Consider the following 288,358-nt stretch of genomic DNA (forward strand, 5'->3'; position numbering starts at 1 on the left):
GATTAAATGTTTGATTAACTTTTTTGCCATCATGTTCTATATTTTGCTTTCTTTCCCTCGTTTGTGTCTCACCCCTTCAGCTCGTGTTCCTGTTCATCCATCCAATTGTTTTTTCATAACACAAATGCAGAATAAATTAAAAAAAGAGATAGATAGATAGATAGATAGATAGATAGATAGATAGATAGATAGATAGATAGATAGATAGATAGATTCAAATTTAAATTTTTAGAAAAGCAAAAGTTTGTGTAGTTTGTGTTAATTATTTAGAACCTATTACAGTTTAAAGAATATAATAATAGCCTTCTGGTAATGATAATAACCCATCTATTATTACCCATCTAACACGCTTATTTCTGGTCAGGGTCGCAAGGGGGCTGGAGCCTATCCCAGCATGCACTGGGCAAGAGGCAGGAAGACACCCTGGACAGGTCGCCAGCCCATTGCAGGGCACACACACCATTTACTCAAACATACAGGCAATAGACTCCCCAATTGGCCTAACCTGCGTGTCTTCGGAATGTGGGTGGAAATCAGAGTACTTGGAGAAAACCCACACGGACACAGGAAGCACATACAAGCTCCACAGAGAAAGGCCCTGGCCAGGACTTAAACCCAGGATTTTTTTTTTTTTTTTTTTTTGCTGTGAGACAACAGTTCTATCCACAGCATCACTGTGCTGCTTATATAATAATAATAATAATAATAATAATAATAATAATAATAATAATAATAATAATAATAATTCCTGCTAACAAAAAACATCATTGGTCAGTTTAGGAACCAGCAGCTTAATCAAGTAAAACTTGGTGCAGCAGCATGACTATCACATTACCAACTAACATGACCAAGACCAGCAACTACCATAATAATCACATCGCCAACATGACCAAGTTCAGCTACCGCCATAACAATCACATTGCCATCATGACCAAGTTTACCTAACAGCATAACTATCACATTACCAGTTTGGAACTTTTGCTGGCCTGTGCTGTTTTTTTCAGCAGAGAACAACAATAATAATAATAATAATAATAATAATAATAATAATAATAATAATAATAATAATAATAATAATGTATTATTATTAGTGTTGGTAGTAGTAGTAATAGTAGTAGTAGTATTAGCAATAGTAATAGTAGTAAATTATACCTGTACTGTCATTTAGTTTTTTTACTTTATTAACAGAGCAAGAAAACATTTTTTATTGCTAAATTGCATATATGGAGAACTAGATATGACATACATGGACTATCGTTCCGCACGTGACTGGTTTTGGTTGTACCAAATAATTAGTCTTTCGTACGTAAAGTGGGTGGTTCAGCGGTTGCCTTGGATATGGGGGAGGAGCAGTGGTTTTGTGAAACTCGCTTTAAATAAGTTGAGGGAGTAGCTGCAGTAGCTAGCTCATTTCGGATCTAAAAAGGATCGCTCAACGAGGAAAGTTCTATTAGACCCACTATACGAGAAAATCTAGACCTCCAAGACTGTCAGAATAATGTGTGGTAAGACAAAGCAAGATTTGGAATGAATTTTCATGTACTTGCTGTTCATGTTTTCTAATAGTATGTTTATGGATTTGGTTTGAGTTGCTTACGAAGTAGACTTTTAATTTCGAGCTATACAATGTTTGAATAGACTGCTGTTTGGGAAATACGATTTGATGGATTTACTCCTCTTTGCGTACTTCATTACATTCTCATGCACGGCTGCAGCTCTCGTTGCAAACTGAGGCGGTACTGTTATTCAGGTGACATCCGCAGACATACGGTGAATGTACCAACGTGTCATCCGCTTTTCCAGAATTGGCTATTTCGCAGGCGTTGTTCTGAGCAGTAGTTCTACATTTACAAGCGCGATACCGTGATACAGATCTTCGCTGTTAGCCATATTTCTATACATTTCCGAGTCGCCATGAAAGATGTGCAAGCGCGGTCTGTCTACTACCTCCAAGTTTCATCCGATCACGTTGGAATATATCCATTGACAGTTACGCAGGCTATGCGTACCTCCGCGGTTGCGAAGAATGCAGCATAGTTGGATATACGATGTTGTAGCCTATACAAGTTCCATGTCAGATAAATTGTGATAGGATACATCTGTTTTACGCAATTCTACAGTTATGAAGTTACGCGCTGAATGGCAGATTAAACTGGGCAGTAGACCTAGCCTACCGCTCACTTATCTGACTGAGTGAATATTAGGTTTAACCGTGACATGGACTGACACTAATGCACGAATGATCTATGATGTGTAGCATGAAGACCAAATTAAGGCGCGGCTTGATTCGTGTATATCCCGTGCGAGGGAGGGTAAACGAGCAGCATCTGGAGCCGCTGTGAATGTATGATTATTTTTCCTGAATTAAGCTGTTTGTTGGTACTGTAGCCTATTGTAGCTCTTCGGAACGTTCGACATATGGGGTTTTTTGCCCTCAACTTTCATACGAAATTGTCTTCCATTGTCCTGTAGACTATCACTAAACTGACCGTATTTCTGTCTTGATTGACAAAACAAAAACAAAAAACAAAACATACAATCAAGACAGAAATAATGTCCTTCTTGCCCGAGACCTTCCATAGTTTGCAAACCATGCCGTTATTCTGGAATGTAGTTTAAAGGGCAGGATTGGAGAACGGGTTCGTCCGAACACGTGCACATGGGGCGTTAAAGGGAGCTTGGGAATTTTGAGCGGAATACGTCCGTAACAGCTGGAAGCAGACACTAAAACATAGTTTGTTGCCATGCCAGAGTATGCAGGGTGCTTGTCTCCACCCATGTGTGTGTGTGTGTGTCAGAGAGAGAGATAGGTGATGAGGAGGCGCAAAATTAACTTGTAAATGTTACCCCTATTTTTCTGCACGCAGGAATTTTCGGGTATCTGAACTACCGCGTGCCAAGGACAAGGCGGGAGATATTTGAGACACTGGTGAAGGGCCTTCAGCGGCTTGAGTACAGGGGATACGATTCTGCAGGTAAAACTATAAACATGAAGATTTATCGGCCCTCTTCATCAGTTCTTTTGGGAACGTTTTTATTTCTAAGTTGTGGCTCAGCTGGAAGAAGGACGAGGTGACTGTTCTGATAAGAACACTAAGAGGAGAATACAACAGTCCGCTTTCCTAGGTTTCTTAATTGGCCTGATAGATTATAGATTCTGATGTGATGTCACCTCTAATGAGTAACAGCAAGTATATAGGCTACCTCAACAGGGAGAGCTGACTGACTTTTTACTGTGTGATTATTTCATATTCAGTGTAACTACTTTAATCTATTTCAAATTCTGGGCAAATTGCCATCGCTTCTGAAGGACAAATAGAGCGGGGTAGACCAGATTAAGCTCTGGTTTAACGTCTAGAATGAAGCAGCATTCTGCCCCAAACAACAGATCTTACTTTAGCTCACTTCTGTCACAAAATAAATAAATAAATAAATAGAACCTCATTTGGATATAGGCTTAGCAATTAGCTAAACAATTAGCACCTAAAACTTAACCATAGAGGAAATATTTGAGCCATATATTGGTGCCATTCTATGGCTGTGATGCCACTTAATGTCACTGCAGTTGACAGTCCACAGTCTCTGGAGAAAGCTATGGTAATTGTGCCTTAACATTAAAATGTTACTTAACTTTGACAAAATTAGTGCACACCCCCCTTTCTTGGACTTTGACTGTAAATAGTATATGAATAATTGACATCACCCAGTGTGTTGAGTTGACTTATGCCACATAATTCTGATTTGCTATTGAATTTTGTTCAGGCGTTGCAGTAGACACCCCGGTTAAAGACTCAAAGGATGACGGCAACATCTGCCTGATCAAGAAGAAGGGAAAAGTAAAGGCCCTGGATGAGGAGATCCACAGTGAGTCAACGAAATGTCAATGCACCACCCCTCTCTCCATCACCCATTCTAATAATGCAGTGTAGTGCAGTGGTTCCCAAACCTGTTCCTGGAGATCTACCACCCTGAGGGGTTTCACTCCAACCCAGACAAAGGACACCTCATTCAACAGCAATCTTGTTGAGCTGGTAATTATTAGAATCGGGTGTGCCAAATTAGAATCGAAACGAAAACCTTCAGGACAGTAGACCTCCAGGAACTGGTGTGGTGTGTAGTGTAGTGCATGCACAGTATAAATATCAGTGTGTGAGTAGGGGTACTTGGGGAAACTAAACCAAGTGCACCACACCACCTTCTCTCAGTTGGCATGTCTTTGTACGGACCAGACTGTAGCCTGCTTGGTTTTTTAAAATAGTCTTTTTTTACTTTTTGTGTGCGCAGAGAAAGACTCCTTGAGTCTGGACACTGAGCTGGACACTCACTTTGGCATCGCCCACACCCGCTGGGCCACACACGGGGAGCCCAGCGCCGTCAACTCCCACCCGCACCGCTCCGACAAGAACAACGGTGAGCCACTCCTGCCCAGGCTCACGTGCACGCATTCACACTGCTCCGGAAACACACACACCTGCACCGCAGGCAAAACACGCACATACACTCACGCAGACACACACGCAGGGACATACACACACAGGCACACACACTAACATACGCACACACACACACACCAACATACACACACAGGCACACACTGACGCACTAACACACACACACACACACACCTGCACCGCAGGCAAAACATGCACATACACTCACGCAGACACACATGCAGGGACATACACACACAGGCACACACACTAACATACGCACACACACACACACCAAGATACACACACAGGCACACACTGACGCACTAACACACACACACACACACACACACACACACACCTGCACCGCAGGCAAAACATGCACATACACTCACGCAGACACACACGCAGGGACATACACACACAGGCACACACAGGCACACACACTAACATACGCACACACACACCAACATACACACACAGGCACACACTCACGCACTAACACACACACACACACACACACACCTGCACCGCAGGCAAAACATGCACATACACTCACGCAGACACACATGCAGGGACATACACACACAGGCACACACACTAACATACGCACACACACACACACCAACATACACACACAGGCACACACTCACGCACTAACACACACACACACACACACACACACACACACACACACACACCTGCACCGCAGGCAAAACATGCACATACACTCACGCAGACACACATGCAGGGACATACACACACAGGCACACACACTAACATACGCACACACACACACACCAACATACACACACAGGCACACACTCACGCACTAACACACACACACACACACACACACACACACACACCTGCACCGCAGGCAAAACATGCACATACACTCACGCAGACACACATGCAGGGACATACACACACAGGCACACACACTAACATACGCACACACACACACACCAACATACACACACAGGCACACACTCACGCACTAACACACATACACACACACACAGACACCTGCGCCACAGGCAAACATGCATGCACACACACACACACACGTGCACACACATGCACGCACCCTCACACACATACACATAGACACATATGCACACACACACACACACACACACACACACGCAAGCTCGTACACACATATTAATTTGATTTCTGTAATGGGCGAGTTGCTGTTTCCGGGGGCTGTTTACAGCAAGACTTTCCTAGGAGAACAGCACTGTGTGCTGCCACTGTGATGTCATGTTCCTTCAACTCGCTGCCAGCCCTCTAGGAAAAAAATATGTAGCCTTCAAAGGGAAGAGCAGTGAAGGGTCAGAGGTCAGATGGGTAATTCAGTGAAACACATTGCCTTGTTGCACTGATCTCTCAGATGTTCTCACATTGTGCCATACTCTGTAGAGAGAGGGTCATGTTTAACACACACACACACAAACACAGACACACACACACACACCCACACACACGCGCGTGCACACGCACGCACACACACACACTCCCAGAATCAGCGGGTTGTGGTGTGGACTGTGGATTTATAATCATTTCCCCACTACTGGCTATACTTTGTCCCTAGTTTCATACACACGAACACTCGCTCGCAAACACACACACACACACACACACACACACACACATACACCTAAAATAGGTTTGTCCGGTTCTTAACCCTATGATTTTATGGAGGAAACAATGCAAACCAACCGGAATTACAACTGCTCGACTGTGTCAGTAGGTGGGATAGTCGCTGGGTGTGGAACAGGCTCTTTGAAAAATGCTTGAGATGTGACATCCTGTAGGGATTATAGCGTCACGGTGAACTTAATCATTTGAAAGAGGATCTCACTTGTGCAGAACGTGTTGTACAATCCTGGTTTGGAACAGAATCCAGCCCAGATGTTTGCTTCGGCATTCACACTAAAAGAGAAATATGATTCCAACCATTATCTTTGTTTTTTCCCCTGCAGAATTTGTTGTGATCCACAATGGGATTATTACCAATTACAAAGAACTTCGGAAGTATCTGGTAAGGAACAAACAATCCACTAGCTTTTGATAGCACTTCCACTGTGTGTTCCCATATGATATTGGTCATTCCAAACTGACTGAATGGACCCAAAACTCTTGGTATATAAGTTTGACAGTGACTCGGTTCAGATTTATGTGCGTGGGGATCTATGAGATGCCGACAAATTGCCACGCTTGGCTGCACTCGTTAAATAAGAAAAATGTTCTTAGATTGTAGATGGGGCACAGCTTTCCACAATAACTCCATACATTACAGTTGGGACATGGCTTGGAGGATATAGCTGAAGGGACAGAAGAAACAATAAAGTTTCACATAACATGCACTGTTGCCTGGGTGATTAGAGAGAAAGGAAGATGCGGCTATTTTCACTTTATGAAGAAAGGATCCAGTAGAGAAAAACTAGACAAGCTGCCTTTTTGTAGACCTGGTGGATAATTTTTAGGGAGGTGGGGTTTCGACTTGAATTGGGAATGATTGCAACACCATGCTCTCTGACGTGGCCGTCTGCTTCATCCCCTGCAGAATTCCAAAGGGTACGAGTTTGAGTCAGAGACAGACACCGAAGTTATCCCGAAGCTGATCAAGTACGTCTACGACAACCGGGAGAACGATTACGTCTCTTTCTCCACCCTGGTGGAGAGAGTCATTCAGCAGCTGGTGAGTGTCAAACATGGGTGGGACCCTACAGCAGATATGCAGGGGAAGGGTAGAAGGGTGACAGTGGGGGCGGGGGGTGAGAGAGGTGGGGTTCACCACTGGAGGAAAAACATTCCTCCAAACTGAAGCGGATTTCAGCCTCATGATGCCTCCGCAATTAGGATGAGAAGCTGAAATGAAACCGGCATATAAATTCCATTTCTTTTAGGCAACACTGGATTTAAGATTGTTAAGACAGGGTGACACAGGAGTTATTCACGGTCCTGGCAGACGTGACGGGCACAGAGCCAGTAGAAACGGAGGAAATTAGCCATCTGCCGCTAATCTTACTTTGCTATGCGAACTTCATGACTAGCCCACCTGAATCCCTCTCCTTCTCTTACTGCTCTTGGCTGCTAATTTGAAGGGAGTTATATTTTAACTAATTTTAGAAGAAGCACAAGTTTTATTGTGCACTGTAGGCTCTGTAGTACATTTAAAGGTAATGGAATAAGTCGCTTCGACTTGTGAATATTTAAGGGGTATTGCAGATTTGTGACTGAGTGAGCCAGGGCCACTGACGACCCCCTAAAGTATATCCCTGTGGTACATTCTGAGAAGTGCGGGACTAGGGAGTTGTCCTCTGTGCCGAGCGACCAACGCGCCGGCCCCAGGTGACATCATTCTACCCCCCCCCGTTATCGTTGCGCAGTCTTAAAAACAGTCTCTCTGGCAACCACCTCAACACCCTCTGAGACGTCACAGCTTAAATCGAAGAGGTCCACTGCAGTATAACTTGCATCACAGTTTTTGGGGTTTTGTACTCCCCCCCCTCCCTCTTTCCTAACTGTTGTCTTTGGAAACCACCCTGTCACACAATCCTTAGCTGCACCCCCAGAAAGCAAAAAATCTGAACCCCCCCATCTCTCCCACCCTCCATGAAACCTCAAGCCTTGCCAGAAGTTTAGGAAAGCCGTTAATCGGAAACAGACGGACAAACCCCCTCCTGACTGTTTTGGTTTACACCCCCTCGCTGTGCTCAGAAAGAAAATTTTGTCAGTGCTGGTACCTTATTTTTTGACTTGCTCACTTTCCACAATTGACACGGTTATACGTCCCCCCAAGTCTACACCACAACCCGCTGATTCCGGTAGCGTGTGCGTGTTTTGGGCGGTGGGCGGTGGGTGGGGGGGGGGGCGGAGGGAATGGCGGTTGAAGGTTGAGGGGAAAAATAGACAAGACACTAAAAACCGATCGCTCAGTTTCAGCTGTTTTACCCGTGTCTTCTCGTTGTTTTGTTGCCTTCTCTCCCACCCCTTTCATTTTTCTTTGTACGTTGAATTGATCTCTATTTTTCTCTCTGGCAGGAAGGAGCTTTCGCTCTCGTTTTCAAAAGCATCCACTACCAGGGTGAAGCCGTGGCCACCAGGTCAGCAAAAGTTTTTTAAATAAATCTTTGTGCTCTTTTTCCCTTCTTCCTTTAGTGATTTTCTCTTGCTGGAAATGGTTCGGCTGCAGCCTGCACTGTTTGCCCACATGTGCAAGCTCTCCTTCGGGGTGGGACGGGGGGGTTTTGGGGGGTGGGGGGGGGGGGGGTGGGTCACGCCGACCTTTTCCCCCGTCGGGTGCGTGCTATTGCGCTGGGGGTGCGCGTGACCCCATTCTGCCAGCCCCCGACCCGGGCTCTCCGGGGAGGATCATTCAGGTTCACGGAGCGAAAACTGGGCTTCTAGTCAGAGGCCCGTGGTCCCCGTGTGGCTTGGGGTTGCCGCCACACTAAAGATGAGTTATTATCAGCGAACGGAACAGGGAAATGAGTCACAGCACAGGACTTCACTGAAAGGCCCGCAACGTTGAACAGACTGAAAGAAGCAGTACAGTTCAATCTGCCAGGGTACCTTTCTGGTACTCGTGGTATCGCACCTCATTGGCTTGCAGATTCATCAGAACCATCCTAGCTAGCTGTCTCACGCCGTCGTGATCCGTTTCCCTAAAAATAACCAATAAACAGAATCTGGTGAAGTAACTATGGGAGACGGGGACGAGCGTAAATCTGTCCCGTTCGGATGGGGAATGCGCTTCGCGGTCACGCTGGATAGCGTTCCGTGTCATTTCCTCGTCCCTCTTGTTTGTTTCCCCTTTGCCCCGCCGTCAGTCTGCAGCGCTGTGGGATAGTCCTCTCTCGCGACGCGACGGTGGATACAGTGGACGGCAGGGGAGGGAGAATGGGTGTGGGGCGCCTGTCTGTGTTTGCCTGTGCGCGTGGGTGTTTTCTCCATGGAGCACCCGCAAGTGTTTTGCAACACACCGCGTTCTGGCACGTAACGGTGCACATTCTGGCAAGGCCTCAGGAAGGCCTGAACGGTGCATTTAACGGAGGATTTAGCGGCAGACAGAAGGGTGACTGTCGACAGCGTGTGGGTGAAGGGATGTGGCCAGCCCTGAGTTTCAGGAGATTGTGGTTCTCTGTTTACTCCTGGCTTGGAAAGAGGTGTATCTATGTATCATTTTCACACACACAGACACACACAAACGCAGGAACACACACACACACACTCACACACACACACACACACACACACACACACACACACACACACACACTCACACACACACACACACACACACAAACGCGCACACACACACACACACACACACACACAAACGCGCACACACACACACACACACACACACACACACACACACACACACACACACACACACACACACACACACACTCACACACACAAGCTCTGGAATTCTGCTGAACCTTGAATTAATCTCCAAGATTTAAATGAAGGTTGAATGAAAATGAATGAATGAACACACACAGACAAACTGAGACATAGGCACACAGGCACACAGGCTTGTTTTATAGTTTTCTCTCTTTCTCTTTTGTTCATCAGAAGAGGGAGTCCTCTGCTGATTGGTGTAAGAAGCAAGTATGAGCTGTCCACAGAACAAATCCCCATCCAGTACAATAATGGTGAGTCTGCCAAAGCTATCCTTAGCCTTTCATTCGATTTCCACTTCTCAGTTTCCCATCTATCCAAATTCAGAATAATAAGTTCCTCCTGAGATTCAATCAACTCTCTCTCTCTCTGTCTCTCTCTAGTGTCCATGAATTCGATCTGACTGTCCCCCCTGAATTGTTGTGTTCTCCCAGTTCTTTTTGACCTTTGACCTCTCTCCCAGCACATATCAGCAGCACAGCATGAGTCGATTAACAGCATTTGCATTTCTGAGTTACACTTTTTGCAAATGCTAACTCATTCCAGATTCCATAAACAAATAAATACAGTTAAAAGCAACCACTAATAAGTGCTAGTCCATAACGTCAATTTTTAAAATATAAATTATGTGCCATCCTTTTGACTTTATAAGTGACCTCAATAAATTATAGAATCAAGTGATCAAAACAGGTTTATCTAAAACTTAAAGATTTATTTAATCATTTGGAAAGCATTCTGAATGTTTGATACACATAAGCTGAAAGCTTAAGACAGGCACTGCAACCTCTTTTTTTATCCAAAAACTTTTAATTGCTTGCAGATTTCTGTATTCTATCAGGATTCACACAGTCCTGTTATGGCCCAGAGCAATCTGTCTGTCTGATATTAATGATGGATCTAGGCGTGGATAAGCCTAAGACATACATGCAGAGTCTACTGCTGTTTAACAGCACTTGAACATCTCTTGGAATGCAGTGCTCTGAACTGGCTAGTCCCTTGTCACCAGATTATATAAGAGTTACTGTCAGATCATTGCTACTGGGGCCTGTTTCAGTGGTTTAAAGTCCAAGGCAAATTCCAGTGTTAGCCCAGAGCGGAACATGAGCTTTCACTCTGCAAGCTAGCAGAGGTAACACCCAGTTATGCTTTATAATTAAATCTTTGGATTTACTGTCTGCTATTTTGTACCGTCTGCTTTGTTAACCTAAATGAATAAATAAACAGACAGACTTTAGCAGTCCTGTAGGTCTGCTGAACCCTAATTCAGCTGTGTGCTGTGCAACCTGAACAAAATGTTAAACTGATTACTTGCATGATTTTTCATCAAGTTTATCTTGTAGACTCATGGCATGTCCACTCAATTTTCCCTTGTTGGTAAAAAACTGAATTCACCTTTTTGTGAACAAGGATTCACATGCCTAGGTTCAGGCTGTGAAATAAAAACCTGCCAAACATTGTATGTGAATGTGATATGACCTCCATTATTGACGTTTTTTAAATATATTTATTTTTTATTGATTTATTTCAGTGCTGAGCAGCAGTCACTGTGTGTCCTCTGCAGTTCATTCTGTATCTTCTGTCTGTGATGTGTGCCAAGCCGAGTGACTGTCTCTCACGTGGTTAAACGAACCAAAACAAATCGAAGAAGTGAGAGAAAACTGACCCGCGTCGTGTCTCTGCTTTCTTCTCCTCAGGTCACCACAACGATGGCGTCCAGGAGAAAAACTTCCGGAACAGGGTGGACAGCACCGGGGCCCTGCACTCTGTCAGCGCGGGCAAAGCGGTGGAGTACTACTTCGCCTCAGACGCCAGGTGAGGTCTGGGACACCGCGGGCGGGGGGCGGGGTTCGGAAGGACCCGGGTTTCCATGGGGATGCAGCTTAATTGACCCGTTAGAACTGTTGGCGTGGATTACATCAGTGTTCATCCTGAGCTTTGACATGCTGACCTGACCAATGTTGATTGAATCCAGGCCTTTGTCTTCTACTGAAACATGGGGGGGATACTCTTTTTGCATAAATATCTGTAAAATCAAGTGAGCCAAAAAGAGCATTGAGCTATTGAGTAGTAGAATGGGAAAGACTGCAAAAGCAGACAACATGTGTGATTGAGATGTGAGTGCCCTGTCTGGGGCCCTCTGCTGGTCAGAGTCCTTAACTGCATTTAAATGCTGTAGAAAAGAAGATCTCCTAGATTTTGTCAGCGGGTCTCATTAATTTGAATTTTTAAAAAAACATTTTTTAAAATAATTTAAGTGATTGAACAGCATTTTTAGAGACCTCATCTGAGAGCACACCAGTGTTCTGCAGAAATGTGGTTGGAAAATGCTTCCGAAGATATGATGTAAACTTTCAATATGGCGCCATCCGTCCTCATAATCTATTTACTTGTAAATTTATGACCAGGTTACAACGGAAGACATATCCAATTTTGCTTGCATTTCCAGCTCCAGATTTCTTTTTTTTTCTGAGAAGACATCTGGCCAAAACTCAGATGTTTCCCAACATTTCTGGGCAGTTATCCAGGAAAAGGAAAGCACAATCACTGCCTCTGTTTAGACCTGAAGCCCTCTGCTCTAGAAATTGAAAAAACATTTTAGTAGCCTAAATATGACCCAGCACCACTGAGGGAGGGATGCTGTTGGTCTGCTTTGAGAGACGATGGCAAACTAAAACCTCACAGCCTCATTGCCCCTGTTTCATCCCTTCTATGGTGCCCTCTGCTGGTCAGAATCATTTTCTACAATTACAATTTCTACACCGGAATGCCTTACTTAACTCTTTAGAACTAAATAACTGATATTCTGATACTCTCAGTATGTTCACAGTGGTGTGCTAGTGTGTGCATCTGAAAGGAGAGCCAGTATATTTGTTGTATCTGAGAATTGACCGTTTTCTCCACATCTGTCTTTAAAGTCCGTATGCTATCACCCTGGAACAGTGCCATATATCCTGATTAGTTTATTTTCCATTAAATGTCATGACAGAAGTTCGCCTTTGGTAAAGGCTCTTAAAAACACACAGGACGCTGGCTCACATAAAACACAAGCCAAAGATAAAGGGTGAAACACAAACAAGACCACTTGGCAAGCAACAGAGACAGTTAAATAGATGGGCAAGAAAGATGCAAAAAAAAAAGCACCCGACCGTAAGTTTGTTTCTTATTTTAAATGTTTATTGTAGTGGGAATGAAGGGTTTTTTATACACATTCTTTTTGGCCTGTGGGACTTTGAAGTGGCATCCCAGTGGAGTCATTTAGACTTTAGTGTTCCAGCTAGTTTATTACCTCAACTATAACTTACACAACCCATTTTATTTGTTGTGATAGATCCCGTATTACATTTCTGTGACATCCATTCTACCTCTGCTTTGCCCCAGGCCAGCCCGTGGAGGATGGGCTCTCCCTCTGTAGCCATGTTCCTCCTGAGATTTCTTCCCATCGGGGAGTTTTTTCTCACCGGCGTTTGATGGTTTTTCTCAAACGCTGGTTTTTACCTCATGTGCTTGCTGTTTGGAGATTCAGGCCTGGCCTGGTCTTTTCCGTTACTCCGTAAAGCGTCTTTGTGACAGTTTTCTTTAAAAAGCCCTACAGCAATAAAATAGATTTCACCTGATTTGATGTGGTTGAAAAGAGTTGTGAAGGGGGGTATGAGGGCTCAGCCTTTTCTCTGACCGACTGGGTATAGAGTTCCGATGTTTTTATCTGGGCGGTGCCAATTATTTTGGCTGCCTGATTGACGATCCTTGTAGGATTTGTTCCGACCCTTGCCTAGGTGGGTAAGAAATCACCCAAAATAGTGACTATTAAGTGAAGGGGGGGGTATGCTGTGAGTGACAGAGTGACCTATAACCTCACTGCCTCCTCTTCCTCCTCTCCTCTCCCTTGGCAGCGCCATCATCGAGCACACCAACAAGGTGATCTACCTGGAGGACGACGACATCGCGGCCGTGGCCGAGGGCAAGCTGTCGGTCCACCGGGCGAGCCGCAGTGCCGGAGAGGACCCCGTCCGCGCCATACAGACCCTGCAGATGGAGCTGCAGGAGATCATGAAAGGTCAGAGGTCAGGGGTCATCAGAGGGTCGACCCGCCTCCTGTATCCCTTATACCTTCTCTTGTTCCACAGTGACAGTGGGATCCAGCTCAAAACGGGAGTTACTGGTGCTGCGTCTCAGTTTATGAACGTTCATGAAAAGGCATTCCCCAGGACAGAATATTCGTTGCCATAGTATCGTCCTTGGCCATGCCCCCTCATGAATATCCATAAGATTCAACACGTTGGAAGATGTTAGCGTCAATGGTAGATGGAATGTTCAGTGACTAGAACAATGGAGCTGAGTATCTTATTGAAATATGGAATCTGTGTCCACGAGACTCTCCAGAGGTGACAGATTCACATGTTTTATTATGTAAGCATGTGTGACAGGGAGATGTTTTTTAAAGTTCAGGAAATCAAATGATTTAACTTGATTGTTCAAAACTCTTAAAGGTCATATAAAAGCACATACATTCAAAAGTATCAAGGATAAATACACAAATTTCCAAATACACATTTCCATTGATGTGCTATAATTAGAGATTCGCTGAGAAAAGAGATCCCTACTCATGGGTCACCAGCCCCTGTTAACCGAGCCCGGGAACAAGAGCCAGCCTTGCAGCAGTTTCCAATAAAACTGGGCTTATAGCAGGAAACTGCTGTCTTGTATCTGCCCACCCATTTCCTGCCTGTCCGACTGGCTGTAGTGATAGGGGTAGAGGAACCTCAGCATGGTGCTGGGTCCACCCTGCCTGGCAAACAGGCTCCTCCTCCACGTGAGCTCATAGTTATTGGGTGGGCAGATACAAGTGTGTATTCACTTTTCAGCAGCTCTTTGTAAGTGTATTATCTTCCACAAATTTATTTACAGAATTAAAGCACAACAGCAATTTAATGTGTACCACTTTGATTGTTTGCTAGATTGAATTAAAGCCATCTTCTCATCTCTAGCTAGTAATGGCCACAAATAACTTCTGCCAGAGAGTTTTCATTTCATTTCTCATAGGACAAGTCGTAGTAATTTTCTTTTAACGACTCCAGCCCACTGGAACACATGGTACTCACTGAAGCCCACATTTGCATAAAGCTACAAAATGTAGATGGATGTGAATATGCAAATGCAAATGCATACACACTGAGTTTGCTTTGCTGTCAGACGCTAACCTTTGCTTTGCTTCCATTGCAGGGAACTTCAAGGCTTTCATGCAGAAGGAGATCTTCGAGCAGCCAGAATCCGTCTACAACACCATGAGAGGCCGGATCTGCTTCGACACCAACACAGGTAGCGACCGCACGCGGCACGTCACCTCTCTGTGGGGACTGACCCTTCCCCTCCACACCCTCAGAGATGCCCACACAAACAAGCTGAGTCTGGGTGAAAGAATTACAGCGACGGTTGGGCAACATGAGGAGGAGATGCTGTAGATATCTGTATTCACAGGCACCGGGGAGGGTTTGAAAGCATATCAATGACTCATCACCTCTATTGTTATTAATGTGGAAAAATGCAGTAATGCAGTTCTCTGGAGAGGTGTATTTGAGTACATTGTGGCATAGCTTACACAAAAATAAACTGAATGTGAAACAGTATGTGACAGCCACCTGTATTTCAGATGAATCACCTTGGTTATTAGGTATGTTACTTGGAAAACTATGGCCCTTCCCTTGAAGCTGTCTCACTGTAACATCTTAACACTGGAATTCAGAGGAATGGAATATCTTTCCTAAGCAAGAGTATCTGGTAGAGCAGTGATCTTCATTCTTGGTCCTGGAGATCTGCAGGGTCTGCTGGTTTTTGTTTTCGCCTTAACATCAGCAACCAATTCAGACACGAGAAACCAGGTGAGATGGGTTGACTGTGCAATCGACTGCTTTCATTGGTCAGTTAAGTACCGGCAGACCCTGTATCCTGCCAGGACCAGGAATGAAGATCACTGCGGTAGACCATTCTAAACCTAAGGGTGAGAATGTAGGCTCTCTCCCCTGACGTCTCTGGTCTTGTGTCTGTCCCTAGTGGTTCTGGGTGGGCTGAAGGACCATCTGAAGGAGATCAAACGCTGCCGGCGCCTCATCGTGATTGGCTGTGGGACGAGCTTTCACGCGGCTGTGGCGGTAAGCGAGCAGGGAGGGGTTGTGTGTGTGTGTGTGTGCGTGTGTGTGTGTGTGTGTGTGTAGTGTAATTGAATGTTGACATTGACTGAATGGCCTGTGTGTAGGAGGGCTAAACCTACTTTCATTGATTGATGGGGGCAAAGCAAGGCTAGCTCAATGATGGCATACTATCCCAAAAGCACACTGTCTGAAGAGTTCCAGCATTGTGCCATTTCTTGATTTTGAACGTTTTATTATCCTTTTGACCATATGCGTATCCACTCTAAATTAAATCACAGAGATGTTCAAACTCATAATAATTCCAATATACTTGTAAACATCAATAATATGAATAATACTCCCCTTGCCATGCATTCCAGCTGCATAGTGTTGATTGTGCCAATAAGCAGCGATAAAGACTTAGCGTGATGCTAACCGCTCTGCTCCACCCTCAGACCAGGCAAATCCTGGAGGAGCTGACAGAGCTGCCGGTTATGGTGGAGCTGGCCAGCGACTTCCTGGATCGCATCACCCCAGTCTTCAGGGATGACGTCTGTTTCTTCATCAGCCAATCAGGTACGAGGGGGGCGTGGCCGTCGGTTGCAGGCTGTAAAATGAGGAGGGGAAGACACGCTGTCTGCAGTATTTCGGCACACTGTGGCCTTGTTTGTATGGCAGTTTCCATTTGAATACGTTCCCTTTTATAACAACCCTTATGAACAGAGCATGTTTTCTGCTTATGAACGATGAAGGTCATAAATATTATAGCCATGAAAGCATAAATATCTGTGATTATTTCCTCAATGAGTTTCCTTATTTCGGGAAGTCTATATTCTGCATGTTATCAAACTCACACAACTCATGCAATTTAAATTATGTCCGGAATCAGCAGTGCCCTACCAGGGATTCAAACCGGCAAACCTCTGGTTACAGGACTACCTGTACCGTACCATTACTCACCAGTGCTGGAGCAGGCAGTGCCATTAAAGAGACTGGGCACTGGGCATGGCTACGGTCAATTTCGCATTACCCTGCTAGCGTTAGCTCGGCCGTGAAGATGTTGCTATAGTAACTGTCTCCTCCCCCCAGGCGAAACTGCGGACACCCTGATGGCACTGCGGTACTGTAAGGACCGAGGGGCGCTGACCGTGGGTGTGACCAACACCGTGGGCAGCTCCATCTCCCGGGAGACAGACTGCGGGGTCCACATCAACGCTGGGCCCGAGATTGGCGTGGCCAGCACCAAGGTACCCGGACCCCACCCGTAACCTTTCGGTTACAAACCCGGCACCACAACACCTTGTGAATCGCCTTCACCAGTTAATAACAGTGTGCCCCTGTTTGAGTGCAGCAGGAGGTGTCTGATGAACTAGTGCCATGAGAGTGTGTGTGTATTATTATTGTGTGTGTGTGTACTGTCCGTGTGTGCTGTCCAGAGGTATGTTGTGTGTGTGTATTTGCATGTACTGTGTGTGTTGCTGTGTATGTGTTATGTGTGTATTGTATCATGTGTGTGTGTGTATGTGTACTGTGTGTGTGTGTACTGTATGCCTGTGTGTGTATGTGTGTGTGTACTGTGTGTGTGTGTGTGTGTGTGTACTGTGTGTGTGTGTGTGTGTGTGTGTGTACTGTGTGTGTGTGTGTGTGTGTGTGTGTGTGTGTGTATGTGTGTGTATGTTTACTGTGTGGTGTGTGTGTTTGTGTGTGTGTGTATGTGTGTATATCAGTGTGTGTGTGTATGTATGTGTATGTATGCCTGTGCGTATCTCTGTTCTGACAGCTGTGCTGCTATCCCCAGGCATACACCAGTCAGTTTGTGGCCCTCATCATGTTTGGGCTGATGATGAGTGAGGACAGGATCTCCCTGCAGAAGAGGAGACTGGAGATTATCAACGGCCTCCGGACCCTACCAGGTAAGACCTGCCACCCCTCTCCTTACCCCCAGTTCTACCCTGCTCTAGTGTACCTCCAAATCTCCCTCTCCATGCCCCCAAAAACTACCCTCCCACAGTGTACCTCCAGATCCCCCCATCAGACCCCCAAACTTACCCCCAAAACCCAACCTTGTCTCAGAAAGGCCATTGGCAAGGAGACTTTTTGTCACTCAGATGCAAAGTTTTTGTAGATCCCCAACTGGGGACCTTCAGTTTTCTTCCAAAGCATCAGCCTCTATGCATGGGACACTTTTGTCCTTCACCACGTAGCTTTAGCACTGTTCCATTGGTTTAAAACTTTGACCTAATAGTGGACAGTGATAGATTTAATTTTTTACTTTATTTGCTTGTGAAACCCTCTCCTGTCTTGTGAAGGTCAAACTTTTTTTTTTTTGCCTTTTTCCTTGCAAATAGTTAAAAATATTTTCGTTACATACTTTTTTCCTCAGACATGATCAAGAAGGTGCTGTCGCTGGATAATACTATCAAGAGCATTGCAGACGAGCTCTACCAGCAGAGGTCTCTACTGGTCATGGGCCGCGGCTACAATTACGCCACCTGCCTAGAGGGGGCGCTGGTGAGTCTCATTTTAATTTTATCTGGACCCTTACTTTCTGACCCCTGGACTTTCCACCTATGTTGAGGTAGTACACGCGCTCAGAGAGTAACACAGTTGGGGTGATTGCTGATTAGTCCTTCCTAACAGAAAATGAAGGAGATCATGTACATGCACTCAGAGGGCTGATTGTTGATTGGTCGTTTTGAACAGAAAATAAAGGAGATCACGTACTTGCACTCGGAGGGGATCTTGGCGGGGGAGCTGAAGCACGGTCCCCTGGCTCTGATCGATAAGCACATGCCCGTCATCATGGTCCTCATGCGGGACGCCTGCTACACCAAGTGCCAGAACGCCCTGCAGCAGGTCACCGCCAGACAGGTGAGCCACACCCTGCTTACACACACACACACGCAGACACACACATGCATACACACACACGTGCACATACACATGCACACACACACATTCACACAGACACACATGCATACACACACACATGCACATACACATGCACACACACACATTCACATATGCACACGCACATGTACACACAAACACACACATTCACATATGCATACACGCACACGTGCACACACACACACACACACACACAGACACACATGCATACACACACACACACACACACACATGCATACACACACACGTGCACATACACATACACACACACACATTCACATATGCACACGCACATGTACACACAAACACACACATTCACATATGCATACACGCACACGTGCACATACACACACACACACATACGCATTCACATATGCACACGCACGTGCACACACAAACACACACAAATGCATGCGCACACACAAACACACACACAAATGCGCATACATGTACACACAAACACACACATGTGCATGCACACATGCACATTTGTATACTATACGCACATGCGCATACACACACAGAGTTGAAACAGCTGAAAGTTGAAATAGAAAGTAAGAGTAGGACACTGACCCTGAATCAGATCACACGTGGCCCGGGGCTGACCGCACACGTTCCTCCTCTCGCTCTTTCAGGGCCGGCCCATAATCGTGTGTTGCGAGGACGACGCGGAGGCCCTGAAGAACGCCTATAAGACCATAGAGCTGCCGCAGACAGTGGACTGCCTGCAGGGCATCCTGAGCGTGATCCCTCTTCAGCTCCTGTCCTTCCACCTGGCCGTGCTGCGGGGATACGACGTACGTTACGCCGCGTTACATTACATAGGATACGGCACAGTGCGCGTTACGCTATGCTAGGATACGGCATGTTACAGAGCATGATGTAACACTGCAGTGCGTTGAATTCTATATTACTTTACTTAATGTCCTCGTGGAAATGAGTGCGTCTTTTTAAATGTGGTTTTTCTTTTTGGGACTTGCAGGTGGACTGCCCCAGAAACCTTGCTAAATCCGTGACTGTGGAGTAACTTCCGGAAGGAACACTGCAAGCTGTTGAAGCTGGTGAAAGGGAGATACCAAGAGGCCTTTATATTTTAGTGCAATCATGTGTGTTGTGTGTGTGTGTGTATGAGAGAGGGAGAGAGAGAGAGAGAGAGAGGTGTGAGGGAGAGAAAGGGAGAGGGGGAGAGAGAGAGTGAGAGAGAAAGAGAGAGAGTGAGGCCTATGCGTGTAGTACAAGACTCAGAAGACCAATTTCCACACTCCTGGTGTGTCCAGGAGTGCTTTACATAGTATTGTTGGAGACTCATTCATCTCAGTTAAGGTGAAGAAAACTCTGAACTATGCAGTAGAAATCTCCACAATGTGCCACAGACGAGAGTCTGCTTCCAGCCCCATGCCGAGCCTGACACTGCGCACATCGCTCATGTTTACCCAGTGTTATTGAAGTGATTACTACTGTGCAATATTTACTACAAGCGGTACCAGAAAGCTGTCGTTTTTGTCGAGGCAGAGGGAGTTTAAATTTCTGTTGAGTGCTTCAGAAAGGCAGATTGTGACAGCTCCAAGGTGCACCTGGCTCTTTAAAAGCCAGAGGAAGACTCGAGCCTACATAAACACTGAATGGGAATGCGGCATTTGGGAACATTTAAGGGGAATGTTTGGGAACTCTGAAGGGGAATATTAGGGAATATGAAGGGGGATGTTTGGGAAACTTGGAAGGATTGCGTTTCCTTCCATTTTTATTAAGCAGAAGTTTGTAACTCTACTGTTATATGTATGAGTCCACCATTTTGTGCCTGAAGGCATGACCTTTGACCTTGTGAAACAGGTTACTGCCAACACCCTGTGCTTTGGTCTGACTACGCATCCAGGGACAGGGAAAGGAAGGCGCAAGCCTCCCTGCACAGTGTCAGTATATGTACCGCACATCCCAAAAATTTGTATCATTTGACTGAGTTTAATATCAACTGCTCCTCCTTTGAATAATGTTTTTCCCTCTTATTCAGATGAGGACAGTCAAACATACATTTAAGTGTCTTACGGTTCAACCATATTCTATTGTAATGTTTCAGATTATTTATGACTTTTATTTTTCAGGAAAAGAGGTGTAACTTATTTTTCCATCCTTGCTTGAATCAAAAGTGTTTTTTTTTTGTTTTTTTTTGTTTTTTTGCATGTAGCAATATTTATTGTCGTATTCTTTGTCAATATTCCATTCCAGCTTCTAAAAACTTTGGATAGCCAGTTACGGTTCTCTTCCGGATTAAAATCAAATGCCTTTAAAACAATAATTCATATGTTTTATTCAGACGGGGATCCTTGTAGATTGGTGAATGTAAAAATGTGATAAATGAAAATTGATTGTGATATACTTTAATATCTGCTGTGTCGTTTTTTGACTCTTAAGTTACATGTTCCTTTTTTTCAACAGCATTATTCTGAGGTCTACACACCAGACTATATTCTGAGGTCTTTTCACGCCAGACTATACTTTGTACAACTCCATTTTGTTTACTATTCCGCATTTAACTGATGCTCATATCCAGAGCAATGTATGCACAGATACTGCCTATACAGCAAACTGCTTACTGAAGCAGTTCAGGTTAAGTACCTTCCTCAAGGGGACAATGGCAGTGCCCCAATTGGGAATCGAACTCAGTCTTTGAGTTAGAAACCCACACTGCATACATATGTAATGAGGGTACATACTGTACACTGAGTTTAGGATTGCAGTCACATTGCGCAGTAAGATTATGTTTAGTCCTCTGATTCAGTACCCCTTATCAGATGTAACCCATTGCAAATAGACATAAGCCTTTTTTTCCCCCTTTCGTTCGAATTGTCATACCACAATTGATGGAATATGGGCAAAACAAGACCCAGTCTTTTTGATGGCCAAGGTTAAGGGAAGTCTCCTCCTTGACCAAATTAAAATTCCCAGACTAGCAGCTGAAAACATGTTACGAATATAAATTATGAAAAAAATATATAATTTTGACACAGACAGCCAGCTGCACCAGCATAAGTACAGACCTAAATCTACAGTGCCGTTTAAGGTGTAAGATCACAAATACATGATTGGAATGTTCTTAACTGAACATTCTAACATTGATGTAACAATCAGAACTGGAGTTCTAGAACACTGACTTAACATTTAGAAAAAACATCTTAAAAACCATGCTCTTCAAAGGGTTAAACCACAGAACCCTCTAAAAACTGAAATGGTTCCCAAATTTGAAATGCAATGTTAGAATTGGAAAGAGTTCTGGTTCTAACACATTTGACTGTTCCAAACCTGGGTCTAAAGCTCGAAGGTAAAATAGAACAGGTCAAATAACTGGTAGGAATCTCAAAGCCTGCTGCTTTGAGACACCATTGACAGCTTCCTTCTCGCATTATTGGCCAAATCACTGTGTTGAATTTAGCAAGACACGAACAGAATTTGGCCTTATCGTTCAAGAGTGAGAAGACATTCAAAGTAAAGTTCTGAGAAGCAATGGAATTATTAGAACATTATCCAATGTAGAGCAAAACATACCACCTATTAAAGAAAACGTATGATTTGTAAAACTAGTTCTTTAAAAAAAGAAAAAAAAACTAGGGCAACCTTCAAGACTTGTAGAACAGTACAGCCCTCTTCCCCAACAGCACTAAATTACTTAACTTTAATATGACCATGTAAACTTACACCTGCAATGTAAGAGAAGAAACTTTTTACCTCTGCGCTTTTTTTTCGATTGACACGGCGACTGCGTGATTACGTCACTCACGTTTACAGTCGGCCGTCGAATTGTTGTGAGCAGCCCTCCGCTCGAGTCGTATCATTGACTGGAGTTCGGGAATTTTACTGATCCAACTCCACAGAAACCTTGCTCCCACTTCCCACTGCAGACGGCAAAGTAGCCTGTTCGTCATTTCTCTCGCTTTACCCGCGGCGCTGCGTGAATGTTGAAACGGCAAGCGGCTACTCTTCCGCGGCAGTGCATGGGAGCGATCTGGAGAAACGAAGAAAAGAAGGTAGGTGTCATGAAATTTAGTCCGCCTGTCCGCTTGCAGGGCTCCCTGTAATCCTACAAAAATAAAGTGATGAAACTGGGGCTTTGATTCTGGTCCGTAATTTCGGAAACATTACTGCAGCAACGGGCAGATAACCACATGACTGAAAGGACAACATTTTGTATGTCAGTGTGAAAAAATACCCAAAGTCATCATTTGAGCTTTGGCCTCTTGCAGTACTGGCATAGGACAGTAATCGCGGGTGAGACATGGCATGATATCGATGAACCGGTGTACAGTGAATTGTGCTTTACTGGTTGGAACTGGTATAGTTGAGTTTTAAGAGCGAACAAGTCATATTTAGACCTTCCGTAATACCTATTGCGACCGAAAGTATCAAATAACCACAGCCCTATTAAACTGGGATGTGTCCTGTTTGGAAATTAGGGGGTTTGTAAAATCTGCTTGAAGCAGAGTTCTGCCGGTTGTTGTTCAAAGCAAACGAATGACGTACGTAATGTATGAAGTACTGCACCTCCGAAATGATCTCGTACGTGAACCGTGGAGCGAAGAGAAGCTGGACACATTATAGCTACCTGGCTATTTATGTGTGTGTCTGTGTGTGGGTGTGCGTGCGTGTATGAGCAGACTGAGGCACGCCCAGAATAGCATATTAACCATTTGTACGCATACGAATGACCACATGGTCATGTATGCCTGTTTTATTAATTGCAAAATAAATATTCCAGTTGCACGCAGTTCAATATATTATGGTATTCAGACAATTTCTTTGTTGTTGTTTTGGCTTGGTACTCCAGCTCATTGGATTTGAAATGAAACAATGACTAATGACTATCTGAAATCCAGAATTGCAAGCTCTTTATACATTGTCCACACATTTTAGGGGACCAAAAGTAATTGTACAAATTAACATTATCTTAAATTAAGTTGTCATATTTATGACTTGCATTTAAATTCTGTGCATCCGATGACTGGCTTAATTCTTAGGCGCCAGGTCTGTACTGCAGCCATGTTCAGCTCCCGTTTGTTTTTGGGGGTTTTTCAAAGCCTCCAGAAACTAAATTTTGAGAGTTCCTGGGTTGGCAGGATTGATTGCCTCAAAACATTCCTGTTCGTATACTGGGACATATACAGTACAATAGAACAACCTTGGGTGTAATTTGATATCTCATAAAAAACACGTTTTCAACATACAAAAATGCCAAGTTACTCACACATACAAGACATAGGCTACATCGTCTATAACTCATTCATTAAGACTGCCAAAATCCAGGCCTGCCATTAAAAGTATTGATATCAAAATGACGCCAAGTTACGGTACTACAAACAATATAGGCTATCTTGCTTCGCCAAAATTAAATAAGATGTATTCCAAAGCAATGCTACCCAATATTTCCTCAATTCTTTCAAGTCACTTGGCCCTGTGCGTATAAGCATGCAGTACATGGACAGGCCAAACATATGTGTGGATGGGTTTCTCACAGTCAAGATTGATTGAATAGGCATCTATATGTCCAATTTGTATTAGTATGTATGTATTTCGCTGCCCAGCCTTTCTGTTGCGTGAATGATTGTATGTTTCTTGGTATAAATGTCTGTTCGTAAATGTGAATGTAACATGCTGCCAGGGAGATGTCCCCATGGGGATAAAGAAGTTGTCTATGTATGTATGTACAATATGTATTTTACACGCAGTATTTATTGTACGTAGGAAATATACAATCACTTGCACATTTACTGAAATTCAGTTCAGAAGCAAGTATAAACATATGTTTTCTGGAGAAATATGCTTCCTGTAGTTACTGACCAGCAGTTTTCCACATGAATTTCAATGTGTTCCATGAGGCAATTCGAAATATTTGACACTTTGATCTGACACAAAGTTTGCATGACATTGTAAAATGGTAAGATTACAAAACACAGGGCCAAGTGACTTGAAAGAATTGAGGAAATATTGGGTAGCATTGCTTTGGAATACATCTTATTTAATTTTGGCGAAGCAAGATAGCCTATATTGTTTGTAGTACCGTAACTTGGCGTCATTTTGATATCAATACTTTTAATGGCAGGCCTGGATTTTGGCAGTCTGAATGAATGAGTTATAGACGGTGTATGTCTTATGTCTCGTATGTGTGAGTAACTTGGCATTATTGTACGTTGAAAACGTGTTTTTTATGAGATATCATTTCTTTTTGCAAAGCGTTTTATTATGAGAGTGAGAAATGCGAAGTGACCCTGTAAGAAACGGTTGTGGATTATGGCTAGCCTTGTGTGAATTTGTACAGTCTGATGAGCGTGTACCGTTTAGCAGTTTCGGTTTGTTATATACGAAAAACAGTGGCTGTGACAAAGGGTGCGGTGGCGTAAGTGTAAACGCATCAGAAACGCAGGTGAAATATGGCCAGTGTATGTACTCACGGATTTGACGGCCATCCAACGAGCTTTGATTGACAAAAGAATCAGCAAGCCCGTAGAATTAGAGCTTCCTAGGTCGCAACTTGTGTACCCTTCTGTCCTGCTCCGTTGTCTGTTATTTCGTGGAGATGGATTTTTAGTGTTTGTAAGGTTTATAAGGCATTTTGATAGGCTTATCTGCAGGTAGGAATCCTCTTCGCTGTTTTGCTTAGCTAGAACCGGAAAACTTGATAGTGGAGAATAGGAGCATACGCATATGTCCCAGCAGGCTTTGCATATGAGAAAATAACGATAGTGTGAGATAAATTAGGAGAAATGATGAAATTGCGTAGTTGAAACAATATTTTTTTAGCAGAATGGGCATGTAGGTGAAGGTTGACATGATCACAGGCTATAGTGCCAAGTAGGCTAAATGAAATGACCATGAGCGAGGTTAGTTTCCTTATCGAACGGTATAGCCTATATAACAGTCTGTATAAAACATTAGTCGTTGAAGTGGAGGGTTAAGTAACGTGTGAAATGTATTGCACTTATGTGCCTTTGTCATGTTCAGTAGTAGTAGTTATAATTATGAGTGAGTCATGATTTTAAATGTAATGTTTTAATGGGGAGTTGCAGAACGTACATTCATAGTAATTGTTTGTATGTGGCTAGATAGAGAACAGGGCGAAGTAACATGAACGTAGAAACGTGGCGTTTGCTGATAAGAAGCTTTTGTACGGTAGCCAAGTGAAGAAATATAGTTAGTAGAAATGGCACAGTGGTGAACTGGTGCAACTTTTTAATAAAAGGAATACATTTGCCGTCATGAAAAGGATATGGGTGGCCGTGAGTGAGTTTTGGTAAAGCAAATATATGCGTAAGAAAACGTTAGTGTAAAAGAGGAAATTATCTGCCTGAGGGCGAGGCGGGATTCAATCCTTCAACCGGAGGTTTACCAGTCTGTGACTTTGTTAGTGCAGCACCATGACATAGCTATGCAATGCGTGAAATATCATTAGCAAACCTGTCCGTGGTTTTAAAGAAGAACACAGGCCAGTAAGCACAGAAGAGCTCCCGTTGAATCCATATGGCTTTGCAATATTGTAGCCGGTTAATAACTGAATGTGCATACGGTACGTCATAATGCAGTGTATACGTTCAGTGAACGGCGGGGAGATATGGTACAAAAGCAATAATTGAGAAGTAGTACACAATTATTAGTGAGGGTAAAAGCAGGTGAAGAAACGTGTTTCTAGCTGGGCTTGAACTTAGGACCTCATGTTCCCAAGGCTGTAACCTTGCCCACGAGGCCACAGGCAGACTAGCTGTTTAAACTGGAACTGTTTCAGAAAAAAGTGTGGTATTTACATACATACAGGCATTAGCAGACGCTTATCCAGACGACTACACAACTTTAATGTACATTTATACAGTGGATATATATGAAGCAATGTAGGTAGTACCTGCTCAGGTACACGCAGGTACTTACCGAATCGAACCTGCGACCTTTCTGTTACAAGCCCAGTTCCTTACCCACTGTGCTACACTCCGTCTTTTGCGTGTGTATGCAAGTTTTTGATTGGGTCGTGTAGGTGAAGTTTTGGCTGGTGTCAGTAAAATGTCCAATGGGGAGACATGTTGTTAGTGGGATAGGTGGCAGGAAAAATAAGAATTAGAAGAAGAAGAAGAAGGAGAAAACTCAAAATCCCCTTAGTTTGGGGCTTTATTGTGTGGACATGTGAAGTTGTTTATGAAATCTGTCTGTTGAAATGGGGTCAGAATGTACAGAATTTAATGTTTTTAAGGGCTGATTGTCTGTGGCTGTTGTGGTTATTTCTGTGGGGAACCCTGAAAAGTGCCAAACTCTCGGTGCTGTATAGGTATGGGGCATGCCCCCGCCAAGGTGTAACTTAGCGGGATGGCATACCTGCCATCCCAATCCTCATCTAGGTCTGCTTCTAGAGTCAGAATAGATGTAAAGCTGTAAACCTCTGAGTATTTCAGTATGCTCACAGACACAAAGGCACGTTATTTAGAAACTTGGGTGTATATAGCCTATACCATATACTGTGCTGAGCTGTGTTTAGGCCATTTTGCATTTTTTCTCCTTTTTTGCATTGCATATTTAAATGCAAACCTGTGGGTCAATTAGAATGAAGCAAAATGAGTCCCAGCAACCAATGGGATTTAGTCCTGGAAAAAGTGTGGATCACCGCACTTTGATACAGAAATGTTTGGAAACCTCCCTGGTGTAATTTCTGAAGTTTTGATGAGCCAGTATGGACACCCAGTAGCTACAAGTTTGTGAATCAATTTGTTACATGTAGGCTATATTACAAGTTTGTGAATCAATTATGTATATATGATACTAAAACTAGTATTAGCATTATTAAATTTAAATGTATACTCACACACACACACACACACACACACATATATATATATATAGGCTATATACATATGTGTATGTGTGATGTGTATACATGTAAATTTAATAATGCTAATACTAGTTTTAGATCTTACACATCAAAGTAGGGAAATGCAAAATTTTCTCTGGACTTTTACACAGTCTATGTATATTTCACATAGTTACAGTGCATATTGCTATTCTTTTGAATATTGATGTGCGTATTTTGAATTCTGCTTGTGTGCTTCCAAACCTTGGCCACAGTATGTTGAAATGAGTACAGGTGTGGATATCATACATATGGCCCACTCAGTCCTGCTCTTAGTCCAGGCTCTGATCATCTCTCATCTGGTCTACTGCAACTAAGTCCATTCTGGCCTCCCTGCCTCCACGATCAGACCTCTGCAGCTCATCCAGAATGCTGCTGCTTGCCTGATCTGTGACCTCCCTGAATTCAGCCATGTCTCTCTCCTTCTCATCTCCCTCCACTGGCCTCCCACTCCCTCCCATATCTGCTCACATCGAATTCAGAACCTTGGGGCTAGCCTACACTGCTACCTCTGAGTGTCTGTCTCCCCCCGTGTACCTGCACTCCCAGCCAGGTCACGTCTCCTTGTCTGTTCGCCCCCGCCCACTCCCCCCCCCCTTGGTGGTGGAATGAGCTTTCCGCTGCATTCAGAACAGCAGAGACCCTGCCCATGTTCTGACACATACTAAAGACTCTCCTCTTCTAACCATGGTTCCCCTTACCCTCTCTAGATAACCTTATTTTTTTCCTTCCTTTGTATTTTCCTTTGAACAATATTAGAGTTATGAATATGTAGAAGATAGGCTGTCTATCCTGTAGTACTTTCTTTAGTTACAATACAAATTGTTTTTAGTTAGATTAACATTACACTTATTGATTATTAATGGGCCTCTGTGCCTTCTTAATGGTATCGCATTTTTTGTCTTCCTGTGAGTCACTCTGATCTTTACTTCTCTACGTCTCTCTTGACAAGAGCGTCTGCTAAATGATTATAATATTACCTAATTTACATTGCATTTTTTGTATGAACATCCAATTTTATCCAGAATCTATTAAATTACTCTTATTGCAGATGCACACTGATGCCAGATACTTGCGTATTCACTTTTGTGATATACATTTTGTGTGTGTATAGGACTGTGAAAATGTGTGGAAGCCTGTTTGTTTGAACTGGGAAAACCTGCTGGGAAGTGTAGTTATTCAGGACACATAAGAGGCAGAGCAGGGGAATCATTGCTTTTTTTTTCTGGTCACAAAAGCTTGTGGAGAAGGATTTTCCAGCAGCGGATATAATTAATTATGAAATGTGCTGATACAGCAGTTTCCCTGGTGGTGCAGTTTCCACGGATACTGCAGAGTGTGTTTCTTTGATTAGCCCGACTGTGCAAGCGGAAGGTATCGATGTGTTCTTCTCATTAATTTAGGACCGGGCGGGAAGTCTGACCCTGAGTTCACATTAAACATGCAAGAGCGGAGGAAGTCATTGTTTTTCAGTAGAGGCTCACGGAACTAAACCCCCCCCCAACTGTCTGCAGATCTTGGAGGTGTGCAGTGTGGTGCAGAGTTGCAAAAATCAACTTTAGGTCTCATTCAAACCCTGCACCTGTCACATGACTGCAGAAAACCAATTAGGTAGCAGTGCAGAGGTTCCTGAGGGTATTCCACAAGTTGTAAGAAAAACCCTTCTCCACCTTGAAGGAAAAGCTGAAATCTGCATGTGAACTTCTTGGAACTATATCGGCTAAGTACCTCAGTTCATAAAAATTGGATTGAGAGGTAGATTTCTTTCACTGATTTGACCTTGTAAACAAACCAGAGGCACAAGAGGCAGATTTTTTATTTTGTAATTTTTAAACCGGAAAATGGTAAAAATTTTGTTACATGTACTGTAACATCTTATTTTTAAGCACAAGAGCTGGAGGTCTTAACACTGCCAGCCATTCTGCCCATGCTCATTTCTGATTGGCTAGACACCAAACAGACACAGCACTGATCAGTTAAAATGTAAGTCGCTGGGCTGCTGGTTGGCTCACTGGGTTAAGGCACCATGCTCTGGGGCCCCAGGACCGAACATGAGAACCACTCACCTAGCTGATGGCATAACATTTGTTTGAGTCGTTCTGTGTTCTGTGGTGCTCTATTTTCCATAGGATGTTTACCTTTCTTTGGAGATAAAATGAATGAATATATCACAATTATTTACCTTGCTAGGATGGATATAAACATATTGTTTGTGCAGTACCATCTGAAGTGTGTGTTCCACCAGCCCTCTTTCCACCCCTCCAGGGAGAGACCGGGGATGAAAAAGTCAAACCTGGCGCCGGTCCGTGCGCAGCTTGGCGATAACCCGAGCGCCAGGCCGCCCTGGTCGCGGCTGCGTTCGCTTGCGCTAGCTAGCTAGCGCGGGGGTATTTTCCTGTCCTCGTAAATGCGCTTCCTTTCCTCAGCAAGTGTTTTCTTTTCGTTCTTACTTCTTATCTTGACATTGGGCCCGGGGGAAAAGGTGGCCGCTTTTTTTCCTCCTCCTCCTCCGAGATGAATGGGTGTTGACATGGAGGCCCCGGCCCTGCCTCAGACTCGCCGGAGCTGTGCGCCGCTGCGTAACGAGCGGCTGGAGATCCGGGCGGCGTTTCCCCGGCGATAGAACTGAAGATGAAGTGCGCAAGATAAGAGCCGGAGAAGGACTGATGGGACGGCGGGCGGTGGAGAGTGAGAGAAGTGGGGAAGGAGAAAGAAGGCCCAGGGAGAGGTGATGAAATGACCCCCGGTCGCCCGTGGCCTCGTATAAGACAAACGTAGGAGTGCTCGGCACGGCTGGTTTTTCCCGGGGTGTCGTATTTTTTGGATTCGCCCGCCGGGGTGTGGCGCTCGCGTGTCTTCGATCCCCGTTGTTTCGGGGCGCCCCCCCCCCGGCTGCCGTGGGACCCCGGCGCGGCAGCGGGCGGGTGTTTTACGGCACGGCTGCACAAGGGGGCCTTTATCGCCTGTCCCGCCGGCAGCTCACACAAATCACGGGGGGGGCGAAGGGGGTTGGGGGGTTATCGCCATGCCGACGTAATTGGCTCCTCGTTGGCTGGCACGGCGGGGTGCGGTTTTAACGGCTCACGCCATTTCTCCCGGGGGGTGTCCTTGGTCCCCGCCCTCTCTGTGTTGCTGGGGCCTCGGGGGGGGGGGGGGCAGGCTGTATTGAGTTTCCCTCCAGGCAATTTTTATTCCTATCAATCACAGGGGATGGGTTTAAAAGTCCTCCCATTTTTATACATGTGTGCGTGTCTGAGCGTCTGTCTGTGTGTTGAACTTCATTCTTAAGTTACTGTAACCTGTCCATCTGCCTCTCGCATAAGTGGTGTGATGCAAACCCCGCCCTCTCCTCTCTAGGCCTGCATTTCATCTTTCTGTCCACTCACATTTTTGGGTTGGATACTCTGCTTTGTGAGCCAGATTATTATTGTGGATTGGTGGGTCAGACAGTGGTGGGTGTGGAGCAGGGTGAAATTTGGGGAGGGGGGGGTGGTGACTAGTTGCTCTATCCTGATTGATATCAGTGCCCCTGAGGGGAGGTATCCCATTCACAGTCTGGCACGGGGTGCAAATCGGCATCTGCTGTGCTGAAATTCAGTTGGCCCCTTTCCCCTGCTACCCCCCAACACCCCCCACACCCACAAGCATGTTGGCATGTTACCATGTCGGATTACTTTTAACCGTGAAGGAGAAATACCACGCTGGTGTTCCTGCCCTCTGAAGCCCGTGGAAATGCGTTTCCTGCTCAGCTTCGTTTCGTGCCGTAGCTTCGTCCTGTAAATCACGCATGTTGCAGGTCTTAAATCTGTGATGTCAGAGGCTGTCGCTTAGCCTCTTAGGGTTCAGTCAGGAGGAGTTACGAGCCCTCGGTCAATTAGGGTGGGGGGGGGGGGGGTGGTTGGTGTTCAGAGCTGCGGCTCAGAGGGTCCAGCCCCACAGAGCCCTGCTGAAGCAGAATTTGGGAGGGGACAGGGGGGAAGAGGGGACGGGGGTCATTCGTCACCGTTCCCATCCATCTTCTCCAGCTGAAAGCCGAAGCCAGCGTGAGCAGGAGCTCTAGGGCAGTCCCCCCGGGACCCCCGAAACGCCAGAGCGAGCGTTTAGCGCACACGCCCCTTCACTCAAAGACAGGAAACGCACGGTCCATTAGCGCAGTGTGCTAGCCACGTACAGAGGGGCTTTCTCCTCCTGGCCTCCGAGCTGCCTGCTGAGAGTCTACTGATAGGCGGATCTGCCCTTATATCTCGGTCTTTTCTGAGGCTCATTCCTCTTTCTGAGGCTCATTCCTCTTTCTGAAGGTCATTCCTCTTTCTGAAGCATATTCCTGTTTCTGAGGCTCATTCCTCTTTCTGAAGCTCATTCCTCTTTCTGAGACTCATTCTTCTTTCTGAAGCTCATTCCTCTTTCTGAAGCTCAGTCCTCTTTCTGAAGCTCAGTCCTCTTTCTGAAGCTCATTCCTCTTTCTGAAGCTCAGTCCTCTTTCTGAAGCTCATTCTCCTTTCTGAGGCTCATTCAGGCTTTTTATATTCAGTGTTACGCTTGTGGGCGAAAAATTGTCTCGTCTGGTATTCCGCCACGCGGGTCACATAGAGCAGTTTAGGCTGGAGGAGGAACCGTTTAAACTGGGACAGCTGGTCCTAATATTGTCCCAGTGCTAATGGAGATACATGACTATGTTTTTCTAAACTCCAGGTCTAATTAAACCTGTGTTAAGATTGTTGGTGTTGGTCCTGGGGGTCCAGTTGAGTGGCCTCTGCCCTGCACCGCTGCCCCTCTCTTTTGGGGCTCAGAGACCCTTGGTCCAGGGGCTCCCTGGGTGGGGGGTCCTCAGATAAATGGAAGTAGTCACCCTTTAAAGTGTAGTTTCTTTATGCACCAAAGTATTCAGAGAGTACATTTTGCTCTCTATGTTAATAAGCACTGAATTTTAGGTTTCTACAGTTGACCTTGCAAAAGCAGGGATTCTATATTATATATTATAAACAATCCGAAGACATGCAGGTTAGGGTAATTTGGAGGGTGTTAACAGGGTGCTGCTGTAAAAAGAGCAAGCATGTATAAATAAAAGTTTAATAAAATAAAAATTAATAAAATACTGCCATTTAATAGATACTGTCATGTAGGACAGCTTGCACATATTTGCTCATTTTTACAGTGTGTCCTTTTATACAGCTGGAAGCGTGCTGAAGCAGTTCAGGTTAAGCACTCAGCCTTGCTCAAGGGCACAATGACAGTGTCCTACCTGGCAATTGAACCTGCATCCTTCAGGTAATGAGCCTAGTTCACTAACCGTTAAGCTACAGTGTCGCCCTAAGAACGGGCCCTTCTCAGCAGGAGTGTCCGCTGCAAATCTAGGGGCCTTGAGATAGTTTGGGAACCCCTGTCTTACAGCGCTGACTGGGCAGTGCTGTGCTCTCTCCTTCCAGGTTTGATTGGATCGGTGGTGGCTGAGGGGGCGGGGCAATGAGCGAGGGGGAGGGGCACTTCTACAGTGTCCAGGTGGGCGACTCCACCTTCACCGTGCTGAGGCGCTACCAGCAGCTCCGCGCCATTGGCTCGGGCGCCCAGGGCATCGTCTGGTGAGCGAGCACATAAGCCACAAGCACCCCTTTTAATGCAGCATGTGAAATACCATGTTCAGCCATCTCGGCATTTCTCTGGACTCCATTTTTTTCATTATGTATGGGTAAGAGTATTGGAAGTTTCAGTTTGGTAATGAACATGTTATTGAATTTAACTTGTGTATAGATTACAAAAACACTAACAATAAATAACATTATTATTATTATTATTACTATTATTATTATTATTATTATTATTATTAATAATAATAAATATATTTAAAAAACATCCTTAAATTGGAGTTCATCCAGATAAAATGCCTTTCTCAAGGGTACAAGATCACTGCTACAATCCAATATTCATAACTTGTATTCTGTCCTCTCCGGTGCGTTGCTGCATTGCCTCTCTAGCGTTCAGTCACAGCAGAGCGTGACCCCTGTCCTTCTCCCTTCTCTCCACAGCTCGGCTCTGGACGTGGTTCTGGGCCTTCCCGTCGCGGTTAAGAAACTGAGCCGGCCCTTCCAGAACCAGACCCACGCCAAGCGGGCCTACAGGGAGCTGGTGCTGCTCAAGTGTGTGAACCATAAAAATGTGAGCTGCTCTACCCCCTCTACCCCCCTGCCCCGAAAAACATGAAGGCCCCCTTCCACTTTGCATCCTGAACCCCCTGCTGTGTGTTTCCGCTCATAATATCTCAGAATACTGTGCAAAGAGCCTAACACTGTTTCTTTAGCCCAATACCTATACTGCAGAGAGAGTAGGTTTGTCTTGTTAGGATTCTGTTAGGAGACTGAGAGGAAATTATTTTCTTAAACAAGGGCAGCATGGTGGTGCAGTGAGTACCGAGTTAGGCTAATTTGCTCGCAGTTATGATTGTGTGAGTGATTGGTGTGCGGGTCCTACGATGGATTGGAGTCCTCTCCAGGGTGTAGTCCTGCCTCTTGCCCACTGCTTTCTGGGATAGGCTACAGTCCCCTGACCCCCCCCTCCAACTCTGACTAGGAATAAGTGGTTTAGAAAATGGATGAAAGGATGGCTTTTATTCACCAAAGCTAGAAAAGCAAACCATTTACATTATTTACATAATCTTACTAATGTATGGGCACATTGTCCCTGTAGGGCTGTTTATTCAAAGTACTGTGAAGTGCCCTGTGGCAGTTAATTTGGGTAATATTACTAAATGAGTCTAGACTTTATTGGTTGATTCTGTAACCTGGGAAACCCTGAATTGCGCACGGTCGCGCTGACTTGCCTGTCTGTGTAACCGTAACCTCCGCAGCCCCCCCCCCCATTAATCACCGCGCTCTCCTCTCCCTCTCGTCCAGATTATTCGGTTACTGAATGTCTTCACGCCGCAGAAGTCGCTGGAGGAGTTCCAGGACCTGTGAGTAGCTCTTGGCTGCCTGCCCCTGTCACCGATCTGCCTGTTAGTAAGGGGAGAGAGCAGTGCAGAGCTTCGGGTTTGGGGAGGGAGGGGGGTTCTGTCTGTGCGGCTGGCGTTGGTGCGGGATTTGAGGGGTTCGCCCGGTCTCCCCCCTTTTCCCCAGGTATCTGGTGATGGAGCTGATGGATGCCAGCCTGTGCCAGGTGATCCACATGGACCTGGACCACGAGAGGATGTCCTACCTGCTCTACCAGATCCTGTGTGGCATCCTGCACCTGCACTCCGTTGGGATCATCCATAGGGTCAGTGTGTAGGGAGCTATCCCATAATGCCATGTGTACCACCAGCAGGGTCTATGTGCGGGGAGCTATCCCGTAATGCCATGTGTGTCTTCCACAGGGTCTGTGTGTGGGGAACTATCCCATAATGCCACGTGTCATCCACAGGGTTCTGTGTGGACTGGGCTGCCCCTCAACAGGGCATCAGTGGGTCCCCTAATGTCATTCATTGGCTGAGAACAGGCCAAAGCTGTTGGATACAGCATACAGCACCTTGTGCATGTGTCATTTACATGGATAAAAGTCGACTGTGACCCTGTTTCCTGCAGGACCTGAAGCCCAGTAACATTGTGGTGAAGGCCGACTGCACTCTGAAGATCCTGGACTTCGGATTGGCCAGGACTGCTTGCACTAACTTCATGATGACCCCGTACGTGGTGACCAGATACTACAGGGCTCCCGAGGTCATTCTGGGCATGAAGTACAAGGAGAATGGTGAGAGGGCCTTCACACAATGCCGTCTTCACTTTAATGGATATGTTGCTTTTATGTAGCACCTTGCAGCCCTTTGAGATATGCGAAGTATTTTACGCGTGTGCAGGGCAGCCATTTTGGCTCAATATGTCCACATTGGCTGTGGTGGAGCTTTGACAGCACGTGTGACTAGAAGTCCACAAGAGTGTTTGAATTTGGCTGTCCAGGAGTATATTCTGACCTGTGTGTGTGTGTGCGCATACGTGTGCATGTTCTCTGTTGTGTTCCCAGTGGACATCTGGTCTGTGGGCTGCATCATGGGGGAGATGGTGAAGGGGAGCGTCATCTTCCAGGGCACAGACCGTATCCTTCCACAGCCATATCTCTCTATCTCTCTGTTTCTCTCGTGCTCTCTCTCTTCCCTCTGCTCTCTGTTTCTCGCTCTCTCTCTCTGTTTTTAAAAAAGCCTCTTTCATTCTTAATGACAGGACTAGACAGGCTGAAAGGCCTGTTCTTGCCATCAAGCGTTCTCTCTCGCTCCATTATCCTGTCAGTCTCCCTCTCTTTGTTTCTGTGTCACTCACAATCACAAGCCGTTTGTAAGCATCCCTTTGTGTTTAATTGTTTATTCATTTCTCCCTTTGAACAAAACATTTATTTATCGACGGTCGATGACTGCTGGAGAATTTCCTGGTCTGTTCGTCCTGAACCTGTCTTATCCCTGCTGGCCTGCACGGCTGCTGTTCCTGCCCTTTAGAGTGATAGTTCAGCCAAAATGGATGTAAATGTCTTTTTTCTGAGATGATGTGTGTGTGTGCGTGTGTGCGTGTGTGCGTGTGTGTGTGTGTGTGTGCGTGTGTTGTGTACTATTGTGATGTGTGTTATGCAGAATTATTTCTGCTACATCAGGGTCAATACGCTGAATAAGCGGGACAAAGACAGCGGCCCAAAGTGCGCCGCAGCGTTTCCTGTGAAACTGCATACGTTTAACAGGAAGAAGACGGATGCAGTCCATCAGGGCACTTCCTGTCCAGCACTTCAGCACTGCTGAGTGAATGAAACGGATGTTCCCAGGATCCATCAGCTTTGCTTGCTCTGCGCTTTCCTCTGGCCTTCACAGTGAGCTCTGTGAATGCCTCATCCATCTCTGGTTTAACCGTCTTTCACAGCAGATGGATCTAACCTGGTTAGAAATAATCGCAAAAATCGAGCCATCCAGCGTTTATCATGTTGGATCTGAGTATAATGCAACTTCATGTTCTTTTGAAATATAAACCTGCTTTCTCAAATCTAACAGTTTGAGAATTTTACTGAAAAAGTGCAGGGTGTAGTGATGTGTATTTATGTGTGTGTGCGTGTGTGTGACGTGCATGACACTGGTGTAGTGTGTGTGTGTGTGTGTACACGCATCGAGCATGCAGTTTTCCTGAACCAGGCGTGTCTCAGACATTGACCAGTGGAACAAGGTGATCGAGGTGCTGGGCACTCCCTCCCTGGAGTTTATGGACCGGCTGATGGAGACCGTGAGGAACTACGTGATGAACAAGCCTCAGTTTCCCGGAGTCTGCTTCAGCGAACTCTTCCCCGACTGGGCCTTCCCCACCGAATCCGAGGAGGACAAGATAAAGAGTAGGACCAGCACACCCGGCCTTCCCTTTTCTCCTCCACCTCTGTCTGTCATCTTCTCTTTTACTCTCTTCTGACCTCCATCTTTTCCCTCCTCTCGCCCACTCCTCTTCCCTATCCTCTCATTTCTCTCTCCCTCTTTTCTTTCCTGTTCTCTTCCCCCCCCCCCTTTTATTGTCCTGTTAAGGTGTGCGTTATATGTCAGTATTTTCTTGTAAATTATCAGACGCGTCCCCATGTTAGGGGGAGAAATCCTATTGCTGAGCGCTTGTGCTGTGCTGAAATCGTTGCTATCGTGCTAAATCCTGTCCTTTCGTCTCGCGGTGGAGACAGCGATGGTGACGGTTTATGACCCCGCCCTCTGTCAACTCTTCCCGCAGCTTGTCAGGCTCGAGACCTGCTGTCCAAAATGCTGGTCATCGACCCCGAAAACCGAATCTCTGTGCAGGACGCCCTTGCCCACCCCTACATCCACGTGTGGTACGATCCGGCTGAGGCGGATGCTGTGAGTGAGGCCATTCTGTTGGTACAGTCCAAACTGAAAGCTATCCGACAAATAATATTCGTTTTTTTATTAACTGGCAGAAGCAAACCTCTTGCTTGTTTAAATGTATTACATTCCGATCTATAGTCTTAATCTATGGAGTTTAATTGGGTGAAGTCACGTTGTTAATGAACTGGGTTTATAGCTCGGTGTTTATCGATCGGATTCTGCTGTTAGCTGTGGTCCGGTTGTACAAAGTACTTATTGTACTGTGTCGCTGATCGAAGCATGTAAATCACCCTGATTAACACTATTCTGCTATCTATTGTGCAAGTGAATAATAGTAGGCCGATCCATATTGCATTTTTAATCCGGAAGGATGTGTTGTAGCCTCCTCCACAGATCTCCGACAAGCAACTGGAGGAGAGAGAACACAGCATTGAACAGTGGAAAGGTACATCGTCTGTCTTCTTCTCCAACCGTGTTATCTGTTCCATGCAAAATCAAGTCAGCTGCTGCTGCTGCACTGTGAGAGCCTTTTCGCCCTCTAGTGGTGGAAGGCTGTTACTGGCACTGACAATGAGCAAGCAAGTTTGTGAGGCATGTCTACTTCCTATCTACTACGAAAATAGAAGCCGCTAACACTGTTCAAGGAATTAATGATGAGCCATTTTTTGTGTCTTTTTTTGTTTTTGTGGCTTTGTAAGAACAGAAAAAACCTCCCCACGTGTATTTCCTTTATTTTTTTTAGAATTGATCTATAAAGAAGTTAGAGATTGGGAGGAGAGGAACAAGAATGGCGTGATGAAGGAGGAGTCTTCCGGTAAGTATGATTCTGTAGATATAAGTGTAAACCCTAAAGCCTGAATGGAGACTGGGAATTCTGAGCCGTGTGCCTCTGTCGCCCCCTGCAGACGCGGCTGTGAACAGCAGCACCACTGCCTCTCAGTCTTCCTCCACCAACGACATCTCGTCCATGTCCACGGAGCAGACCCTGGCATCGGACACCGACAGCAGCAGCACCGACGCCCTGACGGGCCCGCTGGAGTAAAGGCCCTGCCCCGTGTCCCCCTCGCACCCCCTCTCCCTCTTTACCTCTCTCTTTCTCTGCTCATCTGTCTGTTCCTGGCAGCCTCCAACCATTTACAAGGCCTTCCGGCCCCAAGATAAATAAGCAGCTTCCTGTTTTTGTTTTTTTTGTTTTTTTTTTACTATTTTTTTATTTATTTTGCGTCCCCATTTCACAAGTCTGTTCTCATTTTACGTGTGTTTGTGTGCTCTGAATGGCCTGTTCTGTCCTGTGTGTGAGAGGGAGGGGCTGAGGAAGAGAAGGACTGAGGAAGAGCAGGGTTGCTAGGTTTATCGCTCCACGCTCACAACAGCATGGAAATATTGCAAGATATTACTGAGAAACCCCTCAACAGTAGGCCTTTTCAGTACTCTATGGTAAGCTTGAAGAGTAATCCTGTACAATAAGTGTACAGTCTCTATGGTAGGCCTTCACAGTAAGCCTCTACAATAAGCCACTACAGTAAGTCTCTACATTGAGACTCTGGCCCGCAGCCCCGACACCTGTATTACATACAGTAATATTCTACAGTAAGTCTCTACAGTAAGATAAGATAAGATATACTTTTATTGAAGCCTCTACAATGGGCAGAACAACTAGCCACAGTAAAGCGGCAAAGTGGTGACGTTCTTCTCACAAAAAAGACGCACCTAAGGGGCGGTTCCATGCTTCACTTCCTGTTTATTTTCATCACCTCAACTTCCTCAACTTCAAAGTGACGCCGGCTATACGTCCGCTTCTTTCATACGAGTCCAGACAAGCACACTCTTGACTAGAAGACGACTGAAAAAGATCATCCCTATTCAGAGATGACTTTTACTTTTACGTGTTTCTTATTTGTATTCTTACAAATGGAGATTCCTCATCCCTCATTTCTTCTGTTGAACAAGGAAAAAATGAACAGTGTTAATGTGATCCACTGGTCTTTTATTTGGGCTTTACTGGGTGGGTGTCTTTTTAAAAGTAATAATATCGGTGTCTGTCTGTGATTGCTTCTTAGCAGAAACACTGTGCCACCTGACCTGAGTGTTGAGGTGCATGTATTGTACACGAGTACATATCAGTTTATTTTACAAAGAAAACAATGGTCCAGTATGAAAAAATCTGTTTCTACAGAGGTACTGATTGTCAGTATATACTGCAAAAAAAGATGATTGTGATTATGATTTTCAAAATCGTATTAACTTGAAAGCAAAAAGAAAACCAAATGTTGTCGTTCTAAAGACGGTGCACTTTGTGAATGTTGTTGTTGCTGTTTTCCGTCATTCCAATAATAGCACTTACATGTAATAGTAAGTGTGCAAAGATAGTGAAAGTACTGTATAAAAGTAAGAAATTCAATGTTAATCACCCCAAATAAGAGCTCCATGCCTCAGATAGATCCCATGCAAAGGCTTGCGGATATACAGACTGCTTCTCTCCATCTTGGTGTTTAATCTTGTCAGTGCAGGTGGGTATAATGCACTTATTTGTCCTAGTGGCTCTAGCGATCTCTCCTGATGTAAGCTGAATGCCAAGCCCATCCATCGGTTTCTCTCTCACAGTGTTTACATGGCCTGGCAGTGTACTTATGGTCAGAATCCCTTCCAGCTGTGTCTGCAAATGTGGTCAGAAAAGAGATCATATGTGATCTGAGATCAGATGTATCTATAGATGTGTTTTGAAAGAGGTGCACTCAGCTGATCTAAGATCAGGTGTATTTGTAGATGTGTTTTGAAAGAGCTGCGCTCAGCTGATCTAAGATCAGGTGTATCTGTAGATGTGTCTTGAAAGAGCTGCGCTCAGCTGATCTAAGATCAGATGTATCTGAACATGAGTCTTGATGAGCTGCTCTCAGCTCAACTGAGGTCAACATGGTGGAGCCCAGTTTTCCTAGACCTCTGTGTCATAGTATGTGTTTTCCACTTTTTTTTTTTTGTAAATTAGGAAAAAAAGATGTTACTTGTGGGATGTTTCCCTTGCATATCTGTCTCACGCTTTCAGTGATTGTAGCAGTCCCTGCCGTGTGTATTCTTTGTTCCACATTCGCCTGAATTCCTGAAGCTTGGGGGCGAGAGGAAGACCAAAGAACTGCTGAGACACGTGAACACGCAAGTCTCCACACTCCGGAGTGTCCCTCAGAGCTCCAAACAGAACTTCTGGAACCTTCCGTTAGAACGCAGAACTCTGTGGCTGGACTTGGATTGGACTGAATGAGTGAGCTGTGTTTTCAGGGTCAGGGGGGTGGGCTTTACGTTTGAGAACCGTTACCTGGGAAACCGTTCAACCTTACATGCATCCATCATGCCTTAAGAGACTGCTGAAGTGTCAGTGTCAGTGTGCTTGTGTGAGGGAAACTTGAAGACTGTGCGTGTGTGTGTGGCTTCTGTGTATAATTGTATTAGGTTTTATCTACTGTTGTTTTTACCACAATGCGCTATGTTCTTCCTTCATCAAGTGCTTATCTTTAGGCCTTTAATTTTTTTAACTTTCTGGTTCTGTATTCTGACACTGAAATGTGTTATATTTGTGCTGTGAGTGACATTCTGCCTGTGTTTGCACATGTGTTTAACTGTGGTGGCAGTTGTGTCGGTGGAAGCTGTGTGTTTGCGGTGTGCGTGTGTGTTTGTGTGTGAACGTGTATGTGCGTGCGTGTGTGTATGTTGTGAGGGGGTTTGTGGGTCATGTCTCTGTCCAGCATTGTCTTCCTCTTGAACTGTTGCTTTCTGAACAGCACACACAGTAAACTATAAATACTGTAAGTGTACACCTCTATTTTAAGAGCCACTTCATTCCTGTTACAAACAACACCTGAACCATATTTTCGTAGTCTGAGCGGTGACAAATGAATTGTCTTTTTGACACTGAGGTAGATCACTAATTCTCTGTTGTCATGTTCTTGGGATCACTAATTCACTGTTGTCCTAGTCTTTCAGCTCACTAATTCTGTGTTGTCATAGTGTTGGGATCACTGTAATTCACTGTTTTCATGGTCTTGAAGTGTCCCCAAGATTGCTTGTTTAAAGCAGACTCACTCAGAATTCTGCCCTGTTTAAAGCATTCCTAAAGGAGTCTGCAAAAAAAGTCATGCTTTTGAGAGAAAGGAAGGTGCTCTTGTTTTAAATATGTGTCTTTGCGAAAGAAAATTATGTGCTTGGGTGGAGCTAGGGTGTGTTTAAATGCGTCTTTGTGTGGGAGAAAGTCATATGTTTCAGAGAGGGGGAGGTGGATCGTTTGAATGTGTTTCTGTGAGAGAGAAGGAGGTGCGATTGGGGGAGGGGAGGTGCTTTAATTTGTCTGCAGGTGGGTGAAGAGCTTTGGAATGTTTTTCACTGAATTCCTGGCTTCCCCTCGCTTGACCTGTCCAGAGGCTGCCAGCAGGCATTACCTCAGTGGAGGATCTAAGGAGTGCGCTCCACTTAATGAGCTTCTCCGCTCTGATCTGGCTTCGGGTGTTAAAGTAACACAGAGGTCATCTTAGCCTTCGCTTCAGGGCAGCATGAACTGGACAAACACTGTGGCAAGTAATACGCTGGCAATACAGCCCGGCGGTGTATTTCCAATGTCTTACGACTGTGCTGCGTGCGCGTGTGTGTGTGTGTATGTGTGTATACACGTGTACATACGTGGAAGCATTCCTTTTTGCCTGTGTGTGCATGCATGCTTGTGCGTGTGCGTGAGTGTTGTGGCACAGTCCTAACACTCCCCCTGGTGGACACTTCAGGGAAGAAACATTAGCGCTCTGGCTTTTTCACCACCATTTCTCATTTGCTTTCCTCTGAAGCGGAGGTTTGGAGGCGATGAGCATTTTTGCAACTACAGAAAATGAAATGATACGTAAATATTGTGTCGATGTGTGTGGGGAAATACAAAAGGTCAAATCTGCTAAATAAATGCTTGAACAGAGGACAGTTTCAGAGCAAAAAATATTTTCTTTGGTTATTTTATTTCATTAAAATGGTCATGTCAGAAGTGTGTGTATGTATCAGTGTGTGAGTGTAAAAGAAATACAACTCCACTTGATCATCTCTGTTCACGGGGATCTCATGGGTATCTCCTTAGGGGCATTAGCAATTTTCTGAAGAATCTTTCTCATAGAGATCGTATTTAATGTCAGGTGCTGGTACACTGATATTTATTGTACGTGGATTGACTGACTCTTTGGACTGTGGGTTAGGTGAACCATCCACATGATTTAAGGATCAGTCCTAGCCTATGGTTTCCTCATTAAGTGACACCTGCATGTCTGTAGTCTTACTCGTTACTAAGGAACAGCTCTAATCTTCATAGCTTGGTCATGTGGTTCAATCTCAATCCCATTAGCCAGTCACATGCTCTCTTCTGCAATGCAATCTAATTTCACAAATACGTATCCACTTATAGCCAATGAGACCATGCAGCAAGGCAATTCTGATGAGGATGCGATTGTTTATGAGTGTGTGTGTGTGTCTGTGTGTGCTGTAAATACTGTACATCTACAAAATCTGAAAATTCTGGCACAGTGACACAAGACTGTCTTTTGTCCACCCCTGTGGAATTCTGGGATGTGACTGTCTGGAAGTCTCTGTCCTTAGAGGTGCTTGGGGATTGGGGGGGGTGTCCGACAGTTTGGTTGCATAGTTCTGGGAAGAGGTGCGCTCAGCGTAGACACCCCCCACACCACTGTGGGGACTGAAGCCAAGTGGTGAGGTTAGAAAAACAAAAAAAAAAATGGATTCACCAAAAGGTCAAAATCCTGAGGTGTTGCAGTGAAAGTCGCTTGAGCAGAGCTTAGCCCTGGTTCATCCCTGTCGGTGTCCGTTTCTGTCCTCCCCGGGCCTCAAGCCATTTTCTTTCATTTTTTCCCGGGGCAGTCTTTTCAGTTCTGAGCACATTGACATTTTCCACACTGCACACATAAACCTTTAAAAATCTTCTCGCCTTTGGTTGGCTTGTTCCTCGTGATGTCAGGGGCGTGACGGGAGCGAGGCTCCGCCCCCCCCCCCCTCTTCGCTCAGAAGCTCTGCACGATGCGCTCGGCCTTCCGGGCCTCGCCGCCCAGCTCGCCGAAGGTGTCGAAGAACTGCTCCATCTCGGCCTGCAGGGCGGCGTTGCGGCGGTCGGCGTCGGCCCGGCCGCGCTCCGCGTTGCGCATCTTTATCTCCACCACGCTGTACCAGCGCCGCTGCTGCTCCAGGCTGGCCCGCAGCCCCGACACCTCGGCCAGCAGGGCCTCGTTCCTCTGCTCCAGGCTGGGGGGCGGGGAAACGGGGGTCATTACGGCCATTATGTGACGGTAACAGTGCGTTCTCTCAGACACACTAAAATGGGACACATACACACACAATGTATGAAGAGACACACACACCAACGCAACAGCACAAGGTGCAGAGTCAACAGGGTTGAAACTGAAAGATTGAGACTCGCACACCTGATATGATGCTCACAGATCAAAGTTTTAATCCCACAATTTGGAGAATTATATCAAGTGTGTGAATCTCATTCTGTCACATACACACACACTCAATGCATGTTCATGCAATGTAAGGACATGAGATTTGTGGGGAGGCATGTTTTGGAAAGGTTAAATTGTGCATGCTACCATGAGCACAGGTTGTAATGAAAACATACAATAAGAGTAGTTTGTGTTTTGTTGATTGTTATTATAGATAGAGGAATTGCATATATGAGAATATTTCCATGACATCGTATATTTGTATTTAGAACTGCAAAGCAGTTACTTAAAATTAGTTCCATTTCAATCTTTTTTTTCAATACATTCAGATATTATCTACATGGATTTCCAAATGCATTCAGACAGTCAAATCTCGCATTTGTGAAATATGTATTTCAATAAATAACTACAAATTTATACTTGCACAGTATATGCCCCAGTTCACACACAACCACGCACATGCGCACACACACACACACACACACACACACTCTGGACAGGTGCCACACAGAGGCATCTGTGTCTGAGCATTTCCCTGCCACTGTTTGTCAAACACCGCATCTCTAATGGAAACATCTATAAATAATTCCCTGAGCGATTACACACACACACACGCAGCCCGTCAATCCTGTGGGCTCAGGGTCCTACACAAATAACATCAGTATTCCAGCGTGTCTCCACAGAGCTGAGAGAGACTCCGCAGAGTGCTGTGAGATTAGCGGGCGATGTGATGTTTCCTGGTGGCTTCCTTTTAAAGGGCAGTGTGCCACCGACATTGAGCCCGGCCTTGTTCAGCGTGACACTTCAGCACCGCACAGGGGATAACTAGGGTGTCTGATTCTGGAAAGCATCTTAAAATAGTCCCCTCCCCTGCCAGCTTAATACATTGATGCCATTGTATCACACTTGTTCCACATGCCACATTTCTGCAATGAAATTCCTGAATTTACCCACACCCTCAAACTCAAAACTGGGCTAAGTGGTTGATAAAAGTTTTATTCAAAATCTCATTTTCTTTCAACCCAACTCACTTAATCGATGCCCAGTGGCGTCACTAGGGTTGGTGTCACCCAGTGCGGGGGGGGGGGGGGAGGGGGAGGTTAATAAACAGGTAGTGTTTAAACACGCCACGAAGACAACCGTCAATCAGACAGGTAACACGGTAGCACCGGAGGGCGGGTGTGGGCACGAGGAATTGCGTGTTATGCATTCAAATGACAAAGCGCTTCTCGTCACATTAATACCGCTAATTGAATCAACCGGCAGTAAACTGCATCAGAGAAACTAGCTGTTTCAACCCATCGCATTAGAAAAAAAACTCTCCCTGTTGATTTGGACACATTGGGAAAACAAAAACAGTCATTTTGGTGTCACCCCTCTGATGGTGTCACATCCGCACCCCCCGCACCCCCCTAGTGATGCACCTGTCGATGCCCTATGTTGCACGGCTGTTTGAGCTAACTGCACTGCTAACTGCTAACTATTCAAACACTGCCATTCAATTTGTCCTCCAAATGAAATACGACGTTAATACTAATAGTGATTAGGTGTGTTGACAGGGGGGATCGCGTCACTCCTTACCTTTTGATCCGGGACTCAAACTCCAGCCTCTGCCTCGCCATCTGCTGCCGGAGCCCGGCCAGGATGCAGTGCATGGCGTTGGAGGGGGGGTGAGGGGCGGGGGCCCCGGGGGTGTCCGGGGGGGCCGAGGGCAGGAAGACCTCACTGCTGCCGCTGCTGAGGGGGGCGTCGGTGAGGGCGGAGGAGGCGGGGGAGTTGACGCGGCGCTCCTCGGGGTCGGTTCTGAGGGAGGGGAGACCGCCGGCGACGGCGTCCTCCACCAGGAGCTCGCAGGAGGACCAGGAGCTGGAGTCGGCGCTGGTGGCGGCGTCCTCGCGCTCGGGCGTACGCGCCCGGGCGCCGCTCCCGCCGGCGTCCATGTTGTCGTACACGGACAGGGTGCTCTCGTGGGCGTCGCTCGCCCTGCGCCTCTCTCGCAGACTGCCCCCCGCCGATCGGCCCCTCCCCCCTCCACTCACCCAGCCGACGGCGCCGCCCGGCGCGGGGCAGCCTTGCCCTGCTGTCGCCGTGGGAACCTCAGGGGGAGACCGAGGGGGAGGGGGTGGGGGCGGGGGCGGGGTGGAAGGTGGAGGGGGAGGGGTCTGGTAGCAGGACAGGAGGAAGTTTTCGTACAGAGGGTCGACGGGGCTGCCGGGGGAGGGCGTGTCGAAGGGGCGGGGCTCCGTCTCGGACTGGCGGCAGGTCGCGGCTTCACCGGGGGGGCTCTGGGGAGGCCCTGTCTCGGCCGCTCGTGGGGACAGGGGGAGCCCCTCGCTGGCCGGGCCGGGGGTGGGGCAGGAGCAGTGCGGCTGGGCCGCGGGGTCCATGCAGAGCCCCTCCGCAAAGGGGGAGGAGCCTGGCCAGGCGTCTCTCTCCCTGACAAACAGGAGGCTGAACTCTCTGATTAGCTCTGACATCAGCTGCTGCACCACGGCTGCTCCTGGGGGAGGGGTCAAGTGTCACATTTCAATCACTTTCTCACTTTCCCTCATTCACACACACACACACACACACACGTACATACACACGCGAACACACAGACACACACAAACATTCTTCTTTCCGCGTGCACACACAAATGCGCACTCAAGTATTCGCTCACTCAATCACTCAGTAACTGACTCAAACATACACACACTCCCCCCCTCCACACACACACACACACACACACATTCTTCCTTCCGCATGCACACTCAATCACTCACTCACTCACTCAATCACTCAATCACTCAGTAACTCACTCAAACATACACACACACATACACATTCTTCTTTTCACATGCACACTCAATCACTCGCTCACTCAATCACTCAGTAGCTCACTCAGACACGCACACGCTCAGAGAGGCTGGTTCTGGAGTGGAATTACAGGCGGGCTCCTGTGGAGGTTCTGAGCTCCTGCTGGCTGAGGTCCAGTCACAGACAGCTGCAGTAATGCTCGTGTAAGTGAGTCTGTGCTGCTGCTCTGCCTCTCACGTTACATAACTAACCGCTGCCTGTATTTCAGCCAGACAGGTTCCTCTGATGTGCATCGGTGTGGCTCCCCTTTTATCACGCAAGCTTTGTTTCATATGGCGGTGATGGGCTGAACAAAGCTTAACGGGATAGGACTGTAATCTCCTGCTCCTGTTATTTCTGTAAACTGTATTATGAGTACAGCCCATCTTTTTCCAGATAGCCACTTATGCATGTATCTGTGCAGCACACACACCAACACACACACACACATACTCATACACATACATACATATGTGCATGCAGACATACATGTGTATACACACCTATACATACATACATATGTACGCACACACGCACACACACACACACACACACACACACATATTCATACACATACATACATATGTGCATGCAGACATACATGTGTATACACACCTGTACATACATACGTATGTATGCACACACGCACACACACACACACACACATCCATGATGCTCATACCTGCTATGGCAATGCAGAACATCATGTGTCACACCTATGACTAATACTCGTATAAACTGCAACAACACAACTCTAAGCCACTCCCCATACATATGTGCATGCAGACATACATGTGTATACACACCTGTACATACATACGTATGTATGCACACACGCACACACACACACACACACCTCCGATGATGCTTTCGGGGTCCTCTGCTTTGGGGCGCAGGATGTTGGGTCCGAACACGGTGGCCAGGTTCGGGGTGCTCATTTTGTTGCTGCTGGAGTGGGACTGAACCTCGTTCAAAAACCTGCAACAACACAGACCCCCTCTTTAAGGCCTGACTTAACCCAATTTTACAAACCCGTAAGGATATAGACCTCCCTCTCTCAGTCTCTGCATTAAATGGCTTATCTCTTTCAAACCAGCGACAGCACAGATCCACTATTTCAGGAACCACCTTACTGATATGCCTGCATGACGCTGAGAATGTATAACAGCACTGCACTATATTCTGTATGATATGATAGTCCTGAAAATATGAGAATGTGAAAAACTATGTATTTGCAGTATTCGGAAGCATGAGTGAAAATGTGAATAAATGACCAATGAAAAGTTTTCATCAGACTCACTGGCAGATGTAGTGCAGTAGGTTGAAGTTGGCCACAGGAAGTTCATGCAAGAGTCCTTTCAACTCTAAAAGACCCTGAGAACACAAGAGAGAGAGAAAGAAAGCAGAAGTCATAAAACTGATTTAATTTGTTTTGCTATATTTTGCCTCATTGGGCTTACGCATGTGTGTTTGTGTGTTTGTGGGTGTGTGCGTGCATGTACATGGGTGTGTGTGTGTGAGTGTGCATGTGTGTGTTTGTGTGTGTGCGCACATGCACAGGTGTGTGTGTGTGTGTGTGTGTGTGTGTATGTGTTTTTGTATGTGTGTGTGTGCGCATGTGTACGGGTCTGTGTGTGAGTGTTCATGTGTATGTTTGTGTGTTTGTGTGCACATGCATGGGTGTGTGTGTGTGAGTCTATACTGAGAGTATCACAGTGCAGTGGTGTGTACAGTACCTGCTTCCTGTCGATGAGGATGTGTTTCCCGCAGAGCAGGAAGTCCTGGTAACGGGAAAAAGGCACCACAGGTTCTGGCAGCTCCCTCAGGTAGAGTTTCAGCAGAGAGGCCACTGTGTGTACGTCCGTACTGCTGGAATACACAATAAATACAGCACACACACACACACACACACGCACGCACGCACACACGCACACGCACACACACACAATGACTACACAGGTCACAGAGAGGGGAAATGAAACAGTAGATGGGCAGTTCTTTAGAAAGAACTTTATTTTATTTCAAAAGAACACTTGAGGATCATCTAAAGAAGACACCGGACACCTCTCATCTGAAACCATGTACAACGGACGGCAGGAATCACCTGCAAAGGTGCCAGGTGTGTGTTTCCCTGACAACAACTGAAAGAGTGCCATGATTACAATCCAAAAGCAATCCTGTCTCAAAGCTATACTGAAACTGAGTCAAAAATCCCAAACGTAATGGGGATTGCGTGAGACACTGGTCCTCAGTCCTGGTCCTGTAGATCCACAGGGTCTGCTGACCTTTGTTGTTATTCAACATTTGAGGAGCACAGCAATTGATCAGGTTAAAGCAATTGATTACACAACTTGGGGCACCAGGTTTCTTGTGTCTGAATCTGTTGCTGAGGCAAGAAGACAAACCAGCAGGATCCGTGGCCCTCCAGGACCAGAATGGAGGATCGGTGGTACGAGCATTGCAAACAACACCTGTTCATTCATTACTAACTTGTTCCTATACATTTACACTGAGGTCAAGTCCCTTGAAAAGGGCACAATGACAGTGTCCTACCTGGGAATCAGACCTGCAACCTTTGGGTTAGAAGTCCAGTTCCTCACCCGTTATGCTACACGGCCGTCCCCCACTGGTCCTACACCGTTCCCCTGCGTGTCTCACGCCTACCTGTCGAAGGAGGGCTTCTCCCCGGCGTCGAAGGCGTCCTGCAGCTCCTTGACCAGCGTGGCCTGGCCGGGCTGGCGGAAGAGCCCCACCTCCTGGAGGCCGCGCTCGCGGATGAACGCCACGCACTGCTCCACCACCAGGGGCGCCGCATGCTCGCCGTACCGCCGCTCGTACACCACCGTCTCCTCCAGCCGCTGGCCAAACACTCCTGCGGGGGGAGGAGAGGGCGGTTTGTCAGATGGAAAATAAGAGGGGGATAGAGATGTAAATGAGATGGATGGTTCAAGGAGAGAGGGGAGAAAAGAAAAGGGGGGGGAGAGTGAAAGAGAGTTTGATGTTTGATGACAGGACCAAGCCATTAAGCCATCAGAGCTTGTCATATCAGACAGAGAGAGAGAGAGAAGAGAGTGTAGATGTGTGCAGGTGCGTTAATGAAAGTATGTTTGAGAGCATATTTGTGTTAATGGGAAAAGGCATGCTGAAAAAAAACAGCATCAAACCTACAAAGAGTGTCACGGATTAACAAGTTGCCAGCCTGCAATGATAAATTTCCCTTCTACAAAATTGAAGGTCTCATTTATTGCACAAACTCAGACGAACATTATTCATTTTAAATTCAGACAGGAAAAGAAACCCCATTTTAGTGAAAGCCTGGTGAAAATGAATAATAATACCACACTTTTTGTGCCATTTTGTGTGAGCCTCATTTCATGATTTGTTGTTCTCTGAATTTTAGTCAACTTTTCTAAAATAAAGCAACACGATCAGATGTCTTTCAGTCCTTGAGTCTGTGGTGTGTTTAGGGTTAAAATGAAACACCCAGAGTAAAAGTGGCATGTGATTGGTTGCCCCCTGGGTCATGTGGAAAGAGGTGAAGGGCTTTTGAGGAATCCGTGAAGCGATAATCGGGGGAAACTGTGTGTGTACACGTTCATATTTCTCCTTGCTTCCTGTGGCAGCATTTTTAACAAGTACCAGTTCCTGAATATAAATTTACACAAGCATCATATTCAAAAAAGAATCTTATTTTGGAAGCAGCAGTAATTTTTGATCCATTTATACTCCATACTGGTATGGAAAATAACATTGTTGAAAAATGGCAAAAGCAGATTACTTTTTTGATACTCATTGATTTAAGATCTTCCGCTGTTTCTGTCTATTTCACCTTCTGAACAAGCATTTCTTCTCCCTTCCATCTACCTCAAGGACAACCTTGTGCACTGTGCACATATTCTGTGCCCTCTGTCCTGAGGCAGTAACTGTTCCTCCGTGCACAGTGAATAAATGATCTCACAGTCTACTGCTGTGTTCTACACAAGGATTCGACCCGACAACCATGTTTGCCCCCATCACCAACTCTGAGTCGGGGCTGACACTGTGTGGGTGAGAGAGCCTGCTGCTGTCGTGGGGTGGTGAGGGTTCCGTGCACTGTTCAAAATGCACCCCTCAACCCCTCAAAAAAGGTGATTCTTGAGAAAAAAGCACACATGGAGGAGACACGTAACCTCAATTCCATTTAAGTACTCACGTCTCCTGAAGCTGAGAACCCTCTTGATCCGCCTGTAGGTGGCGCCGGAGAGGTAGCTGCCGCTGCGGGACAAGGCCTGCTTGTTCTCGGGCATCTTCCTGTCCCGCGTTGCCTTGTTTTTGTCCCTCTCCCTCTGGCCCTCGTTCCCCGGCTTCTCGGCGGGCCCTCCGGCGGTCCGCTCGGTGGGAGAGACCTCTGGCAGCGAGCTCAGAGCGGCAGTCACTGGCATACTGTCTCCTGATGTTGACACAGAGCCACGCAACCTCACACCCCTCCCCTCCCTCTCTCCACCTCCCCCCACTCCTTCTCCTCCTCCTCCTCCTTCGCTCTCCCCCCTCCTCTTTGTTGAGTCAACTTTCTCCTGGCCAGGACACGCCGTTCTGCCTCCTCCTCTCCTCCTCGTCTCCTCCTCCCTCTCTCTTTTTTTCCTTTTTTTTCAGGTATCCAGACGCGACTCCCAGTGTTGCACCCTCAGTTAATGAGGAGAGGCCGGATCCTGAGGCTAGTCTAATTCCACGAGATCTGCATACCCAGGCATTAGGAAATACCGCTCTGCTACGCGCTGTAATCACAATAAAATAAAAAATAAAAAGTTCTCAGGTTGAGGGATTATCCTCTAGTGAGAAGAGATTTCAGGTTTTAAAGGCGCATACTTCAGACGCAACCTGAAGCCGTTAATCTTAAGGAAATGAAGCACTCCAGCCAAAATCCGCGATGCTATCAAGTCTGATTACATCAGCTGAAGCCGATGATAACCTATGTTTCAGAGTTCAGGATTTTTTTTCGAAAGCAAAGGTCATAATCTGCAGAGGATATCAGGCAACCCTGTCTGTAGTCAGCATGTCCAGGCCCATCAACCCCCCACACAGAACCAAATGAAATTGCAGGATGGGCGCAGTAACATGGGTTCCAGAGATCAGGTGAGGCTGGTCTGAAGCAAAAACACACCCTACCTCCCTGGCTAAGGGTGATGAAGGCTCCATTGGCCAATGGGGGACAGGGGGCAGGACATAATGACAAAAGGTCAGATGTTTTTTTTTTTTAGTTTAGCCCGGAGGGGGTAGGTGAGGGCTGACTGGCTTAATGTCAAGTCAAGATCAGAGGGGGGTTGTCATGGGATTTTCAATCCCTGCCTCCTGAGTCTCCAACCAAAAAAAGGAAAGAAAAAAAGAGAAAACAGCGCTTCTCCTCAGTGTGATCCTCTCCTCTCTGACTCTTCCTGGAGCAGACAGACTTCCCGGTCCAGATTGGAGGTCCGTAAGGTGTTCCAGGACCCCAGGGAATTTCTGAGCAGTGAAGCTGTGGAATGCCTTTGCGGGCCTTTCTCCTGTTTCTCTGGTCGCTGATGACACTGCTGAGGGTGCTGGGAGAATAAGACGTCCAGCCAGTTTTTAATTTCCATTCAGCTTCCCGGGGCCTCCCTCTGCGTGCCTCCTTCTCCCTCTCTCCTTCTCCCTCTCCATTTCTCTCGGCACCGGTGGTTCCTCCCCTCTTCCTCAGGAATGCGCTCGTTCTTTCTGCTTCTTCTGAAGCGAGCGGTGGCTCCTTCTCTCACGCTCGCTCTCTCTTTCTCTCTCGGTCTCGCTCTCCAGGCTTGATATCTTTCTCTCACCATTCGCTGGCACTCGGAGGTGTGCTAGGACTACTGCAGGACTCCGTCTCTTTTATCAATGTTCCTCCTCCCCCCCACCTCCCCCCAGTTCCCCTGGGCCCCACCTCTCATCTCCTTTCCAAACACACCCCCTTCCCCACTCTCCTCAACACAGCAGAGCCAAGCTTAAACTGGCACTTTCTTTAACTTATTTCTCCTTAGTAATCATTAACAAGAGGGAACAGTAGCAAAGGATTACTAAAAAATAAACAGACCTCCCCCCCTCCTCCCCCTCAATTGTTCCATGGAGTTTCTATAACAGCCCCCCGACCCCCATAAACTGAGTTTGCACCCTGAAGCGTAAATCTACTGCTGATAAGAAGCCCATCAGTGCATAACAAGCTGATTGTTGGCACAACTTTTCCACAGCGTTAATGTGGCTGCATTCAAAATGCTGTGACATCACCCTTATCCCACTGGCTTGTTTTCTCTCCAGCAATGCTAAAATCAGGAGAATAGAGACTCTAAACGAGCACAAAACAGCAGCTGGGTGTGAGGCTAAAGACCTCGCACAGAAGCTTGCAGTCAGAGAAGGCAGAGTTAGTTACACTCCGTGTGTTCCCCCTTATACAGAAGCCAAGCCGTGTAAAGGTCGTCAGCAGGACCCATGTCGGATAATGTGGGTTGACGCTTTCACACCAACGGCAAACACGTGACTTACCTGGATTGTTGCTAAGGTGTGAAAGTGGTTTGAGTGGGGGAATAATCCACTACAAAGAGCGCTTTATCCACAGTCTTGCTTCTTTGAATTGATAAATGAAAGCTGCTTGCAATTCAAAACTTTTCCTATTGAATTGTCCATCAAAACCTCACATTTCTGTAGCAGAGGACTTATTACTATAATTATGCAAAGTAACATTTGGCAACTCACTTTGTAAAAGATAAGGCAAATAATATTTGGTATGAATTAAACCTGATATTAAACTTTTAAGAGTAGCCCAGCTTCATCCCAGCTAATTATAGAGGACTAAGCACGTTGGCATGAAAAAGTATGAGATTCTGTATGTATTTTGAGATGTGTTGGTTGTGAAACACCTACAGTGCCATGAAACGGTATTTGCCCCCTTCCTGATGTCCTCTATTATTGCATTTTTGTGACCCTGAATGGTTTTAGATCTTTAGAAAAAATGTCACATTAGGCAAGAAGAACTCGAGTAAATGCAAAACACAGTTTTAAAAACTCAATAAAGATGCTGTGGCAAGAACTGCTCTAAAACCTACCAATTCGTCTGAAATAAATCAGTTCTGCAAAGAAGAGAGGGCTAAAATTCCTCCGTTGTTCTGTGAAAGACAGATATAAAATTATAAGAAGCATTTGGTAGCAGCCATTGTTGCTAAAGGTGGTGCAACCAGTTAAAGGGGCCATTTACTTTCTTCACATGGGTGATATGAGCGTTATGTAATAACATTTTAATTAAATAAATTAAATAATCATTTAAAAAATTTGAGTTTTGTGTTTACTCAGTTTCCCTTTGTCAAATATTACGTTTTGTCTAAAGATCTGAAACCATTCATGCAAAAACAGAAGAAATCAGGAAGGGGAAAAATACACGGTTTCACTGCACTGTAGGTGTTTCACAGTTTCACAAGGCAGTTCAAAACTGAAGATCCTTACCAAGATAACCTCGTGGGGACTAACCCAAAATAAGGACAGTTGGAGCCCTCACAGCTCAGAAGCACAACACCTTTACAGAAACAGAATGACATTTGGGACGTCTTCATCAACAAATCAACAAACGAGAGTCAACAAAAAAGAAAGTGATTGAAATGTAGGTTTCCAACTCACAGGTTCTTGAAAACCCATATTTGTTTTAAGCGTATGGTTAAGGTGTAGGTTTTAAGGATTGTCAAAAAAGTATAGGTTTTCCAAAAAAATAGAAAACCTTTTACATTTTTTATTAAATTGAATGCCTGATATAGGCCTGTTTATTTTGTCAGTGGATGGATTACTAACCCCCTGCAATGTGCTTCTGTAGGAGATTGACAGATGAGCCATAACCGGCACTGAAAGGAACCAGGTACACACATATCATTACATTACATTACATTACAGGCATTTAGCAGACGCTCTTATCCAGAGCGACTTACACAACTTTTTACATAGCACTTTTTTACATTGTATCCATTTATACAGCTGGATATATACTGAAGCAATGCAGGTTAAGTACCTTGCTCAAGGGTACAACGGCAGTGTCCTTACCCGGGAATCGAACCTGCGACCTTTCGGTTACAAGCGCAGTTCCTTACCCACTGTGCCACACTCAGCAGTGCTGTTTAGAGAGCTGGGATAAGTGTGCTTCAGAGACCCAGCCAGATTGAGATCTTCCTCACACTCTTCTTCAGTGATCTAGACCTGATGTACTCATCCCAGGAGACAAAGGCACAGTCGGAGGCCAAATCTGTCCCCCTGACCCAATTAGTCAGTGGTCTCAGAGGAGCTGCGTCAGACCTGGAGTCTATGAATCACCATCACACAGCCCATTGTTTCACCCTCTGCCACACCCAACACTCAAGAGAATGTGGGTTTGGGAACCACCACCCCCCCCCCCATCACATCTCCTTAGAAGGGTGTGTGTGTGTGTGTGTGGGTGTATGTGTGTGTGCATGTGTGTGGGTGTGTGCATGAGTGTGTGTGTGTGGCTGTGCACGTGTGTGTACCTGCGAGCGTGTGTGTGCGCGTGTGTGCGTATGTGTGCGGCTGAAAATGTCTGCCAAATAACTAAATTGCAAAACTGTAATTGTAGCATATGCATTGTTGAAATTATTGTTGAATTATGCTTTTTAATACAAATAGTTTCAGTATGCTACAGAAATGGTCGGAAAAATATCAAACAAAGTGCTTTGCTGTGAGCAGCAACAGACCATCACACATGAGCAATAGACATGTTGTCTGGAACATGTTGACATTTATAGGAAAAATATGAGCTGGCATATCAGTCTAATAGTTTCATGACACAAGGTCACAGGGTTGTTTTTGTTCTGGTATGTTGAATAAGAACATAATCTGTCTTCAAATGAATTACAGCGCCTCAGAATGCAAAGAGAAATATCTGAAAACAATAGGTCTATGAATACTCACAGACACACACATATGCATGCAGAAACACACAAACACACACACACACACACACACATTTTCATGGATGCCAGATCAACCAATCTTATACACATATTCCATTATAATTATAATTGGTATTGCATGAAAGAGATTATTTTCTATTTCTGTGAAGTTTTAATGTATGATTCTGTTCGGCCCAGAAATTCTTCTGTGCGGTGTATATTTGACATATTTTCTGAAGTTTCTGACAACCTGCCAGCTTTACAACGGCTGACATCAGGGAAATCTCAGATTGGTGAATTAAAGCGCAAAAAAAAAAAAAGGTTTCTTTTTCGTCAATAGATTTTCCTTAAAGTGACAATACTCGCACCTGAGTACAGTCTTTGAGTACTCTACCCTGCTCTGGTTGCACTGTTTATATCATGTGTCTCGTTTATGAGTTAAAGTGACTCCAGGCATGCCCTACAGTATCTGGGATTGGCCTGACCTCAGCCGGGTCACCTGTGCAGTTTACCTGTGAAGGGTATCCAGACGCCCTTGTTGAGGGTCTTCAGCCACTCCTCACCTTGACCACAGCTGTTGGACAGGAAGAAGTAGGACCCAGGGCTGACTGGCACGTCCCGGTTCCCACCTGAGCGACAGGGTCAGAGAGAGGACAGAAAGGTGAGAATTACTAGCGTACATAACCTGAATGAAGGTTTCCTCTGACTCAATAAAAGCAGAGGGAGCTGTTCAGGCTCACTTCAATGTTTTTTGGCCACAACTCAAATGTCAGCTAGTATTTCATATTTGATCATTTCTGGACGGTTCTTTTGAATAATCGAGAGTTATTAATATTTAACCCTCCTATTATCTTTGGGGTCAATTTGACCCCATTCAATGTTTAACGTCTCTAAATAAATGATTGACATCATTTTTTTTGCTTCATATTTAATGACTTTTCCTTATTTAATGGGGACAACTGGGTAAACATAAAATTAACATGATGATATGTTTTCAATGTCCTGTACACATTTTGTACGCATCGGTGTTCTTTGGGGTCAATTTGACCCCAGGCTGTTTTAGCTGTATAAAACATATAAGAAATATTAACATTTTACACACATTTGTCTTGGTAGTTTTGGATGATATTGAGGTCACAATAACATGCAATTTTATAATCTTCAAAAAACTTTCATCTGCTTTAGGGCCCTAACCTAACATAATCATACCTGTAGTAGTGCGAGAACCACTGATAGTTCGCTTTCACTTGCTCTGTGTGATCACTCTTTATGATCTCTCTCAATTGAAAATTTCTGTATGATTTTATTTACTCTGACTCCCTGATTGTTTTTGTTTATTTTTATTGATCTTATGGGTTTGATTGCTCCTTTTTATCAGGTACTTTTGTTTTATGTTGTATTGTTAGTAACTCCTGTGTTTACTGCTGCCTATTTTGGCCAGGTCACTCTTGAAAAAAAGATTTTTAATCTCAAGAGTTTTTTTTACCTGGTTAAACAAAGGTTAATAATAATAATAATAATAATAATAATAATAATAATAATAATAATAATAATAATAATAATGACCTCTAAGCAAAGGTTATCTGCCAATGAGGTTTTGTCACAGCTCTTCGATAGTGAAAGTGACAGAGGAGAATGTGTCTGAGACAGAGGATAATGTTGAGGAGGACCCTGATTATGAGGTATCCTCCTCTGATGAGAATGAGGCCCTTAGTATTGACCCTCCTGTTGTCTCTCAACCACCAACAGACACGTTACCTTCCAAAAACTGAAAGTTATTATGGTCCCTCTCCCCACTTGAACGACAGGGTAGACTTAGTGCTGCTAATATCATCAAAATGGTTCCAGGCCCCACCAGATATGCTGTCAGCCATGTCCAAGACATAAAATCAGCATTTGAGCTCTTTGTAACACCATCAATCGAAAAGGATATACTTGAGATGACAAACTTAGAGGGGAGGCATGTGTATGGGGACAGTTGTAAAGACTTGGATGTGACCCACTTGCAAGCCTACATTGGGTTGCTCATTTTGGCAGGAGTCTACAAGTCAAAAGGCGAAGCAACAGCAAGCCTTTGGAATGCTGACACTGGAAGGGCAATATTTCCAGCCACCAGGTCTCTAAAGACATTCCATGCTTTCTCCCGTGTCATACGCTTTGATGAGAGAGAAACAAGGCAGGGCCGATGAGAGCGTGACAAACTTGCAACAATACGGGATGTATGGGACAAGTGGGTTCAGCAATTACCCTTTCTTTACAATCCAGGCCCCCACGTGACTGTGGATGAATGTCTGGTTGCGTTTTGTGGGCGCTGTCTCTTCAGACAATACATACCAAGCAAACCGGCCAAATACGGTATCAAAATATGGGCAGCATGTGCTGCACAGTCCAGCTATGCCTGGAATATGCAGATGTACACTGGTGAATCCCCTGGGGAAGCACCTAAAAAAATCAGGGCATGAGGGTGGTACTAGACATGGCTGAAGGACTGAATGGTCATAACATTACATGTGATAATTTTTTCACATCGTACTCCCTGTGTGAGGAACTGCTGAAAAGGAAGGTTACCATGTTGGGGACAGTGAGAAAAACCAATTGTAGGTCAATCAGTGAGTTTTTATGGGGATTGCATATTTTTCATAGTCGCGTAATAGGTATTCTGGATGTATAAGGGGGGGGGGGGGGCTTATTTTTTATTTAAAGGGCTATTTAGGTAGTCAACAAAGAAACATAAAGTACCTGACACAAAATTGCGGTAAAAATTTTAATTATTATCATTTTCTGGAGGTTTAAATTGCTGTGGTCAAATTGACCCCAAGGATAAAAGATGTTAGTAAATTTGAAGATAACATGAGGGTTAAGTGGGAAAAACATGTTTTTTCTCTCTCTCTCCTTTGTTAAATTTGGTGTGGAGTAGGATTGATTCCCCAGGGTGGCAATGCTTACAAACCCTTCAGTTTGGACTACTTCAGCAATGCTTGTCTGACCCTGTGGATGACATGTCAAGCACAGACCACTCACTGTGGCCTTGGTATTGGTGTCTGTTAAACTAATCAATAATAATGCAATATTGGTCGATTGCCCATTGGGACAAATCACTTCAAGATTAGATTGAAATGTCTCCCAGAATTTATCGTCTGTGTATTTTCACTGTGCTGGGAAAGAACCAGCCCAAGACGCCAACCCCCCGTTGGTCTTGTGCAAAAACTCCCAGTTTCTCTTTGATTTGGATGGATAGTGTGCTATGTTATGTCTTTCCTTCCCCTCTTAGTTTCGTCCCAGCAGATTTTTCAGGGAAAGAGACACTGTGTCCTGCTGAAAGAAGACAGATCACCACTTAATCTCCAGGGTCTTTACTCAGAGAAGATCAAGGACCAAGATGATCCAAGAAGACAAATGCCGTTCTCTGATCTCTGCCTTTAAGTTTCAAAATCAAAATAATAAAATAAAAAAAAACTCATACTGCGGCTGCCAGACCAAACCTCTTACTGAACCCATATCCAGTCATCACAAATCTGATGCAATCACTGCAATACGAAGGGAGAAATGGCTTTTCATTATGCGGATTAAATTTTTTAAAAGTCAGAGTTCTGACAACCGGTTTCGTCAGATTCTATTGATTTTTTTACTCTTAAAGTGTTTTTTCCCCAGAACTTGAAAATAAAAAAAATAAAAAATTAAGGTCTAGGCTGTGCAACTTTGGAACAAATTCAGCTGAAAGTGATGTTTGCACTCCCTTGTATGTGGGAGCTGGATACTGTTAGGCAAATTCATAATAACTGAGACGAAGGTGCTCATAGCACATGCACCTAACCTTTAAATAATGCCTAAGATGAATAATTGACTACTGATCTCAGTACTGCAAAGAGCAGCATCCCTTCCACTCATGTAAATATCTGCTTTCTGTCCCAGCCATGTGATAGGTAAACAACCTAAGATGCAGATGTTAATTGTTCTGCACTGGCATAACAACAGTACAAATATCCATGATAATCAACAGTGTTGCAACATAACCATATCGGGGTTATTATATCCCACTCTTAGACAATGTGTGCTCATATGCATTTTTATATGCCCTGCTTAGCATGAAAATAACCCAAGATGATAAAAAGTTATGATCAAAACCCTATGAAGAAAGTCATGAAGTTCACAGATGGCCACCTTGAAGCACATCTTCATTGAGCACAGAGAAAACTCATTTCATCAGACACATTTTATTTATAGCCTATTACTTCTACAGTAACAAAAACTATTAAAAAAAACCTGAAATCGGTATTCCAAGGACTTTAAAGTCAGTCTGACTGCTGAAGTTGTACCCGTTGACCAATGTGCTTAACTTGAATTGCTTCATGAAGTTTCCCACTTGAAAATATTCTGTATGACAAAGTCTAGTTAGATAAGGCTATTCGCTTTGGAAATAAGAATGTACAGTAACATGCAACAAATCCATTGTTGGCAAAACTAAAGACTCTCCCTGTTTCCAATTTGATGATTGCAGTAATTCTGGAACGCATACTGTACTTACTGTAAGCGCAAGCCACGTTTGTTGTTTGAATGAACATTTACGGGATCTGTGCTAACAGTTTTGACAAATAGCCAGGTATTTCAGAAAGTTTTTTTTTTTTTTTTTTTTTACAAACTGAAGACCGAGAAAAATCTAAATGAAATTCATTGTTTTCTTAATATCGGGGTGTTAATTCTATGAACCCTTATATCCAGTATGGATTTGGCAGAGGGAACGTGTGGCCAGTAAACCGGTAAACTGGCCTATTTAGTGGTTTGTTGTGTAATCACACAGACGTTGTTGTGCCAGCCATGTAGACCAATGGATTTCTTTTGTTTTCAGATCCTTGCACAACATAGGAAATATCCCGAGGCACATTTTAATGAATGTAAACCTTGCAATTACGTTTACGTACAAGAAATCCTACGCTTGCTTAAATTCGTTCCTCTCTGTTAAATGCAAAGTTCCGTATCGGTCAGACGGCATCATAGCGTCGTTCTGATCGTTTCAGCTATTCCGTCTCCCCCCACGCTGATGGGGAGCTGGGAGATGGAACCTGCACGAACCTGTCCTGTACCTGTATGTACCTGCGCAGACGCTGACGGTTCCCTGAACCCCTACTGCCAGCCTACGCAGGTCCCGTCCCGTGTGTCACAGTCTGGGGAGTTCACCCCTCTCCTCCCATACCAGGGCACCAGTGAGACGCAACCAAGTCTCCAAAAACACACACAGATAAGGCGGTGTTTACTGAACATGACATGTTTTGGGCTCGCTTTTCACCGCTCTGTAAAACAAAGTGCCACTCTTTGGGGTGGAGTTTCACAGTGGCGCTGTGTGTTCCTCTCTTGACTGTTTGGGACTGGGTTGGTGCAACGGTATTTTAAAAAAGAGATTTACGTTTCTCTTTTCTGATGACTTTCTCTATTTTATTTTTATTTTTAACACCATTTTTCTTTTTCTTTATGAATGGCTGTATGTGTGTGTGGGCCCAACCATGTGTGTTTATAAGTCCTCTGTCATTTGGGAGAGCACAGAAAAGAACCAGCTCTCTTAATCACAGCACCTTCATATTGTGCCACAGGGTGCACCACAGGAGTCTGGTGCCTGATTAAATATGGACAATTCTACAGACTGAATCCCTCCCTCCCAGTTTGAGGCTACACCCATTTATGTGCCCTCCCGTGGGGCTGTAAGCCACAGCTCCCATTGGCCTGCCATGGATTATATAAAAAATGGAAACCATTCACACACTGGAACCCACTGACAAGAACAGCTACCCAGCCAACCCGACTGTTTTATTTAAATATTTACCTGTCGCCCATAACCACATAACCCTGGCACCGTCTCTCTGAGACAGAGTGGACTTTACTATCATAGTGCACATGTTGCAAGGCGTGACTAGCTTTAATGTCTTGAGACTGTCAGACCTTGGCCCTGGGCACTCATTGTGCCCCTTTGGTTGCTGTGGCAACAGGATGACCTCTCAGAATGAATTGGCCTACCTCATCAGTCACCTTTTAGTACAGAAAAAAGGGTTAGTAACGGGGATAAGGGATCATTAAATGTCCTAATTCAATTAAAAGAAATGTTGTCTTTTCTTACATTTCCCCCCACTGGTATTAATCACTCAGCCGGGTTAGCCCGCTGTAATTAAAGAGCACTCTCAGATCCACGCACCTTCCAGGAGAGTACGGTCATTCATTTAGGCGCAGACAGTTTTCTTAATGAGCCGTGAGCTGTAAAGAGCCCATTTAAACTGGAGGATCAATGCCTGGTGAATTGTCCTCTATTGGACTGTCCCAGGTTGTGCTGTCACCGTCCTGTCACTGCTGTGCTTCTAGAGAATACACTGGCCAGCGCTCTGGGATACTGCAGTGTTGAGTAACAGCGCTGTTCATCTCCAGAGTATTGCGCTACTGTGGCACTGTGCTTTTCTGCTCTGTAAGCTACAGCAGGGTTGAGGCACTGCACTGTCCATCTGTCGAGAACTGCAGTACTGAGTCACAGTACTTTTCTAATCTTGTAGTATTGCATCATTGTCCTTTCCATCTCTAGACGATTACAGTATTAAGTGATGGCGCCATCTTGCTTTGTACAAAAATGTGCAATTTATTACACATGAAAAAAATTGTTTTCATTTAAAAGCAAACCCCACAGACTAATACATGGCCCCTGGTGGTCTCCATCCCCCATTTTTGGGACCCCTTCATTTCTGGCCTTCAATTCAGTAGGATAAACAGTAACACCAGACAACGTTTTAGATAATCAAGAATGGCCAATTGGCAGGAGAACAGATCTAAGTGCAAGTTCACGATCCAAGCCACACAATCTGGCTTAGATTTTTTATTCTTTCATTGTTATATATCATAATTCTTTCATTTACAAGGTAATGATGTCCTATTGCAGTGATGAGACGTAATTAAGGGAAGGACTGCGGATCAATATCTTTGGGAATCAAACAGCTGCAGCGGAACATGTTCCCCCAGACGGTTAATGAAGATGCTGCAGACCCAGTTACCGTAATGAGCATCCTCTGAAGGGGTGGTCTGGGTCTAACTGAACTTTATTACTTAGCGGTCTGCTTTTCGAGTCTTGCATCATTAAGACAAATGCATTAGTTCATTATATCAGAGAGGGAAAAGCTCCGGCAGATTCCGCGAAAATCACATTATTCTCAATACTCTTAAAATGACCTCAAGCTTTTTTTTCTGTTAAATTTCTTCAAATATCTGATGATTTTTTGCTGCATAAAATATGTAGGCCTATATCCAGTGAGGTTATTTATTCTTAGTATTAGCTTACAGTTTGCCTACAAACCCGTGCAATATAGCTGACATGATTCTGTTTAGCTTTCTGGTTTATTTGATGGCGACAAGGTGATTATCTCATCTTCAAAAACCCACCGTGTCACACGTGAATCCTGAGAGGTGCTGATTAGAGATATTGGTGGTAGATCTGCCCAGAAATACAACCTTGTTTTAGTTCTCCAGTCAACAAATTCAATACCCATTAATATGTACAAATTAAATAAAGGTTTGATTTACAGATTGAAAATATGACAAGTCTATATAGTCACCAGAAACTCAGAATTTCTGAATTTCAGCTATATGCCTTTTTCTTTCAAGTCACAGAGATCACCCTTCAGACTTTAATGAAAAGCTACACTGGGTATGATTGCTATCCAGCTAACATGCTAATCAGTGTTGCTTGCTTTAAAAAGCCCTGATTGGCTGTATTGATATTTCAGCTGAAGGTGACAGACTTTGCCTTGTACTGAAGTAGAACTTCAGTTAAACTGAATGGTAGTTTCCCCATAAGATTTTCAACTAGGGACATTTGCCACTAGGGATGCCATATCATGGGTTAAAAAGATATGATGAGAACCCACCCTGAAAATTCCAGGTAACCATGGTTTCACAATATTGATGAATGCACCATGAACGCACTGCTATAACTGAATATAATTTATCAATATTAGCATGAGTACAATTCCAGCTTTGAAATCATGTGCCCCAGTGCTTCCTGGTTATGAATAAATATGTTTACTTTAGTTATTTGCTACGGGGTTCTCAACATATTTGAGAACGATGATTTAAAGAGATCAAAATTCTAGTCATGTGCTTAAGTAAGGTAAGGGGTAAGAAGTTACAGAAATTACAGAACTCCTGTGTTCCAGAAGATAACACCCACCAGTGTGAACTGTTTAATTCCAGCAAAACCATTTGAACTGAATTCATGAAAGAAAGCTTTTGGTACAACCTAATTACAACCTTTTTTTTTGATTGAGTGCAAGTTGCTCATATAATGTTCAAATAACACTAAAGTGAAGAAATCTGTAACTTTGGACTAGAATACTCAAATATGTAATTTTTTTTATATAGTACTGGAATGATGCGATTCATCTTCCAGACTTAAATAGCTTTAAAGTTTGACTGAATCCGAATCAATTGAAGTCTGGCTTGATTGCATTGAAAGTGCCTTTACTGTAAACTGGTTTGATCTAGAGGACTGACTGGTTTACACATCCTTGATAATATCATAGTTGCAGCAACATGATTTAAACATGCTTCCATTTACCAGTATGTTATACTTCCCATCGATCTGCAGCCTGTGGGTGTTGGATAGAGATGTTCAGGTTAACCGTCTTACTGCACTGGGAGTCCCCAGCCACAGGGTGATCATTTCTGGGGGCTGCGGCAGAAATGCATGGGGAACCCCTGTCGTAATTGCCAACCAAATGGCTTATAGTAAGGACGCACAAATCTGAATCCCTTTTACTACTCGCTGATTCCAATATCCTCCTGTAGGGGGAGAAGACTCTGGTATAAAGCTGAAAAACCAAATATTGCACTATGCTGAAACCTGTTGTTCAAGCGGTCATAAAAATAATGCAAATAATATTTTTGGAAATATTTTCACTGCATAATGTTTTTTTGTGTGCACTTGTATTCAAAAATGTAAATGTAAATACTAACTTTTTTTCTCAATAGGACATCAGGTTTTATTCACTTAATGATTAACTGTGAACACACGCTCTTATGAAAACGGTGTAGTTCCCTCACTGTGAAAAGTGGAAGTTAACATTTGCTTTTGTGGCTTTTGATTACTGTATTATGGACGTTTTAATGCTGAACTGAGCACTGGTCATAGGCTGGAGGTCTCAAACGGTAATGCTCTGAGCTGATCCATTTCCAGAAAGAAAACAAAGACCGTTTTGGTACACAAGTCAAAGAAAATATGTATAATGTCCACATCATCCATCGTATGGCTTGTGATTGTGAACAAGAAACAAGGTCCAGAGGCCATCCCTTTTGAATTTTTCGATCTAATTTGTCCTCCCGTGGGAACAGAGATCGGTCATGAGTAAATGCATTTGTAAATACAGTTGTAGGATGGGGGGGTGGAACTTCTGTCATGTACGGCAAAAAAACTGGATTCTGCTCTCGTCTTCCTTGTGTGGGAGCAGGTATGTAACATGGTACCACTTAAATATAAATGAGTCATGACAATCAAGCCCGAGAGGTCATAGGTCATCAATGACAGACGTCAGCCATAACAGGGTGAGATCTGGAGATCTGAAATCTGAGATCACCCATTACAGAATTATATATTTACCTATGAGGTCATATCTTGATAGTAGAATTGCAGTATTTTTGTAGAATTGCAGTGCTTGCCAAAATTGTGATGAAGTGCAAGATTCTTATTCAGGGTTAAGAACTAAAAGCTTTTCTGTTAGAATGATTGCACAAAAAAATCTTATAATAATTTTACACAAGAAAATGCAGCTGGCCTTATTTGCTCCTTATGTAACACTTTAATCCACCTATTGGTAAATAAATGATCCGAAACCTGTGCGACCTTTGTCACAGTGGCGTGTAACGCAGGAGGTTGAGTTAGCATGGCTCCTGAGGGCTCTTTTACGCCCTCCAAAGGTCACACATATCTGCTGCTCATTCAGCCTCCCTGCTTAGGCAAAGGGCTGAGCCGCTGCTACAGTGCATTCTGGGGGATTTCTGTTCCGGCGGCTAAAAACTTCAATGCTTTAAACATCAACGCTTTAAATAGTTTGAATTAAACATGATTTCTGTTGTGTACTTAGCGAGAGATGCACATTTTCAGCATTTGAAACTTTGAAGGTTGTTTGAGCTGCAACTCGCATCAAATTGGCGGTAACACTGACTGTCCTCATGCTGTTGTACAGAGAGAACCAGGCGATATTCTGACAGACGGATGCTTCTGAGCTCGATTCCCGGTGACCTGTTTTTGGCGTCGACTCGGCGGTCTGTCAGAGGTCTGCCTGTCACTGAGCGGCCGGCCCCCGTCTCTCTCCCGCCAACCTATTTCAGCCTCTCCTTCATTACTGTGAGTGCCCCTCACTCCACCTCAGAGGCCATAAATCACCCGGCCAATTAGCACAGCGCTGATGTGATGGCTGCCCTGACCCCTCCCCCAAACAACCACTCCCTGGAGGATAGAGCCGCTGGCTTCACGCACAGGACAAAGATACGCATTCCTCCTTTTGACACAACCAATTCACTTTATTCAAATGTTTTCCCTCCCTTTCTCAGGTTCACTCTGAGGTGTCGCTGTTTCTAATTGTGTGAAGCATTTAAAAAGCAGAGCTCAGGTCTTTCTCCTGTACTAAAACGAAGAGAAAAACCATTCACGTTATTTGACTAGAAAGTCAAATTCATTAAAAAAAACTCTATAAGTCAAGTCTTAAATTCTATGCATCTGTTTTGAGCTTCAGTGCCTGATTAGCTTAGCATTATTTGCGTTAAATTTTTGTCTGTTTTCAGCTGAGCATGTTCACCCATTTTTTCACAATCAAAGAACAGAGAGGCAGACATTGGCTCTCCCCTTTGGCCCTATGCCCATATGAAACGCCTAGCCGCTGTCCTCAGCCTCAGGTTATATGAACAATGGATGTGAGGGGTGTAAACAGCACTGTATATTTACCTGACTGCATTTTCTTAGTCAAGGTAATGCGTTAGCAACTGGCTCTCTGTGTTTGCCCACAGAATCATCCTAATCAACTAACACAGACTCTCAACCGCAAATTTATACTAATCAGCTAACACAGACTCTCGACCGCAAACTTGTACTAATCAGTTAACACAGACCATCGACCACAAACTGATCCTAATCAGTTAACATAGACCATCGACCACAAACTGATCCTAATCAGTTAACACAGACTCTCGACCGCAAACTTGTACTAATCAGTTAACACAGACCATCGACCACGAACTGATCCTAATCAGCTAACACAGGCCCTCCACTGCAGACTCATGCTAATCAGCTAACACAGACTCTCATACACAAAGTCACCCTAACTGGTGAACACAGACCCTTGCAATCCTTATCCACATTGATTCCTTAGTCTTCACTGTAAAGGAATTGAGAGGCTCAATTGACATATCAGATTAAATAAAGCTAAACGAATCAAGTATCTTCTCAATATATTCTGATCCAGTTAAATTAAATAGTACAGTCAAACTCTCTTCAACTCTCTCTCTCCATGTTCCTGTCATTGTGGTCACCTGCCCTATGCACATCTTATATACTTGTTGGTCCCAATGAACTAATTCTATGACTATTATGAGGAAACTATCCTGACTGTACCTGTATCCCGAGGTCAGAGGTCACTGGAGGAAGCACTGTGGCTAGCTCCATTCTAGGCAAGCTATCAATATCTGTGAGAAAAACCGTCCGTGACTATTCTGGTGGCTGCCCACATTTATGTGTTTTTTTCTGCCCCCTAGTGGTAAAAAGAAATAAACTGCCATAACTTTGCCCGGGTGCCACTCTCACAGCCCTTAAATCCCACTTCCAGAAGGTTTGCACACCCGTGGCCCAACATACGTTTTGATTGGTCGCGGTCTGAGATGAGATGAAAGACGCGCACAGAGAGCACCGCTCATAGCCAGGCGGAATCTCGGAAACGAATGCCAGGTGACCTGTTGGAGGAGAAATGCAGACAGAGGGATGGACGGAGGGATGGGGGGAAAAAAGTGAAAACGGAAACTGACCTTTCCGCGCGGCGCTATCGTACTTCCAGGACTTGAAGCAGGCGAGCCCCATGCTGCGGGTCTGTGTCGCTGTCCCAAAACCCCTCTTAACCCCCGTGGCGCCCTGTCGCCAGACCTCCCTGCGCCTCCCCGCGTTCCCGCATCATCTCAGAGAGCGCAGAGAGAGAGGATGAGAGTGAGAGGGAAAGAGAGAGCAGGGAGAGAGAGAGTGAGAGAGAAAGAAAGAGCTGGGAGAGAGAGAGAGAGAGAGAGAAAGACAGGGAGACAGGGAGAGCGAGAGAGTAAGAGAGCGAGAGAGAGAGAGAGAGAGAGAGAGAGACAGGGAGAGCGAGAGAGTAAGAGAGTAAGAGAGCGAGAGAGAGAGGGAGAGAGAGCGAAAGAGCGAGAGAGGCTTTTCCACACACTGAAAACACTGCCGCTGATGCACCACACTGGCCACAGAGGGGAGTCTGCTCAGCTCTGCCATGACCTGGGACACCGCCCACCATCTCCCCCCGGCCCCCCCACCCCACTCCCAATGCTGGGGGGTAATGCAGGAATAGGACAAAACCAGTCAAACACTCACACACTCATACACATGCACGCACACACATGTACACACAATCTCCCAAACACACACACACTCATACACACACTCACTCTCACACACGTGCACACACACACAGACACACAGACATACACACACACGCGCACACACACACACACACACACACACACACACACACGTATACGCCAGAAAGCACAGTCTCAGCATCCTGCCACTGTAATTATTTCAATGCAGCGGTGTTTTCTGTGGAGGCAATTACCCTAATGCAACCCTTCCATCCTGCGGCATATGGCCATCGGCTGGCACCCACGTGCAGGCTGGGGGGGATGGTGGGGGGGGGGGGGTAATAAAGAGAGAGCTCGCACCAGCCCAACGCGATAAACTTTTGAACCATCGTCCATTACGCTAAGAGGAGCCCCCCCACCCCCGTCCCGTCCCGTTCCGTCCCGTCTCCCGGATTTATCATCCCTGCCCCTGGCAGACGCTCGCCGCGCAGAGATATATCGATCCTCCTGTGGGGGGGGGGGGTCATTTCATTTTCCGGGAGAGAACGGTGCCCGCTCCTGTCTTAAGCACTGCCATCAACTGTACGGCCGGTTAGACGGTGATGGTCGCCCGGGTCACCAACAGACTGCACAGCCAAATATGAGAAACACTTGCACAACAGACAGGTAATTTACTGCAACACTACAGAACTACAGAGGGAGACACCGATCATTAAGCATAGAGAAAGAGAGAGCAAGAGAGAGAGAGAGAGAGAGAGAGAGAGAGAAAGAGATTATATGATTATATGTGTCATTATCGTCAACTTCAATATCATTATTATCATCATTACTATTGATTTTATGTAGTTTATTTATTATAATTTTCCATTATTATTCCTAAATACCCAATCAGAGGAAAGTTCTTGATTCCATGCGTGGTTCCTGTATACTTGTTTCTAGTCTCTAATGGTATGTGCTGTTCAGTGTTGCATGTATGTTTTGTTGTCATACTGCGTGCCCTGGCAATATAATTGCAGTGTGCAAACAGAATTGAGCGAGAGAGGACTGGAGGGATGGACAGAGGGAAAGAGCATGAAAGAGCTTTTCTCTCTTCATTTGGCTGATGCTGCCTCCTCCCCCCCCCCCCCACCCCCCCCCATTACTGCTCTGTCTGTTATTGCTCCCTCTCCCTGTCCTGTCCTACCTAATGAAGATGTATTTCTGTTGAGATACACAGGAATGCCTTCTACTTAACTCTCAAAGGCACCCACAACAGATTAATCAAATGACCAAAGATGAATGCCTGTCAATATCTTGCTCCGAACTGTTACAATTTTATTTCCATTTTTTTACTCTGAAGCCATAAATGTGTGCAGAATGTGAGCAGAACTGAACTGCATCATGCTGAGAGCCTTCATTTAACCTTATCTTTTTGAGTCCTTCTTCTGCTGTAGAACTAATGGCAGTAAAGGATTAACCCTTTACAGCGTAAGATCACAAATATGTGATTAGAATGTTCTTTGCTGATGTAACAATCACTACTGGTAACTGAAAGTAATGGAGGTCTTGAACACTGACTTACAATTTTTTAAAAAACATTACAAAACACCTACTCTTCAGTTCATAACCTCCACAGGAAGAGGAGAGTTGAAATTAGTGGTGGACAATCCAGGTTCAGAAAGTGAAAGTCCTCCACAGTATTTTGTTCCAATCACATGGATTTGCTAATTAGCACAATTCTTCAGTCAGGAGGTTGAACTAATGAGTGAAATCAGCTGTCTGGAGTTCATGAGTGGGAGAAACACATGGTGGGACTTTTACTTTCTGACCCCTGGACTTTCCACCTGTGGTGGAAATGGAAGCACTTCCTGTCTGAATATACAGTATATTTAAAGGTATATATAAATGAGATTATGCGCTTCCAACCACACCTGAAGCATTGGACGAACGCATCCACACATCAAAGAACAACACAATGTGCCTGCTGTACCGTGCATAAATATGCTTTCCATCACACATGAAGTGGGGATGGATGTTTTTCCATGAGCTACTGCAGGGAAATATTCTAAGACTTCGGGCTTTTGCCATGCTGCTCACAGCTGCACTGATCCCTTCAGGAACACGTGGTTTTTCAGTCGCGTGAGAGAGCAGCAGTGCACGCACACACACACATTATGTGATTCATTTAATCAAAACAACACGACTGGAGTGAAATGTAATTATCGCTGAAAGGTTCCTAATTCCCCTTGTGTCAATACACCTGACTCACTCCATACCATACAGTACGAGGGGCTCTTCAGGAAATTAAAACCATCACCCCCCCCCCCCCATATTCTCATCCTGCTCCACCCCCATAAACCCCCTTCACCCCCCCCCACCCCCCACCCCCACATAAGCTTTGCGCTTCATGAAATGAGGTTTAAGGTTTGCGACAGTTTCTTTTCATTTGTTTCCTTTTATGGGAGTCACAGAGTACTTTCATCTTACTCATGTAATTACTTCGCGCTTGAAAAAAAGAAAAGAGAAACCACTGCTCTTGTAGAGCATCACAGAAGCAGATTTCTCTACCAGGCATGGAGTGGAGGAAATTTACACACAGCACTAGAGTGTAGAAACATCACATATATTTCTGAAGTACATATCAATACGGCAACTAAATACAAACTGGCCTATTTGGAAATACCTAGATGATGAGAATAAAAACAAAAATAAGACGAAGAATAAGGATATAAAACAAGAGATAAAGCTGAAAACTCCCACCCCAGAGAGAAACTGCCCTTTTATGCCAAGGCTTTGACTCCTGGCTGTGGTACTCCATGCTGAAATCCCATTTTTATTTATTTATTGTTTAACCAAAAAAACCAAGGCTGTTTATGCATGCCAGATTATTATTTTTTTCATCTAAAAGCTTAGTAAATCTGTTAATAATCCTTTAATAATAAACAGACATACGCATAATGCCACTTTGGACCCCCTTGCCCCAGCAATGCTTACTGTTCTGCATTATGAGCCTTGCAATCGATGGTAGTTCTGCCCTGACTAAAAGTGTTATTGTCGCCCTCTAGTGATAAAGCTGTATAATAACAGTCTGTTGTCTCAGAGTGCCCGCTGGGTGCAGTTGCTGCATTCAACAGGAGTGAATAATAGGTTGCGGTCTTTATTAGTATTAGCAATGTAAATCTGTAAGGTGAAATCTGCCACAGCTCTTGAGCACTCTGCTATTCGCCACAGTCACGCTGAGCAGGAGTCACAGCAGCCCTCATTCTTTTTGTAGCCACTACATGGCAGTGTTGGACCATTGTTCTCCACGTGGAACGCAAGTTCCTTGGCTGTCCTAATGTATGTCAGTTTTTATTTCACTCAGTCTCTTGATCAATAAAGGTTACTCAAATCATTTTGAAGTTGTTGATTTTATCTTTAATCTTTTGTCCTTTAAACATAATGCAGTTTTGGTCAGTACCTTTTTGCCAGTATAGTTTAATTCCAGTGGCCACATGTCCTTATTAAGCACTTAGGCTTAGTGGTTTTCACCTGTCAGCCTATAATTGAATCATATTAACTGATATATTTGTGACCTGGGATCAAGATATTCTGAGCACGAAAGATAATGATATCATAAATTAATTCCAATGATAAATCACTGACTCACCAATCAGCCATCTCTCCATCACATTAGCAACCAATTACCCTACATGGCTGTACGATGACAAGGTACTGAATTTCCATTTTAATCTATTTCATTTGTTATGTTGATAGGTGACATCATAACAACATTTTTTGGTATATATTCCCCTCACACAGACATTAAATTCACAGGGTTTACAATTAGGGCCTAATTTACTAAGATCCTTTGCATGTGCAAAACCTTTTTGCACACACAAAATCAAAAACCTGACTAATTATTGGTCATGGCATTAGTTTTGCACCAGTCATTGGTTGTGTTACTGGTTTTGCATAGGCTTGAAGATTGTGTTAATTAAGTATTGTGGCTTTTACATAAAGGTCTTAATGTACACAACAGAACCATCAGCTCAACTAACTGGTTAATGGGAGAAGTCAAGGCATAGGCATGACAGGTCATTGTGAAAAATAAAAAAGGCAAAATGCAATATTAAAAAGGCCAAAAACTATACAGGTCCCTGTTTAGAAGTAGCTCAAAAAGTAGAAATTCACAAACCTCACTCTGTTCTTTTACTTGTTTTAAAACCCGCCCCATTTGGTGTGAAAATGGCAGGCTTGGCAACAATATTTAATTTACAACACAATCATCTCTTAGGAGCATTTCTTCAATATATCTCAGTCCATGGCCTCTTGATGCCTTGATGCATGCAATAGAGTACAGAATGTCAGTTTTACTCAGTGTTGGGGAGTAGTGAACTACATGTAATTAAACTAGTGGTTTAACTACATTTCACAGTAGCTTGCTGGTAGTTCAACTACATTCATATTTGCATAGTGATTCAAGTAGTTAAATTACTTTTTTTTGTTGCCATTTTTTGTGTAGTTAACTACTGAAACTACAAACAATTTTGGGCCAAAATCTTTATTTTACCATTGCTTCTCTACTATAATTGAACCCCCTTTGACCAGCCCCACCACCTTTTTCTATCATCCTGACCGCTGTGAAGGCATGCCCAGGCAATGCATTCGTCAGGCAGCCACCACCACACACTTGACCTTTGTGTAGTGCATGTGCAAAAGGGCGGGCGTTGCTCAATGCACGCATAGCGACAGCGTCATCATGGATAAACCTCCCAAATCTTAGCCTGAGGAAGAATCACCATGGCCATACATGACATTGACTAGCTCCACCGATAAAACCTACGTTTTTACTTGTGAGTTATGCAAGCCGAGAGTAAATACACTCTCTAATGCAAGGACATCAAACACAAATCTAAGAACACATATAAAGGTGAGTGTATTAACATTGACTTTGCTAGCCAATTTAGCAAAGTTTAGATAAGTTAGCCACATTGTAATGTTACATACAGGCAAGTGATTAATTCAGTGAATGTTAACGTTAGTCTAATTAAATAAAGTCTGTAGCGTTAATTCGTCTGACATTGTGTTCTACCAAAAACGAACATGTCACTAACCAGCTAATGTCAGGTTTGCTGACATAAAGCTAACCTTAGCTGACCTAGTCATACTATTCTCATAATGTATTTTGCCGCCTATACAATATGGCGCAATGCATGGGACCGGTACTCGGTCTTTCATGATAATCACCTACTATTTGATTACAATCACCTGTGTTTGCTGATCAAGGTGTCTGCAATCAATCCAATACTATGAATAGCTTAGCCAGAATCATTCAAATTAAGGTCTGGCTAGGCTGAGGTTGGCTTGCTGTTCTTTTGCCACCTAAGGTTAATATTGAAACAGCATACAATTTTACTTAAAGTTGATATAGTGATATAGAGGGTAATTCTATGTACCATTATGAATGTCATGCTATTCTATATTAGAAGTTACCTGGCTAACTGAGTAATCCTGATTGGTGCAATACCCCCACCTGGACTCTAGTTTCTGGAAGGCAGGTGTCTGACTGATGGACATTGTATACAAAACCAAAGCTAACATTGCTTACACTTTCCCATGAATAGTGGGGTATTTTATTTTTTGGTTTATGTATGACCTGTGAACAAGTGGGCACTTTTTGCAATAAACTCAACTGAGTGGCATTTTTTGCTGGCATGTGAATTTTTTGTATTATATTTTGTTATAATTTTGTATCACGTGTACATTGTCAATTTGATTTTTTTTTTTTTACGAAACTACTTTTTCTGAGTAGCTTTAGTTAACCAAACTAGATTTCACCATAGGGTAGCTTTGCTGTAGTTCAACTTCTTCCAGTGTGAAGTAGTTGGTAGCTTGCAAAGCTATGCTTTCAAAGTAGCTTCCCCAACACTGGTATTACTTAAGCCTGAACATTGGGCAGCCAAATCTTTGAAGGAACACACACAAAAGCTGTAACACATGCACAATTACTGGCCTTTAGTTCAACTATAATGAAAGACATTAAACATTTGTAGAGTCAATATATGCCAAATATTTGCAATAAAGGCAAACATGTTGTGTGTAAGTGGTGCATCAGTCTGTATAACTAGGGTCTGGATTTTTTTTTTCTTGAACAAATAACCAAAAAAACATTTATCCTGCATTTCATAGTTTAAAGAGGATTTACACGTGGGACTGCAGAGCATATTTGAAAACCGTGAGGGAAGACATTGCTTTATGAACGGCACCAAAGGTTTTGAGAACTGCATTGAGCCACATGGGGGATCATAGGCCATGAAGCTCGCCACAGATGCCTCAGGTTCTTTTATGTAAAAAGAAAGGTAAGAAAAATACACTCACTGGAATTAAGTACTTTTTGAAGTACTGTGGGAAAAAACCCAAGAGATGTTTGGCCTTCAGTAGTTTCTGTAGTGTAGTGGTTATCACGTTTGCCTAACACGCAAAAGGTCTTCGGTTCAAAACCGAGCAGAAACAGCCTTTATGCTACATGTCCAAATGCAGTTGCAAGTACCAAGAAAAAGCACAAGTGGATCAACACAAAGGTTCAGGTTGAAAACCGTGAGCCAGTCTGTGACGCAAAAGGGAGATGTAAGGACCCTTCTTGAAAGCTGAGACATAGCAATCCTTGCACTGAACTGCTTGTGAAAGGATTTAGTTAGACTGAGGAAAACATCGATTTGGATTACAAAGATGGTTCTCGTGGCATCTAGTACTGGGGGAAATTGTCATGAAAAAGAGTATTTCATGTAGAGACCCATGCTGGACTGTTGAGTGTATTTGGAGATAATGAGGGATGACATTCTGTTATCAAGGAGCTCAAACTGCTCCAAGACCTACATTGAGACAACAATGTTTTTTTTTTTACACCATTAGGGTTTCCACATATGCCTCATTGTATTTTTGGGCAATTGCAAAACCCGTGTTTACACCCATTGTTTAAGTGGGGAACTTACGCACGTGAGAGTAAACTGTGTCTTCTCAAGTTTTTGTCTTAATCGCTTTTCATGCTGAGGTACAAAAACTGCACAATCTTAAAGGATTCAAGCACATCCTCCCAGCCTTCCTCACACACAAGAAGGCCATTTGTAAGATGGTTATGGACAAGCTGAGAATAACCGGCAAGTCCCCAAATGACAGAGTTGGTCATGGTGATAAAGTTGCTCATCCTGAAATATGAGTGTGCCAACCTGGCCTACCTCCTGGCAGGACAGAACATCAGGAATGCAGAAGCAGGGCTTTATGGATAGACTACCATCACTGGCTTTCCAGAAGAAGTAGGTTTCCATAGCTTCCCTGGTGGTCTAGTGGTTAGGATTCGGCGCTCTCACCGCCGCGGCCCGGGTTCGATTCCCGGTCAGGGAATGAGCTTTTCCCCCATTCCTCTACGAATGACTCAATCATTGCTCATCATCCACCATGGTCTGAAGATGCATCTCTTCAGGCTGTGCCTGGACTAACTGTCACTACCCTGCCAAGCACTCCAAATCTAGCATTGCTCTGATCGTTTGAATCCTAATTTGTTCCTGTAGCGTTTTCATGCTACGTTCCATCTAGCACTTATTGCACTTGTATCATAATCTTGATGTTGTAGCTCGTCGTCATGCCACCTAGTTTGATTTACCATAACTTTCTGATCTAGCCTATACTTTCTGTGTGAGCTGTACTTAATGTGTTCATGGCTATGAATAACAGTAACATAATAAGTATTGTACCTTATTGGACCTGTGTTGCAGTTGTTCCAAATGACCTTCGGCATGCATACGGTACATCACTTTGGATAAAAGCATCTGCCAAATAAATATAGTGTAATGGAAGGATGTTTTAAAACATCAGTTTTGATTAAAAAGATGGTTCTTCTAGCTTCAAGTACTCAGGTAAATTGCCAGGGAAAAGAGTTTCAAGAAGAGAAGCCTGTTTTGAATTTTGAAAAAAATTAAAAAACACTTTTCTTTCTTTGACATGCCACACAATTTGTTTTGCTATCCCAATCCCACTCACTTTTTAACTGGAGATCTTTTGCGTAAGGCAAACAAAATAACCTCCACACAACATAAGTGATTTAATTGTTTTTTATGAGAAGGTTAAGACATCTCCAAATTCCTCTAGGATTGAAGCAGTTCATCCAAGACTTGCGCATGGTTTCTGTAGTTTAGTGCTTATCATGCTGGCTGAACATACAAAAGGCCCTTGGGTCAAAACTGAGCAAAACATTTGCACTTAAAGGAACGTCCAAGGACAGTTACCACAAGGAATAGTAGGTGTTAACTAATGAGAAGGTTCTTCAAGGAGTAAAGGGTGAGCCAGCCTACGGCAATAAAAATGGATATTAAAAGGTGTTGCTTGAAATTTGAGAATAAAGACACCCTGCTAGGGTTCCCACTCCTTAACTTTCAATAACTTTCAAGGCCAAGTTCCCACAAATTCAAGGACTCAAACCAGTCTTTGTAGCAATCATTGTCAAGTTGAATTTTGGAATTTACATTTTCCTGACATTTTGTTAGCAAGGTAGCTAATTATATAGCCTAAAAGTAAAACAAAATGAATAAAAGTGCATCTGTAGAGCTTTAGCACTGATGTTATTAAAATTTAATGAATACGCACATTATAATAGCCTATTGTTTCCTTATGACCAATCAATGATAGTGTTAAACCGAATGGGTATTAGGAACACTCTGGGGAAGAAAATCCAGCAATGTGTGTTGATGTTGCGGATTGATTTTTACTTCAGCTCACGCAAGCAGTTGCAGTCTGTGACAGCTATTCAGCTGAAAACTGACGGGACAGAATCTTCCTCTGATACTGATTGGTTGCGACCTGTTTTTAAATCAAATTAAGCATTAAAACACTTACTACAATGGGTATCAGGTATCACCACTTCTCAATTAGTGCATTAGGCAAGTAATAAAATACCTTTTACTTTTTTGTGAATATGTATAATCAACATTATTTAAAATTATGAATAAATGCATACTTTTCGTTCTCCCCTCACACTCAGAGAATATTGACGGCAAAGACCTGCAATGTGCATATTTTCTCATTTAAACAACCTTGAAGAGCACGTTTTGTTAGATAGGCTAGTCGTTATTTAAGGTTGTGCTGAAAGCTAAAGCGATAATTGAGGAGTGGAGTGGGGTATCATTTTTTGTGTAGCCTAGTTAGAGATTAAAACCGATTTTTCTTATTTGGAGTGTAGGGCTCTTATTTAATCCCAATAACATTACGTGAAGAAAGACGCCGTCTTGATTTACATAGTTTCATTTGCACTTGTGTATAAAAATATTATTTCAGGCACTAGAGTATATCATATTTTTGGGTAGTCCAGAGGTTTATTTGTCCAGACATAAAATATCTGGAGTGTTAATATTTAGCAAACAAGCACCACTACGGCATAACTACATTTCCCAAATGTGGCAGCCTCGTTTTGATTGCAGGCTTTGTTTTCGAGCTGCAAGTGAGCGAGTGCAGTCGCCATTTTGAGGGCGAGTTGCTGATCCGAAAAGAGGTCGTAAAAGCACGAGAACATCGTGTAGAAATAACTGTATCCCATTTCAGGACTCTCAATACCGAGTTTGCAAGGGTAAGGATATTTAAGTGTTTAAGACCGTCATGTAAACTCAGACTAGAGGAGAGGTAACCGTTACACGTAGTAATTTAGGCAGATTTCAAAGTGCATAAACTCGCTGGCTTCCTTGTGGGTGTGTTACCGACGTCTTTGTGCGGTAGCTAGCATCTTGTAGCTAGTCTGTAGTTAATATGTGTCTGTGCTTATCTAATTCACGCAGTTAATGCATGATATTGTGCGGGGATCAAAAACGGTACCTTGCAGGATTTTCCTTCGTTTATTTTTATAAGCGTCTTGGGTTAATGACTAAAAAACAAGGCAGCATGAATGCTTTCACACTTAGCAGCTAATCAAAGATGGACGACGATCAATCACTGCAGTGAGATGTCAGAAGATGCTCGTTAGCTTCCCAAAACACCATCAGCTGCAAACTAGCTTGCTAGATATTTTTGTAGTTTTCTCACGAATGTTTTCAGCATTGGCGTATTTCTTTGCATTCTTAGGCGGCATTGACATACATTTGTTTTGCTTCATATTTACGTTTAAGTAGCTATTGCTGTGAAGTAGACTATAACGTATATTTATTTTGGTTGTTTTATCCAGCTAACGTTGGGGACGCTCCTCTTGCTACGTTGTTTGTCCTAGTCCTCTGCCTCTGAAACATTTGCACTCTCGTACCATTGTCTTGAACGCTAAACGAGTAGGCTAGTATTTCTAATAGGCTCTGTGGCCATGATAAGTGGACAGCTAATGTTCGGTGGTCTCCGGAACAATTTACGTACTGGACTATTTGTACCCGCATATTAGTTTTATGGCAGAAAATGTACAAATTAACGAAGCACACGGGCTACTTTATTAGCGTGCTAGAACTTAACACCATTGTCATATTTTGCAGGGTTGGAGTTGCACCGTAGCAAGGGCCAGTAACATAATTGTGGTTGATATGTGACGTTAGCCAATGTGCTGTGTTATTATCCTTTAAGGTTTGGTTTAGTTGATAACAATGATCACGGATGGCGAATTGTTCAAAATCTCCATTCGAAAGGTCCAAGTCACCAACCTAGCGAACTATCGCAAGTTTACAGTTGGCTAACTATGGCTAGCTGTCATGTTGGTGTGGGTCTAAAGAAGCACTGTTGTGGTCGTCATGAATCTAGCTAGTTATGCTAGCTAGCCAGCCCCACAGATGTAAAGGAAGTCGCGGGTATTATCTTTCATTGTGTTGGTATTTTTACGAGTTCTGACTTTTTTCATGACCTTTTTTGGCAGATGCGGCAGTCGAAGCGAATGCGCTCTCCGGACGGCTGGCTCTCCGAGTACAGCTGGGAGGATAGGTGGGAAGAGCGCAAGCGCCAGAAGAGAGGATCGCATAGCAGCGAGAGGGAGAACAAGCCGAAGAGACACCAGCACCACTTCAGGACCTACGAAGGGTAAATACGCTTCGTTTTTTTGATTCAGTGGCTGCGCCAGTCAGGGATTTAACAAGTGCTTAGACTAATGAGCGAGAAAACCCCTGCATTTAAGAGACCACACGCTGAATGATGTTGCATACACTTTTCTGGAGTGGTTCCTGTCAAATATGAGAGGTATAGCCACCTACTATGACACATTTGGTTTTGTAAGTACGATTTTTAGACTGCAAAATTAATATGCAGTTTGGAAGGACATTTAGAAACCAAATCAATAACGAGAACTTAGGGCAAAGGGTGCAGACTCGGCTTTCAGAGGGAGTGGTGCGTTGGAGAGTGTTAACGTGTGTTGTAAATAAAAACATGTAAACATACCAAGTCGGTATTTAATGTGGGATATTTACTTGTTGGTGAATGGAATCATATTTATGTTCTTTGCAGGCTTTGGCTCAAGAGTTTCTACACTCAGTCCAAAAATTTTATTCACTGGAACATAGTGTAACCTAACAAGTGATAATGTGTCAGTCATTTGATTGGCTGCCTTGCCGAGCTGTTGCTATTTGTAACAACGGTGTCCTGTCTGTAGAGGGATTAATTATCAATTTTTTTTCTTACATTGAGATCGTAATCCATGATATTACATGTCTCCTGGAGATCTAGCATGGAGATCATTGTACCAATGTGTATTTTTTGGAGGTGCAGTGTTATTTTCGCCTTTCAAATTTGATATTCAGAGTATTTAGTGATTGTTTGCCTGGCAACAACATTTTAATCCTTAACCATGTGCAAATGAAAGAAAATGCATTGATGAATATTACATTGAAATAACATGGTATTCATTATTTTCAAAATGATCTCTTTTTGGAATTGTTTTGGTTATATAATTTATTAGAAAACACTTTTTCCCCCGTAGTAATTTTCTGGTATGCGAGTGGAAGCAGTACTCTGGTTGCGGTCCGACTTAAGCATTTTTATGGTGCCTGGCTCTAATTATAGTCTCTTGGGGTTGACCTTTCTGAGAGGAGACTTGACACGTCTGACACTGGACCGGTGTGGAAAGTGCATTCCGTTCGCAGCTGCTGAAAGGGACGTATAAATATCACTCAGGAATATGTCAATACCTCCCCTGGATGGCTGTCCCCGTAACATTACCGCTTGGCGCAGTACCCCTGTGCTGTTCCCCTGCGGAGGCTGGGTCACTGGACCACAGTCCAATAACCGCAACCACAACCCCCCCCCCCACTTCAAGTTTGCTGACTGTGTCAGGGCTTTCAGTGTGTCTGCTCATACAGAGCAGGTTCAGTCACTCTGGGTTTTAGTAGATGAACATGAATGCACTGATAGGATATCAGCGATCGTGAGGTGTCTACTCAATGCCTAAATCTCTAGGCAAACCTGGAGTTGCTCAGGATTAATCATTTTTCATTAGGACGCCCATCATCCTTTTGACGCGTTTTGCAATAAACACAGCAGTTCTGGTCCCTGTTTCCTTTTGGTCAGTGGATGCCAGTGCTTGGAAATTAATATTACCAGTCAAGGATTAAACTGGTGGAGTCCTACAATAATGATGCACAGTATCAGTTTGTTTATTCATTCTCTTGCTTTGACATGCCTGTAATGATATGCAAGGTTTAACTGGTCTCTCCCCATTGCTGGTTCGGCAGGCATTATCTGGAGACCAGGAGCTTGAACAAGAGGCCGGACTACAAGGAGCCCAGAGCGCGCGAGGCCAACATGGACCTGGCGGGGTACGGGGACGGCGGGATTGGCGGCTGCGGCGTGGAGAGGGACAGGGACTGGCACCACTACAGCAAGTCCTCCGGCCGCAGCGTGCGCAGTCGCCGTAGCAGCCAGGGCCGTTGCCGCGGGCGACAGCACAGCCCCTCCGACCGTCGCTCCGACTCGGTATGAAACTGTCCGTCTAGCGCCTCCCTCTCCCCTCCCCACGTTGTGCGCGTTCAGTAATCGCTGTTGTTCACACGACACTTAGTTTCCTACTGCCAGTTCCACCTTCTTCTGTGGAGTCTGCATATGACAGGCAGATAGATACAAGCACACGCTTTCTGACTCAGGAATAGCAGTGCATGTGTTCTTCATTTCACATTCAAGTGTCAACTGTTAACTAGCTGTTAACTAACTTAGAAATGCATTGAGCATAGCGAGGGACATCATGAAATTTCTACTAATGAGGTTTAAAAGTTAGACACAAGTTTTTAAAGATGAATGGGAGGTAAATGTATTTGGGTCTGCTCCCATGTATCATTAGGGGAGTCATGGGTTTGTGGGAGGTGTCTCTTAGCAATTTTACTGTGAAGAGGTCCCTCTGAGAAGATAGGGTTCATTATAATTAGCAGAGAAAGTGGGGGAAGAAGAATGTTCATGCATATGTAATTTGTTGTATATATTCTCTTATTTCTATATATATATATACATCTTTTTATTCCCTTTGAGAAAAGTCACTTGTCTGAAAATTTGTTGCCATGTTTTTCTTCTGCAACACAAACTATGTGGGGGCCCACGTGCCTATCTCGGGGATGAATTTGAAATTGCTGCTGTGACCCGGCGCGGTTTCTGAATGCACCGAATATCTTCCCCTCCCCCCCGCTGAATGAATGAATGGCGCGTTCTGGCCCGATTCACGCGGGGTTTATGATGGTGCCGCTGGTGACCCAATCCCAGAGGAGCCACCGCAGGAAAAGATCCAGGAGTTTTGAGGATGATGAGGAGGGTCACCTGATCTATCAGACTGGACACATGCTGAGAGCAAGATGTATAGAATATACACCTTTTTTTATTTCTTTGCTTTGTCTGTTTGACTGGAAAATAACACTAGCATAGGGTAGTTTTTGTTTGGGGGGGATTGCATATTATAAATGTTTTAAGTTTACAGTAATTTTATCATTCAGATGTCATGAGTTGGGCCTATTTAGCCCAGAATTTGCACAACTAGCATTTTTTGTTTTGTCATTTTTTTGACCATGCAATGTGGTGTACTGTAATGCTAAGTTATTTGATGGGGGTAATTCTAACTTATGTGGACTGAATAATACTTAAGCTTTTTTTGTCTGCTGCTGTGAACTGCAGCTGACCCCTCAGTTCCTCGGTGCTGATTTCCCCTCTTTATTCCTGTAGATGAGATTGTGTGCACTTTAGGAGAAGGCGCCTTTGGGAAGGTCGTGGAGTGCATTGATCATTCAAAGTAAGTGTCATCATGCTCGTCCCACTGATACTTCTTTTCCAGGGATTTCCATTGTAAAAAATGTATGTAATGTGTCTTAAATATTCCTCCCTGTTCCAAGTAGCTAGTAGTAGATTTTTTGCAGAAATTTGACCAGACAGCAAATTCACACCTTGAAATCCTGAATTTGTCTTTCAAAAGTAACTGAAAAGGACTTTGAGTGAGGACTCGAATGGGGGTTCTCATTTGAGTGGGAACCAGTATGGCTTGCTGATGTGTCCGTGTGATAGAGTTGTTGCCCTTGTACATGGAACCTTTCCTGCGTTATGGTAACAGATCACTGGATTCGTTTCAGGGGCGGCGCTCGAGTTGCCCTGAAGATAATTAAAAATCTCGATCGCTATCGGGAGGCCGCCATGTCTGAGGTGGATGTGCTGGAGCAGGTGAACTCGCTGGACCGCGATCACCAGTTGTGAGTACCGTTTTTGGCATTTGTTTTTTTTTTTTTTTTCAGTTGACCTTTAAGGTACCTCTTGATCCTGAGTTTGGTGCTGGCCAGACCAAAATCTCAGCAAACCTTATGCCATAAACTGTTATCAAATGGTATTCCGGATGGCCAGGTTTTGGGGTAAAAAATATTGCGGGATTCATTTCAGTTACAGAGGAGGAATCTTAGCTGATGTTTCCAGGATCACAGCAAAATGGTGGGATGACTCAGTTACTGGGAAGGAGTGTTAAAATGATGTTTCCGGGATCACAGTAAAATGGTGGGATTACTCTGTTACTGGGAAGGAGTGTTAAAATGATGTTTGCGGGATCACAGTAAAATGGTGGGATTACTCTGTTACTGGGAAGGAGTGTTGAAATGATGTTTCCGGGATGGCAGTAAAATGGTGGGATTACTCTGTTACTGGGAAGGAGTGTTAAAATGATGTTTGCGGGATGGCAGTAAAGATGCTGTGTGATTTGTAGGCGGAGGTAGGAGGCCGTGTCGTTGCTCACGTGTAGTTTCCCCGCTCTGTGCAGCGCGTGTGTGCGGATGCTGGACTGGTTCGACCACCACGGGCACATCTGCATCGTGTTTGAGCTGCTGGGCCTGAGCACCTTCGACTTCCTGAAAGAGAACGGCTTCCTGCCCTTCACCGTCGAGCAGATCAGGCTAATGGCCTACCAGATCTTCCGAGCCGTGCGTTGTGAGTACCTTCCCGGAAGGGGGGGGGGGAGGGTGCACGTGTACATACGAGCGGTCGAATATCGAACAGTTTGTATGAATCCACATGTGCCGTAAGAAATGTTCTTTACTGTGTGCACTGTCTGTGGCCTTTTATTCTTTACACAGTTAACTTGGGAGAATTATGTTCTGAAGTTGCTCTTGCCTGACCCGATAGTTGAAATGTTTTCTTTGTGTCTCATTCTGGGTGATAGTGGGGGGAAAGTAGTGTGTGGTGTGGAAGTTTGACTTCAGCTTGTTCATTTAAACATTCCTTAGAGATTTTCTGTTGGCAAAGATTTTCCAAGAAAGGCAGTGAAAAAATCTGGTATGAAGTATTGAGTTTTGGTTGAAAGTGTGTGTGTGTGTCCATGTTTTTTGTTTTTCAGTCCTCCACCAAAATAAGCTGACTCACACCGACCTGAAGCCTGAGAATATTCTCTTTGTGAATTCAGACTACCACATCGAGTACAATCCCAAAATGGTGAGGGTCGCCGTGATTTGTACCACTACCACCTCAGATATGACAACCGTTTACTCTTACAGAAAGATTATAGTATTGGTGTTCTCTTGCAAGTCCATGGCAGCTGCGCTTCTCTGGGGGAATGTATAAGGCCATCACAGCATGGTATATTAAATTCTTATCACAGCAGAGACTGCAACAGAAATAGCAGAACAGGAAGCTTAGCAGTAAAATGAGTAACTATTCCAGGCGATGAGTGCTATATATCCATGCTGAATAGCTCCAACAGGTTGCAGTCGGTTGCTGTAATACTAGCATGCTGTGTTGATATTACTTTACGTGCAGTAACACTGACATGCTGATGTTAATATCCAGAAACGGGATGAGAGAACCCTGAAGAGCTCTGATGTGAAGGTGGTGGATTTTGGCAACGCCACCTATGACCACGAGCATCACACGTCCGTGGTCTCCACCAGACATTACAGGGCACCGGAAGTTATCCTGGGTGAGTCCCAGTTGGTTTGTGGGTGTGTGAGTGAGTTTTTAAGTGAAATCTGTGTGTGTGCGTGTGCGAGCATGAGAGAACTGTGTGAGTCTAATGAATTGTGAGCGACTGTGCGCGAGTGTAATGAATTGTGAACGGGTGTGCACACTGCGTGAGAACGGTATGAGTCTAATGAATTGTGAGCGAGTGTAATGAATTGTGAGTGCGCGCACGCAGTGTGCCTCTGAGCTGGAAGACTAGTGTCTCTTTGTGTTTTTGCGCAGAGCTGGGGTGGAACCAGGCGTGTGACGTGTGGAGTCTGGGCTGCATACTGATAGAGTATTACCTGGGCTTAACGCTCTTCCAGGTGAGTGAGTGTGGGGTCTGGGCTGCATACTGATAGAGTATTACCTGGGCTTAACGCTCTTCCAGGTGAGTGAGTGTGGGGTCTGGGCTGCATACTGATAGAGTATTACCTGGGCTTAACGCTCTTCCAGGTGAGTGAGTGTGGGGGGAATGTCCAGGTGTATAAGTGTATTATATCTGAAGAATATAAGCCTGATGGTGACCCTAATGGCTGGATGTCGGCTCTTTGTTATCTAAACCTTTTTGTATGCGCTTATCCAAGTCACTGGATGAGTGTGTCTGCTAAATGCCCGTAATGCAAATGTTATGCAGTCCATTATTTCTGCTGCCGTTGATCTGTATCCAGTACAGTAAAAATCAAATGAATGTAACACTGCTGGATGTACTGCTGGGACCCTGCCTGTAGCGGGGAGCGTTCCCGCTGGGCTGTGTTTGCCAGCCAGTGTCCTCTCCTCTGCTTCCTGCTGGGCTGTGTTTGACAGCCAGTGTCCTCTCTGCTTCCTGCTGACATGCCCCTGACCCCTGACCTCTGCCCTCTGGCCTCCTCTCACAGACTCACGACAGTAAAGAGCACTTGGCCATGATGGAGCGGGTTTTGGGACCCATCCCGAGCCACATGCTGCACAAAACCAGGTGAGCCAGTCCCACCGTGTTACTGCAGAACCCCGTCTTAGAAAAAGGAGGAGTCAGGTGTCTGTCATTTCTGTCCCGCATTTCCCTTTATTCTTCTAGCAGACATCGGCAAGCGCAAATAGCCAGAGTTACAAGTACCAGTACAGAGTACGTTCAGTTACAGCAGATCATATTTAGTGCAAGATTAAACTAAATCATCCCAAGCCATGTCTGTTCCTGTGTTTGCATTTCTGCTGTTTGTGTGTGAGAAAAAGGTGGTCACGCAAAAAAAAAAAACTACCACATTTAATACAGATTGAGGACAGGACATGGTTTACCATGGCAGGTTCTATCCCGGAGGTTCACCATCAGTTTGTAAAACTAAGCAAAACCTGAGTATTTGTGAGAGCTGAGCTGTCACCCTCCTTGTGTGAGGTGTGTGTGTGTGTGTGTGTAGTGTGTTCTTGAGGAGTGAAATGACCCTTGTGACTCCTACAGGAAGCGCCGTTACATCCGTCACGACAAGCTGGACTGGGACGAGCACAGCTCCTCTGGGAGATACGTGCGGAAGCACTGCAAGCCGCTCAAGGTACCCCGTCACTGCAGAACAGACGCAAAGCAAGGACCCAGAGACACAAAACCAGGAGTTTTTGACACGAAACCAGGAGTTTCAGACACAAAAACAGGAATTTCAGACACTGAACTGGGAGTTTCAGACACAAAACCAGGAGTTTCAGACACACAACCCAAGTCTTTCAGACACAAAAAGACAATACCCTTCCAGGCAAAGCTAGTAGTTGGCCACAGACAGGACCTACACACAAAGTCAGGACACTCCAGAGATGTAGGCTTTATTTCTCAGATGAATCCAAACGAACAGTTAAAACTGCATTGTGGTGTTATTGGAAAACTGATAAAGTGACAGTTAAGTCTGGTGTCTCCAATCCTAGTTCTGCAGTGTCACACTCGGCCTGACTTTCATTCACATTAAAATCTGCAACCAGACCCAGAAAACCAAGGGAGGTTGGTTACTTGCTATCGACTCAATAAAAAGTGCAGAGTAGCAGCAAAAACCCACACACAGCCTGTGACTCCAGAACCACGGTTGGGAGCCTGTGCCGTGACGTGTGCCTTTGTATGTGCGAGAGCGCGCGCCTGACGGCCTCCTCTCTCCTCAGCAATACATGTCGTCCAAGAGTGAGGAGCACGAGCAGCTGTTCGACCTGATCCACAGGATGCTGGAGTACGACGTGGCCCGGCGGGTCACCCTGGACGAGGCGCTCAGGCACCCCTTTTTCGACTCCCTCAGGAAGGGGAAGAAGTGACCCCGCGGTCCCCGGGCGCCCAGCAGTTGACCCGCCCCGCCCCGGCCTTCACGTGCTCTCCTGGGGAGATTACTATAGACTGCATCAGTCCGCTCTGAGATTACCTTTAGTGTTTAACTTATGCCCGGTGTAGGAACCTGTACTGTAATTACTTTTTTTGTGTGTTCCTTGTTCATTCGTAAAATAAAACTTGATTAGTACATTTTTTTCAAAATTGTTGTGCAAGTGTGGGGTTTTTAAAAAAATATTTATTTTAGCAGATTTTATTACAGGACTCAAATCTGAGGATTTTTGCTTCATGGAACTTTTCTGCCTAAGGCTTTTTGTTATTGATGTTATTAGTATTGGCACTGAATGCATCTCTAATGGGACTATTGAGTAAAATACTCATAGGTTCTGGGATTGGCAGCAGTAGGTGTGATATGATGTCCAGTGTCTCCAAAACTTTGGGTTTGTACTGTCAACAATCACAGTACCCTGACTGAAAACAACTGTAAGCCATGTCTTGATGCAGATCCTGTTTGAAAATTGGATGAGATTTTCAAACAAAAATTAACTTTTAAGCTTTTTTAATGTTTCTTCCTCCACAAAGAACTTGTCACAGTATTGTCCGATTTTGTTCAGATTTTGACACCACCTGGTCACAGTGGATGTTTGCAAAATAACACATGCACACCCAAACTTTTCAATGCATTTAGCACTTTTATGAAAATGGGCTGTATATGCAGTCAGACTGCTGCTCCTGGCTCCACCGAGCCACACCTGAATGAAAATCAAATGTAAAATCAGATCTGATTATTTCTTGATTTGTTCTGCATTGATTTGGCCACTGTTAAACATCTTTTAGACAAGGCAGAGTCATTTGTCTGGGAATGAAATGGGCAAATAGCTGGAATGGCTGGCAATGCCAAGGTACAAGATATTGTTGCCATTCTCTTTGCACATGTATTCTTTTCCAACATCAAGCGTAGTATACTGAAGTGCTACATTTACTTCATATATTCAATTTGGTACAATTTGTATCAGTTGAACTTGTAAATTCTATTAGTTTCATGTTCTCCTGTGGTGAGTTGGCTTTCCATATTCACTCGTTAATGTATGCACCCTTGCTAGCAATGTAAATGTTCACATTGTCTGTAGATGTGTGGGGTTTGTAGCTAAGTGCTTACCTGCAGGTTCCTTAAGTTGGCAAATCATTCTGAAAGCTGCTGCTAAGAAAAATGACCAATGTGCGTGAAGCATTTGAAGTTTTTACTGCATTCATAAAAGTTCAGCAGCCATGTGATCCTGCAGGTTCTTTGTTTAAATTTCAACATGTAGTCTGCTGACAAGTATGTGTTCTTTGACTGAAAAATGATGGGTTTGTGGAAGTAAATCGCAGAGGTTCCAGCAGTACAAAGCATAGTTGCAAATATGGCATTGACTTGTAGTAGCCATTATAATACGGCAGGAGGCAGTATAGTACTAAATGAAATTTTGCTTTTGTCCAACCCGTCTATGGTCCAACCGAAAGGACCTGAATCCAAGAAAATGAGAGATTCAAAATGTTTTTTGAATCTTAGGGACGTCTGCTGATTAAATGTAAACATGAAACTAAAGCCCAGTCACTACACACAGCAGGTAGATTTGTATGGCATACCAGAGACGACAATAATAATAATAATAATAAAATTACTTCAATCTCAGAACTGGAGTAGAAACGTTTTAGATTAAAACTAAAATTAATTTTCTGGGAAGGCCTTTCACTGAATACCAGCGAAAGACCAGAAGAACAACTGGGCAGCATCACTGGCGCTCACATTCTGCACAGATATCCTCCCCCGATGAGGTAGAAGAGAGGGAATGTACAGTGGGCTGAGTATGTGAACCGTCTCCCTTGTGGGCACGGTTAATGTGCCGTAAATGCACCTTCCAGGCAGAAACAACTGATAAATCCAATCCATTGTTTTATTTTCTTAATGTGCAAAATGCATATAGCAAAGCATAGGAAAATATGGACAGAGGGTTGTTTGGTTTTTAATTATTCATTGTATAATTACCATGGCAGTGATGTTCCTTGTCGGCTTGTTTATTTTTTAGATGTGTTTAATTTATGGCCTTCCCATAACCGCTCACAATGTGAAGAGTTGACTACAACCTCTTCCTCGCGGAAGCACACTTACATATAAGCGGCGCGAGGAAAATTATATTTCAAATAACATTTTTATGGATTTGTGTTTCAGTTGTAAGGAGGGGCACTAAAAATCATTATTTCAGATAAGCGATGAATAAAAACACTGCGTGAAATTGCCTTGGCAGCGCGGAACGTTAATGGGTGAGTGAGTGGTGCTTCTTTAAATACTTAAATAGCAGCCAATTACACATTTCCTGGTAGCCTACTGTCAGCGTCTGGTTGCTTTATCTTCAAGTGGAAAATATTCCAACAGTACTGTGGTTTCATTGCCAGACCCTGTGAGTTCTGATAAACTGACCTTTGGTATTTCTGTAATTTACTCTTTCTGCATTATCACGCCCGTAAAAAACAAAAACAAACAAACAAACAAACAAAAAAAAAAAATAACTCTCAGATCCGCACTGGCGCATGTGTTTGGCTCAAATTACCCATGCTAACTGGTGTAAGATCGGGAACACGTATTTCAAGCATACGACCATTACATACTTTTTACACTAATTAAGTTTGCTGCATGTAGTCAAACTGCGTATCTTGTATACCAATTTGTGAATACATTATTATATGAAGGGTTAAATTGTAAACTAGGCTATAAAATCATTAATACTAGTGTATAACAAACATAACTATAATCAAAACGTGCTGTGGTCAACAGCGAGAGTTTTTATTGCACAGTCCAGATTCAAAACTTGATGTAAATTTGAGTCCCTTGAATTTGTTTTTGGATCAGCGTCTCATACGCCCCCGTGATTTTTTTTTTTTTTACCAGCACCGGGCAAGGAGCGAGTCATTTTACAGCTAGAGTTTACATCGCGTGCAGTTAATTGCTTGACTGGCTCGACATACGTTTGCCTGCAAGCGAGATAGTTTAACCTAAGCGCGCGGACGCAACTTCAACACACCACGCCATCCAAGCTATCCAGCAGCTGGGCCGAGTTTAGCTTGCGCTTCTTACAACTTCACAACGGAGTGTTCTGCACTTCACGACTGACAGCAACAGAGTGCTCACAGGAAGCTGTTTGGCAGTAAACTTTCAAGCGCATGAACTGCTAAAGAAGTACATTTTCATCCATTTTGAAAAAAAAGTATAAATTAAGAAAGTTGTTTAAAAATAGTAACTCTTGCAAGACGGGAAAGACATTGGAATTCTTCGCAATGGATTCTGCGGTGAAGTCTAAAGAGGAGACCAAAGGTTTGCGCAAGCAAAGCGGGTCCAGATCTCTGATTTTATCTACGGGGTCCCTACCGACAGCAGCGTGTTTTGTTCTGTCATTAAGTTCCATCGCGATTTGTTTTTTGACTAGTTTCAAAACGTCTCAGCTGGAACACAGACTTCATGCGCTGGAGATGGAGAAAAGATCCACGCTCCATCAGTCAGCCTCGGTCCTGATTGAGGAGGGAACGGTACCTGCGCTCCGGGACACAATTGAGAAGGTCGTTCAAGAGGTATGACCTCGTTAAGGCTACTCTAAGCATTATTATTGTGTACTTTTGTGAACGATACACTGTTTTTTGTGAACGATACACAATTTTAAACATAAGAAAAAAATTAGAAGTTAGAAGATAAGTGTTTTACCACTCCGAAAAATATCTCACACGTGAGCCTTTGCTTTATGGCAATAAAGGTTTGATACACTTGCATTAAAAAAAAAAATATATATATATATATATACTTTAAAACATTAAGTTGCATTTTATTGTCAGTGCCGTTTTAATGAGACATAATACACGTGTATGTATCGTTCTGCAACCTGTGTTATTAGCACTTATAATGATTATAGCCCTCAGAGAAAAAAATGGGAAAGACCTTCACACAGGTAGTTAGAAGGAAAATAAATGATTCGTGCGACATGCATTTTAGTAGCCTATTGGTATTTATGTAATCACTTTCTGTGTATACCACGCCGTATAGATAAAACAATGTTTTGTTTTGAACAATCGATCAATACAAAATTAGACGAGTGTAGAAATGTATTAAGGACTGATACGAATTATACATTTATGGTTTTATGCCAGGTAAGCTAATCAGAAATGAGAAATTACATTTATACGATTCTTACACAGTGTACTGAAAGGAATCTGATTATTTTTAACGTTGCAATAAAAGGTGGTCATGAGTATACACTGTTTTATTTATGTAAAAGTACTTAGCTTCCTTTCGAAATAGTTTGATTGGTCAGGTTTCAACGTGCAAGCTGCCTGGCGCGTGGGAATGACGCCCTTGCGGAGTTCCAAGGGCGACAATCGAGAACTTAAGTGGTACAAAGCGTTCAAATTGGTCAATCAAGGAAAAGCTTTATGACTGTATGTATGACAGACTGAGTTGAGGCTGCATGCGTGAACGTGAATTTCCATCGTTAGACTTTCCGTTATGCTGCGTTCAAAACTTTTAACGCTTTACCTTCTTCCCGTGCAGAGGATTGCTCAGACCATACCGAAACTGCGCATGACGAGGGAAGTGGAGCAGGAGTGCGCTTGTCCGCCAGGTGAGTCCAGTCTGAAGCGATGTTCTAGCTGTGATGCTCTGTATGGTTAAATTGTGACCCCATGTGTGTTGTGTTTTTGCGTAAAACTATTGAATTGAATTACATTTCTGGAAGCAGTGTTTATTATGCCCGTCAGATGTCATGGTTATGCACTTGTCAAATTGTTGTGGTCAGAATTACAAATAAAAAAATAATAATTTTTTTTTGTTGTTAATTTGAACAAAGAAACAAACAATCTAAGAAACAGCCCCCAGTTACTTATCATTTAAATCAAAATCCAAATTATTATCCAATCAATTTAAAGAAAAAAAAAAAAACACTATATAAACAGTATAAACCTACAAAACTCATTATTTTAAGTTTAATTTTTGTTCTTTCATGCATTTGTTGAAAGAATGGTTTACCTTTACCTGGAATGCGCTGACTTACCCAAAGGCCATCGAGTGATCTGTTCATGTATGGCCATCCTCAAGGTTTTTTAAGGGGCTAGCTGTATCCAGTATGTAGAACTGTGGTTGAAGGACAATACAATTCAGGGGCTTCATTCAGTTGATCCACAGAGCACTTTTCCCTATTTCTAATTAACTGGAATTTTGTCACTGTTTCTGTCTTGTGCTCAGAGATTTTGCGTTTGGTTTAGTTAGTAAAACAAGAACATTTCAGATGATATTCCTATCTGAGCAGCTTTAGTATGTTTTGTACCATATAAGTAATAGTGAATCTTGCTGTTGTTCTGAGGGGCTACTCTGTCAGTCAGGGAGTCAATTAATAAAGTCAGTCATTAATCAAAATTAAGGATAAAGCTTGCAGCAGGACAATTCAGTCTTGGCCTAGGCTGTGATATTTTCACATGAGTGGGCTGGGATGTGGGGTCGTGATTAGCACTATGGGTTTAGCTACGTGCCATGCAGTGTTTTCCCCCAGCTGTGCAAATGGGTCACTGACTTTGTAAATAGTTTGAGAGATGGTCTTTGATGGAGGGATTGTTTTCCATTTTTGAAGTGCTGGGGTTTGCATGTTTCCCTCCACCCCTCCACACCCCACTGTGCGGAATATCTTAGGAAAAATGATACACTTAGTGTGAGCTTGAGGGCCTGCTCGTTATTCTTTTCAAGTACCATTTCAGAACCTTGAATACCTGTTTTTTTTTTTTCATTAACTGCTGGAGGAGATGTATACCTGATTGTCCAGAGTGTGAATGTGATTGTTTTTCTTTGCTTTGCATGTGAATCGTAGAGCTTGCTTTTGAATGCGTTGCACATCGATAGGTTTGGCGTCCCCTGGTGGACACTGCCAGTGTCACACTAATAGGGAAAGTATTTGTGTAGGGGAAGCTGCCTGACACCTCCTTAACCTGCTTGCTTCATGGTTTATATGCCTTGCATTATCTCTTCAAAGAAAGGTGATGTCACTTTCTCAAGAACATGGAGTATGTAAGTCTTTTGATGGGGCATATGGAATATGGATATGGAAATAAGGGAGTGGGCACATATATCTGCTCGATTGCATTGCCTCCTGGGAAGGTTGGGTCTGAGTCAAAACGTGCCATCTGTGGAGACTTGGGAGGAGGCAAGTGTAACCCTGCCTTGTGTTTTTTAACCCTTTGAAGAGTGTTTGTTGGAATTTTATTTATTTACTTCATTTTTTCAAAATTCTTAGTCAGTGTTGTAGAATTCCATTGCTTTCAATTACCAGTAGTGATTGTTACATCAGCATTAGAATGTTCAGTGGAAGACATTCTAATCACACGTGTGTGCTCACACCTGACAGCGTTAATTAACTTGTGATAACCACGGCTGCCACAGTACGTGCTCTTTAAAGAGCATGCGTTGCGGTGCGGGAGACCCTATTGATAGTGATGGAATGCGACTGCGTGTTGTTTTTTTATCACTCCCTGAAGATTGGCTGCTGATGTGGATGACACATTTGTGCCGCCAGCAGAAAATGCTCAACGCATTAGGCCAAGGAAGCACTCGCATGTGGAACTCGTAAAGACAAACGTTTGTGGCATAGGTTCTTATTTATTTATTTATTTAATTATTTATTTATTACATGCTTTGCAGCATGGCTTTCTGGTCTGCAGGGACTATTTGATGTTCTTTTCAGCATTTGTTATTTCTGATCAATTTAAAAAGTTCATGGCTACAATAATTGAAGGTGCCATAAATTAGCACACTTCAGTATGTGTGCTTTGGCTTCAGTTGCTTTGTATAGATTATTTAGAAATTTGCACTCAGAGTTATTGGTTAGCCTCAGCTAATGAAACTCAGAGAACTTTAGTTTTTATTTTGAAAGTGTTGCTTAATAATGGCTTGTTGAAAAAAAGGGCCGCACTTTGCATAATCTGATTTTATTTTTGTCAGAACGTCTCAGCACAGACGCGTTTCAGCGCAGTGCCCTTTTCAAGCACACTGAAGAAGGCACTGCGCCGAAACGCATCTGTACTGAGATTTTCTGACAAAAATAAAATGAGATCATGCAAAGTGCGGCCCCTTTTTTCAACTTTATTGATTTACACTTTTTGGTCCGGCACTCTGAAAGTTTCAAACTAATTTTGGGAGTGAAGCCCGTTTTCTGTTTTTGCATTAATAATGGCTTGTGCATTTTATTATTATTATTATTATTATTATAATTATTAATAAAACATAATAATAATAATAATAATAATAATAATAATGCAGACAGAGGAATACACATTACAATAATGGGTAATGAAGGGGTTGAGGTTGGTACAAATCTGCTGTGGTACCCAGAATTGCTTGTGCAAAGCCCAACTACTTCTGTCATTACAATGTAACTGACTGGGGCTCTCTGTCTGTATTGAAAGGTTCCTATGAAAATAATCAGTGGGGAATGTTCATTTTGTGATTTGGGAATAGAGGCAGGACTAACATCTCTTCTGGGGAAGGGTTGACGGTTGACCTCTCTGTAACTCACTGTGCTTGTGTCGCTGGTCAGGTCGCGGGTTGGCGTGAGTTATGTGTCTGCCGTCTCTGAGGTACTCGCTGAAAAGAGATGACCAATCTCCAGCTCTGGAAGTTTCCACGCTTGCCGAGTATGCGGTTGGATTTGTTGGATTTTTGGTGGAACTGTACATAATTTCATTCAAATATACAAATTTGATTGGCAGAACTTCCTAAAATGGTACTTAATCTATACTTAAAGCCAGTGAACACTCTTAGAGCCATAATGAGGTGGTGAAATTGGAATGGAACCACCTGTGTAATAAGAGGTTGTTGGTTTTAGTCCCAGATGAGGTTCCACCCTTGTCTGTACCCTGTTGACTGTGGTCCTTAAGCTGACTCACTTCAGCACATTTGAAGGGGTGTCTGTAAGTCGCCCCGGCTGTCTTCTGCTGACAGAGTTTCGGATGTTGTTTGTTTACTGAGAAGAAGAGACCTCTCAAAGAGCTTTCCGGACTTTTCTACCACCGGTCAGCAGCGCTTTTTTGGAGATGCATGTCAGCGGTTTTTACGGCTTCCCTGGACAGATGGGGAACTGTTTGTGGGAGACGTGGAGGTGGAACTGGGGCTCTGTGTTTTGTCAGCGTCCTCGAGCGACCCCAGATCCGGGGTCAGCTGGGGTCAAGATACGGACTGAGTCATGCACTTTGCGTTATTTTGACCAATTGACCTCTCCCAGGCTTGACCCCTCCGACCACCTTTCTTGAACCGTTGGTTTATGGGTGAAGGGTAGGTAAACGTAATTTTAAGTGCCCTGAACTAGGGGACAACCTCCTGCATTAGCGAAACTAAGCCATTGGCCCTAAGTGACTCTCAGGAATCCCTAAGACAGCTAGAGGAGATCGATTCATGTGTAGCTTATGCTGCTGTCACTGTTGGAGCTCGATAGACCAAAGAGGGTCACTGGTGAGTGGTGATGTGTAGATGTCCCGACACTGCTGGGTTCCCATCCCTCTCTGCATCCATTTTGAATCCTAACTTTGTCAGCCCAATTACGTGCTGCCCTGGGGGGCCTGTCGGCAACAGTTGGCCTTGACAATGTCTGAATGTGATACCTGACCCTGGCATGCGGTGAAGGTTTTGGCCTTATAGCATGGCGGGGGGCAGTTCAGAGGTGGTCCGCAAACACCATGGCTTCCGTTGTCCTGTTTAGTTCTGCCACCTGTCATTCCCATTGCTGTCCTCGCTGCATTAGAACCCTGTGAAGAAAACCAGCATGGGGTGGGTTATTTTAGAGGGCATAAATATCCCCCCCCCCCCAAAAAAAAAAAAAACTGTCAACTGGCTGAATACTTACCACTTTCAGGCCTGCACCTTTCAAGTGTTAGCAATTAATGCACCCTCCCCTCCTACGCCATCTGCATTCAGTCCAATGAGGCCAGCTGGACAGAGACCAGTTTGGAGCGGAAACTGAACCGCTAACGTAGACTGCATGTGTGGCTGGGCGCTTGAACTGTGTTTCCACGCCGACGCCTCACTCATTGGTCAGCTCCACCTGGGGCATTCCGCAGCAGAGAACTGTTGTTCCTGTCTGAAAGTGCGGTGGCCAATCCTGGAGCATTGGCCAGTGGATTGTTCTGGAAACTCCGAACCTCAGAGCAGTCTAATAAAAGCAGCTGTTTTTCTTCAATAATATTCCAGGAAATATTCTTATCAATGCATCTGCCCAGAAACACACAGGTAGCATTGTTTTTCTTCAGACATTATCATTAATAGATAGGCTCTGCTATAAATAAAATTTTGGCCTGAATGCCAGTTTTGCGTGTAATTAGCATCATTTTGGTTTATTAAACCATGAATAAAGTTAACAAATAAATAAATAAAAGTAAACATCATAATTTCCTTGCAAATAAGATTTGTGGTTGCTCTCTCTAGAACTAAAATGAAAAAGTAACTAAACAGATAGAAAATAAATTACTTGGCCCAAACCTTTCAAAATGTATTTCTTAGAAAACACCAACAATAAAGCACTTTTTTTTCTTTTCATTTTTATTGAACGTTTGGCGATGCCTCTACAAATGATCCTCATTACATCGTCAATGATGTTTGGAAATTCTGGAGGGCAGGCTACAGGGACATTAGACATGGGCAGAGGTGCAGCAGGGCCACGGACCGTGGGTGGTCAGGGGTCAAAGGTCGTGACATTCATCAGATATGAGTCAGCGGGCGTGGAACTCCGAAGACGAGAGAGAGAGACGTTTTCCATGCTGTTTATGCTCAGGAGGGAGGTATGGGGAAGATAAGGAAAAAAGCAGCGTGATTAAGTGATCATTTCAGTGTCCAGTGATGGCAGCGGTGTAGCAGATAAGACAGGCTGAGGACCTGTAAACATGATCTGAGACCTTAGCCTATTTGTTTGCGATAAACAATCTGGCAGGTTATAGTAAGTGCCACCTGCCAGCACCTTGGCCAGTTCTCTGTTTTAGTTCAGTTTGTCCTGTGTGTGGTTTACCTTTATGCATTTTGCATCAAATGTATTTCATTGAAGGACTGGGTTTGACTTTAGAGACAGTTTTGTTTGATTACAAAATTTGATTGTAATTAATGTTTGAGAGAAATCGGTCACTGGCGGTTAAGCCCAGCTTAAAGTGGAACACTTGTCCTTTGTGAAGTGTACGCAGTATGTATGCAGGATAATTATCGAATAAATGTATGTTGTCCACCTCCTGTCTCCTCGGCCTCCGCTGTTGCAGATAGACCCTTTTCCAAGAGCCTTGTGCGTATTTTCAGATAAGAAAGATAGGAAAAATAAACATGTGTATTGTGTTAAATAGAGGTAGAGGCAGGGATGCCAGATACATTGATAAGAGTAAACTGTGCATTTATATAACGGAAAATCCTTGCTGTCATGTGCATTTATTTTACCCATGTTTTCAGCTGGTGCTCGGTCGCTGTGTCATGTGCTGTTCTGCTGTTTGTCTTCCTGTTTTTCTTATGGCTTCTCCGATGAGAGGTTCTCAATGCGCGCTGTCAACATGGCCTCTCTGAACGTAGAACTGGGGATTTTAGTCCCCTCTTACACCTGCGCCGTTGTTTTCGTGCACGTTCAAAAAGTGCATGCTGTAAATAATTGTTTATGATACATGATGCTGATTTTAATAGGACTTGTCTCTGTGAGTGTTTGGGGCACTGGGGGGCACGCTCACAGCCAGAGGTTGCACATGGTTTCAATACGGCGGTTCAGTATGGACTCCAACCTCAGCCCCCCAATGGCTGACCGCAGGGTAATTTCAGACCCCCCCCCCCCCAAAGCCACTAAACACAGCACTACAATGCAGGTGCTGGTCCACCCCCCCCCCCCGAAAACTGTGGCAAAGGATTCAAGTCTGTGTTCCAGAAAACGGTCCGTCTTTCTTTCCAGTCCAAAGCATTTCGGAGCCTAAAGCCAGTTCTATTCCCCACTGGTGTGTCCCGCTTGCTGTTTGGGTTCATTTGTGAACCTTTTTTCTGTTCCTTTTAGCTCTCGATTTTGTAGGGGTCTGTGAAGTAGAGAGAGGGTATTTAAAGAAGCGTTTAACCCTTATTGAATCACTCCTGCTCTAGAGTGGCAGACTGATATTCTGGAAGAGAGTCTGTTCTTCCAGTGTGGTGTTTGATTTCAACTTCCCCTTAACGTCCACTCTGAAAAACGACATCTAGTATGTTTTATGATTTTACATTAAATATTATGTCTTTTATGAATGTAGATGAAATCGTATGCCTTTTATGATGCAAGATTCAGGCGGAATCTTGTATTAAAAAGTAAAAGGGGCTGCTTAGTCTGTTATTAGTTAACTGCCTCAATTTTCATTGCTTGGTGTAGTGGGCCTGGCAGTTTAATGGTTTTTTGCTTGTAGCTTTCAGACTCGGATCTCTCCTTCTGCTCAGTAGGCTGATTCTAGCTACGGGAAAAAACTGTGGTGAGCAAAAGGAAGTGATGCAACATATGCAGGCTTTTCATGGACCCCAATGTGGGTGGAGCTTATTATCTGTGACTCACCGATCTGAGCAAATCATGGTGTTTTGCCGGGGAGAGAAAATATAATACATTTAAACTCCAAAATGTTGAATTTGTGAAGGCGCAAATGAGGTTGCACAATACCCTCCGCTCATTGAAAGCATGTGTTTGCCTGATCTCTGAAAGGCTCTTGGCTTGGATACAGCCCTGCTGTAAAATCTGTCTTCAGCAAAGTAGCATTTTAGGGTTTGAGAGGAGTATGTGAACAATTATGGAGTGTTGTGCGCCATTGTCAGAAGTCACAGTTGATGAACTGAGCAGCCTGTATACTAGGAGAGAAAGAAAGAAGAGGATCTGTGTGGTGTCAAAGAGAGGGAGACAGTGTTGTGTGTCCGATCCAACTTTAACTGTTTAGTATCAATAATTCAGCTCTTTATAGTAGCGTGTGAAAGTCAGTACTCTGTGTTGTGTCTAATAAATTCTCTACCCCTCTGCTAGAAGAGTTATTGCTATGTAAATATCATAGAGTGGAGGGTATGGCAGAATAAAACCCAGAAAATATGGAGGGTCAGACATCCCAATTTCTTCCCTCTCCACTGCTCTGCCCCTGGGCACGGTGCTTGTTTGGCATGTCCTCCGCAACACTCACATTGGGTTTTTTGGTTTCAAGCCCTTATGGTCTTCAGTGAAGTTGTCCGCCTTCCACACAAGTTGTCAGCAGGATCCTTCAGCAGAAATAGCCTGTGGAAGACCCTGAACATTTCCTGGTCAAATAAAGAAAGCAAAGATCTTCTTGGCCGGGCAGATTGCTGTAAGACATGGGTATGGTGACCAAGTGAGTTGGATCAGACATGCAGCGAGAGAAGAGACAATCTCACTAAACTGGCTGCCCTCTTGCCTGCAGAGGAAAGGTGCAAGAGAAGCCTACAAGAACTACAAACATGAAAACATGGTGCAGGGCAGTGGAGCATGAACTTATATTACTGGCATTATGAGACACTCTTATCCAGAGCGACTTACACAAACTTTTACTTAGCATGTACACTGCATCCATTTAGTTGAATATATACTGAAGCAGAGCAGGGTAAGTACCTTTCTCAAGGGTACTTACCCTGTGTTTTACCCAGGAATCGAACCCGTGACCTTTAGATTACAAGACCACTTCCCTAACCTTTATACTACAATAAATTGCTGCCCAAAAACTCTTCACCCAGGGGGTGCACAGTGAAAAGACAAAGTTGAGCAAATGGCACCAATAGTGGAGAGTCTTTGGTGATGAGTGATGGAGTGACTGACCAATGAGACCACTGTCCATGTACATGCAGATTCAAATTTGAATCTGTCCCATGGAATCAGCAAGGTGGGGGTTCTGTTTCTGGGTGTGTCAGAGCATACGTTTAGGTTTGGGGAAAGACAGGGAAACATGTCACCCTGTATTTTTATATGAATTAATCGCAAATTTCACCGCTAGTATGCTTTGAGATTTGACATTTGACTGCGTGAGACTAGGTGGTCCAGCAGTGTCTCCCCCAAAGTCGGAATGAAACCCACACCTGTGTGTCAGAGTAAGCCAGGTTGCTCAAATTCTTTTAATAAAGCAGAGCAGAGATTCTGCCTCCAGGTGGGCTGGTCACTGATATGCTGGAGGTGTTAGCGAGGTATCAGCATGAAACGCGAGAGGCACTTTAAACGTACGGACCGTATTAAATTACATTTTCACTTGTTAAACATTAAAACGCAAGCTGATGCTCTGGGACCCCCTCTCACCAGCACTGCTGAGGGTCCTGGACTCATTCCGGATGATTCTGTACATCTGGAGCTCGTGGGTTCCGTAGGCTCATTTAATCTGGGCGTTTTGGAAGTGTTGAGTTCAAAGATGTGGTCTGATCTCCCAGTGCGTCGCTCCTGGATGTAGGTGTGAATGTGTTTGTGCAGACAGACCACAGCCTGGGGTTTGAGGGCTCATTGTGATCCTGCAGGCATCGGGGTCCACTTAGACAGGTTTTATGAGCTTTACTCATACCTCCAGCCCCGTGCCGTTGGATTGCTTTCATGCACGGTGGTTCATATTTCATATGCTCAAAAATTAGGAATGTGAGTATGGGCATTGTAGGTTGTCACATTGGTTGGGATGTCTCCTTGGCAATTTTCCATTACCAAATTAGGAAACCTAATTTGTAGGAGGAAGTTTGCAATGTTGGAGTAACAGGTGGATTATTTATTTATTTATTTATTTATTTTAGTTTTGATTAATACCCACAGCTCATGATGAGGGAGAGTGGAGATTGCCATTGGCTTTTACTCACGGACGACGAGCGTTTGAGGAGCACGAGTGGTGCTCGTTAGTAGGCAGCTAATGCGCGAAGGTGGTTTCGCCTGTGGGTCTGGACGTTCGTGCCTGTGGTATATTGTCATTGTTCATTTTAATTAGACTAATGTTTTTGGAGACTGCAATGTTTAGAGATCTGTGTGATCAAATTTTAATTAAAGAAAAAAATGTAAAAATAAATGTTTGTGATTTCTGGTTTTGGCTGTTAACAGCTGTCAGTAATCACGTGCATATGAAGAATTATGCCCATGCGAACTATCAATCAATGTCTGACGCTTTGGTTAATTACAGAATTCACTCTGTCGAGTTGGCACGTGGCTGTACAGATTTAATGTGGATGAAAGCCATACATGCTGGCCTCTGACTGCTTTGCGGTTGATTGAGCAGGCCAGGCGGTGATGTGTGAGTTACTGCTGTTAAATTGAAGCTCCATGTTTTTGGGTGTGGCTGGATCACATTGCCATGTGCCTATCCTCTTTATAGGAGGACGAGAAGGCTTGCAAACACACATTACATTACATTTATTTGGCATACGCTTTTATCCAAAGCAATGTACAATAATTGCATACCGAAGGTCATTGGAGCAACTACAAAACACAGGTCTGATAAGGTACAATACTCATTTTTTAACGGTTATTCATAGCCATGAACACGTTAAGTCCAGTGGATAGAGAAGAGAGATAAATGGTCACAACTCAAAGTGTCTTTGTGAAATTTGTCGGTTTCCACAAACTTTAGGAAGCACCATAAAGTAGTACAAAGACTCAAAGCGTGTAAATGATGGCATAGCTGTTTGGCTATCCCCAAAAATACAAAAGAAATACACAACAGAGGGGGCAAATGAAAGAAATCTGCACACAATATACAGCATTCAATGTCATGTTTGGCTTTAATGTGTGACTTCCAAATGCAGTCACAAGTTTAATGCAAAGCAAATGTCTGTTAACATCAGAAAGTAATTAAATCTATCTGTCCATCTGGCTATCTATCCATCTTTTGTAGAGCATGACCCCTCAAGCTCTGGGGGCTTTGCGGATACAAGCGCAGTTGCCAAGTACTGGGGCAGGTCAAAAAGGGGTGTGGTCTGAATCTGGGGAAGGTCAAAAAGGGGTGTAGTCTGAATCAGTTTTGGTATGTTAATGAAACTGCTGTGTATGATGCACATGGAGGCCCATTTCAGTTTGTAATGAGCTGAAGGTGTGGCAAAGGTGTGAATGCTTTCTACGTGCTCTTTAAATACGATGGTTGAATCAAATCCTCCTTTTCCATTCCGTGTGCATGTTGCCAATGCTCTCTGCTCCCATTCAGAATTCCCTCAGTCGTTACTTCTGTGTTGGATAGTCTATTATGCTCGTTCTATAGTTACAACACAGAATTAACTTTCAAGTATCTCTGCAAAGGAAATTCATTAAGTCATTAATTTGTTTTATTCATCAAAGTGTACGCTGAATTTATTGCATATTTTAGAGTGCTGACCGCTAAGGAATAATAATAATATTAAAAATGACAAGCATCATCATATTGACGGTAATGGACTTCAATGGGGAAGAAGCTGTGTGCTAATGAATTTGACCATGGCTGTAAATGTAGGCCATGTAAATTAGGTATTGGGTAGTCTTAGCCAGTGACTGAGCACATTTGCTGTGCTGTTTCATAAGTGCGCTTTCAGATATCGTAAGTCCACCTCGCTGTTCTGCCGGATATGGACGGTGTGCCTGCAATCACACAGAAATGTGTGTGAGTGTTTGTTCTACGTTCCTTAAAAGGATACTAGGGTCTGTCAAACAAGCAACAATATTGAAATGTACCTTTTTTTTAGCGAGTAAAAATTTTCTCTGGGCCCTGGCGATAAATAAGAACCTTAGAAGCTGACGTTCCTGGCCCCTCTCGGCAGGACGAGCTCCTCCTTCACCGTCCTCAGCTGGAACGAGCGCGAAGGCCTTGATGAAAACGTTTAGAGAGAGTCTCTGGACGGCACTTTAATAGGTCGTAGACATCGGTCGGACATTCAGTTGTCTTTGCTCTTTAGGAGCTTCTCTGCGCGTCTTAAGGAGCGTGCATCAAAGCAAAGCGGTCTTTTTTAGGGCCGAGGGTCACGCCCCCCCCACCCCCCCCCCCCCCCACCCCTCTTCATGTGCGCTCCATATGAGGGTTTGGAGGCTGGTATTTGAATGGGAGCCCTGAAGCGAACGGGAGATAATCTGCTGGTGATTGCTCCTGGAGCTCCCGCCTGGCATAGGCCGTAATCAGCAGCAGACTCTCAAACTGTGCGCAGATTTGCTGCTCCTGGCCCGGGTCCGGTGAGCCAGCGCAGGCAAACTGCATTCAGATTCATAGTCACCAAGCACGACCCAGGCAATGCCTGGCTCTTATAATAATAATAATAATGATCATAATCATAATAATAATAATCATGATAATGACAATAAGAACAAGAAACAGTTGATGGTTGTGCGTTTGAAATGGGGTGCTCAAATCGCTTTCTAGCAAGCAAAAATAACGGTATCTGTTGAATATTTAACACAAGCACTTTATGTGTAAAATATAGAAGCCGTGTTACAGTAAAAACATAGAGGCAGGTGTAATAGAGGAAATACAATGATTGAGGGGAAAAAACAGAATAATCAAGCAGCTTACTTTTGTAATTGAGGTTTTAATACAGTGCTCGTCATTAGCCTGTTTCTTTCATCCAGCTAGAATCTTAACCATACATCTCTGCAAATACTGTACCTCCAGTGATCCTGGGCATTCTTCCCCATTCATTCATTCACTCATTCATTCGTTCATTCATTCATTGTCTCCCTCTCTCTCTCTCACTGTGTAGTAGCACGCCACAGCTCCTCACAATTAAACATGGAGGTATGTTTTTCTGATGCTGGTTCTAAATTAGCACCAGGGTCCATATCTTCTGCGGGTGTTCTTCCCCTTCAGATCTTCAGTTTTTCCTGTTGAAGAGTTTATAAAATTTTTGCCCCTCTGATCTTACGAGCAGTCTGGTGAGATTTGTCCTACCCTACATCAAAAAACATCTGTCTGCTAAAATATTTTAGCGGGCAATCTGGGGATTTGGGAATTGCCAGTGTTCCCTGAATGTGTGTGTATGGGTGTGTGTGTGTGTCTGTGTGTGTGTGTGTGTCTGTGTGTGTGTGTGTGGGTGTGTGTGTGTGTGTGTGTGTATGAGTGTGGGTATGGCGTTTGTGACTGTGCACGTATGTGCATGGTTATCAATAGACTGTGTTAGCTGTTTTACTGAGTTGATTTTGGTAAGGACTGTTCATGTATACAGGGTACTTGCATTGACCGGGCTGGCCTGACCTGACTATGGAATACAGTTAATGTCTCAGTTTTTCTGTGTGATTTAAAACCAGTGGCATTCACAGTTGTATGAATTAAAGTTGTTGTTACTGTCTTGTCTTTATAGAATAGTATGTGTGTGTGTGTGTGTGTGTGTGTGAAAGTGCAAAAGAAAAACTGTATGTGACAATTGCCTTTCCCTGCTCCCCCCCTCCTTTAATTTCTGTTCTGGCCCAGTCGTTTACACTTACCCCTGATTTCCACTCTCTTTAGCGCTCTGTAATTTTCTGTCAGTTAAAATAGCAGCGTATTGTGATTTATGAACCGTGCAACCAGATGCTGAATCCATTGGACGTTAAACAGGGGGCCTGTGGTTGACTTCATCATGGACTCTTTCGGATGCATTCAGTGGAATTGTTTAGCGGGGATTTGCGTGCTGAGGTCTTGTTTTGGGAGGATGGTAATCTCCTCTAACGATGTGTATTGTCGAGCTCGTCTCCGATCGACGGGACAGATAAGATGGCGATCCCCGGTCTCTTCTGCTCTCCCCTCTCTCTCTCTCTTTCTCTCTCGCTGGCAGTGTTGACGCTGAGACGTTCAATAGGAAGTCTGTAACTGGAGAACAAGGGCAGCGCAACCACAATACACAAAATCAGAGCCGGTGTTTGTCTGCTACATCGTCGTAATCCCTCTGATGCCATGCACTCATTTCCGTTGAAAATAGTGCTGAATGCATTTTGACGATTTGCGACATGTTCCTTGTTTCAGGAGATGTACAGATCCCGGTAAATAATTTAACATTCATTTTTCATGATATTTATCGCATACCTCTGTTTCAAGTTATCTCCTACAGTACATTTAATGTGGTTTCATTATTACATACTGCATGTATGTAAGTTATGCTCGTCTTTTGATGAGGACAAACAATAATTGCAAAAAATAGATTATTTATGCATTTTTAGAAAGATTAATGTGTTTTCCTGATTTATGTGGTACATAAGGTTTGACAGCCCATTTGACATTTGTGCAGTAATTTTAGGGATTATAATTATTATTATTTTCACTCCAACCCTAACAAAGCCACACATCATTCAACAGCAAGAGATCTCATCGAGCTGCTGATTAGTCAGGTGAGTCAGGTGTGCCAAACTAGCATAAAAATGAAAACCTACAGAATGGTAGGTCTCCAAGAACAGGGTGGGTTACCACTGGTTTATACCATTTTGTCCCCCCACCCCCCTGGTATTTCTTATGATACACAGCATCTTTGCATTCCCTGACATCCCATATTGAGGAAGCAAATCGAAGAAAAATAAATGTAAAAAAAAAAGATTCAGTTGAATTAAGTTGGAATGGATGTGTCCTCCTCTCTGCCCACAGCATGGTAAGTTTGGAAAGAGGCGAAACAAATTGACGCAGCCCCTCGACAGACCCTCCTCAGCAGAGATCCAAAGTACAAATACGAAATAAAGCAGCTGTCACAGGCAATAGCCCTCGCTTGATATGAAAACATGATTACACACCGCGGATCACGCTGGGCATTAAATGAAAGGAGAAATAAACCGGGATGGATGGTGTATGGGATCCAGATGCGGCCTGTTGCCGGAGCTCTGCGTCGCTCTGCTTTCTTGGTCTGGGTCGAGAGGATATTGGTTCTCTGTCATCTGTTACTCTTCCTTAACGTGCCACTTTATTACCTAACACACACACACACACACACACACACAAAAGAAAAAGAAATAAAAAAAATTCAGTTTGTTAAGTCAACCTCAGAACCTCTGATTCTTTTTTAGAGAAACCCCCCCCCCCCCCCGCACACCCCCACTGTACTCCCCCTTTTACGGCTTGTGTGGGGTGCCCTGTTATCTGGCATGTATTGTTTTATCTGGTTGTCTGCTTTGAGACAGTCCAGACCGAGGTTTGTATCGTGTGTACCGTACGTATGGTAAAAACACTGGGTTTTATTAGACTGGCGCCCGGCAGTGTGGACCCAAGCGTTTTGGATCTGGGCCTGGGCCTGGGCCGGTCCGCACATGGGACGGGGTCCGCCGCTCGACCCGCGTCTGGGAAACCATGGCGACAGACAGAGAGCCGCTTCTGGCTTCTGACCCCGGCCATACAGCTCAGAGCCAAGATTACTGAGACTGATAATAACGTGGCTTTGACTTCCTTTATGGATTCCCTCACTGCTGTGATGCACATGTCTAATTTATCATTGCGGTAGCAGTATTAGTGAGAGTGGTGGTAGTTGTAGTTCTAGTTGCAGCAGTTGCAGTTAGTGGTAGTTGTGGGATTCAGTGTAGCAGGGAGAGATTTTTTAATTTATTTTTTACTTAAACTTTATTTACCCAGGGTATGTTCACTGAGCCCGGATGCTCGTTTGCAGCAACGCCCTGCTTCACACTCATACTCATTCACACCTGGGAGCTGCCCAGTACAACCACAATCCTCTATTGTTGGCTACTGAGCAGCTCCACTGGAGGAAGAGAAAGCCAGATCTGGGATTTTAGCCAGGACAACGGGGATCCCCCTACTCTTTGCGAATGGTGTCATGGGATCTTTAATGAACGCAGTGGACCTAGGTTTAACGTCTCATCTGAAAGACAGCTTCTCCTACAACACAGTGTCCCCGACACTGCATTGGGGCATTGGGGTTTATTTGACCAGTGGGAAGATTGCCCCCTGCTGGCCCACCAACACAGCTTCCAGCAGCAACTCAGTATTCACTGCTGGTCTCCCATCCAAGTACTAACCAAACCCACACTTGCTTAGCTTCAGTCAGCAGGAGCAGAGTGCGTGGTGGTATGGCTGCTGGAGAGTGGTGGTAACAGTAGTAGAAGTGGTAGTAGTAATAGTAGAAGTAGTAGTGGGACTGATGATAGTTCTAATAATAGTTAAAAAATTGCTCCCACTTGTTGTGCTTCCACTTCTAGTTTTAGTAGTCATTACAGTAGCAATAGTAAGAATAACTGTAGTAGTTGTACTAGTAGTAGCAGTAGTAGCATAGTAGCGGTGGAAATTATCATTGGTAATAATTACAGTGGTAGTAGTATTGACGGTAGATGTTGGCAGTTGTGCAGAACATGAAGGACCGCATCAGTTCCCACCAGCATCAAACAAAATTGAAGTGGCTAATAGGGACGTGAAAGTAGACCTCCTTAGCTCTTCATCTCCATCTCCTCACCTGGATCCTTGTCCTGAGCTTTCAGCTTTAAAACCCTGAAGCACGTTCCACCCCACCTCATGTGCTTTTTGTCTTGAATCATTCTGAATTGGCCAAGAGCCCATATCCTTTAGTACCTTCATTAGAGAGGAAGGTTCTCCTTCGTTGAACCTGTCAAACAGTGAAGGCTGGAAGGGGTGGGGATTTCTCATTATGCCATATATTTACTCACCAGATGCGCTGCTCCAGGCCATTTAAACAGCTTACACTTTCATATTTTTCCATCTGTGCAGCTGGAGTGTAGTGATTTTTTCGTGAAGCGATTAAGTTTCTCTGCTTGAGGGTGCAGTGGCAGCATTCCGCTGGGGATTTGAACCAGCACACTTCTGGTTACAAACCCAGTTTCCTAAAATCTCCACAATACTTTAACCATAAATAGGCCTAGAATGCAATAATTAGGCCTACCTTTTTCATTTACTGGAAAAATTAGACTTATGCTTGCCAGTCAGAAGATGTGCTGTGTAGAAAATGCTTAGTGGGAGTAAAAACGATGGATTAAAGCGTTTAAAACCGAGGGGGTGTTTTTGAAGCAGTGCTCTGGCCTTCTCGCTGCATCCAACTCCGAGATTCACTCGGATGGTTGTCAAGGTTACCCCTCAGATGGTGCTGCCGTTTCAGCACGAGAGCAGGAAGTGAAAGACCCGACGAGCTTCTGAGACTCACTTTCTGAGACCTCCAAAAAATATGGCTGCCAGGGGGTTTGGCCAGCTTAAAGCCTGGGTGCAACAGACCCCATAGTCTGGTAGCGAAGGCACTGAAACGGCAGTGGCGACTGCCCCAGGGAGGTGTGTATTCGGCTGAAGATTTGCCCTGGGTGGGGCTTTTTTACTTGTGATTGATGTGACGTCTCGGGAGTGAGAGGGTGTTTGTGAATCGTCAGAGTGTGGTGGTTATGGACGGTCAGACCTGGGGGTCAGCAAAGTGCTCCTGCAAGAGCTGGGTTGTCTGCAGGTATGAGCAATGTTGTAAAAATGATAGATTATTGGCAGTTCTAGGCTGTGGCAAGAGGCTTATTTTCTGATGAATATCCTTTGTGATTGAATACATTTCATCAGAGGTTGATTTAGTAAAATCGTTTATTATTATTTAGCATAACCTCTGCCCCTATACCAGGTGTAATAAGTTATGCCTCCACACCAGGTGAAGGAACTTTAGAGAACACATTTTTCATTCATATAGATGCATATATGGGTTAAGTACAGGTTGAAACAAGCTAACGTCTGTGCAACCTGTTACCCACACTATTTCTCACTTTGGTTTGGATTATTGAACTCATTTGCTTTAATTTTTCACATCTAAGTACGATCATAAAGCCATAGAGTGTCTCAGTTTTTTAAATACTTGTGTATATAGATAGGAATTCAATTTCTGAAGCTATTTGTTTCTCATTTCCTTTGAAATAATTTTTTTTTTTAAGTGCACATGTTGTAGCTGGGCAACAGGTGTTGCCAATTTAGTGGCATGCCGGCTAGATTTGCAGCTTGGATCCAGGTACTGATGGATGATTAATTTTGACCTTTGGTGGAAAAACAAAAGAACCAGCCCAGAAATATAGGATTATAAAATGTGATCATAAAAAAACTCATCTGCAGTTATGTGGCTTATGTTGCTCTCCAGCATTCTCCAGAGCAGAACAAAACCTGATGTGAAATGGCCGTGTCAGTCTACTCTCCTAAGTCCTATTGACATCCCACCCCCGGGTGTAAAATACGGGCATTCTGTGGAAAGCCTCTATTCCCGATGGAGCAGTATAATGTAGCTAGTGATTAAGTCACTGGGGAAACCGGTCATTCGTAAGTGGAATGTTGGTACCTTCTGTGGAACTGTGCTGTCTTCACAAGAACGGCGAAGTCTTTGGTAGAACTGTAGAGTCTTCAGTAAAGAATTCTGAAGAAGACTTCAGTTGAAAGACAGAGTCCTCAGTGGTATGTTGGAATCCTCAGTCGAACAGTAAATTCTTTAGTTGAATTATGAGAGCAACATTTATGGGACGTTGGGGTCTTCAGGGAGCCAGTGATTCTTCCAATGACAGTGGAGGTGGAAGGTTCTCATGAAGCCCACAGTTTCCATGGAAGATGTAAATCCTTAGCAACAGGGTTATACAGATAACCGGCCCGGTGATTGGCCGTCGTCGTTCTGATACGGTATCCGTCTATCCTGTTACCATTCTCAGAGTTCCTAACCCACCATATGTGAAACGATAGGCCTGACTGTGGCATGTGGCTGTGCCACTGGCTATCAATCACTCAGAACTTCTGGGGAGGGGACAGCCAAAAGCTCACCTTCTCAAGCTGGGGCATAGGGTTTGGAATTATATATCACTTGTCAAAGGTTGGCTTGTCATCATGTTAGCAGACGTTGTGCATGTATGTCTTCAGCTCCCAGCTGTACAAGTCAATACTTTTCAAGAAGGAAAAAATAACAGTTGCTGTAATGAATTTAAATGTGGTATTTATACTACATAGCAGTTTATGGGACTAATTCATTTATGAATGTGAATAAAGCAATTTTATTGTTAAGTCATATATGTTTATGACCCAGCAGAACAGTGTTACTCTGGCCGATAATTCTTTGTAACTGATTAAAGGGGTATGGCCAACCAGTACTGGTACACACGAGAACAGAGTTATCTGAAGCATTTCCTCCATGCAGTAATGTGTCTGTAGTGAATGAATGTGGGCTGTGTTGTGCTGTAGCCAGAGCTGTTTGTGTTAGCGAAGTTTGTTTTGACCCTTCTCTTTTTCGATTTGTTTGGACTCTTCTGAGGGACTGTTTTGCTGGCTATGCATGCTTCTTTGGGCCTTGAATGGAGAAGTAGAGCTTATGTTATTGATGTTGTTTGTTTGTTTGTTTTTTACTATATGGAAACTTGAAAAGAATTCAATTCCCAGAACTCATCATTCTTTTCTGAACCCATTTTAAAACAGTATTGGTCTGTTTTCTTGTTATTCTTTCCAAATAATTGGGACATATGGGGCTGAACATGTCCAATTCCCACACTAAATTGGAATATCCAAATAACTATTTGTAGCTATGTTCACATATGATCTCCACTGCCGATTTGGGAGAGTGAAGACGTCATTGGTTCTGCTTCGAAACACGTGGAGTCACCAGCCTGCTCTTTCTCACACCACAGCCCACAGCCAAGCTCACACAGAGCGGAGTCGGAGGAAGACATGCGGCTTTGGCATGCTAAACGCAGACCCCTATCCGATTGAACCCTCCCATGCCCTGGGTGACTCAATCACCAAAAGCACCATTGTCACCCTATGGGCCACAGGCAGCAAAGACTGGTTTTGATCCGAGACCGTAAGGCTCATCTATGCATCACACTGTGGTGCCTTATGCAAATGAGCATCCAACAGCATTTGAAGAACTTGGATTGATTATGAAAGATGATTGATGGTTCTCTTGTAATGTGCTAAAATGAAGCTGTATTTACACCAGTGGGGATAATCAGGCACGTTTTCCTAAGTTTTAACGTTTCTCCAGTTAAATGAAAATTCCAGATCAAATTTGCTTCAATTTAACAGCATATTGGCACAGCATTGTCAGAGCAATTGGCAACATAAAATACAAATGAAAACAATCAGCAATAATATCTCTTTTCCCGTAAGTTTTTCTTTTTTTATATGGCAAAATTGAAGCCAGTAGACAAATCTGTGTTCCCTTAAGGGTGAATCTATTTTGGAATTTTATTTCTGCAATGCTCTGAATCACACCCAGCCCCAGGTTGGGGGCCGGACCTCCCTGCTGTGTGCTGGCCTGTAAGCATCTGAGGCAGAACCCCAGGTATCAGACACGGCTGCTTTGTGTAAGTAACCCTTTCAGCTGTGTTTTTTTTTTTTGGGCTTTGGAGCCCGCGAGGGGAACAGGGGCCGGTTCTGCTTTGATGAACGCCCCTGATGTTGGATAAGGAACGAGCGGGAGGAGGGCGAGAGATGGAGGAATGCCATTCACATTCTGCCATCTTCCAGCAAAGTGGCTCTCCTCCAGTCCTCTCCCCCCATTGCTTTGAAGTGAGCGGTGCCCACCAATACACGCTGCCATTTTTTCCTTGCCAGTGAATTTCCAGATCTTTTGCAGTATTTCTTTAAACCTTTTTTTTTCTGTACATACATTCCTTTGAAAAGAATTTAGCTGAAAAATGAATTTATGTATTTTGCACCTGATGCATGACAATTGGTGATTAGACTGCACATGCCTCTCCAAGACAAACAATCTGGCAGCCCTTACTTTTTTCATTGCACTTTCATATGCACAATTGTATTAGGGCTTTTACTGTAGAATAATATATCCACTTACCACGACATATTGCTATTATTTTTCTGCTTACTATGACATATTTCTATTGTTTTCCTGGTTTTTTACAATGTTCTGCTTTTTTCTGAGCCACACACGCAGCATTGCATTGGTAGTGCTGCAGTTTTGCACTCTAAGACTTTTACAGTTTGGAAAGCAAAACATCAACATTATTGCAGTGTCAATAGAGATGTTGTGAATGGGTTTCATTTGTGAGTGAAATGTGAGATGAAGATAAAGAAAAGAATGGATCATTGTAGCAAAATAATAGTGGTGAAAGGGTGAAAGGATGACAGAGAAACAGATGAAAAGAAAAAAAGAATAAAAGATTGCAATTTACTTCAACTGAATACATAACAGACCTTGCATTGCGGTATATGAAATGCCTATGATGTTATTTGAAGTCCAGTCAGTTAGTGCACAGTTTTGAGAGTGCGCATGTTACTGGGTTCCTTTAAACAGCGTCTTGGTAAAGCACTGATTCTAAATATTTCACTGGGAACGGAACATTTTGCCTTCACCTGGGTGAAGTATGTAGCAGCCGATCCGCAAGAGTGCCAAGTACAAATCAGTCATATCATCAAAGAAAGAAAGAAAGTGAGACAGAATGAACTCAGAAGGAAAGAAAGAAAGAGAGTCGATGTTTTGAACATGATGTTGGGAGAGGAAGACTTCATGAACCTCAAAATGTGTGGGCCTGTTCTAACGAACTAATGACATTAATATGTAAAATACAGTTATGAATAATTGATTTAAAAATGTATAACAGCAGTTTGATATTTCATTTAACTTTTTCTCACCAATTTCAGGGAAAATGTAACTAAAACCTATATGAATTGTTGAGGTAGTAAGGACTCATTAAAAAATTACAGTAGCCAGAAATGAAATTCCAGCTGGGCCTGAATAAAAGTGGGTGGGCCACACAATCCATTCCATAAATAGCTCAATAGCATTTACAGTACATTACAAGCGCAAAAGTGCTCTGCTATGTGTTGGCCTGCTGTGTTACACTGCTGTTGTTTATCTATTTAGTTTTGCCTATTTATGTTGATGTTTTTTCGCCAGGTTTATTTGCAGTAATACTGATTTGTCATTGCTATTGGACTTAAAGATCATGTTAAACAACTAACATTACAGGTAACGTAAACTAATCGATGTTCTCAAAACATATCGGCTTGAGAAAGTTTCATAAATCAGCTGCTGAAAATGAATGAAAATTTGAGGCGAAATATAAAAGTACATGTTGCTATTTGATAGGCTATATAGGCTACTGGAGTTGTTACCAGAATTCCTTACCTGAAAGTTCGTTTTATTCTTGGATCAGATAAAAGAATGTTTAAAGCCACGAGAATCAATCAAAGCTCATTGGCATTTTCAGCCCTTTCACTTAGTCTTTCGGCTTCATTCCCTAGTACTTTATTAGCGGAATCTGCGCACTGAATTTGGATGAGCTTGATTGAATAGATGAAAATGCTTTCACTAGGCTAAGTAGGGGGAGGGGTATCGTATCAGCAGGGAAATTACGCTCTCAAAGTAACGACGGTGACACGTCCGCGTGTCTTTTTTTTTTTTTTGCTGTTATCGCTAAGACGAGATGCGAGTTGCACGCTAGGATGGGCCTAGGCAAGAAGTGGGTGGGCCTAGGCCCAGCCAGGCCCACCTATAGCCACGCCCCTGGTATACTGTCCTTGATGCAAGAATTTGGGGTGGAGTTCTTGTCTATACCAATTGGAAGAGGTTGTGGTTTCAACTTCCAGTTGCAGGACCATCAGAGAGTGATTAAGGCTTCATTTTAATTTTCCTTCCCAGTGGAAGTTTGTTACGCAGCTCAATTACGGTAACTTGTGTAAAACTGCAGGCACAGAAACAATGACCAATGAATTATGTGCTGGAAATAGAAAGAGAAAAACAAAAGCAGCCCTTCTTAGAAAGTGAAGCAATATTTGGACGGTTACTGGCCTTTTGTTCGTTTTGTCCAGGAGTGGGGAATTGGAATGAGTCTTTCACCGTAATTGCCCCCCGCTACATTGGAAACAGCCGTACTTTTCTGAAAATGACTCGCTTCTTTTTAACATCTGCCTCAGAGCAACGTAAATAAAAACACCAAAAGGTCGATACGATGTTGTGGTTCTTTCGGCCAGCAGTCAAACCGCCCTGTAACATTCTCCTGTGTGATGGCTGAAGATAAACGTGGCTGCGCTTGGTTATTACTTGGATACAAGCCCCCCTGAGAAAACAAGTTTTCTAGTCGTAATGTTCTTGGTAGACCAGTAGGGGGCTTCCTTCTGGACCAAGGGCCCATGAATGGCCATGAGTATGGATTACTTAGTCTTCCCAAATCCCGTTATCTAATCATACCACTAATTGAATTACCTAAATAGATCCCTCCGTTTTCATCTGAACTGATGTCAAGTGAGAACTCCATTTGCTGTGGCTCACCTAGATGGGTGTTACTTATCAAAAAAGCCCCCCCCCCCATCCTTTACTTTGGTGAGGAAGAGACACTTGTGAGGTAAAAATTCTGTCTGTTATCCATCCTCTTTAGACACCCTTAGCCTCCCATCTCCCAGTCTGTCCTCTACTGGATGGAGTCAGCAATTCTCTGGTCCACCTCTTGATAAAGCAGTAGTTCTGAAACATCCTAATCAAACATTGACAATATTTTAACAATCTAAGAGCACAGTCTAAAGCGCATGGCACAAGTGCATTTAGGGCGTGTCCAAATCCACTTTTGCTAGTTTTACGGCGGATAATCTGAGCGAAAAGTAAGGCGCATGATTCAAAGGGGTTGTACTTAGTCTCTTAATTAATCATAGGTGTGTTTTGAGTGTAACATGAAATAAACCAATCAGTGTCATCTCCCATTCCCTTTAAAAGCCAGGTGCGCTTGCACCTTGGTGGATTGCTATTATAATAGCGGATTTGGCGGATAATTTTAATAAATATTGTGCATGTACCTATGTAGGGGCATATTACTATCTTAAAAACGTGCCCTTAAAATAACAGTAAAATACTGCGCCATTGACTTAAGACCAGGTTTGTTGGTCAATTGTGCAATCGCTTTCCACTGCCTCAAGATAGCAATGCGCCAACAATGCGACTGACCACACCTCATTTTAAAACCAGCACACCCATGGGCACTCAGATGGACGCAAGTACATTTGCTATTTAAACAACGTGGGTGCTGGACGGGAAAATTACAACTGCTTCAGTCTGAAACTAGCAAAGACACTTGCATTGTGCTTGGTGCCGCTCTATCAGGTGTAAGATAGAGCCCTAGAACTCAATGATACCTTCACTGTGAAACTCCTCTTTGAAAATGTAAACTGATGTACAATACATTCAAAGTAAAATCTTTTTTTAAATTTTTATTTACATATATCAAATCAACTGAACATACATTGCAGTGTTTCTTTTGACTAGTGCGAATGGCTGTTGACAATTTCCACTTCATTATAAGCAAGGCCACTTCATTATATTCAGTTTGTTTTTTTTTTCTCAAATGTATCCCACAACCCACTTCACTTCCTCTCATGACCCGGTTTGGTAACCACTGTACATTTACCATGCGTACACCAGGAAAAGCCAGCTCCACTATGCAGTCCCAGATCCACATTTCAGTGGTTAACCATTGTGCCCAGTTTGGGTCAAATTGACCCATTTTGAACTAAGAGGAATGACACTTTTGAGAGATGTCAGCAACTAATGAAAAAAGTGAAACTGTACTAAAAAAAATTTTCCAAGCTTTTAAAGTTCACCTTATATCGTTTTTAAAATTTATTTGCAAATGCTGTCTTACAAAAATGTTTCAGCTATGCCTTCAGTGTGCAGGCTCTGGTTTTCTACTGGTTTTAATGCACCAAACCAAGTGAAGGTGAGTGTGGTGATTTTTTGTTATGCCTACAATTAAACCAGTGTAAATTTGGTTCTTCTTTTGTGTTTCTATTTGTTGTTCATTATCAGCATTTGCTTTGTCTTTTTGCCTAAATGGTTTCTTTGAATATAATATGATAAAGTTGAAAAAATTATCGAGAATGTCATTTCAAAACAATAAGTATCAATACTCTACGTACATCATGAAAACCTTGTTTCGTTATTATTTTTCACAGATAAACATTATTTAAGCCCCCACTCCTTAATTATATTGGATTTATATAAATCACATCTTTATCACAATAAGCGAAAGACAATTCCATTGTTAAATATAATCTAACAGAGGCAAATGGCAACCATTAACCATACAGAACATATTGTTTATAATGTTTAGAATTCATATAAAGATAATGTATTGTGAGCATTTTTGCATAAATTTCATTTCTGTATTTCTCCCAATAACGTCCTGGGTATATTTGGCCCTGGCTAACAGTTTCACAGGTGCTACTAAGGAAACAGAATATGAGGGTTTACTGTATTCATATAAAATATCCTTTCTTTGCAACGCTCCTTCTCGTCACAGCTGTTGGTTTTATGTATTTATTTATGTTTTATTGATACACACCATGCCATCGCATACACAAATAAACTAGAAAATAGGAGGTTCCAGGAAAAAGGAGACATCATCTTTCTGTGAAACCTTACTCATCATGCAGTTTATTTATTCATCACCTGAGTTCATCCATTTGAATATGCTTTTGTTTTCTTTCTGGATTCACCAGATGGCCATATGTAAACACTCCCTACTCTCACAGATGAGGATCAAAGGCACTCACAGTTTTGGGGTGAAAAAAGTACTTGATTTACTGATCTGCCAGTGCACAATTAAGGCTTACACTGTAAATACTTCTGACTGCCCAGTATGTAATGTCATGGGAGCACTATTTCTTAAAGATTGAGTATGGGTTCAATAAATCACTATACATCTATTGTAGAATGAGTTCATGATTTCATGTCCCTACTGCTGTAATGTTGTTACAGTCTTATTTTTAATCATTTTAATTTAATTTTAATGTGTTTGTGACCTGAGTAGTGAGGTTGAGTACTCCTCTGTCAGTTCTGTGATAGCGAACCCCATCCTCAAGGGAAAAAAAAAAGTACACGCACACACGTATACAGTATGCACACACACACACATACAGTGTGCACACACAAACACACGTGTACAGTATGCACGCACACACACGCACACACACACACACACATAAATATTCTTGTCTGCATCTCGTTAGCACTGTCTTCACACACAAGAGCCACAAATCAAAACAAAAAAAAAAGTTTTTCAATTTTGTTTAGGGCACTGCAGTGAAGTAAACATAGATTCCTTCTCCAAAGCAAGACACAAACACACAAAAAGACACCCACCCCTGTGTTACTCTCTGCTGGCGCACAGACTGAGCTAATGCCCTGCTCTTAAAAACTTCATTCTGACCCTAAGGTTTCGACACGCTGGAAACACCATCTTACTGCAATAACTTGGGTTTCCTGATTTATGATGACCGTTGCACTGAAAAATGGAAAACTTGTGCTTCCATTTGTGTTTTCATATGTGATGTAGAGCATTTGATTTTAAAAGTTTCATAGATAGTTTCTGTACAGAAAAAAATTGATACATTGACATATTGATTGTTATATTTATCTCTCAGGTACACAAGTTTGATTAATATTGTTCATAGTGTATGCTGCACATTGATAATCCTAAATCTGTTTTCCAAGTTACCTTTCATGACAATGTCGTAAATGTGAAGTGTCTTATCCTGAAAGTGATTAGATAGATAGATAGATAGATAGATAGATGGACAGATAGATAATAAGGGTGGAAGAGAGGGAAAATATTTCTCTCATATATTGAAAAAACTTTGCCTCTAGCCAAAACATGCAGGTTTAAACCCCAAATTGTGTTCTGGGATAAGAATGTTCATGATAAAGCTAGGATAAACTTTTACATTTATACAGGTAAAACTTTGTTCCAAAAAAAGCATCAAATCATTTTTTTTTTTGCGCTGCCCCTTTAAGAAAAATCAGAAAGAGTTGAGGATGGGGCCAACTTCACTCATCCCCATAGGGGACCCCACTCAACTCTCAGTGCCCTCCCATGTTAATTTATACGGCTGACATCACAGGCTGACAGGCTGAGGTTGCCCTGCGGCACCTTGTGTAACCAATTCCTTATTCAATTATGCAATCAAGGAACACTTGGATGCGCTGAACCATAGACACAGAGTTGTAGAGAGGGGGCAAGTTCACTGGGCGTGCTCAGCCAATCATATTCCTGGAAGCCCAGAGATGACCAGATACAGTTCGCTGAAGTCCGCAAAACAACATAGCCCGTATGTAGTTATATGTCTGTAGTTTTCACTAAGCTCGCTTTATTACATCGTTTGTTTGATGTTTGAGCATTTTTGTCCTCGAGGCGTTTCTTTTTTATGACAGCTCGGCGGACTGAAACTTGACTCTCGGCCCTTGTGTCTCTGGAGATGCTCTGCTGAGAGGCTGCTCCCTGACAGAGGATGAACTATGACACGCGCGCCTGTGATCTGGCGGATGAGCTTTCGTTTTGGCACGCGGGTCAGAGTGAGCGGCTGCATGGCGTGCGTACCCCCTGACCTGCTCCGTCGGTACCGAAACCCCCCGAAGGCTCGCGATTGGAGGATTTGAGCGGGCAAGCCTTTTGACCCAGGTTCATCACTCTGGGTAGCTGACGAGAGGGAAAAAGGCCAAAGATCTGTACCCACCCCACCTTCCGTGGTCCAGGACATTTGTGGAGGGCAGAAGAACTGCTTCAGCTGTTGCCTGGTATCAGCTGTCATAGTCAGAGCTGTACAGAGAATGAAAAATGAGAAATGGCTTCTTTCTTGTTCACTTCAGGGCTAGATATGGTGCTTTTTTTGCATTATATGGGCAGATGTGTTCCATTTTTCACATTGCCGAAGCAACAGCTGAGCTCACATCTGGCGTTGTCAAGCCGGGCCTTAGAGACAGATGTGGAGAAAAGAAGAATCTTTTTGTTCGGGTACCGCGTTCGTAAGAATGCAGGATAAATAAACACCGAAGACCCCCCGTCACCCCAACAGTAGGGGGCGCTGGAGCCGTTAACCTCCGCCTGCGTGTAAAATGTAGTCGCTCTGGATAAAAGGCTGTCTGCTAACTTTAGTGAAATTACACTTTGCCACTCCCTGACAAAGGCTTTGCTGCCTGGACAGTTTTGGACGTCTTTACTTTTGTGCTTAGCACCTAATTGTAGAATTGAGACTATGGGTGAGCAATCGAGAACTACTCCAACCGAGGAGACTTGATTAACAGCACAATAGACGGTTTCCTGGCTAGGCCTCTGGAAGCTGGAACATTTGACCCTCTACCGATTGGCTGACTGATTGATTTAATCATTCACATAGTTTTGAATAAAAGCTTCTGCTGTTTCCCACCTTGGAAGACTGAGAAGCTCGTTCCAGGGCTCAGAGTAATTCCGCTGAACCCAGGGTCTGTTACGTGATTTCTTTCATGCCGTCACTCTGTTACGGTCATCATACAGGAGCACAGGACCCAACCGGTTACAGAGCATCTAAACCAACCGCGGTGGCTGATACATGAAAACATGTTAAGCCAAATCTGGGGGCAAATGTGCCTACGAGACAAACTGTATGTTTTCAGGTTCCTAAAATGGGTTTGGAGTTCAGAATAACTCCGAATAAAATCAGTAATTGTAGAGTAGCCCTGTGTAAAACGTATCTGAAAAGGGCCAATGTGACTGTAGGTTTTTTGTTTCAGTCCAACACTAAGACATCTCACTCTATTTATCAAGGTCTTGATTGACAACCATGAGCAGTTCATTATTTTAATCAGGTGTCATCGTGCTGGGCTAAAACAAGAAACCTGCGCCCACGCCGGCCCTTTTTTGGATAAGATTGGACACCCCTGCTTTAGGGGGTCTAAGTGAAAATATGAAAAGGCCTCCTCTGCGTAACCGAGAGTCTTTATGCACATTCCTTTGCTTCAAGGGCAATAATCCCAGTCTATGAAGAGGTTTCTTGCTATTGTAGAAACCAACCCTTGAGCCAAGCACACGGCCCAGTGCAGCTCACTGCTGGAGCCTTTACCCCCCAGGTGTGCAGAACGTAGCAGAGCAGCAGTGCTCAGTCCTTTGAGTCGTGTTTGGTTTCCTCCCGTTCTCTCTTTCTTACTCTTCTCCTTTCCCCCGTTGCATGCTGGAAGAGGCGGGCGTTGATTTCACTTGGAGGAACTGACCTGTCTGTTTCTCATGAGAGCTTCTGATCAACTCTTTCCATGAGATCTCCTAGCCTGTAAGGCAGGTGTTAAAACTCCAGTCCTGGAGGGCCGCAGTGTCTGCTGGCTTTAGGTTTGTTTCGGCACAAGCAATCGATTTAAGTCATTTATTGGCTAAAAAGTTCACACACCTTGTTCTTAAAACTAACTGGCTGCCGATTGAAAGGATATCACAAATACCTGCAGATGCTACGCCAGGACTGGAGCTTTGACACCCCTGCTGTAAGGCAAGTGTTTCCAGACCTGGTCCTGGAGAGCCCCACTGTGTGCTGGTTTTCATGCCAACCATCATCATCTCTTGATTAATTAGGGTTATCAAAAACACGTGTTAAAGTTCCATAAATGCATGCTGAAACATTGACTTAACACGATGCAGATTTGGCTTGTTACCATTTGCTTTATCTTTGAACTCATGAATTTTGCACAAATGGTTTAGGCTTAAGTGGCCAGGTGTCTGTACTTTCTGCATTGTGTTCCAGCTGATACAAATGATGAATGCTTATAAGCAAGAATACTGGCATGCATGCTCATTTATTTAGTGCATTTATGTGTCACTCACTCACTCACTTTCTGTCTGTTCCAAAACCAGAGAGAGAGAGAGAAAGAGAAATAGAAACAGCGAGAGAAGCAGCCACACCAAAGACAGATTGTAGTTGACCTTGATATCTTAACTTTGCAAACTTATCTTTTGCAAAATGTCGCTTGACTTGGGTGGCTAAAGGGGCAAAGTTCAGGTCAGATGTCATCAGAGTTGGGCTTGTAACAGGAAGGTTGCGGGTTCCATTTCCAAGACACTTCCATTGCACCCTTGAGGAACGCACTTACCCTGAATTGCTTTAGGATATATCCTGAGAATACAGATCACGCGGTTCCCTGAGGAAGCTGCCAATGTAATTTTAGGCGTTTAATTAGATTTGTCTGCACTTTCTACACAGACTGAGGACAGAAAATGACCCTTTGTACTCTGTCTTTGAGAGACTCAATAAGACAGGGTCATTCCATCATATGCAATCAACCAGTGTTTCATGAATCAGTATCTAAAGAGGTCACTTGTGAACATGATGTCATATTAGTTGATTACTAGCGTTGGGGCCTAGGGTGTACATGAATTTCCAATGTCTGCAGCCCCCCACAGACACACATGCACACACACACAAACACACCATCTCCCGACATCCACAAAAGAATCAAGGGAGTGATATGCTTTTAGATTGCATTCCTGGAGCTGATAAGTTGGTTGAGTTAATCAGCTTATACATTACACCATCTGTTTTATACAAACAAACCTCTCAGTGGGACTGAGGAATAGAGAGATCAATGGCTTATGAAGGAATAACAAATCCCTGGCCTTAACCCCCCACGTCCCCTCACCCCATCAGCGGTGACTGCAGGGGGTTAGAGGGCAGTGTGGAACTTTATCCCAGGTAAAGTTTCGCAGATAAGATCCTTTTATAAGAGAGTTCCAGAACAGGACAAGCTGTCTGAGTCTTGTTTCACTCAAGCTGGAAGTCAAGGAAGTCCACACTGTTCTGTATCCGTTCCTCTCTAACAAGAGAAACTATAAGAAATGAATATAAATAAAATAAGTTGCACAGATGTCATATTCACTTTGACATAAAAAACATGCTTAGGCTCTTTCTGTTAAATGACTCTTAAATCTACTCTGTTAAGAGTTTAATTAACACTGGACATTTTATTGTGAATTCTATTATTAATATTCCATGTTTAATCAGAGTACTTAGACCAACTTTGCACATGGTCCCTTGACTGTGAACGAGCTGCTCTGGGTTCATATAAGTATGAGCACAGCAGTAATGGCCGAGGGCCAGTCAGATGATCCCTGATGTATTTTCTACATGTGCGGCAGCAGCTTGATAGATTGCTGTGCTCTTGATAGACTGCTCAGCTCTGAACGAAGGCCAGCTTTCACACAGCGGCTCGGGACCTGGAGCCCGTTTGAACTGTGAGGTGCAGGTGGGAGCAGGGGGTTCGGGAGGGGGGCAATAAGCTGTGATTTCAGGGAGCATGATTAGGGTCTTGCACCCCTACAGATGTAGTCTATAACCCTCCCCCCTCCCCCCTCTCCTTTCATTGCCTGATTTGATGAGATTTGGCCTCATTGTTCCAGCACTGCTCATTTCCTGTCACTGACCCCCATGCTGGGTGGGGTGGGGACCGAGCAGGGCTGGGCGGGCCTCCCCTGCCCCTTCTCCACACGCCCCAGCAGCAGAAAGGGGGTATTAATGCCCTGCGGGGTGAAAGGTCACTGCGTTTGCGCGCACGCTTGCGCCCTGATTCTGGGTAAGGCTGTGGGAGGTTGCGGGGGTGAGAAGCGAGTTAACAGGATTACAGGCTGGTTCCCAGAGGTCAGGGGCGCTGTTTGATGCGAGCTGGGTTTACAGGAGCTGCGACAGCCTGTGAAGAATTAGACACAACTTCACCACCCAGGTCACCCAGCCTTGTCTGATAATGTTATTACACACACACACACACACAGGCACACAGGCATTTACACGTACACACACATGCATGCACGCATTCACGCACACATGTACAAACACGCACACACATATGCACACACACACACTCACATGCACGCACTCACGCATGCACACACAAGTACACACGCACATACACATGCACATATGCACAGTGTGTGTCAACAGTACCAAGATGATTATGATATAAGTACATCATGATTTTGAAAAAGTAATTATCAATAATTAAAAGCAGGTATTCTGAAAAAAAAGAATAAAACATTCAACTGAAAGAAACATTTCAAATTAGATTTTTATCAACTGAATAAGAAACCAACCAATTAAACTTTATTAACTTAGATTTCTGAGTCACAGTGTTGTATTAAAAATTTGAAAAAAACATGCAAGTATGCTTCCATATATGCTTATTCATTAAATGGATAAGTTATAGAAAGAACTCACTCTTGCCCAAATGCTGTAATCGTGAGATGTTTCTACTCCTTTGGCTTTTCCTCATAGACATGCAGTAACAGTGCACTGAGTGATGTAGGCCATGGTCTGGAGTCAGATCCTGAGAGTACCAGTGCTGGCTGTGGGCCAGGCTTCCATGTACCAACGTGGGAGACTCGTGCCTTCTGAAGGAGGGCAGAATTGACAAGTGTGCTGCTCTCCTAGATGGCGGCTGCAGTCCATCACTGCGATTGCCATACTGCTCAGCCACAGAACTGCAGTATAGCGATGCAGTGATGGGCAGCCAGTGCTTCAGAAGACGTGCTAATTCGTGCTAATTGGAAACCTACAGAGCATGCTGAACCAATGGGAGAGCCCGTAAATGTAATTGAGCATTCCAAATAAAAAGGGGATTGAATAAATAGTAAATGGAAAAAAGGGACAATAAAATGTGTTTAAAAATACATTTCTCCTCCTTCACCCAATGGTTTGTGTGTGTTCTAATATAAAAGATATCCTCAAAAAGGTCTTGCCACTCGATGCTCTCCGTTGTAGAAAAGCCAGCATTCCTTCTCTTTATCCAGCCAGTGGGATGAACAGATGTAGCTGGATGAACTGATGAACTGATTGCCATCACAGCGACCCTTCAGTTTCATTTCATCTTCATCTCTTGCTTTGTAGAATTGTTTTGGCTCGTTCTCCTTCTGGGATGCTGAATAAATCTACATTTGATCAGCCTTAATGTGTGCTGAAAGCATGAACAAAAAAAGGTGGTGTTTTATTATTCTATAAGTCTTTGCATCTGGTCTGTCTGTGGGTGTGTGTGTGTGTGTGTGTGTCTGTGAGTGTGTGTGTGTGTGTGTGCATGCATGTGTGTATGTGTGTCCATGATTGGTGTTTATGTGCATTTTTGAGTGTGTTTTGGGAGACCATATGTTTTTGTGTAAGTGTAAGTGTTTCATGTTTGTGTGCATATGGAGACATTATGCCATCTGCTCCTGAACAGCATGATTGGTTCAGACCTGTGTCATTGATAGTTCTTGATTAACTTCACTCATTCTGGGATTACTAAAGTCTTATTCACTCTTCAATAATGATGTTTCTGCTCTTCTCTGTTAAACCAGTGCCATTTATGCAGTACAAAGCTTGTCTATCGGGTGCAGTTTTCAAACAGATGTTATTCTTCAGAGATCAGCTTTCACGCTGGGACACCAGGGATTTAGAAAACCGGTGTTGATTACCAATACATTCAGTAAATGCTGTTTTCATTACATATATTTAATCAGTTGCAGGAAGAGAAGTGAGCGTGAAATTGGACATTAGGGATGTGTGTGTCAGATCACACTGGAAGGACCTTGTGTGTCTGCAGAATCTTACCTGGGATTTAGCTCTCAATGGCATGAAAACCAAAGACCGCTTAGGACTGGAGTGTATCGAAATCACAAGCTTCGCCTCTGGAGGAAATGGACAGCAAGTCTTTCTCTCCATTTTTACGTCCATATTTTCTCATCACTTTTTGATATATGGGATAAATTTAATCTTCATGTTTGTGAGCCCAAAAAGTCCCAAAGCCTTACAGTCCTCAAAGTGAGATATCTGGCTTACACTTTACTTGGATATACAAACGTGCTTTGATTAGGGCCACCATCATGTCTCCATTACGTCACCTGCATGGATTTAAACAGGGATTCTCATTTTGAATTTTAACCTCTGGGGACCCATGTAAGCACTCAAATTGCACAGTCAAATGACCAGTTAAACAGGCGAGTGGCTAATTGTGACAATTATAAAAGCATTTAGTTGACATATAGGGAGAGTGGAAGTAAGAAAAGTAAAGATGTATTGAATTGCAAGTGCACGTCCGACAAAAAGCAAAGTTTTGAGCGAATGAGTGCAGTATCCACAAAGAAGGATTTAATTTGTTTGCAAAGCTTGCAATTTAACCAGAATTGAAAGGAGATAGCAACAGACTGAAAATTAAAAACAAACAATCATCCATTAAGTGCTGAGATCAACACAGAGGGGGGCCGTCAGCCAGCGGGGGATGGGGGCAGACTTGAGCAATGGCTGAATGTCATTCAGGATTTAATAAATACGCTCTTAAGCGCAAATAATCCAAACAGCTCACTGCAGGGTAATTCCATCAGGACTGAGGTATGCACTACAGACCACCACATAAAATCAGAAACACTGATTAAAACAATTTACAGCATACCTGTGATCATGGACAAATCAACTAATAACAAAGCAACCATCCTAACTGATTTGAGAGTATACATGTGGTACAGTGTATTAGCAAGGAAAACTTTCAAATATGTGTATACATATACACTCACCGGCCACTTCATTAGGTGACAGGAGTGGCACCCGGTGTGGTCTTCTGCTGCTGTAGCCCATCTGCTTCAATGTTTGACGTGGTGTGCATTCAGAGATGCTCTTCTGCATACCTCGGTTGTAACGAGTGGTTATTTACTGTTGCCTTTCTATCAGCTCGAACCAGTCTGGCCATTCTCCTCTGACCTCTGCCATCAACAAGGCATTTTTGCCCAGAGAACTGCCGCTCACTGGATATTTTCTGTTTTTTGGACCATTCTCTGTAAACCCTAGAGATGGTTGTGCGTGAAAATCCCAGTAGATCAGCAGTTTCTGAAATACTCAAACCAGCCCCTCTGGCACCAACAACTATGCCACGTTCAAAGTCACCTTTCTTCCCCATTCTGATGCTTGGTTTGAACTTCAGCAGATCGTCTTGACCATGTCTACATGCCTAAATGCATTGAGTTGCTGCCACATGATTGGCTGATGACATATTTTCGTTAACGGGTGCAGTTTGCAGTTGAACAGGTGTACCTAATGAAGAGGCCGGTGAGTGTATATGTGAATAGAAAAGGCCACCCCTTGCTGCTGTTGGGAGGTGATTGGGCTTGTAGGTTGAGACCAGGTTGGACAGCAGCCACACTTCCACACCAGTTTGCCTAATCCACAATTTTCTCTGCAAACTCCTTCAATTGCACAGCTCTGTGTTTGGCTGCAAAAAGTCAAGTTAAATCCCAGGCAAACCAATGAGTAAATAAACATCGCTTTGAAGGAAGTCCCAGTAAAAGCATCGCATAATCCTGGGATTGCATCACCAGCAACAAGTTGTTTTATTTTCACTTAAAATGCAATGACGCTAAATTGCTTTGAGCATAACGAGTTCATGATTTTTATGGAAGCGGGTGATGAATGTAAACCATGGAAAAGCCTGCGTTGCAGGTTTGGTCTTTAGAAGGACACTTTTCTGGGTGGGGGGTGCTCGCACTGCTGTGTTTGCATGATTGATTTAAAGCTTTCCGGGGCTCCAGAGCAAGTCTCTTCATCTGTAGAAATGCTTAGTCAGCAAACATTTAGCGAAGCTCACCAAGGACAATCACTGCACATCTGTGGGCATTTGTGGCTCTGCAACTTGACATGACCAAGAACCAGAAAAGCGCTAGAGGGTTTTGTTGTTCAGCTTGTGGTATAAAATAGTCTTCCAAGAAATAGCCAGGCAGCCATTTTGACTTGGATCATCCTTTTCGTCACTGAAGTAGAAAAAGTCCCAATCTCTGTGATCAGATCCACGCGCCCTGTCGCGCTGCCGAATGCCGGCTGCTTGTGGGCTCGCAGAGATCAAAGGTCGCTCGGCTACAGGACGTCCAATGTTCCCGGGCTCCCCTTCCTGCAAACGGGGGGGACCCCATGAGGTGCCGTTGATAGCAAATGGTCAAAGGCCATCTGGCCACGCTGACAGAGACCACGCAGGTTCAGGTGTCAAGTGATGTGACGGATGGGATTCTTCCAGATACCAGGGACTGACGCTTGACGTCTTTCAGCAGCACTAGGCTGGATGTCTGATGCTTGATTATATCGCAGGCTGGCAGGGTCTGGCATACTTGCTTTCCTTGTTCTCCATGTTTCTTAGTTTTCTTCCATGTTAAGTTTTTTCATTCATTAATGTCTACTGCTCAGTTCAGCTTTGGTGTTCCTCAAGACACAAGAAGGTAATTTTCGAAGAGAGGAAATGTTTTGACCGAGACTCAGAGAATATGCATGAAATTAGTTTGTTTTTTAAACTGTGGTTTAAATGTGGTATCTTTGTTGCAACATTCTAGCTTTCAACTTTTAACTAGTTTTAAAGAACATAATAGCCTTCCACAAACAAATAGTAATCTGATTTAAGTCAATCCTGATCACAAAAATAAGAATCAGAAACATCCTGCCATGATTCCTGTACATATTCTAATACACTAATAATTGTGAGCTTTTTCAACAATTGTGTTTGTTGTGATCGAATCTGGTTGCAACAGTACTTTTGCAAGGTTCATGTAAAGGTTCTGTTTTTATACTTGAGCAATTCCTCCGGTGTCTGTTGTGTACCTGCACCAGCTGTGCATGAAGTGTACTCCTACCCAATGAAGGGTACTCCGACCCAATGAAGTGTACTCGGACCCAATGAAGGGTACTCCGACCCAATGAAGTGTACTCCGACCCAATGAAAGGTACTCCGACCCAATGAAGGGTACTCCGACTCAATGACTGGGCCAATCAGCTGGTGGATTGGGAACGGTCTAGAAGATCTGCTGCTTGCAGCACATGCATCGGAGTAGAGCGTGTGCATTACGTGCATTCTCCCAAACTGATGAAGATTTCAGTTTGTACGAGACCGATGCTAGAAAACATAGCTCAGCCCCGATCGACCTCTCCGCTCCTCCCCTGTGGGTGTGCGCTGTCCTGGTGTCCAGATGAAAAGCCTCGGGGGCTTTGAGAGGCCAGATAATGGCATGGAAACACGGATGCCCCTCCTGACCTTGGGTCGTAAGCGAAGGACCTCCTTGCCGGAGGTGAAGGGGTCATTTGGCCACACTGTGGGACTTGGAGTGAGCCAGTGCACATGACATTACATTGCTTATCCAGAGCAACTTACACAACTGTTTTTTTTTATACATAGCATTTACATTGCATCCATTTATACAGCTGGATAGATACTGAAGCAGTGCAGATTAAGCACCTCGTTCAAGGGTACAACGGCAGTGTCCTACCTGGGAATCGAACCTGTTCCTTACCCATTATACTACACTGCCCCCATAAGGTACAGGGCCCACTGCAAACAATACTTTGGCTGCTAAGAGCTAAGGCCTTGTAGAGGAAAAGAGGGAAGGAGATAATGAGACTAAAAGAAAATGACAGACTGATATGCAGACAGAAAATAAAATAACCATGCCATTATTGTGCAGTATGGAGTCCCAGCTACAGAGGGGGCATGGGGGGCAGTGGTTGGTGGGGGTGTAGCCTGACAGTGTTGAAGAAAATTCATCATTATATCTGTCCAGCTCGCAGATATTTACAATATCTACTAAAGTATATCTGCGGAAGGAGTCAACATTCCTAAACAATATCATAGGGACTCTGAAGAGAGACTCATAAACCAAATGAGTTACACCCTTTTATACATAGTATTCTAGGTTGAAACAATTGTTTTCCTGTTTTATTGACAGTAAAAGAAATGGCGAAAATGAAAGAGTTTTTATGAGACTATATCACACATAATGCATAAAAGTGTGAAATAAATACATATACAAATGATGTATGATGTGGTCTGAGAGTATTGACAGCATCCCCTGATGTCTTTCAGTTCTGTAAGTGGATGGTTATTGTGTAGTAAGCTCCTGAGGGTAATCTGCCACATTATAAGTGACTTATAATAAGCGTTGTAACAGCAGTCAGCAGGGCACCAGTAACATGGCTGGTTAGTTTGTCAGCTAGATGCAGAGTGAAAAGGTTAGGTATGTGAGTTTTTGGATATTGTCCTTGTGAAAGATCTGTGTGTGTGTTCGTGTGTGTGCGTGTGCGTGTGTGTCTGTGTGTGTTTATGTGCATGTCTGTACAGGTGTGTGTGGGTAGTTGTGTGGCACGAGCAAGTACACGTGGGTGCATGTGTGCGTGCATACATACGTGCTACTTAATCTTCTGAGGCATATGCGTGTGACCAGAGTGGTGATACAACCAAAAGTATTTGTCAAGAGCATGTGTGCGTGAGTGCATGTGTGTATTCATATATTTTATTTCTATCATTTATTATGTTTTATATATTAATGTGTTTCCGTGATTGCTCTCTTAAGGTACTGTAGGTACTGTAGGACGTAAGGCACATTGCTGCACTGCCCCCCCCCCCTCCCCCAATTGATAATTTGTCCATTGGTCATAAGATACGTGTTTGGTGCTGATGAAGTAGGAGGCATTCAGGTTGCCCCTGTTAAATTGATTAACCCAAGCGTCTCCTGCACCGTTGCACACAGGCTCCACCTGGTGGCTATACACCATAAACAAAAAGCATTTGGTGCACGAACACATTTAGTGCTTCTGGCTATGAAGACTTTTCCAGAAAATTTTCAAAAATTACATGTGTTCTTGTGTTTTGTAAATTAGTCGAAACACAGGGAAATATTTTATTAAGAATGTTTCCTTGATATACCTCAACTTGTAATGTCAAACAATGTTTCCTGTTAACAGCTGTAGGCTATAATTGTTTGAATAACAAAGGTTGGGGATAGATTATTGCATTACACTATTTGTTAATAGATATCCTTATACAGGATGAGTACACTGCAGAACTGTGATCCCCTACTAAACCCTAAATGCATTGCCGTACAAGATCACTATATAATACACTTAACTCCTGAGTTCTCCCAGTACATACACTCCATCCAACTCATCCCAACTCAGTCCCAATATAATACACTCAATCCCACTGAACTGAACTGACTAAAGTGCACTCTATCCCACCTAACTTCAGTCTATAGTGCACTGAACTCAACCCCCCTGAGCACACTCTGGCCCAGTCTATAGTGAACCTCAATCTATGGCGTACTCTTTGAACCATGTGAATGCTTTAGGGGGTGCAGGAACGTGCTGAGGGAGCCTGTGTACCTGCCAAGATCTCTGAGTGAGATTAAACACATCGGTGGCCTATATGTGTGGACTGACGTTATTGTTAGGAGGCTTTAATTAGGGGCTTACTCTGTGTCCGTCTGTGTTCCCTACAGTGGCAGAGTAATGGTGAACACATTCATCTGATGAGGCTAGTGGGGGCATGTCTCTGGCTGTGACAACTTTAAGTATTACATTTCATTTCATTTTATTATGAAGACTGGCTTTAAATCATCATCGAAGATGAGAAAAACAGCACCACAGACACTAGATTATACGTTACCCTCTGCAAGCGATGTACAAATTACAGATATGCCTGCGAGCATTTTGGATATGGAGATGGATATTCTTAGCTGTGACTGAGGTTGTGGTGGGAGAAGGGAGAGGTGTGTGGGGGGCAAGGGGGACTGATGGACAGCGAGAGTGAAGCTGTCAGCATGGGACAGGAAATACCTTTTCCCCTGGCCCCAGAACGGAAGCATTTTTTTTTTTTTTTTTTTGGTATTCCCCCCGGTTATGTTCTGTGCCGACTTCATTGAGCCTGTGGTCTGCAGAGAGACAGGAAGGGGATTCCGCGTGTCGGTGAGGCGTGTGCGTTCCGTGTTTCTCAGAGCGGGGGGGGAGAACGGCTGGCTGCCTCCGCAGACTGGCCTCCGTAACAGCTCCGAGCCGCTCTGATTAACGGGGCTGTGGGGAACAGGCCCAGGCTAAAAACGAACGCCCCGAGGAAACTCCACAGGGGTTTGGTGGGAGGTTAATTACTCTGAACCGCAATCACAAAGCGCTCCACTAATCACAAAATGGCTCAATAGTTCAATAAATATCCAGACTGTGGCCAGAGGATGCTGCGTTTCTCTGACTAGCAGGGCAAATGACACGAGCGGTCCAATATTTCACCCGACACTCTGACGAATGTAAAACATGGCAATTGTTATTTCAAGTTTGTTTGCACTGTAGTCGTCCGTGCGAAATCATTCAGGCAACGTTTAAAGCACAGACAACCTTACTTACTGACATACTGTAAGTCTCAATATGTCAAAGGGCTTTGTTTTCTTTTTTCTGTTGGTAATTTGGTGATTAATTATTTGTATAATGCCCTTGACGTGTTTCAGTTTATTTACTTTTGGATATTAGAATAGCTGAATGTTCTGGACACGTAGAATGGGTTATCATTTATGTTTGTAAACAGCTGAGGTATTCTATCAAATCAACATACAGATGGTGCAGAAATGTCTAAATTTTGTGAATGCCATTATTGGGTGTTGTAAAAAAGAATATTTTGTTATAGAATCAATAGCACTTGCATACCTGACTGTTTTTTGTTTTAGTTAAAATGCAGGCAAGATAGCTTGCTAGCTTTGTATGATTTAGTGATTGCCAGATGACTTAAAGAGGTTATTAGCTTGCTATGCTACATCCACTGCCATCTACGGTGGTGTCAGATGTTCTGGAAAGTGTCAAGAAAAATTTGTTGGAAAAATGTCATTGACTCATTTTTTTCTCTTTCCCTCTGTGTTCCTGCCTTCCCGCTTCCTGGTCTCACCGTGCTGCTCTTCCCTGCGCCCCACAAACAGGTAAGTAAACCTGCTGGTTATCAGTCTTCAGCCATTCACTGTTAATAGTACATCATCACGTTGTACTAGTGTTGGTAAATGAAGTTAAACAGTCTTGTTCTGCCCAATCTCGGCGACCCGTTCCACTGTTTGGGAGGCTGGGAACAGAGTCGTTTAGGACCACAGTCGTTTATGCGGTTGTTAGGACCACAACCATCCCTGGGCTGCACAATTCAAATTATTATTATTTTTTTGGAGCACATTGAGGCAACAACATTATTTTTGTTTAGGCCACCAAATCCCTATCCAGATAGCAAGCGATTCCAGACCGGATCTGCACCGGCTGTGCTGACTTCAGGACAGAATCAGCCCAGATCTGCGCTGGCTGTGCTGACTTCAGGACAGAATCAGCCCAGATCTGCGCTGGCTGTGCTGACTTCAGGACAGAATCAGCCCAGATCTGCGCTGGCTGTGCTGACTTCAGGACAGAATCAGCCCAGATCTGCGCTGGCTGTGCTGACTTCAGGACAGAATCAGCCCAGATCTGGCTGGCTGTGTTGACTTCAGGACAGAATCAGCCCAGATCTGCGCTGGCTGTGCTGACTTCAGGACAGAATCAGCCCAGATCTGCGCTGGCTGTGCTGACTTCAGGACAGAATCAGCCCAGATCTGCGCTGGCTGTGCTGACTTCAGGACAGAATCAGCCCAGATCTGCGCTGGCTGGGCTGACTTCAGGACAGAATCAGCCCAGATCTGCGCTGGCTGTGCTGACTTCAGGACAGAATCAGCCCAGATCTGCGCTGGCTGTGTTGACTTCAGGACAGAATCAGCCCAGATCTGCGCTGGCTGTGCTGACTTCAGGACAGAATCAGCCCAGATCTGCGCTGGCTGTGCTGACTTCAGGACAGAATCAGCCCAGATCTGTGCTGGCTGTGCTGACTTCAGGACAGAATCAGCCCAGATCTGCGCTGGCTGTGCTGACTTCAGGACAGAATCAGCCCAGATCTGCACCGGCTGTGCTGACTTCAGGACAGAATCAGCCCAGATCTGCACCGGCTGTGCTGACTTCAGGACAGAATCAGCCCAGATCTGCGCTGGGTGTGCTGACTTCAGGACAGAATCAGCCCAGATCTGCGCTGGCTGTGCTGACTTCAGGACAGAATCAGCCCAGATCTGCGCCGGCTGTGCTGACTTCAGGACAGAATCAGCCCAGATCTGCGCCGGCTGGGCTGACTTCAGGACAGAATCAGCCCAGATCTGCGCTGGCTGTGCTGACTTCAGGACAGAATCAGCCCAGATCCGGGCCGGAGTCGCCTGCTGTCTGGGTACAGGGCTGGCTCCGGCTGGGACACTGCAGCCATGTACACCTTTAATTTTCATCTGGTAAAAATTGGAACATCCATTCCTGAAATGATGTAGAGCAGAAACGCAGAATCAGACACACGGTGAAAGAGGACATGTGTAGGAGAACATTAAGCACATACCTGCACAGGAACTACATGGGTACGGTATAGCGCCACTTCGTGCAAATTGGGTCCGAGGCAGTTTACGGGAAATAATTAGGAACGTAGTTCCAGTATGCAGCCTGACCACTGCCATCTGCATTGGATACAAAGTTGTGACTGTGTTTGCTGATTAATGACATGTGACCATATGACTAATATAAACCAAAGAAATATAATAAGTATGGTGAGTTATAGACAATTGCAAGGCAGCGCACGGGGTGAAGTGTAGACAGTACCGAACACAGGAAACGGAGATAAAATTAGCAATGGCGCCGGTGCATTTATTGGGGGAAAACAAGGTCGAAGAGAACAGAACAGACCAAACACCTTATCCTATATTCCTGGCTTAACTGAACACAGATGTGTCCCTTCTCTGTTATGCAAAACTGCTAAACAGTTAATTGGACAATACTGAAAAACAGACAAGAAGAAGAAGAAAAAGAAAGACTCATGTTCATCTTCTTGTCAGTTGATTTTTCAGTGCCCCCTGGCAACAAACAGCACGCCTGGTCTCCTCCCCCATACTGTTTGTACCATCCAATGAATTTGCACCCTGTTAAAATGCTGTCAGTAACAAGCTGTTCACCTTCAGCTATAGATGAGTCAAGTTCAGCCGAACTTGATCACTGGTGACCCATTGTGTCATTGGGCGTGGCTTTGGGCTGTGAGTGACAGTGCCTCCTGTGTGGTTGGAGGTGCATTACACTCAGAGATAGTGACAGTGACTTAGAGATAGTCTTCTCCTCAGAGTGTGACAGAGAACAGGGTTTCTGACAGAGAGAGAAGAGAAACAAAGGCTCTGTGTGTACAACATGCCCTGAAGCCAAAGGTCTCGGCGACAAGGCAAGGAGTTAATGACTGTGTCTGGGACCACAACCCTAACAAGCACAAGATGGGGTGCAGGGGGGGGGGGGGACACTGCATGAGCAGTTATGGGTGCTTATTGCTCATTTTATACCGTGAAGTAAACAGCAATGTCTAGAGACAGAGAGACCACAGAGGTAGCGATAAGGAGGCCTCCCTCTCTCTCTCTCTCTCTCTTTTCTAATCATTCCCATGGAAAACAGGAAGAGAGAGCAGCATTGCTAGGCAGATTTGAATCCGCTCAATTGTGGTGGGAGAGATCTGTGCATCCTGGATTCTAGGGGTGGGGGGAGCAGGAGTCTGATGTGTTTCAGGCTTCTGCTTACACCTGAATAGCATCTTAACGCATCTTGAAAGGATGCATTTGGGATTCGATCATTTTCAGCTCTAACGTTCCTATTCATGGCTGAAACTATTGGAAACGAAAGCCAAGAATACAATATATATGGAGAAACAGGGGTGGCCAATCAAATTCCAAAGATGGCTCGTGGAATAAGGTTTGAAACAAGAAAATTATAAACTGGGTGTCCAGTGAACTAGGGATTCAACAGATGAGCTGAGCTTGCTTTCTTTGGACTGTAATGCAAAAAAAGCATCTTGTGGCATTCATTCAGCCCTATTTCATTTTATCAGTGCTTTGCCAGCCAGGTGGTCCCGTTGGCTAACTTCACTCTTAAACTCTCGGTGTAAAGGAGAAAAGAGAGAAGGTCAAACTGGAGGCAGGTTGAATTTGAGGCTGAGTGTAACCCAAACTCTGCCGAGGCTATGCTTGGTTAGCGATGGATTAAAGGCTGTAAACTTTATTTAAGCCCATTTATTTGCTCTGCCAGCTTGCGGTTATTTCGTTGTGTTAAGGCGCACCGTGGGATTAGGGTGGAATGTTGGCCTGTATGTCCCTCCGCTGAGGGTAGTATCCGTGGCTTCCTGGCTGAGGTGTTGGTGTGACTTTGAGAGGGCCTGAAAGTGCTTCTCTCAGCAGCGACCAGGTGAGTAAACTCAATTTCCAGAAGACTGTTACTCAGTCCTTTCCTCTTACAGGGTTTCAGTTCAAGAATTACATACATATTCATGTTATAATGAGGAATATTGTCTGGGCAACAGTTTATTTGAAAAAAAAATCTTGGTGCCTGTTTTAGGTACTGAAAGGATAACTGTCCTTTTAAGTATCACAGCAATGGAACTGGCATAGCAAAGCAAACTCAAAACAAACGCAAAACAAACGCAAAGCAAACGCAAAGCAAACGCAAAACAGGCATCAGAGGGTCCAATTAAATAACATTCTCACCCTAAATATGTTGCCGCACACCAGGGTAGTCCCAGACATGTCAGTCTGTATTTTACTCTCATTATTTACTGCTTGTCCATGGTTCCAATAAAAAAATACCCGTTTAGATGGTACAGTTGTTCTGCTTGGTGGCACAGTCATGTGGGGCAGGGCTGTCTCCAGTTACCTTAATCACTTGCACCTGGCTGCTCCTTGGTTTTTTAGGTGCAGTGATGTGGGCCAAGGTGGAAGGCGACCCGGCACATGGTTTACAGTCAGAGTTTTTAAAACGCCGCCCCTCTCTGTTACAGGAACCCCTAATGATTTCCCTGCAAGCCTCCCTCCAAAATAGGATTCGATCATCCAAAGTCATGCATTAGAGTTAATGATTTTTTTAAAGTTAATCAGTTAACAAATGGTGATCCATGTGTTCTGAACAATACTTACAAGAAATCTTATCTTATGTTTTCATAATGGAGCTTTATATCATAAAGCAACTTGTTCTTTCTGTGCGACTAATTCTTTCTGATTACTGTGTGAGCAATTTGTGGCCTGTTGTTGCTGGGTGTAGAGTTTCTCTCCGTCTTCGTGATTGACAGAATTGCAGTTTGATCTGAAATAGAGCAGCTCTTAGAAACAGGTTAACATATACACTACATGGCCAAAAGTATGTGGACACCTGCCATCCAAAGTCTCATCCAAAATTGTGGGCATTAATATGGAGTTGGTCCACCCCCTGAATACTTTTAGCCCAAACCTTGAATACTTTTAACAGATAATGGAGATACTTTTAAGAGATGGATTACAAGGTGAAGTGATTGTGAAAGTAATATCTTAAAGCACACTCTGGTTGGGGAGACCGGAAAACAAGCAGAAAAAAGGAATTAATATGAAACCGAATGCCGTGTGTGTGTGTGTGTGTGTGCGTACACGTGCCAGAGCTCCAGGGAAGGATTTGCTATCATATTGCCATTTAATTTCAAGGCCACTGTCTGAACAACTGAGGACCAGTAGTGTCGTGATATAACGTGAAGTGTTTTGGAACCCGTAGTGAAACCCCACCCAACTCTTTCGCGCTAATCGCCGTGCCTCCAGTTTCACGTCTCGGATTGTAAGTGGCGTGCCATTGGTCCGGAGCCGAAGCCGAAGCCTGTGTCATCACAATGGGACCACTGCAGTCTGGGAGCGCTGAGAGCGAGAGACTCCAAATGAATATAATGGGCGGAAGAGGGATGTTTCCTTGGGGCTCCTTCGTTTTGGCACCAGCCCATGACTGATTTCCTCAGTGACTCGTATGGGCACGTAACTCTAGCCCACGAAGCGTTTCAGAAAGCCTCAACAGCGCCCCCTAAATGCAGTGCACTGGAAAACAGGTCCTGGTAAGGTGGAATGTGTCCTAGGAATGTATATTCAAATATGTATTATCCCATGAATGTTTGCTCAAAGAAAACTATCACACATTTTTTACACATTCTACAAAGGAATTATGTTAAGGAGCTTGTCTGTTTCATAATAAACTGATATTTGGTTTAAGTGTACAAAAGAGTCTACATGTATGTGCATTTGAAGAACAATTCATCTATAACACTCTGGTAATATGGCAATGGTAATGGAAATGATAATGGGAACATCTTTGTATGAATTGAAAAATCTCAGTTGCAGTTCTTGTATGATAAATTTACTCCGAATTCAGATACAGTTTAAAACGTCTAAATTCCAGTTCAATTCAGTACCAGTTCAAAGAATCTGAATTCCATTTTCTGACTTGGACTTACAGCAATTGTTAAGCATCTGAATTGGAGTTGGTCAACTCAACTTCTTAAGATATGAATTGGAATTGTTCCATGAAATTTGCTCTTTGTAGAGTAAATGCACTCTCTCTGTTGCAATTGTGTATTGCATATCACGCTACACAGCCAACTTAATCCTTGCCTCCGACGCCTCCTTGAATTGAATCTCTGTACTTGTTCATGTACACGAGGACATTATTTCTGACAACGGCAAGGTGAATGCCAAAGCGATGACTCGCCATGTAAAATGATAATAAATTTATTCCCGGTGTAATTTGAGTATGTAGTGTGTAGTTCTCTTTTGTGTGTGTGTGTATGTCTCATTGGGGAGAACAGATTTTGGTACAGCGAGTTGTCGAGAAATGACCCATTCCCTAAACCTGCACGTTATACAATGAGCTGACCGCAGACCTTCCGAGAACTCTACGTCTGTAATAAATCAGATCTCTAAAAATGGGTTATACTGTAAGGGGACAGGAGATGTCTTTCTGAGTATGGACTGCTCAGCACATTTTTCTCTGCAGAGGTCTCTGTTGTGGACAGAGAAAGAGAGAGCTCTGAATGAAAAACAGAAATCTCTCTATTACTGAGCGACCAGAGAATCCACTCAATTAAGATGCTCAACTGGTTAATTGATTTGTTAAGATATTGACTTAGCATTCCCAAACATCCTCTGTGAATTAGGAAGACTTGAAAGCAGAGGAGCAGAGGTGGAAAGCAGGGGTCAGAAAGTAAAAGTCCTGCCAAGTGTATTTTATGTTTATTCCTCTTTTTTATGTAATCGTTTGCAATATAGCACAATACACATAAGATGAACAGGGGAGTTTATTCTTCATGGCATGCATGGCTGTTTCTGACCTAATCCGACAAATTGTGGTAAATAATCCCTCAAAACTTGAAAAGCATTTAATTAAGAAAAATTAACAGCTTGTTAATAATTCTGGGATTGCAATTGTGGTTGGAACAAAAACCAGCATTGCATTATGGTCCCCTGGAAAGCCACTTGGCAAAACCACTGGTCTAGAAATAGCTTTTAATTCAATGCATGTTAAAGGAATCATGTTTTCCTCCACATAAGTACTTTACTTGACAACTGCCATTTTGAATTCTGAGAGGGAGCATTGGTTCATTCAGACAGCAGTGGTGGCCAATGAACATTTGGAATACTAAGACGTTGAGGGCTCATATTCAAGAAGAACGTTGTCAGTTACTGAAGTGAAAGCATTTATATTCTAATGAAATTAAGAATTTAATGGGCCTCATTCACATTCACTTTTGGTCGTAAACTGTGTGTAAGAACATTTTCAAGGACATTATCTACATTCATCTTTTTTTTCTTATGTGTGTTTGTTCATGGCTGTTTCCTTATGTTAATCACATGAACAGGACTAGGCATACAATTCATAAATAGTTAGCATTCAGCATCTCATACACCTGGGATTTGCACAAAAACAAAAATCTGCAAGTGTCATGAATCCCATATTGGTTTTTCGTAGGATAATTTTTTAAGAACAAAAGTAAGAAAAATTTAAAAAAAGGACATTTGTGTTTGAGCATTCAGGGACATTTTTGGAAAAGCTCTTTTGATGTTGTGACTCGAGCGTGTATGTATGTGACTGTCTGAGAGACCTCACGCTGTATGTTATAAGAGGAACACATAGCTTTTTATTCTCTTCTGTGTTTTCCAGACTAGCTTGTGTTTAACAAGTATTAATATGTGCTAACTGAAAACAGAGCAGTCCTGCTGTATTAAACAGAAAGGGCTAAACGTGTTATTGTCTGAGCTGTAGAAGGGATTGTAAGGCGGTAAACTCTCATTCAGACGCATATGTGCATCACCTCATACATGGATTAATGAGTCAAGTCACTGCGGAACAATTTAGTGCAGGAAAAACTGATATTACGAAAGGCTAATCAATTGTAGTGACCTGCAACAAATAAAACAGTCTCTTCTGTGATGTTTTAAGAAGCTTGGTCCTCATCCAGAGGACTGTTTTACTGCTGTGTGTGTGTGTGAGAGAGAGAAAGAGAGAGAGAGAGTGAGAGTGGGGAGGGAGTTACCAATGCTGCATGTGGCTGTTGGGGAGATGGATGGTTCCTGTTGCAAGTGATTCTGGAAGGATTTAAACACTAGATCTGATGGGTCTCTCACACAGTGTGGGTGATTTTTTTTTTCTTTGGCTTCATAGGCCTCGTGTTCATCGTGTTCATAGCTCCAGGGCAGATTTGTTTCCCTTTGAACATTCGTACAGACAGATTTCCTCTGCTCTTAGTCATCCGTGAACTTTATTTAAACTTTCTCTCTCTTTCTACCTTAGTGTGCAATAATTGAACTCTTTACTTAAAAAAAATGAAAAACTAACAGACGTCTTTTTGTCACTACAATTTGATAAAAATCTTTTCAAACATTTCAGCTTTATCATTCTTTATACGTTATTCTTATTTCTCCTGGCATGCAAATGTGATATCCCGAAGGCAAAAACCCAAATAAACATTTTAGAATTAAAATGGGAAATCCTCAGTGCTGACTGCGCTCGTGTCCTGCTGCTCTGATTGGCTGAGCCGTCCGCTTCCTTATCACAGTTCATTATGCCACAGGACTCCAGAGTATGTGCTGACCAGGAATTCCTGCATGCTGTGGAGCCATTCAGGGTGCGATGGGTAACAGCAACAACCAGGCCTGCGAGCTGAAAACATCAGTTTGAGATGTATCACGTCAAGAGGCCTTTACTGAGTCTTTCCATAAACTGAAACTGTAGGCTACTGAATGTTTTTATGCAGCTCTTAAAATGTACAGATTTAGGCAACGTTTGGTATGCATGGGCACACGGTTGCCCACTCATTAAAAATCACACCTACCCGTGCTAATGCAAACATGAATGCAAGTGCACATGCAAGCACACCCCCCACACACTACAATGCACTACCTCGTGTGTTCTGTCCAATGATGCTAGAGCTGGGAAATTTAGCTGCTGGATCGTAATTGGTAGTATTTGTCACACCTGCATTAATTCAGATCATGAATGCAGAGTGATGGGGCTCTTTCCCATCATGCACTACTTCAGAAAGTCTGTTGGATCCATTTGTTCCACCTGGGGGGGCAGGGCGGGGGGATGGGGAGGATGACAAGAAGACCCCACTGGACAACTTTATCCATCAGCACTGACGCATTCTTCACCGATATGACGCACCTTTTGTGTTGGCTGGTGGCCATTACGAGGGTGGGGATCTGGGGAGGACTCATAATGGTGTCATGTCCCTCCCAACAGTAGTCAGGAGAGGAAGCAGAACAGACTTCTCTCTGTGACCTCCGCTGTCTCAGCGGCGCGTTTTAAAGGCGGCCATTTTCAGAGGGCCTGCCTCGCCTGTCTGTGGATCTGCTGGAGATCGAACGAGATGAAGTGCCTCTTCCACGTCCCAGACCACCCCTTTTCTTCAAGTGTCATTAAATCTGTTTGCTGCTTTGTTACAAGAAGCCAAAAAAAACATGAAGTTGTGTTAAATTAAGCCACGTGCATGAAACGTGCATTCATATTTCACAGACTTGGTAGAATAGAATGTAAGTGATGTGGCACTTGCTTGAACTTATTTTTTATTCTTATTTCTTAAAGATTTTTAAACCCTTACAATCATCAGCACTGCAATGTTTTTCTAATTAAAATTTGTCTTAACACAGCACCGAGAACCAGCTGGCCAAATGTTACAATTTATAGGTCTTGCTTTATATATAATTTGATAAACATGTCGAGCGCACTATCACAGGTTCAGTGTACACAGACACTCCAATGCGTGCGCAGACATACGCGTAGCTGCTCAGTCTGGCTCACTCTAGATGTTTTGCATTACAATGACAGGTTCGCAAAAAGTGAGCGTTTGCCCTTTGCTCTGACTTGGCAGCGGTAGGTAGCAGCGATTATGCAAACTGGGCTTGCAGCCTGCAGGTTGTGGGTTTGATTCATTTCCCAGAGTGCACTTTGCTATCACATCAGTGAGAAATGCACTGTGAGAGTGGCCTCAAGAAACTCCAACCTGTCTTACTGAATGCAAGAACATGCTCCATGCGTGGGAGTAAGTTTACCTCCTAGAGAAGGTGACCCTGCCAATCAACATAAGCACTTGTAATAATAACTTTTTTTTCTCCCATATGGTTTTGCATAGTGTATTCCCAGACCGACTAACCGCATGACCGAGGCAGACTTGACCCGGCAGTGATCTCTTTGCTCATTGGTCCATTGAGCTGATTGAAAGGCAGAGGGCAGGTTGTGCACCAACAGACTGTGGGAGGCCCTTTGGGCATCTGGATTGAGGGGGGAAATTGGCAGGTGGGGGCAGATGAGAGTGGGGCAGGGATTTGGTAAGTGGGAGGGCTATGAATTTGGAAGTACTCCTTCTGGAAGTTTTCAGCAAAACTTATGGTTTCTCTGTCTTAGAGTTCAGGATTGGCTTCCTGTTCTTTATAGAATGATCCTGATTCCTCTGTGACTTATGCCCTTCAGTGCAACAAGATCACAATTTCACACTTATTCTACATAATACTCTCTTAGTAGCTGGTGATACTTAACACTGCCCATGAGTACAATCTAGCACTAAGCCTGTAAACTGAAAGAGACAAGGGGAATGGGAAAGAGAGGATGCTCAAGATTTATTGTTTTCATTAAAAAAAGCTCTGCATGTGGGCGATGTCTGTCTTTGTTCCAGAAACGTGTTCAGGAGTAGACTTGCGTTGACAGGCGATTGATGACACAACGCTCTGCTCTTCTTTCCCATGATCCCTTCTGCTCGGTTTTATGTGCCGAGACGGAATTCTGGCTCTTGGTGGAAAAGTTAATGTGAGCGGTGAATTACAAAGGCAGTTACAGTGCATCTCAGTGGGAGATCAAACGTTTGGTCATCTCTCTCCCCTCGAAAGCATCCCAGCCCGGCCCGGGTAACACGATCCTGTTTACTCCGGGTCTCTGCGTGTGTTTAAGGTTGTGTTCTGCATGTTCACATGGAATGGGATGTCCAGTGACTCTGTCTGAACGCCAGAAGTTTTGAAACCTGCCTGCAGTCGCTCTCTCTATCTCAGCAGATAGCAGTGTTGGGCAGGACTCGAAGTGAGCGTCGCTCTAACAGAAAGCAGATCGGGGAGCACTCACATTGCAGAGCAGGCAAACGGTTGATTTGTGGACATATGTGTTTGCGTATGTGTGGCTTTTTTTTTTTGCAACATTTCTAAATTCCAGCATGTTTAAAGGGCTTTGTAAAGTTAACAAAGCCTTCAGGGATGATGTGTGTGTGTGTGTGTGTGTGTGTGTGTGTGTGTATGTGTGTGTGTGTGCGTGTCCACGGCAACAAATGGAAACGGGAACGGGTATTGATCCTGTTGTTCCCTAAACCGTAAACATGTGACATCACTTCCAGCTCGAGTCGTGCCATGTGTGGAGTGTCACTCCCCACCCCCCCAGAGTCAGGCGGGAGTGGAGGACAGCGAGTTCCCCTGTCTAATGGGTCACTTACAGCTTATAGTCCTGCAGCACCATTTTCACTTGAGAATGCCAGTGTGAAGCATCAAGCTCCTTTCCTGCTGTTTGAAAACAATAAGCTGAGCATCCATCACATCGCTTGCGCTCATCTCCTGGGGTTTCCCTCTGCTCAAGTTCTGTCAGCACTGCTGAAGACTTCATTTTTCTTATCTTGAGTTCTGCCTGAACCGTACAGGACAAAATGAGTCATAACACACAGGCACAGATTTTCAAACAGAGAGGCACAGAGAGAGAGACAGAAAGAGAAAGAGAAAGCGAGATAGGGACAGAGAAACAATCTTACTATATTCTAAATAAATTAACAATTTTTATTCTGTTTGTATTTGGTTTATATGTTTATTTTATATGTGATGTATTTTATCATGCTTTTACAATATGTATGCACATGCATCATGCAATGAAACTAATTTGAATTTGAAATTGGAATTTGAGAGAGAGAAAGAGAGAGAGGGAGAGAGAGAGAAAGAGAGAGAGATAGACAGACAGACAGACAGACAGACATTGCACACTCTTCTTCTGGCAAGCACTCACACAGATCAGTACCATGCAAACTTGCTCATAACAGACAGACAGACAGTTTCCTAATTGAGTTTGACTGCAATCTCCGGTTTCTCTCTTAACCGGCTAGGACACCACGCACTGGCAGTGTGGCCCAAGCCACATCCTGAACTCTGTTTGTGGTGGTGCAGACACCATCCCATCATTTACCGTAAACAGCATCAGCGATGGGGTACCATTGCCATTGGAATATGAAAACACAGTATAGCTGTCTCCCTCTGAGGGTTTCTGGAAATAATCCCAGACATAAACTTCAACATAGCAATCGTGTTCTCGCATGTTCCAATCATGAGACTGACCTATCCTCAAAGAGCCGTAGTCTCGCTAGAGCACTGGTATTGCTAGAATCGCTGATTTTGCTGGTCTGGTCTCATCTTTTCACCCGTCTACCATTCTTAAGAAGCACTTACTGTAGCTGTTTAATAGCTGCTTAGTGCTCAGTCTGTAATGTCATACAGATGTTGTGACGATGGTGACTGGGTGGCAGTGTAGTATAATGGTTAAGCAACTGCCCTTGTTACCTGAAGGCTGCAGGTTCTGTTCCCAGGTGGAATACTGCTGTTGTGCTGGACCTGTAGTGCTTCAGTATATATCCGGCTGTATAAATGGATACTATGTAAAAAATGCAAAAAACAGTTTAAGTCGCTCTGGATTAGAGTGTCTGCTAAATGCCTGTAATGTAATGATATAGATGTTCTTAACAACTTGTGAACTGTATGGATATTCCCCACAAGCAGTCTCTGATTGTAAAGAATTCAAGATGTGCAATTTATTTTAATGCATTTGTTTTTCATGTTTGGATTTTTGGTTTCACAGTGAGTGCTTCTTGTGAACCTGGGGTGAAATGGCAAGGTTTGTTACAATGCAGGAAACATCACAGGATAAAAAGCAGAAATTAGAACCAGCCGGTAAAGGTACACTAACAATAATAAAATGTAAAACAATTCTGATAACATGCATTCAACATGTAGTTCAACGACAAGGTTCCGTTATTGCTGCAGGCCACCTGTGGTGGAGCAAATTATACAGAATATTTATGATTGAAGAATTCCCCTCTAGGCCCGAAGTCTGCTTTTGTAAAATGTACCTTTGAGCCTGTGCAGGAGTTCTGAGACTCTGGACTGAATCACGTCCAGCCTAGCACACCATCCCCCTGTTCTTCTAATGCAAGAACCACATGAAAACGAGGAGACTGATTTGTTTACGGAGAGAGCAAGCGTTTCGGTAAGATTCATAGTCTTTCCTAGACCCCCACCGTAATTAATGTCACCACAAGGCATTTTTACATTTTTTCTTCTTTCTGTTTTGCCTGCATAAATAACACTGCACTTTTGTTGGATGTGGAACTAATTAAGACGGGATGGTTAAGCCGCATACCTTACCGTTTGGTTCCTTTTCCATGTCATATCCCCATACACACGACCGCCTGCAGTGTCTGATGTTGCATTTACACTTACTCATTTTGCTGATGCTTTTTCCCGTTACGGTAAATACATTTAAGTGTCAATATAAAAAGGGTAACAACAAGCACCAGGACAGAGCGCACAGGAACACAACTGACATTTAGTGCATGACTGATTGGGCTCAACTGCGCAAGTGAATGAAGTAAAATATTTTCCAAAAGAAACTGAAGCGTGACTAACTTGATACAATGGTCTTAGGTGTTCTATAGTACAATAAAACTGAGGGAGTTTTTTTTTTTTTTTACATCTCTATAATAACTTTCACATTACATTTAAAGAAATATTTCTGGAGTTATTTAACTGACTCTTAAAAATAAACATGGTGTTAAACAAAATCTGTTGGAGAGATTAATCTACTTTTTTTCATTTTTTAAATATACATTTGGGGATGCAGGGTGCAGGTGGATGATCATAATTAATTATTTTCGTATTATATTTATGGCTCTCCATTTGCAATAATTATAGCCCTACATTAAAAATCACTTTGCTGAAATTTTGCATTAAAGCAGAAACACATTTTTAAGTTGCGTGACTCTTTTCTACTTGTGGATGTGATCTCAGGTTCAGAAATACAGCAGACAAATCTTAGCAGAGGAATTCATACCCCATATTGAGAAAGGACCTCCTTACACACTGTGGCTGAAATGGATAGAGAACCATTTCAGCTTTAAACTGATGTGGACCGGAGGCAAAACAAGTGTCTTTTCAATGCCGGAGGGGGCCGGAAGATTCTAGAGGCAAAAGGGATCTGGACGGTGTCTCCTGCCCTCTACGGGTGTAGGGATCGCCAGTGTGGTGATGGTGCCACTGAACTACAGATCCAGTCAAGTGTTCATGTGTGCACCTGGAGAGAAGAACAGGTATTATTTTTGTGTTTTGTTTGTGTGAGTGCAGATACCTGCGAATGGTGCTCATGGAGAATTCTGGGAACTCGCATGGAAAAGACTGTGAGCCTTTATTTGGGGCCGTAATTAAATCCAAATGGATATCAGACCCTTTGCAGCTTGTTCACAGAATCTCTAGACTAACCAGATGGCCAATCTATATTCTAAACATTGAAAGTTCTGTCGGTCTACTGTTGAAGTTGACGAAGTGAAATTTAAAAAGAAAGAAGTTCATGTTCCTTCTCAACGTGAACAAACACTCTACTGTCTCACTACGGGCACATCAAAGGGCAACATGATGTTAAACAGTGCCCTTGCCATTTAGAATATGTGGGCAAGACACAACACACACGCTGCAAATTCATAAGTGAAAACAAAACATATGATTGGTGTTCTTTAACTCTTTATTTTATAAAACACAGCAGGCCATCTGGTCCCCCTAAACCCATACAATCTGATGAAGTCTTTGGATGAAACATGTTGCTTCTACCGTCTTTTTTTCTTCTTGTGTTATTATTTTTCATGATTTACAGAACTTTACATTTTGACATATTCTGCTTACATAGGCATTTTTAAAATATAATATTTGCTTTCCTTCTTTTTTCATGCTGCTGTTTGAACACCTTTTCACCACTTATTGATTTTTTAGCTGCTCTGTTGCCATAGAAACTTTCCAGGTCAATTCATCCTGAGAATATTCATGAAGGGGAACAACCAGTGGCAGTTAGGCAGCAGTGAGCATTCTGACCTTGGTCACACCTCTATGAAAATCAACCAATCGCAGCACTCCTGTTACCCACCATATCTTCCTACACTGAAGCCATTGGAATACTAGAATACAGGGGGAATACAGGTGCTGACCACCTGGTAACTGTGGAGACCTGGGTGGCTTATCATCATTAACAAGGCTGTCCTGTTTACCAGCTGGTACAGTTAAAGTGTCTGTAGGCCTAGATACCCTTGACTTTCAGTAATGACTGATGCATTATTAGTTATGAAGCATTATTAGTTCTGGAGCCCCGAACCCATGCCTGTTAAATGAATTGAGTTAAAATGGTTTGACCAAATGACAACTTCTTCCCATGATCCATCAGTGGGTCCCAATTAACTTTTTGGAAACCTCAGCCTTCAGTTAAGGTTTTTAATTTAGGGCCGGTGCCTCTGGGATGCTGGTACGGCCCACAGAAGCTGAACTTCCGAGAGGAATTTCTGGAACATTCTGCCAGACAGACAGGAGGTTAGCAGCACAACAGCTTTTTGCTATCTCCATTAGCCAGTGCATCTGTGTGTGTGTATGTGCGCGCTCTAATGGATTTGATGGTTCAGTGGGCTTTTGTTTCAGCCCAGAGATTAAGAGCAGGCTTCAGCAGTCTCGGCGCAGTGTAATGAGCGGTGATGAATTAGCACAGCTGGAAGGAGGGTTCTAACACCGTCTCCGGAGAGTGCCCGGCCACGAGGGTTCATTTGCAATGTTTCATTTGTTCCGTGCCGTTAAATCTCGAGAGCCCCTCTCTGCCAGCTTTCCCTGGGGTACCTGGGAACAAAGCAGTTCTTTCGCATTTTACTTTTCATACCGTTTTTGGGTGACTTCTCTGTCATCCTCCCCTTATTCTCACAAAGTACACTAAACTGTATACAGCTTTATAAATTTTCCCTAAATATGAGTCAGCAGGTGAGCACAGAGCACATACAGTATCTGCTAAGAGCCCTACAGAAGTATACTTCACCCAATTACAGCCTTTTGGTTGCACTTTATTGTAAGGGACAGTATGCATTGAATTATTTATTCTCCTATAGATTTAATTCAGTTTCCTTGCCGGGTTGTTTGTGTGTTTTACTTTCGGAGTAAATTTAGAAATGTGTAGTTTCCTTTTTAACGAATTGATATTCTTTCTGACTGCTTGGCATTGGTGGGAGTGCACACGTCTCATAATTCACCTCTGTGCAATTAACCTCGCGTTTACCTTTAGTACCATTAATAACCGTCCCAAAACCAGCTGTCACTGAGCAGTGCTGTATCTCACCAGCCCCGCCCCCTCCCCCCCCCCCCACCGTTCATGGGATACAGCTTGCTTGCTTTCCTCGCCCCTCTTAATGACTGGGGGCGTGAGAAATCCTGACCTGGTCCACCCGTAAAGCCTGGTGTTGATCTCTGACATCACGGGACCCCGCCTCCCACTGCTACATCCTGTTTGTCTTATGGAAAGTAGATCAGACTGGTGAAATGTTTCATGGACATACTGTTTTGGTGAACATCCCAGTCAATGAGTAGGGGTCACTTGCTTTGCATGAATCGCAAACACGATAGCTAAGTTCTTCTGATTAGAAGTTAATTAACAAAGTTTATTTTGATCAAAAGCATAATGTTTACCCGATAAACATTAATTCTTAAAGCAGCTGGAGTGTGTTTCCATCAGTTTGACCTTGATTCAATTGGCTGTGCAGTAAAGTGGAGTGTTAATGGTCGCATGGCTACCTGCAGTGTTACATTTAGCTGTTTTCCCCCAGAGGCAGTGAAGCAGGGGCTTGTTTGTTTGTCTGTTTCCTGTTGGTGTGTGGTGTTGTCACGGTGATAAGTTGAGCAGCAGACCAAGCGCTCCCTCGTGAACACAGTGGTCTTTTTCCACGAGGTACGTGAGTCCAGGAAGTCTCTCTTAGGAGAGGTGCCGCGAGCTAACCTTGCTGAGCGTTTCTACAGCGGTCTGGAGCCCGCTAAGAGGAAAATAAATCAGGAAACCGTCCTCCTACGCCCCTTTCCATACTCCCGCCAGTCTTTGTTTCCTCCTGTATCCCATGATCCTCTGCTCTATGACTAGCTTTGTCCTTCATACCACTGCCATTTGTCCCCCTCATTCTCCTAAAAAAAAGCACATTTGAACACATTTTTTATTTCATTGGTTTCCTTTCTCATTTTTTTGTACTGTAATTGCAGACTGATGTATTATACAATTATATAGAACCATTTGCCCCGGGTCTCTCTTGCAAGAGATTTCCATCTCTGCAAAACGTCCAGGTTAAATAAAGGTTAAATAGCATAAAATAAATAGCCAGAATTCACATTAGAGCATTCAGTCCAACATTATTCAAATCAGCAAGAATATGAATTTATGAATTTATATGAATAAAGAATTGTTTTGCAAAATGAACTGGACAAAATGTGTTCCCAAGTTCAAGAGATAGGTTTGAAACAAATCAAGAGAATAAACAATATATGACATAAAGCATGTATATAAAATCAAATGGCTGTCCACTAATCATATCAAAAAAAGACAGTAACACATTAAAAACAAATGTCAATGAGAATGTGAGAGGAAAAAAGTACAAGAACTGTGTTGTTTTATCCTTTCCCTTAGTAAAAAAGTGCCTCTAAATCAAAATGGCCGAACTTGGTGGCCATCTCCTTACATCACTTTCAAAAAGCTCAAGCCCTTGCTCCATTTGTGACCTCATTACAAGAACCTCTCTCCACACAACATATTTTAAAGGGGCTGAATGAGATCACCAGATTTAGGTCAGCCCTGGAGGCCTGTTTCTCTCATGTTCTCATTTAAGTGTGGGCGTGATAGAGTGGGTGAGACGGTCTGGATATGTATTAGATAGCCGTACCCACACCAGTTATCTCCTAACATCAATAGGTTTTATAGAGCACAACGTTAAAACGTCTTTCCTTATTTCAATATCCATTGCGCTGCTGCAACTTGTTGGTTCAGCGACCATCACTCACATCACCAGCCATCCAAGCACTGTAACTCCCTGGTCGCTAACTCCCCCAGGCTAATTAATGTGCAGGGCTTGAATGTAAAAGGCTTGAATGTGAGCCAACTGACATAATGGTACTCCTCAATATGCAAACAATGTGGGGAAAAATGCAGTGAAAAAAAAACTCCCACCTCTGCCATAATCCTTTGAAATATTTGCTTGCCATTGTTTTTGACCAGTTGGTTGTCAGATGCTAGTGACCAGACTTGCAGGCAACAGGCTCTTTTATGAATAATGGTTTCTCTCCCTATGGATGTATGTGAGACTGAGAGGCATAATTGTACCTGTTTTACTTAGAATAGTAACCAGAATAGTAGTAATAGTAATAGAACTAGAATAGGAGTGGATTGCCCCATTTTTCCTTTGACCAAAGTACCCCTGACTCATAAGTAGGTATATGCAGAATGGGCCATTGTGGGTACAGACTTTTGTTTCAACCAACCAGTAACATACCTGATTCCACTCATCAAGGTCCATAGCAAGGACTTTAGTTGTTTATTAGTAGAATCGGGTGGTAACTTCTGGGTTGGAACAAAAACCTAGGGGCGACATAGCTCAGGAGGTAAGAATGGTTGTCTGGCAGTCGGAGTTGCTGGTTCGATCCCCCGCCCTGGGTGTGTCGAAGTGTCCCTGAGCAAGACACCTAACCCCTAATTGCTCCCAACGAGCTGATTGGTACCTTGCATGGCAGCCTTTCACCGTTGGTGCGTGAGTGTGAATGGGTGAATGAGAGGCATCAATTGTAAAGCGCTATATAAATGCAGTCCATTGACCATTTACCTGCACCCACACCGGCCCTTCCTTTATTAAATAATTAGTAAATTTTTTAACTTAATGAAATGTGAAGTTGTGTTCTGTTTTTGTTTCTCCATTTGTAATGCCCGGTCATATTTATCAGCTCTTATTGCCACAACACAGGCCTGTGCTTTGGTTGGGTGAAATCGGTCTGTGTTTATTGTCATGTTAAACAGGTCTGATGTTCTAGTTGTGGGAAACATGACTTTTTGAGATTGTGTAAACCAAAGAACTGCAGATGTTAGTCTGAGAACAGCTGAGCAGCTGACAAGCTATCAAATAAACATTTTGCTGGATCTGTTTACTCTCAATCTTTAACTACTTGACATTAAGTATACTTTGCTACAGAACTGATCAGGAAAAGATGTTTTCTTTTCTCACCCTGTTGATTGAATGTCTGATATCAGTGTTGGTTGACGGGGGAGAAAAGACACACAAGACTTGGTTGTGTGAAAGGTTGAGAGGCATAGACATGAATTTTAAGGTGGGAAGCGAACTAGTCACCACTCAGCAGTGAAAATATCTTTTACCAAGGTCTTTCTTTCTTGCTTTTCTCACTGGTTAAGTACAGTATCCATTTAGCTTGTTGCTAATGATTTATAGTGTTAATCATGTTTGCTAAAGAATGAAAGGGTCTTTAGTTTAAAATCAAGTGAAAATGAGCTTTGAAATGATCATGAAGTTACAAGCTGACTGAGGAACACGCTGCAGAACTACTCTCTAGTACAACACACACACACACACGCACATACACACACGTGGGATATCTGCCATATGCACTAAACCTGTGGGATGAAAGACTAGTCATTCATGGGTGTTGATTCTCACCATAATCTCAAGCTTTTGTGGGATGACTATGCAAGTGGACTTTTGATACAGAAATAGGAAATAGAAAACAGCCCTCCGAGATGAACTGTTCCCTACAAAGTGAGGACATATTGACAAATTCTGGACATCATTAAGTAAAATACACATCATAATGTGTGCTGTGATTTATACAGGAACTGTTGCATGTCCTTTGTGTATTTTTGCTGCATTTGTCATATTTATATTGTGTGTATCTGTGCATGTGTGTGCATATCCTTGTGGGTTTATGTGTATGTGTGAGAGTTTTTGTACAGGCATTTGTGCATGTTTCTATGGAGGAGAAAGAGTGTTTTGTGTGTGTATGTGTGTGTGTGTGTGTGACTCACACACTGTCACATTTACCTGATCCTTAGCTCATAAGTATGGGTGAATTTCAGAGGTGTTATACCAGGTCAGTGGGAGTCTTTACATTCACGACTGCACATTCTGTGTCTACACCTTTTCTGACACTTAACACATAACAATTCAGTCCAAACGAGCTTACATAGTAGTTATGATAGGCATTTACAAGTGTTTTAGGCTATTATTTATAGAATGGCATGCTACCTGGATATGTCAAACATAACTGTGAATGTGTTTACATAATCAGTTCAAAAGGTCCATATATACTCAAACCTGACTTTTAAAAGAGAATACTGTTGAAGGCCGTACAAATACTCCCCCATAAATTGTACAGCCCCATATGGTCACACTTTCCTTGTCTTACAACATAGGATTGAACACAATGATGTGCTTACAGTGCTGAAATACTGAGAGCGGTGTTGAAGGAATACAAACTTTGATGTTGGGGCTTGTACTAAAAACATGAATCAGGGCATAAATCGCACAATGATTTAACAGTCATAAAGATGTGTGTAATTTAAATGAATTCTGAAAAATAAAGACGGAAATGAATGGGGGTCAATGTGTGAATGGTGAATTAATGCAAATATTAAATGTATGGCACCTTTTTGTGGTTTCACAAAAAGGACCTTTTCACTAACACTATGCACTATCCTACCAAACTATTAGTATTTCAGAAAAAATAAATAATTGCAAAAAATACATATCACAATATGTATTACTCAAATTTTGAAACTGGCCAACAGATATTTGTAAAACTTGAGGAACAGTTTCCCTGTGTCGCACACGTGGAATGTACACAATTTTTAGCTTGTAAATGGATGAGAATCCATACCCCTCAGAATGACCATTGACACGTGAACCGTCTGAAGGTTACTGTACAAGCAGGGGCATTTAAATGTATGTATTTCCTGTGCAGTGCTGGAGGCTGGCCTTTTCTTTGCCAAGGAGCTGTCTGTCCCGGACAGTGAGACGCACATGTGGAAGCAGTGAAAGGGCGGGAAGCGTGCGAATGAAACACGACTCTGGGGCGTAGAGAGAGTCGGCCTTCCCGCGCGCTGGCTAGCACTTCCCAACGCGTGTCACAAAGTGCAACCAACGCGAAAGAGTGCATCTACTGTAAACCTCTCCACTTTTATTTGACAGCGTGTTTGGACAGTCTTTGGGATTTCCAAGCCCAGAGACTGCATGTCCTGCTCTTTATTAGAGTGGAATGACTTTTTTTTTTTTCAAATACGAAGTAGAGTTGAAAGATTTAAGCCTGTGCTTTTCATGGATGACAGCACTAAAGGACTTTGGTTGTTTTCATGGTTTGCCTCCATGCGTAATGTAAAGAAAAAAAAACATCAGAAAATTTTCTGGGAATTCAGAAGTTTGAGTCACATTGGTCTTGAAGGAACATAGGAAAAGGATGCATGCCTGCACGTGAACACACACACACACACACACACAGTCTCTCTATCTTACATACACACACTCAGTGTCTGCATGCACAAACTCGCACGCATGGTCATACATACTGGTTCCACCTTTTGATGAAACTATGGTTTCTAAAATTCCAGACATAAATAGTTCCATAAATACAACTATTTTCATTGTTTTATTTGCCGTTAACATTCAGCTGAAAAAGTAATTGGGCATAAATATTTCATGTTTCAGGCCCTTTACAGTCTGTTCCCAAACGAGAGAGAGAGAGAGAGAGAGAGAGCGCCATGGAAGATATAAGTTGGAAAGGCGCTTTATCATCTGTCAATCAGGGAGAGAGATGTAACACGGTCAGCTCTTTTCCCTGCTGATGCTGACTGCCGGCATTTGGAGCATTTAGAAAGGAAATATAACTTCAGCCATTCTAGCAAAGTGTTCAGTTCTATAAATGGATCACATGCATCCTGCACATGCTGTCACCTCAGTGAGCCCAAGAAAGGTGTTACTGTTCATATTTCAGATACCCTGCTGATCTCAGAGTCATGCCCTCTGATGCTGTTTCAGCTACGTCAACAGCCCCAGATGATCTGCATTCCTGAAAATTGCTCCGCGGTGTAATCCGGCTAATTGGAAGGACTCGCTGAATCCATATGAATGCAAATCCCATCATAGGCATCCTTCCGCAGAGGGGAAACCATATGGAGTGTCAGTGAATCCTCTGGATTTAGCTGGAGCTGACTAATTGATACCTCCTTGAGTTGGGGCTTTTCTTGGCGGCTATATAAACACAAAGTGCAGAGTGTGCCATTTCTAAAAAAATCATTAAAGCAAAAGCAGAAAAAAACTGTAACCAATCTGGTCCAGTTAGGGGGACAGAAATGATGTGGCTGACATAGTACAGTATTTGAAATACTCAGTTTCACATATATCAATATCAGTCAGTATAATGTATGCAATAAGATATCCATCAGTTCACAGTTGATAAATATAGAGGCACTTAGGCAATAGCTACAAGTGGGGTACAGTGAACAGGGTATGGGGGATCCATCGTTGGGATACAGCTTGGAGGGTAAGGTGACCCATCAGTGGACTATTTTTAGAGGATTTTAGAATAAATGGCTTTGAGCGCAGAACCAAGGCAGTGAACTGAGGAAGATGTTCCTCCTCAGAAGAAGAATGGAGGCCTTGTGCCGTGAGATGGCAAGCAGCCCAGGCTTTCCCTGAATGATTTATTCCTCGTGCTTCCTGATTCCCCCGAGAACCTCAGAGAGAGAGACGGGAGAAGGGAGGACCCGTGCGGCTGCAAAATTCATCCAGCCTGTTAGCGTCCCCTTAGCGTCCCGCTCCGGACTCTCCCGGCATGTGGGAGAGGGTCAGCACAGCCAAAGGTTAAAATGTTCTCCCGAGATACTGTCCAGTGACGTATGAGTGTGGAGAACGTTGAGTATGCAGGCTGTTTTTTTTCTTCATTTTACTGTTTATTTCTTTTAGCTTCTTATCTGATTTTCATGTTTTTCTCTGGCTGACTCAATTGTTTCATTGATCTGAAGGGGGAAAATCCCTGTTAGCACACCTGGTAGTTCTTGCAAGTTCTATAAATACAGTTTTTTTAATGTGAAAATTAAATTTTACTTTTTTGTTGCAATCATTAATATTACAATCAACAGCAACAACTGTATTTTTTGTTGATTATTTTTTATTTTTTTAAATGAGGAAATGCCCACTGGTTTGGAAGGCTGTTGACACACGTGCATATTTCACCTTGGCATCTATGGTACGTCTAACATTCAGAGCAGCCAGAGTGGCTACTCAGATCCCTCGAGCGTGACATTGGAGAGGAGTCAGAGCTGTCAGCGTTTTCTCTCCCGAAAATGTGGCTCCAGAGATGAGCCAAACGTCATCACGAACGGCGCCACAGCCAAACAGAATCAAAGGCCCGCTTTTAAATTGGATTCAGCCTGTCCTCCTGATGCACTGTACTGTACTGTGTAGATTAGCTTCCATGAGCAGGGGGCGACGAGAGGCACGGGTGTGGTGGGGGTGGTGGTGGGGAGGGGGTGGTGGGGGGGGGTCGAGGGAAGCCTGGCATACGTTAGCGGGAATTGCGGATACACGACGCGTGGGGTCACTGTGGGGCTTCCTGTGGAAATGAACCAGGCGCACCCCCAAAAGTCTCAAACGTTCAACCAGGGGCGAGCTCAGACTCTGCTCAGTCCCTGCTGGGCCTGTGTGTCGTTTATGTTTTCTTTTCCAGCGCTGAAAACAGACTTTTTTGGCTTTTGTCTACTTGACATTTCCTGTGGGGATTCATGTAAATATGTATTTATATTCTATTCGGTCTCCACTGTTTTATAGCCAGAGTAAAAATTCCACGAGAGAGAATTTCTACTCAATTGAAATGTATTATGCTGGTAATGTACAAGGTTGCTGCATGTTTATGTACACTATGTAAATTTACATCTATATCTACATTTGCACACACATGCAATCATGCACACACATAGTATCCTCCAACATGATTTATACCCTTGGCAAAGATAAGAAAAGAAGGTTGTATAAAACTAATGATAAAAGTAATTAACTGTATATATGTATTGGAAGGGTTGCCAGAAAAAAGCCTCTATTGAGGGTAATTAACAAAAATGTTGCTTTTCAACAATATTTCAAACAATTTTTTTTCCTGGCACATTAGCATTGGGATTGAAGTTGTAAGACAGTTTTTGTTGAAATGTTATGGTGAAAAGTTGTGGATGTTATGGAGTCACGAACTCCAATATGTACCAAGACATTTTCCCCAAAAACTGGTTCTGGTTATGTGCTCAAACTTGACCACAAATGGATCTTTCAGCTAGACAATGGTCCTATGCACAGAAAAGCGTTAACTGGCCACAAAATTACTATTTATACAATGCAGTCGCCAGATTTCCTGATTAAAATGTGCGGCTGATTTGACATGGGCTGCCAACAAGCCACAGACTAAGGATCTGAAGGATCTGGAAATATTTTGTATGGAGGAACTGTCAAAGATCCCCTCCTCCCCCAATATTTTCTCCTAAAACTATAGAAGGCAACTCATATGTGTTATGCTTGCAAAGAGATGTTGCACAAAGTACTGAAAAGTGTGGTTTGAATACACTTTTTTATATAGTTCCATAAAAGTGCCATTTTGGTTAATTCCATCAAATATATATATTATTAATTAATAGTATAAATTAAGCAAATAACATCCTAGCTTTCATAGAGGCATTCACTAAAATGGATGGGCCTTGATGTCTGTTGTCATGGCTAGCATATATGGCTAGCATAGCTGTAAGATGAGGCCTCAGTGATGGCCCAGTTTTCCAGCATTTCATGAGGCGCATCATCTAAAGCGGAGTTGCCCAAGCTATGGCTTGCCAAGGCCTTTGGTTTGGCACACAAAAGGGTTGGGAAAAAACTCATCCTAGAAGGTAATGGGAATGGGGGAAAAAGATCACGCAAATGATTCAGTATGTAAACTGTTGCTGGCTGATTCAAACCATGACTGACAGTACATTATTATTATTTTCACATACATAATGTTAAAAGTCCCGTATTAATGCACCAGTAATTGACGGAAGCCCCGTTCACATAAACATAATTTCCTGTGCAAGGCCATGTTGTAATGGTACGCATCAGGCACTGAAACAAACATACTGTTGGAAAATTCTGTTCTTACTCTTGCATCTGGGAATTGTAAGATTTTGGCCCATGGGTCATTGCAGAGATTCTGGTTTGGCTGTCTATACTCCAAACTTTTGGGGATGCCTGTTCGAAGGTAATGTTAGCAAGGAACCAAGAGGGGGGACATCATATGAAAGTGGCAACAGTTAGCAGAACTGAGGTCGTCACTTTCTAGTGCAAGGAAAAACAGACAGAACTACACATCAAGTTGACCACAAATTTTAATTGCGGTCAACCAGTCAAGAGCGGGCAGTTTAATCAAAAGCACCCTCTTAAGTGACTTGACACTGGTGTTCCAATTTCTTTCTTGTACACCACCTAGGTATGGGCAAGACTGTAACCATGGCAAATTATACTGACAGTGGATTCTCCTTGAGACTCTGCATATATTGGCGCAGAGGTCCAGCCATATATTTTTACACCTTAATCCAGTTAGGGAGGAAATTTAATGCTTTGTTGATAGTGTTCCCAGGCTTCCTCCTTTACAAAGAGGATTAATTTTACAAACATGCTTCTGGTGTGCAAACTAAGGTGGCCTACTAATGCACCTACAACTCACACGCCATCTCTGGGAACTTTGGATGACCCCATCCAATCAACCTTCTACCCCAAAAACCTCCCCCTTCACACAGACAGACTTCAGTTGGACAGACTGGAGCACGAGATATGAACCTAAATTCAACCAGGAAGTAAGAATGGCTCATTTAGGTTTCTGAGACTTAACATCCAGATGTTCCAACTTCTCCACAATGTCAGTGCTAGCCTGTGTCAACCGAAGACAGTGATATAGGGAAGGTGGGGAACTTAGCCTTTAGCCTGGAATGCAATAATAAAAACTAATTTTTTGCTCATCGGCCACTACTGTTGCTTCACAATACCCTTATTACGTACATATTTACATTAGTGTATGCACAGCACAACACTGTATATGATTGGCCAAAGACCAAAGTCAACAGCCCCCGGAGCTGATTACACTCTGAGTTGGAGTTCTGTTGCTGTCATGACGATGCACCTCTGCCTTCCGATTGGCCTATTAACGGCGGCACCACCCAAGTGGCCCCTGAAGGCGGATGAACCCCCCGCTTTCTGGATAAACACTGCCATTGTGAGCCATGACCAGCACATGTGAATGTTTCGGAAAGGGGGGGGGGGGGGTTCACGACTGCTTATTTCCAGCAGGGCTCATGTGCACCCAGGTCACGCGAGCCTGTTCTCTCTGTGGCCCTCACATCTCAGACAGAGTAATGGCATGGCTACTTTTATCAGTAACCTAAATAGACTACCTATAAAACTCTCTTAAATGCTCTTATGTTGAGCATCTGCTGAATGTATGCCATGCCATATGATGTCATGTCGTGCTTCATTTTGGAAGTAGTCAGGCCCTGTTCATCATGTTTTTAGTTTGTGGAGCTCTTTGCTTGTGCTCCATTGGGATCTCTTCAGCTACTTATCAGTGCTATACATTGGTATTGGTTGAAGTGAACTTTGTTCCCCTCTCACTGTAAAGTGCTTTGAGATTTAAAAGCAGTATTTTGGGATTTTGGGTACATGCTGACTTGATAGCATCATGGAGTTCCCTAAGGTGCTCTATTGCATTGAGATCTGGGGACTCTGCAGGTTCTGGTTCTGATGTATTCATGGAACCAGCATGAGATCATACATGATGGTTTGTGACATGGCATATTGTCCTGCTGAAATAATGCATTTGAAAAAGGGTAAACTGTGGTTATAAAGGGATTATTATTATTATTATTATTATTAGTAGTAGTAGTAGTAGTAATAGTATTAGTAGTATTTCATATGAGTGAGCAATTGGCAGCACACAGTAGCTTTCAAGGGGAAACCTTGCTCTCCCATCATTGCTGTTTATACATGTGGACTTTAACAGTAAGGCCTGGAATTCCTCTGGAATCTGTTAGCTTTCCTAAGGCATTTACGTTAATCCCTGGCATAGCGGGGAGTGCATAGACTGTTGATTTATGATAGCATTGGAGCGCAAGTTTGGTGTGTAAATCTGAAGGATTAACTACTGGAGAATTCAGATTGTTGTGGTTTACATTCAGTGTTTCCCAGATTTAATTCATGTGTGCCTTCCATATTTTTTCTCTACTTTTTTCATCAGCATCAGCTACATTTTCGTGTTCTAGTAATCCATAAATTTGCCTTTGTTTATGAATGATTTATAAAGCAGTAATTCAATGTGTATGAATGTGTTATGTATGCATAATAAAGGCCTCAAAGTTAATCTGAATACGTGCCTTAGGTTTGCATGTCAGCAAAAAAAACCTGATCAGTATGGGAGCGAGTCTTTATTGTGCATGCAACTCCATATTGTGTCTCCGATTTTTAAACTGAATTATATAGTCCATGTTGGTAGATGACGTACTAACTTTTGAGGAAAGACGATAGAGAAATAAAATTGTGCTTCTGTGATTGCGTGCTCTTGTCCTTTAGTCCTTTTCCTGTATAAAGAATATGCAGCCTAAAAACATATGCCACTATGTTGTGCTACATTTGAAGGTTGAAATATTTATGCAACTCCTTCCTGACACAAACATATGAACGCACAAATATATACAAAATGTGTAAAGCTCCTGAAGTAAAAATAGTTAATAGTTTTTCTTATAGCTTATCCATTGTTGACAGCAAAAGGGTGGTATTGCATATTATAGATTGGCAGTGTAGTATAATGGGCTGGTCACTGTGCACGTAATACGAGTGTCTGCCTGAAATGTCAATGTAATGTGAAATACAAGGAAATGCTGCTTTTTTACATACACACAACAAGATAATAAAGAATTCAGTGGCACTGTTAAATGTTAAAATATCTTTTCCAGTGTTCCATTGTCTCTGTTGTTCTTGTGGTTTGCATAGACCCAGTGCGATGTGATCTTCATTAGAGCTGCAAGTACATGATGACTTAAATAGGTACAGAAGGGGTGGGGGGTAGGGGTCTGCTTTCTGAGGCTTAAAAGTGAAGTGGAAACCATGTTCATTTACTGAGTAGCAGGATTTGCAGTTTGTTCAGACAGGCTGGAGGCCCTCTCTACACTCATTTATCAACAGAGGGAAAAGAGAGGATGACAGTCGCTTTGTTAAGAGCATTAGGTCTGCTTCCAAGGAAGACATTTAAAGGACTACAAAGACCTGAAGCTCTCTTCCATCACTGAGAGTTATTGTCATGAGGCTTCCCGGGACTAATCAGAACAGTGTTGGGCTTTCTCTGTCTGCAGCCTCCACACGCTGTTGCTCAACATGATGCCTTTTATATTTATGTTTGGCTACTGGAAGAAAATAAGTGTAATAAACATCCTAATTAAACAGGCAAATAATGTGTTTTTTTTGTTGTAATTCTTTGTTTACTGAGAACAGAGAGGTAATATTGAAATGTCATTTTTGTACTGCTAAAGATTTTAAATAAAATAAAAAAATCTGTCAGGATTTTAACCCTTTGCAGATTTCAGTTTTGTTGTTCGTTGTATTTTACATCATTTTGCACAGCTGTTTCTCCATCCCTTTGCCCCTGGGTGAGAGAATCAATCTCCCATTGCTTTTGGGTTTTTGGTTCCCTCTGAATACATTTTTGTTGCTTTAAATTTGAAAATATTTGTGAATATAATTTAAATTAAAGCATTTATTATACCTTTTCATTCATTCATTCATTCATTCATTCATTCATTCAGTCATTCATTCATGAGGAAGGAAAGGAGAACTTGCGATCATCTGACTTATTCAGAGTTAACCGGGTCCAGATAAGTCTTGCGGGGTCTTGTGTTAATAAGCTGCTTTAACATCTGTGGGGAAAAGGAAAAATATGCTTTCAGCATTCATACAGCTCTGCCTATAAATATGGAGTAGCTTATTGTTTTCATTGGGTCGCTTATTGAAGACATTTGCGGTGTGAAGTAAAGAACTGTTTTTGGGTTTTCTTCCCTTCACATTTTTAATATGGATACTGTTACTGTTGGTCCTGCTATGCGTTCCTCGCAAATAAAAACACATTTCCCTGAAATGCACTGATTTAGATGTATGTTTATATCAAAGCAGATGGGATTATATAACTGGCTGTGAAGTCATGACCAGCGGTGGTTTGATACCCATTTGCATTTGCATGTTTTTCATCATTATTTCTTTGGAGTACCGCTGGCTCCTGATCTTTGTGATGGTCTGTGTCTTTTCTGTTTACAGTATGACCCTGACAGATGAATTACTCTTTTCACTACTGTTGCTCTTGGTAATGAATTTCACACACCACTTAACATGGGCTTAATATTTACCCATCTGTATGCCACTTACGCAGGACGATGTAATTGTTGCAACATTGCTTTGTGCGATGAATCATTGTGTCAGATGTCTTGTTTTTTTTGTTGTTTTTTTTTGCTAACTGTGCTGGTGTTCATCTGGCTTGTAAGATGAGTGTTCTGGTGGTCTGTGGTGGGGGGGGGGGCGCTCTTGGCAGTCGGGGGGGTGGTATGGGGGGGGGGGGGTACAATGACCCAGGTTGGGAGCCTTGGGCTGCATGCTCTGCACATTTATTTGTGCTTGGCGCCTCGTCAAAACCGCGTAGGTTGCAGGATATTTTCCCAACCAAAACCAATGCTCCCCCGCCCACCCCGTCTATGTTAAACCGATTTTTAACCCAGTTTTGACTCTTGTTCTCCCATCCAGTTTGCAGGATTGTTCCCTTGCTGCAGAATCCATCATTAAATACAGGGCACAGAGAAGTACAGGCAGTCTCTTAATAGTCTGCTGCCAGCCAGCCCTTATTTTTCACCTTGCAGCTGAGGCAGCCTGGCTGCAGGCATTCAGTAGACCTGGGGAGCTGTTGGAGTGGGACAAAATAATGGCAGACCAGTCCACTAAATTCTCCTTCCTCTTTGGTGACAGTTTGGCCTTGTGGAACTGCCGGCCAGAGTCACCACTGACATGGTCAGGATTAAGTAGCAGACCACAGGGCACGTCTGCACACTGGAAGCCAGTGTCTATGCAGGGCGATTCACGCCGTGCAGCCAGTCTCCTTCAGTTAGTCGAGTGTTATTGGCTCTCCTCAAACCAGGCAATGTAATGTACAGTCTGTGCAGCCAATGTGTGGCGCACATCTTGCAATGTGAACTATTAGGCTTAGGAATGCACAGAAGAACCTAATTTCTAAATGAGAACCAGGAGCCAGACAGGAGGATGGAAATTTATGCCACTGTCTTGTATGAATTCACTCTTTTATGTAAATCATTTTTTATTGCACGTCAGCCTGAAATTGACCTATCCTCTCTGAAATGTCAGTCTCCGAAAATGACTTGATTTTCAGACTTTCCCATAGGTCACTCTGGAACATGGTCTGCTTCCTCTCTGGGGAGTTGTAGTTTTCTCTAAAGGTTAGATGTTCATGTTTAAGTGTGAACACCTGATGTTGAGAGGACCTGAACGCTGAGCTGTGCTGAGACGTCCCATTCCACCATCAAGAGAGACCCTACCATCCACCCCTCGGCAACTTCCCTTGGGAGGACTACCAGAAATGTTCACAGACAGCTGCAATTTGTAAACTGCTCACCACCCACCTAAACACACATCACCTTTTTTGCAGACTATATAAACAGGTCCCAGGAACGGCACACGCGTGCACGCCTGCGTCCATGGAGGCTTCTCGTTCTCATATCCGGGCTGGGCTGTGTGTGGGAGGCTGGGAGGTGGGGGATGCTGTGGGTGTGGAGGGATTTGGCCATGTATATTATTAACCTGTTAAGGTGTAAGATCACAAGATATGCGATTCTCAACTGAGCGTTCTAATGCTGATGTAACAATCAGTGCTGGTTACTGAAAGCAGTAGAGTTCTAGAACACTGACTGAAGAAAAAAAAACATTCCAAAAACATCTACTCTTCGAGGGATTAATTAGCTCAGTAGTTCTGCTCTGTGCCCTCATAGCTGTGATTTAGCTGTGCACTTTATCTCTGTTCTGGTGAGAGACTGAGATCTCAGCCTCCTTGCTGAAAGATTGGCCCGGTCACACATTGAACGGTCAGATCACATTTGAGGCACATCTGGCCTCTTCGCCATCATCCCCATCATCAGCTCTTCTGAATATTAATCTTTACTGCAAGTGTAGAAAGGTCAATCTGTCATAAAGCACATGGATTACTTAATTATTTATGTATAAAAGCAGCATTTGATCAAGCCAGCCTGCATCTTTTCACACTGCAACCCTCTCCCAAGCATCCAAGTGAGCAAGTTTTCATTTATTTCAGTGTGTCACCGTACTCATGTTTTTCATACAAATCATCACACACACAGTACGTATATACTGTAGAGATACAAATGCAACCTTTCCACAATGCACCCCCTCCCTCCCTCCCCCCCACTCCCCTCCGGGTTTTAAATAGTAGTTGTGTAACCTAGGCCATTTTATTGAGCTAAGGGGGTCATAAGCCACAGGGAGGCCATTTTATGAGGCCATGAAAAACTCTGGAAAGCTCTGTGTAAGGGCTGTAATCAGACAGTGGCTGCATCTCCCGCTCTCGCTCGACTGCAGCCACGTGCCGGCCTAGCGGAGCTGCGGTCTAGACGGGAAAGGGCGGTGGCCCTCTTGTCTCCTGGGAGGGCGCGCATTTGCACTGTAACCACGGCAGCAGCACTCATGCAACGAGGGGGGGGGGGGACTTTTCTCACGTACGGTCTCCCCCCCCCAGCACGCCTCTCAGAGCCCCACGAATGTAATCGACCGGTCAGAATTGCCCCGGAGCATATCGGCTATCCCCCAGACCCGAGCAGACCACCAGCGCTCTGTTTCTGCCAGCCTAATGAGACACGCTACTGTGACAACATCCAATCAAGACCTCCTGTGCCAATGGGACACCTCCTGACCTATGTTGTATTATAACACAAATTGTGTGTCACTAAGCCTTCGCGAAGCATGTATGTATCCTCTGTAGGCTGGTGTAACATCAAGGGATGTCGAATAGCTTGTCTGGAATTGAATCATCATTCTTTCTGGCCTAACATGACAGGCGAACCTGTAGGGCAGTGCACAGTTGGCTCCATCATAACTGTTGGATAGCAGGTTTCAGTTGACAAGGAAGCTTAAGCAATTCAATTAACTGTAGCATCTTTCCATTCTTTTATCTTTATCCTTATTCACCTTTCTGAACCTTTTGACACTGTAGACTAGGGTTTCAATCTCCAGTCCTAAAGGGCTGTAGTTCTTCTGGTATTTGTGGTTTCCCTTCAATTAGCAGCCAATTAAGGCCTTGAGAACAAAGTTTTGTGGATTCTTTAGCCAATAAATGACTTAAATAAATCACTTGTGCTAAAACGTGCTCTGAAGTGGATTTTACCCTACATCATGTGCACAATTCTTTAGGGTGTTCACCAAGGCCCCATAATTGGCCCCCATTGTCTTTTCCCTTTACATGCAGTCTCAGTCTTTTCTTTCAATGGTTTACCACACCACTTCCATGCTGAGGAGATTAACCTTTCCTTCTCTTTTTCTACATCTTGACATGCAGGTCTTATTATATTATCTCATACAGCAACATCTTGTGCTGGATGGCCGACTGGAATTTGTGTTGGTTCTGCAATATCGCCCTGAACGAACACTCTCATAAGGGTTCAACATTAAGATTTTTTTTTTTTTTTTGAGTGGTTAGTGGTCTTAACAACAAACATGGCCTTGCAACCAATTTTTCCTTCTTATACACTGTGAGTTCTGTGATAGTCTAGTGGTGCAAAGCTGAGATTTCAGAAGAGATTTCATTGTGAATTAGTTCTGAATCTTCACTTGCCCAATCTGGGAAGTCAAATGGTCAAGCAGTTTTACTTGTTCAACACCAGGTATTGCTCCCCCAGGCGAGTGTTACTATTGAACCCTGCCCTGTACTCAGGAGGGACGCTTCCTCCCTCATTATGAAGGGAAAAGTCAGAAAGCAGGCCTCAGTGTCAGCAACCCCCCCTCCCCTTCCCACGCACGCTGTCTGGCCCCCATGCCATGTGCCCCATCCATTTCCGGCAGTTTTCATGGATGCTGCCAGTATTACCGGGAGTATTGAGGGTGGGGGGCGGGGGGGCTGGTTCTGCCGGAGATGGTGCATATTTACTTTTCAAACTCTCTACTGTTATTTTTTTATTATTAATAATAACAATAATAACAATAATAATAATAATAAAGGCCAGAGAACATGGTGGTCAGACAGGAAATACTAAAATGCTTAATACCTTTTATACAGCAAGGTTTATATTATAAAATGTTCTATTTTATACATTTTGGGTGATGATTGTATTTAATTAATATTTCCTGGAATAAATAACCACGTGATGCAAGTTAAATCAGCTCAACGCAGCATAAATGAATACTAACATTAAACCTGTAAGACACTTCACTTTTCCCCGGCTTTAACCTGAGTTACACAGTTATGAAGTTCAGTGTCCATCACAGTCAGGGGAAGGTGTGTGGCGTCTCCCAACGGAACATTAGTTACCCTTTTGCAGTGGTTTCAGGTCCTTCCTGTGCATGGCCATTGCGTTACACGGTCCAGTAAAGGGGTTTATAAGAGAGAATCGCTCAAAGGGTCTCCCCTGCGGAGGTGTTGCAGCAGGGAGTCGGTCGACTTCCCACTCATATTAATGGGGAAAGCATGTCCGCAAACAGAGGTTTTAACATCTGCGTGCTGTCCTGCTCCACAGGTATGTTTCCTATTCAACAGCCAATTTCGCACGGAGTTCATCTGTGCTCTCTGCAAACATTTATTTTTTGGACAAAATAAAATAAAATAAAATATTGATGTTTTTCCAGTGCTCTTGGATGTACTTTGCCTGTGAGGTTTGTTGGCAGGCAGAAGTTGGACTCTGTGATCATCTAGCTGTAAAACTCATCTAATCAACCTCTGGGCCCAAAAATAATTTCCAGGGAGGCTATTTTTTGTTAATTATACCCATATACTCTATCATTCAAATTTTTAGGGGTTTGGGGGAACCTTTAAAAGGAATTTTCCCATGCATATGGAAAAGCCAACACAAGTATAATTTATTTGAGCTTAATTATATACAAACCAATAATAACTAGACTGTATTTCCTCCTGGAATGCATAAAGCATAGCTAGCATTCTCCTATGCAGTCCGATATTTAATATTGTTGTTTTGGGGGGTTTGGCTTGTGGAGATGATGGGGGGTGGTGATTATCAGTGTTCTGCTCCAGGTTTTTCTACCTCTCTCCTTCATACTGGCTAACATTTCCCCCATCCCCTCCTTCTGCTCCCTGGGGTTCAAAGGGCCTTGGCAGTACAGCATTGGGGAGTTCAAATGTTAGGGGAACATCGATCATGCAGCAGTGAGCGTCTGAGCTTCTCCATGTCCCACTGAGCACTAAGAGAGAGAGAGAGATGGAGAGAGAAAGAGACTGTGGAGAAACTGATGATCAATTTTTTTTCCTGTCAATCTTTTTTTTTTTTAGGCCCACCAGGAAAACGAGGGAGGATGGGAAAGCGAGGCGATCCAGGTAAGAACCACACTCCTTTTTATTTCTTTCTAACTGCCATCACTCATGTTAGCAAAGCCTTTTCTTCTGTGCTTAAAACAAGCTTTGGAAGTCTTCCATAAGACATAAGACTTTTATTTGCCATTTGCTCAGGTACAGATGTACAAGGGCATTGGAATTCTTGTGTGGATCTTTCAGTCAAGTATGCATACAAAAAAGCATTAGTGTAGCCTCCCTCCATATAAGCATAGCTAGCTCCTATTTTGGCCAGTCTTTTGCCCTCCAGTGGCCAACAATAGAGGCTTGTGGTTGTACTGGGCAGCTCCCAGGTGTGAATGTGTATGAGTGTGAAGCAGGGCATTGCTGCAAAAGAGCATCCGTGCTCAGCGAACCTACCCTGGGTAAATAAAGGTTAAATGAAATAAAAATAAAAATGAATAAATGTACAGTATATCAGTACCCTGTGCTGTGATCATGCAGCAGTGGCATACAAGCTCTCTCCTCCTCCCTGTTAAACTAATGTGGCTCACAGCACAGCGTACTGCTCTAGGTCTTAACACAGGGGTAAGGCTTTGTTAAGACCCAGAAAGAAAGCTGTCCTGCTCATACACTAGTCAAGCCTTCTGCCCGCCTGTGTTACAAAGGCCTCACCCTGTGTTAGCAAAACCTTTTACCTGTGTTAGCAAAAGCATGACCCTGTGTTAGCAAAACCTTCTGTCTGTGTTAGCAAAGGCCTCATCCTGTGTTAGCAATACCTTCTGTCTGTGTTAGCAAAGGCCTCAACCTGTGTTAGCAAAACCTTCTGCCTGTGCTCGTTTAAGGCCTTACCCTGTGTCAGCAAAACCTTCTGCCTGTGTTAGCAAAGGCCTCAACCTGTGTTAGCAATGCCTTCTACCTGTGTTAGCAAAGGTCTCAACCTGTGTTAGCAAAACCTTCTGCCTGTGCTCGTTTAAGGCCTTACCCTGTGTCAGCAAAACCTTCTGCCTGTGCTAGCAAAGGCCTGACCTTGTGTTAGCAATAACTTCTGCCTGTGTTAGCAAAGGCCTTACCCTGTGTTAGCAATACCTTCTGCCTGTGTTAGCAAAGGCCTCACCCTGTGTCAGCAAAACCTTCTGCCTGTGTTAGCAAAGGCCTCACCTTGTGTCAGCAAAACCTTCTGCCTGTGCTCATTTAAGGCTTAATCCTGTGTTAGCACAGCCATCTGTCTGTACTGATATCCTCCATGTCCGCAAAGTGATAAAGCACTGTGTACTGTGGCCATTCTGATCCGACAAACTTCAGCATTACGGTAACAGCCTAAAGGCTGTAACCTGGCACCAGCTTTTAAGTCACACCGTGCTCGTGTTCCCTCTCGTGGGTTCTTGGATTTTTCTGCTGTTTTCCTCTTTGCAATTTCACCGGTGACTAATATAGGCTTATTGTTCGTGCTGGAGATACGGGCTAACACAAAAAAAAAGTTAAAATAAATGAGTCACACACTGAGCTCAATACACCCGGATAACATAACTTCAACATTGCAACAAAGAGTCTGCCTTCATCGAGGAAGGCGTATGAGGTAAATATTATACCTTTTAGTAATGTGTGACTGATATTTTTCAGTTTTAGTAACCGTATTGTTTAACTACTGCTGCAGGGTGAAAGCCTTATTGGGAACATGCTTCTGAGACAGGAGCTTTCACAGAAAAAAATAAATAAATTATGACTCAGTATGGAGTCACACTGGTTCTGTCTACAGATGAGATCCTGTCCTTTGACGGTGACTCAGGCACGGGTCACTGACGATCTCTTCCTGCGTGTGAGCCAGTGCATGTCAGCTCTCTCTATGTCAGTCCTTACCTGCTCAGCACTTAACTCTCACATCAGCAAGTGCGTCATATCCGTTTCCATCTGACGTTAATTATATTGGTGCTTTGACATAAAGTTGTGCTATATCGGATTTTTTAAAAATGATGTAGAAAATGATATTGAAGTCATAAAAGTTCTGCAGAGATACTGTTGCACTACACTGATATTGGGGTGTTTGACTTGGTACACATCATTGTGTATCAAAAAAATAAAAAATCTGCTGTAAAACTATAGTAGGCAGACTGCTGGAATTCAAGGCTTATTACAATTAAACAGTCTCTGTGTGTGTAGGCAGTGTGTGTGTGTGTTTGTCTAGACATAAAAAAATGTAATTGACTTTCATGCCCCATAAACTGCAGCATATCCTGTCCCTGGCCCACCCCCAATCACTCCCCCCCTCCCTTTTTCCCAAACCCTGTGAATGGACCTTCCTCACGGCTTTCCATGCTGGAACAAGGCTCCATATGAAAGATAAATACCAGTGATCCATACTCCTCATTATTGCCCTCCCCCTCCCCCTCCCCCCCCCCCCCCCGCCCAGTCCCTGTCCTCTGCATCGCCTGGTTGCACAAACCCAGCATCTCCTGTTTCGGGAGGGGGGCCTGGAAGCGTCCCTGGTGTGCCCCTGTGGTTGTTTTCCCGTCCGTATCTCCGGTGCTTCTCCCTCTTTCGTTCTGCATTCCCAGCTTCCCAAATGTGCTGATGCGTGCAGTGTGTGAAGCCTTGGTTGCTGATGGCCAGCGAATTCCAGAAGCTTCTGCGAAGCCAAAGAAATCAAAACAAAACAACAATATTGCGCAAAAATAGAAATGAAAAGCGATCTGCCAATGCGTGGCTGTAGGCCTACTCAGACACCCCTTGGAACTGTTTTTTTTTGTGCTTTGAAACAGCAGGGTTCTGAGGTGAAGGACACTAAGCCTTGGCTCCATAGCTGCGCTGACTGTGGAGGGACTGTGGCTGAGATGCCTCAGGGGGAAGCCTGGCGTCTGCCGCGGGGGGGTTGCACCAAACCGCCGGTGTCCGTCTGTTAGGCGGTCAGACGGCGGCCTGCGTTTGGGCCTCATGGAAGATGCGCAGACAGAGAAGGAATAACCGCTTCTTTGTCTCTCACTGATGCCTGTGGCCTCCTCCGATGGGGTCGAGTGAGGGTGTGTGCCTTCTGGGAGTGGCGGCATCTCAGAGCGTTCTGGCCCCTCGTCCCTGGCTCCCCCCACGTCCCGGCCCGGATTCCTGACCCAGCAGGACACCGACTCTTAGCATCGCAGATAGTTTCCCACCGAACCCCAACAGAGAGAAGCCGCACAGGCAGGGTGGCCATGGATGGGCCCGTTCCAGCCCATTCACGCTAAATGAAAAGAAAAAAAAAACACAAGAAAAACATGGCGAAAAGAAAAGGAAAAAACCCCATGGTGCTAAATATAGTCTGTTTCTCCTTCAATTTGCGAATTCTGGCTATGATTCAATGAGATGCCGCAGCAGATGATCTCCTTCCCAGATCTGTCGTTTCGTTCGTTTCATTTGGTGTCATGTTGCCGCGGCGCCTAGTCTCCGAGGAGCGTTGCGGGTTCGGATAAGAAAAGATATTCCAGGGCGAGCCGTAGGAGCGCGCACTGTGCATCGTCAAGATAAAGTTAATGGGCAGAATGTTGGGAAACATGCGGTTTGGTAGAAACTAAATACAGCTGTCTGCTTTGTCTCTGTGTCCATATGTTGCGCTGGAAGAGGTGTCTACACACCAGAGAAGCGGCAAGATTAAAGCTGAGCTGAGACTTCGCGTGATGCACGTAATGGATCCTTCGTCGGTAAAAGGAAAATTAATCGCGATTGAACCGAAATCTTGCGGATCTTTTCTCGTAGCCGTTTTATTAGTCCTCGTGACGTGGATCAAAAAAACGACAGTAATTCAATCCGACCTAATCCAATTGTGTCTTAATCCAACGGGTATCTAATCAGAGCCAACATCAGACACTGCGTGATTGGGAGAGATGCCCTTGCAGCTGGAAGAAGCCATTGTTTCCAGACTGTACGAAAAGCGTAGCGTTATTAGCGTCTGTTTCCAATAAGGCACATCGGGGGGCTTTTATTTACCGCGACAGCAGTGTTCTGTAATGAACTCTTTACTGTTGTTCCCCGTTACTTTTGCTGACCTGGTTGGTTTGTCTGAAAGGACTCGTAGGCCTTGTAGAACTCAACCGCTGGTGTGATCTTAACAGGAAAAAAAAAAAAACCTATCCAGTTTGTTTGAAAGGAACCGTTTCTGAACCTTTTCTGTTCTCTGTGATTAGAGGCAGGAACTGCCATATCTCCCACTATCAGGGTTTTGGTGCTCCAACCGTGTCTGCTAACAGGCAGCAAGATGAATGGCGTCTTCACTTCCACACTGTTCTTTGGGATTAACCGCCTCAATTAGCTACATTTCTGCGGTGCTCTGGTTGTTCTCACTGAGGTGTAGTCTTATCATTTAAGACGAGTGAGAGCGTAGAGAAGGAAAGAGAGCAAGTGAGGGGCAACTGCTCTATTCAGTTCTGCATAGATCTGTAGTCAAGTGTTTAAAGTTACATGTGGTTTGCAGTAGATGAAGTGTAATGTCTGTTTGACTGATGATTGATTGACACATTGATTGTTTTTTTGTTTTTTTCAGGACTTCCAGTAAGTACTTCCTTCATCACAAAGGGGTTGTGAATCTCTGTCATTGACAACAGTCTGTAAGTTTCATTCTGGTCCGGTTTGAGCTGGTCTAGTTTGGTCCAATATGGAGGACTATTACACTTGAACCCTTTACTGGTAAGATACTGAGAATTAAATGAAGAAGTATAACAATGGTCTTTTTTATTTGGGGGGGCGGGGGGGTGTGTCGTTTTATATTTAATGTACCCTGTTTCTATTAACCTATCGTCAGACTTAGTCTAGAACTGTCTGCAGCCTAGCCTAAAATGTGCAAGATATTTTATCAAGTAAACTATGAAAATAATTGTCTCCTCCTATAGCTTTCCTGGTACTACTGAGAAGTGCTTACACTTTTTATAGCTCCAGAGGATTACTTTGCAAATGATTAATGTGCACATTTTAAAGAGATATTGCATTCAAAATGAGATGTGGATTAACATAGTAAGTTGGCATTGAAACACAAGAGGGAGACTCCCTCCTGTGCGGAGTGATGTCATAATGACTTAATCAGCGTTCTGATTTCTTTATCAGGGAACTCCCGGTCGTGATGGATACCCGGTACGGTTCACTTTATTTCTTTCCTATGACCTTCAGGTGTTCTTACCTGTCTTTCCTATCTTATCCTTCTTATCTATGCCACCTGTTTCTTATCTCTGTGGTATTATGCTGTTCTCTCCCATTTTATTAGTATCCTTTTGATCCTTACATGACCTGTGCATGAAAGTTTCACTTGCTACAGTATTTACACCTGGTGTTTTACCATGGCAAGTGTGTTTCTGTTTACGTACTGTTATGATGTAGGAATGTTCCAGAATGTGTGTTTAAGTAAAAGGAACAATGTGGTCTTACACCATATGCTTTGGCCCGGCTCTTATTGTGATTGACAGTGCTGTATGTCAGATTAGAACTACCTCGGGCATGCATGCAGGCAGGCACATGTACTGTATGTACATATATGCAGACATGCTCACATTCACACACAAACACACTGCATATGTGTGTCTCTGTGTTTATGTATATAAACCCTTTTGTAATTATGAAACACATTAAACATGTTCCTCCTGAACGTCTGATGCTTAGTATGATTTATGAGGCTGTATCCCTGCCTGTCTCCTCCGGTGGATTATACAGTGACATCTAGTGGCCTCCTGCAGAAATGCACAAAAAAACACACATTGTAATATGAAATTCCAGTCGTCAAATCTTGTAACTAATGAGAAAGCCTGTCATAGATCATTAATCACAGCACGCAGTATCCTGAGTGATCCTTTATGGTTTGTTTTGTGTAATTTGTGGCCACAGTATTGCTGTGTGGCGGTTTATTTTCGTGTTTTCCTCTGAGCCTTAATGAGGGTCTCCGTCTCTTGTTAAGGGCCTGCAGTCTGTGCTGCCTCTTTCTGGTTGGGTTCCCGCTGTGCCTTTCCAAATTGTCCAGCGGAGCCTTGTTAATAGTGTTGACTCATGTTGTTCTGTAACAGTTTAGCCAATTTTTGGCTGTTTAAGAGGTCTTCGTGAGGAGGCTCCAGTTAGCTGTGAGCGAGGACCGCAGGTCTTTATGGATTCAGTACCAGTTTATTGTTTTTGGCACAGAGCGCTGCGATGTGTTGGCCATGTCTCCCCCTACTGGTGTTGTGTGTGTGTGTGTGTGTGTGTGTGTGCGTATAACTTATTGAGAGGTTTATACAGTGTCTGGCACCGCAAACTAGAGGCAGTTGAATAGAGCGCTGAGCTTCACTTGTCAATGCCAGCAAAGCTAGTGAGGGGAGTACAGAAGTCATCAGGAGGTCATTTTCCCTATGAGGGCGAGGAAAGCTTTCTCATGTAGTTAGCCCTAGATGGCTTCATTTTGTCTTTTTTGGCAACTGGCGCTCTTTATTACGAACAGAAGACGAAAACTTTGGAGCTCATTCCATATCTAGGATTCAGATCCAAACGTGCACAAAGTGAAAACGTGAATGAAAAGGCTCTGGACAGAAACCTGTAGACAGAAGCTCCTGTGGTGTTAGTGCCTGACACACACGCACAGACCACGATTGCAGATCTCGCACAAAGCTTTTGTGAGCTCAGAGAGCAGTCAGTCTCGCAACGGGATGGAAGGAAAGTAAATAAACTCCATCTGTGCTTTCTTTTCTCACACCTGCATTGCATTCCCATTATTCCCACCTCCGTATTGCTGTACCCCCCTACCCCCCCACCGTCCCCCCCACACCTTCCTCCACCTTCCTCCATTCTTTATCTTTTCATTTTCTGATGTGAACCTTCTGTTCATGCATTTATACCTCCCTCGTCCACATTTGTACCTTCCTTAATTTCAAACCTACTGGATCCAGATGCCAGCCGCCACCCCCCACCTCCCACCCCCATCCTGGACCCCAATGCCCCTTTTATTTATCTGTTGCATCCTGATTCTATCTTTGTGTTGCCTACTGCTCGACATCAGCCAACAACAATATGGATAATGAGGATTAAGCCTTCTGTCTGATTTACTGTTGAAATAAAAGGACGTTCTTCAATTTAATGTTTGGTAGGAAAACGTGTGGATAAACAGATTTATGGCAGAACAAGCTGTAATTTACCCGTCTGAGACTTAGCAAACACGTAATCACTCACTTCTTTGAGAGGCTATTACAAAATTGGACGGAAAGTGTTGTGTGTGCTTGCCATCCAGGTTTCTGTAGTGTAGTGGTTATCACGTTTGCCTCACACGCAAAAGGTCCTCGGTTCGAAACCGGGCAGAAACAGTTTATTGATTATACTCCTCAGTGTTGTGTCTGCATGTGATTATCACGAGAAAACTGTGTAACCAGCAGACTTGTTACACGGGTTGCTGTGTGCCTTCATTGTCAGTGTCACTTGACCGTCATTACTACTCAGCATTGTTTTTGCATAGGGCCACTGGCTCTTAAACTTGGTCCTGTTGGATGCCTGTGTATGCTGGTTTTTGTTACAGCCAAGCTCTCGCTTAATTAATGTTGTGGAACACTTGTTTGAGTTCGTAATTCTTTCCTTGAACTTATTAACACAATGCAGGTTTGACTCGTTATTATTTGCATTGTCTTCCAAATGCACTTTCATTTGATATGTTTTTTAAAAAAGGACCTCTTTTTATGTAATAGTTTGACAAATAGCACAATAAGCACAATGTGAACGTGGGACTTTTAATCTTCATGGCTTGCATTGCTATTTCTGACATAATGTGTCTTAAGAGGGTAAATAATCCCACAAAACATTAAAAGTGTCTAATTAAGGAAAAGTAACAGCGTGTTAAAATTCTGGGTTTGTAGTTGTGGTCGAAAAGAAAACCAGCGTACGCAGGGGGCAGTTTGAGAACCACTGCTCTGGAGAAGTGCAGTCCCAGCAGGCAGTGGGATGAGCTTGAGCACAGCCAGATGCACCCATTTACACTTCCACTGTGCCATAGGGATTCTGCTCAGTGCCTGGCCTTGAAGTCTTTTTAAAAAAATCCCCTTTCAAGAAGGATCCTCAGAAATCTGGCGCTCTCCTGCATGAAATGTTAAATTTATAGGATTCAGTGACACCTCGCTAATTCTCCGTAACATCCTGGATAGGCTTGATTATGTATGGGAAACCTCAAACATGTGTGCTGATGTTTCAGCCAGTGGGAAATACTGTATATATGGCCATCCGTGCATGTTATACAAGATAAGAGAAGGGATTAAGGGTCTGATTTGGCATCCAATTCATATGTATATTGTTGAAATAACAGAGGGATGCGTTGTAATGCACTGCTTTCTCTTCTTATTTTGTTCAGTTTTTTTCCTAATGATAGTGGATCTTACAGATATCAGGTGTCGGTGTGAGTTGTTTGATGTGATTTTCAGGATGATTGACAAGACAGGGGCCCAATGAAATTTTGCCACTTGTCAGAATCATAAACCTGTGTGTGGCTGGGAACTGGGCTTGCTTTCCCATAGTTGAATTGACTCAGTAGATTGTCCTGACCTTTCTAGTTTAGACCAGGGGTGCGTGGTCTGATCTGAAAAGGGCTGGTGTGGGTGCAGGCCCAGCAGTATGCCACTTGTTTCAGCTAATTGACTAATCACGGTCTTCAATCAAGATCTTGATAAGTAGCATCAGGTGTCTTAGTGCTGGACTAAAACACAAGCCTGCTCCCACATTGGCCCTTTTTGAGACACCTGGTTTAGTGTATTTTTAGGTCACGTCCACAAAACTTCAGAGAAATCCAGGCCCTCTATGGATTCCTCATTTCTTTCTCTTTCCGGCTAGCCATGAGGACAGTGCAGTTATTCTGAATGTGAAATATGTCAAGCTGGTTGTTATTTGTCAGGATAATGGCTCAGGAACTAGGCTTTTTCAGATCTGAGGTTGCAGGTTTGATTCCTAGGTGAGGATCTGCTGTTGTACCCTTGAGCAAGGTAGTTAGCCTGAATTGCTTCAGTGAATATCCAGCTGTGTGCATGGATTTTATGTAGAGAATTTAAATTGCTCTGGATAATAGTGTCTTTTATGTGCCAAAAATGTGATGTGATTATACTTTCCTTGCAAATTCAATACTGTCATTTTTCAAATGTATTACAATATGTGCCATAGCTCCTCCACTAGTGCTTTTTCTAACTTAATTTATTACTTGTATTCTCTTATATTATTACTATAATACAGTGTCAGATTAGATTTGGGAATGTGGGACAGTTTTAATTGAATCTGAGAGCTGGAAAAATGTGCTGTTAAAATGGGCTTTCTCAGTTAATAGGAGTGAGCTGGATGGTTTGCTATGGGGACGGGTGAACGGCACAGAATGCAGTGCGGTTGTGAGGTTCTGGCGGGTTTCTCTGAATCGCCACCGTGGACCTGCAGCCCTGCTGTGTGGCTTTACGGAACGAGCTCTGCGAGAGGCCAGGAGAGCGGTGACTGTCAAATGTTTCAGCACCCCTGTTCAGTGGACAGCTACCCTCCCGCTGGGCCTCACAGTGGAGCGATGGGAGAGAGTGAATGACGGAGTGAGAGAGAATAAGTGAATGGGGCCTGTGGTTCCCCATGCGTTTCTGTATAAAATTAAATCTGAGGGAGGGTGTCTCTCCGAGCTGGGCCATGTGGCTCCTGTTAAAGAGTTGCGGTGTAGATGGCATAGTTTACATTTACTTGTCAGCCTTTGTGCTTCCTCTTCCTCCCTCCCTCTTTAAACCGGCTGAACTTTCCACCACACCAGTAATTCACATCGAAACGTCTCTGATATATAAGCATGAAATAAACTGTCTGAAGCACAAAAGGTGTTTTTTAAAAACATTTTTTTATCTCAGGACAGAGTGAACTGGACACCCTAGACATTATGTCAAGCACCTCTTAAAAAAGAAACTGTAAACCTTGGTGCCATGCCGATCGAATTCTACATCCTTACTCTGATTTATATGTATGTCTGGGTTCTGAAAGTGAGTTTATATTTGAGTACACATGAACTCAAGATCAGAGCATGCACATGACAGGAGGATGCTTTATACAGTGGAGCGTGATGGATTGTGTTCTCGGTGGTAGTGCATGCATGCTTCATGGCAGAGGATGGTTAACATTTCCTTTGCAGATAGCATAACTCACTTATTGTCAGCTTGCAGAGATGGGAATGAACTTGCTCAAAGGTGATGCCCATCTTTGCAAAAGCGTGCTTCTGGTTACAAACCCCCAAAGCATAACATTGCAAAAAAAAAACGCCACTTGATAGCTCTTCCTGGCTGTACTACAGTGTAACAGTATTAAGCAGTCTTCCAGTCCTGTATTAACACAAGTGTGATGGTAAGCAGCTGGCTTCTCACAGAATCTGTCCAATAGGTTTAATGTTGCAAATACTCTTTGACTGAATGCATCTTCTGTCCATATTTCAGGGTCCTCTTGGCATGGACGGAAAACCTGTGAGTGTTACGTTGTCCGACAGCTGTATGTTTAGAGATAGCGTTTAGAGATGGTACCTGTGTGCTTTACAGCTACCCCAACACACACACTGAGCATAGTTGTTAATCCTCAGTCATCTTCCCACTGCCATTACTACTGTGGATCACTGCTGAGTAAGAACACATATTAGAATGTACACACATATTTGCACTGACACATGTAGACACATATCCTAACACACACACACGCACACACATACATGCGTGCACACATACTCTCACAATCACACACACATGCACATTTGGACGCGCGCACACACACACACACACACACACATGCACAAGCATACATACATTACATACTCCCACAATCACACACACACACACAGACACATGTAATGAATAAACCATGTAGTTCTCATGACATAAGTGCCTGCCTGGGGTGATAATATGGTTTCCACCTCAGCAGTGCATATATATGTATATATATATATATATTTATATATATCACCAGAACCGCACAGCTTAGAACAGTTTACTCTGCTTATAAAGCTCCACTTAGCATAAATATTACATTTCAAATGTACAAAAAGAAAAATAGTTACCAAGTAGTAAAAACAATCACATTTTGCTCTGTGTACATCTGCCAAGAATTATAATGTTAGTTTTCAAGAAGCAGCCAGAGATCTGAGAGTATAATGTTACATCTCTTGTAGATGCAAGCAAAAGAGACTGGTGTTGTTCAGACCAAATCAAAATAAAATGGGAAAGATATTTGGAAACTGTATGAAAACCAACTTTTATTCAGAAAATATGTTAGCTTAAGTCAACCTCAGCAATGAAAAAAAAAGGAGAAATCAAGAACACGCTTAACCCTTGTGTTCGGTTTGGGTCAGATTGACCCGTTTTAAACTTTTATTAAAAGATGAATGACAATTTTGAGAGATGTATTTTATAACCACTGATTAAACCAATGAAAATTTGGTTCTTGTTCTGTGTTTCTATTTGTTGTTCATCATCTGTATTTGCTTCAAAGAAGCCATATGCCTTTTCCCTATATGGCTTCTTTAAATACAATAAGATAGTTCTATGAGAACTAATAGAGAGTTCAAAACAATAATAATGAAGAAGAGATTCTTCTCAACACTAAATTCTGTCTGTTTTCTCCTCCTACCAGGGTTCCCCTGGTCTTAAGGGAAGTCAGGTAAGTCTGCATGCCTGTATGTTTGGATCATAATTAGTTCCATCCATCCATCCATTATCTATACCCGCTTATTCCTGGTCAGGGCTGTGGGGGATGCTGGATCTCTGCATACATTGGGAGGGAGAGGCAGGAATACATCCTGGACAGACTGCCAATCTATTGCGGGGCACACACACCATTCCCTCAAACACTCATACCACACACTCAAACCGGAGTACCCGAAAGAAACCTATATAGAACCTACATAGTTTCAAGGTGAACGTTAGGAAAAAGTCCAAGAGTAAATTCAGGAGACTGACAGTGGAGGGAGGGTTCCTGTTTTTAGTGTATATAAGATCTGTACATTTTGTAAGATATTTTATTAACAATGTTGTATTTTGTTTAGTTTTACTTTTAATGATTTAGGCTAATGATAATAATGTTTATGTATATATTATGTGCTGAGACCAAGGACCACAATGGAAATAAGTCTGTGACTTTTTGTGCTATCTTTGATAATTTTAGGATGCATGACTTGCTGTAACATGTATTTTAATAATTGTCAAATAAACTAAACTAAACTAAACTAAACTAAACGCATTCGAACATGCAAACTCCACACAGAAATGCCCAGCTCAGGATTCAAACCCAGGACCTTCTTGCTGTGAGGTCCCACCACCGTGCCACCTATCCTTTTGCAATGTCATTATTCAGTCAAGTAGTAGTAAATGGCTTTGAGATACAATGAGCTTCATACCACTGGGGCAGGGTGTATTCAAGTTCATCTCTTCAGGTGCCCAAAGATGCTCATCTCCTCTGCTAATGCTGACATGGGACTTATGTGCTGTTACATTTAGAACATTTACCAGTGTATTACAGCTCAGCACACCTTCATGAAGCCATAAATGGTCAAAGCTATAATATGCTCCCTGATGTTATCTACCAATCATTGTTTTCTTTTTTCTTCTGTGATTGAAAGTTCATTGTAGGCCCACCTATTACGGGTTCAAAGAACATGGCACTCACTATTTAAGTGAGCCTTACTGAGGGATTCAGTGGTGCTGAGGCCTCATCTAGGGAAACAGTTATTGGTCCTGTGCCGAGTGTGGGACGGAGCACACATCAGTCACGTCCTCTCTTAAACCTGTGATCAATTTTCGTTTGTCCCGAGGCATTCTTGGATAAAAGGGGGCGTACGCCGTTTTACAAGCTTGCACTCCAACATGTCATGAGAACCGTGAAGTTTGCCCTCCCCTGGGTGTGATCTGTCCAATAGCCCGGCATAGATCTGCCAATCACTCTGTGCCAGGGTTGTCTGTTTACACAGGGTGCCCTGGGGTGTTGCAGAAGAGGCTAAAATAATGGGTTATGCTCCAGAATAGGAGAGAGTTTATTATCTTAAGCTGAGGCTCTTTTAAAAGCCATTATTTCTAGCCTTGTGTTTTACTGTCAGGCCAATGGAGTCAGTTTGCCTTCAAGTAAATCACATACAACCGAGTAGGAGCTGTGTGAAAACAATTTCTTCCACAGACTGCTTGTTTCTTTTAGAAGAAAAAGGAAGGTGGTGGAGCATTTATTCTGATAGAATAAAATAATAAAATATTTAAAATATTCAGAAAGAGTATCATAGTTTATGAAATATTTAATGTTTTTTAAAAATCTTATCCAGGTTTTTATGTATTATTTTCTTCAGTGAATTTCTTTCACATATGAGGTGGCTAAGACTAGGCCCCTTGTGTTGCATTGTAACTGGCTAAAGCACCCAGTTTACACAGTATATCTAATGAAAGCCAAATGGGGAAAACCCAAATGAGTGGCACTATTGAAATCTATGAAAGCTTTATATTTATTCCCTGAAGTAAATGATTGACAGTTTGCAGTAGCCCCACCCACAGCCCATCACTTCCCACTGGAGCGCTTTACGTGTGAGCTTCTTCCTGCATTGAGTGGGAGAAGCCATGGCAGTGCTCCGCAGACGTCCCGTAGCAGCTGTGCCTGATCGCGATCACAGCGACTCTGGAGGCCCCTGGGCTGTTTGTCATCAGGGCATTAACTGAAATCAGGAGAGCGCTGAGCTTGTGGGGGAAACCGAGCTCAATTCAGGGGCTGACTGTCATCAAGAGGAAAATCAAACCAGAGAACCTCCATTTGTCACTTACGCACGTTCTGAGCATGTGCGTACAGTGGGGTGTGCTGTGTTGTTGTTGCTTATAGATAATGACAGCTTCTCTCTCTAAAAAACAAAAAAAGGACAGTAGACTTGAACTTGAAATGAAGATGAAGTGTTTTGTACACAAATAAGCCCGTTTAGTGTCAAGCAGATGCCAAAACTGGCATTAAAAATACATGCCTGCTGCTCCCTGTGAGTGGAATTGTTGCCAAGCAACAGCAGTAATAAACATTAACATTAAAAAGCCATATCTACGACCATGGCATGTGTGGTCAGTGTTTTACTGCTGTCACTCTAATAGAGTTTTTCGGAGGAGTGGTTGATTTTGACCTTTTATTTCAGAAACCTGATCTGTTGCTCATTTGCAGCAGTCTTGACTGAACCTATTTTTCCTTCATTTACAGGGATTGACGGGCCCTAAAGGTGATAAGGTAAATGACACACAAAATGATCACATGTCACTACAGTGGAAAATACGTGCCAAGAATTAAGGGTTTCGCTTCCAAACAAAAAATCTGGTAAACAAAGCCAAACAGCTTTAAAAACCAGGAAGGAAAATGTTGAGGAAGGAAAACGTCTTAATCGCTTGTTCCCTCATTCCCCCTCAGTGTTCATTTCTGTGCGCAACCAACCAGTGGAAGCAATTAGCCTTAGTTTAGTCCATCTGTAACCATGACATCAGTTTCAGTGCACATAAACATCCACATTATGCAGACACTGACATTGCCTGTTAATGCAGAGAGTCATTTGGAGTTACTGTAAATCACTGGTTAGCATGAATTGTTGATTATAAACATTGCTTGTTATTGTGTTTGCATTGAAAGTAAATGTGGATAAGATGTTGTTCATCTGTTAGTAAATCTCTAGTTTTCTTGCAGGGAGACCAAGGAGACACGGGACCTAGGGTAAGTCCCTACCCTGCGAGAAAAACGTGTCCAATGCATTTCGAAACATAGTTCCACTAACGTGTAGCTCAGTCCTGATCGTAGCGATATCCCACTACAGTATGCCTCTGGTTTTTACTAGTCCAGGGGGTTTTCGACCAGGTTTGACCCAGGGACCCTCATCCACACTCAAAAGCATCCCAGGACATCATAAGTTAAAAAGGTTATATTTGGAAATATTTCCCCAAATCTATGTATGGTCATTGCATATAAAGTCTGGCCTGGGACCCCCCTACAGTACCTACAAGGAACCCTGGTACTACACCTAAAAGCACACACTGTTCCTCTGATATTCTGCTCCACTGATCAGTCTGTTTACCAATCATCCATCCATGGTAGTCATGCTGTTAAATTCTACAGTTGGTATCATGACTGCTGCACTACTTTGTACATATTCTGTGTGTACAGGCTCAGAATAATGGGGAAATAAGTAGTCCATTTAGTTTTGTTCTACCTTGAAATACGACCACCCGGTATTAAGCAAATTCTGCCCAGTGTCCTAGCAGTACTAAACAAGGGTGGGAAGAGCAGAAACGTTCAGTAAAGAGACCAGTCCCATTTCCTTTTCTTTTAATTTTTGGGTGTACTACATCAAAGTACTACATCAAACAGTGTCTTCACCACAGATACAAAAGCGCACTGCTCCTGAAGATGGATTAAACACAGGTGGTCTGAGCCGAACCTAAAAGAAAAACTTTTTTCTACGATTATTAATTGGAACGCGTAAATGCTGGCCTCGACCACTGCTTGATCAGGACAGTTCATTTTGGTCAAAGGCTTCTTGTATAACACATTACCAGGAGCCAGGGAGGTCAGACAGTCTGTGAAAAATGGGCACAGACCTCTGCTCGTTTCATGTAAACTAGCGGTTCAAACCTGGGCCATGTGTGCTAGCCTATCGAAGGACTGACAGGCCTGAATCTGTGTCTGACCTCGGTTCTAAACATAGAAATTTAGCTTTCATTGCATTTTGAGCAAAGCAATCCAAATCCAGTCTTCAGTGCTCCGATAACTCTTATTCACCATACAGCTGTCACTGACCGTGAGCCTCGGAGTCTATTTCAAAGGCAACAGTTCTTCTCGTCTGTGGAAATGGAAGGGTGGTCCCCAGATTAAATGTGTGATAAATATGAAATGGAAAAAAGTTTTAAAGGCAAACAATAAGTAATGGTGACAGAGTAAGTCCCATGCGGAGGAGAAATGAAAATATTGGAAAGAACACCCTCCTTTATTTGACATTCGAGCACGATGAGACAAATATTTATGAATTCGTTCACCATTCACTTTGGCGCGTAATAATAACAGTTAATATCGTATGCTTATATCACTCCGTGCGTAATCGTGACATTAAAGTGTGGAAGCCATTAACGTTCATGGTACATTGCTTCAAGTGCTTAGAGAGAGTGGGGCCTGTGTTTTACTTGCCAGAGAGAGAGATAGAGAAAGAGGGAGGGGAAAGGAGAAAGGGAGATAGAGAAAGAGAGGAAAGGATGGAGGGAGGGAAAGAGAGAGAGAAGGAGGGAGGGAGGGAGAGAGAGAGAGAGAGAGGGAGGGAGGGAGAAAGATAGGGAGGGAGGGAAGGAGGGAGGGAGGCTGAATTCACAACCATGCCATTCATACCACAACTCTTTAATGTAAACCACATGGCCAGGCTGGTATCCCTCTGTTCTGTGGTTTATCCTGTTTTAGAGACATTGCTCGCTGTATGTGGGGTAGAGGATAGAGCAGCCATTGAGATGTAGAGTATTTGACAGATAAATTGCGCTCAAAGTGCCAGATTATGCAACCTCAGGGCACTGCATCACAGCTTTGTGCAATTGCTGTGGTTCTGTCACGACTCACGTTCAATGTCAAATGCCAACAACATTTTTTCACCGTGGTGTTTTTGAAAATTGATGTGTAGGTTTAGTAAAAGATAGAGATGTGCAGTTGTTGAGATTTGCACAGATATATTCCGATCAGATTTAGTTTCGATACACAGACGTCTTAAACCGGAGCCTGACTGTTTTAAATCTATCCTGCGTTTCATCACCGCCCTCTCTTGTTTTTTGCCCTGATGCCCCTCTGATGCCCCTGTTCTGTTTCCCAGGGCCTCCCTGCCTCCAGTGCCTCTGCTGGTCTGCTCAGTAATCAGATCCTGGCGGTGAAGGTCTGTGTCTTTCTTCCACCTATCCTCTGTCCCCACAGCAGTCTTTACCTTCCTTATGGAACTGGAATAGGTTGTAAAATATACTGAAATAAATATATTATCTACATATCACAAAACACTTCATATTATGTTGGCAAATATACTCATTATTGCCACTTTAACATATGCTAATATGTTAAACTTTTGTGGAATGTATTTATCATTATATTTCCCAGTGGGACCACATATTTGTAATATATTGCAGTATAATCCATTTCTATTAGGGCTCACAAGCAGCTGCTAAGTCAGGATGCTTCACACCTTCTAACAAAACAAAACCCTTCTCACCACCTTTCTGTCTCAGCTCTCCTTCTCACTGTCATTCCCTCATTCAAAATGGAGATACCTCCTTTCTTGACATCTTCTGTCCTTCTTTTTTCAACCTTTTTTCTTAAATGTGTTTCCCCCTTGGTTTGGTCCTCCGAGCTCAATCTTTAATTCTTTTCCTCTCTTTCATCCCCCTTTTTTCTTTTCTGCGTTCCTGGCCCTGGTCTTCTTTCCTCTGTTGGGTTCTGGAGTTCATCCTGTTGGGAAGAACTCATCTTAAAGGTGATGGGTTCTTTAGTATTGAACTGTGTTATTCATGCTTGTTTTTGAGCCATATGCTCTATTTCAAAGTTATAGAATGAAAGATTAAAAGTAATTGAACCTTTTGGAGAGTGTTTTTCTTGTTAGAGACTGTGTATAATTTGTGTGTTGGCAGAAATAAAGGTTGTAGTATATACAAACCAGACATGCTGAGTTGCGAACAAGAATTTTCTCAATGTTCCAGTACTATAATTAAAAGATAGTATCTCAAAGTTGTTTTTTTTTTTTTTTCACCATAACTGTCTACCTAAATTTATTCCAGCAGAGAGTTCCGAGTGCTAAGTTAAAATCTTGGATCAAGATTTCAACTTCTGAAATTCTTAAAATATCTGAGTCAAATTTGAGCCAGGCACTGTATCAGAGAGTATGAATACCTGGGATGCTACATAAAAGTACAAAATTGTACATTTCTTCAAATCCTGTCTGTGTTTAATCCAGGGGATATAAAAGGGCCAAGTAAAGAATAAAGTTTTTTTTGTTTTTAAATAAGGAGTGTACAATTCCTTATTCCATGTACAATTCGATAACTAGTTCAGCAATCTGTGGCCCTTGTCCTGGTCTTGGAGTGCCACAGGGCCTGCTGAGCTTTGTTTCTCCTTTGAAATCAGTTTAACCAGTTCAGAACCAAGAATCCAAATTAGGTGAGTTAATTAATTGCTTTAACTGATCAATTAAGTGCTCTCTCTCTCTCTCTCTCATTATCCCTCTCTCTCTCTCTCTCTCTCTCTCTCTCTCATCCTCAGGGCGATCAAGGACAGGCAGGTCCCCCTGGCCCTCCAGGGCCCCCTGGAGCCCCGGGTCCAAGAGGCCCCCCTGGAAATTCAGGCAAGGATGGGCCCCAAGGACCCCCTGGAGAGGCAGTAAGAAATCCCACATCACGTTCAACCTTCCATCTCACCGCCCTTTCATCCCACCCTGACCCCTCCATCCCACCTTGAAACTTTCCTACCACTTCCCCTCCTTTCTTAACTCACGGTGCTTCACAAACTCCTACCTTGGCTTCATAGAAGCTGACTATAGGCAGACTCACTGTTTCTCCAACATCTCACATTCAGAGAAAACTTGAACTCATTGGTAAATTCACTCAGCCACCTGTCCCAGTTCCCAGCAATAAAACGTTTTTAAAATATATAAACACCTGAAATCTGTTGGAAGGGCTATGTGAAATATTCACCTCACAGGGGTGATGAATCATATGATTTTAAATCAAGAAAATATAACACAATGGGCCACATTCACATAACATGCGTGCAATCACATCACTGTGTGTAAAAACGGTTCCAGGAACATTTTGCCATTCATCATTTTTTTTCTTATCTGTATTTGTTCATGGCTGTTTTCTTATGCTAGTCACATGAGCAGGATTGTGCATAAAATTTACGAAGTCAGCATTCCTCATCTCATACACCTGGGGTATGCATAAAGACAAAGGTCTCCACATGTCATGAATCCCATATTGGTTTTTCGTAGGATAATTTTTAAGAACAAAGGTAAGAATAATTTAAGAAAGGTTTTGTGAATGTGGCCCAATGTTCTTAGAAAGAGAAGCAGCTTGGGTTTCCAGTAAATGCTGGTTCTTGCTGTGCTGTAATGTCTGCTCAAAAATACCTCGGTCTGACACTCAAAAATACCTCGGTCTGTGTAGTCTTTGACCCGCCGGTTTGAAAGGGGAACAGTCTGGCTCTTCAGTATTGTTTCGCTGGAACACGAGAGCGGCCACTCTGTGCACCAGTAAACCGCAGCTCCACATACATCTTCATTTGGTTCCTGTCAAAGGCGACTCCCCTCCACCAGCTCCCTGTCAAAGAAGAATACAGATCACTCCACCAACCCCCTGTCAGACTTCCGTCTCTCTCCCTCTCTCTCTGACACTGCTATTCATTTTAGTCTTGAAGGGATTGTTATCAGTCGGCCAGCGTGGTTTTCACAATGTTATCGCGTCATAGGTCAATGTGTTCACACCGAACACAGTTTGACAATATGGGGCATGCATGACCTTGAGCGGTATTTTCTGTTTTTTTTTATCCAACATAGCTTCATGGAGTGGGCCCTGTCTGTCCTTTTTGCGTACTTGCTAAATTTCTGTTAAACTCACCTGCCTTTGCTGTTGGCATGGCAATGAAAAGTGGAATCTCCAAATGGGAATTCTTGGATTTTTTGAAGCAGTTCGAATTGATTGAAAGAACTTGCGCGCTGCAGATTGACGGAAGGAAATTGTGTCAGTCAAAATCCCTCGTGCATCTCTTGGGCAAATGCCGCAGTGATTCAAAATAATGAAGAAAAGCCTCTTTTCCATTCACCACTCTAAGTGTTATCTTTGCTTCCTGACATCTCTTCATCAGCAGTAAGGAGTGATTTATGGTGTGGGGGAATTAATTGTGTTATCGCTGTGCATGATGCTCGCATATGTATTTGGTGTCTATGTGGGTACGTGTATCATGAATTGCAGTTTGCAATGTTGCCCAGAAGAGGAGCCCCTCCTTTATAATCTTCTAATTAGAAAAATGCTAAATGCTAATTCAGACACAGCTTACAGAAAACAGGGTGATATGCATCAGGCATTTGAAATGTTTTGGCTGATTTGCTTTTTATTTAATTCCCCCTTATTACTAACTAAATGGTTCTCTTTGTCAAAGAGCCTGTTTCAGTGCCAGTCATGCACTTGCCAACTGAACATTGAGGCCAATCGATGAAACACTGTCACCTAGTGGTGCCTGTATAGAATTAATACCTTTTCTGTTCTTTAACACAGGACATGTTAACCACATAACAGTTTGTCCTATTGTAATGACCAGTGTCTGTACTGTCTACAGGGCACTCCAGGAAAAGATGGCATTGAGGTGGGTATAGTAATGGGAATCTCTGTGTGTACACTGTGTTTTGTACTAATAATGTACAAAACAGTATGCGAAACATCCGTATTGTTGCTCACTCATTTATCTGTCCCACAGGAGTTACTCTCTATTACCTTGTGCTAAAAAGAAATACAACCACCCATATATTTAACTACTCAGCTCAATTTGTATTGCAACTGCACATGGTTGTTGTACATTTTGATCAGATGGGCCTGCCTGGGTAGAACAATTTATTCTGGGAGAGTCTACCTCAAATATTTTTAACATTAAATAGTCTCCTAGAGTACTTAACAGTAATTAAAATACTTTGACTATGTATTTGACCCAGGTCTGTGTTTGCCACAACCAAATGACATGATCATTTCATCATTTTCAGATGCATTCAGTACAAGTCACACCATTCCTTCTCAGCAAAAGGCAGAGCATACTAAATAGTGATTTTTGTGTTCCGCTTTAAAAAACACTATTCATTTTAATAATATTAGTGCTGTCGGATGTTCTTTCTTTCTTTCTTTCTTTCTTTCTTTCTTTCTTTCCCAGCGCTGTGAGAGAGCTCCAAGAGGAGTGCCTCTAGAATTACAGGCCTGTTTGAATAGGCTGACTCAGTTAAGGCCAGAACTCAGTATTTTCCATTTCCCTAAAAGCTTTCTCTCCTTCATTTACAGGGTCCAAGAGGCCCACCTGGAGGACAGGTAAGACCAATCTCACTGCACACATCTGTGAACTGAGACGGGGCCAAAAAATGAACTGGCTAAAAGAAATCTTTCCTGCTGCTTTTCAAAGCCTGCGGGCCTGTGGACCATCCACATGGACCAGAGTGAACCTGTTACACTGACTTTCCAGTCAAAGTCATGACTCTAGAGCTTGTGGCCCTGCATTTGGCACCTTGCATTTTCAGCCCAGAGTTGCCAGATGTGTAGGATTTGATTTGTCAGAAATATTTCTCCAAATCCTGCATCTTCAATTTTCAGCTTCAGTTTTATTCACGAATGCAGAGATTCGCAGATTCACAGAGCGACAGAAAATTCTCTCCTGTCTGTGAATCTGAACAGCATGTGAAATCTGACTGAAATAAGGCAGAACTGCCGCTCACAGTAATACCCCATCAGGTGCTTCATCCAGCAGTCTGGCCCTTCGACAAGCCCCTGTTATTTGATATCTATTAAGTAGATATCTATGTCATCTGTTTTAATACGAACAGCCTGGCTGAACGTGCTCTGGTCTTTTGATTGGTGCTGACAGTGGATCCCAGAACAAATAAATCCCAAAGGATACTCCCACTCCCAGGAACTCTCAGGAACTCTATTCCTTCATTCTAGAAAGACCGACAGTTCAATCTTTGTCCACTCAGTGTGTTAATTTAACTGTATTTAGTGTGAGCTTAAACCTCAGGTTAAAAAACTAAATCATGGAACCAGATTACAACTGTAACAGATACTCCTAATCTGTCATAAGAGGAGTAGCTGTTCCAGTTTGGATGAAGTTCTGTGGTCTACCAGTGTAAACTGCTAAATCCACTGCAAATGTCTTTAAATTTCCTACCTGTCATTGAGGAATGTAGCTAATCTTTCTGAAGGGAGCAGAAACGACGTCACCTTGTTCAACATCTTCCCTGCATTATATTGTTTTTCACTTTATCTGCTTAGCATGGGGAGCTGCTTACATCGCAGATATACAAGAAAGACATTCTTGGTTCACTAGTCAAATATATGTGCTTTGTAAAGGATTGCAAATTGAATGGCTTCACTAAGGGGATTGAACATATTTTTGCAATTGAGAACTTCAGAATCACTTTTTATTGATTTTAAAGTTCACATTTACTGATGAGTACAATTTACTCAAATCCAACAAAAGTGGTTCCCAAAAACCAAGACGGAAGCAGTTCCATGTGTCTCTGACCCTTCTGTGCTCTGCCCCCCCCCCAGGGGGAAGATGGGGTACAGGGAGCTCCTGGGCCACAGGGACCCCCCGGGTCAAAGGTGCGTTTGTGACCGGAAATGTAAAGCCATTGCCAGCAATGGTAATACTTATGCTAATGTCTGTGTGTGTCTTTGCGGGAATGTGGAGCTTGCGAAACAGAAAGAACACACTTTCTTTTCTCTGGCTTCTCTTCTGTGGTGATGGGGGAGCAGCCGTCATGGGTCTTTGTGTGTTCACATCTTGACAGATTTGACAGCCTATTGTTAAATGCATCTGTTGCTACTTATGTTTATTGTGGTAATTATTTACCTCATACCAAACACAGCTTGAGATTCTTTTGAGATTTGAGATTGAAATACATCATGCAACTCGTGAACATGAGTTTTGGGAGCCTGAGGCACAGGGAAACACTTTTCAGATAAAGTTTGCATGGACATGCCAAATGTGCTGATGAGGAAAACTACCCACACATGTATATATGATTGATTTTGACAGAGCAAATAATCATATCAAATCACCAAACGCACACATGCAAATTTACATATCTGTTTCATATTATAAGGGAGTGAGTTTTTCTGAGATCAGAAGTCCTGTCTTATGAAGCAGGGTATTACCCACTTCATGCTCTGGGTGTTTGCATTATATTCTGGAGATAGTAAAAATGTCATATTTTTATCTTTGGGTGAATACTTCCTGTAACACAGTGCATTATATGTGCATGGAATATATTTAATGATAATGAACAATTTCTAAAGGACTAATGTCCTTCTACAACCTATGTTCTATAACCTGAATAGTGTTTTCTTGCTGTAAGTGGGGGTTATGCATTGATAGACGTTTGCTTTGTGGCCTGCAGGGGGAGCAGGGTGTCTCTGGTGATAAGGGCGAGCGAGGGATGGATGGAATGCCTGGGCTGAAGGTGAGGAGTCGAGGGGCGGGGCAGGGCAGTGCGGGGTAACGGGTGAGGAGTGCAGGTTAGGATAGATGGGACAGGGGGAACCATGTCCAATTTGAGGTGGGATGATGGGGTACCCGTCACAATCAGTGGATATTTCTTTTCTTCTTTGCAGCCCACCTCTTATCAAATTTTCAGACAGTGAGTATCCCTCTAGGGAACCAAAAAAAAATCAATCTCAATTAAAATAGTAAAATCATCCTTGGGCACTTTTAAAAAGACTATTAAGGTTATGTAATTTAGTGTTTTTGTGCCTTGGGCCAGTTCATGCTCACTCAGGTGCTCACTCAGCCCTACCTGTGTGCATCTATGGTCTCCAGGATTTCTGATGATTGATTTCACATGAATCATCTAATTGTGCACCTGCACTTGACCCATAGCCCTGGGAAATATGGGAAATTAACAGTGTATTCATGCAGGCTGTCCTCTGATGGTTATTTATTCTTTTTGGGAGTTGTTTCTTCTGCCTCCAGGTGGATTAGTAGAGTGCATGCGTACCTTTTTCTTCAGGAGCATTCCAGTTAAATTCCAGGTTACTGTACTAAAAGAGTTCCTTTTTTGGTTGTTTTCTGGTTCAGGGAGACAAAGGGGAGGTGGGAGACACAGGACCCAGAGGAGATGTGGTAAGAAATTAGGGTGAAGATGGGGATCAACATGTAGACATAGACGGTCAGGAAAATGTTGTGGACTACCACCTGCCTGTGAACCGTATCATGATAATTTCTGCTCCAGTGGTTTCCTCGTGAAGGTGGGAGGTTCTGCAAGGTCGCTTGTCGCATGCACACGTAGTACCCATAGCGACTCTTCCTGATTCTCTTCCCTCCCTTGTTAGGGACTTGTATATTGAGCCCTGTGATTGTGATTGCTGCCCAGTCATGCCTGCACATCACTGTTGCTGTATACACACACTGTTAATGTGGTCCTACTTAGTGTGATTCCTAGCTCATCAACATGGCCACCAGGAGTCCTATAGGTTTCTAGAGCCACTGGGGAGAAAGTCAAACTGGGGACACAGTTACCACAAGTTAGGGACACAGTTTGCAGGGGAGTGTGAGTGTGGGGTGGGGGGTGGGGTAGCATAGACCCCTAAAAAAATCCCAAAAGCCCAAAAAATAAATGATACAGCATAATACTTCTCTGAACATATGAAGCTCACTGTGTTGGTGCACACAGATGGATGAGGGATGAACGAGTGGAGAGAGGGATGAATGAATGGAAAAGCTCTTGAGATAAAATATGGATACAACAGCAATACATCTCTTCACAAATGTTTTTTTCTCTCTTGTTTTTGGCAGGGTTTGCCCGGAGGAAAGGGCGTGCCAGGGTTGACTGAATTCATCAACTTTCACGGCAATGAAGCCTTCCAGGTAAACTTGGCCTGCTTGGAAACATGAGATGGATCCAGGAATAACACCTCTCACTTTAGGAGGCCAAAAGCCCACGTATCCACTTTAGATAAACAAAGTCCTCTCTGAGAACTCACTTTAGGTCTGCATTTTATGAAGTTTTATCATACAAAGCACAACTGTATTAAGCCTAGCACTACTGCCGCCAAGTTAGCGTAGCTTGTTAACCTGGCTGGGATAGTCCTAAGGCTCTTGTTCACACTAATATGGTGAGAGATCGCACCTTTCATTCTAATGAACATCAGTTTTTAGACTCATTTTCAAAAGACTTTTGAAGAGCCAACCATGGACAACTGGCACACTTAGGCTGGCATACAAAAGGAAATTGGAAGTAGTTCGAGCTTCAGTGATGGTGCACGGCGCCCCACCTACCGATCTAATCAAAAGCGAACCGCCTGCAGTTCCCCTGCAGAAAGAAGCGGTTACCTCAGCTTCATAAATCATTTATTTATTTATAATCACTTGCTCAATTCATCAAATACTAACTCTAAACAGTAAGGTAGCATCTCCTCTCAAACCATTTAACAAAACAACATGCAACTTTGATGAGTTTGGTCTTCGGATGCTCATTTTCAAGATTTATCCAAAAAAAGTTACTATGTGGAAAGACAAATTTGCTGTCAGCCAGGCAATTGATGGTATTCACACATAATTCTCTGATTTGGTGAACAAAGTAATAACTTTGATACACAGATAAAGGACAAAACAATCAAACTTGTCTCAATGATGATGCTTTCATAAAATAATATAAATATATTTATTTTTTAATATTTATCTATATATTAATTGATTCCTAAATATAGATAGCAGGATATGGAAGTAATTGCCCAGTAGCATAGGTCAATATGGCACTGATCTTTACTGAAAATCAGTATTGAAGAACAAAGATCAGGGTTTGAGTCCAGTTAGAGCGCATCCATATTTTAACCCATTGTTCAGCTATGACATTTAACTTTACACTTAATTAGTCATGTCTGAAATGTTGCCTGTTTTTGCTTGCTGTTTCTTTTTGCTCGCGGCTGTATTTATTGCTCGTAAATATGTTGAAAGAATAGATTTAAGATTCAAGATTAAGATTTATGTTTTTTTTATTTTCCTAAGCCAGACAGGAAGATGGAAAGTCTGGAAGTTTAAAAAGACAAGAGAGGAAAGCAGTAACATGGGATGGAAACACGATACTCATGAGATTTGTGTACAGTAGTGTGACGTTTCGGAATGTAGACAAGCCATAAATTGAAATCCTGGAGTCCTGTTTGCATGATAAACAGAAACACATGGATCTGAAGATGATAAAAATCTATCTTATCTGGGTGCAACATGCCAAATTGAAGAAACCTGTCTAGTGTGCATCTGAAATACTATACGAGGAAACTGACTCAGATTAGTTGTTGTTAGCTGGATGTGGCTATGAAGCCACAATCTTGGTTTGTAGTTTAGTGTGGCGTATTTCTCAATGATGAAATGTCACATCAGGAATTTCCTTTTAGCTTTGAGGCTGGCATTTTTTGAGGTATAGAAAATTGTCTTTAGTCGCCTATATGCATTTTCCATTGCTATTGCGCTGGGAAAACCAAATGTTCAAGGAAAGAAATAAATAAGGAAATGGTTTCCATTATTTTTGTTTCAAAACCATCATGTTCACAAACTGGTGCACGGCTGCATTATAGCAATTCAGATCAGTGAACGCGATGAAACAATTCTTGGGTTATTCCAAAGCACTTTTTTGAGACACATGCACTGCCATACTGAATACATCATTCAAAAATGGAGGTAATATATTTACACATGCAACACTAAAATGGAAACTAAATAAACTTGAAAATAAATGAGAGAGAGAGCTAATTAAATTGCAACCGTGGGAACGGTGTTCCCTGTTTAAGGGAAGCAGGTTCTTGATATGGCTGAGGTGATTGATTTACACTTGGGGACTAGTAACTCAAACTTTCCTGTTTATGGAATTTTGGCTGCGTGACTTTACTCTGAAAGCTGAGCGTAGTCGTTCTCTGTCAAACAGTGCTAATATCTTTGGGAGTTCCTTGTGTACACCTGGCCTAAACGCCACAAAGATAAAATGCTGATGGTTTCTGCAGTTAAAGGGGCGGGGCACCAAAAAATGAAATAGAGCTCTCAGTGAAACTATCAATCCAGATTGATAGTCAGATAGTTTCACTGAGATTTGATGATTTTTCAAGATATCCACTGCACCTCATCCTGATACAACAGATCTGAACAGGGCCAAGTTTTGCAGTGCTCAAAGCACCAAAATTGTGCATTAGAAAAACGGCAAATGTGTATATCCGTGCAATGTCTCAACCGAAGCACGTATTCTGGGGCGCTAAAGCAATGTTGAAACAATGTTTTACAACAACATTGACACTGCACCCCAGAATCCCAGTGTACAGAATAACCGTTCAATACAGAATACAATACAGGTCAGTGATCGTAGCAGCATGTGTGTTGGAGGTGCTATAACAAATAAAATAAATAAAAAACTCAGCAAAGCAAGAATGGTTACTAAAACAGCCACTGCTTCATTGTGAAATGAAAGTTAAATTCTCCCTGGCTAGTGCTGAATGGATGAAATCCACCAGTCTCAGGTCAGTCTTCGCTTTTAACATTATTTGTCATCTGTTTTTTCTCAGGGGCCTCCAGGTCCCCCGGGACCCCGAGGAGAGCCAGGTCCCAAGGTACACACCACCCACAGAAATCACCTTAATCACCAATCTTGAAAATAATTAATTTGGTGTTTTGTATCCTAGACAATGTTAACAACATTAGCACCTGCTATGCAGGACACTGGAGTTTGCTAGATACTATTTTACATAGAGGACACCCATAACCTAATCCCACAATATAGAATTCATTTAACCATAATAATAAAGATTAAAATTAAGAAAATGACTACTGTATTTCAAAATAGTGGTGTTGGTATGAGCGTGATTTGTAGTTCAGTGTAGCTTAGATACTTTCTTCAGTGAAGGCCCTCATCACAAGATGAAAGGGTTAGACTGTGAAAAGGAGGTGTTTTGTTTATCTTTTATGTTTTATATTTTTTGTCTGCAGGGAGACTTGGGCTTGCCTGGACCAGCTGGCATTGATGGTGAACAGGTAATATAAATCTTTTTTAATCTTTTTTTTTTTTCCTGTATACTTTCATGTACACATATGCCATCACATCTAGGCTGAAGGAGTTGAAATTAGTTTGCAGAGCAGTATCAGGTAAATAAGATAATTGAATAGCCAAAATTCCATCAGAATTTAACAATCACTTTTACTTGTGGACCAAAAAACAATCAAGACTGGTATTCAGGAGAAGTGGTATAAAGGAGCAATACCCATATTAGCCCCAGTAGATATCAGCTTGTTGCTGTTCTTAGGTGTCCAGTACAGTAAGAGACATATTTCCCCACAGTGATTATATAAATAATGCCTTATGGTTGAGGAACCTCACTTCACCTTTGGCCTGCTTATCATAGGGCCCCAAGGGGGAGAGGGGTGACACCGGGGTGTCCGGGGTGGATGGAGCAAAAGGGGAGATTGGGATGGCAGGACCCTCGGTGAGTATGTGTGTGAGCGAATATGTGTTTTTTGTGTGTGAGTGAGAAATTATGTGTGTGTATGTGTGTGTGTGTGTGTGTGAGTGAGTGACACCAATGCTATACTGCCTTAAAAAGTGAGACTTTAATCTTTTTTTCTTTAGACATATGTAGACATATGACTTGTTTTAAGTTACTCTTTACTTGTCAAGGGAAATTGTCTTGCCCCATTGGCAAATCTTGAAATGAGTCAAACTGTCTCAATTGGCAATCCTTTTGTCTTATTTACCAAAATAAAGTTAAAAAAATATGATTGTAAGTCCAAATATAAGACTAATATACTTATTGAGGCTGACGTATTGGTTTTTACAGGGTATAAAGCTGTTCACGCTTTTTGAACTGCTGTGTTGATGACCCAGACTGGTTCCAGCTCTACTGTGGGACAGGGGTATAGTGGGCCTGGTAAAGGGGAGCTGTTACAGATGTGACCCATTTTTCTGTTTTCATTGTGCTGCTTCAGGGATCGAATGGACAAAAAGGAGAAAAAGGCGACTGCAGATTGGAGGACGATCTGGTCAGTCAATTAATATTGATTTTAACAATTAAAATGCCAAACAGTCCAACAAGTGACAATGCAGAAAATGCACAGAACTGTTTAAATACAGCCCATGGATATGTCCCTTAATTTGCTCTAACAAAATTACCTTGTCACAAGTTATTTGATTCCTGTTGACTTCATGCGCTTGACATTGTTGCATTTTTCTAGACTATTTCAACCCAAGGGAGTCACGGGCCAACATTTTTCTATTAGTTTCTCGATCCCTAATCCTAAGTAAAATGCCACATCATTGTTCTTGCTTAGGTGCAACTTATTTCTCAGCCTGGACCACCAGGACTTCCTGGGCCCCCGGGGCCCCAGGGGCTTATGGTAAGTGAAGTCCCAAGCGCACTTCATTTCAGTCATTCTGTAGTATTCTGTTGGTTTTCAGCGATCACAAGTTAGTACACAGTGAGATACGTTATCAAAGACGAGAATGCTTGCTTGATTTATCATTCACAGATGTAAGATTTAAAAAAAAAAAAACATGTTTTAAGGTGACAAATTAAAGCCCCCCTTGATTTGTGTTCCAGGGTCACCATGGAATGCCTGGCCCCAAGGTAAACTTGTTTTGCCTGTGGGGGTTTTGGGGTCTTCGGGTAATTTCTGCATGTTTTTGGGAGTCACACGGTGGAAGGGCTTGGTCTGTGTTCTTACAGATTTAATTCCACGTAGACCATCAGGGTTGCGCTGCAATTGTTTTTAGATGTTCCCAGAGTTTCCTCCTCAGCAGCGACGTGGACGGTGGTTTGTAGAGACAGTGTGAGAAACGGGCTGTGGTGTGCTATGTGTGCAGGGGGAGCCTGGGGAGGGACTGAGGGGAGAGAAAGGAGAGACAGGAGAGAGAGGCGCTGCTGGACTCAGAGTGAGTTTATCCCTGCATGATCCACACAGCCTCCACGTTTTCACATGTATAGGCACACACACGCACACACACAGAGGAGTGCTCACGCATCCATGCACAACTACACAAACAGACTGCATGTATGCACACGGTCACAAGCAAATATATGAAGGCACACATACACTGTACATTCCCACCTCGCACAGACCATGCATACGTGCATGAATATGAATATACAGATGCACTTACTTGCATAAACAGATACACACTCACATGCATACACCAGTACACACATACACACAGACCAACAGGGCCCAAGCTCATTCAGACCCTGTGGCCAACATTGAGACCTGATCTCTCTCTTTTCACTCACAGGGCTTACAGGGTCTGCCAGGACTGTTTGGGCTCCCAGGGGCCAAAGGTGAAAAGGTCAGTGAGCTCAGAAAACCTTACAGCAGGGACAGGTAACTCCACTAAGGCCTGGTGCCCAAAGGTTTTTGAGCCTTTCAGTAAACGGGTGCCAAGTACACCTGTAGTAAGGTGTGATGTCTAGTTAAGGGTTGTCTGTGTTGAAAAGCAGCAGACAGTGGAACCTGGGGTAAAACAGCTGCCAGTCTCTGTTTTGCATATCGCAAATTCAAGAAGCTGTTCTGATAATGTGAATGAACTGTCGCTGATTGCTTGTTTGATTTTTTACCAGGGAAAGCCTGGGGAGCCTGGCCTAGATGTGAGTACAGATTTCATCACATCTATTGCTTTATGTGCCGGTGTTAAGGTGGCCATCTAGTAACGACCAGGTTTTGGTTATTAACCAGAATTTCCAGTGCTATATTACTGCATACAAATATGTAAGTAGAGGCAGGCCTAAGTACAAAACACAGATCATTTTGCTTGGTGATGCCTCTTCAGCTTTAGAAGAATCAGACCTTTTTTGAAGTTAAAATTTTTTGGTGCTGACCGTTAGTGGACAGGATCTGCACTGCTGCCCTGGTGTTCAGATTCCCAGAATGCTGTGCGGGTATACTAGCTTCCTTTTCCTGTTGCTGCAGGGTTTTCCTGGACTGATGGGAGAAAAAGGAGAGCAGGGGATCAAAGGAGATAAGGTAGGGATGTGGAAAGTCCTGATGACATCATGCTTGAAAATAATTAGTTGTGCCGTGCCAGGGCTGATCACGCTCTGTGCATGTGCCAGTTTTGATATCAGTTTTGACCTCATCTTATTTTGCATTAATACATTAAAATTGTTTATATGAAGACATTGAGGGTCTGACTGCAGAGAGCTGCCGTAACGAGCATTTGCATGTGGCTTCTATATGAAGCGTGAGGGCTTCCCCTCTCTGTCTGTGAGACGTCAGTGCACAAATTTGTGTTCACGGCTAAAATATATCAGAGAAAGACCAGAGGTCAGAAAGTAAAAGTCCTGCCATATGTTTTTTCCACCCATGAACTCATTCAGCTGATTTCACTAATTGGTTCTACCTTAACAAGAATTGTGCTAATTAGCAAATACAGGCAATTGGAGCAAAATACTGGGGAGGACTTTCTGAACCTGGATTTTCCACTTCTGGAATAGCCCATATTCCGGAGAACCTACATAACACTTCTCTGACTGAAAGGGGCACTATCACCCCATGTTTGTTCCTCTGCTGTTGTAGGGTGACCGGGGTACAGTGGGAAAGAAAGGCCTGAAGGGACAGAAAGGGGAACAGGGCCCCCCTGGACTGGACCAGCCCTGCCCCGTGGTGGGTAACCCCACTGTGGTACTCCACTTCCTGTGTCTCCTCCACACAGGAAATGTAGTACCCCACTTCCTGTATCACAACTACACATTTAACCTTTGGGCTTTTGGGCAAAAATCTACAGGTGCTGGGACCAGTACATTGTAATTCATACGAAACATCAAAAGAAAAAGAGATGCTGGGATTGTTCTGATTCCTTTTTGGACTATTAGCAGATTTTTTCAATATTAATGTCAATGTATAGCTTGTATAACTGCACAAACAGGGCTATATATGTATGTATTTTATTGCACTGTACACTATATTTATGTATTTTAATGCACTGGTTTGCCCGTTGAGCCACGTCTCCTTTCATTTGTGTGAAAGTGGAGACAATACATTTTATTTTAAATCTGAGAATACCAGGGACTTTATAGAAGAGCTATGTACATGCCAGAAAGAGAAAAAATAAATGAACAATTTCATAAAGTACTTACCCATTACCCCTGCTTTTTTTTAAACATCACCAGGGTCGGGACGGGTTACCCATACCTGGCTGTTGGCACAAGGTCAGTAGGAGTCATTCTTTTGCTTAAACCAAGCAGAATTAAACAGAAGCCTCCCTTACTCTCATTAATCAGATACAGATTGCACTGTTTGCAGGAAGAGGCAGACTAATTAATAACTAATGAGTATCGCCTTATATCCAGTTGTAATTACGTTTTTGATCAATTTTTAATGAAGCCAGCAGTTATAAAAGAAAAAAAATGGGTGTTCTTTCAGACAGACACTGGTATAAATGTTTTTTGGGGGGCATGATTCTCCCTTATGCTGTGATTCATATCAAAAATTTGTCCTTAATTTTAATTTACAAATACATACATACATATTGGGTGACCTGATAGTACTTTGTCGGCATTATTTGTCAAGACTTTTATTCAAGACTGTAATCTCAGTTTTTCTGCTTCTTTTGCTTACAGTGATAGCCAGCAGGGAGTGTGGCACCTGTACATATCCATATGGTATATTTTGAAACAAAATGCTTTTTTGCATCCAGTTCACTTTTTTGTACGGAAGCTATTTTTTTAATCTAATATATTGAGCCTATCTTTTTTATACTGTATATAACATTGTTTGGCTATTGTGAGGAAGGTGGGGGAGGCATGAAGGAAAAACAGGAACAGGACACCTAAACCAGATGCGCAAATGAGGACGGAATGAAGCAGGGGGACGAAAACAGATGTACAACAGGAAGTGGGCCCTGCTGTGAGGCTCCTGATTTGCTGCTCTGATCCAGAGGGGAAGACTGGGTGCAGAACCCAGGGAACGGACTGTCCAGGGTGAGTCAGCCCCAGCAAATTGCCTCGCAGAGAGCCCAACGGTGTTGCCCCGTCACCCCCTTAGACCCTATTTTGCTTTTGAAAGGACAAAACGATGCGACTGTGGGCCCCATTCGGTCCTACTAGGGGGAGAAGTCTGAGGGGGAGGGGCTGACCTGTGACCCATGCGGGACAGTGACTGAATGTGTCAGGGGAGGAGGGGGCGTGGCTCGGCGTCCCAGCACTCACTGCAACTCAGTACTCCGGAACATGCAGAATCGTCAGCCTTTCAGCTGGACTGGGATGTCGTACACCAACCAGAGACTTTAACTGATTTGATCAACTGTTCACCTGGAGTCAACTCAAGCATAATTGCAAATAAGGACGATGAAGAGTGCATTGCTTTCACTGACTGACTGCTATAAAGTGTTTTTCCTTTTTTGTATACATTGCTCTATTTTTCATTCTGTTGTATACGTGTGTGCATGTGTGTGTGTGCGTTTGTGTGTTTGTGTAGGTACACAGGACTGGGAAAACTTTATTAAACAATGCAAATATAAAGTATGTAAATGATCATGATCATTCAAAGTACAGTGCTCATAAATTTGTTTGAAGGCTGTTCATGTTATAGCATCACCTTTTTTGATATAACTGTCTGTAACAAGACTTTTTAAAACAGGGACGAGAAATTTAAATTTTATATATTATACTGTAAAATGTGTTTAATGAAAGGTCATAGTTATGTAGGGGTAGTTACATTAAAGCATAGGTATGTTATTGTTATGTTACAGTCATGTTAGGATATCTGGAGGATTCAACATATAATTTTCAACAGATGTGCAACATGTTGAGTTACTTTTGAATCCCTTTTTGTGGGCTACAATATATAAGCCATGTCATGTACATAAAGAAATTACATGAAAACATATTTTTCAAGCTAAAATCAAAGCTCTGCAAATGTCTAAAATAATTTCAAATTTTTTTGAAGTTGCACTATGCTGGGAGTTGACAGGGGAAAACCCTAAATGATTATTTCAGCTCACTTTGTACATTTCAGGCACTGTTCAGGTGAAGCCATTTCATGCCATATTTTTGACAGTGTTTGTGTTGAGAAAGAGAAGGATTGTTATCTTGGATTAACAAAAAAAATCTTTTACTGATAAGTCATGTTTATTAATACTATGTACAATCTGTAGTCAGTGTGTATATTGATTACTTCATTGCCATTATTATGCTATTTTTTATCCTTTTGAAGGACAGAGTGCTTTTATTTTCTTAAAAACTGCTTCCTGTTGCAGAATGTCCTGTTTATGTCATTTCTTTTTTGTAGGAGAGACAGAGAAGGAGCATGGAGCTATTCTCAAAGTAGGAACAGGCTGTTGTTCGTACCGTTGAATTGAATGTAATCAAGAAGGTTTAAAGTGTAGTCCATCCTCCAAGACCTCAGTTTTAACTGGTATCTCTGCACCAGGTCTGATTATAGTTCAAATTACAATCATTTAAAGAGTACTATACAGTGTAGACTCCTGTGTAGGTCCAATTAGTCCCAGTCATGCGTGACTGAATTCAGTGCCACTCCCGCTGAGGGGAGACAGTTCCACAGGAGTGTCCTATTTCTCCTTTCTTCTCCTCTTCCTCTTTCTTTCCTTCTCTTCATCACAGGTCCATTTTTCACTTTCCCAGCTTACTCTAAAAGAGAATGTACAAACGTATAATGCATCTGGCCCAAAGATGAATTTACTGCAATGTGATGTTATTTTTTTAAAGCAAGCCAAGACTAGTCAGATTTGAGCTTTTAAAAAAGTGAAGAGGAAGCCTCCAGCCTATGCCTGTTGACAAATGCCATCTAGTCTCTATTAATTTATGACTTAATGTAAGCAGTGTACACAAATAAGTGAGTAAAAGTCAACCAACAATCTTATATCCTCTCAGTACTGTCTGAACTATGCAGTTTGCAAAGGTTCCCCATTTAGCTTTTCTTCTTTAAACGTTTACTTTTCACTTTCTGCTGGTGTATTGCCATGGGTCTGAGATTATTGTCACAAAATGGTACTTTTACATTTCAAAACTGTGTCAGCTTCAGCATACGATGTTGTGCTTCACAGCTGCACCCATACAAATATTTAAAGATCTGGTGCAATCTTTTTCTTATTTCAGATACAAACCTGGCAGAGTTCACATTCTGTCCAGGTTTTCTGCTACAATAACTTGTATAACTTACAGTAATTTACATATAAAATGTATGTGGTGTTTGTTAATCCATGAGAAACCAACCAACAAACAAATCTTGTTCATTAGAGAAATAAAACCCACTAAGGTCTTGATGAACTTCTTCACTAAGTGTTGTTAACCGCTACTACAGTTCAATACTACTCCCTCTCTCTTTCTTTCAAGGTGCTTTAACGATCTCAGTGTTGTTGAAGCACAAAGCAAAGATGAGAAATAATTCAAAATAGTGTTTACCAACAGTTTCTATCATAATATGTAATTTCCTCCAATCAGTTTTGTTTGTTGAATTTTGATCTATTTTGGCTTTGTAGGAATTTATCTGTAACAGTTTCCTTTTATTTTTGAGATAGTCCTGTAAATTAAAATGATGTGCTATTTGGGATTAATAATAATAATAATAAAACATGTATGAGCCATGTGTCTCCTCCTGCAGTATTTGTCTTTATCACAAATGCTTCCTTGAGTTAGAAATGTTAGCCACAATTCTGGGAAGGCTTTATACTAGATGTTGGAGCATTGCTGCTGGGATTTGCTTCCGTTCAGCCAGAAGAGCTTTAGTGAGGTAGGGTACTGATTTGGGCAATTAGGCCTGGCTTGCAGTTGGCTTTCCAATTGATCCCACAGGTGTTGGAAAGGGTGGAGGTCATGGCTCTGTGCAGGCCAGTCAAGTTCTTCAGCATCGTTTTCGACAAAAACATTTCTGTATGGACCTGGCTGCGTGCATGGGGGCACTGCCATGACGAAACAGGAAAGGGCCTTCCCCGAAGTGTTGGGTGAGCACAGAAGCGTCTATAATGTCACTGTATGCTGTAGCATTAAGATGTGCCTTCACTGGAACTAAGGGGCCCAGCCATGAAAAACAGCCACAGACCATTGGGTGTCCCGATACTTTTGGTCATACAGTTTAATAAGGCAACTCGACACTACTTTATACAGCCTGACAGAAACTGACTGATATTTGTGAACCCACACACTGAGCCAGCCAGAGGAACCCTACCCCCATTTACTGAGTCTGGTTCCTTCCCAGGTTTCTTCCTACATGCCTCCGGGGAGTTTTTTCTTGCCACTGTTGACTCTGGATTGCTCTGTGGGGGATTAGGCCTGGGTAGATTGTGAATTGTATTGTGACAAATCCTTTGCGCAATATAAATAAAATTAAATCAATTGCATTGTATTTTAATGATCAATAAAGAATTTCAATCATTCAATCAATCAATCAATCAATTGATTGACTAGTGTAAATATCAACATGCAACTTCTTCTTCTTCACTTCTTCTTCTTTTTGGCTGGACCGCAACAGTGGGGCCAGCTCTACAAACACGAATGTCTGACTGAGTGACTGAGTGACTGAGTGATGAAGTTACACCATTGGTTGGCTGGATCACATGTGTTACGTCCAACCATATACTAGGTTTTAACCTGGTCTTGTTCAACATAGCCTCATGTTTCCGTAGAGTAGCGGTTATCACGTTTGCCTCACACGCAAAGGCTTAATGTTAATATCAAGTTCAAGAGCGTCTCATTTAGGCGTACGCCGGCCTCAATAACAAGCACCCTCTGTTTCTAGTTTCCGCACAAGGAACACGTTTTCTTGCCTGCATCCCATTGGCCAAAACGTCTCTGGCTGGCTCTGATTGGACTTTGTAACCAGGAAGTGGTAAAGACACAAGTCTGAGGTGTAACTTTCAGTCAATCGTTGGCATCAATGCTTGTGCTTATTATTGAGGCCGGCGTACGCCTAAATGAGACGCTCTTGAACTTGATATTATGCGTGAATTTGAGCTTGTATTAGAGTAATACAGTAATTTTAGATAAAATAAACGGCGTAGTGATTTTCAAAAGGGTGAATTACCTATACCTAGCAACTTTCAAGTGTCGTAGAGTGTTTTTCACACCGTTTCAACATGAATGGCAGTGAATGACGTCTGTCTGGACAAAATGTAAACAAACACGATATCTCAAAAATAAAGCAAGTTTGGGAAAAATGGTTGAGGTTTATGTAAACTATGTGGCCCATGTTGACAATGGACAATGACATGTAGTAACACAGGTATGGTCCTTTAAATTTTCTCAGAATTACGAGATCCTGATCTCATAATTATGAGATCCTGATCTATACAAATATTTAATATTTAGCAGTAGGCTACAGCACAAGATGAATATGAGACTTTTATTCTTCATGGCAAGCATAGCTATTTCTAACATAATGTTATGAGGGTGAATAATCCCGCAAAACATGAAAAGAATAATTAAGACAATATACATTTTTGTTAAAATGCTGGGGTAGCAATAATATTTTTGGAATGAAAACAACAAGTTGTCTATCTGGTTTGAGAAACACTAGTAAGCTAAGCGTTATTATCCATAGATGTTATCGCAGAACTGTTTGCGCTCATGATCTAGGCTACAGAAGTTCTATGGCACTATGACACTACAGTACCCAGAGTTCACCACTAGTCGTCGTTGCTGTCGTGTAGTTCTCTTATATTTCCGGTGCGCCGTGTCTCTTTCTCTGTGGCTGAATGTGAAAGGAGTTAGGCGAACGAGACCTCCTGTCTAAATCCGACTCCATCATCCCTGAAAGGCACGGTTTATCTTCGCCAAAATGACCGAGCAGATGACGGTGAGGGGGACCCTGAAGGGCCATAACGGTTGGGTCACCCAGATCGCTACAACACCGCAGTTTCCCGATATGATCCTGTCTGCGTCCAGAGGTAACCGAGCTGCCGCCATAACTGCGCCGGATACATGCTACGTGGTATTACTGACACTGGATCAAAAGAGCAGTCGTTTGCACTCCTTTAAATGCTGTTTCTGCAGTCTAATGCAACTTCACCACTACAGCTTGTTAAACGATTTTAGCATACATATGACTCGATAGGTTGCAAAATGTGAGTCATTAATGGTTCAGTTTCTTGCAAACTTTCTTGCTAACAAACTTTCTGGCTAGCAAACCAACCGGCTGTCAGTACAAGCTGCTTGGGCCACTTGGCTATATTGTAATCATCATTGCATTTGTAGGAAGCTGGGGATTGACCGTTCATTCTTGGAGCTGTTTGCGTTTATGAGACTGTTTTGATGATTCCTTCAGTCAGTAAACTCTTATTACGATTGTCTGGGTACGAGTAATATTGCAGAATGGTAATGTTATGAATGAACTGGTGAATGTTCGCAATGCTAGAGAAAATATGTACACCGTGCATGTAAATGGTGATTATGCTTTTATTTGTTGTCTACCCAAACATAATTCTCTTTGGTTGCCATGATTACAATTATCCTGACACTTCAGTGGCCATTGGTATGCAAAGTGTAGCTAATATGCACCTTTTCTGTCACTGCAGTTTAGGGTAAAGTACTGAATAACTGCCTGTGCAGTGCTCTTGCCAGTGGTTGTCCTTGCGTTTTTCAGGACGTCTTTGAATTGAGCTCACCAGCAGTCGCGTTGCGCACCTGCGTCCCTATCTCCCGCCTCTCCAGATAGGACCATAATCATGTGGAAGCTGACCCGTGACGAGACCAACTATGGCATCCCTCAGAGGGCGCTGCGCGGGCACTCGCACTTCGTGAGCGACGTGGTCATCTCCTCCGACGGGCAGTTTGCCCTGTCCGGCTCCTGGGACGGGACCTTGCGTCTGTGGGACTTGACCTCGTGAGTGCGCTGGGTCTGAGGGGAGAGGAGGGTGTTCCGCCTTTCTGCCTGTCCATCTATCTGAGCAGCGAGTGCTAGCATACTAGCTTTATTTGGTCTATAGCCTGCATGTAAGCAAAAATAGCCTAGTATTATGTTCAGTATCCACCCGCTTCTGTTCTCTTTTTCTTCCTCTTTCTTTCTAATATATGGTAACGCTTCTTAACCTCTTATAGGTGAAGCTTGGTCTCCTTTCAGACTGACATTTGGCAGGTTTTCAGCACCCATCTTATTCCGTTTATAAGGGGAAATTTTGGGGGGTGGCTGTCAAATTGCATGTCCTGCTAAAGCATTCATTGTCAGAGTAGCGTTTTAGGATATTGCCTGATATCAATCCTATTGCCTTGGCAACATCTAATGGGAATCCAAATAAACAGTTGGATTACTGCTGCCTGTGGCCTGCAGGCCAATGGTATGGCTGACTAGGTAAAGACATGGCCCAAATTTTTAGGAGGGCGTTGTAATGATGGGACAGGGCTATTAAACATATTTGGGAATTCTATATTGAGACTTGCATCCTGCCCGCCGTAGTGCCAGGGCTCAATGCCTTATCTTCTGCTTTCCCTGGAGGCCCTTGTCAGCTGGGGTCAGTTCATCCCAGTTGAAAGCGAAGCTCTGAGGCTGTGTGGGCCACCTAAGGAGGAACAATGGCGCAGACCGGCTCTCTCTCTCTCTGGTCTCGCCCAACAGAGGCCAAACGACCCGGCGGTTTGTCGGCCACACCAAGGACGTCCTGAGCGTCGCCTTCTCCGCCGATAACCGGCAGATCGTGTCCGGCTCCCGGGACAAGACCATAAAGCTGTGGAACACCCTGGGGGTCTGCAAGTACACCATCCAGGTGAGTTCCCGACGGGCTTCTGTTTCGCTGCGTCGCGAGATTAAGAGATGACTAGGAGCTAGAGCTCATCCCGATGATTACAAAATTCGCGGTCCTATCGCCTGAGCCCCTGTGGCCCTGACGACAAGTCCTCCAATTATGAAGGGATGAGAGGTGCAGTACGAGATGGTGGGAGTGAAGGGATGAGAGGTGCAGTACGAGATGGTGGGGAGTGAAGGGATGAGAGGTGCAGTACGAGATGGTGGGAGTGAAGGGATGTGAGGTGCAGTACGAGATGGTGGGAGTGAAGGGATCAGGGTGCAGTACGAGATGGGAGGAGGATAGAGGTGCAGTCAGAGTGAGTGAAGGATTGGGTGCAGTACGAAGTGTGAAGGATGAAGGTGCAGTGAGATCCATGGCGCTTAAGCATAGGAATTATGATATTTAAAGCATTGCTGGCCAGCTCTCTTCCTGGAGATCTCCCGTCCTGTATGTTTTCATTTTAGCCCTAATTTTGGCACACCTGATGCTACTAATTGGCAGCTGAACCAGATCTCTAGCTGCTGATTGAGGTGTGCTTTGTAAGGGTTGGAATGTAAACCTACAGGACAGGAGATGGCAGGAGATGTCAGGAACAGGGTTGCATTTATAGCTTAATTTAAGAAGTTAAGTACATGCTGCCGCAGTATTTCTGTGTGGTTCATCAGCTGCTCGGTTTGCAAACTATATATAGAGTCATCATTTGCAGTAGTATGTAAGCCAGTATATGTCTTGCAGGTATTTTCATTTCAATATGAATTGATTATGAATGAACTGTGCTTTGCTTGGGTACATAGAAAAAATGAAATGCTTTACCAGGTGAGAGTTTTGGCAGCTCTTGTGGTTGGTAATTTAAAAAAGGTGATTGGAGGGAACAGAGAATGTAACTTTGAATTTGAATGTGGTGATAGGGACCATCATTTTCAAAAAATCTGTTTTTGTTTTTTGGGGGGAAAAAAATGTGCTCAAATTTACTGTCAATAAAGTGCTTTTGGCAAATGGCAGTAAAGTTGAAATTGGTTGTGATGAACATGTCATTGTTTGAATGGTCCAGCCACTGTCAGAACTTAAGTTCACTAATTCCAGTTCAATTGCTAAGGCTTTAAAACAGTGCTTTGGTTAGTTTTCATTCCTTTGAATGGGGGTCAAAAGTTTGTGATGGAGAATCTTGTGTTGTCTTCTCTAGTGTTGTACTGTGCTGATGCATTGTCCTAATTAATGAATGGATTACCATTCTGTGACCCACCCCGAAGTAAAATGTAGCCAAACATACTTTGAATTAAAATGTTTTAATGTGTCCAAACGGCTATGTGCAGAGTGTAACTAGCATGGGGAGTCTAACTACTGCATTGATTAATTTGACTAGGGGGGGAATGATTCTGTGTGTAATGTGAGGTCATTTCCCCCCCCCCCTTTTTTTCACATTTAGTATTGTCATAACTGACCTCAGCCCGTCATTTAAAGGGTTAAATGGGCTGATGGCTGTAAGAGGGGCAGGGTTGTGGGGGGGGCGGGGCGGTGACCAAAACGGACCCTAACGCTCGGGTTTCCGTGCTTCCCCTTCCAGGACGAGAGCCACACCGAGTGGGTGTCCTGCGTGCGCTTCTCCCCGAACAGCAGCAACCCCATCATCGTCTCCTGCGGCTGGGACAAGATGGTCAAGGTAGGAGGCCTGGTCCGCGCGCGGGCATTAGCAAAGAACCGCAGAAATAATCTATAAGTACAATAAAATGAGGTGGCAATCGTGTGGTTCGTTACTAAAGTGAGCATTCAATGCAAGTGTAAATATTGATATTTTGTAAAGTGAGTGTTTCACTGTAAAGTGAGTATTTGATGACATGTACTGTATAGATGCGTTTGTGTGTAGTTGATGAATACGTGGGACGTGGTTACTCTCTCACTCTCGGGTTCAGTGACATCACTCCTGCAAGGCATGCAGCTGACCTAGAGAGTTGTAAGCGCTCATCACCCGTGTATCTCCAAATTATTTATGAGAGCGTTATTTGAGGGTTAAATATGCACCGTAATTCAAATACCTGTGCGTGCTGGATAGGTATTGGAAAACACAATGATTAGGCTGATCTGCATGCCAGTCTTGGGGGAGATCACATCCCCGTAGTGCGCAGTGCAGAGTCTGTTGCGGGTGTTGTTTCCTCTCGTTTGTGAAGAGTTGATAAGAGAGAGCTCATCCCGATGATTACAAAATTCACGGTCCTATCGCCTGAGCCCCTGTGGCCCTGCGACAGTCTCATTGAAGGATGAAGGTGCATAGAGATGGTGGGGAGTAGGAGGGTCGACGATGTGGTGAGGTGAGGGTGCATACGAATGGTGGAGTGAAGGGATGAGTGCAGTACAGATGGTGGAGGAAGGATGAGAGGTGCAGTACGAGATGGTGGGGAGTGAAGGGATGAGAGGTGCAGTACGAGATGGTGGGGAGTGAAGGGATGAGAGGTGCAGTACGAGATGGTGGGGAGTGAAGGGATGAGAGGTGCAGTACGAGATGGTGGGGAGTGAAGGGATGAGAGGTGCAGTAGAGATGGTGGGGAGTGAGGGATGTGATGTGCAGTATCGAGATGGTGGGATGAAGGAAGTGCAGTACGAGATGGTGGGGAGTGAAGGGATGAGAGGTGCAGTACGAGATGGTGGGAGTGAAGGGATGAGAGGTGCAGTACGAGATGGTGGGAGTGAAGGGGGGGGGGGGTGGCGGGGAGGCGGGGGCGAGCGTGTGCTATTCTGTGACGTTATCTGGTGCTCTCTCCTTTCTCAGGTGTGGAACCTGGCCAACTGCAAGCTGAAGACCAACCACATCGGCCACACGGGATTCCTGAACACTGTCACCGTCTCTCCCGATGGCTCTCTGTGCGCTTCTGGTGGCAAGGTATGCTGGGAAATGGGGTGGGCTGGGCGGTTTCATACCACAGCACACAATAAACATAATCAGCTGGTGGTGGGCAGATTTTTAACTATTTTAGTGTGACCATATTTTTACTGCTTTCCTGGTTGGTTCCTGCCATCTGCTGCGATGATGGGCTTCACTGTTGATTTTAGATTCAAAGCACCTCGTGGACCTGGATGCAACTCACTCTCTGTCAGACAGTCGCTCAGTAGCTCAGTCACTCACTCTGTCACATTTAACTGGCTGAAGATTCTCCACAAGAGGGAGCTATTAGCGCTCATGGTGCTTGGCATCAAAGACACCGTGTGTCCTTGTTACTGCGAAAGCTTGTGCGTTTCTGAGCACTGATGACCTGGAATTCTATCTGTGTCAGTGTGAAGATGAGGCTGTTTGTGAGCATGTGCCAACGCCAGTTCCTCACAGATCTCTAGGGCAGTGAGGAAAAGGAGATGCCCACTCCCTGTAGAAAGGAAGGCAGTACATGCACATCTGTGAGAACTTCCACAGGTGCCGGGGGTATGAACTAGACTAGAGGAGAAAGAAGTACCTGTGCATTGTTTTACATGCTCCCAATCAAGTTTAACGGTGCTAACGATGTTTTTATCTGCACAGGTCTTCATTAGGTATGGCTTGCCTAGCTGTTCCCTTTTTTTGAAATGTTATTTTTGCCATTAAGCTTGTTTGGAAGCTTTTGATGCGGTGTGTGGGCATCTTTGTCTTCCTTACAAAGCCCACTTTGTATCCAGGCTCTGTTGAAATTTTTTGGAATGCGCAGGCAGTGCCTGGCTTTTTATAGACTGTAGTCTGTATTCCTGCTTCGCGCTGCAGGGGGAGTGTCAGGAACCGTAGGCCTGTCAATGACACGTGCCTTTTGATGAGGCAATGCCATATCATAAGAGGAACGGTTTGTTGGAATGGGTCATGTTAGCATGGCTTTGTTGCTTTCAGAGCTGTTGACAGCTAACTGCTCATAATTTTTTTTTGTGTTATGAGAGACATGAAAACGGGAGTTGCAGGACAAACATGATTTTAGTTTTTTTTTCGTCTCTGGCTTTCATTCTTTCACCTTGGTGTATAATTATTCTTTCTTACAACTTCCATGTTGCACTTTTTGTTAATCATTAGCGGATTTGTGGCGGCAGTCCTCTGGTTTAGAGTGGCGATTGTATTCCTCAAATGACCCCCCCCCCCCCCTCCTGTTGCGCAGGACGGTCAGGCCATGCTGTGGGACCTGAACGAGGGCAAGCACCTCTACACCCTGGACGGAGGCGACACCATCAACGCCCTCTGCTTCAGCCCCAACCGCTACTGGCTGTGTGCCGCCACCGGGCCCAGCATCAAGATCTGGGTGAGAGGCGCTGCTCCTGCTTTGCAGTTAACCTTGATGAAAAACACACATGCTTTGACATGGTGCTTTATACAATACAACTGAAAACGGCAAAGATGCTTGTGAATAAGTAGATTTTGCTTCACAATCAACATGAAGACAATGTGGTTTTTTTTATGATGGAATATTTTAAAGAGATTTCAAAAGCCAGATCAAAATGTATGCATATTCTCATACATTTGTTCTGGGATTTGTAGTCCTTGTACAGTTGTGCTGTTGACAATTTGTTGCTCCATAGTACATGGTAGCCCCACCCATTTTCATTTAAGCCTTATAGCTTTCTAATAAATCACCATCCTTTGTGTCTGTTATTCACTTTCCCCATTTCCATTTTGTCCCAATCTCCTCCCCCTTCTTAATTCATATGCTCTCACCCTCCCAGGATCTTGAGGGCAAGATCATCGTGGATGAGCTGAGACAGGAAGTGATCAGCACTAACAGCAAGGCGGAGCCGCCCCAGTGCACTTCCCTTGCCTGGTCTGCTGACGGACAGGTACGAGCTTAACGCCGTTTGGCCGCCACCCCCTTTTCACCACGCGCGCCCCCCCCCCCCCGCACCTTTCTGTGCTCGATCGGACTTAAGGAGTTCTCAGAGCGCCCCCCCCCCGGTGATTACACCCATTTACTGTTAATCTGAGTCCCGCTGGTGACAAGTACTGCAATTATGAGGGGGGTTCGGTCTGTACTCCAGCACGTGCTGCCGTGCGTGTAATCGAATGCGGTGGCGCGTTTGATTGTGGCACATGTGGGGGCGAAGTTTTTGCAGTAGTATCCGGAGGATTGTGTGTTTGTTTCCCTGTGACTCCCAGCCGTACCTGACCTATGTTCCACAGTGGAACTTTGTAGGTGTCGTGCAGCCAAGAATTCGAACTTGTCAGCGTCCATCTGCGTGCACAATGTTTTTCTTTCCCAGACCGTTCCAGTGTACCCTTGTGCAACCTTTGAATATTCTGCTGCATAAATGGAGATCTCATTTAAATTATTTATATGCACATGCATGCATGCATAAAATTGCACCGCCTAAATGCATGCATGCATGCATGCATAAAATTCCACCGCCTAATCGTATGCCAGGGAGACTGTTAGTGTTTGTTTGTTTGAGCTGCCAGAGAACTGACGCTTAGTTCCTGCAGTATTCCTGTAATATCTCTATTTAAGCCTTCAGCAGACAATAATCCAGAGTGCTCTGCATAGGTGCCATATGTCCATGCTCATGAGTGTCTTATCAACTTTGTTGCAGTTCGTCTTTCGGGAGGGGGGCGGGCTTTTCATTCTCCTCTGATCATTGTTCTGTTCATTCTCCCCAGACCCTGTTTGCTGGCTACACTGACAACTTGATCAGAGTCTGGCAGGTTACCATCGGCACCCGCTGAAAAAAATACCTCCCCGTCGACAACAAGAGAACTGCTATGAACTGTTGAATAAAGCCTTGAATAAAAAAGGAAAACAAAAAAAAAACTGAATTCTGTTGTTCTGGTGTGTATTTCCCCAGTGCCAGACCATGTTTCCTTATGTCCCATTTATATTAGAGGTATGAGCTGTAGCATCGAATGCACAGCGGTTCACTCGGGACTCCTGCGCCACAGATACGTTTTTATTTTCACCCATCAATCCATCCTTTATCTATACCCGCTTATCCTGGACAGGGTCGCGGGAGGTGCTGGAGCCTATCCCAGCGTGCATTGGGCGAGAGGCAGGAATACACCCTGGACAGGTCGCCAATCTATCGCAGGACATGCTTTTATTTTGGAAGAGGAATGGCCTTGGTTGTCCAACTTGCTGCCCTTCCACAAGAGCGTATCTCCAAGATGTAGGGAGAAGTGTACTAAAACCTATTGCCTGTATTATAGTTATGAGTGGACATCAACAAGGCAAGTGGACAGTGGAAGCTTTGAAACACCCCCAAACATCTTAACTATTTCAGTGCTATGGTGCCACTCCACCAGTTATGCTTCCTTCAATTTATAAAGCCCATTATGTAACATAATGGCCAACTGCCTTTTATTAAACTGTCTAGATTATCCTTCCACTTTTTGTGCTTCTGTTGTTTGAAATAGTAACTGCGTGTGGGTCACCTTGATGATTCCTGACTTTATTGCATGCTAGACGTTTTTTTTTTCTTTTCATGTTTTGTTTGATGAACGCCAGTTTGTTGATTCATTACTTGGCTATGCACTGCTAGTGAGGTTGCACATTTGTAGGCCTGTTTTCTCAGTCTGATCTGAGAGACCCTCCACCTTTTGTTTTATCTGTAAATTAACAATCACACTGAACAAATGAAAGGAGCCAATGCAGTGGTGGCTTTGGGTAGCCTGAAGACTTAACTGGCCAAAGGGACACGCGTGGTTTTCTGCATATGCGGTGAGTCCCCTTTGTTACGAGTCTCCTGTAGAATTACCTTATAATTTGGCTTCCCTCACACATCTACATGTAGCTTACACCCTAATATTTTCCATATTTTGGAGGTCAACAGTTAATACATTCGATTGTTGCAGAGAATTTCATTGGTCATTGGCAGTCCCTCATTGCTACTGAGACATTAAACGGGTATTGGGCAGATTTCCAGGCTGATTGATCTGTAAAATGACTTTGTAACAGTTCTCTGTAAAAAGCGCTATACAAATAAAGTTGAATTGATACTTGCTTGCAACTCGCCAGGTATTAGCAAGAGTGCTCATTTCTGCTTGAAATCTGAGACTACGTCAGGGGAAGGCAACCATGGAGTGGCAGAGATATTTGGTTTAAAATTGAATCCATAATCGTGTAATTGGATTCATAATGAAAAGGATTCACAATCTTACAATTATTAGTATTGTTTTACTTGCTTATGAGTTTTTGGATTACTTGTAATTGTAATAGAAACATTTGGTGCATAACTAAGTAAAATTCTCAATGTGATTCAGTTTTGCGTTGATATGTGCAGTAGCCAACATCGACTCCATTTGGTATCAAAGATTACAAATTATCCCGCCCAGGGCGTAGCTAGGAATTCTGGGCATCCAGAAAGAATATTGCTCTGGGCGCTCCTTTTTTAATATTTATTTATTTATTTATAAGCAGCGGGCCCCCAGAATCGCCACCGTCTTTCACCCCTCTAGCGACCACCGCTTATCCCGCCGTAAGTATTCTTGCCTAAAATGTCCCAAAACTGCAACCAAATAAAACCTGGCCATAACTATATATTTAAGTAAAAGTTGACTTATGATGAAACGTAAAATAAATAACGATAATCTGATTACTATCGCGCCTAGTATTCGACATATCTAGTGAAACAGTAATTTAGTTGAATCGTTATGTAACATTATGTCATGTCTTAAAAGTTCCATACTGTGTAAAATGTATTTCTGTGATGACACCCGGGGAAATTCGCTCTCTTTAGGCCAAACTCACTTCCATAAACTAACGGTTGATGAGTTGATGTCAATCACGCTTTTTAGTGCACTACACATTGGTGAAACATAAAATTCCTTCAAATCGTGGACGTCAGATTGCAGTTAGCATTCGAGTTCAGGTTATGGTAACAATGTTGCTGCAGATGCTGAATGGTCGCTTGTGACTGGCAGTAGGCAAAAACAATATATCTCATAAAACTAAACAATCGCGTTCCATAATCACACAGTTATGCGTATTAACTCAGTAATTTAATTAACAAAACATTTAATATCAAACAAAGAAAACGTTGATAGTATTCTGCAGCATGCTAGCGAAGTTAGCAAGTAGTACTTGACATGAAAACTTCATAGCCGGAAGGTGGCGGTGGGCGGGTGTTCAGGGTCTAGGCACCAATAATAAGGAAGGTTCATTATGATTGGCATCACTAAACGTCGAATCGAGAATTTCTTTATTCAACGGAGCTTCTTATCCGGTACTATAAAACCTGCCACGAGTTGGCATTGTGAGGGAGAATCCATCTTGAAGGACTGTCTCCGGCTCCGATAATTTGAGCAGTAAGCAACGTTTGTTTATAAAATATAATTATGTATAGTTGTGTAATTATCTGTTGCATCACGTGAGCGTAAAGATGTATGTTTTCAAATCGCCGGCTACGACCTACGGGCCCTACTGATTTTATAATTTAAGCAGGCCTTTAAATACACTAACATGAGCTAGCAAGCAAAATGCGAATGCGGCCTAGTTGGCTATTATGTAACGTGAGATCCCGCTGATGACTTCAAGTTTGTACAGAAGAACTTGTTACATTTTAATGTGCACGTCTGTTACAGCATTTGAGTGGGCGTGATTGTTTATTTTTCCCATGGTAACGATTTGACTTGCCAGCTAGCATTTGTTTATACGAAACGCCATTACTTTGGCACTCCGAACACGAATTGCTAGCTAGCTACATGTTTTCTCAAACCATTGTACTCAATCCGCCATCTGTTAATCTTTATTTTTTAGATAAAGGATTATTCCGTCACCATGTCTGACACCGAGCAGCAGTTCATGGAAACCTCCGAAAATGGAAACGGCGAAGAGGATCTTAACGGAGCAGAGACGGCTGAACAACCAGAACTCGCAGAAGAACCCGAAGAGCAAGAAGAGGCTGTGGCCGAAACGGCGGCTGCGGCGGAGGAGGAGGAGGAGGATTCGCAAAACGGCGCTGCAGAAGGCGGGCAGATAAACGCCAGCAAGGGCGAGGAAGATGCAGGGTGAGGATTTGTGAATCAAACCTTTAAGCGGTTAATGGGGCAAAATAGTCGATCTTTGTTGCTGTATAAAGCGTTTGCAAGAGAAGCGCTTTTGTTCTTTCGGTCTTTGTTGGCGCCATGTGCAGGCGCTAATGGGGGGATGGGCAATTGCTAGCTGGATTTAAGTACATTTAGGCGCCTTTTGCCTTAAGCTATACTGTTAAAGCGCCGGCTCGCCTGTGGGTGGATGCGCAGGGTTTTCTTTTGTCCAAAAAGCTTGCTAGTTTCATAACTGATATAAGGCTTAGGAATGCAGCCTGTGGTGTCCTAGTTAGCAAAATGTTCTTCAGGCCTTTGAAGAGTCCAGTATGTCCGTTTAGCTTTGCGCTCTTGTCTGGGTCTACTGTTTTTGTGTATATATGTTATAGGGATCATGGCTGAAATTTGCTTACAGCGATTGTCATTCCCTGTCAAACCGGTGTAGGAAGAGGTCACGTGTTGCATTTGGCGCGATTGTAATAGATGGCTGACCCCACGTTTTGGACATTGTTCTGGAGCTGGTATTGAAACCAGTGTAGCATGTACCCAGTTTTAGAAAGCTGGAGAACTGTAGACTGTATGATGTACAATTCATATGTGACTGGGTGATTTTTCTTGTGTATATATAATTTTATTTTTTTGTTGGAGAGGGATGTACTGGGGAGAAATGCTGTCAGTTCGCAACACCCTCTTTGTGTGACCCATATGACTGAAATGCAGTACAATGACTTAATTTGGTAAATATCACAGCTGGTCACTTTTTTTTTCAGGAAAATGTTTGTTGGTGGACTTAGTTGGGACACCAACAGGAAAGACCTCAAGGATTATTTCTCCAAATTTGGTGAAGTAACAGACTGCACCATTAAGATGGACACAAACACGGGACGGTCACGAGGCTTCGGGTTCATCTTGTTCAAAGATGCCTCTAGTGTGGACAAGGTAAGCACATATGGGAATAGTGATTTTGTTGTGTGTTTAGGGTCCCACACAACTTGAATATAGGCCTACCAACCTTCATTTGAACATGAAACCACTTTGTACAGCCTGGGAAGTAACCGATTTAAATGTATTTAAAGTTAATTTGCAGTCATAAGTATCTTGCCCTTGTTTTGCATACATGTCCTTAAAGTGGACCCTGGACTGCCATAAATATTCCAGTCAAAACAACAGTGGTTTGTTTCAGGGTTGAAAGACCTCATTCAGCAACGGTCATTAAGGCCTATTAATTTTCCTTATTAAATCAAGAATCATGGCATCTTGGCCCATTGTATAGGTTTTATGGATCCTTGGATTTGTCCTAATGTGGGCCCTAAAAGGACCCAGGTTCTCTAGCATGTGGTATAGGTGGGTGGGAACCCAGGTTAAGTAGTGATTGTCTTTGGGCGGTTGAGACTAAACCTGCTCTTGTTTCCTAGGTGCTTGAACAGAAAGAACACAGGCTAGATGGACGACAGATAGACCCCAAAAGAGCAATGGCCATGAAGAAAGAACCCGTGAAGAAGATCTTTGTTGGGGGCCTTAACCCAGAGACAACGGAGGAGAAGATCCGAGAGTACTTCGGACCATTTGGAGAGGTGTGTTGCACTAAACGTGTACATTATGTGCATTTTTGTAAACGCAGACCACATCTACAAAATGACAAGATCAAATGAAGGACTTTAAAATTCTTGAATGGAAATTCTGTCTGTGTGGTCTTGCAGTATATTAGCCATTCTAGCAGTTGCTGATATTGTGCAGCACTTGTGATGAAGTACTCTTTACTGTAATGTGGCTTTGAACTTGGTTGCGCAACTGCGGAAAGGACGTGGATGACCTTAGGCTGTTTGTGTTGGTAATTGGGAAGTCTTGGTTGGTACAACATGAGTCCACTTTTATTTTTCGTTCTCTTCCACCACTAATAGATTGAGTCCATTGAGCTCCCAATGGACCCAAAGACAAACAAAAGGAGGGGCTTTGTTTTCATAACGTTCAAGGAGGAGTCTCCAGTGAAGAAGGTCCTTGAAAAGAAGTACCATAACGTTAGTGGAAGCAAGGTAACAAACGGAAAGGACGGCCTTGTATGTATATTTTTATTTCTCCTCCTTTTACTCTTTATTTTTGCATCGCCACAGTGGTTAGCTTGTTTGGGCTAGTGAAATTATGCATGCACACCTCTGCCTGTGTGTCCATATTTCTTCATGTAGAAATCTTGGCGCCCTGGGAAAGATGGTTTTTAAAAAAAATATATATTTAGTTTGGTTTTTTAAGTTGTAATTGGGTTTGTTTATATGCATGTGGTGTACTGGTGTGTTCTTGGTACATGAATAGCAAAACCATTGTAACTGCATGTCCTGGGTATAGGCGGGCACTTCCGTTTCTTCATTTCATTAGGCAGCATGTCTACCTTGTCATTGACCCACTGTCCCCCTGACTGGGTTTACTTGCAGTGTGAGATTAAAATTGCCCAACCCAAGGAGGTGTACCAGCAGCAGCAGTTCGGCGGTCGAGGTGGCGGCTATGGCAGGGGCAGGGGCCGTGGTGGTGAGTCAAAAGAATCCAGTCTTTACTTAGCCTAGAACCGTGGTAACCCTGTTCCTGGAGATCTACCATCCTTTTCCATTTCCACCCTAATTTGGCACACCTGGTTCTACCAATTAGCAGCTCAACGAGATCTCTAGCAGTTGAATGAGGTGTGCTTTTTTAGGGTTAGAGTGAAAATTTACAGGACTGTAGATCTCCAGGATCAGGGTTGCTTACCACTGGCCTAGAACATTCCAGAGAATTCTGGTGAGCTAATATGCTCACTCTTCTAACAGGTCAGAGCCAGAACTGGAACCAGGGTTACAATAACTACTGGAACCAGGGCTATGGCAACCAAGGATATGGCTACGGTGGACAGCAGGGCTATGGTGGCTATGGGGCTTATGGCAACTATGACTATTCACCCGGATACTATGGCTATGGCGGCGGCTACGATTACAGTAAGCATGCGCCACTGGGACGTTACATGGGCAGCATGTTTCACCTGACTTGTGTGTAGATGCTCTGACCAACCACCCCCCCCTCCTTGTTTCTTCTTCCAGACCAGGGAAACACAAGTTACGGAAAATCCCCCAGACGTGGTGGCCACCAGAGTAGCTACAAGCCATACTGATCACATAGTACAGGTGAGGATTTTTACATGGGGCTCAGTGGTGGTTTACAAGGCCACACGGGATATGTGGGAACTGCAGCAGGACCTTTGAAGTGGATCTTTGTAGGTCGTCCGAGCCATTTATGATGCAGAATGGGTGCACTTGTCATGAGCCGTGGGTAACACTGCCTTAATTTACCTTTTGTTGACAATAGTGCAGTGTCTTTTTTTTTTTTTTTCCTTCTACCACACTGTGGACAGTTGTATTCAGACGGTGCACAGTTAAAGCAGCAAGTACCAAGTTGACCATTATGGTGTCATTTGACTCGGGTATTGTAACCTTTTGAGTCTAATTGAGATTGAATTGACACAAGAAATTGATTATTTCTAAAATAAATGGATGCTTTCGCTTTGTTCTACACATGCAACAATAATTCTGTTAGGACATTTCAGTTTCGCTGATCATTATTTAGATTTGGTTTTCATAGATTTTTTTTCTGGGGGGGGGGGGGGTTTAGTTAGTTCTAGCTCAATCTGTGCAGGTATTTTTTCTCTGCTAAAGATTAAATGTGCAACTTACAGGGCTGTCTTTTCTCTGACCCTCCCTGGTACGCACATCTTTTGTATTCTGTATGTACGTTGTTTTAGTGATGCCTGTAAATGTGGCATTTCTAATTGCATACATTTGCATGAAAGTTTGCTGAATCATTTGATTCCTATTTTAGAGGTCGGTAGCTTTGCAGTACTCTTCATCATGCCCACGGAATATACAGCTGTAACTAACTGTCCAGTACAGGAGTGTAAATGACTCTGTCGTTGGTCTTAGCCTCCATGATGAGCCTTGATTGATAATCTTGAGTAGTGAATAGTTGAATGGGTGAGTTACCCATGTGACTCATTGTCCTAGGACTCGAGTCAAACAGTTCAAGCTCAGCTAAATCCTTGATCATGGGTTGCAGGTAAACGGTGTGGTGATAGTTGACCCTTTGTAGTCCTTTGAAGTCTCATTATCCCTCGCTACTCTTGCAAAGTCTTCTGGCTTTTGTCTCTTGAAGTACGTTTCAAATGGAAACATAGCTATTTGCCTTGCAAGTAGCTAGCCTAAATTTGGTTATTGATTCCCTTGCCTCATGATTATTTCAAGATGTCGCTTGCTTGCATTGGTCAGCGTAAGGTCGATATTGGCAACAACTGCTGTGCGCGCTGGCCATCTCTGATGCTAGCGAGGTTTCGGTGTGTGTAAAATATCCCAACATTGTCTCTCCTCTCTCCAAGGACTTAGGCGATTTGACGCGAGTGCCCGTGGTTCGACGGACCCGGGGGCCTGACTTTCCGTGTGGAGTTGGCAGAATTACAGACTCATGCTCCATTTGTACAGAACAATGGCGGAATCGGGGGCGGGAAGCAATTGTCACTTTTCCACTTTTTATTTTATATTGTTTTTGTGTCCATGTACATTTCCAGCAATGGAAGTGTTATTTTTACTGTACTTTTTGGTACCTTTTTTGAATAATGTATTGTATGGTTGTATTTTACATGTCTGGAATTACCACAACCAAGATCAGAGCTACCAGAGCTTTTGAAATAAACAATTTTGAGTAATTTTTTTTCAGTGTTCCTAGATTTGCTTTATTTTTTGTGCTGAGTCTTGATGCAAGTTGCATGGCTTCTGAAGGGGAGGGCGGGGTTGGGTGGGGGGGTGTGGAAGAAAGGGGAGGGATGTATGATGTAAAAGGGATTTAACTAGTTGGATTTAATTGTAAGCTTAACTAGTAAATGTGTCAGCAAATTGGTTAGTAGATGAGGGCAGCCAGCTTTGTTTTTTGTTTTTTTTGGCTTTTAAAAAAAAAGAAAAAAAAACTGACTTTGACTTTGATCTTTGTCTATACGTTTAAGTGGCTTTGATAGTGTTAATAACCTAAGAATCGAGATTGCGCCTGCAAATGTAAGAGGGCATTCCCTCTCTCACTGGAAATTTCCTTTTCTCTAGTGTCTTGGGCAATTATTAGAAATAAACTTTTGGTTTAAGATTTGTGTGTATCCTTATTTAATACTCATAATGGTAATGATTGTGGTTAATGTTAATTCTAATGTTAAATTTCCCTGTTCTCCGTAGTAAGTTTGAGTGTGGTGGTTGACTAGACTGGCAATTGGCTGATACTAATAATTTGAAGAACGCTGGCTTGCTTTCTCCCTCATTTTGAGTAACTGCATTATACAGACTTGCTGTAAAGGGAACTTGTTCAACTGGTAGTTGGCACTTCATAATTGGTCTGATTTTCAGGTACGGAGCTGATGGCTCACTGTAAGGAATTGCACACCTGAGGTATTGTAATTTGTGCTAACCTTCTTGGTGCTTGATAATGTGTCTGGGCAAATTTCTCTTGTCCGTTGGCAAAGGTAAAGTTGGATGGTCAGGCAATTGTTTGGCTGTCTTGTGCCTTAACTCTATTCAAACCAACAAGGCCCTTAAATATTCTCTCCTCAGGAACTTTTCAATATTTCTTTTGGAAGTTTGTTTTTATTATACTGTACTCAGTTTATACCTCTGTGTGATGTTACCAGGATGCAAAACAAACCAAACTGGATGGTGGCCACTGGACCAGTGGTCTGTGTCTCAGTTGACTAAAAATTTGCAGAAGCACCTTTTTTTTCTGTTCTGCTGAGCTTGTATTCCAGAGCAAAGTGCTGAAGGGTGGAACCTTTGTGACTGCAGTGCATTCTCCAGAGCTAGTATTACAGGTCGATGGAGAGCTATAGGAGCATATTTTGGCAAGTTGCTGAATATGAAAACAGAATTGTCTTGCTCTGAAGAGAAAAGGGGGAGGGGCTTCTATGGTGTGCTGCAGTTGTGTATTCCCACCTGTTTGACTGTTGCTAAAGTGCAAGTTCCGCACTACTGAAGCACAACATTGCCCGTGTTAGCGATTGGTTGTTGGGAAGGATACAGGCCCAGCTCTCCATAAATATTTGCCATGGTCAGGTATTCAGAGTTAATTGTCTGTGGGTCTTGGTGTTAAGTTCCATTAAACCACTGCAAAGTCTGTATAAAGGAACATGTTCACAATCAAACATTTTGGTTTTATCAATGTCTCAATGTCTTAACTGGCAGAGAAGTATTGAATATAATCTTTAGACTCAACTGAAAGGTCTGTTCTGTACAAAGTAGTGTGCTGTTTGGAACCCCAGCAGCAAGTGAACAGCCGTTTCTGGAAGCCAAAAAAACCTTTGAAACCAAGTGAGGTTCTGATATTCATTCCTCGTCCAGTGTTTCATAAATTTCATTTTTTATCTGTGAGCCATCTTCAAAGTATGACTGGTGTTCTCGGTACCTGCTGGTGCCTGAAGCCGAACGAACAGATAAGATGACTGGTGAATGCGGTCTGCTCTTGTGACACAGCTGACAAGGTGTTCTACAAAGTAAATTCATCGCTTGTGTGTTGTAAAAAGTGAAAATGTACCCAAGGCACAGGAGCCTTTCCTTTCAGTTAATTTATGTTGTATGCCTATGCTGGGAAGACTGGTGGCACTTTGACAATTAATGAGCTTTGACGTCCATCAAATTTAGTTTTCAGGTACAAAATAAGCCAGTGTTCGGTTGCCTGCGTTCTTATACATAAATTCCCACGCATTTGAATTGCGCGCACTCCTCAGACTTTCTGAATACTGTTCCACTTTACAGCTGCAAATCTTTCTTCCTCGACTGAATATGTGTTGGAACACTATTTGCCTTTTTCCCCTGTATAACATATTTTTAAAAAGTACACGCACAGTCACATATCTAAAAATGGTTTAAAACATTTACTTCTCTGTGGTTCATGGTATAAAAAATAGCATTATTGTTAGAGAAAACAAATCTGAATGCTTATTTAAGGGAAAATAATGTGAAATTATGCATAATGAAATGGTATTGTCTGCAGCCAGGTGTTATGGTTTGTGTGTATGTGTGTGTGTGTGTATAGAACTCCTCCTATGACCTTTCCATTTTTATTATGCCCCAGGCCTCCGTAGGAGGCAGGAGGGGCATTATGTCGAGGCCCCGTCTGTCGTCCATCCGTCCATCGTCCACCAACAATTTGGTTTCCGCTCATTTAACAGAAAACGCCTTTGTCGATCGTGCTGATTTTTTGGTGGTGAATTGGGCTTGACCACACGAAGGCTGGTTTCGATCGGTAGCACTCCCACTCGTTCAATATGGCCGCCATGGCCGCCATCTTGAATTTGGTTTCCGCTCATTTAACAGAAAACGCCTGTCGATCGTGCTGATTTTTTGGTGGTGAATTGGGCTTGACCACACGAAGGCTGGTTTCCATCGGTGACACCACCGCTAATTCAATATGGCTGCCACGGCCGCGATCTTGAATGAGCGGTGGCGTCACCGATAGAAACCACCCTTCGTGTGGTGAAGTCCGATGTGGTACATTATGTGGTTCGTTTCTATATCAGTCTTTGCTTTCATGACTTTCATGTTCAGTCTTACACCTCAAAGAAGGAATCTGTAACAGTAAGATGTGGGCTGCTGGTGTCTTTGAGTTAAATCTGTCTTTGCTGAGGGACCCACTGTTTCCCCAGTGGTTCGTTTTTGAAGAAAATGCACCATGGACATATTGACACACACTGTAGGATGCCTATGCATCAGTCTCATTGGTATCTGCTCTCAGCCATTTAGAGTAATAAAAGGTTAGTTCAGTTTGTGTGCTATGCAAACTGCAGATTCTGGGGATCCATGGATTTACTAATGGGTGGGGCTAGCTACAGTCACTGTCTTTTTTAACCCCCCCCCCAACCCCCCAAGTTGAATTACAGATCATGGTTTATAAATACACATCCACTCTAGTTAAATGTCTGCTTCCATATATATGAGGAATGTGAGAGTATTGCATTTAGTAGAGTAACGCTGCTTGTTCTTGCACATGTAGTTTTACCTTTTTGCCTGCAGTCCTGGTCACCTTGGCAAAGGTAGTATGGGTTATGGTGAAGAACCTTGATTACTTAATGAATCTGATAAGAAGTAGAGCATGTAATACCTAACTGTTCTAGGGGAGCGCTATACTGATTCTGTACTGAAGTAGTTCCTTTTCAAAAGGTGTTTCTGCCCGGTTTCGAACCGAGGACTTTTCGCGTGTTAGGCGAATGTGATAACCACGACACTACAGAAACCTCACTGGTATTGGCTACTGAGTATTGAGTGGGACGGTACAACAAGGTTAACCTGTTACAAAAACAATGAAGTTTTCCTTAAGAAAAAAGTTTGTGTTAAGTTTATTGGTGCTTTCCACCATTTCTCTTGTGACGTTTATTTTAACAAATATGTGCTACAAATCAATAGTAACTTATCTTTGTTGACACCTTGGTGTGCACGCTTTTCTACTCAGCTGTAAGCCTACACTGTGCTATGAAGGAACAGGGGCCAATGACCTGAAAGAACTCGTTTCCGCCTGGTTTCAAAATGATGGCCTTTCGTGTAAGCCGAACAATATTCATTTTATTTAAATTGAGGCCAACTTAAACAAGCAGTGGCACAAGCAATGCCCACCAGAAACTCCCAGTCAGTCACTGTTTTTATTTATTTATTTTTATATATTTTTTCAAGATCACATTTGATTTCTCTTTCTCCACCATATGTTTATTATTAATAAAATAACTCCAAAAGTAAATAGTAAAGTAATTAAAGATTAAGTTTATTTAGAAGAGATGTAGTGAAAGGAACTATCACTGTCTCCTCCCAACCGCATCCCACCCAAGTATAGGAGCAGCCCGAAATTAAGTTAGGGTTGCCAGATTTTGAGTTTTAGAAAACCAGATACCATACACATGTACACACAGGTGACAGCTTGAAGCTTAATAACGTAGAGTGGGCATGCTGTCAGTTTGCAGGGTGGGGGGTGGAGGGTTAAGGAGAAGGAGGGGAAAAAGTGTAACAGTGGAGACAGAAGATGGAATTCATTACAAACTAGCGGAAACTGTTCAATCAATTATTCAGACGAATATTTATAGACTACTGTCAGGTCTGGATCTGTGCAAATAATTTGAAAACCACACATTCCGGTCCAAAACTGAGAATCTGGCAACCCTAAGTCAATAATAAAATCTGGGTTACAGGACTCTTTAATTTACACCCTCCTCACAATTCTCGCATTGGAACAGAAGATGAATTAGGCAACAGCCCATCAAAAAGACGTTGCTGGACATTTCTCTCAGGTGGAAGAGTCTTCTTTTCTCTCCTGTTCAATGGCTGAAAAGGATACAAAAAGATGAAATAAAATTCATGGCATTGCCATGCCTCTATAACTACGACAAAACATTTAAAAAACAACAACATAAAAACACATTTAACCCATGCAGATTTTAAGATGCGTTTCATTTTCCTATTTATTTCAGTCATATTGTCAGGCTAAAATGTTAATGGGTGTATTGAATGATTTTGTTTTATCATTCAGAAGGAACGTGGACTTTAGTTAGTGTGCACAGATAGTACGTACAGTGGGGTCCAAAAGTCTGAGACCACATTGAAAATCTCTAATATTTTCACGTAAACCTGGAAATAATCAGAGAGTTTGAGGATTCAGAAACATTTAAAAACACAAGAAGTTATGACATGTAAAATGAAGAAGAAATATTTAAGATTCTGCACTATTTCTAGGTCAGCAATCAAATTTAAGTACATTTGTGGCATTGACCAACTTAATTGCTTTGTACAAAAGGTCAGATGTCCTTGAGTTGTATCCCTTCCATTGAAGCATGCATTCAGATGATTTGATCTACTCATCAGAGGCTCGTTCAAGTAACTCAATTTGCAGCCAGTGTTCACCTGTTATAAATATGGCTGTGCCTCAAGTTTCTAGCAAATCATTGCATACTAAGTAGCATTGTGATAGTGGGAAACATGGCATCAGAACTAAGTGAAAATGTCAGAAGTCAAATTGTTATTCTAAGCAAAGAGGGGCTTTCTCGGCGTCAAATCATGGCTAGACTAAAGGTTTCTAAGGGAGCAGTGCATGGAACTCTAAAACGCTTTGCAGAAACTGGATCAGTTGTATCCAAAAAACGATCAGGAAGACCAAAAGTGACCACACCATCAGAAGATCAATACATCAAGCTTAGTTCCCTGAGAGATAGAAAAGCAACTTCACAGATACAGAATTTGCTAAATAAAGAACGCAAGACTCCAATCAGCAAAAGTACTGTCAAAAGAAGGCTGTCTTGTAGTGGTCTCAGAGGACGAGTAGCAGTTTCTAAACCACTTCTCAGGAGGGGAAACAGGGCCAAACGCTTGAGGTGGGCTAAGAAATACCAGCATTTCACGGTGGATGACTGGAAAAAAGTCCTATTTACTGATGAATCCAAGTTTGAGATTTATGGCAGTAACAGAAGGGTGTATGTAAGGAGACGAACAGGAGAGAGAATGATAGCACAGTGTATCAAACCCACAGTGAAACATGATGGTGGGAATATTCAAGTCTGGGGGTGTTTTGCCTACTCTGGAGTTGGGCACCTGCACCAAATTGACTACACCCTGACCAAGGAGAAGTACCACTCCATTCTTCAGAGACATGCTATACCCTCTGGTTTGCATCTTTGTGGAGAAGGATTCATACTGCAGCAGGATAATGACCCCAAACACACCTCAAAGCTTTGCAAGAACTACTTGAAGACGAAAGAAGACCAAGGAGTCCTGACTGTCATGGACTTTCCTCCACAGTCACCTGACCTCAACCCCATTGAACATTTATGGGGGCACTTGAAGACTGAGAAAGCCAAGCATTCTGTGACATCGCAAGAAGCTCTTTGGAACATTGTCAAATCATGCTGGGATAACATGGGTCATCAGGTTATGCACAAACTTGTGGAGTCCATGCCAGCTCGAGTGCATGCTGTCATTAAAGCAAAAGGGGGACATACCAAATACTAAGGTATTCTGAAGTTCATGTACATTTTTCAACTTTTCACTCTAATTGTTAAGCTGATATTATCATTTGTAATGAAAGAATTAGTATTACATTCAACACATGCAAAATAGAAATATCTTGACTAGTGGTCTCAGACTTTTGGACCCCACTGTAGTTGTTGGTGCCCCTAAATTTGTAGTGGACGCTTTAACTTCTGATGAATTGTGGAGACATCTCTGACATCAGCCCCTCCCTCCCCCGCTTTTCTTCCCAGTTTGCGGCACCCGTTCATGCTTATGCCGCAGTGCTCACTGCGACCTCTGTGCCTCAACAGGATGAACCACCCAGCCCCCCGCAGGGATTACTGTACTGCTTGAACTTTTATGTAAATACATATACAAATATTATTTGACCGTTTATTTATTTATTTATTATTTATTCGTTTTTATTTTAAATGCGAACTACACTATTGACTTTTTCTGAACTGGCTATGTTGGTCAATTGGGAGTTAAAATGAAAGACTTATTTCTGTACTTTATTTTTAAAAAATCTATATGATCATTGATTACCATTGTATTCCTGTATCATGCTTCTTCGCACAATGTAATTAAATAGATAAACAGTGGAATGTAAATGATAAGACTCCAGAGTATACAGTTTAGCTCTGTAACTCTGACTTTGTTTCAACACACAAAATCAATAGATAGAGCCAACAGAAAACATTAGCAGAGCTGCATTCAGTAGTGTAGGAAATCCACTCAACTTTCTGACACTGGGCCAACTTACTTTCTTTGGTCGGCAAGGGGTTCTTCTCTTTGGTCTCCGTCTTTTTCAGCTTGGACTTATCGAAGCTCTCAATTTCTGTCAGGTCAGGCTTGTCCGACATGTTGGCTGTGACCAGAAAGAGCAAAGCAATAATATGAATCTTGTGCCTCTTGAAAAACAAAGAATTCATTTTTGTTTGCCTGCAGTTTTGAATATCCTACTGTTCAGAAGCTGCCAGAACACTACTATTTTTTATGCTATGGCAAAATGTATACATATAAAGAGACATGGTCACCTGCATATGCATGTGTGCGGAGGCCCCAGCACTCCCTGCTGTGAGCTGGTCTATACTTCCACCCCTAGGACTCCACTGTGCACCCTGTCCATCCCTGTGGGCCCAGGCTTTCATTCTCCCTTCTGCTCAGACACCATCATTACCCCTCCCTGAGCTCCTCTCCCCTCCTCTCCTCTCCTGTCATGTCCTCTCCTCTCCCAAACTCCCCTCTTCTCTCCTCCCTTCACCATTCCTCTCTCCCTCCCTCCCTCCTGCCTCAGCCCTCCCTCCCTCCCTCTCTCCCTACTGCCTCAGCCCCAGTCACATACATGCATCCCTGGAACAGCAGCCTGGAGAGTAGATACATTACAGCTCACTCTCTGTTCCCCCCTCTCAGACCCCAGCAACCACCCCCCCCCCCCCCCCCCCCACGCATCACTCACTGCTCCATTTGACCCACTCTCCTGCTCCAGATCCCCGTGTCTGTCCAGCTCAACATGGAGGCCCCCCAGGCAGTAAATTCTCAAGGGTAAACTCCACAAAGCGTCCTTCTCTCTGCCACAACGATCTGGCTACATTTTCCTGCTCTGCGCTTTAATAAAATCAATGCCGACTTTGACACCACATGGTGCTGCGAAAAGGATTCACCACAGCCCACAAAGGGCAATGCCACCTTGCCACCATGCACCCCCCACCCCACCGCACCCCACCTCCCCACTGTCTTACCGTATTAGTGGAGACGCCGTGTCTGTGAGCTGCAAGGCTGTCAGTCTGTGTGCGTCTGCCAGGGGGGCCGTTTCTCTGCTTGCCTGCGTTTCTCTGCACACCTTCTGTCTGCACCAGGGCGTGGGATTGAGAGAGAGAGAGAGAGAGGGATGGGGGAGGGAGAGAGAGGGAGATGGAGAGGGGGAGAGAGAGAGATAGAGAGAGAGCTAGTGATTGATCAGCTCATTTCTCTCTCCTCCATTTAATATTCATGCATGGTGATGGGAGGGGCTGATACAGAGGGCGAAGCGGAACTGCATTATTTTTGGGGTGAGGGTGGGGGTGGGAGTAAAATTTGGCATGACACAGACTTCCTTGAAATAGCCAAGTGCTGTCAGAAATGAGTGCCAAGAAAACACCACGCTTCAGAAGTGCTTAGACTGGTGATAGCCATGATAGCCATGCTGCAACGCTAACATCAACACTGAGGACCAGGGAAACTCACAGCAGGAGTTTTTAGAGTTGTTTATTTATTTATCTGTGCTCTAGGCATTGTGTCAATTACATCAAAATGATGTGTTGTTGTTTTTTTTTTAAACGGTGCTCAAATTTACCTGTGACATTTCCAGTGTCTTTGAGAAATATTTTGTGTCTTTTATTTAATCTGTACTAGCATTCTCTGGTTTTGTCCACGGAATGTTACATGAAATGGCTTCCATGATGTAACTTTTTAATCTGCTATATAATAACTTTGATAGATAACTTTGGATAATTTCGCATCATGTAAACAAACCACTTGAGACTGTGCAGCAGCCATTAGCTGTTAAAGAGAAGCGATGGGGTTGGAATCCTGAAGATTCCCTGAATTTCTCCAACCGCCACCTGAAGTGTCCCCCTGGCTACAGCGATGGTGCAGATAGATGAGAAGAAAGTTTCTAATTATTGATATACAGATGCGGGGCGCCCTCTTGTGGTCTGAATAAGTTATTCGCATTCCAGTTGAAAAATGAAGGACTGCAATGGACGTAGAATGCCTGACAATCAATACTCAAATGAGCGTCTAGCTTTAAAATACAGAGGAAGAAAGACAGATAAATAAAAAACTGTCGTAGGGTAACCGTGTCTCACGGTGAAGGGTGGATGTAGAAAGGCTCAGGAGGCAGGAATTCAGCAGAACTGATGTTGTTTTTAATTTGTACAGTGATTAAATATTTACAGTGAAGTCAAGACTGGCAAAAACATAACATGGAAATAATAAATATTTACAAATGTTCAGACCTCTCGCCGTTGCAGTCATTGCAACACATGAATCTCAGGGCAAAAGTTATTCAAACCTCTCTCCCCCAGCAGTCCCACACCGACTGCCTTTTACAAACTTCAGCCTCCCGCTAAAGTGTAGGATCAAACCACATGAAAATTCCCGCAGGTCAGTTAATTATACCAGCAAAATTTCCCCCCCCGCTAAACACAATAGGTGCGCTTATTCCTATAACCATGCGGGTGCCCTGACGCGCCGTTTGCGAGTGGAAACATGAATCGACAAACAGATTTGAGCGTGAGTAATGAATGGAAAGCAGTTTACATTTAAACAGCTTTTACACAATTATGTCAGCTGTTCCACGCCATGTCAATTAATTGTGCACTTATTAATTCACATGTCCATGCAAGTTGCAACGGTCATGAGAGAAAAGATGTACTGTGAATTATGAGAGTTCTTTAAAGTTTATTTTTAAGGTGGGAAATTGTCCGGGAGTGAAAAATACGGAAGTGATGCAAAACGGCGCATCCCCGATCATATGTGCTTCAGCACCTGAAGGCGCGCTCGTGTTGGTGATGCGCCCGCATCTTTATCACACAAACATGTCATTGTTTTAAGGTTTTTGTAAAACTATATATGAATATAAACTAAATTTACTTGACTCTATGTACTAATCGGTTTTGTTGGATTCCTCACTCTCATATATTTATTTCTACTAGAATGGATGCCAGAAATCCAAATCTCTGCATATTTTTTAAAGGCATTTACAAAAATATAATAAGACAGTGTTTTTATATTCCCTGAACTGAAATAAGTGACATAGATACAGTATGTATTTAGAAAAGAACCTTCTTCACATCGACAAAAAGGGTAGTTCATCATCTGAGCAGATAAACTGGACTTTAGACTATATATTTGTGAACGACTTGATAGTCCACTTTAAAAAAATGCATAGCCTGATATTATTGGTAGACAACCACAGAATTAAAAGTTTCCAGCGAACTGCCATCCAAGTGTGCCATTTGTGTCATACATAGCTAAACCGGAAGGGATCTCAACTCTATGCTCTCAAAAGGCATTGAAACCATACACTGACATAGACATACAATTTTCTCTAAATCTTAGCATCTTGACAACAAGCACTCAGAATGGATTTGGCTCTACTAACAACCCCACATATATACCGATTGGGGTAAAAGCGTAATGTAGGCCTATGCAACAAGAGTGGGTCTATAAATACCATTATGCTTTGAATAAGCCCAGCAATTTTTGACCATTTTTATTTCAATGGGACTTGGAGTGTAGCTAATTATTTTACCTGTTACGTAATTATGCAATTTGACCCAATACCATCTGACCTGTTTTCACTGTTATTATTTTTGACCCAAAAACTACCTCACCGACTCTGGCAGACCCATATATCTCTATTGCTTTGTCTTCAACAAAAAAATAAACAAACAAACACACACACACACACACACACACACACACACACACACACTCACTCACTTCTGACGTTGACCGTCTTCATCATTATCCCGTGGTTTGGGCAGCGTGGGTCTTCAGGTCCTCAAATTAAATATGCACATTCCATGAATTAACCTGAGGGAGAGCAAAATAATTCTACCCCACTTCCCTACACACACACACGCTAGCACACACAGAGTGATTATCCTTTAAACCACAAGAAACACAAAAGAGTGGAAGTCCCATTAAACTAAGCTTGATTTGATTTAGCTACATTATTCAAAGCTTTAACAATTGATTGCTTGGACCCAATATTCCAGGATTGGGAACCAAGAGTATGCAAACCTGCTTCTGGCAGTGGAACCCGACGCGGTTCTGGGGTGATTTATTCAGATAATTATGAGCTGCGAGAGAACATTTTTTGTTGGCATGCAGGGAATACTCTCATGGAATCAGTTGATGCTGCTTTTCCTCTCGGCAGCATGTATTTTCTGATCTGAACTTTGGAGAAAGAGAAGGTCAAAAATCACTGGTGAATCACAAGTTAGTTACAGAGAATGCACACTTGCACATTTCAGCTCTGTCCGTGCTTGTGTGTGTAAAAAATAGATTTCTGTAAATACATTCGCACTTTGAAGAGTAAGTATTTTGGAATGTTTAAACAAAAAAAAAAAAAAATCTAAGTCAGTGTTCTAGAACTCCATTGCTTTCAGTCACCAGTAGTGATAGTTACATCAGAATTAGAATGTTCAGCTAAGAACATTCTAATCAGATATTTGTAATCGTACACCTTAAAGGGTTAAGGGAAGGCCTGGCCTTCAATGTTTTCTGATAAAAAGGCAATTCTCAACATAGCACTACTTCCTTAAATCTGCGAAATTATGGGAACCTGTATGGACTTAACTATTTGTGTTCATCCATCTAAAAGTTAATTATCGAGGGATTTTCAATGAGCACCGCGTCTTCAGAAAGGCACATAAAGGTTTATCAGCCAGCACAGCACGGACAGCTGTGTCTGTCCAGACTTCCAAACAGGTGGTGGCAATTTGTGCCCAATTAACATGGCGGTCTGCTTCATAAAGCAACAAAAAGAAAAATTGTTCCCTTCCCTAACAAGGCCGCAAGAAGAAGAACATGAAAAGAAGAATAAAAGGAAATTGAAGAAGAATAAAAAGGCAAATTGGATTAAAAACATCCCCTTTGATTGCTTTACTGCAGTGTTTTTGATTGTGGCATTGCTGTGCGGTGTGCGCATTAAGAATAACAACACTGTAAACACTCACAACTCATGAAATATATGATGCAGCCATTACATGGCCAGTATATTTGCTGGACTACTGAATTGTGCGCGCGCGTGTGTTTTATTGCTTGGCGATATTGCAGCTGTTTCTTTTCTTTATCCTCCCAGTAAAGAATACATTGAATCTTATTTGTGGGCCTCTTCCGGTTGCCGCTGCCTGTCACCCTGTGAGCTATGCAGCCGCTGTGCTGGAAGACTCCATACAGATAGATTTGGCCCCAGTCCACAAAAATTCTGTTCATCTAGAGATAATGCAAATGCTCACGAGAGGCTTCCACGCCACGTTTATACGTTACGCGTGAGACAATGGGAGGCTTTTACACATCAGCGGGTGGTCTCCGATGATGATCAATACAGAAATCTCTGTTGGATTATGTACCCTATTTCCAATGAGAAAATAGTGTGGAATGGGTTCTTACCAGAAATATCTCCACTTTTGATGAGAGTGTAAAGGCAATGCAGTCGGAATGTACCTTTCCAGATGCTCGATTTGGCAAACAGAACAGCTCCAAAAATGCCTGAAAACTCTATAGTTTAGTGTTGAGATGAGTTTTCAATCCAATTAAACTAGAATTTTGAAACAGGTGGCGGTAGCTGTATAATAATTTTTAATAAAAATATTTATCGGCCCAAAGGTGTTGGCCCTGCAAAGTGTCTTTGTAACAGTGTCTCTGTAAAAACCTCAATACAACCGACATTGAATTGAATGGAACTGAGCACACAGGTCTTGTGTGATTAACATTCAGTTTATGCACTGCGTTGTATATACGGATATTAATTTGGCCTAAAAATCCCCAGGAGCTAAAAGTATAAATTACCTGTGAAAAGGCCAAAAAATTCATATGCACATTCCTTGAATTAGCCCGAGGGAGAGTGAAAGAATTCTACCCCCCTTCCTCAAACACACACACACATACACACACACACACACACACACACACACACAATATTTATTTTTCATGAATAGCTCAGCTGCATTGGATAGATTCCTTCAGTCTTACTGCTCTTCAGACATTCCCTCATTATCCTTTACTCTGAAAATGTCCTCTGAAAAAAAAGGTCTGGACGCCCCTGGAAAAAGAAAATGGAGAGTGAATCAAACTTTTCTTGTTCATCTGATCAACCCTGACACAAAATTTTATTCAGTGTTTACACAAATTCATAAACGATTCCCCTATTTCAGAACTGACCACTGGGGGGTGGTAAAGATCCTTTTTGTGTCACATAGATGGAAATGTGCTGCATATATTTGTTCGAAAAAAAAAATGTACTGATTGTGGAACAGTTTATTTTATTTTATTTTTTCCATTCCATCTCTCCATTTCTGACTTAATTGGTCTCCTTACTTCACACAGAGAAGTGCTCTTGGCCTCTCTGTGCGAATCATGGGCCATGGTAGAGTGATCGCAGCCTGAAATGTGGAAAACCACAATTTCAAATTCCTGTGTGGACATTTTGGATTATGTTGTCTGCTCTTCAATGAAGGGGCATTTTTTCTTTTCCTAGAAATGAAAAAAAAGATGATACTATGTTAAAGCATTTTTGAGAGTAAGTCCCTAGTTTATTCTCGAAAAACTGGTATCTCAGCTTCTGAAGGTTATACAGTATGCTTTTCTGGAATTTGTTTCACTGAAGTGATTCATCAGCAGAGTCAAATTTCAGAGATTAGTTTTACAGCCTGAAGCTGTAGGTGAGGAACAGGGCCAGGTTATCACTTTTAAGTACATATTTTCATTCATACTTAATGTTTCACAATCCGTATCTATTGCACTTTGCATATTTCCTTATGTAGGATAAAATGTATTTATTTTCTTTTGCATTATTATCCACACATACGTATGGATGTTTTTGGAGGCAAAAGAATACGGTACCTTACTCAAGGGTTGCAATAGCAGGGTCAAACCTGCAACCTTCTTGTTGGAAGCCTGTACAAGAAGGTGGCAATCCTACTTGTCCTTTATGCCAGACTGGTGTTATCTCTGTGTTACCCTCCATAGTACTGCCCAAACACAAACAGCACCAGCAATCCATCCTCACTCAAATCTTGTAGTTGTACTGTGTGATTCTTCTCTTCCAGAGGAATGATTGTGTTCAGGTGGAAATGGATAGAAGGGTATCGATACCTAAATTGTCTATGGAGTGACTTTATGGTCAGCGCTATATACTTAACATTGAAAGCTCTGTCTTTGTCATTGTTGAAGCACTAAGCATTCTGTTATGCTGGCTGTCACTTTGCATTGGCACATACACATTTATCAGTATTCATTTAGGGATGTGGTCGAAGGCTAAATCTCCACAGTTCGCAACGGGACACCCACATCACCAGAAGCTCATGTTACCGACTGGAAACCAACTAGTTGTGGAGGTACAGAGGTGGGATGGAACACCAGAGTTGACTCTCTGGTTTGTATCTAGAGCATCTGTGGGCCGGCTGGATTGGACGGTGAGGGTCGGACACAGTGGACGCCTCGCAGGCCTCCGGAAGATCGTGGCTGTGCTGCGGTTTAGGGCACAGCTCTTTTTCTCAGCTATTTCTCTCTCTGTGTGGCTTTCCGCTGGATTCACTCAGCATCTCCCTGCTGTGTTTAGTGAAGCAAGGAGCAGAACAGTGATATCTTCCCCTCCACAGTCAGCCAGCGTCCAACAGGCACACCCTTCTCCCCTCGCTTGCGCACTTACTTATGTTAGCTCCTGAAGTAAAGTAGTTATCTGTGTCAAGCTGTATGTTGTCATTTAAGTTAAGAAAAATCCTCGCCTACTGGTAGAATGAGTGCTGTTTGTCACAGAAACAAACATGTTTTTCAAATGGCTAACTTTTTTCTGAAAAACACAGAAAAAAAATTGATTAGGATTCTCTGCCGGAGACTGAAATGTAAAATGTGCAACAAAAGTTGTGAGCTGTGTGGCAGGAAATGTCCTTTAGACAGTCAACAGCACACAGCAAATAAAAAAAATAAAAAAAATCATTTATTTTCTATCATGAATTTATGACTCACTGAGGTGAGAGATGCAGATATTGATTTTTCATGTTTCTTCAGTATGCCTTAGTCCCTGCCATGTCCAATGTCTTAATTATAAGATTTTTTATGATTAAATATAATAATGTGTTACGTAGGTCAGCTACAAATGGCTTTTTGTCCTTGAGTTTTGCTTTATTTGAGATTTCATTAACCACATTGAAATAAGGCTAATCACATAGAGGGCAGATATTGTAGCGCTGGGCTTACTGTAAGTGACCTTGCTGGTGATAGAATGCTAACAGGTATGGCACGGCCTGTAGATGTGGGTTTCATGCACACAGTGCACATACACATGCGCATGTGCTCATAGAGACAATCCCACTGCTCACTATTGAGCAGAAAACAGGTAGCTCTGTATGTGTGGTGAGAGAGAAGTGGCCAAAATTACGAAAACACTTATTTCCCCAGATCCTGCAGTTTGTATTGTCCAGTACACTGGCAAGGCAATGACATGCATGTACAAAATATTAAAGTGCACACGCACACCCGCACACACACACACACACACACACACACATAAACATGCATGCATGCACGCACACATGCATGGACACACACATGCACATGCACACACACATACACACACACAGACACAAACATGCACACACAAACACACATGCACACACACACACACACGCGCAGAGTGCAGCTTGCACGGCACCACTGTGCTGTTTTGGAATTCTCGATCCGCGCAGTCTTTTTTGGAGAGCAGGTCGTTTCCTCCTTGTTTGGGAGCTAACAGCGCACCTGCATAACAGATGAGACAGGCCCTCGCCGTCCGACCGCTCCGCGGCGTGTCCGCTCCGCTGTCGGGAGGCGTGCGCGGGGGACGGGGGGACGGGGGACGGGGGACGGAGCGTCCCGCTGTCAGGGCGGACGTGTGCTCAGGTCGCTGATTGACAGGGACCAGCGGGGAGTGAGAGAAAGCTCCAAGAAAACCACAGTTGAATGAGAAGCCGTTGGCATGGCAACACCATTCCGATGGAGCACATGAGGAAGGGGGGTTGGGTTCTGAGGAGCGGTCGGGGTGGGGTGGTGGGGGGGTTGGGGGGCAGTGATTTTGCACCCTCCTCTTCAGGGGACATAGTGACCGGGGCTGTCAATACTCCACCCATGCCAAGGACAATATATTCGGCAATATGTTATATTCATTTGGTGTGTTTGTCACATTATCATATTAGCCTAACATGGTTAGAGTATCCTCTTGTACTGGTGCATTGGTTTTAAAGGATATAGTGTATCTTTCAGCATAATCTCTCCCTCGATTCATTAATTCTTGCTCTGTTTTATGATTTCTGTAGCCTTCAGAAAGTAATGCATAACTTTACATTGATGAGTGTGTGTCTTGTGTTTGTGCATGATTATCCTACTGCACGCACACACTAAATCTTTTATTTGTTTTAGAAAAACATGTCTTTAGCAATGTACATTTTTATCTACTAGATGCTGTTCATATATGGCATCGAGTTTGCATAGTGGAATGCTATTTTCCGTTCTGAAAGCAGATAAATCATTGAAGCTGGTGTAGAATATGCAGTTGCACACAAACGTGTGCAGAGGCATGGCTGATAAATAAAGTGTTTCCTGTAGCCTTTGTATACCCCCCTATAATGGCACAGCTTGAAATGCTTTTGGAATAGACATTCACAGGCAGGGTTGCTGTGCTGAATATATTTAGGTTCTATCTTCAGTCTCTATGTTAGAAGTTTTATTTATTTATTTGTTTATTTATTTATGGGTTTTAGTTGTTTGTGCCTTTGATTGCTCACCCCAGAAAAAGTGGACCATAAACGCCTATCCAGCCATTTCTTTGCCTTCTTTTCCATATCACTCACTACCTGGAACGATGGCCACACCCACCACCATGTCACTCTGGTGCTGTTGTCAGTTAGGGATTGGGAGTCTACAGTGGCCGGGCAGAACTGGCCCTTGGGTGGAGAATGTTTCAAGTCAGCCAGGGTTCCCTGGGTACTGCAGAGAGCCTCAGTGGGGTACGGTGCCATATAGGCCTCTGTATGTGGATGGGCACAACAAAACAGACCTGGGTCAAATATGTATTTGTTTTGGATTCAAATAATTTTCTGTGCTCTATTGATCTTGCCTGGTGTATCTGAGCCTGCCAATATGACCAGAAGGCGGGGTTTGCACTTTTTGAGAGTCTTTCATTGGCTCCACACACCAGACAAGATCAGTAATGCGTAGAAAAGTTTTGAATTCAAAACAAATACGTATTTGACCCAGCTCTGCAACAAAACAATGACTCCAAATTTGTGAGAGGAAGGGTAATAAAAAAGCATAATTCTGACAGTGATGTCATTAGTGTGGCATTGCCCTCATCACATTCTGCAGCTTGAGAGAAATGTTCGTCCCACCACACGGAGCATCAGACTCTTTAATGTGCTTTGGCCCGATCAATCAATCTTTATTTTCTCATGTAGAAGTGTTTACAGTCAAGTCTCACACCACTGCACGGTGGGAATTTTCCAGGGGAAATAACCGTTAAGACAATTTATTAAGCCGTGGCTAATTATTCCCTGACCGCTCCGCAGATGAGTCTATGGTGTATGAGAACATAGTAGGTTACTAAACGTTGCTTTTTAAGGCCATGTAGCACACATATGGATTAGGTGTCCTGCCTCTTTTCTCTCTCACTTTATTTCACTTTATTATCAGCTTCATTTAAAAGAATAGCACTACTGTTGTATTTTTTAAGACATGTCATAGTACATGTCAATGGAAATCTCTGAGCTTAGAATGATAAAAAATGAAAATCTTAATCTGCAAGATAAATATTACGCTCATATTTTTAAGACATATAGTAAATATCACAGAAAATGTACAGAACTTCAAATTATTTTGAGATTATTATTGCAAATATTATTGGAGATTTGCAAGATAAAAATGAGAATTCTAAATTTTTTGACCTGTTCAGACTGCGTCTCTCTCTCTCTCTCTCTTTCCCTCCCTCCCTTTCTCTCACTCCGTTCTCGTCTTCCACAGGGCGCTCAGTGATTTCAGCAGGTGTGTTCTTCCCCTGCGCTGAGAGGTGTTATATCAGCCTCCCGGTGCGTGCGCGGGCGGCTTATGTAAGCGACTTAAAGCTCCGCCGAGCTGCTCCTCATCCGCTGACAAAACGAATTCGCCTGTCGAAACGGCTCAGGCCCCATCCCTCTGAACTCTCTCCATCACTCTCCCCCTTCTCCCGCACCCCTCCCTTTCTCTATTGCCTGCTTTCCTTCTTGCCCCCTCATTCACTCTGTTTCTTCCTCTTTCCCTCTCCTTCTCTATCTCTCACTCTTACCCTCTCCTTCTCTCTCTCTTTCCCTCTCTTTCTCTCTCTCCCTCTCTCTACTTCTCTCTCTCTCACTCTTTCCCTCTCTCTCTCTCACTCCCTCACTCTCTCTTTCTCACTCTCTCTCTCTGTTGATCTTTGTTGCTGAGGTGATTTCGGAACTTGTGGAAGGAAACTTATTTCAAGGCAACAGCTGCTGCAAAATTAATGATCTTCAGATGGCTGAATTGCAAATTATCCTTGATTCTGTTGATGGTGTTTGTTGTCCTAAATTTCCAGTGGTTCGTGGTTTTATTTGCACTGACTAAATACTTTTAAATGGCATCGTTGCGGTGGTCCTTTACTCCATTAATTTAACAGCCTGTCTGGACTCCGTGATGTAAAAATTTATGTCAAAACTCTCTTTTACTTTTAGTGGCAGAAAACCTCAATGCACTCGTAAGTATAGCTGGAGAAACCTAAGAAAAGCACACGTTGAGGTAATTTGATTAATTGTGATGGACTTTCTGTTACTAGGTGTGTTGTTAGAAATAAATCAATCATTGCAGTGTAGGTGACATCACAACACATTAATTCTGCAGATGCACTTAACCACTTACAATGAAAGAAAACATAAGAGCATCCGCCAGTTCTGTGGGCAGCAGTACCAGACCTGGCTAATAACACTCAGAGACCAGCAAGAGCAACATCATCAAAAGAGCATGAATAGGGGGTTCAATGCACTTCTGATAGTACAGTACAGACAGGCATGATGACTGGGAGAAACAACCACACTGGGGGTGAAGGATTTGGGGTGGGGGGTGGAGGCAGGAGCTGCTACAGAAAACGTTTAAGGATTAAAAGTACGGTGGAGCTGTTCTGTTTGCTCTCCTGGTGGCTAGAAGCAAGGTATTAAACTCGATGTTGAGTTGTAACACTGTAACAGGAAGCCAGCGAAGTGTGACGAGGAGGGGTGCGATGTTACCATGCTCGGTGTGGTTGTATACCTTGGCTAGCCGCGCAGCTACATTCTGAACCACAACGGCGGTTTGGAGGTTCAGGTCGGGAGACCAGCAGTTTGAGACCTGCACTGAACAGACATGACAGAACACGGTTCTGGACTCAGAGTTGTGTAGAGTAGGCGGTGAGGAGGGAACAGATTCTACAGGTGTTAAATCAGCACCGCTACCACTGGAAGGAAAAGGGCAGCTGGTTATCTGATATGACCACCTAGGCTTTTTGCAGTAGAAGTTCTCGGAACAAATCCCCCTGGAGTATCCAGCCTGTCCCAGCATGCATTGTGAGATCAGCAAGTATACACCCTGGACAGGTCACTAACGCATTGTAAGGTGCACACACCATACACTCACATGGGCAATTTAGACCGTGAAATTAGCAAAACCTGCACATCTTTGGACTGCGGGAGAGAACCAATGCAGAAATTACCTCATAAATAACAATATTATAAGCATAAGGTAGCAGGCTGTATATCTAACAAATATTAAATGTATTTACAGTGCTTCACTGTAAATAATACCATTATTTATATGTCTTCTGTTTACAATTCAGACAATTTCTATTTTACAGACTTTTGCCATGAAATTCACTGCCATTTTTGACAGTGCACCCCTGTGTTCAGTACCTTGTCTGTCCTTCCTTCACAAAAATAACACCCGAGTTATCTTCTTCAATATTTTATTAAATTGCTGAACATCTTTGACTCTATATACAATCTTTCTTTCATCAGTCTGTACTTGTGGAGAGCCCTCTTCAATTTAAACCACAAATTTTCTATCAGTTTAAGGTCTGGAGGCTGAGATGGCCTTCGCAAAAGAAGTTATTTTGTTGTCAGTCAACTGGTTCTTGGTTGATTTTGTGATATGTTTGAGGTCTTCATTGTCTTGCCGAAAGCAGGTTTTTGGCCAAAAGTGTCTTGTGTACTTTGTGAGGTACTACTCATGTTCTCAGTTTGAGGCTCATCTGAAATAACAACTGTTTCCAACTGAAGTTGCAATGCTGAATTCTCTGAGAAATTAAATTAGTACAAAAGTATATAACTTGCCCTTATATATAAAAAAGCCGGAGGTATATATACTGTATGAAAAAAAATGTTTTTGTGCAATTTCATGTTGTTAAGACTACATGTATGTATGTTAATGGCCACTAAGTCATCAGGGGTCATAACTGATAGTAGTAGTCAATACGTAATCTTACAAAATAAAGATACTGTACATAGTAGGTAAGACATATGCTGTAGAGAAGAAACTCCAAGTTACTGTCGCAGCATTTTCAGTGGAAGACAGTCAGTGCTACACCGAGAGTTTCTGTCAGTTTGGGGATGCGGATGTTGTTGTGTTACCAAGGGTGATTTACAGATCCCGCAGGTGGGGAGGGGGGGTGATTTGTGCAGCTGGTAGGTAACCTCTATGACTGATCCTTCAACTTCAGCTATCCTCAAGACAAGCTTTGATAGGTGAACCAATGTGTTCTCCTAGAATGGAGAGGAATAGCTGGGTGTCTTCAGCATAGCAGTGGTACGAGAAGCTAGGGGGAGAGGTGCAAGAAAGGATTGCTGGGGCACTTCTTTGATGAGGTAGTGGGGCTTTGAGATGAAGCCCTTCCAGGTTACCTGGAAGGAGTGAAGAGAAAGGCATGAGGTTACCCATTTGTGCCATACCCATTCCAGTCAGTTTTGCCAAGAGAACGGTGTTGCACTGGCCAACTGCATCAAAAGCAAGAGAAATCAAATAGGATGAAGACACATGACAGGGATTGCATGTTTGCAGATCAGAGTGCTTCTGTTACAGCAAGGGAGACCATCTCTGTTGGGTGGTTAGCTTTGAAGCCAGACTGATTGGGGTCAAAGAGGTTGTTCTGGGTCAGGTAATGGGTAAATTGAGCAGATACAACTCATTCAAGGATTTGAGAGGAGGAGGGGGGATACTGGTTGACAGTTTTAGACAGTAGATAGGTCAATAGATAGGACCTTCTGCTTTTCTCACATGAAATTGGAGGCATGAGAAATACATTTTAAAAATACTCTGGTCTTCCAGGTACATGGAGTTGATAAATTGCAGAATATTTTATTCTTTAAAAAATATTTTTGCATGTACTTTACTCTCCTCTGGCTGGTGATGAAAAGCAACCATGCAGCCAAATTTCCACAATGCAACAGAAACAGCCAGCATATCCCACGAACATCAAGCCCCAAAAAAATCATTAAAGACAGTTTCTCAGGTGAATAAGTAGAAGCAGAAGAAGACGAAGAAGAAACAAACGTAATAAAATAAAGTGAGTCGTACATATTCTTTCCCCAAAACTGGCTGACACTGGGATCCATGTGTCTGCTGTGTGATGTAATTCTGAGTCACATTCTCAGATAAACTGCTTACCTGCCATGGACCTGGACATGGGCATGGGCATGGGCGAGGGTGACGAGACGAGCCATTGCTCCTCCCCGCCCGTTCCCCTCGCTCTCTCTCGCTCTCCTGTCATGCGCCGGGACGGACGAGCTCCGCTTTCCCCTGCCTTGCGGTTGCCAGGTGACAGAGCATTACCTGTCAGAGAGTACAGGCGTAGAGCCGCGCGCCTCCCCCGTGACTCCAGGGGGGAGGGGGGGGGGGCTGGTGCTGTGATCGTGTCGCTGCTCGCTGACGTGTGGTAGGATCGTTCTCCGGCAGCCATGCCACCGTGCAGCCTTCTCGCGTCAGACCTGCTGAAGCTGAGCACGGTTGGTGAACGCATGCAGACCTGACTGCTGTCATAAATGTGCCATGCGGTCGTTTAGGGCCACAACCATGGATGGGCCACACAACTCAGGTTTTAGATGTTTAAAAAAAATTTAAAAGGTATTTTTTTGCAGTATTCTGTGGGTGTGAATAGCTTTTTTTGATGAATTTGGTCTTGCGCTGGATCCACCCCCCCACCAGTTGACGATCGGTTGCCCCCGGTTAATTCGCGGTTAGGGCCACCAAAATCCTACACCCGGCTCTGAGCACTTCAATGGGCACGTTGCGATTGCAGGCGGAATCTTTTAGATGAGATATTAAACCCATCTGGACCCACTAGGATCATTAAGTATCCCACGGCTCCCCAGTGTCCCAATGAAATTACCGTCAAGTGCAGCTGTTAACATCACGCTAATCAGATTGCTGTACAGGCACAGTCCTTTGCCACTGTAATGGATGCAATGATCATACCTATCAAAGTCCATTCTAATAACTGGAGTATAATGCCAAGACAAATTTAGCATGCAAATACACCAAAAACACCTCTTTACAAGGGTGAAATAACCCAACATTGTTTTAATTGAAAGGTAATATTGGCAAAACCACACCCCCATTGTTGCAGTTGGTATTGTTGGTGTTATGAAGATGAACACCTGATTTAAAGTTAAACAGATAGTAAGATTTACATTTTTGTTGTTGGTATAACACTTCCAACTGTGCAAACACTTAAACTGAAAATGAGTGTAATTATGATTTCAATATTGCTTCAGTGAGATTGAGACATTGGATATTTATTATATACTTAATGCACCATCCCTATCAGTTGCTAACCTCATAATAATTAGGTCATACCCACGTATAATGTGTAAAATGTGTATTTTACAATATGTTTTATGCTAATTCATCAAAAACAGGTGAACTCAATTCATGCATAAAAGGGCTGTTTTCGGTTGAACTTTCTGTTCTCCAGATGTGCCCAGTGTGACCAACACAGGGGTTAAAACAGAGAGAGAAAGCAAGATTCAGGGTGTTGCTTCAGGGATTCAGGGTGTTGTCACGTTTGACATGTACTGTTTAACTTTCTCTTTCCAGGGAATTGCTTCCCTTTATGTGTGGTATTAAAATGTGCTAATCCAGTCATCACAATCGTTTGTAATTGAACAAAATTAGTGGAGTGGAGTGGAGTGGATTTGGCCAACTGCCAAAAGTCGTGGCTCTCTGAACCTCTCTGATGCGTCATAAAAAATGATGAGGTGTGCAGTTTTTTTTTCTCTTCCTCCTTTCATTTCGCATTTTTTTTTTCGTCTGCCACAGGGCCCCTGCTCTATCTCCAGCGAGGCTCTGATTGGAAATTAGGCTTTACATTTTTGCCAAATTATTTTGAGGCCAAGCCCTTGAACGGTGGATTGTGTTCTGCTGTGAAAGCTATACATGTTGTAAATCCCAACACCCCCCCCATCCCTTCTCTGAATTTGATATGCCTAATTGTATTTACCAGCTGTGCTCGCTACTGAAACCCCGACTATCCATTCAGTAGAGAGCAGACAATCATATGCTCTCCCCTGAGACATGTGACATCAAGACGTTGCTCCTTTCTACACTGCCCACAAATAGATATGAGTCAGAAAAAAAGGTATTCATGCCCAGTTTGAGGAAGCAGACTGCTGGTGCCAAATTAACTTGTGGACATGTGGCATATGATGACCAGAATAGAAAGTTTTGTGATTTTTTTTTTAAAGAAAGTTTTTGAATATATATATATATATATAAAATAAAAAAAAATCTGGAATCATTGCCAAAATGTTACACTGGGCAATAAAATGATCAAGAAGATCAGAATGCTAAAATATGAAACAATGCAGGTATTGTATTGTAATGTATAATTACATTAACAGGCAAGGGTTTAAGCTCAGGTTTAAGGTTGAGTTGGGCAGTAATTAGTGGAGAAGCCCTTGACTGGTAATTTTTGCCCTGTTGAATGTCATTAATAACTGTGACTTAATTACTTTTGAGCTGTGGGATCTGCGGTTGATCAAATCCCCGCTGTGCTGCTTTGGGAGTTCTGTGCAGTTTCTGGTGATAAATGACTTATTTAATGATGTTTTATATTTAAAAGCGTTGAATAGACCGATAACGCTTCATATTACAGTGTAGTTATAAATGCTGGAAACATTATTAATAGTGCCATTACAGATCATTGTGATAATTATTAACATAATGATTAAATGTTGCCAAAAATTTACAGTACCAAGCAGGCTTGATTTATAAAACTCCACAAAATGTTACATTTCATGTTTTTAAAACTTTTTCGTGGTTAATTAGATGTTACATTTTTTGATTATTTTTTATAATCTTGTCCGATCACCACGATTCCCTTCTTCAGATTGGGGAATTTGCCGACTAGCACATCTGTGGCCTTTGTAAGTGCTAAAAAGAAACAGTCCTCCTTTTCTTTTGAAGAAGCTGAGCTGTATGCCCATCGTTTTGGTAGCGTCTACTTCTTGCAGAGCTGGTGCAGGTACGCCACAGACACCTGATTTACCTCAGAAGCCATTAAAGTTAAATGAAGCCTCGGCCCCAGCTGTCATTCCGCAGCACTTCACCTCACCTGGCAATGCTGCCATGGAAACGATTTGATCCTGCATCACTGTGTGTGCCACAGTCTCGTGCCCATAACTACGTACCAAGGACTCAGGCTTTCCCTGCACATGCCAGGGACATATATTAGGGACATATAAGTCCCTAAATATGTGCTGTTGAGATGGAACTGTATGTAACATGGAGGCAGCGGATACAATGATGGTGGCACGTGGTGTCCAGGGTGTGTTAGGCTTGCCAAATTTTGGATTGTTACGCCAAAAAATTGGAGGTTTCCATCTGGTTCGACATTTCAAGCCCCCCCACCCACTCCCGGTCCGCTATCACAACCTCCCCCTGATCAGAAATATAGCGCCACTGCTGAGTGGATAGCCTGTGTGGAATTTCTACTTTTCAAAACACTCTTGCCAAACTCAAGAAGCATTACTGAAAGAACACATCTGTTAGGGGTTTGTGACCATGTTTAACCAGTGTGAGAGTTAAATTTGTATTTCACAGATGAAATGAGCACACAGACGATGTTTGTCGATTCCGGTTTGTGTGACTTAGAACCCGCAGGGGTAGCACTTCAGTGTTTCATTGAATCCAGAGGCATTGCGGCTGTTTACTGAATCCTGTTTGGGCTAAGGGTAACTATATTTCACGCACAGAGAATTTATTGAAGAGTAGGTTTTTATGGAATATTTTGAAAATTCTAAGTCAGTGTTCTAGAACTCCATTGCTTTCAGTTACCAGTAGTGAGTGTTACATCAGTATTAGAATGTTCAGTCAGAATTTACACTCTAAAGGATTAAATGATTCTATGCAAAAGAGAACTGAACTCTTTGCTGTTACACATGTTGAATTTGCCTGTTAATAAATACATACTGTACTTTAGTACACCGTATTAGTATTTTCCAACACTAAAGCATTTTCAAATACTCCTTCAGCACACTGAGCACTGACACCAGATGCAGGAAACCGTTTTTTCCCCTTTTTCTTCTTCGAGAAAGAGACAGAGAAGAAGGGGGTCAGAGAGAGGGAGAGAGAAAAAGGGAGCGAGAGGGAGGGTGAGATAGAGGGAAGAGAGAGAAAAAGAGAGATGAGGAGAGAGCAAGAGAGTGAGAGAGAATGAGAAAAAGAGCAGGAAAGAAAGAGAGGGAGAGGGGAGAGAGAAAGAGAGAGAGAGAGAGAGAGAAATGTTACAGTTGAGGTAATTCATACGGAGCTGATGCAGAAAATGACTGCCTGGGCTGCAAATTCCTCTCAGAGGAGCGCCCCTTCCCAAAATGGATTATGTGTTTGCCCAGCGTGTGCAGGTTTCCCCGGTTAAGCCTGTTATGTGTGCCTGTCCGCAGGTCTGCAGAGATAAGCAACCGGCTCAGCGAATGTTCCTCGCGTCGGACTAACCTTCGCCGGGAAATAATAGCTAGCTTTACCGCAGCACTCAACACAAACAATGTTAGCTGCAATGTCAGGGAAGGCGAAATGGCTATTCCGCACTGCAGCTCTAGGCATCATCATCATCATCTCAATCCTAACATGGGTCAGATATTATAGTTTAAATACGGTACTTATTTTTTTGTTTGCAAAAAATAGAATGGCAAATGCACATTCAATAGGTACAGTTATTTACTATGTCCGTTTGTGGTGGCATGTGAGGGGGAGTGAGGCAGGACTGACAGTAAAGTTGTCAATTAATACTAACTTGAGCGGGCTGGTTGAGCACCCCTTTTACGTATGTTTCTCTAAAAAATCTGGTTTAAGTTCAGGCAGAGAGTTTCATACATTACTTCACACAATAGCTCCCCTACTGATAATATGCTACGAGTGCCAGCAAATCGCGTCAGGTGTAAATATGTTAAACGTTGTGACGTGTTACAGCGAGTGAGCCTAAAATTGTTGCCAAAAAGTGGATACAGCAAAGGAGGCATGTTATACTAATGAACGAAAAGAACTTTAATTGATTGCACGCACTGGAATGGTGTGCGTGGGAGGGGACGCAAACTGGGTTTTGTGAATGATGAATCAGCATTGTCTCACATAGTCCTGTTAAAGAACTTACAAAATAGTTGTGATTGATGCAGAGCCATTGTGATTGATGTAGCTGCATTGCTGCAGTTGATGTAGCTGCATTGTGATTGATGTAGATGCATTGGTGCAGTTGATGTAGCTGCATTGTGATTGATGTAGATGCATTTCTGCAGTTGATGTAGCTGCATTGTGATTGATGTAGATGCATTACTGTGATTGATGTAGCTGCATTGTGATTGATGTAGATGCATTACTGTGATTGATGTAGCTGCATTGTGATTGATGTAGATGCATTGCTGCAGTTGATGTAGCTGCATTGTGATTGATGTAGATGCATTACTGTGATTGATGTATATGCATTGCTGCAGTTGATGTAGCTGCATTGTGATTGATGTAGATGCATTACTGTGATTGATGTATATGCATTGCTGCAGTTTGATGCAGCTGCATTGTTGTGACTGATGAAGATGTATTGCTGCAGTTGATGTAGCTACACTGTGATTGATGTAGATACATTACTTCAGTTGGTGTAGCTGCATGATTGTGATTGATGTAGATGCATTGTTGCAGTCTGTAGTTGCATCGTTGTGATTGATGTACAGGCATTGTTACAGTCTGCAGCTGCACTGTTGTGATTGATAGCCCTGAAGGGTTCTCAATAGTTAACACAATGTATTTGCACAGATAAAGATACTGCAAGATATTCTGCCTTCATCAAATAAATGTTCTTCAATGTCATGTAAAAAAACAAACAAATAAATAAACAAAAAATGTTGCCTTTATTCTCTCCAGGCACTTTTTTTTCAAGGATAAAATAGTTAAGTATATTTTTTAAAAATGCAGCACAGCTTCCAAAGTGCAGAATCTAAGCCCTGCACTCAAAAAATATTAAATATGCTTCATTTTCCCCCTCTTAATAAATCAAAAAAAAAAAAAAATTAGCCTTGAGGAGAGAAGGAAGTGCAGGTGCATCTGGAAAGGGCAGATTAGTGGAAGAAGGAACAGACGGCAAAGTCCCAGAGACGGCCGTGCACTTATCAGGCCCGCGGCTTATTGCGCCCAATTACCAGAGCAAACCGTGCCTGACAGAGAGATTTTTACACGCCAGAAGAATGAGAGAGCCGAGAGTTTTCGGTGCTGGAGAAATGGTAATATTTTAGCTGGAATGACACAGCGCTCCGCCACGTCCTGAGCCGAGATATTACCATGGTGACGCGGAAATTCCTCTTCCCCCCGGACTTGCGTTCGTTCAAGACATGCCTACTGTACATCGCCATCCACGTTTTGAGGGAGATTTGACCGAAGTGCGGCACATATGTTGTTGGGCAAATGCGGACTTCCCCGCATTCCTGAAAGCAGTTAATGCAAACATCTGCCCGTGGGCACAGATGCTTAGCCTCCATCGCGTCGTTTCTCATGCCCGACAGCCGTGGCCAGTGTTAGTTCACTCTACAGAGACTCACAGATGGGACTTGATAAGTACATATGGCTAACTGTCTCTTCAGTCCGGCTAACATGCATTAGCAGCGAAATAACAAGCTCGCAACATTTTCTTTTTTTTTTTTTTGCTCCAGATGAGGATGGAGGGGGAATGTCGAAGATGCGCCCTGAAATGCAACCAATATATTTTAAGATCCTCCGCAAGCATTCTTTTTTACATACTGAAACGACACAACAGATTTTTTTTTTCCAGTAATCACTTTCTATGAAGACTTGGAGGCATTCTAATAGCAGCAGTCATCTTCTTTTTAAAGACACCCAGAGAATACGGTTGCAATAACTGCTTCATAATCTTTCTCTTCTCTTTTCTCTCCCTACCTCATTCTTCTCTGGCACTTTGTGATTACATCCAATCTTCTCGCTCCTTTTATTTCCCGTGGGTCCGGAAACATATAGAGGAACATTTGTTAAGCTCAGGCAGATTTTGCTGTTGCTAGCTGTGCTTCTGAAACTGGCTTTACCTGCCCCCCACCCCCCCAAATAAAATGCTGCCATGTTAGTATGGAGCTGTAGGCTATGAAAGATCCTATGAAAACCAAATAAAAACACACTAAAATTATCATCCGAAGGCAGTTAATCCTTTCCCTGTAATCTGCCTAATTCATAGACGCCATAGGTGTCAGGTAGCCATGAATGCTGCTATCCTCCTGGGTGGTGGCTCTGAAACTATGGGCTGAGACCCACTAAAGTGGATTTTAAAACTTGTTGAAGTTTGGTCAAGAGATCCAAGTGAAAATATTTCCTACCGCATCCATGGACATTCACACCAATCAAACCAAGCACTGCACCGAGTATAGTAAAAACAACATTGTTCTCGATAGCTAGTTTGTAGCTATATACTATTCGCTCTGAGCAATGGAATGTCAGGAGACAGTGAAAATAGATGGATCAACGAGACAGCATTCAGTCCTACAATGGGTTTAAAGGATTGGGTGTACCTGCTTTTTGACAGGGATGTGAAAATTAAACCAAATGAAGACTCTTCCCTCTCTTTCATTCCTGACACTGCATCATAAGGAAAAACAAAAAAAACAATGCTAATGCAAGAGAAGTAAAAGACTACTCTGTCAACAGTATGCTCCACACCCACCACAGCAGCTGCTATCAGCTAAAGTGTTCAAATAGGCCAGGCATATTTCAAACGATGAAGACATATGCAGCAGCATCAACAAAGAAGGGAGCTGTGAATTGGAAAATCTGTGAAGGAACAAGAGAAAACAGCCCAGCATGTCTAATTTACAGAAATGGAAGAAGTCAAGTCAAGGTGGCGCTGTCCAACAGTATAAACCAAGAGACAACTGAAATGGGGGATCCGAAAATGAGAAGGAGATGTGTTGACAAAAATGCGTTGAAAACAGGTGATTCTTTGTAGCAAAAAAATAAATGCATAAAGGAATAAATAAATAAATAAAAAGAAAAAATTCAGCTACAAAGTGTGCAGAAACTCTAAAAATGGAAAAGCCTTGATCTCAGGTTTCTAGTGTCGTGATGTTGCTGAGAGTTCAAGATAGGTGCTAATCTGGAGACGGAGCTTCTCAGAGGGTGACAGGAGATTTTATTGCTGTCGCTCTCGTTGTTGACAACGCGTGTAGACCTTATCCACACGAGCCTTTGTTATCTGTGTCTGTCGAGTGAGAACGGGTTGACCTATCGGTCACTGGAGAGCTCCAGAACGTGGCCGCAAGCCACCGGTGCGGTTTCGAAGGAGGACGAGTGTTTCAGTGACCAGAGAAATTCAGCGTGCCTGACGGTAGGCAGAGAAAAAAAAACATTCAAAAAAAGCAAAAACTATATATTTTTTTCAGATACAAAGGTGTAGATGGATTTAAAAATTCTGTATGATATTTCTGAAAGTGCTATTCCAGGAGGCTGTGGAGGTAATGTATACCAGCAGCAACAGTCACAGTGACAAAAAGTGCTTATTTTATCAGTGCCATTTTATTTATGCATACAGGTTTACACACCACTCCCTCATATCCGACTAGTAGTATGGAAATACAGATTTCTGTAACACATACCAAAAAAAGTACTGTTTTGTGCAAAGGTTTATGTATGTTACCGATTTAAACATTTACAAGAACACACAACACCATTAAAAATGTGTACTGTAATTTAAAACTTAATTTCCGACTACTTGGATGTTCTCACAGGCAAATGCCAGCATTCAAAACCGTCTTGCTTTAGCATTTTAATTATATATTTAAATTGTGCCCTTATAGCATGTATTTACCTGTCATTTGCAAAGGTAAGCAGTATAGGGCTTACATCTTATTCAGATGTTCAGAACCGTGAGCTTTTAGTGGGACTAACAGAACTCTTTTCCTTGGGTTGCTTTAAATTTAGACCTTGATATATTATCTCTAATCTCATGCGCTATTATAATTCCGATTACTGTCAGTTTAAGCAGATTTAGATCCTAAAGACCATTCTCCCTCTCAGATAATCCTCTCCACCTCTACTTTTGCCACGCAGATCTCACCTCTTAACATTATTCCAGGAACTAAGCTAGCCTATGGCAGTGCTGCTATAGAGACACAATTTAGTTAGCTTAGTACATTACATTACAGACTTTCAGCAGACACTCTCATCCAGTGACTTACGCAACATTTTTACATAGCATTTACATTGCATCAATTTATACAGCTGAATATGTACTGAAGCAATGTAGGTTAAGTACCTTGCTCAATGGTGCAATGGCAGTTTTAGTACAATAGCTTAGTGAGTAAATTAGCCCAGGGCAGCACAGTGGTAGCAGTGCACAGCAAGGAATACATGCAAACTCCACACGGAAATGCCCTGGATACTCTGGGCCTTTCTGTGTGGAGTTTGCATGTATTCCCCGTGTCTGCGCAGGTTTCCTCCAGCTACTCTGGTTTCCCGCTACGTCCAAAGACTTGCAGGTTTGGCTAACTTGGAATGCCTAAACTGTTCGTAGGTATTAGCATGTGAGTGAATGGTGTGTGTGCCCTGCAATGGATTGGCGACCTGTCCTGGGACCTGTCCTCTGCTTCTTGCCCAATGTATGCCCACAACCCCAACCAGAAGCAAGTGGGTTAGATACTCTAATGGATGGATGGATAGATGGATGGATGGATGGATGGATGGATGGATGGATGGATGGATGGATGGAGTAATTTATCCCTTCACTGAATTCAGGCTCAACATTCCCTCTCTTTCTGAAGTGAGGTCATCCTTCCTCAGCTAGTGCAATGACGACCATTTTGTATTGCCATAGTCTTATATGGTCCAAGGTGCTAAACTATCTAATATTTGAATATGAGGGGGTTTTCTTGCAATTTCTTATTATGATGTGTGTATTGTTGGTGATTTCCAACTTACCTTAAAATGTCAAATGATGATGCAGAAAGTTTTAAGCTGTCATTAACAAACCTCCGTTTTTCTACCACTCTTGTCTGTTTTTTTGCTGCACAACATACAGTACATTTTGTCTACTTGACTTTGTCTTGACTTTGGTGGGTCAAATGAACTGACCAATATCCTCGTTAATCTAGAGAAGTGTTCTGGGAGACACAGTTTCATGAGTTCTATAAAAGGTCATAAAGGTTTTGGGATAGAACGATAAGTGGTAGGTTGGTCTTAAATTGGTTTTAGAAATGTACAAAATTGGTCTTTTGTACAGACCTGTACATGGAAAATAACACCCGACCATAATTTTTTTGACAAAAATAATATTGAACTGTCACCCTTGCCAGCCCCTGAAAGCTCACATGCACACGCATATGAGCTGTCAACGGTCAGAGTGAGTCTTGGGGGAAAATCGAAGAGTTCCTGCAACTTTAAGTTGAAGAAAAAAAAAACAGTCAGCATGTACCCTGCTGATCCATCTTCATTGTGGAGCCAGGAGAGACAATCCTCAAAAACATACTGAAATAAAATGTAAATAACTCCCACACTGGCATGGTAACGTCTCTCCAAATGCTTTAATTTGAAGATGCCTAATTTAAAGACTCATCTGAGACTCGTTTTGCGAATTAAAGCATCTGGCGCTAGTTGGCGTGTCAATGTGGGAGACATTTGCATTTTAACCAATGAAATAATGGGAAAGAAATTTTACAACCCTTGGGCAAAAACTGCCAACGTGATCTTAATGTTTTGTTGTTCTCAGTTAAACTGCCAGGCTGTAAACAGATTATAACTGAGGTATACAGTGTTGTTTAAATTCTTCAGATGAAAAATAAAAAATCACTGGAGTCCACTTTGCAGTGAGGAAATCTATTCTGTTTCCCCCTCATGTCCAACCCTGATGCATTCACAAAGTTAACTTTTATCCTGTATTTACTCAAAGCCAGTGTTTGTTGATGCCCAGATCAAGGTTTTCCAAGCCAGTCATTTTTGAAGCCGTCCTCCAAACCTTTTTATTTTTAGGTGTTGACGACATTCCCTTAGTCTCTAAACATTTTGGCCCTGGGGAGCATTCTGAGGAAGAGGAGCCCTAATTCAATCAGGAGTGCACTGAAGGCTAAATTTGATTCTCTCTGCAGCATGGCGGCTCAATCTGTCACCCCAACTACTTCTCCTCCGCTCTGCCTCAAAGCGCCATGGGTCTGCACTGTGTTTGGGGGGTGTGTGCACGCACACCTTTTAGAACAGCAGTTCGCGTCAACGGGAGGCCTTCCCAGAGGGCACCGGTTGTCAGGGCAATCCTGTGAGGTCATAACAGAGTTACACTCCGGAATGTGACTTCCATTACAGTGATTCCTCTAGATTGTCAGGTGCTGATCGCTCTGTTGTCATCGTGTGAATGGAAGTGGGCTTCTAGCCTCAAGGTTTGATTTCCAGCTGCAGGTGCTACTCTCGCACCCAGACAAATGACTGGGAATGCTAACATTCTGCGAATTTCCATTGTTATACAGTGGATAATCCGTTGAATAGGGAGTTTGTGATTTCCCCTGGATAAGGGAAGGCCCGTGTTGTCATATTGTCTTACTGAATCGGCGTTTGTGGTGTTCTGATGATTATGATTCAGCAGTGACTGGTGTGCAATGTGTACACAAACTTACACTGAATTTGTTTGCATATGTTTTGAGGAAGGCTTCGTAGCCAAAATGCATTAGAGTTTGATTCGCAATATTAAATGTCCAATAAATGCATGGTGTGATCTAAGTAATCTGATTTATAGGCTTTATTTATGGGATGTGCTACCTTTTGTTATTTGTAGAGAAACAACCGTGGGCCCAGCGGTCCTCTCTAAATTTATCTTCTGCTGAAGCACATTCTTCTTCCATCCCCAGCATGATTAGAATGAGTCATTAATGGCGCTCTCACAGCCATTCTTCTGCCTTTCGGAAATGCTTCCAATCGGAGTGCTTTTATTTGCACAATATGAAGGCTCTTTATGACACACAGCTTGGGACAGTTAGTGCGAGAGGGGGCAGTTAACACGGTAATATTTCACAGGTTACAGCTAAAGACAATGCCATGCTTCATTGCTGCTTGTTTTTCTTTTTCTTTTTTCTTTTAGAGATACAAAGATCAATTTCACAAACCATTTTCTGGTATTTTTTTATTTGTACGGTGTTGATAAAGAGCAAAACAGCCAGTGAATCTCACTATGGCCAGACAGTAATAATAAGAAAGTGAGGAAGAATATGCAGAATAATGCCTGTTCCAGTCCGGGATAAGTGAGGCTGATCTTAGTTTATAATACTTGACTGATCTTTTACTTCTGTTCAGCTATACACTGGAAGCGTCTGTCGGGTCTTAATTCAGAGTTTTCAGTTCTGAAGAATGATGAGACATGACACTATTTTTTTATGGCAGAGTTCCAGCACCCGAAGCAAAGCACGGGCGCGGGGATCTCCCCTGACAGGGCCCACGGTATGCGTCTTCTTAGCGGAGCAAGCAACGGACTAAAAGGATAAGCAGACAGTTCCCTGGAGTTTCTTCTGCTAATTGCACATTTGAAGCAGATGGGAACAGGCTTTTCATTTCTCCGTTTGCCTGCAGATGTGTCACTTGCTCTGGGGACAAAAAATAAATAAATAAACAAATAAATATCCAACCTTGCCTTGCACAAGTTATCCCAATGAAAGGTAATCAATCTTCTGACATTAAGGTCTCCAGACAGCTCCAGCCTCCCCGGGGTTATTCCTGGTGAAGCCTTGACATTCTTAATTGAGGCCGGGGCAGTATCATGAACACGCAAACGGGCCCAAGTCTGAATTTCAGGACGGCACCTTTCAGGCAGATCTGATTTGTGCGTTTCCAGGGAACACCCCCGAGGTGACATCCTTGTGGTTCTAATCAGAACTGGGGTGAAATGAAGACTTTAAAAAAAAAAAAATGCAGGTCCATCAACGACCCTGGCGCATTTGTACATTTTTCACTCACAAGAATGGCTCTCGGCTCTCCGACTTAATCTGATGCAAACAGCCCAGACCAGCGGTGTCCAATCTTGTCCATAAAGGGCCAATGTGGGTGGAGGCTTTTGTTTTAGCCTAGCGTTACAACACCTGATTAAACTAATGAACTAGTACTGGGCTAAAACAAAAACCTGCGCCCACACCGGCCCTCTTCAGAAAAGACTGGACACCCCTGGGCAAGATGCAACGATGGTGCTAAACGGGATGTGTAGCAGATGGGGGTTTGGGGGTTGCTGCCGGGGTGAATGTAATGACTTCAGTGCACTAGATAAGGTGAAAAGATCAGAATAATGAGCAGAAGCAAGTTGAGATAAGAGTATCGCCTCTGCGGCTCAGGGTCTCGTCCAACAACTCAGATCAGGGCTCTGCTGTCACTGCGCTGCTATCCTGGGGCCGGGGGGGGGGGGGGGGGGGGTTAAGTTTAGCTGCAGTGGTTTGCAAGGTTAATGTCTTCAAAGTGAACATGCTGATTTAACAAGTAGCTCTGAATGCACAGAGAGATGGAGAACACTCCCATCATAGAACATACTGTCTTTCCCTCACATGCTTCAGAGCAGATGAAACTTCATTAGTTTGTTTTTTGATTTTTATACATATATATATATATATATATGTGTGTGTGTGTGTGTGTGTTTTGTTTCAGCTCACTGAGAATAATATTGCAGATGTGAACCGTCAACCACAACACACATATACTGTAAACTAGGGCTGGGACTTGCCTTGAGTAAACCAGTACTCACTGGCAGATTCTTAATCACTTAGAAAAAAAAGGTATTTGGAAAATAGAAAAAACAAAATTTAGTCAATTGAAAACTTAAAATAATCAATCAATGAATGAATAAATAAATAAATAAATAAATAAATAAATAAATAAATAAATAAATAAATAAATAAATGCTAATGTCATGTTGTGTGTGTGCAGGCATAGGTTTTTATGGATATCTGCTAACTCATGTTGAAAATGTGGTGCATGGACATGACAAAGACACAAAGAAATGTGTTTTCCTTTTTTGCATCAGTGCTTAAAATGGGTACCTTGGGCTTATGAGTTTGACCCACTGCAATGGACCTGATGATCTTCATGAATGTCATTTATGTCTCTTAAACCAAACTCTTTACAACTGTGCTGCAGCTGTTCCAGCATAAGCATTGCCAAATTGAGTTGGATGTGTCTGAACTTACCACCATTGTGAGTTACCACTAGAGTCTGACAGCTGTACCTTGATGGCGAAAAAAGGGCCCCACGATCTGTGTCACACAGAAGTGGGGGCCACGAGCCGCTAGGTACAGTCTTTGGCCCTGTTAGTGTGAGTCATTTGAGCTTCAACATTTTGGACTATCTGCAGCCGTACCAGGCATGGAGTTTTTATCACAAACAATATAATTTAATGGGTCAATTCCCCTACCACTGGCAGGGGCACTATAAGGGGGGGTGGGGGTGGAAGGTGAGTTAGGATGATTCCAAGGCTGACAGGGACTCTCAAAAATATTAGAACATAGGATTTTCTGTGGTGGTGGGGCCCAATGTGAGACCATTTCATTGGGCCCAAAATCCCTGGTGATGCCCCTAACTACAAGTACCATGAAGGTTTTATGTCACAAAAAGCGATCTACTTCTGAAAGTACATGAGAAATGCTCCATGTCATTTATGTCTGTTCCTGGTTTTGGTTATACACTTTGTTGTACGTCGCTCTGGATAAGAGTGTCTGCCAAATGCCTGTAATGTAATGTCCTTGCTATCAACTCAAGTGAGTAGTTTATTTGGAATACAGACATGAAAGGAGACATTTGTGTGAATGTGTATGGAGAATTATCCCAGGTTTCTGAAACCTTATCTCAGTTCCCAGTTTTTATTTTGTGCCTAAGTACAATGGCTGGTAAAAAAAAAACATAAGTTGAATCTAGGAGAAGGGGGGGCGGGGGGGGGCGTTATGTGTTTATCTCGCAGTTATTCAATGTGTTAAAATGCTTTTTGTTGTGTGCAAAAAATTACTTTTGTTTCATTGTCTGTTTCACACTCAGGTATTCCACTAATCTCATTTTCTCATTTGCCATTTTCATTATCTTCAGAATAATACCGGTCTACTTAGCGGAGAAAACAATATTTGTGCATTTTCTGTGCATTTGCAAATACAGCATTAGGGCTTGGATGTGCCCCCTAGTGGCCACTTTTCTATCTGTTTTTTTGCCTTGTAGCAGGGCTGCCTCGACCCAGTTCCCCAAATCATCTTATCAGTTCCAAAAATTAGTTTATGTAGTGTATAACTACAGTATATAACTGTATAATGATGAGCAGAGGTTTGTTTGTTTCTTGCTTCTTTACGTTCTTCACTTTATTGAACCACTTTTTCACTGATACATCCCTCTATTCACACGTTCATTCATCACCATGTGCTGTCTAACAGAAAAGACAAGTTGGCTTCTATATATCACTCTCTACATCATTCATTGTAGGGTCTCACCATCCATTTATACCTCACACACACTCGCACACACAAACCCAGACACACATGCACATGCACACGCACACAAACACACACACACACACACGTTCCACCATCACTGCTGCCCAACCGAAGCTGTGTGTATCCTTAATTCTTATTCACATCTCAACTTTACTTCCCAATAAATGAATGAAGGTTAATTAGAGGCTAAAGCACAACTTCATAAAAGCTCGGCTAGACAATCAAAGGCTGTACTTTACTGCATTTTCTATAGGCCAGCACTTATTGCTTAGTCCTTCAGAAAAGTTAGGCCTCATGACTCATCGCTGCCCAAGCAATGAGTCACCAGGCCTACCTACCATCTATTCCCCATTCGCCGTTTGGTACAGAGGACTGCATCCATTACAAACATATTTACATATTTACATCCCACTTCTCCCAACAGAACTCTTGCGTGTTTTAATGAATGTGTGCAGCTGTTTACCGCTCTATTTATCCTATTTAGAGGCTACTTGATCTCACACCTCCCCATCCCCCCACACTTGCTTATGCGTGAGTCATCACAGCTGTGCATTTTAGTGCTGATCGGCCCCTCGTTCCTGCCTGGGTGGGATTACACCCATACGGGATTTACGCCTACATTCGTCAGCAGCGAGGGCATGACTAAATTGTATGCTCAGCTCCACGTCTCCTTCCTGTAGAAACAGCCCTTCAGTCACTTTTAGCCTAGATTAGCGCACATACATCAGTACCTGTAGTTTCCCCTGTTATCAGCACTGAGAGAAAATACACACAAAGATAAGTTCATCCTGAAGGCAGCTTCTGACGGGCCTCTCCTACGCCGTACAGAGAAGTGGTAAATAAATGCATGTGTATATGTTACCTGCCTCACGCGATGTCACATTAAACAGTTAACACGCGCCACCCGCTTACAGCGTCTGACTGCACCGAGGCTTCTTCAACCAGACTTCGTTTCTCTGGCTCTTCTGACTGCTTCATCTAATTACAGTCTACAACGTAGTCATTGGGCGGAGGCTTTTAGCCGAAGCGGCTTGGAAGAATGCATTTCACATGGAAACGGGATGCTCCAAACGTGTCAGTTTGTTTGAATGCATCCATCAAGATAAGTGGGTCTGCCATCGGTACAGCTGTCACTCTTATTAAACCTTATGTATGTACTTTGTTTAGTAAGTTGCTCTATATGAGGGTAATATGTACTAAACAAATGGAACGATGCATGTAATGCAATGTACATTAGTTAGTGTAAACCATACCACAGATCCCTCTCACACAAGGCATACATTCAACCTCCACCTCTTTCTATCCATCACTATCTCTGGCTCTCTGTCTCTCTGACCTCTGAGCGTGTCGTACCTGGGATGATTGACAGACACCCGCATGCCTCGCACACCTCTGTGAATGCTGTACATTACAGGTGTGACCTCACAGCCTGTCAGTAAAGAAGCACTTCTCTCGCCAGACCGTTCTAAATGCCTTGACATCGCACTGAGTGCGACTTTCTGCCACGGTGGAGGATTGAACTTTTTCCCTCCACCCCCCCCCCCCCCCACCCCACCCTTTCTTTTGTAAGACAAGTTTGTTCAATTTGGCACCGTATTGATCTGGTGATTAAGGGAACCAAAATAAATGGAGCCAATGACAGGGCTGGCTGGCTGGTGGCTGATAGTCCATACTGGGGATGCTTTTGAAGGGCGGGTCTCTTCACACAGAATGAAAAAGATCTCATCCCTTACATGGATAAGGAAAAATAAAGAAACAACAAAAGTCAGAAATCAGCTCTTGCAATACCTGGCTGGTGAAAGCAGTAAGATTTTATTTTCTAAAGTAACACCGAACAGGGCAATGAATTACACTTTGAGCTGCTAACTCAAATGACTAGTGAACTGTGGTGGCTCATTTGGACATTGGCCCGTATAGGACAACTGGCAGGATTGCTGATGGTACTATCATTGTACTCTAGTGCAAGGTTCTAATCTTCATTGTTTCAATACGTCTTCAATAGTCTTGAATGGATGTCATGCAGAATGGGAGCTACGTAAACTGCCCTTCACAATTGTACAAGCTCAGCAAATAATAATAATAAACATAATAATAATAATAATAATAATAATAATAATAATAATTATTATTATTATCATCATTATCATGAGTAGTAGTAGTAATCATAGTACTAGTACTAGTACTAGAAGTAGTAGTAAGGAAAACATTATTGCATCATGCATTAAAACATCCTTGTGACCTGTAACAAATATTCTGATTAGTAGGTGGTGGTAATTTTTTTAGTTGGGTGGGAGGCTGCTAAATAAACACAACTACAGAAGAATAATGGCAACGTTCTCTCGAGGAACTTGGTCGAATAATACTCAGCACCTTTGCTCTTTCTGAAGGTCATCACTTTTTTATTGTGACAATGACAAAGTGCATGACACCATTGCAGTTAGTCTGTTATCATGCATAAACCCATAATGAATAACCCATGAAAGTCTATTCAATGATTTACCCTGAATTGATGTCATCTTGACATCAATTCAGAGATCTACCATCCTGTAGGTTTCAATTTCAACCCTAATATGGTACACATGCTTCTACTAATTAGCAGCTCAACAAGGTCTCAAGCTATTGAATGAAGTGTATTTTGTTAGGACTAGAGTAAAAACCTACAGGATGGTAGATCTCCAGAAACAGCGTTGGGAACCACTGATCTAGGGTACTTATAATTGGCAAAGCACCTAATATATTTTACAAAGGTGTTGGATGTACAGTCCCTGGTTGTGTCAAACATACTTATCCAGCTTACTGGTTGTGTCAAATTATCAAGCTCACAGTTCTAAATATCAGACTTCCTCACCATCATGCTCTCTGTCAAATATTTTGTGCCCTTTGCATTTTAAAACCACTCCTTTTTTTTGCTCTTATTTCTGTTGAATTGATTCCTTTCATTCGTAATTGGTGCCTGATATTCAGATGCAAGTCTCGTCTCTATCTGGGTATATATAGGTTTAACAAGCTAGCTCTTTAACTGTTACATAAATGCATTTATGGGCCGTTCTAATCATCATTCTAATCTAGTCATTCTGATCATTTTAATCAGATATCAGAATATAATGAATAATTTAGCACTTCATTTATGGTAAAGATGTATTTCCTCATAGAGGCTCTGTCATTGGCATTATGTGCTTATGCTGATGTTTCTTCACATAAATTGAGATTGAGATTTTGCTTTCTCAAGTGAATTAGTGATTTTGATTATATTTTATTAAATTTAGTTGTTTGTCACCCAAACTCATGTCCCCTAGAATGTAGAACAAAATAATTCAATTTAATATATTCGTTTATTTGACAGAGGCAATTCACATTAATGTCATTAATGTGTAAATGTGCCAGAGTTAGCCAGAGAGGCAAATTTTAGGGCGGCAGTGTAGTGTAATCGGTAAGAAGTTGGTCTTGTCACCTAAAAGTCGCAGGTTCGAGTCACTGCTAGGACGCTGCCGTTGTACCCTTGAGCAAGGTACTTCACCTGCATTGATTCAGTATATATCCAGCTGTATAAATGGATGCAATGTAAATGCTATGTAAAAAGTTGTGTAAGTCGCTCTGGATGAGTGTGTCTGCTAAATGCCTGTAATGTAATGTCATTTTCATCTGTAGTCCCTGAAGTAAATGTCTTTGGCCTGTGGGAGAAGCACCAGCGGGGAACCCTCACACACCCACGCCAACAGGACAGCCCCCATCTACTTGCAGGACATGACTCGATTCTATGTGCCTGCTCGACCACTCCGCTCTGCGGCAGCAGGGCGCCTTGTAACCCCTCCCACCCGCCCAAAGGGATCACAGAGCTTCTCCACCCTAGCTCCCCAGTGGTGGAACGAACTCCCTGTCCCTCTCCGAACCTCCCCCTCACTACCCTCACTAGGGGCGACATAGCTCAGGAGGTAAGACCGATTGTCTGGCAGTCGGAGGGTTGCCGGTTCAAACCCCACCCTGGGCATGTCGAAGTGTCCTTGAGCAAGACACCTAACCCCTAACCCCCAACTGCTCTGGCGAATGAGAGGCATCAAGTGTAAAGCGCTTTGGATAAAAGCGCTATATAAATGCAGTCCATTTACCATTTACCATTTACCCATCTTCCGCCGTGGCCTGAAGACTCATCTCTTCAGACTATACCTAGACTAACCACCACCACGCGGTATATTTCACTCTAAATTCCGCCCTCCCCCCCCCTTTTTCATGACACTTGTTACATGCTGCCCCATCCCAGCACTTTTTGGTAATTTGTATTTGTTCTAATACTGTAGCTTATTCTTCTGCCTAGTTGGCTTTGCAGAGGTTAGGTCTGTATAGTGTTCACTGTGTGAACTAAACTGTGTTCTTGGCTAGAAATAGCTGTACAAAATAAGTATTGTACCATACTGAACCTGTGTTTAGCAGTTGTCTATGACCATGAAATGCACTTTTTGTACGTCGCTTTGGATAAAAGTGTCTGCCAAATAAATGTAATGTAATGTAATGTAATGCATACACGCACACACACACACAGGGAGAACATGCAAACTAAAAAGAAAGTGAGAAGATCCCTTCAAAATGAAATAATCGGTCTATTTGTCAAAATTATATGATAAATATATACATATCTTATCTGCTCTTTATATGGAATGCTTTCTGTGAAACCCTCGGTGAACATGTTGATAGGGTCTGAACATGACATCAAAAAAATTTAATGAATTAATTGATCAATCAACCTCTTTTCTCAGATCTTTTTTTTCAACAGTAATTTCTAACATGCATAAAAAGGGATGAAACAGCTGTGATCCAGCACAAGGGAGCCATTTTCTCTCAAACTCCTGATTTATTTATCCTTGAGTAAACCCCGCGACACTCGCTGAGGGAGAACATGCGAGCGTGTCGCGCGCGCCTATCCCGTCGATGCTCACATAAGCGAAACGCTCCTCAAAGCGTTCCCTCGTCAGCTCAAAAAAGGTAATCACCTCGCCAACGCCAGCGCCAAACAGAAAAGAAATGCAGAATGGCGTAATTGCCGTCATCCGTGGATGAAAACGCTCGCACAGAACATGAATAATAATGGGAAGCACTCCCCGTGCTCCACTCCATGCACTCACTTACCCTGTCATAATTAATAACCTTCTGTGAGTGACACGGAAAAAAACGCAGCCTGTTATTTCTGCGATTCTGTATTTTCACAGGTTGCAGGGCTCCACGTAGCTTCTGATTTGTGCAGTTTAAGAAGAATTATCTGTGGTGAGTAAGCTGTTTTCAACTTTAAGAACCATAACTGTACCAAGAATATAAACAACAAGCTAAATAAGTATAAGATAAGAGTTTTTTATGTAAAAGGAGTGCAAAAAAACACACGCTAGTTATATAAATAGGCCTAAAAGCTAACCAATAAATAAAGATTCCAACAGTGCACAGGTGGGCTAGAATTAGCCCTAACAAAGGCATGCCATACATGAACTAACAGCACTTAAAAGTGAACCAACAATCTAAGAATAAACAAAACTCTGAAACACTTCCACCTCCCAACTGAAAGGTTAGGCTGCACAGCTGCACATTGCTAAAGTCATCAAGGGAAAATAATTGTGGGTCTGGATGGGAGGGATGGCTCCCCCTGCTGGGGAAAGAGAGAGTGCCGCCACACTCGTGATGGCGCACTCTTGTGAGAGCCAGTGCAACCCCCTTTTCCCCTTAAGTCTCCCCACTGGTGGAATGAAAGCAAATGTTTCGGGGGAGGCGAGAGAGAACGTCAACATTGACATGATACATACCTGCACTGTGATGCATGGTGGCTACAAGGTGTCCATGTTTCATCAGAGCCACTGTAGATTACATTACATTACAGGCATTTAGCAGACGCTCTTATCCAGACAGACTTACACAGCATTTACATTGCATCAATTTATACAGCAGGATATAACTGAAGCAATGCAGGTTAAGCACCTTGCTCAAGGGTACAACGGCAGTGCCCTACCCAGGGCTTGTAACCTTTTGGTTACAACCTCGGTTCCTTACCCTCTATGCTACACTGTCGCCCATTCAGTCAGTACATTGCACACTGTCAATGGGCCAACAGGCTGCCAGGCATGACTCAATGGTAGAATAATTATATTCCAGAGACACCAGATTCCTGCCAAGAAACATCAAGGGAAGCTCTTCACCTTAAAACGCTTGCAGCTGAATATCCCAAATTCCTGAACCAATATCTGATGCATCAATGTGCAATGAAAATCTCTTTGAGAAGTTGGGGTTTCACGACATATGAAGGACAGGATGTCAACTCCTTCTTCAGATCTCTTCTATTAGTACCCTTGACCTAACAATGAGGTATTGGCAAGAGCACTTGCCAATACCCCATTGTTAGGTCAAGGGTACTAATATAACGTGCACTTGTGAGCTTTTCCAGAAATTTATCTGCCCCCGGCATTGGGTAAGCGTCAGATTTTGAGAGTTCTTGAACTCAGCCGAGAAATGGATTGGACAAATGGAGAAATGGAGACTTCTGGTTTGGGGAAAATGACTCCAGGACTACAACAATTGCTGTGGGACTCTTGTATAACCCCTAATTCCAGAATTTTACTCACCTGTGCTTCTTCCTGCTTTGGATAGGATTCAATCAACATTTTGTCCTTGCTTTCCTTTACAAGCAGTTTGAGTGAGTTCTGCGATCACTAAAACTAACTCACCAAACTGACTTGTGTTTACATTTAAGTCAAAGTTAAGGAAAAAGGTTGACTGCATACAGGGCTCTGTCTCTGGTACCCAGAAGGCTCATTGCTCCAGTGACTCCTGACTCGGGTTTCAGTTGTGTAGTTAATTAGGTAAATCCTACCTAGGAGATAAAAACACCTGGGCATTCATATGAAGCAGCTGGCGCATGCCAACGTTTTGGGCAATGGTGAAGGTTTCCCAGAGAGGAAGATTTGTCATCGGCGGCTGCTATTGGACGGAAGGGGTAATTTAATATCTCTCAGGTTCCAATCTTTGAGCAGGTCTTCGTGATACACTTTTTCTTCTGTTTTTCAATTTTCTTGTTTGCAAGGTTGGATAACTCAGTAGTTCACACAAACCAAGTTTTTCAGTGATTGTGAATGGGAGCTGTCATTTCACTAGACCACTTGTTGTGGTTTTATGGCACTAAAATAAGAATCAGAGCCTATTGATCATGTTGTTGCCTTTGTCCCCTTTGGACAGTGGGAAGTGGTAAAGTTGCAATATAACAGATTCACTAGTGGGACTCAAAACACTGGGATGACTAGGGACTTCCCCTTACAAGAGCCATGCAACTGAGCTTGTGGCAAAAGTCTCGCCAGAGCTGTGTCAAAAGCTTCCATGTTGGTTGAGTCTGCCTTAGTTGTACTTTCTCTTGCAGAAACTTGGGTTGCTGAGTTCAGGTTAGGCTGTAACCATTTGGTTGCTCAATGAACTTCATACTTAATCTGTTCAGGCTTAGCAAAATGAGGCTAAAGGTGAATTCACTGAAGTATTGTACATGCAAAACAGGGGCGAACAAAGTGAACTGCAAAGTATTTTTGGGCAGTGGGTTCAGTCAGTGGAACAAGGGCACATCTGTGCAAATTAGTTAAAGGAAAATTGTATGCTGAAATCAGCAAGTGTTTATTACAAAGAGAGATGCCAATGATTGGAGCAGCTGCCCAGGTCATATACCTGAGGTAGAGGCAGAAAGCCTCAGAGTGCTCAAGTTGAGCAGTCAGGTTGTTTGATGAAGAGCTGGACATCTCTCTATTTAATGGTGGTAAATTGTGTCTTTCTTTTGTTTATGCATTAAGTTACAATCCATGTGTTTCAGAAAGCAGGTTAGTTTGGGAATGAATTTGTTTGTGGAAGACTGTGAAAAGAATTACTGCCTTTCTTGTTCAACACAGCATTTCTGACTCAGGGGCTTGAAGCCGGACTTGAAGCCTACATCAAATACACTATTACCACTTCACAAGCCTTGACATTTCACACAACTTTTATCCACACACTTCTAATGGAAATGATTGAATTAATCAGTTAGTTTTTTTCCCCTCATGGGTATTTTAGATATAAAAAAGTCCAATAATCTGATTGTTACATATAACAATAATGACTTTAAATGGCCTCCCTCAGGTAATAGAGGTAGACCTGAAGGCCTCAATTGATCATACATATAGTTTATTCAATAGCCTTTCCCTGTGGTGGAACTATGCAATCAACCGAACCATTCTACACGCCATGAGCCACTGCTTCTGAACAAGTTGTATTCCTGTCCTCATTTATGAAAAAAGTTATTTCCAGCATTTACTTTATAAATATGTTTTTATAAGTTTGTGAGGGCACTTCAAGGATTATTCCCCTTCTCCTCTGAAAATGGTCTTTTTTTAATATAATGGGTCAGAGTTAGATAAAGGTATTTATTTACGTTTGCATGTCTAAGTCAGCAAAAATCAACTCCTTCAAGTCCATCACAATGTTTAATTGTTTAAGTCGTGTAATTACAATGGAGCACGTATCCTCAAATTGAACAGCTGTAATCAAATGAGCACGAGCAACACGTAATTGCAATGACCTCTTTTTTTTAAATCGTACATGCAGCCCCAATTTCTGCTAGAATTCACGAGGATGCACGTATTATCAAAACAAGGCAACATCATTCTTCTGCCTGTTGAAAACATTGCTTGGCCATTGCGCTGGATTGTTTTTCACCAGCTCAAAATGTGCAAGTGGAATTGAACAACAACAACAACAACAACAATTGCTTGAATATACTTTTTCATGTACATTTTTATAACTATATTCAGGGCATACCTCTGATGTTGCAGTGCTTTCTGTTCCTGTTCTGTTACACCGTTCTCACATTGCCACTTAACCCTTTGAAGAATAGTTTTTTGGAACATTTTATTCAAAAATGCAAAAGTCAGTGTTCTAGAACTCAGATACTTTCAATTACCCATATTGACTGTTACACAGCAGCATTAGAATGTTCAGTTAAGAACATTATAATCACATGTTTGTGATCTTACACCTAAGGTGAATGACGAAGCATCGAAGCTTCGCAAAGCATTTCAACTTTCTGTGTGAAAGACGAGACATAAGTTTCCTTCAGTTGAATGTGTGGGCTGATGGGAGTTTTGTTTGGTTCCTCAAATGTGAGACATAAATCCGGTAAAAAAAGAAACAGGCCCAGCATGTTTTTTTTGTGTCCCTTTTAATAGCATAGACGTTTGAGGTGAACTCCCAAATCCTCCCCAGAACTGAAGCTTCTTGCACATTGACATTAGGGGAGGGGGGGTGGGCGTTGGAAGAGCTTCATGAAAAAAGGAACAGATGGAGAGGAGAGAGAATCCCTCACACTCCCAGCAAAAAAAAGAATGCCCCCCCCACCCCACCATACATACCACCCCCCCCCCCCAACTCCCACGCCTGCACCCCCACCCTGTCACGTAGTGCTCCTGGAGGAGTGGCAGACATTGACTATTTTTATGTATTAATCTGTCTTTGGCTGTTCTCTCTTTTGTAACTGACAGTAAAATGGCATCAGTTTGTCAGTGTAAGGGAAAAACATGTTAAATTATCAACAACAAAAAAATGTATATATATATAAATAAATAAATATGGGATGTGTATGGCCATAGCATGAATTTATACCAAAACCTTTGCTGGGGAAACTAAGTTAACATTTTGGCCTAACAGTAAAATAATGAACTAAATCTCACTGATGTACCCTGTTGTTGCACACAAACAATACATACAATAAATTATTACTCATGATTATAATAATGTAATGGTCTGTTTTAGTGGTTCCCAAACTCTAGTTCTGGGGGACCGCTGTGTGTGCTGATTTTCATTCCAACCACATTTACAATCACATTTGTACTAAAAAAAAAAATTACAGAAAAAGAGGTAGCAAACTTTTTTAGCCATTCTGATTAAAGACTGAGCCGAATAAACAGGCAGTTGTTCGCAACAAAGCACAATTTGAACATTTATTTGTCACTGTTCATGTGGCTAAAGAGGTAAATAATCCCTCTAAACATATAATGAAAAAAAATTGCAGCTTGTCAGAATTCTGGGATTGTAATTGTGGTTGGAATGAAAACCAGCATATACTGTGGACAGACTTTGGGAAACGCTGGTCTATTTCTATATAAACAAAATGGAATGTTAATTTACCCACCTGCATAATTGCATATGCTAATGATAAGCATGCATAAAACACCTTCTTATTACACTGTTATTTCTGGAGGAGAAAGTCCCTGCTACTCAATGCACGTACGCATGTGCTGTGTCTTCAGAACATAAAAGAACCATGTAATTATGTACACAATTACATTGGTACATGACCAGTAATATATGTATGTAATTACATGAGCACAAGGTGTTAATGGGATCCTCATTTCATTAAATGCACATATTGGGCCTCATTCACCAAACACGTGTATGATCATATTCGATCGTAAAAACTGCGTGTTTGAACGTTACCAAAAACATTTCTGCATTCATCATTTTTTTCTTATCTGTATTTGTTCATGGCTGTTTCCTTATGTATATCACATGAACAAGAATGTGCATAAGATTTACAAATAGCCAGTATTCATCTTCTCATACACCTGGAATATGCACAAAAAAGGCTTGCACGTGTGTCATGAATCTCATATTGTTTTTTTCATATGAACATTTTTAAGAACAAAAGTAAGAATCATTTAAGAAAAGTTTTGTGAATGAGGCCCATTGTTTCTTTTTGTTTATTGCAGTTGAGATTTTACCATAGCTTTAAATTATAAAGCAGACCCTTTTAAAAATTCTGTTGTTCACGACAAAACCAGTTTTTCATTTTGGCACAGAATTACAATTATTATCGAGTTTTAACCCACATCTTGCAGCTATCACGCTGACTTGAATGACGAGAACAAGCACCCGCATGTATTGGTGATTTTGAAATTGCAAAAATGATGACAAGTCGCACTAAGCAGGAGAGGAGCACTTCCTTGATGAGAAAATTTATGCTTTCATCAGGAGGGATTTGTCTAACTTTAAGAAGTGCTGTCTTATCGTAGGATATTACACATATTTATGCTCACGTTAGCATTGGCTGCACAAACAGATGAAACAGCCAATGCTGATGTGATTGACTCTAAGATCATCTGTATGAGTGAGCTACTAGCTCTTGGTCCAACTGCACTAGTCAGTATTTCCATATTTTAGCACTTTATGAGAAAAAATGAAGAAAAAAAACCTACATTTTAATTAAATTCAGCCATAATACACGTTATTGCTTGTGATGATGGTGATTTGGTAACAGTGTGACAAAGTGATACACATTTATTTTGTTTGCATAATAAAACATTTAATTAAGCCATGTTTGTGGCTTAACTTGGACAAAATTCAAGAGTGCATTTTATTTTGAATGACTTCTATTATGGTATCTAGCTATTTAATTTGTGAGAAGAAGGCTAAATGAAGAGAAGTGGACTTTTGGCAGTTAAAATTGCAGGAGTTATAATGGATTACAGAGCTGACCTACCTTTGGATTTTATCAATAAAGCTGCCAATTTAAATCCTGTTATTTCTGGTATACACTAAGGTTAATATAACCGTAAAAGCATAATATATTTTATTTAGGTAAATAATGTTCTCATCTATGATAAATATGAGTAGTCTTTCAATGTCAAAATGTCCATGAAGGACATTCTTTGGTTTGACCATGGGTCATGGGTTCACTTCAGGCCTGATCATAACTGCAGTGGAAAGCAGCTGTTTTTTTTCTATGCATTTTTTCAAAACCGTTCCTTCCTGTATGAAATACCAAAAAATATTCATTAAAGTCAGTGATATGGGCAATTCTACATTCTGGTGACAGCCGTTGTGCAGGTCATGAACCCTCATTCTCCCATCGAGAGTGAAAGCACTTGACACAGTGGGCCAACAGACACACTGGGCCTTGAAGATTAAAACAGTCCCTCTGAAGAATCAGCAGCCGTTCAATTCCATGTCTCCTGAATTTAATTTAAGATACAAAGATCTCGGATTATTCTCATAGTATCACTGGTGCAAACAGAGATAGCCAGCACTCGGGGGGAGGGAGGTTAATAAAATCCTTCCCTTAATCTTTCTTTATGTGGTATTCCACACAGGCATGTTTTAGCCTTTTTTTCAGGGTAGCATACAGCACAATTACACAGCCAGTTCATGGCAAACTCAAATGGTTCTCAACAGGGTAAGTGCCTACTTGTCGCTGTGCATCTACCTGGCCCTTCAGCACCCAAATCATTTTAATTGCTTCTGAGTTTGCAGAAGTGAGAGTGTCAGGCCAGCCAGCTCAATAAAAAATAAATAAATAAATAAATTAAAAACAGGAAATGCAAATGAACTGTAGTGACTATGTGGGAGTCTACAGATAAAATTACAAATTACAGCCTTTTGATTTGGCACATTTTCGAATCGATGGTGTTATAATCTGTTTGACGAGGAATGTGTGTTTGTTCCCGTGCGTAACCCGCTGCCGCATCCCCTTGCATAAGCGGTCGCTCGTGAAACGTTTCGTTGGGTGATGCGGCGCGGTGAAGAGCCGCGTATGCTCAAGCTCGAGGCAGGAGCTGTCAGAGCTGCTTTTTCCACGAGTTTCAGAACCAAATCAGGCCAAGCCCAAACAAAAATGGATGGTGTCCTTGAGTTACCATTGCAGGTTGTGGAGAATATATCCATCCTTCCATCATCTATACCCACTTATTCCTGGGCAGGGTCACGAGGGGGTGCTGTGGCCTATCCCAGTGTGCGAGAGGCAGGAATACACCCTGGACAGGCCACCAATCCATCCCACCAATCCATCGCAGGGCACACACATACCATTCACTCACACACTCATACCTATGGACAATTCCAATTCGCCCACCTGCAACCCATGCAGACATGCGGAGAACATGCAAACTCAACAGGCCGGAGCTGGAACCCAGGACCTTCTTGCTGTGAGGCAGCCGTGCTACCCACTGCACCACCATGCCTCCCGTGGAGAAAACACAATGCAGCATATGCACAAGGAGTAATTATCACATGCAGTATCACCAACGCAGGCGGATGTTCTTACAATGACAGACAAGCCCTCTGGAAGCCCTGAGTGCTGATTAATTTTGGTGAAGTTTCAAGCATGAATACGCTGTGTGTGGTCACAGTGAATAAACAAACAGAAAGAGCTGTGCATTTCATATGCACGTAGGCCCTGTTATACAATGTTACAGAGTAAAATCCAATTTACACTCTCCAGCTGCAGTGTGCCACCTACATTTAAATCTGCCTGTAATTCAATTTACACTCTTCAAACTGCAATATACTGCCTACATTTCAATCCACAAAAGTATGCATTTTCACATTGATGAATGAAACACCAGTGATAATCTGCCTGCTTTCAATCTCTGGGGAGCAGGTAATAGTTTCACTGTGGCATTTTCATTTAATGAATCACCTCAATTATACATGCATAACTGAATGAGTGGCAACTTCAATGGTAGTACAGGTGGTCATGACAACGCAAAAAAAAAAGCCCTGATAAACAATGTTTATGAATCAAAAACTAAGATGGTGACCAAGGAGGAGATTTACCAGTTAAATTTACCAATTTATTCCCCATTGGCTCCTTAAAAAAAAAAAAAAAAAAAAAAAAAATATATATATATATATATATATATATATATATATATATATATATAGCATGAGGCTCAACATGTTGAATTCTCACTCTTATTTGAAATATCCAAATTTTTCCGTGTGAGATCTCCTATTATTTTATATTTTTCCGTGTGAGATCTCCTACTACCGTTTTGGGAGAGTGAAGACCTTCGTGGTTTGTGTAAACCAGTGATGTCACCAGCCTATGTTTTGACACCGCAGACTACAGACCAGCTCCCATTGAGTTGAACTGTTGGAAGCTACTACCATGCATTCCATGCGTGCCCGATTGACCAGCAGGGGTCACCAGAGAGCGATTAAACTCTACCCAACTGAACCCTCCTATACCCTGGGCGATAGTTTTTGGTAAAATATGGATTTTATTACCACTTCAAAAAAAAATTTCTTCACTGCCCCTACTAGTAGTAGTAGTAATAATAATAATATTATGTTTTTTCTTAATTTTATTTACTAACTCCATGCAAGTGTGAATAGTTAACATCCAATGTTTGTGCGCCACTGACATATACCACTGTGCCATGAGTCAAGAGCTTAACACGGGCACAGAATGTGCAGTCAGAGAGATAATGCCTGTCTTTAAACTGTTCAAGTACACTGTCACTCACACTCCCCATTTATCTATCCGTGTGTCTTATTCACAAAGCATCGGGTTACTCCCCTTTTTCGAACTGAGAAGAAGAAGTGCTCTTCTGCTGCAAAAAGCCTGGCCTGAGAGGATAAACCCGCTCTGCTCTCTTTCAAATAATCCTCATTTGTGTCGATGGGCTTGAGACGAGAGCCGAAACACACGTACGATGCTAATCTCGCTGGCTCCAGCTCGCTTGTTTTGAGCTCCTCCCTCGAATAAAAAAAATAAATAAAAAAAGAAGGCCCAAAATACCCTCCAAGACGGCTCTTTCCTTATAAAGATCATGGATAGAACTTCTGGAGGAAAAGCGTGTGTCTTAGTCCCGTTAATACAGGGAGATTTACGCTTAAGCCCCTTTATTTATTTCTTTATTCAATTCACTGGCTGAAATTGAGCAAGGTGATTATGAGGTGGGATTTGTGGGACTGGTAAAAGTCCCCCCCCCCCCCACCTCACACACCGCACCCCCCATTTTGTTTTCACGGACTCCTCCACGGAATGATGAGAGTATCACCCGCGATTAACCCGCGTGCCCTGTGAGATTTGTTCCGAAATCCCTTCGCTGGAGCGATGGGGATAGTTTACTCCCAGGAACGTGCCTTCGTGGGGTAGGCGTTCAGCTGTATGACCGCTTTGGCGGTCTGCACAGCCAATCGTTCGCTTCCTCTTGCAGACCTCACGAGAGAAACACGAGGTCAAAATATCGTTTAGTGCATTTGATAATAAATCATTTACAGGGAACCTTACGAAGGTCTATATGGTTATGACTTCATATTTTTATCAAAGGTGTTTATTTTCAAAGGTTAATGTAACATAGCACAGCATAATCTTTTCTTTTAAAGTGTTGACCTTTAAATTTCATATATATATATATATATACACTCACCTGCCACTTCATTAGGTGACAGGAGTGGCACCCGGTGTGATCTTCTGCTGCTGTAGCCCATCTGCTTCAAGGTTTGACATGGTGTGCGTTCAGAGATGCTCTTCTGCACACCTCGGTTGTAACGAGTGGTTATTTGAGTTACTGTTGCCTTTCTATCAGCTCGAGCCAGTCTGACCATTCTCCTCTGACCTCAACAAGGCATTTTCACCAAGAGAACTGCCGCTTACTGGATATTTTCTCTTTTTCAGACCATTTTCTGTAAACCCTAGAGATGGTTATGGGTGAAAATCCCAGTAGATCAGCAGTTTCTGAAATACTCGAACGAGCCCGTCTGGCACCAACAACCATGCTATGTTCAAAGTCACTTAAATCACCTTTCTTCCCCATTCTGATGCTTGGTTTGAACTTCAGCAAATCGTCTTGACCATGTCTATATGCCTAAATGCATTGTGTTGCTGCCACATGATTGGCTGATTAAATATTTGAGTTAACGGGTACAGTTTGCAGTTGAACCTAATGAAGTGGCCGGTGAGTGTATATATGCATTCTGTGAAGTGATTTGTGTTATTGTCACATGGGAGAATTACATTGTGAGTTATGCGTGTAATGTTACCATTCATTAAGCACTGCATTTGTTCAGGACTGATCTGGAAAGATAGAATGGCATAAATCACTTTAACAAAAGGATTACACACGCTGCATAGAGTCTTCAGGACAATGCAGGGGACGCAAGGTTTTGTGGGAACCCAGTTCACACTGCTTTCCCAATTTCACACACCGACCGTTAAAATTATGATTCACATCAAGGATGGGGAATCAGCAGCGAATGTGCTGAATCAGCTGGCTTGTATACTGTAGGTCTACTGTAACTGCAAACAGCTCCAAATGAACGTCGTTCCGCGGGTTCCTGTGTCTCGGCCCGTAGTGGTGTGTCTGGTGGTAGCAGAACAGACAGTTTTCCTTTAATCTTTATCGATCTGTTCCGCAGTTTACATAGGTGAGGATGAAACTGTTTAATGGACCGTCTAATCTCTCTCTCTCTCTCTGTTTCTTACTCTTTCACAGTATTTAAGAACACAGTATTTAAATCTACACAAAGTATTTGTAGGATTCTCTTTGGATTTTTAAAATAGTTTTTTTATATACTCTTTTTTCATCTCTTATTTCCAACTGAGAGACGGAAATGAAGAGAATCCATCTGTTGTGTTTGTTGTCATCTAAACACCGTGTTATGAATACATTGAGAGGTTAATTCCACCCATTAAAACAGCAGGTAGAGATTTCCCTGCTAGATTAAATTACCAGCACCAATTTGCAGTGTGGACTGTCTCCAGTTCTCAAAGATTATTTGTCTTTGTAGCCTGGCACCGCACAATGGTTAATATGCCAGGAATTTTACTGGAAGCTGCAGAAGAAGAAAATGATCTGGATTTTAAAAAATTATCCGCTAATCTTGCTCCTGAGTTATGGCCGATTTGACTCTGTCACATAGCGTGTGGGTACAAAATGGGAGTGCAATTTTGTATCGTACAGGCGTACACAGAAAAGCTATAATTCACTTCAAGCCCCATTTGGTAATTTCTGAACGCTGTGCATATCATTTTTATATTTAGCTTGTCTCATGTTGAGGCCTTGCTGTTCCAGAGCACATATGGGAAGCCGCGTGATTCATGTGAAAATTCGTAATTTTTTCTGCCTGAACTAATTTAGGTTTACCAAAGCAAAGAATCTGAGTGCTTATGCAAATAAGACATCTCCAGGTTTTATTTTTAATTAATCAATTTAAGAGTCATGATTTCACGCTCTGAGGCAACAATATGTGAAATACCTTTGCAAGGCACTGTGCATATTCTTTCCTGTAATAGGCAATCCAAGCTGCTATCTTAAGTGTTGAAGATGGAAGGTAGTGGAAAAAGTTTGGAGAAAAACAAAAACTAAACAATTCCATTATCGGCAACAGATAAATAAAACCTTCCCCATTTTTTATTCTCAAACACAATTGGCATGTTCTGCTATGAAAACCAAATAATGTGTTAAAAAATAAAAAAGAAACACTAGCATTTTTATTTTTATAAAAGTTAAGGACCAATGTTGATTGATTTCCTTTCCTTGCCTGAGCTGGAACAGTTACCATATAAATACTTGTTTATGTTTGGGCTTGATTATTATATTTTTTACTGCAACAGAAGAGAAACAATATATTTTCAAATAAATTAGCTTGTTTTTGAGGTTCTGTGTCGATGCCCTGACAAGGGGTGGGAAACATTGATAAACCAAATGCCAACAAGAACAGTGACGTGGATAAGTAATAGCAAAAAAAGAACTGCTTGTTATACATTGAGAGTAGGTGGAAGACAAGAGCACAAGACATTCATTGGAGGGAAATTCCCTGTAACTACACAAGAATCAACAAAAACAAGGTCACCATGGAGGGCAGAAGTCTAAAATCTGGAAATGTACAGCCTCATGTACCGTTTGCGCTGTTTACATTTAAAAAGAGGTGAAAAACTGCAGTCATTCAGTGAAGCTGTCACTCTTTTACGGTAAACTGCCCTTTCACCGGCACCACCAGGCTATTTAATTGCTCTCTTTTCTGGGAGCTGTGCAATTCAGACCCACACACTCCGCTGCAAGCCTAAATGTCCATAATTTTTCTGACCTCGGAGGCAGTGGTGCATGGGTGGCGAGGTATATTTTGTTATAAAATGGATTCCTCATTTCTGGTCCCTGCCTCCTGATTGGTCGGTTAGCCTTCCGGGCCCCACTCATTATTCATGGACCAACACGACTAAAAAAGAAATCTGAGTGCAAGTTGGAATATCACTATGCAAATTAGCATCAATATTCAGTAATTTAACATTACCGAAATTAGCTTACTAGCTAACCGATTCTGACCATCTCTGCTCAGCCTCAAACCTGACAACGGCCCACAGCTGTGTCATTATTCAAGATATACGCCTGCCTCTCGCACCCTATATTATATTACTGTATCACAGCTGAATGGCTAAGTATCAATTCCCCACTAATACTTTGTCTGCATGTTACAGGCAGTTGGAGCTGTCAGATAATCACATTTTCAGAAGCGCAGTTCCCCACACAGTACAGATGGATAAATCAACCACTTCTGGGTGGCCTGACTCGCGTGGGTGGACGCTCTCTCCGCTCGATAAATCAGCCGAACAACCCAAAGGTCATTCCGCGAGATGCCAGCCGCTGCCCGGTGTCATTACTTTAAGCTGGTCTTTCCTCTGGGTGCCTGTTTACGGTTTCACTCATTGCTGTGAGTGCTCACATCGTGTTTCTTCCCTCATGGCTTCCTGATGGGAAAGTAAAATAAAAAATAAAAAATAAAATCATAATAAAAAATATTTTGTAAATTATGCAAACCTCAAAAGCTGATTTCCATGAAAATGGAAATTCCTTCATTTACAATTATTATTTGAAATGATGGCATCAAGTTCTGACTCTCGGCCATATTTAAATCGAATGAGAGGGTGTATGTGGTCTGCATCACGTTAATGTTATTGCTCATTACAAAAACAAAATGACTCATGTTACCAAAGAAAAAGTACTCTATGATATATACTGTATATACACTCAGCAGAAGCTAGAAAACTGCAGTCGAAACACATGCACCCACACATGCATACACACACACCTCTTCACATGCATGCACATGCACACACACACACACACACACACACACAGACACATGCACGCGCACATACACACCCGCACACTCGGGATCAATGAGGGACGGCCTTGACATGTCTGGCTAGAGCTCTCCATTGCCCAAGAGGCATTGTTCTACTGCAATTGCAGGTACCTCTCCATTAACACTCTATGCCCCCCACTAATCGCTTACTTACCCGTAGAAACGTAATCAACATTGCAATGAATTTATCCATTAATGTGCTGTGATATGAAGTATGGAGGATACAACAGCTTCAGTAGGAAATAATGGGGATGGGGGTTTTTTCTGATGTTTCACAAACTTAAACTTAAGTCCAGTGAACTCTTGCAGACTCATTTTCAGAATTCGGCTGTTGATAAGTCTGCAGGAGTTTATTAGGACTGACTTCATCCAGTCCATCTATATGGGATGTATAATAATCATTTGAATAATTTTAAATGTGTTTTTTGTTTACTCGGGTTCCCTTAGTCTAATATTCTAATTTGTCTAAAGATCGGAAATCATTCAGTGTGACAAATATGCAATAATAGAGGAAAACAGGAAGGAGGCAAAAACTTTTTCACAGCACTGTATAATATGACATTTTGTCTGACATTATGATGTACTTAAAACTCACATTGTCAGCGTGCTCTCAGTATAGGCACATAATATGATTTTTTCACCTCCAAAGGCATTTTATTTACAGTCGTTTTTATTGGCTTTGATGTGTAAATGTTCACATTCATGCATAAATATGATCACGTATGAAAAAAAGGGTGATTATTTTTGTGACACGTGTTCACTTAATGTTTCCTCTCCAGCGCTTTAAGTGTGCTCAACCCCCCCTCCACATGTGAGAAGGCACGAGGGGATTGCTGGGGGTAATCCCCCCCCTCCGTTAATAAGTGCTCCGCTTATGTTTTCGGCAGAAACACATTAACCCCCGTGGATGGTCTTAATTCGCCCGCTCGCGCGAGCTGGGACAGGTTGACGCGGAGCACTGACTCCAGCGTCTTATCAGGCTGTGGCAGAACGGCAACAGAAGCGACACCGCGCACCTTGTGAGCCGCTGTGTGTGTGTGTGTGTGTGTGTGTGTGCGCGTGTGTTTTTTTTTCCAGTCATAAACCCTAGATAAAACCCTGCTTGTTTTTCGGTCCTGTCAGCTCCGCTTGCGACGGCACGCGGCACATGTAGGAACAGAAGAGCGAAAATGGAAAAAAACAGAGATAAACGAAGAAATAAATACATGAAAAATAGTACAATGTCAAATAAATGAAGCGTAACAAAGAAAATTTTAAAATGTAAACGTCAGGAGAAGGATTAGGGTGGCTCTTGCGGTGAGGCAGAGTAGTTGCATTGCCACTTTTGGGAAAGACATCGGAGCGAACTGCGTGAGCAGAGGCGCCGGCCCTTTAAATGAGAACCGCAAGGTGCCACCGGGGGGACGCTCGGTGCAGTCAGAAACGCTTTACAATGCGTTCTCATAATTTCCGGCACAGAAGTTCCTGAGAGTGTACAGCAGTGTTGAGTCTAATTATGAAACTCGCCTGACACACCAGCTCACTGTCTCTCGCTCAAAACCTACGCACCCCCCCCCCCTTCTCAAATTCCCCATCCATACCCAATCAGAGCTTTCAGTTCTTTCTCGGTTTTCACCTGCTAATTGGATGAACCCTGCCAGTAAACTGTGTGTTGTTGCTGACTTTTCAGTTTGTCTCACATTAGACACTTTAATTTCGCTACACTGGCAGGCAGTGGTCAAACCTCCCGAACACCATGCAGAGAGGCATAGCAAGGTCTTTCATTTCCATCGCTTTCCTCCATGTTTTTTTGTTAAAATGCACTGAATGTGAAATATTTACTAATTACTACCACTCGTTTAGACAGGGTTTTTTGTGTTTCTGGCTTTATCCAAAAAAAAAAAGAAAGAAAAAGATTCAGCACATTGTGAGATTGCTATTTACTTCGTGCAGTGCTCTGTCCAGAGAACTGGCATTCTAACGATATTCCTGTGAAGTTTGTTGTTTATTTAAATAGCCCATACAAGCTGCATAGCTCTGCTGCAATCCAGTTGGGAATGTGTGTGTGTGTGTGTGTGCCCTGCGATAGACTGGAAACCTCTCCAAGGTGTACTCCTGCCTCTCCAATGCATTGGGAGGATAGGCCCCCCAGAACTCTGACCAGGAACAAGTGGGTTGGATAATGGATGGATGGATGAATGGATGACTGCCCTTCACACTACCCCAGTTGACATGGATTGGGGAGAGAATGTTGGGGAACACAGTAGCTACATTGCCATTTTGTTTACAGATATCATTATGACAAGGGTGTTCTACAGTCTTAGCATGAATTCATTCTCCACAACAAATTCATATAAAGCCATGGAAAATGTTCCCAGCGTGCAATGCTGTTTCAATGTTGTTGCACTAAGGCCTGCTGGGGACATCCCATGATGATTAGCAGTGATGAAAAACACATGATGGAGGACATGATATGAGACCATCCGTCAATGTTTGAAGGATGATCTCTATATTTACAGTGGCATCCAAAATCATTCATTCATACTAGATAAAGATGAAAAGACTTTAAGTATTATGTCATTATTTTTGTCTTTCTCCACCATGATGGATGATACATGGATTTTACTTAAATGTGTTCCCCCATTTTTGGACCCCAGTGAAATAGGAAGCTGTGGGAAGCCACAATCCAGTTCCCTAACTAAATAACCCAATTAAAATTTCCCTAATTAACTTTATAAAGTAGCTTATATTAAGTGATTAACCACAAAATGTACTGTTGAATAACTGTAGCTGAGGAACTATGAGTAAAATAGTAAAATAATAACTATGCATAAGATAACACAGTATTTCTTTATCAAAACCTAAGTCAACTTTGATGAGCTCATGGGTAACTAAAGCAAGAAAACTATATTTTTTATGCTATTATTTGGACTAACTGATTCATATGGAGGGTGACGTAAAATTACCAGCAGGCACTGCAAATTTCTGTGAGACACAAAGTGTTGTAGAAAACATTTAAATTATCATGCTGACACAAAACAAATATTGTTTCAAAGATTCCCGACATATGTCCAAATGGCTATTGTATCGCCTTTTTCTACTTAGTCGCCTCTGTTTGCATATTTCTCCGGAGCCAAAACTGTTTTCTAATTCCTAACTACAGGCCAGAGCTGAAAGAAAGTCTAAACTCAAGCCCTCTTCTTGTTCGATTAATAATTAATTTAATTTGCTTATGAATTATAGAGTAATGTTTTCAGCCCTCAAATATTTATAAGTGCAGCCTCAGCTCTCACATGTGAAAAGCTGTACTGTTCTGTACTTCTTGTGAATCTATTAGCTGTGGCTTGAGGAACCCCTGTATTTTAATTTAGCCTCTTAGATTTTTTGGCATTTCTTGTCAGAATATTTTTTGCTAACAAAAAAGAGATTTTTGTTAGTAAAAGAAAAAAAAAAAAAGGCCTCGAGGCCTTTCCAAAACTCAGGGATAGGGACCCCCCTTGGTCTCCTGCTCTGGACCTAACCGACTGTGGCCCGGACCGACGGACCAAGACAGAGAAACAGATTCCCGCTTTAAACCCCCTCCGTGGTGCATGCTAGCTACATCTGCTGGCTCTTCCTGGACCCTTCCCTGAGGAGGGAATGATCCACCAAATGAGGAACTTAATTACGAGACGGAGCACTTGTGCCGGGCTTTATTTCCCCAAACGCATTTTTCTTATTGGTATAAGCTTATTATTTCATCGACTGTAAGTGCTCTGTGCAGCACTTCAGTGATGCTGCTTCCTGGAAGCACGCCTCTTTCCTCGTTTGGGTAGAGCCCGGTAAGCATATTTGTGGTAAAAAATCAGTGGAAAATTGTCACCTAGGCATTCAGGGGAAAACCCAACTACATTTGGGTAAAAAGTGAAAATTTTCTAGCTGATTGGCCAGTCTACTGTTCTGTATATCCAGGTAAAACCTGGATGTCAAAATGACTGTTAACCTTTATTTCCACCCCTCTGGACGTCTACATTCTGGCTTTTGCTAACTGGGAGTGGGTGGGGGGTGTGGGGTGTGTGTGGGGAGGGGGCGGGGGAGGTGGTGGCAGCAGGGTTTGGTCCCATTTCCTCAGCCTCAGTAGTTTTCAGGTCTGAACTTTCTTTTCCCCGAACAAGTGATGTTCCTGGCACCAAATTGCCAGGAACAGCATCGTCTCAATCACTCACATTATATCACAGCTCTTTCTTCACTAAAGAGCTGGGACTGTGCTTGTATAAGCTGCAGCCAAAGCTGGCTGTCTTCCCCTTGAACTGCTTGCAGCCAGAGCAGAAGCATGATGATCTTATTGAAATTTTTTTATTTTTTATTTCACTTAACCAGGAAGATTTGCTGCGATTAAATAAAATCACCTTTGGCTAGTCAGCTAAAGGAGCTTTGCATTGTCAGCAAATTCAACAATACAACCACAATAAAAACATTACAGCCAGCATACAAATTACACAGTGGCAAATTTAAAAACAATCAGATATGACCTGAGACTAGACACTTAATTAGAGGAGGGAAATAAACTTCCATTTTTAGTTAAAAGTTTAATGAGTTCCAGGACCATGGCCGAGATGCAATCAATATGTGTCTTTAACTTTAGTTTCCTTCTTAAGAAACACAGGTTGGAGAGTTAGAGCACCAAACTATTTTTGTGGAGGAAAAAAGGTAAAAATGCATTCATTTTTAAGTCAAAGTTAAAGAAAATGTTGGAATACAAGCCCCCCTTCGTATGCATGCATAGGTTAAAAGATTTCCAATGAATTGCCCCTTGGGGATAAATAAAGTTTATTGAATTTAATTGAATAGTCCAAAACTCAATATTACATCTGCCTTTCTCTGGTTCTTTGCTGTGATCAAGGAGGATACCTCATGTCCCTAGTTTTTAATGTCAACATGGACAGAATCAACATCTGAAGGAATAATGACTCACTTCTGAGGTCAGCACCTATAATGCAGGTACAGGTCAATATGATAAATGAGGTTAACACAGAGAACTCGGTAATTTAACTAAATAAGCCAGCCTGTTTCCTGCTCTAAATTGGGAAAGGGATATAATGAGCCAGCCTGGTTCCAGCTTTACAATGGGGAAAGGGGTGTAATGAGCCAGCCTGGTTCCAGCTACAAAGTGGGAAAGGGGTATAATGAGTTGGCCTGGTTCCAGCTCTATATTGGGAAAGGGGTATAATAAGCCAGTCTGGTTCCAGGTCTACAGTGGAAAAGGGGTGTAATGAGCCAGTCCGGTTCCAGTTCTACAGTGGAAAAGGGGTGTAATGAGCCAGTCCGGTTCCAGTTCTACAGTGGGAAAGGGGTGTAATGAGCCAGCCCAGTTCCAGCTCAACAATGAGAAAGGGGTGTAATGAGCCAGCCTGGTTCCAGCTCGACAGTGGAAAATAGGTATACTGATCCAGCCTGGTTCCAGCTCTGGTTTCAAAAATGGGTTTTTACGTGCCAGTTTGGTTATTAGACTGTTAAGAGAATAGAGAATGAATTACACCACCATGCTGACCACAGGTGAGAAGGGGGTTTCACTTTATCCATATTCAGAGTGACTTACAGTGTACCTGGACTCTAACAATAAAACGGTGGAGCACAGACCTTCCGAGACGAAGATGGCCGAGGCACAGGAAGGGCGCTTCCTCCCAGGCTTGTTAAGCGCCTGTGCCCTGGAGAGGGAGCGAGCGGGCGGAAAGTTCAGCGGAGTAGCCGATAATGAGAGGCGCTTGGCGGAGGAACCCGAGGAGATTGGGGTGCAAATGTTCCGGCGCTTTGGCCTTGCGGCCGAGTCTATGAAACGGCGCTGTCCCCAGAACTCAGTGTGCAACCCGCCGACGCAGTCCCCACAATCCCTCCTCTCCTCCTGTGCAAGGTTCACGCTTCCTCCGTTTATACGAATCGACAGCACTAGCGCCAAACCGCTGAGTTGAACTTCTCTCTGCTGCTCTTCTTTAATGGACAGATCACAGAAACTTCTTAATTACCTCTCCAAGGTGTTTGTTTCTCACTGGGTGTGTGAGAGGTCTAGGCTAACAGCTTGCTGTATGCTAACATTCCCCAGCCCCACACCTTTTGCACTTCATGGACTCTCTGGGGAGCCAGTCAGCTGGGGATGATTCCTCACACACAGCTGCAATCACAGGTACTTCTTTATGCCTGAAAATTAGGTCTTGCTCTTTCCATCTGCACCAGCTGTCCACAAACTTTCGTACGCTAGTTTGATTCTTGTATTGCTCTTCCACCCCCACAGAACACCCCCCCAACCCCCCGCACAAAATCAAGACTCAGGCATTGTGTCACCTTGAATACTAATCAACAGCAGCATTCATTTGCTTTGCCACACATCCTTTTTTAATTTAATTATAATATGTCTTTCTTGATATTGTTTAAAAATCTATGCTAAAAAATCTGAAAGCCATAATGGTGATCTGTGTCACATGAAGGGACTATTGCACAGTCACTATAAGACTCATGGTAAACATGGTAACTGAAGGATTTATGCATAATGAAGGATTATTATTATTATTATTATTATTACAAATGATTAACTACTTAATTGCAGGATTTGTCAAAAGTAATCATGACAAGATCAACCACAATTCTTAATCTGCTCTGCCCTAATTGACAAGTTTTAAATTTAAAACCACAAGATTTTAAGTAGGCAAACCAGTAGTATGGATGTCCAGGGGCCTGTATCACAAAGCAAGATTACGGAGTTAGCTGGATAACTGTTCTGAGTAAAACTTGGAACTGAGTAAAAATAACTTACCTGAGTAAAACCCAAAACGTTAAAACGTTCTGTTCTGACCTAACACAGTAATCCTGCTTCATGATACAGCCCCCTGGACTATTTATATATAAAATGAACTAATGAGTGCGTCATATATATGCAATAACTGCATTAGTGTCTTTTCAAATGATTCCATATGGAGGGGAGTTTTTAAACAAAAAGAAGTCCATGGCAGATGACCAGACATAAATGGGACGAAGACTGCAGAGCCATAGAACAAACAATGAAAGGCTTGTGGAAAGGCATTGTTTGAGGGCAGAGGAGGTTGGAGATAGCAAACTTGTGGTGCCTGGTGGATTGGTAGGGGAATATTAGTCTAGCGCGGTAGGCGGGAAGTAAGGCCAGTCACGGCTTTATTGAGTGAGCGAGAGAATTTTACGCAGTTTGTGTTAGGTGGACATACAGTTCTTTCCTTGCAGTGGTCATGCTGTGCTAGTTTTAGATGAAGCAAAACATTTGAATGTACTATTTGGCATCTTTTCTCCGCACACAATGTAAAATAAGAAACTGCAGAACATCACTTGTTGCTGAAGCTGCTAATTTAGGCAAGCCATTCTGTTCAACCTGTTCCAAATATCAATTTTTATTTATTTTTAAATTGACATTCTGTTCCACACATCCAATAAGTAATGCACGGCTATTCATAGAAAAGTCTCAGCTTTGAAAGCTATGCTTCAGGAAGTCCTCCTACCAGTCAGAAAAGGCCTTTATGCCCAGCATGCACTGCACTCTGTGAGCAAGTGTGAGTGTTTTCAGATGCCAATAGCAGTTCCATTTACCCATTTCTGTTTCTAAAAATGAGCAGTGAGTCATCGGTGGTTGTCCAACGGAACTTTGAATTGCTATACTATACTTCCCCCGGCTGTGATTGGTTGAGCGACATAACAATGTTCGATGAAATTGCTTCCTTGTGCGTCCCTCAGACCAAAGGTTGTGAATAACTGGTGAGCACAAGCATGAGTCGTGAAGCAGAGCAGGAACTCTTGATGGAATCAGTATTACACAGATGCCGCTGCCTGCACACCACTCACAAATTATTAAGATTTTGTGTTTTTATTCAAATCATCTGCCTCATCTCCTCAGCGCATCAAAAAAATAAAAATAAATGAATAACACACATATCTCCAAACACATTTTCCTTGCCAGTGCATCACCTTTTCAACCCTTAAGAAATATATTTGCTGTTAAATCGGTTGGCGTTTATCCAGTGTTTAACACTTGCTATAATCCAGTTAAAATGGGGCTTCCACCATCTCTCCCCCACTCCCCACCCCCCCCCCCCCCCTCCCCAAGAATGTGATTATCTGTTTGCCCTGTGCAGTAATAAAGTATGAAGATAATTTCTAGGTTTGGGGATTAATAAAATTATTTTAGAAACCTTCGCCTGATTCCTTGCTGCAAGCCTCACCTCTGGGGCTTGTTGCTATGGTAACCTCTTCCTATGGAGACTGTCTGCATTTTGCACGCAGATCCTCTGAAAAGCTTTACTTCACAGAACATAATGACTGTGTATTTGTTCAATAGCCTCTGCTTCTTAGCAATGTGACACAGCTTGCTGAAAAGCCAAGGTTTGAAATAGTCTCATTCGTCACTGGTATTCAGATTTTTTCTTTTTTTATTTATGTATTTTTTTGGAGAGGGAGGGGGAAAATTAGGAAGAATTAGGCCCCCCACAGTCGGTGAACTAAAGCTACAGCTTTGCCACACATTGAGAGAGTGAAGGCCATAACACTGTTTACTGTAGGGCTTCAAGAAAAAAAACTACAAAAAAAAAACCATGCTTGCTATTCACACGATGGCGCAACTAAATTATTTACGACTGGCTAGCAGCCATTTCATCCTTAACTTTCTCTAGCCCAAAGGCTGATGTGAGCTGGTGCTGAGCTTATTTGGATGGGAGGCCTTCTGGGAAATCCATGTCGCAGCTTGAAGTGGTGTGGGTGAGCCAAATGCAGGACGTTCTCCCTCGACTATGCAGAACAGCCAGTGTCTCGGAACAGCAATATTAACGCTGTCATAGTGATATTAAATATTAGTGTACGTGTTTGACAGATTGGGCTATGCAGATGCAAAAGTAAAAGTAATAAAAACAGGCAAAAGATGATGTTAATCTTCCTTCACAGATAAAGGTAAGTAAATAAACATGAATGGACAAATAATAAAATAGATGAGTGTTTTTTGCAATATATCAATGCTGCTGTTTCTTCATGCTCAATTAAAATTTTTTTCAATTCAATTTTATTTGTAGTGCGCTTTTTACAGAGAACTGTCACAAAGACGCTTTACAGAGTAGCAAGGCAAGAGAAAGAGGAAAAAGAGCATACAGAGAAAACACCAGGCCAGTGAACCCCCAAAGTACATGAGATAAAAAAAAAATCCCAGGGGAGAGAAAACTCTCAGTTGGTGGCAAGAAAAAACTCCCCAATGGAAAGAAATTTTGAGAGGAACTCAGCTATAGAGGGGGAGCCCGTCCTCCACTGGCCAGCCTGGTGTAAAGTAGCAGGAGAATGGACTGTAACAGAAATGCAATGTAGCAGAAATGCAACATAGATGATACATGTATGAGCAAGCATTAGACAAATATTTCATTAATGTGTGGTATGCTGGCAGGATTATATGTCAAAGTTATTGTCACTTAGCCTGCAAACTGAGTATGAGCAAAGCAATCAAAGAAGAAAAGTTGAATCGTAGTCAATGTGATCGGCTGAGGAAATTCAAACCAACAACAGCGCAACATTAGATTCGATCCAATTATCATATAAAAAAAGTATTTTTTATCACTCAGGATTCAATTAAACACATTTAAAGTCGTAAAAGTCTTAAAAGGCATATGAAACTCAATCAAACAAAAGCAAATCTTCCCATATTGCTGTACCATTAAGTCTGTTTTTTTGTGACATACTGAAACACTTCACTGAAAGCCAGAGGTTTGAGTCAATTAAAAAGAGCTTTCTTCAAGACTGTAGCTCATGGTTTTTGGAAAAGTACTGTTCAACATCACTCGTGCAGCCCTGCTACATAAAACGTTATGGTTACTCTCATTCCAGCACTTATCGTATTTTGTATCATCGTCCTGATGTTGTAGCTTGTACTGCCCCCGAGTTTGACTAGCATAGCCTAGGTAAGAGCAATGGGCCTCATTCACCAATATCTATAAGTTTTTTCTTAAATTTGTTCTTGTGAAAGGTACTAAGAAAAGTCTATGTCAGATTCACGACGTGTTCTTAAACCACAGAATTGTTCACACGTGTTCTTAAAATGATGAATCCCATTGTCCTCGTAAATGGAAAGCGCGTGCCAATTGTTCCTAATTAGCATAGGTAAACGCCCCGCCAATCCCCATATAAGGGCATGAGACTGCAGGGCCGTGTGCACACACAGAAATTGAAAAGAAAAGTTGAGAGCGAAGTCAATAATGCCCAAACGAAAATCTAAAGATGGTGGAGCACCAGACTCCAAACGTAAGAAAAACTTCAGTAGTTATGAAGTGGAGGTATTGCCGCAGGAAGTGAACAGCAAACGACCTGTCATATTTAGTAGCGTCAGTAGTGAATATAAAATAACACAAAAAAGATGCATGGGATGCTATTACTCTGAGGAAAAAATCTGAGGGAAAAAAAAATGCTGGTGGGAGTGGGCGCAAGGAATTGCGTGCTATGCATTCAAACGACAAAGCGCTTCTCATCACAGTAATACCGCTAATTAAATCAACCGGCAGTAAACTGTATGAGAGTAAACCCGTCACTGTACAAAAAATGTATTGCCAGTCATTTTGTTGTCACCCCCCTCTGATGGTGTCACCCGGTGCCGTCCGCACCCCCCTAGTGACGCCTCTGAATAAGTGTTCTCTTCTTCAACATGTCCATGTGTTTAAAAAGTGTTACTTAAGTGCTTAGTTTGTATTCAAAATTTAAACATTTTTCTTTTACAGTATAGACCAAACATTGCATAATTGCAACCCCCCAAAATAAAAGAGCACTACAATGGTTTCATCATTTATTTACAGATGAGCTGAGGCAACCACCCTCTGAGGCGGAACCTGGCACCTTAATGCTTTGTAAAATAATGAAAATAATAATTTAAAAAATATTATAAATGATAAAAGTATTATTGTAATTTAAATCCTATAATATTATGCAACTGTAGAATTGAAGAAAACGCAATAATCAATTATTTTGCACAAACTTACAGCACTCAAATGTGCATAAGTGTGCTCTTGAGTGTGCATAGATTCTGTTCTTACCCAATAACAAATCCCAAATAAGAAAACATTGGTGAATGTCAGAATCTTCACGAAAATGGCTTAGGTGGGTTTTAAGAAGAAAATTCTTCTTAAGAACGGTTGGTGAATGAAGCCCAATATTATTGGCAATGTTCTTGGCTATGAATAACTACAAAATGAGTATTGTGCCTCATCGGACCTGTGTTTTGTAGTTGTTCCAATGACCTTTAGTATGCACTTTGGATAAAAGCGTCTACCAAGTAAATGTAATGTAATGTCTCATGATTGACTTAATCAATTTACCTTGCCCTTAACAAATGCATTTAATTAAAATTGTGCAAGAGAGGAGGCATCTACATTTGTATGCATTCATTTGACAGGCATCTGGTAACAGTGCCGGTAGATGCTGGAATGTGATGTTTTGGAGGTGCATAACTGCTGTCTACTATCTATTTAAACCTTTACGTCTCACAGACAGAACGGTATAAAGTGACGAGGTCTTTGTACAAGGACAAATTCTCCATAATGTAGTGGTTGTTTACTTGTTTGTTTCGGCACTGAGATGCAGATTTCAGTTCGGCAGAAGGTGCAGAGAGCTTCGCTGTGGAGAGCTCACCCTGCAACAGACTGTAAGCTGATAGGAACTGAGCTCAAGGGGAGCTTTAATATTCATTCTGGAATACAGTGAGAGCGCTCTGTATCAACCTCAGTAAGTGCTACTGTCAGCTACACTCCCAAGGATACACACGCATACACACATACAGTACAATTGCAAGCACGCTGGCTCACTAAAGCAACAGACACAACCAAGAAAAAAAACACACACACCCACATACGCACGCACACACACACCCACACACACACAAACACACACACACACACACCCACATACGCATGCACACACACACACACACACACACAGATAATTCTTTATTTAGGTCCACATTTATAAAATACATCATAAGGGCCCAAATATATTTCAGTTGCTGTCTGATGTCCTTCACTTGAGTAGCAGAAAGCATACCAGCAAACAAAATGCAGGTTAGACATTTGCATCTCAATTGCACCGACAGAAAACATTATGGGTACAAGAAACATCTTCTCATCCATATACCGTGACTGCCTATAATGGAGGAAACTGAGCACACACACATGCACACACACACACACAACCATATACAGGCACTACTACCCAGATACAGAAAGATACAGAATTAAATTTTCCCTTTTTGCCACGGCAGAGACTTGAGGGGTCAGCACGCACCTGATTTAGCTCTCACAACTTCCTCCTCAGCCATCCATCCTCAGCAGTGTGAGAGACATCTCTGCATGTTCTGTAGGTGGCTGAAGTGCAGCAGTAACGCAGTGTGGGTGGGCCTATTTTAATGCGGTCCGCTCTGGTGTGCAGACAGAAAAATGTCTAACGTATCTGCTGAGGATTCGGGGCCCGTGCGTGATTCGTCAAGATGTCACGGCGAACAGTACTGAAGAATATAAGGAAGCCTGAGAATCAAACTGTTGCCTTTTTTTTTTTACTGTTTATAAAATATTAGAGGGGTCACAAATTAAAATTTAAAGTAATTTTAAGTAGATACATTGCAGGAATGACCAATCCATCATTTCCTGTGTGTCTTATCTTTGTGAATTTGACTTGCTTAAAATGTAACTGACCTGAAGCTGATCATGAATTATCTTTAAATTTATTCAGAGGTTGATGTGACTGAAGAATAGAGTTTGTGGAACAGATGTGGAATCCAACAAATCCTAATTTTGTGTGGAAAGTGCCGTTGTATGATCCCCTGTTTATGACGGTAAAATAATTCACTGCACTCAGCTGCCATGTCATTGTGAGCTGCTGCAGTATTTTACTGAGCTCATTAGAGACAGAACAGAGCCAGGAAGTCACTAAAACAGCTGCAGTCGTGGATGTCTGGTGAGCACAACACGTTTCAGCCAGTGTGATTCTACAGACTGTGGGTTCCTTCTCCTTGCTTTTAGCTTCCCTGTAATGAAGCTAAGGACCGAACATTATCAACCGCAGTGCTGACTCTGTGTACTCTCCACCCAGTGGGGCAGTGGTCAACTGGCCATGCCCAGCAACCAAAAGTCGGAATCCAGAGGTCTAGAGCAGTGGAAATCTAGACTGAGATGTTAGGTTTATGTTTTGACCCCAACATAGCTCAACCCCATAGTCAAACCCCAATATAGCTCAGGTTTCACAGCCTGGCTACATCTGAGTCAGCTAGAAAACTTTCACTTTTCAACCAAACGTAGCCAAGTTTTCTCTTGAATACCTAGAAGGCGTTTCACCAACGATTTCACCTCAAATATGTTCGCTGGGTAGTGTCTTTCAGGCAGGGAGGGTTTCAGTTCTTGGATACTCCAGCTCCTCATTGTGCAGGAGCAGCTCATCTGACCTGCATAGGTGCCACTGCCCTCTGGTTCTGCGTAGCTCAACTGATCAGGTGTAAAAATAAAAGCTGGCATCTAAGAGCATTTCTGGGCATTTCTCCAACACGTATTGGTCAGTGTTCTTCAGAATTTATGTTAAGTTGTTTTGCAGTGATAGGCCTACAAATGCCCCTGGCCTTTCCAATAATGAAGAGAGAAAAATAAAAAAAGTGGGATTAAAAAAAGCAAGAGCTGATTCCGACTTTAGCTACACAAATGAGAAACAACCTTGTGTCTTGCTGTGGTTGTTCCCTCTGACCAGACACTTTTTAGAGCAGTAAAATGTTTCCTTGTCACATTAGTTTAGGTATAAAGTGCTTTTGAGCTTGCTTTATACTCCACTTACAATTCCGATGTACTGAACTGAAACTCCTCCTTGTTTTGT

General features: G+C 42.9%; 8 protein-coding genes, 1 long non-coding RNA gene and 4 other non-coding genes across 16 annotated transcripts; 10 read left to right on the forward strand and 3 right to left on the reverse strand.

Moving 5' to 3' along the window:
- The first annotated feature begins 1,372 nt into the window (after positions 1 to 1,372).
- LOC135263625 (glutamine--fructose-6-phosphate aminotransferase [isomerizing] 2-like) lies at positions 1,373 to 21,256 on the forward strand. Its single transcript, XM_064351894.1, has 19 exons — positions 1,373 to 1,505; positions 2,868 to 2,975; positions 3,763 to 3,864; positions 4,285 to 4,410; positions 6,419 to 6,477; positions 7,003 to 7,137; positions 8,484 to 8,545; positions 10,023 to 10,102; positions 11,543 to 11,660; positions 13,739 to 13,902; positions 15,069 to 15,164; positions 15,897 to 15,994; positions 16,429 to 16,549; positions 17,063 to 17,220; positions 17,772 to 17,886; positions 18,357 to 18,484; positions 18,677 to 18,844; positions 19,519 to 19,680; positions 19,866 to 21,256. Exons 1-19 carry the CDS (start codon positions 1,499 to 1,501, stop codon positions 19,908 to 19,910), a joined length of 2,052 nt encoding a protein of 683 aa, XP_064207964.1. The 5' UTR covers positions 1,373 to 1,498; the 3' UTR covers positions 19,911 to 21,256.
- A 1,376-nt stretch (positions 21,257 to 22,632) lies between these two features.
- On the forward strand, positions 22,633 to 42,518 carry LOC135263627 (mitogen-activated protein kinase 9-like). Its single transcript, XM_064351898.1, has 12 exons — positions 22,633 to 22,902; positions 33,182 to 33,334; positions 33,779 to 33,908; positions 34,643 to 34,701; positions 34,865 to 35,003; positions 35,309 to 35,474; positions 35,745 to 35,816; positions 36,900 to 37,082; positions 37,460 to 37,584; positions 37,954 to 38,017; positions 38,315 to 38,386; positions 38,478 to 42,518. The coding sequence occupies exons 2-12, from the start codon at positions 33,219 to 33,221 to the stop codon at positions 38,612 to 38,614; spliced, it is 1,263 nt and encodes a 420-aa protein (XP_064207968.1). The 5' UTR covers positions 22,633 to 22,902; positions 33,182 to 33,218; the 3' UTR covers positions 38,615 to 42,518.
- A 20-nt stretch (positions 42,519 to 42,538) lies between these two features.
- LOC135263626 (rho GTPase-activating protein 24-like) lies at positions 42,539 to 68,216 on the reverse strand. Of its 3 annotated transcripts, XM_064351897.1 has the most exons (8): positions 67,823 to 68,216; positions 56,299 to 56,415; positions 49,548 to 49,755; positions 48,620 to 48,752; positions 48,184 to 48,257; positions 47,740 to 47,861; positions 45,627 to 46,545; positions 42,539 to 43,842 (listed from the first exon to the last, which is right to left on the reverse strand). In XM_064351897.1, the coding sequence occupies exons 1-8, from the start codon at positions 67,872 to 67,874 to the stop codon at positions 43,605 to 43,607; spliced, it is 1,863 nt and encodes a 620-aa protein (XP_064207967.1). In that variant the 5' UTR covers positions 67,875 to 68,216; the 3' UTR covers positions 42,539 to 43,604. The 3 variants fall into 3 exon arrangements, with proteins under 3 accessions (XP_064207967.1, XP_064207966.1, XP_064207965.1); XM_064351896.1 differs by lacking the exons at positions 56,299 to 56,415; positions 67,823 to 68,216 and adding an exon at positions 51,076 to 51,355 and having other exon boundaries at positions 48,620 to 48,749; XM_064351895.1 differs by lacking the exons at positions 56,299 to 56,415; positions 67,823 to 68,216 and adding an exon at positions 51,076 to 51,355.
- A 6,559-nt stretch (positions 68,217 to 74,775) lies between these two features.
- On the forward strand, positions 74,776 to 74,848 carry trnav-aac (transfer RNA valine (anticodon AAC)). Its single transcript has one exon. It is a non-coding gene; the product is annotated as a tRNA-Val (tRNA).
- An 816-nt stretch (positions 74,849 to 75,664) lies between these two features.
- trnae-cuc (transfer RNA glutamic acid (anticodon CUC)) lies at positions 75,665 to 75,736 on the forward strand. Its single transcript has one exon. It is a non-coding gene; the product is annotated as a tRNA-Glu (tRNA).
- Positions 75,737 to 77,491: 1,755 nt separating this feature from the next.
- Positions 77,492 to 87,197, forward strand: LOC135263628 (dual specificity protein kinase CLK4-like). The gene is made up of 13 exons (XM_064351899.1): positions 77,492 to 77,951; positions 79,206 to 79,366; positions 81,010 to 81,250; positions 82,025 to 82,115; positions 82,478 to 82,544; positions 82,879 to 82,995; positions 83,550 to 83,716; positions 84,123 to 84,217; positions 84,572 to 84,701; positions 84,965 to 85,047; positions 85,600 to 85,679; positions 86,157 to 86,247; positions 86,837 to 87,197. Exons 2-13 carry the CDS (start codon positions 79,206 to 79,208, stop codon positions 86,981 to 86,983), a joined length of 1,470 nt encoding a protein of 489 aa, XP_064207969.1. The 5' UTR covers positions 77,492 to 77,951; the 3' UTR covers positions 86,984 to 87,197.
- Positions 87,198 to 89,921: 2,724 nt separating this feature from the next.
- LOC135263629 (collagen alpha-1(XXIII) chain-like) lies at positions 89,922 to 200,459 on the forward strand. The gene is made up of 29 exons (XM_064351900.1): positions 89,922 to 90,599; positions 91,570 to 91,639; positions 165,515 to 165,559; positions 167,962 to 167,969; positions 170,582 to 170,608; positions 175,906 to 175,932; positions 179,669 to 179,695; positions 180,143 to 180,169; positions 182,298 to 182,357; positions 183,728 to 183,844; positions 185,798 to 185,824; positions 186,505 to 186,531; positions 187,765 to 187,818; positions 188,616 to 188,678; positions 189,293 to 189,337; positions 190,010 to 190,081; positions 192,763 to 192,807; positions 193,184 to 193,228; positions 193,597 to 193,677; positions 194,177 to 194,230; positions 194,519 to 194,584; positions 194,788 to 194,814; positions 195,051 to 195,119; positions 195,474 to 195,527; positions 195,799 to 195,825; positions 196,148 to 196,201; positions 196,754 to 196,840; positions 197,347 to 197,385; positions 197,797 to 200,459. Exons 1-29 carry the CDS (start codon positions 90,309 to 90,311, stop codon positions 197,797 to 197,799), a joined length of 1,638 nt encoding a protein of 545 aa, XP_064207970.1. The 5' UTR covers positions 89,922 to 90,308; the 3' UTR covers positions 197,800 to 200,459.
- On the forward strand, positions 172,719 to 172,791 carry trnav-cac (transfer RNA valine (anticodon CAC)). The gene has a single exon. It is a non-coding gene; the product is annotated as a tRNA-Val (tRNA).
- A 2,392-nt stretch (positions 200,460 to 202,851) lies between the features above and the next one.
- LOC135263631 (small ribosomal subunit protein RACK1) lies at positions 202,852 to 210,654 on the forward strand. Its single transcript, XM_064351904.1, has 8 exons — positions 202,852 to 203,078; positions 203,842 to 204,013; positions 204,743 to 204,890; positions 206,476 to 206,571; positions 207,676 to 207,786; positions 209,012 to 209,152; positions 209,574 to 209,684; positions 210,499 to 210,654. The coding sequence occupies exons 1-8, from the start codon at positions 202,970 to 202,972 to the stop codon at positions 210,562 to 210,564; spliced, it is 954 nt and encodes a 317-aa protein (XP_064207974.1). The 5' UTR covers positions 202,852 to 202,969; the 3' UTR covers positions 210,565 to 210,654.
- Positions 206,583 to 207,636, forward strand: LOC135263632 (uncharacterized). The gene is made up of 3 exons (XR_010332501.1): positions 206,583 to 207,172; positions 207,314 to 207,418; positions 207,522 to 207,636. It is a non-coding gene; the product is annotated as an uncharacterized LOC135263632 (long non-coding RNA).
- Positions 210,655 to 212,988: 2,334 nt separating the features above from the next.
- LOC135263630 (heterogeneous nuclear ribonucleoprotein A/B-like) lies at positions 212,989 to 219,000 on the forward strand. Of its 2 annotated transcripts, none has more exons than XM_064351902.1 (9): positions 212,989 to 213,138; positions 213,590 to 213,840; positions 214,629 to 214,797; positions 215,274 to 215,432; positions 215,760 to 215,915; positions 216,285 to 216,378; positions 216,654 to 216,818; positions 216,921 to 217,004; positions 218,246 to 219,000. In XM_064351902.1, the coding sequence occupies exons 2-8, from the start codon at positions 213,611 to 213,613 to the stop codon at positions 216,989 to 216,991; spliced, it is 1,044 nt and encodes a 347-aa protein (XP_064207972.1). In that variant the 5' UTR covers positions 212,989 to 213,138; positions 213,590 to 213,610; the 3' UTR covers positions 216,992 to 217,004; positions 218,246 to 219,000. The 2 variants fall into 2 exon arrangements, with proteins under 2 accessions (XP_064207972.1, XP_064207973.1); XM_064351903.1 differs by having other exon boundaries at positions 215,760 to 215,891.
- A 3,057-nt stretch (positions 219,001 to 222,057) lies between these two features.
- trnav-aac (transfer RNA valine (anticodon AAC)) lies at positions 222,058 to 222,130 on the reverse strand. Its single transcript has one exon. It is a non-coding gene; the product is annotated as a tRNA-Val (tRNA).
- A 393-nt stretch (positions 222,131 to 222,523) lies between these two features.
- On the reverse strand, positions 222,524 to 226,768 carry LOC135263633 (thymosin beta-11-like). Its single transcript, XM_064351905.1, has 3 exons — positions 226,625 to 226,768; positions 225,646 to 225,750; positions 222,524 to 223,205 (listed from the first exon to the last, which is right to left on the reverse strand). The coding sequence occupies exons 2-3, from the start codon at positions 225,743 to 225,745 to the stop codon at positions 223,168 to 223,170; spliced, it is 138 nt and encodes a 45-aa protein (XP_064207975.1). The 5' UTR covers positions 225,746 to 225,750; positions 226,625 to 226,768; the 3' UTR covers positions 222,524 to 223,167.
- Positions 226,769 to 288,358: the final 61,590 nt, after the last annotated feature.

This window comes from Anguilla rostrata, chromosome 9 (genome assembly GCF_018555375.3).
Source record: "Anguilla rostrata isolate EN2019 chromosome 9, ASM1855537v3, whole genome shotgun sequence".
NCBI lineage: Eukaryota > Metazoa > Chordata > Actinopteri > Anguilliformes > Anguillidae > Anguilla > Anguilla rostrata.

Excerpts from the sequence above, each read along its gene's own strand:
- LOC135263633 (XM_064351905.1), bottom strand. The coding sequence starts at position 225,745 with ATGTCGGACAAGCCTGACCTGACAGAAATTGAGAGCTTCGATAAGTCC. Across the intron at positions 223,206-225,645 it reads CCCCTTGCCGACCAAAGAAA|CCATTGAACAGGAGAGAAAA; the intron begins GTAAGTTGGCCC and ends TATCCTTTTCAG.
- LOC135263627 (XM_064351898.1), top strand. The coding sequence starts at position 33,219 with ATGAGCGAGGGGGAGGGGCACTTCTACAGTGTCCAGGTGGGCGACTCC. Across the intron at positions 37,585-37,953 it reads ATCCGGCTGAGGCGGATGCT|CCTCCTCCACAGATCTCCGA; the intron begins GTGAGTGAGGCC and ends GATGTGTTGTAG. Across the intron at positions 38,387-38,477 it reads GATGAAGGAGGAGTCTTCCG|ACGCGGCTGTGAACAGCAGC; the intron begins GTAAGTATGATT and ends CGCCCCCTGCAG.
- LOC135263629 (XM_064351900.1), top strand. The coding sequence starts at position 90,309 with ATGGATTCTGCGGTGAAGTCTAAAGAGGAGACCAAAGGTTTGCGCAAG. Across the intron at positions 182,358-183,727 it reads ATCAGATCCTGGCGGTGAAG|GGCGATCAAGGACAGGCAGG; the intron begins GTCTGTGTCTTT and ends TCTCATCCTCAG. Across the intron at positions 195,826-196,147 it reads CTGGGGAGCCTGGCCTAGAT|GGTTTTCCTGGACTGATGGG; the intron begins GTGAGTACAGAT and ends CTGTTGCTGCAG.
- LOC135263628 (XM_064351899.1), top strand. The coding sequence starts at position 79,206 with ATGCGGCAGTCGAAGCGAATGCGCTCTCCGGACGGCTGGCTCTCCGAG. Across the intron at positions 79,367-81,009 it reads CACTTCAGGACCTACGAAGG|GCATTATCTGGAGACCAGGA; the intron begins GTAAATACGCTT and ends CTGGTTCGGCAG. Across the intron at positions 85,048-85,599 it reads TGGGCTTAACGCTCTTCCAG|ACTCACGACAGTAAAGAGCA; the intron begins GTGAGTGAGTGT and ends CTCCTCTCACAG.
- LOC135263630 (XM_064351902.1), top strand. The coding sequence starts at position 213,611 with ATGTCTGACACCGAGCAGCAGTTCATGGAAACCTCCGAAAATGGAAAC. Across the intron at positions 214,798-215,273 it reads ATGCCTCTAGTGTGGACAAG|GTGCTTGAACAGAAAGAACA; the intron begins GTAAGCACATAT and ends CTTGTTTCCTAG. Across the intron at positions 216,819-216,920 it reads TGGCGGCGGCTACGATTACA|ACCAGGGAAACACAAGTTAC; the intron begins GTAAGCATGCGC and ends TTCTTCTTCCAG.
- LOC135263626 (XM_064351895.1), bottom strand. The coding sequence starts at position 51,304 with ATGCCAGTGACTGCCGCTCTGAGCTCGCTGCCAGAGGTCTCTCCCACC. Across the intron at positions 48,258-48,619 it reads TCCTCATCGACAGGAAGCAG|GGTCTTTTAGAGTTGAAAGG; the intron begins GTACTGTACACA and ends TTGTGTTCTCAG. Across the intron at positions 43,843-45,626 it reads TTTGAGTCCCGGATCAAAAG|CCTGGAGCAGAGGAACGAGG; the intron begins GTAAGGAGTGAC and ends CCCGCCCCCCAG.
- LOC135263631 (XM_064351904.1), top strand. The coding sequence starts at position 202,970 with ATGACCGAGCAGATGACGGTGAGGGGGACCCTGAAGGGCCATAACGGT. Across the intron at positions 206,572-207,675 it reads GCTGGGACAAGATGGTCAAG|GTGTGGAACCTGGCCAACTG; the intron begins GTAGGAGGCCTG and ends CTCCTTTCTCAG. Across the intron at positions 209,685-210,498 it reads CCTGGTCTGCTGACGGACAG|ACCCTGTTTGCTGGCTACAC; the intron begins GTACGAGCTTAA and ends CATTCTCCCCAG.
- LOC135263625 (XM_064351894.1), top strand. Across the intron at positions 3,865-4,284 it reads CCTGGATGAGGAGATCCACA|AGAAAGACTCCTTGAGTCTG; the intron begins GTGAGTCAACGA and ends TTGTGTGCGCAG. Across the intron at positions 16,550-17,062 it reads TTTCTTCATCAGCCAATCAG|GCGAAACTGCGGACACCCTG; the intron begins GTACGAGGGGGG and ends TCCTCCCCCCAG.